The sequence below is a fragment of the Martes martes genome, assembly GCF_963455335.1.
Source record: "Martes martes genome assembly, chromosome: 9".
Classification (NCBI taxonomy): Eukaryota; Metazoa; Chordata; class Mammalia; order Carnivora; family Mustelidae; genus Martes; species Martes martes.
In genome coordinates this window covers 29865851-30124943 of record NC_137896.1, presented here as the reverse complement: position 1 = coordinate 30124943, position 259093 = coordinate 29865851, and the positions used below count along the sequence as shown (strand labels likewise).

The following is a 259093-nucleotide window of genomic DNA, read 5'->3' as shown; positions in this document are numbered from 1 at the left end:
TCTCTGTTATTAGACCCGGTTGCTCAGCCTTTGCTCACACTTCGGCTAACCTCGCTAAGTCAGGAGACCCAAGCACTGCTTCACTCACTGACTTGTTTAACCAAAACTGCTCAAGAAATATATGTTCTGACAGTCCCCAGAATGGCTTCCTTCCTTTTCAAATCTCTACCCTGGAAAAGACTCGTTTTTCTTTTTTAAGGGAAATCAGATTAGAACGAATTGGTTTTGTTTTTAAAGACTGTCCTGTTGCTCTTTGAGATCCTTAGAAAGCCCTGTAGAATGAGACCTGGCAAAGATTAGGTCCTGAAGTTCAAAACACAGTGAGTAATTGAAGGTCTGCAATGAGGGTAGAAGGCAGCAGGTCAAAGGTGTGGTTGTCTGTGGTCCAGGAAGGAGACAGCTGCATGTTGAAATCTGTCTGGACACAGCCAGCACTGGGAGAGCATCTCTGGTCATCTGGGGTCAACCTGGAGTTTCCCTGCTACCTGGTCATTTCCCACGCTTCAAAAAACAGTAATTTATTTAAATACAGAACTGTATCAAGTAAAAAAAAAATTAAACGCCCTCCATTATGAGTTTGCCATTGTATTCTTTCGGGAAAAAAAAGTGCATATATAAAGCCATATGCAGATTCTTTTTCAGCTCTTTTCATTGTCAAATAACATATGTATACAGAAAAACACACAAAACATACATGTATGACTTAGATAATTAGAAAGCAAAAACTCGGGGAAGCACCTGTCAAGTCAGGGATCACCACACGGGCATCCTGGGCAGATGGGACAGCGCAGACAGCCAGGTGAGCGGCGACAAAGCAGATGTTGCCTGAGAGCTGCCTGACTCGATTCTGGCCAGTACGTTGTGAAAGGAGAGGCCTGGGAGAAGAGGCAGGAGGCAGGCTGGTGAGATCTTGGAGAGCACTTTGTGCCAGGGGAAAGAGGCCAGCCTCCTGTCCCCCACCCTAGTTGGGGTTCCGGCCCTTCTCTTCACTCTCAGCTCATCCTCTACTTCTGCTAAATAACCCACAGAAAGTATAACTTTCCTTCTCTGAGGCTACAAGATCAGAACAGAAAATCCCAGCCTTTGATCAAGCCCATAAAACTCCTGACACTGGATAAAAACAGACCCTTTTGGGTAAAGATGAAAAGAGGCACATGAAAAGATTCGAGAACACCAAAGAAAACGGAGCAGGCAAATGAGGAGAGCGTTGCTTCCAGTAACGGGATATGGGTGCCAAGAGGAGTTTCATGTTTGTAGGGAGATTGGAGAGGACGTCAGAGCGGCCACCCGGAGTCCATGAATACTGCTTTCAGATGAACTCAGGACTCAGGAGTAGATACTCAGAGAAGAGATCTTTAAAAACATGAGGAATCAATAGCAAATGCTGTACAGTATAATACCAGATGCATTATCTTTAAAATCAGAAGCAGGGGAAAGTTACCACTAACACCTGTCATTCTGGTTAAACAAAGCAAAAGTGGGCTTGAATCTCAGTTCATTGATTGAAGTTTGCAATAGGGAAGGTGTTCAATTTTTTCTGCTTTTTAAATAATTCCACTGAATTCCAACCACAAGTCACCATGCCACCAGGAGACTGAAACATACTCTTAGGATGGGAGTATTCCCTCACTGCCCAGTTTGCCATCTCATTTGCAGGAGGGGGCTGTCCAGTGGTGCCAAGGCCTCCAGGGAGAGGAAGCAGCTGGCCCTTAGGTTTCTACACTAGTGTTTGCCGAGATGGACTTTGGTCTAGACGTTAGGTATTGGTCCATTCGCGTAGCTGCGGTGTCCCTTGTTCACAGCTGCACATTTTCCTAGGTCTCTGTTGCTCAGCTCCTTCTGCACCTCCTTTGGGTCCATGAGGACATCAGGTGGCCCTAGTGGTTCTTCGCTGCTTGTGGGCTCCTTCTGGACACACAGCAAATTATTCCCCTGCTCCCCGCCGCATGCCGGGGTGCATGGGAACTGTGTGGGCCGTCTCCAACCCAGCCGTCCTGCTCTGCCCAGAGCCCTTTCATTTCTCAAAGAAATGATAGAATCTTGCTGCTTCCAGGCTTTACTTAGAAAAGGGCATGGGCCCCCTCCGATTGTAGTTTCCCAGTCGGTCAAGGGTATCTGTTGTTCTCTGGCTGGTAGCTCTCCTCTCCCAGCCCCCGCCCCCTGGGCTTCTGGGGGTGGGGGTGATGTTCTAGACCCACTGGCTTCCTTCTAACTCTCCTCCTTTCTCTCAATCCGGAGCCTTCTGCTTATTCCAAAGAAGCACTCCACTAAAGCACATCAACTAAAGAAGTGAATCTGAAGATCAAACAAGCTGTGATGAAGCTGCTTCCATTTCACTCCCAGTTGTCACAGAGCAATATTTTGGTCCATACACTGTACAGTGAGGCCAGTCTGCTGATCATGCAAATATTTGGATACTGTGGTGACAGCAAATTGCTATAACAATTTCTAAATGATTCCTGCCCATATCTGTACTTAGTTCATCATGGGCCACGATTAAACAGCTCAAGGGCCAGCAGAGGTCAGAGGCCACATTGAGGAACCTGGTATGAAGGCTGTCACCTCCTCCTCTGTTCTTTTAAATCTGGTAAAGATCTCCAAAACTAAAAATTCATAGAACGTCGGGCACCTGGGTGGCTCAGTTAGTTCAGGGTCTGACTCTTGGATTGAGCTCAAGTTGTGAGCTTAGGGTTGTGGGCTGGAACCCTGTGTCAGGCTCAGGGCTCAGCATGAAGTCAGCTTGTCTGTCTCCCTCTGCTCCTCCCCCCACTCACATGCTCATTCTCCCTCTCTCTCTCCCAAATAAATAAAGTCTTAAAAAAATTCCAAGAACATGACTTCCCTTTCCTGTGCATTCTGCTGTGTCACCCCTTCCCAAAGCCAGTGGGCACAGAGTACCCTAGCTGTTGCCAGGCTGAGAGAAGTGGTCATGAGATCACAGAAAATAGTGGAAATGAAAATTGCATCAGTTCACACAGCCAGTTTCCCTCTTGCTGCAGAAATGAGAAGTTATAAGACTGGGTTGTTGTTGTTTTTAATGAGGAAAGTGGAAGATTAATCGTAATTTGGAAGTAAACGGATTACAACCTATAAAACGGTTTTAATAAGGAAGTTCAGTAGGATGAAACAGTTACAAAGAAGGTCAAGATCAAGAGTGTTTCTGCTGGGCTAGAATAACTATTAAAAAACAATACAGCAAGGGTGTCATTCACAATGACTATGAAACTAAATATTTGGAGGTCAAATGAGTAGGAAGTTACTGAATATACTTGGAAAACATCACAAGACCTTACTGAGATACTTAGACTTTACTAGTAGTAACTTATATATTGTGAAAAGGTGTCAGTTTGTCTCCAGTGCAATCCCTGTCTAATCAAAGTTACACAGGGACTAAGAGGACTTCAAGTGATTCTCAACTCAGTCTAGAAATTAAAGGGTGACAATACCCAGGAAAAAAGTGTCAAAGGAGAACCCTGAAGTACTTATCTTCTTTGATATTCAATAGCATTACAAAGCTATGGAAATTAAAACAGTAACTATGCCCAGCCGTCAAAGGGGGAATCAGTGGAGCAGAAAGATGATCCAAAAAGAGGCCTGAAGATCAGTAAACATTTAGTATATGGTAAGTGGACAATGAAAAGAGAGAAAGGATGGATTATTTAATACATAAATAAAATAAATTATTATTATTTAATAAATCAGCTGTTAGAACAACTGGTTAACAACTCTGCCCAATTCTCCTGGGCCTGTTTGGATTACAGTTCCTCCTCCCTTAGGGCTGGGTGTCATCATGTGATCTGCCCTGGCCAATGAGATGTGAGTTGGAGTGATAGGTGTCACTTTTTTTGGTGGGGAGGGGCAGAGGGACATGGAGAGAATCTTAAGCAGGCTCCACACCCATCGTGAGCCCAGTGGGATACAATGGGCTCCATCTCACAAGATGGATGTCAGTTCTGAGAAGAAGCTTTTAGGGCCATTACACAATTTCCCATGTTTTCACTCACCCTCTGCCTCAGTCCGGGAGTGAGGATGACTCACAGCAGAGCCCCCAGCTGACCCATGATAAACACCTAGAGTGAGAGGGAAATAAACCTTGGCTGTTTTAAGCCACTGGATCTGGGGGTTTCTGATACACAGCTACCCTGACTGGTACAACTGCTGTCTCCTACGTCACAACTCTCTGAGGAAAAGCAATTCACACCAATGTATTAGAATTGGAAACCATCCATGTTTTCTGGAATTATCTGTGCTTTCAAAGGGAGTGTTGGAGAATAGGCATAGGCTATCCAAAAAGAGTAAAGTACTGTGTGTAGGACCAGCTACGTAATCTGTGGGCCCCAGTGCAAAATGAAAATACAGACCAATTGAGGGGAGCCTGGCTGGCTCAGTCGGGAGAGCCTCTGACTCTTGATCTCAGGGTTGTGAGTTCGACCCCCGCGCTGAGTGTGGAGAGTACTTAAAAATAAAATCTTTAAAAACAAATATACAGGTCCCTTATTTAAAAACTATTAAAAATGGTCAAGATGGTGATAGCAGAGCATTAAAGCATGCATGGGGCCCTTCTGAGCATGAGTCTCTGTGTGACTACATGCAAACACAGATCACACACCCACTGAAGCTTGCCACCCACCCCCCCCAGCGTATATGACTGACATATCTGCATCCTCCCTTTCCTCCCGCTGCAATTTCCTCCCTGCTCTGCCTCACGTGACACATTCACCAAGCACTAAGGTGGACCTTTGCGGTTTGTTTTTGAAGTCTTCGCTCAAATGTCACCTTCTCAGTGATGCTAACCATCCCCCTTGTTCCTTATCCTGACTGATTTTTCTCCTTCATACTTACCACCATCCATTGTGGAATACATTTGCTCATTTATATTATTAATGTGTATCTCCTTTACTAGAATGTAACCCATGAGGGCCCAGATTTTTGTCTGTTTTGGTCACTACTGAATCCTCAACACCTAGGACAGTACATGTCATACTGTGACCACTCAGTAAATATTTGTTGACTGAGTATATGAATCAAAGAATATCAATAAGAGAATATGGAACAGGCATCCACACACTGGTGGGTCCATTCATTCAACAGTATTTAATGGTTGTCCCTTAAATCACTGCATCATGTTATCTTCTGGGGGTGTGATGACAAACCACAGTGCTGCCTATCCAGTGATGGAGTTGGGCCCTTGACCTGTTGCTGGAAATCCTGATAATGATTATGAAATGTACACTTATGGGACATCCTGAGGCTGGGCCCTGTAGGGAAATACTTTTTTTTTTTTTAATCAATTTTACCATGGGGCGCCTGGGTGGCTCAGTTGGTGGGTCAATCGACTTTTGATTTTGGCTCAGGTCATGATCTCCGGGGTCGTGGGATGGAGCCCCATGCTGTGCTCCCTGCTCAGGTGGGAGTCTGCTTGAAGATTTTCTCCCTCTGCCACTCCCCCTGCTCGTGCACGTGCATGCACTCTCTCTCTCAAATAAATAAATAAATCTTTAGAAATAATAAAAAATTTTTTAAAAATCCATTTTACCAGGATATAACTTACATGCCATAAGACACACTTATTTGAACTGCCCAGCTTGCAGCACTTAGGTAAATATATAAGCTCACATTCTGCTTGCCTTTTTTTTTATTGTGGTAAAGAAAAAAATACCTAACATTAAATTTACCATCTTAATTATTTTTAAGTGTCTGGTTTGATAGTGTGATATAAATTCATATTTTGTGACCCACCATTAGGATCTTTTCATCTTGTAAAACTGAAACTCCATTAAATACCAATTCCCCCCTTCCTGCAGGGGAAAAGTTTCTTTTTACTTTACCCTTAAAAATGGAGCATTCAGAATGTATAAGGAACTTCTTAAAATAGTCTCAAAATAGGGCTACTTCCAGAAAAAGGCAATGAATCATTAAGGTGCAAATAAGGATTCTTAAGGGTGCAAATAAAAGAAAAACAGTCTGACTCAAATTGGCTAAATAGTAAAAGGGAATTTGGAGAGTCCGGTAATAAAACATTCTTCTATCCAGAGCTTAAATGATGTGACCTGCCCAAGCTTCTCTCTTTGCCTCTCAGCTCTGTCCCTGGGGGCTGTGTCCTGTCCCAGACAGAGGACAGCGCCACCAGCCCACCCTCTCTTTCTGGACCTTCCTGGCAGCCCAGGCAGATGTCTCCTCGGGTCCCCACTGGATCAGCTCAGGTTTCCTGCCCACAGTGGAACTGATCTCTATAACCAGAGGAATGGAGTCTGTTGATTATCTTAAGCCAGTTGGGGTCCATGTGGGAGCTCAGGTAGGGTGTTGATCCCCCAAAGCTGCATGCCTGAGAATGGGAGAGTGACAATTTAACCAAGGAAAATTGGGTGCAGGTGATAAAGGGGGAACAGATGCTGGGGCAACATTGTGATGTCATCACTGACATGCATTTTATATTTAGATCAATCAGTGCTCAGTGAGTCCCATAACAAAGTAACATCCTGATGAACCTCTGGGGTGTGGATCAGGTTGTCCCCAAATCAAGGATTCAGGTGTAAGTGATTTATGAAGATGGTGCTCCCAGGAGAAACCTGTAAGGGACTGGGGTAGAAGGAGCAAGACGGGGAAGGGGAGGCGGCCCAGCAAGGAAGCCATTGGGTGATGATTCAGCCTCAGCCTGCTCCCTCCAGAACTGAGTATCAAATCACACCCCCAGGGGTGCCTGGGTGGCTTAGCCAGTTATGCATTTGCCTTTGGCTCAGGTCATGACCCTAGGGACCTGGAATCGAATCCCGAGTTGGGGTCCCTGCTCAGCCGGGAACCTGCCTCTCCCTCTCCCTCCGCCTCTCTCCCCTGCTCACACTCTCTCTCACTCTGTCTCAAATGAATAAAAAAAATCTTTAAAAAATAAAATTACACCCCCAGGAAAAGGAACTGGGCTGTCATCGTACTTTCACCCCAGTCTTTAGCTACTTGGCCTTGGCAAAGGAGGATCTTAAAACTCTCAGATCTTGTCCCATCCTCCAAGCAGTCAAGGAGGATCTGATGTCCAAGGTGGCCTTCTGCAGCTTGCTGGCGGAGGCCCCTCACAGCAAAGCTGGTGCGATCTGGATGCACAGAGCCAATCAGAGGTGGACCTTAAGGAGAGCCCACTGCAGAGTGGCTGTGACCAGGATCTGCTATGGAAGCTGATGCCAGATGGGCAGCCCCAGGGGGACTGAGAGCAGGGCTTCAGCAAGCGTCGCACCTAGAGGGGAGTCACCGTGGAGAGTGCCACACGGAGCAGTAAGCTGCAGGTGGGGCCAAGGAACACCCCAGTATGGGACCGGGAGAATGCAGCTATAGAAGTGAGTGGTGTTGTATACAAAGTGTGGTGTTGAGAGGGCCAATCCAAAAGTGAGGATAACCCTTCTCCAGTGTCTCCCGTGGCAGGGTATCAGCTCCCACCACCCAACCCTCAGACGGGCCTCGGCTTCCCCAGCTCTGAGCTGGCAGCCTGCTTGCCCGGAGTTTGCAAACTGCTCTGCACCCAGACCCCAGGGCTCTGGGGCCCCAAGACCCCAGACCTTCTGCCTGGATTAGGCTCCATCTCTGTCCCTCAGTAGTGGCTCGCTAAAACCCTGGAGCCTATGGGCCGAGCCACTGAGGTCCAGGCCCCGGGAAGGAAATACGGAGGACCTCCAGGCGGGCTCCATCTGGGCTCAGCTTCTGCATAGACCCCAACCAGCACGGGGTCCAGATCATGGGGCAGCCCTCTCCTCTGTGTGCAGCCCCTGGGGGCTTGCTGTTCTCCCCCGTGCCTGTGACTTTTGTGGGAAGCCTGTCCTGGACTTCTGGAGTTGTTCTGTAGGCATGGGATCTTGCCTTTCCCAGGGAAGCCCTTAATCACTGAGTGAGAGTAAGGCAGAGGGCAAGCCCAGTTCTCTCGCCAGGAGGCATGATAACCTTAGGGTAGAATCAACACTCTGGTGCTTCCCGAGGGACCAGATGAGGCTCATACTTCACCTGGATCGCCGCCCTGCCTCAGCTTCCTCCTTCTGCCTGTCTTCTACTTTCCCCACTCCCTTCCTGTCACCCCTACAAACCCTCAATATCCTCAATATCCTCTAATGCACACAAAGCCTCATTTCAGTCTCTTTCTGGGGAATCTGACCTAAGTCCCCTCTGGAGGCTGAGTGCAATCTTTCAGAAGCTCCAAGCTCAAGTTCTTATAGCCTCATGACCTGCAAAGGAAAAAGCTCTTCCCTGTCAGCTCCAAAGAGAAAAATCCTAGAGAGAGTTCCGCTTGGCGGACATGGGTCATGTGTCCATCCCTGTAATCATCACCATGGATGGGAAAATGGGGTCCTACAGACTCCCCAACAACTACACAGTTAGAAAGTGAGAAAGTGGGGCACCTGAGGGGCTCAGTTGGTGCAGCTGCTGACTCTTGATTTCGGCTCAGGTCATGGTCTCGGGTTGTGGGATGGAGCCCCGAGTCAGGCTTCACGCTCGGCATGGAGTCTGCTTGAGACTCTCTTTCTCTGTCTCCCTCTGTCCCTGCCCCCTTCTCTCTCTCTCTCTCTCTCTCTCTCTCTCTCTCTCTCTAACAAATACGTAAAGTCTAAAAAAAAAAAAAGAAAGAAAGAAAATGAGGAAGCATTTCCTAAGTGACAGAGCTACTGTTCCAGTCAAACGAAACAATAAATGGTGATTGCGTTTGTTTTGTTTTGTTTTTAAAGATTTTTTTTTTTTGACAGTCAGAGATCACAAGTAGGCAGAGACAGGGGGAAGCAGGCTCCCCGCTGAGCAGAGAGCCCAAAGTTGGGCTTGATTCCGGGACCCTGGGATCACGACCTGAGCCGAAGACAGAGGCTTTAATCCACTGAGCCACTCAGGCGCCCCTGGTGATTGCATTTGTAAGAATATAGGTTTGGGGGGCACCTGGGTGGCCCAGTTGGTTAACCATCTGACTCTTGATTTTGGCTCAGCTCTTGATCTTAGGGTCCTGGGACTGAGCTCCACATCCGGCTTCACGCTCATCGGGGAGTCTGCCTGGGATTCTCCCTCTCACTCTGCCCGCTCCACCCCGCCCCCGCCACCACCCTCCACCTAAAAAAAAAATAGGTTTGGTTGCATGTGACAGTGATCAAGAATAATACCACCTCACACAAGGTAGAAATAATGTTTTCTCTGACATAAAGGTACAAGGCAGTATAGCACCTCAGCTCAGTGATGTTGCCAGAAGCTTTGGCTCCTTCTGTCTTCTTGCTCTGCCCTTCCTGCTCTGTGTTGCTTTTAACTGCATGATTCAGTATGGCTCGCTAACCCCCTGCATTACAAGCACTATGGTGGAGGCAGGGGGAAAGAAGAGGGGAGAGCATATTCCTTTTTCCTATAACCTTTTTTCTCATGTTCCATGGACCAGCACCTAATCATGTGGCCACATCCTGCTGTGAGTGAGGCTGGGCAGAGTCCATTTTATTTTTGACAGCCACATGCCCAGCTAAAAAATTATTATACTGCAAGAAAGGGAAAAGAAACTTTGGGAGATAATAGGTCTTCCAAGACTCCCTTCAAATACTATATTTATGGACATTTGGAAAAAAGAAACTGAGATTTCAAAAAAATGGTGGGCAGGCCAGCGTGAAAAAGGAACAACTTAAAGTAACATGCCTGGGCTCCCTGCTCAGTGGGGGGCCTGCTTCTCCCTCTACCCCTTCACCCCGCTCAGGCTCTCTCTCTGTCTCGCTCTTTCTCAAATAAATAAATAAAATCTTCCCCCAAAAAATCAATCTTCCCCCCTCTCAGTCATATTCTATAAAGCCTTTTTCCCAAGGGTTACTGAAAGAAGTGGCAGGAAATTGGGGTTCCACAATCAGATGCATTTGGGACATGCTGGGCTAAATTCAAGGTATGTTAGGAAGTTCTTTGGTTGTGTTTGTTTCGAATCGCAGGACTTCTCAGAACTGTAAATGTGTGCATGTACACTCTGAAATGCCCACAGAGACACCGATGGCATTCACACTCCCTGATATTTCTGGGAAGGAGGGGTGTTTTCAGGGACTAGGCTTATGGGGCTCCTGGGTGGCTCAGTCAGTTAAGCATCTGACTTTGGCTCAGGTCATGATCCTGAGGTCCTGGGATTGAGCCCTACGTTGAGCTCCCTGCTCAGTGGGGAGTCTGCTGATCCCTCTCCCTCTGCCTCTCCCCCAGCTCGTGCAGTCTCGGTCTTAAATAAATAAATAAATAAATAAATAAAATCTTTTTAAAAAAAGTTTGTTTATTCAAGTTATCTCTGTGCCCCATGTGGGGCTCGAACTTATCACCCCCAAAATCAAGAGTCACGTGCTCCTCCAACTGAGCCAGCTAGGCGCCCTTGTAATGAGTTATTTTTAAATTCTAATTCTTAAAAATAAAAATACTAATAATAAATTCTAATTCTTTTGATAACATGACATCAGTAATGTTGTGTAATAATATAAACAAGAATCACTTAGACTTGGTTTAAAATTTTATTAGTTTCCTTGCTCACCACTATTCTTTTATATAACATTTTCTTTTCTTCGTTTTTAATTGTGGGAAGATACCTATAATATAAAACTTGCTGTCTTAAGCATTTTTCAGTATGAAGTTCAACGGTATTAAGGACATTCTGGTTGGACTCCATCCTTGCCATCCATTTCCAGAGCTCTTCTCACGTTGTTCAACCCAAACCACACCCACTGAGCACTGGCTCCCTGTGCCCCTCCCGCAAGCCCCTGCACCCACCTCTCTGCCTTCGGGCTCTGGTCATTCAGCTTCTCCAAGTACCTCAGATGAGAAGACTCAGACAATATTGGTCTTTCTGTGGCTGGCTAATTGCACTTAGCATAATGTCCTCAAAGTTTATCCTGTTGTTGCAGTTGTCAGAACTTCCTTCCTTTCTAAGACTGCATAATATACATTGCACACACACACATACATGCACACACACGTACACACACCGCTCATTTTGTTCACCCATATACAACTCTTTCTTAGGCTCTCTCTCTCTCTTTTTTTTTAGTATTTATTTGAGAGAGAGAGCATAGGCGCAGGTGCAGTGGATGGGGCGGGGCGGGGGGATGGTGGGGGGGAGGAGGAGAAGGAGAGGGAGAGAATCCCAAGCAGACTCCATGCTGAGAGCAAAGCCCAACACAGGGCTGGATCCCCAGACCCTGAGATCACAACGTGAGCCAAAACCAAGAGCTTTTTTTTTTAAATAAATTTAGGGGTGCTGGGTGGCTCAGTCAGTTAAGCGGCTGCCTTCGGCTCAGGTCATGATCCCAGGGTCCTGGGATCAAGCCCCAAATTGGGCTCCCTGCTTAGCAGCGAGCCTGCTTTTCCCTCTCCCTCTGCCTATTTGTGTTGTCTCTCCAGCTCTCTAATAAAAAAATAAAATCTTTTAAATAAATAAATTTATCTGCTGAACTAGCAGCAGACAAATACATTACTTAAAAGTATAATTAATATTTAAATGATATAATAATTATAATTTATATTAATACTTAAATTATATTATATATTGCTTTAGATTTTAATATTACTTAACATTATTTTGGTAATTTCTCCGTGTGCTGAAAATAACACTTCAAGTTATGTTTTCAAGTGGGGCATTTGGTCCATCTTGAACTGCCTACTTTATGCCTACGGTAGGCAGAATGCTAAAGATGGAATTCTTTCCACACCACATTCTCAACCCCTAGTTAGTCAAACTCTAACCTAGGCAACTTTGTCAAGGGATTTTGCAATTGTAATGAAAGTTCCCAGGCCATAGATGTTAACACACGGAGGTTCTCTGGATAGGTCTGATCTAATCACAATAAGCCTTTCACAAAGCAGCAGAAGGCGGCAGAAGAAAAAGCAATTCATAGCTTGGGAATGGCTTGATATGTCATTCCCTGTTATAAGATTGCGAGAACCACACAAGAAGGGATGTGGGCCCCATTAAGGAACCATGAGAGAGGCCCCCAGTCAATAGCCGGGGAAGAAAGGGACCCTCAGTCCTGCTACATGAAAGAACTGAATTTTGCCAACACCTAAAAGAGCTTGGGTGGATTCTGGCCCAGTAGAGCCTCCAGAGAGGAATGTGTCCCTACCCACAGTTTGATTTCTGCCTTATAACACCCTGAGCAGAAGACGCAGCCAAGCCTGCTTGTGTGAATAATCTACAGAAGTGTAAGATAATAAATAGGTGTAGGTTTTTGTTTTTTTATTTTTATTTTTATTTTTTTAGGGAAATGCTACCCCCAATGTGCGGCTCAAACTCACAACTCTGAGATCAAGAGTTACACGCTCTACCAACTGAGCCAGCCAGGCACCCTTCAACATGTGTAGGTGTAAGCTGCTAAGTTTATAATTTCTTTTTAAAGATTTTATGTATTTATCTGACAGAGAGATAGAGATCACAAGTAGGCAGAGTGGCAGGCAGAGGGAAAGGGAGAAATAGGCTCTTTGCTCAGCAGGGAGCCCAACGTGGGACTCAATCCCAGGACCCTGCGATCATGACCTGAGCCGAAGGTAGACACTTAAGCAACTGAGCCACCAAGCGCCCCAAGTTCATGATAATTTTTACATAGCACCAAACAACAAATACAATGCCTCTTCTAAACCATCTTAGTCCCCACATAGGGTTAGCAATCACGTTTGATGCTTCATCTTTCAAATCCTCCCTCAAAGGATGAAAAGTCATTTACATGGGTCCATGTAATCATGGACCTATTCGTGGGATTTATTTGAAGGGTGTGCCACAGGCTGTGGAAGCAAAATGTGCATGTAAAGGGCCTCTGGGATCAGGAATACCCACAGAGACTCGTGGCTGTCCTCCTGAAATAGCTGGTTTGCCAATGCGTAGTCATCAAAGCCTAACACTTTGAGAGAAAGAAACAGGGTGAGGGACGTTATTGGCCATTTGGGCCACGGGCATAGCTTTGAACTTCTTTCCAGGGTAGCCAGTTCCCTCTCCTCCCTGATGCTGTAAGCCCTCTATTGCCTCAACCCTAGATGGGAGATAAGTGAAGGTGTCCACTAGTCTGACAGCTTCCCACAAGCTGTGGAATACTTTTTCTCTATCTTCAGTCTTTAAAACAAAACAAAGCAACCCTTATTTTTGGACAAATGACCCAAGTTCATTTTGGAAAAGCAGAATATATTAGATAAGCAGGAAGGGAAAATATCCATGAACAATCTCACCACACACAGATATATATATATATATATATGATAACACATCTTTGTGTTTTTCTGGGTATCTCTTTCTCTAAATGCACATATCGTTGTCTAGATTCATCTTGTTATATATATCACTGTAATTAAAAACCTAGATATCCTTATATGTCTATTTATGTCCCCATCTTTCTCCAGCTCCACATCTCCTCATACTCACACCTGTTTCTGTCAGTTTATTTGTGACTGTTTATTTGAGGGTTTTTGTGACAGTTTATTTGAGAGAGAGAGTGGTGGGGAGGGGCAAAAGGAGAGGGAGAGAGAGAGAATCTTAAGCAGGCCCCACACCCAGCGTGAAGCCTGATGTGGGGCTGTCTCACCATCATGACCTGAGCTGAAATCAAGAGTCTGATGCTTAACCCCCCAAGCCATCCAGGCGCCCCGTCTGTGTATTCTTGACTTGCTGCAGCCCCGCGGTAAGCCACACGGAGCCCAGTGACGCATATTTCCGGAGCCAAGACATTCACTAATGACTGGAGTCAAATACATTCCCACTTTCAGGTTTTCCTGTCATTTCTGGGGCATCTGCAGATATGACCGTCTGACTTTTGAGTATTTCCTGACAACCACTCCGTTGCCATTCACCCGGAAATGGGGCAATGCCAGCTCCCAGCGAACAAGGAAAAACAAACACACAAACAAACAAAATCCCCAGCATCTTCCGAGAAACCTGTTTCTTTTCCTCTGCCTCACACCCGCTCCAGAGCAGACCCCACCACCAATCACAACAAACTAATAAAACCCGCCAGGTGATTTGCCCGGGGTGGGCAAAAATCCTCTCCTACAAATATTTATTGAGTCTTCTCCCCCTCAATAATTAAATCCTGCTTTCCACTTACACCTGGATGACTGGAACCACTGTGGTGGAAGAGTGCCACCTGCCACCTGCCCCGGCTCTTGGCTCGCCTGGGACAAAAGGATGGCAGAGCAGGGAGCCTGGGCTTCCCCCCCCCCCCAGGGAGAATTCTAGGTATCAAGGCAACTTCTTTGGGCTTCTCTTCCTTGGATTTCCTTCCTTCCCTGTATCACTTCCCCACTGCTTCCTGGAATCACTCCCAAACTACTTACACCCAAAATCTGCTTCTGTTAGAACTCAAACTAAGACTAGAGGGAATATTAGCTTCTTCTGAGGTCAATGGGGACACCTAGCAGCTGTAAGCGGGGGCTCAGATCTGTACCGGTTGGGAGCTGGGGACCCTGGTGGAGGGGGGCGGAAATTGCAAAGAAGTCAGTGGGGGGATGAGCACACTCCTGTCTGTGAGCTGACCCAGGTCGGTGATGTTCTGTCTAAGTCCAGAAATGTTCCAGGTGTAAACTCTGTGAATCACAGGTGTGAGTAAGGTTCTTTGGGCATGTTTGGGGTTTTGACATTTTTTTGTTTTTAAAGAAATATCCTTGTCTCTGCTCCCCAGTCTTGTCCCCCTCCGGGATGGCCTTCAGAACTCTAGGAGGACAGAGAAGCATTTCACATCCTCCATCAGGGAAGGCAGTGTCCTTCAGGGAAAACTGACTCCACCCTGACAGGCTGGCAAAATGGCCCAAGGCCAGGACCCAGGACTTGGCTGGCCAGTCCCAGCCCAGTCCAGGAGGCCTGCCAGTGTGGCAACGATGCGTCACCAACTGGGTGTGCTGGCCATGATTGTCTTGACCATGACTGGGCAAGGCTGTGAGGTTTCCCAGTCTGGGTCAGTGTGGGTGTGTGGGCAGAACAGAGCTAGGGCTGAGGGCAGAGGCCAAAGCTGGGAAATTTTGTAGGCTCCTGACATGGCATAGCAGTCCCTCTGCCCCTTGCTCAGATCAGTTTCCACTTCTCTGCTCTTCACACGGATGGGGGTTTTCAATGCAGCCCATCCCTCATGCTGGCTCTGCCCACCTCAAGTGCAACTCCAATCTGACCTACAGTTGTGGTAGCCAGCCTGTCAGGGCGTGACCTTCATCCCACACAACCAGTGAGTCACAACCTCTGTGGTCCGGTCTGCGGGCTGGTCACTTCCTGCCCTTTATGCCAGAGCCCTGCTCTGAGCCCAGTCTTTACACAAGCCCTAACTTCAACCTTATTCCAGAAGCATCCCCACCACATGGGAATCTGGGAAGCTGGTGGTAGTAAGGGGCCTCTGCTCTGGCCTCCTGGCCATAGCCACTGCCTCTCTGCTGCCTACTAGTCTCTAAGAGATTGTCAGAGCAGCTTTGCTCCCCATAACAAGGACCACTGGAAAAAACAACAAAGGAGGTGGACCATGGAAATCAAAGACAGAGAATTCTCTGTTCCAGTCCCTCTTGAGAGCACCTTCATCGCTCCTGACAACTCGTCAACCTGCATCTAAGCCTTTGATATTCCCTTCCTAGAGATCTAGGTTATGCCATTCATGGACCACTCCAGGGTGTTTATTGCATTTATTATTGCATTGCATGTTATTGCATTTATTATTATTGCATATGAAGAAACCAAACCTGCTTTGTATGGTATTTTCCATCTTTTCATATGTTTATTGGAAATTTGTATTTCATTCACAAAATTCATAGCTTTTGTCTAAATTTTCAAAGTTGTAGCTATAAAGTTATACCTAATATTTTTGTCTGTTAAAATGTCTATGCTCTGTTGTTCTTATTACAAATGTTATCTTTTTATTGTCCTTTACTTTATTTAGTAACATTTTCCAGAAATGTCTATTTTATTGTGTTTCTTTTTTTTTAAAGATTTTATTTATTTACTTGACAGAGAGAGATCACAAGTAGGCAGAGAGGCAGGTGGCGGGGGAGGCGGGGGGGGGGGGTGGGAAGCAGGCTCCCTGCTGAGCAGAGAGCCCGATGAGGGACTCAATCCCAGGACCCTGGGATCATGACCTGAGCTGAAGGCAAAGGCTTAACCCACTGAGCCATCCAGGTGCCTCTATTTTACTGTGTTTCTTTCAGTGAATTAGCATTGGATTTGCTTGATCAAATTTATTATTGTGTTACATTTGCTTTTCTTTTGTTTATTTCTGCTTTTATTTTGAATAATTTCTGCTTATACTTTCTTTGGATTTATTTTGCTGTTCACCTGCCAGCTTCTTAGGTTGAAAACTCAATTCACTTAATATCAGTCTTTCTGGTTTTGTTATCAAATGCACCTATGGGTATGCATTGTCCCAAGTACTGCTTTGCACACATCTCCCAGATGTTGACATGTAGCTCTCTAATTATTGTTTATTTCTGAATACTTTGAAAAATTTTAATTTTTATTTTTTTAAAGATTTTATTTCTTTATCTGTCAGAGATAGAGAGAGAACAAGCAGGGGGAGTGATAGGCAGAGGGAGAAGCAAGCTCCCCACTGAGCAAGGAGCCCAATACAGGACTCGATCCCAGGACCCCATCATGACCTAAGCATAAGGCAGACATTCAATTGACTGAGCCACCCAGGTGTCCCATTACTTTGTAATTTTTTTTTAAATTTCCTTTTGAAACCAAAAATCTTTGCATAAGCGTTCATAAGATTTTTCAAGTTAACAAATTTTTGGTTAAATTTTTCTTGTTATTTTGTAATTCTATTGCCTAGTTGTCAGAGTGTATGAATTTTCACTTATTTGTAATGCTCATCCATCTGTCTCTGGTCTGTTCTCTGGTCCCTCTCGAAGACATTTTAATTCCTCTTTCACAGGATGCTCCGAAAATTTGATAGCAATTACTCTTAGCAGTCCCTGGGGAGGAAGGGGACTCCCCCAGAGCATTGTCCATCTTCTGGGGACTTTTTAAGCTGTTTGGATGCCCTGCCCTCTGTCCCTCACTCCATCACTGACATCATGTGTTGAGACAGGAAAGGAAAATCTGCTCTGAGTTAAACATTCACTGTAGGACAGTTGTGGCATGGCCCATCCTGTCTTGAGGCTCATCTCTGGAGACATTTGAACCTTTCAGTGTCCCTCTTTAGCAAACCTCTGAAGTCAACATAGTGCTCATCAGACTGTAGGGAGCTGTGCACTTCCTCTCTCCCTGAAAACGTACTTCCCTTTATGTGTTTCAAAGCTAGCTTTGTCTTTTTCATAGACTGTAAACTAAGCCCCAAACCAGAGTTTCCCACACTGGGTTCCATGGAACACCAATTCTGTAGGTATTAATAGGTGATAGACAGAAAGGGTTCTGTTTGGGGACTGTTGAATTAAACAAAGATAACTGACTACTATGTCATCTCAGATCCTCTGTATCTGCTGGCATGTTAACTGACTTTCTAAGAGGAAGAAAAAGCATGGCTGTGTTCCCCAAACTAATCTGGAATGGAACCCTTCTGTAGGACACGGGGTTAATGCTCTAGAACAGATACCATATTCCATGTTGCCCTATTCTCAAATAGACTCATGAAAGCCTTTTGTCTTGGTCGAATTTTGTTCCACCTGATGGTTAGAGTCAGTCCTTCACTTCAGATTCCCAGTGTTGATTCTGTAATCCAGTTTTTCTTACTGTTGGCAGATCAGAGCAGCCTGCCCTGTGTGCTCATGCCTGCATAGATAAGTGCTTGGAAAGGACCAAGGACAGAGCCTGAAGTGTGCCTCTGGACTAGGGAGGACATACGTATTTCATCCAATGACTCTGATTGCCAGAGGCTCCCTACCCCAGCACATCTTAGAGTTCCTTGTGCATGAGAACCACCTGGAAATATTGCTAAAATACAGAATCTGAGTCAATGAATTTAAAGCAAGGCCTGAGATCTTGCATTCCCAACAAAAGCTACCAGGTGGTGCCGAGGCTGCCAGACCGGGAACTACATTTTGAGTAGCAAGGTATTAGAGCACTGGGCTGAGAAAGAATTTGAAGCTGCATCTGTCCTCAGTGGGAAAGAGTGCCATGATCAACTAGTAATGTCTGCCGTGGGCAGAGGCATGAACCGTGAATACAGGCTATCTCTGCCCTATAATCTCTATGTAGAAAATGATGTATTACTCAAGACCAGAGGGAGGAAAAGGTCATTCATACCATACAGTGTTATGTAAGCATGAAAATGAATATCTGTGTCTTCTAGATGGCATAAATTCTAAGACATGTTTAAGAAGGCAAGATTGGAGAATAAACTATATGCTATTCCTCCATTTGTGTAGAATAATCAGTAATCCTATACTCCAACGATACTAAGACTTGAGAAAGCTATAGAAAACGGGGACGTTGTTATACCACTGGTGGGAATATAAACAGGTATAACCACTTTGGAATATTGGGTGGTGCTATTATCGGAATTGAAGACATGCACCCTCTCCCTCATCCTCTGCCTGCCACTCCCCCTGCTTGTGCGTGCTCTCTCTCTCTGTCAAACAAATAAATAAAATCTTTTTGAAAATTCCAGTATAATTGACATTCAGTATTATATTAGTTTCAGGTGTACAATATAGTGATTCAACAATCTATACATTCTTCAGTAGGCATCATGATAAGAGTACTCTTAATCCCCTTCACCTATCTCACCCATCCCCCCCACCTCCCCTCTGGTAACCACCAATTTGTTCTCTGTATTTAATAGGCTGTTTTTTGGCTTATCTCTTTTTATCTTTCTTTCTTGTTTTGTTTCTTAAATTCCACATATAAGTGAAGTCATACGGTATTTGTCTTTTTCTGACTGACCTATTTCACTTAGTATTATAGCCTCTAGATCCACCCATGTTGCTGCAAATGACAAGACTTCGTTCTTTATTTATGGTTAAGTAACATTCCACTGTATACATATATATCATGTCTTCTTTATTCATTCATCTATGGATGGACACTTGGGTTGCTTCCATATGTTGGCTACTGTAAATAATGCTGCAATAAATAAGACTGAATATATCTTTTTAAAAGATTTTTATTATTTTTTTAAATATTTCTTTTATTTATTTGAGAGAGAGAGAGAACAAGCACACAGAGGGGGACAGGGAGAGGGAGAGAGAGAAACAGACTCCCCACTGAGCAGTGAGCCCGATGCAGGGCTCAATCCCAGGACCCTGGTATCATGACCTGAGCTGAAGGCAGATACTTAACCGACTGAACCTCCCAGGCGCCCCTATTTTTAATTTTTTGAGAAACCTCCAAACTGTCTTCCACAGTGACTGCATCAGTTTGCATTCCTATCAGCAGTGCACAAGGGTTCCTCTTTCTCCACATCCTTGCCGAAACTTGTTATTTCTCATGTTTTTTACTTTAGCCATGTTGACAGATGTGAGGTACTATCTAATCAGGCTCTTTCTGCCCCTAAGCCACGTTCAGTTCCATTCATCAGAAATTTAGTGAGTGGGGCGCCTGGGTGGCTCAGTGGGTTAAAGCCTCTGCCTTCAGCTCAGGTCATGGTCCCGGGGTCCTGGGATCGAGCCCCTCATCGGGCTCTCTGATCAGCAGGGGGCCTGCTTCCTCCTCTCTCTCTGCCTCTCTCTCTGCCTATCTCTCTGCCTACTTGTGATCTCTGTCTGTCAAATAAATAAATAAAATCTTTAAAAAAAAAAAAAAAGAAGAAGAAATTTAGTGAGTACCTGCTATGTGTCAGGCCCTGTGTTAGGTTCTGAGAGTTCAAGGAGAAAACACACTGCTTTCCCTCCTCCAAGAGTCCATATTTTAGCAGGAGAAGCCCCACATGCAATGAATAACAGAGCAGCGAAACAGGTTGCTGGTATGCTGTGATAGTGGAAAGAGGGAGAACAGACAAGGATGGGGGCATAGAGAAGTGGTAGGTCCCTGGAAACACTGCAAAATTTTTCCCAGAGAGGATGGAAGGGTAGGAAAAAAGCATTCATTCTAGGCAGAGAGGGCAGGTGACATGAATTAACACCCCATCTGCTGTGTCTGGGGACTGGAAAGGTGAGGAGGGGCCAGCTGGGATGGGCCTTGAAGGCCATGCAAAGGAATATGGACTGTCTCCTGCAGGCAGAGAAGGGTAAGTGATGGAGGGTGGTATTAGGAGAAATCTGGGTAGGTCTTAAAAAGTTTTAAGTCAGACCAAAGTTTACTGTAATAGTTTTACAAGAAGACACTTCGAAGAAAATGAGGAGAAAAAGAGGCAGGGAGCCTTGTTGTGAGCTGTTGTCTAAGGAAAGAGGTCATGATGACTGATTTAGGATTGTGGTTGTAGGAAGGAGGGGCCAGATTCAGGTCACAGATTCAGGTCACTAGTGTCAGTCATTTCCATTTTCCATTCTTAGATTCTAGGGTTAGAATTGGAATAATCCTAGAGAAGACCTAAGATAACACTGTCTTAAATCACGTCCCCTAGAAGCAGAGCCTGATGTGGGGATTCAGGTATACATGACTAACTGGAGGAGTGCTCCCAGAAGAAGGAGAGTGAGGGAGGCAGAATGGTGCAGAGGAAGAAGCTGAGAAAGATGTGGTTTCATGTGGAATCTAGCCTTAGCGTGACCCCAAGACAGCTCCATGGCATGGCTCCCTCCACTATGCTGGTCTCACCTTGAGCCAAGAGGACCAGCCTTTTATACAACGGGGTAAGAGTAACCACCCAGGCAAGGGGACCCTGGTTGGCCAAGACCAATTCTCTGGAGGTAGGAACAGTTGTAAGTCATTAACAAAAAATACTCAGAATGGCTGCCCCCATTTTCATCCTGCCCCCAAATTCATATGCCCAAGCACTAACCTCCAGGACCTCAGAATGTGACTATATTTGGAGAAAGGGCCTCTAAAGAGGTGATTATGTTAAAATGAGGCCATTAGGGTGGACCCTAGTCCAACAGAACTGGTGTACTTATAAGAAGAGACTAGGAGCCTCGGAGAGACACCAGAGATATTCATGCGCACAGAGAGGAGGCCATTGTGAAAGCATGGTAGGAAGGCCGCCATCAGCAAACCAAGGAGACAAGGCCTCAGAAGAAACCAATCCTGCTGACACCTTGATGTCAGACTTCCCAGCTTCCAGAGCTGTGAGAAGGCACATCTCTATCACGGAAGCCCCCCCAGTCTGTGGTATTCTGTTATGGCCACCCCAGCGAACTAAGAAGCAGGTCAGCAGGATTTGGATGGTGCCAGCAACATTCACTACATCTTCAATTATGCTCTTCACCCAAACCCTCTCTCCTTTCCTTCCCCACCTCCCTTCCCCAAACAGTTCATTTAAATCTGTCTTCCCTCTCATCATTAAGAACAATGGCCTCCATGGCAAGAACCAGCTGATTTCCTGGGTGGGATATGGGCCACCTGCCCCAGACAGGAGTCAGCCAGCAATCTCCCTGAAGCTGCTGTGACATCTCAGGTCGAAAAAGTGCAACCAAGGCTAAAGATTTATAGTCCTTCAGTTACAATGAGCAATCACAAGTGTTGCTATATTTCATCCCTTAACCCGCCATCAATAGCCAGGTCCAATGACTAAGGGCGATGTGTGTGGTCCTGGCCAGTCTACAAAGAGCTAAAGAATTGTTCCCAGGATCTGCTATGAAGGGGGAGCAGAGTTGGCTAAGCTTCCAGAGATGAGCCTTTAATTGATGTGACCGTCATTAAGGTTAATATTTATTGATGATGAATTTTCCCTCCACCGCTGGATTTTCCCTGTGGCAGCAGTAACCGTGTTGATCTCATTTCCATGTAGCAATGGCAATTCCTTGGCCTGCCAACTTGCTGAAACAATGAGTTCCCAAGCAGCAGGCACCAAGTCTGGTAAATTTATCATTTAGGTCTTGGTAGGTGTGAGTAGAGTTTTGACTTTTTCTCGAGGTGAGATCAGGAGCCATTCTCCAATGGTACATTAGTTTGCTACAGTTACCACAACAAAGTGCCACAGACAAGGGACCTTAAGCAACAAAAATGGATTTCCTCACAATTCTGGAGGCTGGAAGTCTGAGATCGAGGTGTGGGCGGATCAGTTTCTCCTGAGGCCTCTGTGCCTGGCTAGCAGACGCCGGTCTTCTCCCTGTGCTTCACATGGTCCTCCCTCTGTGTGTGTCTGTATCCACATTTCCTCTTTCCACCCCCAATGACTGCATTTTAACTTAATTACCTCTTTAATAGTCGCATTCTGAGGAGCTGGGGATTAGGGCTTCAATATAGGAACTTTGTTTGTTTTTTTCTAAAGATTTTATTTATTTATTTGACAGAGATCAAAAGTAGACAGAGAGGCAGGTGGGGTGGGGGGAAAGCAGACTCCCTGCTGAGCAGAGAGCCCAATGCGGAGCTCAATCCCTGGACCCTGGGATCATGACCTGAGCCAAAGGCAGAGGCTTTAACCCACTGAGCCACCCAGGTGCCCCAACATAGGAACTTTGAAGGGATACATGTCAGTCCCTAACAGACGATTTTGAGCAGGAAGGAATGGTATCTGATTTTTTTAAGGCCCCAATATGGCTGTGGTGTGGCACACAGAAGGCAGGAAAACAAGGGTGTTAGGAGGCTCCAGCAAATAGTTCAGAGGACAGAAGTGGGTGTCTTAGCTAGGGGGATTGCAGTGGATCTGGTGAGGAAGGATTAGACCCTGAATATGTTTTGAAGGTAAAGTGGAGAGGATATGCTGATGGCCTAGAGGGTGACACAAAGAGAAATCCTTGAGAGCCGTCCCAAGGCTGGTGGAGCACCTAAACACCTTCTACCTCGGTCTTTTTAAAATATATCGGATGTCAGAACTACCAGATGCTGATCAAAATACAGATTCCTGGGGGACTCCTGGGTGGTTCAGTCGGTAAAGCGTCTGTCTTCAGCTCAGGTCATAATCCTAGGGTCCTGGGATCGAGCCCCGCTCACTGCTCAGCAGGAAGCCTGCTTATCCCTCTCTCATTCCCTCTGCTTGTGTTCCTTCTCTTTCTGTGTCTCTCTCTGTCAAATAAATAAGTAAAATCTTAAAGGAAAAAAAAAAAGAAAAGAAAAAGAAAATGCAGGGGTGCTTGAGTGACTCAGTTGGTTAAGCGGCTCAGGTCATGATCCCAGAGTCCTGGGATGGAGCCCTGCACTGGTCTCCCTGCTCAGCAGGGAGTCTGCTTCTCCCTCTCTCTCTGCTGTTCCCCTTGCTTGTGCTCTCTCATACACTCTCTCAACTAAATAAATAAAATCTTTGAAAAGAAAATGCAGTCCATATAGCAAAAAGTAGGAAATAAAGAAAAAGCACAAGAAAAAACCTCAATGCATAAATAAGATGAATTACAGCAATTATAATAATAATATAAGCTGATTAAACTCTGTTATTAAAAGACAACAACTTGCAGATTAGGACACAAAACCATAACTGTATGCTGTTTATAAGCTACATCTGTAATGAAGTAACAAAAAGGTAAAAATGGAAGAAAAGTAAAAATTGCATCAGAGAAATACAAATAAAAAGAAAGAAAAGTAGTAAACGGGCTTCAGTCAGGGAGGATTCAAGGGAGTTACAAGGTGACATCGATAAAATACAAAATTTTAGTTCTATGCATTAAAATATTAGAAATAAAAATTGTTCAGGGGCACCTAGGTGGCTCAGTTGAGCGCCTAACTCTTGGTTTCGACTCAAGTCACAATCTCAGGGTGCTGAGGTTTAGTCCCATGTAGGGCTCCTTGCTCACTGTGGAGTCTGCTTGAGATTCCCTTCCCCTCCTTTTTCCTCGCCCTCTGCTTCTCCCCTGCTCCCACTCTCTCTGTTTCTAAAATAAATAAATACAATCTTAAAAAAATTTGTTCAAAGTCTTAAGAGAAAGTAAACAAAACAGTCATTATAGAAATTTTATTTATTTTCAGTATTAACCTATCACAGAGGATAAGAAATAAATAACATTAAAGAGGTTCTGAATAATACAATTAATAAAGTTGATTTATTAATTATAAATCAAAGCGTGTCTCCTGGAAACATAGAATACACCATTATATTCAGCACTGAAAGGACCCTGGAAACATGCACTATTTATTAGACTGCCAAAAAAAAATTAAAGAGGTTAAAAAGTCCGTATACTTGCAAAAGCAGAAAACATCCAGGCCATTTTCTCTGACTATAATGCAACCAAATCCGCAGATGAAATGTAAATGTTTAATTTTTAAAAAAATGTTAACTACTTGGGAAATTTTGGAAGGTACCCTTCTAAGTAACATTTAAGACAACAAAGAAAGAAGCCAAAACTGTAGTTAGTTAGAGGAAAATTCATACCTCAAAAAGTTTTCAATATTGGCAAGACATAATGAAAATAAATTAATTAATAGAATTCAAGAAGTTGAGAAAATTGCAATTAGATAAAATTAGGGAACACAAATAAAGGAAATTGATCAGTTAAGAGCATCATCTAGTAAAATAGTAGAATACAAAATAAGCTTCTCCTTTCTGTTGAATTAATTTCTAAACAAAGCATCAAACTTTGTCACTGTTAAATAATATGTATTTTTCAGGGGCTCTGTCAAGATAATTCCGCATGAGGTCACCTAGATTTTCTGATTATCATTTACCTCACACTGGTCTGAATTAAGGATGGAGGCTTGGTTGAGGCCGCAGAACCTTCTTATTTAAAAAAATATTTTAAAAAATTAAGCTTGTTAAACAAATCTTTAAAAATTGGATTATTGAGGCGCCTGGGTGGCTCAGTTGGTTAAGCGTCTGCCTTTGGCTCAGGTCTTGATCCCAGGGTCCTGGGAATGAGCCCCTCATTGGGCTCCCTGCTGAGCAGGGAGCCTGCTTCTCCCTCTCCTTCCACCTGCCACTCCCCCTGCTTGTCGTATGAATAAATAAAATCTTAAGACAAACAGTGAAAAGAGCAGAGTGAAAAGAGCATGAGACTCTTGGTCTCAGGGTCATGAGCTCAAGCTCCATGTTGGGTATAGAGAGTACTAAAAAAATAAACTTAAAAAAATGAATTATTTGAAAAGATTAACGGAATAGACAAGTCCCTGGCAAGTGTATCATTAAGGAGTGCTCACATCTTTTAAGGATTAAAAGATTTAAAAGACCAGGGAATTATAAGAGAATCCACAGATCAAAGGAGAATTTTTTTTGAAGATTTTTTAAAAAGATTTTATTTATTTACTTATTATTTGACAGACAGAGAGAGCACAAGCAGGGGGAACAGGAGAGGGAGAAGCAGGCACCCATTGAGCAGGGAGCCCCATGTGCGGCTCAATCCCAGGACTCTGGGATCATGACCTGAGCCAAAGGCAAACATTTAATCCACTGAGCCACTCAGACAACCCGAAGAAGAATTGTTTTTAAATTAAGGAAATAACACATTCAACAACATAACACAAAGAACAAGGAAGGATTTTTCAAGAAATTGTATTAACTGATTAGTAATGGGGGGATATATTTAATTTTTCCTTTCACATAATTCACCAAAAATCAATTTACAGTACATTGTATATTCTCTCTAGGGTTGATTATTTAAGTTTAAAAATTTTTTTTTAAGATTTTATTTCTTTCTTTATTTGAGAGAGAGAGAGCACAAGCTGGGGGAAGAGGTAGAGGGAGAGTGAGAAACAGACTCCACGATGAGCAGGGAGCCCGAACTGGGGCTCAGTCTCATGACTCTGAGATCATGACCTGAGCCGAAATCAAAAGAGGGGAGCTTGACTGACTGAGCCATGCAGGTGCCCCCTTAGCTCTTATATCTGGGTCTCCGATCCATTTGAACTAATTTTTGTATGCGGCGTTAGGTAAGGAACTAACTTCATTTTTTGGCATGTGGATATGCAGTTGTCCCAGCACCATATTTTGAAAAGACTGTCCTTTCCCCCCATTGAATGATCTTGGCACCCTTGTCAAAATCATTTGACTGTATATGTGAGGGTTTCTTTTCAGGCTCAGTCTTACAGTGGAATCACCTGGGGGGCTTTAAAAAACTCTGACACCTGGGCTCCAACCCTCAGGGGTTCTGATGTCAGTGCAGCCTGGGCACAGAGAGGTTTTACTCATCCACAGAGTGCTTTTAAGGTGCATCCAAGGTTGAGTAAGGAAGAGCTAACATTGACCAAGTGCTCATGCTGAGCCAGGCTCCATTCTCCAAGTTTGACATCCCTGAAATCGCACATGATAACCTGATGAGATTAATCTATTGTTTTCTCATACAGAGAGGTTAATGAGTCACAAAGATGTTAAGTACTTGCCAAGGACACACAGGTCACAAGTGGCAGGGTCTCCACTTGAACTCCAGAGCCCAGGCCCCTTATTAAAATGTTGCGTTGTTGGGGCACCTGGGTGGCTCAGTGGGTTGGGCCTCTGCCTTCAGCTCAGGTCATGATTTCAGGGTCCTGGGATCGAGTCCCTCATCAGGCTCTCTGCTCAGTGGGGAGCCTATGCTCCCCCCTCCCCCATCTCTCTGCCTACTTGTGATCTCTGTCTGTGAAATAAATAAATAAAATCTTTTTAAAAAAATGCTGCATTGCCAATGGTCACTTGCCAGTCTCAGCCATGATCCCTGCCTCAAGATGCCCCTCAGTGTAAAGATGGCCCATAATCTAGAAGGCAAGGATATGTCCACCCCTGGTAGACTAGTCTGGCAGTCAAGGTTACAAAAGAGAACCAAGAGTTTGTCTGAAGTTCCTGAGACCAACTCCAGTATGGACCCTCCAAGGATGTGACCCCAAAGCCCTGGGCTGCCTTCCAGAGGCGTCGGAGCTGTGATCCCAGGCCACCTGGCTCCTCTTTGGACTCTTCTTTTTTTTTTTTTTAAGATTTTATTTATTTATTTGACAGACAGAGATCACAAGTAGGCAGAGAGGCAGGCAGAGAGAGAGGAGAAAGCAGGCTCCCCACTGAGCAGAGAGCCCGATGCAGGGCTCAATCCCAGGACCCTGAGATCATGACCTGAGCCGAAGGCAGAGCCTTAACCCACTGAACCACCCAGGCGCACCTTTCTCTCTCTGGACTCTTCTTATTGGCATCCCCAATCCAGGCTCATGGGTTTCATGATGTGTTGTTCTTCACATGATGCTTGTGGGCTCGAAGCCCCCAGCATTGTCCCAGCCAAACAAATGTGCATGTTGGGGCCTATGGTCCTATAGAGAATTGAAATGGTCATTTCCCCCTGTCTTCTGAGAGACCTGAAGAGTCTTTCAGGGCTGTCCTCACCCCAGCTGAGGAGTTCCAGGGAGCCTGAAGGAAGCTGGGAACGAAAAAGCCTCTGTTCCCCATTCCCTTCCAGTCATTGTGCAAGTAAGTCCTGAAAAGAAAAGGGGGTTTCAAATCATGGAAAGTTGAGGAATTTAAAAGAAAAAAAAAGGCCTAAAATATGAGTTCAGAACATAATCTTCATTTTATTTTATTTTTATTTTAGAAAATAACCTTTATTTTGTTTTATTATTTTTTTAAAGATTTTATTTATTTTTTTGACAGAGAGAGATCACAAGTAGGCAGAGAGACAGGCAGAGAGAGAGAGAGAAGCAGGCTCCCCGCTGAGCAAAGAGCCCGATCTGGGGCTCGATCCCAGGACCCTAAGATCATGACCCGAGCCAAAGGCAGCAGGTTAACCCACTGAGCCATCCAGGCGCCACAGAAAATAACCTTTATTTTTAAAAAACGAGACCAGGGGTGCCTGGGTGGCTCAGTGGGTTAAAGCCTCTGCTTTAAAAAAAATAAACAAAAATAAAAATTAAAAAATGAGTCCAGTGAGAAATTTTATTTTATTTATTTTTTTAAAAGATTTTATTTATTTATTTATTTGACAGAGATCACAAGTGGGCAGAGAGGCAGGCAGAGAGAGGGGGAAGCAGACTCCCTGCTGAGCAGAGAGCCCGATGCGGGACTTGATTCCAGGACCCTGAGATCATGATCTGAGTCGAAGGCAGAGGCCTTAACCCACTGAGCCACCCAGGCACCCCCAGTGAGAAATTTTAAAAGCTACATGTATGGGTTATCTATTAATACGTAATAAGTTACCTCAAAATTTGGCAGCATAACACTGCTATACACATTCATTATCTCACTAGTTTCTGTGTGTGGGTCAGGAATTTGGGGAACAGCTTAGCTGGGCATTTCTGCCTCAGTGTCTCGGGGGTCTGTGGTCCTCTGAAGTCTTAACAGAGCAAGGATCCACTTCCGTGGTTCCCATGGTGATTAGCACAAGGCCTCAGTACCCCAGGACATGGCAGTTGGCTTCCTGCAGAAAGAGTGACGTGAGATGTCCAAGATGATCAGCCATCGTTCCTATAGCGTCCTATTTGTTCCCCAGGTCACTCCCCTACCCCATTCAGTAGGAAGGGGAGCACCCAGGGGCTGGAATACCCAGAGGTAAGATCACTGGGGACCATCTTCGAGCCTGAATGCCGTACTATGTAAATACAAAGAGGAGGTAATGTAGACACATTCTGAGTGAGACACTGCCCTAATGTAGTAACACATTTAGTTCTCCCTATAACCCTGTAACTTCAATATCTTCTTATTCTTGCTTTACACATGAGGAAACAGGGCCAGAGACATCCAGCTACCGACCCAACGCTTCACAGCCAGTAGGGATGGAGGCAGAAATTGAACTCAGGAAACCTGGGGCCGAAGTCGTGCTGTGTGTTACCCAGGGAACCCCACTGCCTTGATGGGGCACCAGGGGGTGGGCATGAAAAAAGTGAGGGTTAAATCAGAAATGCTAGAGCGAAAAGGGAAAGTAAAGAAATAGAGCAGGAAAAGGAGTGAAAATAAAGGGATAAAGTAGATCAATAAAATAGGGATGGTTTAAAACAGAAGCTGAGGAAGGCCAAGGAAGAAGACAGAGCAGGGAAGACTATAGTTTAAAATCCCGCTAAGTAAGATCAGGAATTTTAAAAAGAACAATTAAGGGAGAAACACAAAGCTAAAGCACAATGAAAGGAGGGTTTGGTTTACAAAGGTATAAAAGAAACCGAAGGCAAACCCATACGTGATAAAATAACCCATGAAGAGGGTTAAAGAGGAGAGAGGGTGGAAAAGTCTCATTGGAGGCAGCCAAGCAGACTCAAAGAGGGTTTTTAGGACACGTCAAGCTTCTAGCTTGTCCTAAAATAGGCAGCAAAGCCTCGGGCATCCTCTGCCTTTGCGCCCCCGCCCCCACCATCGCTGGGCCCCTGGCTTCCACTTAAGGAGACCTGGGGCAGAATTTTCTAGAACACTGCTTCTCAAAGGGGGGCCCTTGACCAATGGCACCCCATCACCAGAGCTTGTTAGGAATGCAGAGCCTCAGTCCTCACCCCAGGTACCCTGATTCAGCATCTGCTTTTTAGCACAAAAAAGACGGAGCCCTGCTGCTTTGTAAGAAATGTGACATTTCTTCCCTCAGTGTTTCCTTTAGGAAGTTATTTTAAATCTCCGAGCAGTATAAAAATAATGCAGCCAACACTTAGGAACATACAACGCAGATATAACAAATGTTAGCATTTTGACCAATTTGCTTCATATCTGTTTTGTTTGTCCTTAAAACAGGAACGGTAGAGTTTCTTCCTCCCTTGCTGCTCGCCCCCCCACCCCAAGGGCCCCCACCACCACCTTGGTTCTCCTTCCTTTCCCAGAGATAGCGGCTGCTACGAAGTTGGCATTTCCTCCCCTGTATTTTATGTACACCTTTATTATAGATGTAGGAATGCAGAAACACACAATCATTTTGTGTGCATTTAACTTTACATGAATGGTATCGTACCCTATGTACCTTTCTTCAACTTGCCTCTGTAATTCAGCACTGGGTTTTGTTTTTGTTTTAAGATTTATTTATTTATTTGAGGCATGGGACTGGGAGGTGGGAAGGGGAAGGGGCAAGGGAGAGGGAGAGAGAATCTTGAGCAGACTCCCTGCTTAGCCTGGAGCCCGATGTGGGGGCTCGATCTCACCATGCTGAGATCATGACCTGAGATGAAATCTACAGTCTGATGCTCACCTGAGCCACCCAGACGCCCGTGTAACTTGGCATTGAGTCTTAAAGGTCGATCTGTGTTGACAGACTGCGGCTGAGTTCATTCATTTTAATAGCTGTCTAGTTTTCCTTTGATGGTATATTGTGAAATGTATGGCTTAGCTCTCTTGCTGAGTGACATTTAGGCTGTTTCCAATTTTTGGCCATAATCCAAGGAAAAGCTGAAATGAACATTTGCCGGTCTTTGGGCACATGGATGAGTGTTTCACAAGGGCACATACCAAGGAGAGATTTTCCAAGCCAGTTTGCACTGGTGCCAGCCGTGTGCAAGTGTTCCTCTCTGTTCAAGTTCTTGCCACCTTTGATTGCATTGCTGTTTTAGACACTGTGGGCTGGATAACCAGGTCGTGTTCTAGCCCTTTCTGCCGGCTTTCTCTCTATTGCAGAGATGGGATAAGCAAATACCCACCTTCTCATCTCCCTTTTGTCTGTGGTGGCCATGGAACACAGCTCTGGATCCTGTACCTCCCATGCTTCATTCAAGAAAAAGAATCAGTAGCAGAATTGACAAAATGTCCACATGAAGAATTGATTGCAGGTGCAAAGGTGTCATTGTATCATTCCTTTCTTTCGTGGATGTTTGAAATACTTCATACGGCAAAAATCTGCCAGACGGAGGTTAAAACGTTTGCTTCTTGGACAAAGAGGATCAGGATGTTAGCTTTCTTCTTTCCTCTTTGATTCTGCCTTTAAAACTGGGTGAGATGCCAGGAGGCACACCAGCTATCTTACAATTGTGCAGTTGAGGTCTTGAACTGGTGCCCAAAGTTGGTTATCTCCAGATTTCTCCAGACTTCCTGTTATGTGAGAAAAAGAATCATGTAATTGTCTCAGTTCCTATTAGTTAGATCTTCTCTTACTTGTAGCCTAATGCATTCCTAATTTATACAGCCAGGTTTGCTAGTTTTTGCCAGTCTGAATGTGTAAATGGTATCTCACTATGGTTTTGGGTTTTTGTTTTTTTTTTTAATATTTTGTTTATTTGAGAGAGAGCGCAGGTGTGGGGAGGGGCAGAGGAAGAGGTAGAAGCAGACTCCCTGCTGAGCAGGGAACCTGACAAAGGACTCCATCCCATGACCCCAGGAGCATGACCTGAACTGAAGGCAGACGCTTAAGGACTGAGCCACCCAGGCACTCCTCACTGTGTTTTAATATGCATTTGCCTGCGTGCTGAAGAAGCTGAGTGTTTCTCTACGTGTTCTATGTTTTGCGTGTTTATTGATCATAGAAACCATTCCTTTGCCTGTTTTCCTTTTGGATTTTTGCCTTTATTATTTGTAGGTTAAAAAAATAACTGGGATACCAATTCTTTTTCAATTATATACATTACAGGGGTGTGTAGGTGGCTCAGACGGTTAAGCGTCTGCCTTTGGATCAAGTCATGATCTCCAGGTCCTGGCATCAAGCCCCAGGTCAGGCTCCCAGCTCAGCAGGGAGTCTGCTTCTCCGTCTGTCTCTGCAGCCCCCATGGCTTGTGCTCTCTCTGTCTCTCAAATGAATAAATAAAATCTTTTTTAAAAAATTACATATATCACAAATATTCTCTCTCAGTCTGTAGCTTTTCTTTTTCCCTTTCTTCAGGGCTTTCCATGACTGTGTGAGAGTTGTCAATGTATCTGTACAAAAGCTTTACATTTTAATGTAGTTAAATTTGACAGTATAGAATCATGTTAAGCATTCTTCCCTATCCAGACGGCCTAAAGATAATTCTCCAAAATTTTCTTCCACAAGTTTTATTTTTAATATTTAGGTCTTTAATCCCCTTGGAATTTATTTTGAGTGTGGTATGAGCTAAGGATCTTGTTGATGCTTTTCTCTATGTGGAAAACCAATCATCCCAGTCCCAGTTACTAAAGAGTCCACCCCTTTCTCCCTGTGTTGGTAACTCCACTTCCCTTGAGCACTGTGGTAGTAGCCCCATTGCTAGCTAGACCCCCAATGATCCCACGTCCTGGTACTCAGGTTCTTATTAGTCCCCTGCCCTTGAGGGGACTCACTTGGAATGAATGGAATATGCCAGTAATGAGGGTATGTCACTTTTGAGAGTAGGTTGTTATCAGAAGATTGTGGCTTCCATCTTGGCCTTTCTATCTCTCAGTTTCTCAAATCACTCACTCTGAGGGAAGCCAGCAGCCATGTTGTGTGAGCAGCCCTCTCTATGGATAGCCCCATACGGTGAAAACCAGAAGCTTCTTGCTGGTAGCTATGTGAATAAGCTTAGAAGTGGCTTTTCCTCCCTTCATATTGTTACAACCCTGGCCAAGGACTTGCTTACAAGCTCAGGAAAGACCCCGAGCTAGGACCATTCTGTCACTCTGGATTGCTAATCTTCAGGAAGTGTATGAGATAATGAGTGTTTGTGGTTTTAAGCTGTTAAATTTGGGATAACTTGTGACACAGCATTACTCGCATATATTCTGCAGGTTTTTATTTCTTTGTGTGTTTTCTTACCAATTCTTGCACTTTTCTTCTTTTTCTCTAAATCTTCCCTTATTATGAACACTACATAAAGAGATCTCTCTCTATATATATATATTAAGATTTTATTTATTTGACAACGAGAAAGAGCACAAGCAGAGAGAGGAGCAAGCAGAGGGAGAGGGAGAAGCAGGCCCCCTCCCGCAAAGCAGGGAGCCTGACTTGGGGTTCAGTCTGAGAACTCTGGGATCATGATCTGAGCTGAAGGCAGACGCTTAACCAACTGAGCCACCCAAGCTCTCCAAAAAAAATATTGATAGAGGCTATCCTTGTCCTTGTTTCTGTCTTTAAAGGGAATTCTTTTAACATTTCACACTAAGAATTTACACTTTTTGTTTGGTAAATTTCTTTTTTTTAATAATTTTTTTTTATTTTTTTATAAACCTATAATGTATTATTAGCCCCAGGGGTATAGGTCTGTGAATCGCCAGGTTTACGCACTTCACAGCACTCTTGTTTGGTAAATCTCTTAACAACAAGAACAGGTTAAAGTAATTTTCTCTCTCTCTTTTTTTTTAAAGATTTTATTTTGGGGTGCCTGAGCTCAGTAGGTTAAGCATCTGCCTTCAGCTGGGGTTGTGATCCCAGGGTCCTGGGATCAAGCCTGGCATTGGACTCCCTGCTCAGTGGGGACCCTGCTTCTCCCTCTGCCTGCCACTGTCTCCTGCTCTCAGCCTCTCTTTGTCAAATCAATTAAAAAATTTATTATTTTATTATTTTATTTGATTTTATTTATTATTTTTTTAAAAGATCATTTATTTATTTATTTATTTATTTATTTTTTGACAGAGAGAGACAGAGCAAGAGAGGGAGCACAAGCAGGGGGAGTAGGAGAGGAAGAAGCAGGCTTCCTGTCGAGCAGGGAGCCCGATGCGGGGCTCCATCCCAGGACCCTGGAGCCATGACCTGAGCTGAAGGCAGACGCTTAACGACTGAGCCACCCAGGCGCCCCTATTTTTTTTTTAATTTTAGAGAGAATGGGGGGCAGGGGCAGAGAGAGGGACAAGCAGACTAGAGCCCAATGTGGGGCTCGATCCTACGACCCTGAGATCATGACCTGAGCCAAAACCAAGAGTTGGCACCTTGACCAACTGAGCCACTCAGGTGACCCAAACTAATTCTCTTCTGTTTCTAGTGTGCTGAGTGCACCCCACTGGGCCCACTTTCAAATGCCAGAGTCAGCTTCTCTGGGCGGGAGGGCTCCTGTGATCCTCCCCAAACGAAGGAAGGTTGGTTTGCCCCTGTGAAGGGAAGGGAGGCTGAACAAGCACCAGGGTCAGTTCTCAGCAATGACTTTCTCTTGGGAACTGGAGAAAAAAATCCCCCAGCTCACTTACCCCTCTGCCCTCTGCTGGGATAATCGTGACAGTCTGCTTCCGGGGGGGAACCCAAAGGAAGACAGTGCTTTCATTAAATGCTTGTGAGATTTATCGCTTGTTCTTTTTCTGAATCTATTGAGATGGCCATGTGGTTTTTGCTTCTTTAATCTATAGCTGTGTAAATCATATTGCTATTTTTCAATGGTCAAATAACATCCTTAATTCCTGGGATGAACATTACTTGGTAATGCTTTTTCCCACATTGCTGCATTCGATTCACTAATGGATTTTTCAGAATTGTTGCATCTATACACATGATATTAGACATTACCTACTTCCCCTGTCCTTGCTGGCTTGGAGTAGGGTTATACTAGCGGTAGTCCGGTGACTAGCTTCATACAAATTGATGAAGCTTATTTCTGAGCTTGAGGAAGCCAGAGGTTTTCTGTTCCTTGAGGGTGGTAAGAGCACCTCTGAGGACACGGGGGCTTGGTGCAGTGTTTTGTAGAATTTTTTATCTGGGTTCAATCTTTAATGTATAAGTGTGTTTGGGTTTTCCGTTTCTTGAACAATTCTGGTAATCGATATTTTTTCAGGTAATTATCCACTTTATCTCATTTTTCAGTTGTATAGTTTAACCTGCAGAGTTCAGAGTTTCAGGACAACTGCTTGTCTCTCCATCACCCCTACTCCTCACCCTCCCCCACCCTTGTCTAAATTGGGCAGACACTGAAGGGGGCAAGGAAAGAGGATGCTTTCATTCTCCACTAAGGACCCACAAGCTTAAAAGAAATGGGGGAAGGAGCCGATAATTTCTCAAAGACTTTTCACTGTAATTTTTTTTTATTTTTTAAAGATTTTATTTACTTATTTGACAGAGATCACAAGTAGGCAGAGAGGCAGGCAGAGAGAGAGGGGGGAAGCAGACTCCCCACTGAGCAGAGAGCCCGACTCGGGGCTTGATCCCAGACCCCGAGACCATGACCCGAGCCGAAGGCAGAGGACTAACCCACTGAGCCACCCAGGCGCCCCTTCATTGTAATTTTTTAAAAAGCTCATTAAAGACACAGATGTTCTTAGTGGGTAGCCTGGTTCACAAGGGCCCACAGGCTAGGCAAGAGCCCCAAGGGTGATTTCAGGTGAAGGTGAGAACCAGCTGAGCAGCAGAGCCGCTTTCCTGGCATGGGGACCAAGATAAGGCAAGAGGTTTATCTGGCACCAAGTCTGTGGCCGCAGGATAGAGATGTGGAGGCTAGTCAAGGAGGTCGAACTTGACCCCATAGTTACCTGGTCTGTCTTTTGCCAAATGTCCCGTTTTGGGGAGAATTGCAGGGTGGGGGTGGGGGATACAGACATTTTCTTACTATTTTTAAGCCCTATTTTAAAAGACAGCTTGGGAGTGGAGGAGAGGTAAAGCTGGGGAGAGGCTGGGGAGAGGCTGGAGCACTAGGAGGGGATGCTTCACCACCTCCCACCCCACCCGCCCCCCGTAAGAGGACCTGAGTCTCAGGTGTGACCAGAGCAGGAAAATTCTGCAATCAGGTGGGATGATTTTGCCTGGGTGTTGGGAGGAAAGGGTATGAAAGTGGCCTTGGGACAAGAATGCACAGGGGGTTGGGAAAATCCAGGGCTTTGCAGCTGTGTGACCTCGGGCAAGTTAACTCCTAAAGCCTTGAAATACCAGAATAAGGTCTCTGATTTGCAACTGAGTTTCCTGCTATTTTAAATGTCTTTGTCTGGCCCAGAAGGATCAGGGGATCAGTGGAGTTGGGAGGAAACCTCAGGGTCCTATTTCCCTGAGGCCCCTTCTCCAACCTCAGTAATACCCCTATTCTAATCTCACTGGTCTACTGTACGCTGGGGATTGAGCAGAGAGCTTTGTGATGAGGAAGCCATAAGATTCTGTGATTTAAAAAATTAAATAGTAAGGGTGCCTGGGTGGCTCAGTCAGTTAAACATATGACTCTTTTTTTTTTTTTAATCTATTTAACTGACGGAGATCACAAGTAGGCAGAGAGGCAAGCAGAGAGAGAGAAAGGGAAACAGGCTCCCTGCTGAGCAGAGAGCCCAATGTAGGGCTTGATCCCAGGACCCTGGAATCATGACCTGAGCCAAAGGCAGAGGCTTTAACCCACTGAGCCACCCAGGTACCCCTCTTTTTTTTTTTTTAATATTTTATTTATTTCTTTGACAGAGAGAGAGAGAGATCACAAGCAGGTAGCGGAGACAGAGAGAGGGGGAAGCAGGCTCCCCGCAGAGAAGAGATCCCCATGTGGGGCTCGATCCCAGGACCCTGGGATCATGACCCAAGCTGAAGGCAGAGGCTTTAACCCACTGAGCCACCCAGGTGCCCCAAGCATATGACTCTTGATCTCAGCTCAGGTCTCAGTCTCCGGGTTGGGTTCAAGCCCCATGTTCGGCTCCACGCTGGGCCTGGAATCTGCTTAAAAAAAAAAAAAAAAAAGTTAAATAGTAAAAGGAACTGCCATTGATATTCAGTAACCACTGGATTTTTAAAATTGTTTTAATTATAAGAAAAACTCTTTGGGGCACCTGAGTGGCTCAGTGGGTTAAGCCTCTGCCTTCAGCTCAGGTCATGATCTCAGGGTCCTGGGATCGAGCCCCAAATGGGGGGGGGGTCTTTGCTCAGCAGGGAGCCTGCTTCCCTGCCCCCTCTCTGCCTGCTGCTCTGCCTACTTGTGATCTCTCTCTCTCTGTGTCAAATGAATAAAAATAAAATCTTAAAAAAAACCCAACTTTTAAAAGATTTTATTTGTTTATTTGTCAGAGAGAGAGAAAGCACAAGCAGTGGGAGCAGGAGGTAGAGGAAGAGGGGAGCCGGATGCGGGACTTGATGCCGGGACCCTGGGATCATGACCTGAGCAGAGCCAAAAGCAGATGCTTAACTGGCTGAACCATTCAGGCATCCCCCACTGGGATTTTTTTTAAACAGTGAAACATAACATTCAAAGAAAGAAATGCGCAATGATGTACAAAATGGACTGGGGAGGGGAGAGACTAGACCCTAGGTCCTCAAGGAATGGTCTGTAGACCAGGAAACATTAGCATCACCTGGAAGCTTATGAGAAAGGCAGAATCACGGGGCACCTGGGTGGCTCAGTGGGTTAAAGCCTCTGCTTTCAGCTCAGGTCATGATGATCCCAGGGTCCTGGGATCAAGCCCTGCAGCGGGCTCTCTGCTCAGCGGGAAGCCTGCTTCCCTTCCTCTCTCTCTGCCTGCCTCTCTGCCTACTTGTGATCTCTGTCTGTCAAATAAATAAATAAAAATCTTAAAAAAAAAAAGAAAAGAAAGGCAGAATCTCAAGTCCTGACTCAGACCTACTGAAGCAAAATTTGCATTTTAACTTTAGGTGATTTAGAAATACTTCAAGCCTGCATCAGTGAGGTCCAAAACCAGGGGTTTCAAACCCAGTTACCCAGAAGGACCAGAGAGGTCCTGTAAATGAATGAGGAGCCCATGGCGTGGGTGGAGCAGATGGCAGGAAGACCCCATCCCTTGTCCCCAGGAGCTGGGACCCTCAGCCGCAGCCCTGAAGACTGGTCATGCCCTAACAGAGGCATTTCCAGGACTTCTGATTTTCTAAGAAAAGCATGAAATCCAAATTCCAATGTGAAATCTCCTGAATTTTGATCTTGACAAGTTTTTAAATTGTGCTTAATTTTGAGATTTAAAAAAAATGGAAAAGAGAATAATAAAATGAGTTTGTTTTCTTCTAACCAGAAAGGGAAGGAAGAGAAGAAGGATGGAAGGAAGGAAGGAAAGAAAGGAAGAAAGAGAAACGAAAAGAAATGAAATGAAAAGGGAAAAGGAAAGAAAAGGGGAAAGGAAAGGAAAGAAAAGGACTCCAGGACTCCATAGGCTAAAGCAGATTCCTCTGGGAGTGACGTTTTGTAGCTCTGATAATTTATATAGTACAGAGCAAGAGAGGGAGAGAGAGGTTGGGTTAGGGCTGCCTCACAGATTTTGGGAGGGGTGCTTGGGAGAATCATGGAAGCCCGAAAGGGTGGGGAGCGAGAGCAGGCCAGCTTCAGGGAAAGTTGGCTAGCCCCGTTTCTGACATGATGAGTGAGTTGAGGCTGTCCCTTTCCCATGGCCATGGATGGGGATAGACTATGTCCCCTGCAATAAGAATCAGGAAGGCCTGGTGTTCGTAGCGATTCGAGACTATTTCCAGGTTATGTCCATCAAACCAAGCACGCCACGAAATAGTGTGTAGGGTATACTGTGGGTCTTGGTTTGGGTAAATTCTGAGACAAGAATGCGAAAGCAAGTGGTTTATTTGGGAGGTGAGCTGGGGAAACACTAGGAAGGTGGTGAAGAAGTGAAACAGGAAAGAACAGCCAGTAAATGAGTGGCTTATCCAACAAACAACTACTCGGGGCAATGGAGCTGAATCCTGCTGAGAAACTCTGGAACCAAACCCCCACCCCAAGTTATCCCTCCAGATCGATGGGGGGAGAGTCAAGAGTGTTAAGACTTTAATCCAAATCTAAGTATGAGGAAACCACAGCAAACCCAAATAGAGGGAAATTCTGCAAAACAAGGGACTCCAACTCTTCAAACACACACACAACATGAAAAATAAAAAGAGGCAAAGAAACTCCTCCAGATGGAAAGAGATTAAAGGGGCAGGACAACCAAATGCGACTGGGGATCCTTAATTGGACTCAAGATCAAAAAGAAAAAAATAGAGGTGCCTCGGTGATGGCTCAGTTGGTTGATCATCCAACTCCCCTCCGTGTGCTCTGGTATCTCGGGGTCAAGATGGAAAAGACAGTGCCTCCCTGCAGTAGGAAGGTGAGACACCCGTGACAGAAAGAACACCTGGCAGCCGGTAGACACAGCACATGTGTTCACTTGAACTTCAGTTTCACAATTTGCCCTGGGCCAGTACACACATGAGAGAAAGGAGTCAGTATCCAGAATATCTAGAGTCTATGAAGAATTCTTTTTTTTTCTCACCATGATGAAATGCTCTCTATTACTGTCGAAAGCCATTCATTACTTGTCTATAGCCACATAGCACACATTTCCATACCTGAAGTTTGCCTGTTGGGTATTTTACATTAAAAAAAAAAAAAAAGCTTTATTGATGGGGCGCCTGGGTGGCTCAAGTCAGCTGAGTATCTGAGTCTTGATCTCAGCTCAGGTTTGATCTCAGGGTCGTGAGATCTTGAGGTCTTGATCTCAAGTCCAAACTGGACTCCATGCCGGGTGTGAAGCCTACTTAAAAAAAAATTTAAAAATAACTTTATTGAGATAATTCATCTACCATGCAATTCACTCTTTTAAAGTGTACAATATAAAGGTTTTCAATAATCCACAGAGTTGCACAACCCACACCACCTCCATTGTTTGCTGTCTTCCATCACTCCCATCAGCAGCCACTGTCCATTTCCCTCCAACTCTGCCAGTGTTGGCCACCATTAATCTCATCAGGCATCATGAGGAAAGTACTAGTTGTTGGACCTCAGGCAGGTTACTTAATGTCTCTGATCCTCCGTGTCTTCATCTGTCACGTGGGGACAACGATTGTGCCTCCCTCCCAGGGTTGTGGTAAGGGTTAGCTAGAGTAACAGTTGTAACCTCTTTGGAACCAACAGTATCTTGATCAGAGTGAAGTGCTCAATAAATGTCCCTCCCCCTCCTCTTTCTTTTTCACTATTATTACAATGGACCCAGGGAGGTTAAGCAACTCTTCCAAGCTCACAGACCTGGGATATTTTCCCAGCCCGGCTCTCGTCCCCACTGCTATAGCACTCCTTACTTCTTCTTCTTTTTTTTTTAAGATTTTATTTATTTATTTGACAGACAGAGAGAGCTCATAAGTAGGCAGAGAGGTAGGCAGAGAGAGAGAGGGGAAAGCAGGCTCCCCGCTGAGGAGAGAGCCCGATGTGGGGCTCAATCCCAGGACCCTGAGATCATGACCTAAGCCAAAGGGAGAGGCTTAACCCATTGAGCCACCCAGGTGCCCTGTCACTCGTTACTTCTTCTTTTTTTTTTTTTTTTAGAGAGAAGATTCTAGAGGAAGGATTTGTGTTTTGTTTTGTTTTGTTTTGTTTAAAGATTTTATTTATTTATTTGACAGACAGAAATCACAAGTAGGCAGAGAGGCAGGCAGAGAGAGAGGAAGGGAAGCAGGCTCCCTGCTGAGCAGAGAGCCCGACGTGGGGCTCGATCCCAAGACCCTGGGATCATGACCCGAGCCGAAGGCAGAGGCTTTAACCCACTGAGCCACCCAGGCGCCCCTGTCACGCGTTACTTCTTCTTTTTTTTTTTTTTAATTAATTTATTTGACGGACAGAGATCACAAGTAGGCAGAGAGGCAGACAGAGAGAGAGGGGGAAGCAGGCTCCCTGCCGAGCAGAGAGCCCGATGTGGGGCTCTCCCAGGACCCTAGGATCATGACCCGAGCCGAAGGCAGAGGCTTTAACCCACTGAGCCACCCAGGTGCCCCCATTCGTTACTTCTTATCCAGACTTTTTGTCACCTTCTAAGTAGTCTTCTTTCCATCCATCTCTTTGCCCACTGCTTGTCCTCCACACTTAGTGACAGGGAGCTTCGTAATAAACATCTTAAATCCCCACTTGAGGTGTTAGTAGACACTCTCAGTGCTCCACCCAGGGGCCCAAGGGTCCAGCAATCCTACTTCTGGGTATATAGTCAAAAGAATTCAAAGCAGGATCTCAAAGAGATATTTACACATCCATGACTGCAACATTATCACGAGAGCCAAGATGTGGAAACAACTTAAATGTCCATCCACAGATAAACAGATAAAGAAAATGTAGGATGTATACACACAGTGGAATATTATGCGGCCTTAAAAAAAGGAGATCCTGTTACTTGCTACAACATTGATGAATCTTGAGGACATTACGCTGAGTAAAGTAAGCCAGCTACAAAAGGACAAAGACTGTATGATTCCACTGATATGAAACCTCTAAAGCGGTCAAAATAATAGAAACATAAGGTACAGTGTTGGTTGCCAAGGGCTGGGGGAAGGAGAAATTAGTGTTTATTGGGTAGTTTCTGTCTTGTAAGATGAATAAGTCCTAGATATCTGTTGTACAACAATGTGAATGTATAGAACACTGCTGAACTATGCACTGAAAAATGGTTAAGATGGGGTCAAGATGGGGGGCACTTGAGTGGCTCAGTCAGTTAGTGTCTGACTCTTGGTTTTGACTCAGGATATGATCTCACGGTCCTAAGACTGAGCCACTTCGGGCTCTCACTCAGTGGGCTGTCTTCTTGAGATTCTCTCCCTCTGCCCCTCTCCCTCCCTGCTCATGCCCTCTGTCTTTCTCTCTCTCTCTAAAATAATAAATACAATCTTTAAGAAAATGGTTAAGATGGTAAGTTTAATGTTACGTGTTTTTTGCCACAATAAAAATGAAGTCACAGAATGACTCCCCACCAAACCACACAGAACTGGGATGGCAAGCGTTCTGTTGTCACTGTCACACTCAGGATGTTGCAAACAAAGAAGGTGCTGCCACATTGGCCACCACCAGAACCCCCACCCCTGTGTCAAGTTCACACTAGCAAGTCACTATTCTGAATCTTGCCTCTCCTCCGGGTGACTCAACTTTCATGCAGGAGCTCACATGAGCATTTTGACAGGTGGACATGTTGTTTAGCTTCCAGCCTTTTTAGTCTGGGAGGATGCTCTAGAAAATGAATCCTGATATCAACCAGCAAAAGGCATCTTTTCAGGTATTCCCAATGCAAGAGCAAATCCTGAATAGTCGAAGTCCATCAAACATTATAATCACCTGGAGGGTTTGTTAAAACACAGATTCCTAAAAAAAACAAAAACAAAAACAAAAAACCCCCACAGATTCCTGGGTCCCACCTCCAGAGTTTCAGAATTAGAAAACCCAGGGTGGGGCCCAAGGATTTGTCTTTTAAAACAATTCCTATGTGATGCTGTTGGCTTAAGGATCACACTTTGAGAACCACTGGTCTAAGCACTGTTTCCAAACCCTTTCCACACCCTGCCCCATCCAGCTCCATGGATGCTGCTGTCTGAGGGCTTCTGGGACCAACAGCTTGAATTACCTGTAGACCACTCACAGCCCAAGCACACCTTCTCAGTGATTTGTTCAGCGGGGCGGGGGGGGGGGGCACACAGATGCCTTTCTGATCAGCTGAGCTGAGACATAAGGTTCCCTTTTCTTTCTTTCTTTCCTTTCTTTCTTTCTTTTTTCCTTTCTTTCTTTCTTTTTAGATTTTGTTTCTTAAGTAATCTCTACCCCCAATGTGGGGCTCCAACTCACAATGCCAAGATCAAGAGATCAAGAGTTGCATGCTCCGTTGACTGAGCCAGCCAGGCACCCCTAGATGTGAGGTTTTGGTGATGGCCATTGGAAGAGTTCCTTGCTCTGAAAAGGATGCATAGGAAAAAAACAGTCCCATGTTACACCTGCAGCCACGAAGCCATCCTGCAACCCTGACAGGAAGTAGGCTGCTTTGTTGATGAGATGGGCTGGACAGATGAAAAGGACCTGGGTCTTTGAAGATGTCATCAAGCCATTCATCAGCACAAACCCATCCTTACCTCTGGGCTTCTTGCTATCAGAGAGAATGCATTTTCCTTACTTCCTTATATTCATTATCTCTTGCACAGAAGTAGGACTCAGCATTCTGTGTGATTTTTGGCCAAGAGCAATCTAGTTTATATAAATTTTAATCTGCTTTTCACTTACATTCCATGAACACTCCTTCCTGTCATTTGTTATTTTTCTACATCATCAAATAGAATGGTCGTTTAACACTTGGACTGTGATGTATTTAACAGTTCCCTCTTATTAGACATTCAGGAGACTTCCAATTTTTTATTACTGCAGAACATGCTATGATAGACACCCATGGCCATAAATCTTTGCACACATCCATAATGATTTCCTTAAAATCAGCTTCAGTGAGTAGACTTGTAAGATTAAAAGGTAGGCATGTTTTGGGCGCCTGGGTGGTTCAGTGGTTAAGCAACTGCCTTCAGCTCAGGTCATGATCCCGGAGTCCTGGGATCAAGTCCCGCATCGGGCTCCCAACTCCACGGGGAGTCTGGTTCTCCCTTTCACCTTCTCCTAGCTCATGCTCTCTCTCACTGTCTCTCTCTCAAATAAATCTTTAAAAAAAAAAAAAAAAGGTAGGCATGTTTTAAAAGTTCTACACTGTGTCTTACTTAGGTTTCCAGAAAGGTCCAACTGATTTAACCCCACCACCAGGAATATGGGAGAGTTTTCATCTCCTGACATTGCCACCAACACAAGGTATTATGTTTTCAGACATTTTTGCCTCATTGAGAAGCAAAATATGCTACCTTGTTTGGATTTACGTTTTCTAGAACCAGTATTTGCCATGCTATAAATTAAAGATGAAAAGGTTGTATCTTAATTACCTAGGTCACTTAAAGTCTGTATTTTAAAAATTGAATTGTGGACTCTATTTTTATGCCCTGAATAAGCTGATAAGCTATTTCCACATATAATTTCTGTTTAAAGAAATAAGGTAAGGAAGACATGCTAGGGAGCAAATGGCAGGTAGCAGCTTGGGGACAGTATTTTGAAGTGTGGTGATGGAGGGCTGCTCCAGCAGAGGCTGTCCTAAGAGGCTATCCACTTGTCCAAAAAGTGTCTGCAGAACAGTGGTGAGGCAGCCCCAGAAAGCAGGCACCTATAACGCTGGAAGAACACACAATCCATTTCAAAATTTGATTTTTAAGTAGCCATCCGCATTTTCTGACATAGAGTTCCACACCTCTATATGTTGGACCTAGATTCTGAATAAACTTGTTATTTTTTATTTATTTACTTTTAAAAGATCTTATTTATTTACTTGACAGAGATCCCAAGTAGGCAGAGAGGCGGGCAGAGGGAGAGGAAGGGAAGCAGGCTCTCCACTGAGCAGAAAGCCCAACTAGGGGCACGATCCCAGGACCCTGGGATCATGACCTGAGCCAAAGGCAGAGGCTTTAACCCACTGAGCCACCCAGGCACCCCTAAACTTGTTATTTTTTAAAAAGATTCTTTTTGTTTATTTGAGAGAGAGAGACAGAGAGACAGAGCATAAGCAGGAGGGAGGGGCAGAGGAAGAAGGAGAAGCAGGCTCCCCGCTGAGCAGGAAGCCCAACTCAGGGCTTGATCCCAGAACCCTGAGATCATGACCTGAGCTGAAAGCAGATGCTTAACCAACGGAGCCACCCAGACGCCACTAGAATAAACTTATTATTAAAAGAAAATCAGAACAAATAAATATAGATCCCATCTCTCCAGAGAATGACCAACACCCTGCAAAATGCCTCAGAAGGTTTTTTCCTTTTGTTTTTAATTGAAGTAGTGTTGACACAGAATGTTACATGAGTTTCAGGTGCACAACATAGTGATCTAACAAGTCTACCTGTTACGATGTGCTCAGCGCATCGTAACCCCCATCTGTCACCATACAACGCTACTGCCACGACTTATTCATTCCATAACTGGAAGACTGTGCATCCCACTGCCCTTCACCCATTTTGCCCATCCCCCCCACACCCCTCCCCTCTGGCAACCACCAGTTTTTCTATTTATAAAGACTGTCTGCTTTGTTTGTTTGTTTTTTACTTTAGATTCCACGTGTAAGTGAAATTATATGGTACTTCTCTTTCTCTGACGTATTTCACTTAGCATAATTCCCTCCATCCACCCGTGTTGTCATAAACGGGAAGATCACGTTCATTTTATGGCTGAATAGTATTCCATTGCATGTATATCACATCTTCTTTACTTATTCATCTATTGAGGACACTTAGGTTGCTTCCATACCGTGGCTATTGTAAATAATGCTGCAATAAATATATGGGTGCATGTATCTTTGTGTGTGTGTGTGTGTGTTTAGTGTCTTTTTTTTTTTTTTTTTTGTAAAGTTGTATTTGTTTAGGTAATCTCTGCACCCAGTGTGGGGCTTGAACTCATGACCCCAGCACCAAGAGTTGCATGTTTTTCTGACTTGAGCCAGCCAGGCACTCCTTTTTGAATTAGTGTTTTTGTTTTCTTTGGGTGAAGATATTCAGGAGGCTTTTTTCCATGGGAGATCTAGTTAGCATGAATTGATGGAGGAGAAACACAACCAGATGCATTCATAGCTCGTTAAAAATATTTTATTAGGGGCACCTGGGTGGCTCATTGGGTTAAAGCCTCTGCCTTTGGCTCAGGTCATGGTCTCAGGGTCCTGGGATCGAGCCCCATATCGGGCTCTCTGCTCAGCGGGGAGTCTGCTCCCCCCCCCCCCGCCCCCCGCCCCGGCTGCCTCTCTGCCTACTTGTGATCTCTCTCTGTTAAATAAATAAATAAAATCTTTTTTTTTTTTTAAAGATTTTATGTATTCATTTGACAGAGATCACAAGTAGGCAGAGAGGCAGGCAGAGAGAGGGGGAAAAGCAGGCTCCCTGCTGAGCAGAGAGCCCAACTAGGGGCACGATCCCAGGACTCTGGGATCATGACCGAGCTGAAGGCAGAGGCTTTAACCCACTGAGCCACCCAGGTGCCCCAATAAATAAACTCTTTAAAAAAATATTTTATTAAAAACTTAACATATACAAAAAAATGAGGTCAGGTCTGATAGGGTTACCAGACTTAACAAATAAAAATACAAGATCTCCAGTTAAATGTGAACTTCAGATACATAAGGAATATTTTTTTTAGCATATGGATGTTCACAACATATATGACACCTCTAGCTGAAAGGATTCCTATTTGTGTCTTCTTTCTATCTCCTTGAATTTTAGTGAAACTCAGTTGGTACTTATCTGAGGCTGTTCTTTTCTTTTTTACTTTTTAAAAAAGATTTTATTTATTTATTTATTTGACAGAGAGAGAGAGAGACAGCGAGAGAGGGAACACAAGCAGGGAGAGTGGGAGAGGGAGAAGCAGGCTTCCTGCTGAGCAGGGAGCCTGATGTGGGACTCAATCCCAGGACACTGGCTAGGATCATGACCTTAGCCCAAGGCAGACGCCTAACGACTGAGCCACCCAGGTGCCCCTGAGGCTGTTCTTAGAACCACATGAGAACTTAAATGCAAACCTTTCACAAAAGACTTGTATAAAAATGTTCACAGCATATAATATTCCCAACTTGGAACAATCCCAATGTCCATCCATGGCAGAATGAGTGAATAAATGGTGGTCCTCGTGCAATGGAACTCTGTGCAGCAGTGAAAGACAATAAATTCCCGTCACTTGTAACAACATGAATGAATGTCAGACATCATGCTGCGTAAAAGGTGCCGGACACAAAAGAGCACGTGCTGCACAATTCTTTTTATAAAAAAGTTCAAAAATGGGCAAACCCAACTGATGGTGTTACAGTAGTGGTTTTATGGGGGAGGTGGGTAATGACCAGAGGAGGGCATAAAGGAACTTTCTAGAAGCTATTTCCAGACTCCTAGAAAGTGTGTGTGTGTGCACACGTGTGTGTATACATATATTTGTGTATTTTAACTTACACTTACACAAATCCATACACAGGTAGAAATTCATCAAGCAGCACTTTCAGCTGTGTGCTTTATTGTAGGTATACAATACCTACAATAGGTAGGGGGGGGGGGTCTAACCACCCTCAGACCAAGATCTCTAGTTTTCTCCAAGTCAGTTTCATGCATGTACCTCTTTTTACACCGCAATTTCCCTCTCGATTCCCTCTAGCTGGGCTGAGTACGAATTTTTAAGCGAAGTGTTATTGCTGGAGGGTCTCCATCAACTACAAGACGGTGTTCTCTGTTCTCTTCACTCACTGTTCTCTTCTGCTTAGCTTCAGTCTCCTGTGCTGGAGGAGCCCCCAGACCCTATTACCAGGCCTTGGTTCCTTTCCCTCTATGCTCTTTCCCTCCATGGTCCTACTGAATCCATTGGCTTTGAGTATTGTATGTCGCTGTTGACTCCGATGTGCGCAACTCCAGCCCTGTCCTCTTCCCTGAGGTCAGTAAGGGAATCCAGATGCAGCTATGGCATTGTTTGCTCTGGGGGTGTCACAGATCGAAGTTTCCCCACCCCAACTCCTCCTCCATCCAGAACCCATCGACAGAGTGCCCTCTCACTTACGGGCTGCCCAAGCTCCAAACACCGATGTCCCCGGATTTCTCTCTTTCCTTTGTGCTCCACATACAGCCCATTAGCAAGCCCTATCATTTTTATCTCCAAAGCATTTTGAATCTGCTCCATATATCTATCTCTCCTGCTCTCATCCCAAGCCACCGTCTTCCACCTAATTGGCTGTAACTCCTCCATGTTCGATTTGCTCTACACTTGACCCTCTCATCCATTCTCCACAGGGCAGCAGAGTGATCTGAAAACAAGAAATGAGGTAATGTCACTCCCTTGCTGGACCCGATGATGACTTCCCATCATACTTAGAAGGCCTGCTCTGTCTAGCCCTCTCATGACCAACTCTTTTTTTTTTTTTTAAAAGATTTTATTTATTTATTTGACAGAGATCACAAGTAGGCAGAGAGGCAGGCAGAGAGAGAGGAAGGGAAGCAGGCTCCCCACTGAGCAGAGAGCCCGATGAGGGGCTTGATCCCAGGACCCTGAGATCATGACCTGAGCTGAAGGCAGAGACTTAACCCACTGTGCCACCCAGGCACCCCTCATGACCAACTCTTCAATCTCATTCGTTTCTTTCGTCTTCCTACTGTCCATGTCCCAACCATACCAACCACTTCTCAGTTTCTCAAATGTGACAAGTTCTTTCCTGCCCCAGCACCTTTGTACTCACTGTCCCTTCTTTCTGGAATGTTCTTCCCCTAGCTCTTTGCATAACTGGCTTCTTCAAATTTCAGCAATAATATCCCCTCTTTAGTGCTTCTTCATTACCTTACTGAGGATGCCCCCCGCCAACCTGGATCATGGTCAGCCTTTTTGATGACTCCTTTTTAGCACTTACCACCAACATAATTATATTTTATTTGCTTTTTCGCTGGTTGCCATATCATGTCTTAGAAGAAGTCCTCTGAGCAACAGGAGCCCAGCCAGACACTGGGTAGATAACGATTTCTTCTCTAGCCTCCATACTTACCAGTATACAGGCTCACATGGAGCAGGTGAGGTGAATTTCCTATTTATCAGTTTTGTCGATGGTGTCTAGCCCCATGCCTGCCAGGTTGCATGTGATCATCAGCATGTGATCAAGAGTGGCTGTCCGAACTTGTATTGGATGAGTGAGTGGGGCAGCCAACAGTCTGGGCACAAAGGATCTGAATTCCAAGTGAGCTTGCATAACTGGAAACCTTATCAAAAACAAAGAGAATGAAATTTCATATAAATGAAGTGTAAACACAGTCTGGGGAAAGATCGAGTGTGTGATTTTGGCTCAAAACCAATCGTGGGCTCAGTCCTGCGACTAGATTAGGCCTCTTGTGCTAATAATTTATATTTGTAAAAGGCTGTAGAAAACGTGTTTGCGGTAATTATATTGTTTAATGCTTATATCAACCTGGGGGTAGATGGGCAGACAGAATTATCTTGACATTGCATATTCGGAGACCTACCTGTAAATTGGTAAAATGATTTCCCCAAGGTCATCCACAAGGCAGAGTTGGGGCCTGACTTTCTGCTAGGGCCCACGCTAGGAAGGGGATTGGTCTCCACTTTCTTCTGGAGATGGACCATGTTATTTAAAACAGAACACCCAATTTACTAAATGTAATTTTTTTTCTAAGTCTAGTTGTTGCATTTATTTAATAAAAATGCTTTGTAATATACATACAGAAAAACACACATAAGTGTACAGCCTAATGAAATCTCGCTAATTGAATATGCTTGCCTGCCTAGCGCCCAGATGAAGGCATAGAACATGACCAGCTCCTCAGAAGACCCTGTGGGTCTCTCCTTAGTCACTATCCCTCCACAGGGTGACAGCATCCTGAATTCCAACAGCTTGGGTTAATTTTATCTCTTTTCTACTTTGTATAAATATTGATGGATTTTGTGCTTTTCCCATTCCCTCCCCCTCCAGAGACTAAGACTATGAGGTTCTAGGCTCAGATGACTCCTTTACTGGATAGAAGTGTTTACCCAGGCATTTGAAGCCTTTCGGGTTTTGCCTCTAACTTTTGTTTCCCTCTTGGTTTCCAATTCTCCAGGAACCTGGAGTTAATCCTGAGTCTTCCCCTTCCTTCATACTGCATCTGCCATCAGTGCTCAGGCCCTGGTGGTTCAGTCCAACAGCTGACATCCTTGACTATTTACTGAGCATCTACTGTGTGGCAGGCATCATGTGACCAGCCAGCAGGCAAAAGTTCATAAATCAAGGTCTCTGCCCTGGAAGAGCTGACAATTAGTGAGGCAGGGGAACAAGACAGAAAAACAAGGGGTTTCAATATAATTTCATTCTAAGTCCTAGAAAGTATGCATGGGTACACTTATACCCACCTAGGGGCTCAGGGGAGATTTCCAGGGGAGTCCAAGGGCGGGGGTGGGGGGAACTTAAACAATGAGCAAAATGATCCAGAGGAAAGGTTAGTATGATCGAGGCAGAAGGAACAGTGAAGCCCCTGAAGGGTTTTTGAGGAGAATGGACAGAACAGAAATGGACTGAAATGGACACACTCCCCAACTCCTAACACCAGGGTTTGAAGGAACAGGAGGAATGGGAGTCTAAGAAGGCAGCGGAAAAAATATGGCCAGAGACATAGAAAAACCAACAGGAAATGCAGCCACAAAGCCAAAGGAGGAGAGCTTTTCCTAAGAGAACACAGCACTGGCTGTGCCAAATACCTCCAGAAATTTCCAGTAAGCTACACACAGAAAAGATCCCCTAGATTGTGCAATTTGGGGGAAATGGCTAGTTTACCTGGGTACGTCCAGAGGAAAACAGGGACAGAAGCCAGATTGCCAGAGGGAGAAGAAAGGAGGATGTCAGCATGGAGACAGAGACGGAGGCGGCTCTTTAAGAAGCTGAACTGAGAAGGGGAGAGAGGTGCAAGAGCTGGGAGCTTGTGGGTTGTGGAAGGGGGTGGTGAGTGCTGAGATGCTACCTGAGGGAGGGGGCTCTCCAGAGAGGCTGCGTGGGGGGGGGGGGTCTCCTCACAGGCAGGTGTGGCTGAGGGAAGCACCTCCCCGGAATGGTCTCCCAGGAGGGAGCAGGAAGTTGGGAGTAGGGACAAATGGTTAGATAGGGAATTTGAGATTGGGGTGGGGGGGTGGAGGGCAGGTAGGAGAGGTCACTTGTGGAGGACAAATAAAAGGCAGAGGGCTGTTCCCATGGGCAAATCCTCTTGTGTCATGGCGCAGACATTCGTGGCTGCCCTGAGCTGGGCTTCCTGCTGGAACTGGTATTCAGGGTTAAAGATGTGTACATTTAAATAGATATTTTAACAGATACAGGGCATGCATTGAAACAGATAGATGTTGCCAAATTACATTCCCCTAAGGCAGACTAACTTAGAATCCTTCCCACAGATTTTGAGAAAGTCTATTTCCCTGTGCTTTTACAGGATGTTATTAATCTTTGCCAGTCTGATAGGGGAGAAACTGTGTAAATATATAATATTTTTAAAAGATTTTACTCATTTATTTGAAAGCCCTGGAGCTTGACAGGAGGCTCCATCCCAGGACCCTGGGATCATGATCTGAGCCAAAGGCAGATGCTTAACCAACTGAGCCACCCAGGTGCCCCAGAAAATGATATATTCACGACTATATTCCTGACTCTTGGGAAATAGAGGCCCTAGCGCTCAGAGAAGGGCTGGGTGGGGTCCTCTAGTCCTCAACCACTGAACACAGGTCCTTCCCAGGCCTCAGGCCAGCCTTGCCCTGCCTGCTCCCAGCCTGACCCCCTGGGCCATCATGACCCCTCCTGCACCCTTAACTTCTCATCCTGCCTTCCTCCTTGCAGATTATTTTCCCTGCACTCCTAGCCACTCCTGGGACCCCAAGGACACTCCGTACCTGATGACGGCTGTACTTATAGCTGGGTCTCTCCTGGTGGCCAGCCCGCAAGGAGGGGGCAATTTATGGTATAACTGGACAACGGGGTGTTTTTCTGCCTTAAAAAGGAATGGAATTCTGATACAAGCTACAGCAGGGACGACGCCTGAAAACATTATTCTTTTTTTTTTTTTTTAAAGATTTTATTTATTTATTTGACAGAGAGAGAGAGAGAGAGAGGGAACACAAGCAGGGGGAATAGGAGTGGGAGAAGCAGGCTCCCCGCCGAGCAGGGAGCCCGATGCGGGACTCGATCCCAGGACCCTGAGATCATGACCGGAGCCGGAGGCAGACACTTAATGCCTGAGCCACTCAGGTGCCCCTGAAAACATTATTCTAATGGAAAGAAGTTGGATGCAAAAAGATAAATATTGTATGACTCCACGTACCTGAGGCACCTAGAGTAGGCAAATTCACAGACGCGGAAGCAGAATAGTCGTTACCAGCGGGCCACAGGCAGTTAGTGTTTCATAAGGACACGGTTTCAGTTTGGGATCATGAAGACATTCCGGAGGTTGACAGCGACAGCGGTTACAGAGCAGTGGGAATGCACTTCATGCCCCTGAATTGTACACTTCAATAGTTAAAATGGTAAATTTGGTGTTGTAGAGATATTTGACCACAACTTAAAAAAGAAACAAGGGCCAGCTGGGTGGTGCAGTCAGTTGGGAATCAGACTCTTGGTTTCTGCTCAAGAAGTGATCTCTGGTCATGAGATGGAGCCCCGCATTGGGCTCCATGCTGGGTGCAGAGTCTGCTTGAGATTCTCGCCCTCCGCCCCTCCCCCACCCTCATTCTCATGGGCCCGCTCACACTCTTCACTATCTCTAAAATGAATAAATAAAATCTTAAAAAAAAAAAGATTTTATTTATTCACTTGACAGACAGAGATCACAAGTAGGCAGAGAGATGCAGGCAGAGAGAGAGGGGGAAGCAGGCTCCCCACTGAGAAGAGATTCCCAACGTGGGGCTCGATCCCAAGACCCTGAGATCATGACCTGAGATGAAGGCAGAGGCTTTAACCCACTGAACCACCCAGGTGCCCCTAAATAAATCTTAAAAAAAGAGAGAAAGTGCTGACACATGCTGCAACATGGATGAACCTTGAAAGCATTGTGCTAGGTGAAAAAAGCTGATTGCAGAAGTTCACCTATTAATATGGTTTTATTTATATTCAATACCCAGAATAGGCAAATGCATAGAAATAGAGTGTCGATTAGTGGTTGCCAGGGGCTGGAGGGAGGGGGAAGAGGAGGGAACTGCTGATAATAAGTATAAGGTTTCTTTTTGGGGTGATGAAACGTTCTGAAGTTGTGTAGTGGTAATGGCGGTCTGGCTTTGCCAGTATACTAAGAACCGCTGAACTGTATACTTTAAACGGTGAATACTAAGGTGTGCGAGTTGTATCACAATTTTAAAAAGCATGAGGGCTACATGGTGTTTCATATAGTGCTTATACGCCAGTTTATTCAGTCATTCCCCAGTTGATGCCCATCTGGGTTGCGTTTCAGTTTTTTTTCCTATTTGAAAAAATGCTGCAGTGAACATCCTTGAACATGTGAAAAAAAAAAAAAAAAGAGAGAGAAAGAGAGAGAATATTCAGGCAGATCTTGGGCTCTCCCAGGCTGCCTCATATCTGGGCATATCCCGATGTGAGTCTGATTTAGAAAGTGTCACTTCCTCTGACACCAAGGCATGGTGTAGGGAAGAAGCTTTCACCCTCTTCTCCAAGCACTTTCTCAGAAGAAAAGACTTTGAAATGACTGTCATTTTGCTTTCTTCTATCATTCGAAGATCTATTATAAATTATATCAGCCCCATGTTACCCTGACGAGACAACCCGAAGTGGGGGGACTTATGGTTTAGATCAGGGGTTGGCCTGTTTTTGTATTAGCTAAGAATGGTTTTTACAGACGCACATTTGCAACTGATTTGATGATAGGAGACACTAGCTTTGAGCTCACATTAAGCGAAATCTTATTCTCTGTTGCCCGCACCATCAAATTCCGTTTTCTTTTTCTCTAGCAGACTTGTACTACCAAAAGCTTATACTCAATTACTATTGTTGTATTTTGAAATTTTTTAAAAAAATTTATTTATTTATTTGACAGACAGAGATCACAAGTAGGCAGAGAGGCAGGCAGAGAGAGAGAGGAGGCAGGCCCCCGCTGAGCAGAGAGCCCGATGCGGAGCTCGATCCCAGGACCCCCGGGACCATGACTGGAGCCGAAAGCAGAGGCTTTAACCCACTGAGCTACCCAGGCGCCCTGTGTATTTTGAATTTTATCAATAAAAAAAAATTCTGGAAATTTTCTTTCATTTTATAACCACCCCTATAATAGCCTCGCTTTTGCCTCTTGGCCCACGAAGCCTAAAACATTTGCTATCAGGCCCTTTGTGGAAAGTTTGCCAATCTCGGTTCTACACTCCAGAGAGATATCGGAAATAAATATTGTAAAGAAAAGCACTGTATAAAGATGGAATGGCCCCAAGCTACAATTACCTCTCAAAAATAACACAGCCTGGAAATGACAGAAATTTCAATCAAATTATCCAGGTCACAAAATGTTCTGCTGATTTAGTTTAGAGAAGTTAAGGGGAAAGAAAAAACACCGTTTATATCTTCTATAATAGGAAAGGAAAATTAATAGGAAATAGGGAATTATTCATGTATTTTTTGAGTTGATGATGATAAAAATAATTATATAACAATCAGGACATGGATATGTATTGACTATGTAAAACGTACTTACGTATTCCAGCCCTGAATAAGCATTTTATATAAAAGATCTCATTTAATCCTCATAAAAACCCTGCAAGGTTGAAGTCAAGGTCATCCCCTGATACCAACTCCTGTCTGCCAGCAGCAAAAAATGGTACTTTGTCCAGAAAAAAAGGAGCAGCTGGAGACTAGCTGGCAAAGGGCCTTGAATGCTGTGCTGGGAAATAGCCTATATTCTGTTTTCTTTTTACCAGGTTACTCTGTAGACCCAGAGGCCCTCAAGAATTTCCAGAAGGGGGGAAGGGTCAATTCTGTGTTTTGGGATGATAACAAGGATGGCTTTAGGAGATAACTCTTGAGGCCAAGAGGCCAAAGAGAAACTTTTTCAACAGTCCAAGGAAGAACCAGTGAGGGTCTAGGATGGTGCATGCAAAGAAAAGAATTCCAGACACACTTCTTTTTCTGACTGGCCAATAGGTTGACAAAATGTACATGCGGGCTGGGGAACAGGCAGTCAAAGGCAACTTCAAAGTTTCTGGTGGCAAAATGGGAGAACCCAGATAAGAAGTTTGTAGTAGGAGAAGGAGTAGGGAGATACTTAAAATTCCTGGGTAGTATCTAGGGAGGTTGTGTAGGACAATCGGAAATGTGCGTCCAGAAGTTCAGAAAGACATCTGATCAAGAGAGAGATTTGGAACCATGAGGAAATGGCTGCCTTTCAGATGGGGTTTGAAAAGGAGGGGACAAGGGAAAAGATGGGAGAGAAAGGAAATGTTAGTAAAAACTAACCTTTTTAAGGGTTGAGCATGGGGCAACTGAGAAGGAAGTGGGGGGCGGGTATAGGACATGCAAGACCCAGTGGTATTATCCCGAAAAGAGTTTCAAGAAGGAGGGAGAAGTCAATGGAAGATTACAGAGCCGTCTCCGTAGAAAAGAAGGGCTCTAAACAGGCAATTGGATTTGGTCCTTAGAAGGTCACTGGTGACGTCTGAGAAAGCAGGGAGTGACAGCATCAGCCTGAGGAGGGATGGGGAAGAGGGATGAGGAAGAGAGGCTGGGACAGCGGAAGTGTTTTTTAGGATAGAGACAATCTGTGAGGGAGAAAGGGACACTGAAGGTGCAATAAAGACTCTCCCCTTTTTCTATCCCAGATCTCACATCCTGGCTGAGCAAGACACAGAGTACTCCCGACCCCACCCCCCAAAATAGATGTTGGCTGGAAAATATTCTCACTGCTGGGGATGTTACAGGGAGAGGGGACATGAATTTTTCTCTATGTGTTTGATCACAAACTTTCCATCTCTTATTTCCTCCATCTTCCGTGAGGCTCAGAACACCTGACCTTCCAATGTAGAAAAAAAATTTTTTAATTCAAGCATAGTTGACATACAATAGAATGTGTACTGAATTTTACAAGCCAACTCTTGTATTTTAAACCTACAAGTTATTAGAGAGGTAAATATGATGACACATTATTGATTCTTACAAACACAGACTACACTTTGTATTTGATGAAATTCCCAGGGGCTAGTCATGCCCCTCCCCCCTCATTGATATGTATGATACCTATAACATGGAGTTCCCCAAAGTGTGTGAATCAGGCAGAAATTCCGATGATGAAATCTGCTCCTCCCCATGTCAGGTCAAACACGATCCTCAATTCTTCCGCTCTCTCGAGACTTGCTTGGGGGAACTAGTCAGTTATTATTCGGTGGAAACAGCAACCGCGACAATGGTTTCAAGATGGAAGGTGCTGTGAGAGTGCTAATTATTAGTGTTTTTTATTTGTTTGTTTCTGGCCATGTATTCAGATAGTCTTCAGCAGTGGCTCGCGAAGTGTGAACATCGGACAGCAGCAGCAGCAGCATCACCTGGGAAGCTGTCAGATATGCAAGTTCCTCTCCAGACCTCCGGCCTCAGCAGCCAGGGGGTGGGGCCCAACCACGTGCGTCTCAGCCGTGCACTCAAGGTGGGGCTGCGATGCGCTAAATTTTACCCGCAGCCCCTTCCGCTCCGCGGCCCTGACCCAGCGGCATCACCCGGGGGCTTCTTTAGAAATGCAAAATCTCCGGCTGCCCCCCAGACTCGCTGCATCGCAACCCGCAGTTAAACACGATCCCCGGGGCAGCGGAATGTGAGAAACCCCGGGCTGTGTTACGGTGTCCGCATGATGTAATGAGGACCTCTCCTCCAGTAAGTTAAAAAACCTGACGGCCTAACCCGAGAAACGGTGAAATTGCCTCGAAACCTCCAGCCACCCCCCACCCCCAGCCCAATGCGCCGCGCCAGTTGCACGATTATCTTCCCGCAGCGGTGACAAGGCTCCGTGTCAGGCAGGGTAAAAGGGGAGAGCCAGGAGGGGGAGACTCCGGGCGGGCGCTCTGCATTTCAGGTGGGCCCCAGGAGCAGGTGTGGCGGGAAGGCGCGAGGAGGGGGGCGACTTCCACGCGGGGGAGGGAGCTAAAGGGGACCTGGGGTGGGGTGCGCGCAGGGAACGCCGCGGGGGGCGGCTGGGGTGGGGGCCGGTTGCCCCGCCCGGGGCCCCGCGTGAGAGGGGGCACAGCCCCTCCCCTGGGGGGAGGCCGGCGGGCGGGGGGTCGGGGGCGGAGAGGGAGGTGGGTCCCGGGCCGGCGCGGGGGCGGGCGGCTCCGCGGCTCCCCGCCCCCGGCCCGCCCCTCCGCGGCGCCATTTTGCAGGCGGCTGTCGCGGGGACCGGAGGCGGAGGCGGCGGCGGCGAGCACTGCGGCGCCGAGGCGCGGCGGCAGGACGGGAGACCAGCGAGCTGCAGCCAGGTGAGAGCCGGGCCGCCGCGCCCTCCGCCCGGCCCGCGAGCCGCACCTGCCGGGCCGGGCCGTGAGGTGCCCGCCGCGCCCACGAGGCCGGCCTGGCACGGCCCCCGCGCGCTGTCACCGGCCCCGCGGCGCGGCCTGCGCCCCCCAAGCCCCGGCCGGTTCCCCGGGTCCCCGCACCCGCGGGCCAGGCTGGCCGCGGGGCCCGTGGATGCCCCGTAACCCCCCAGCCTCCGCGGCCCCACCGGGCCCGGTCTGGCCCCTGGGCACTCACCCTGGCCTCCCCGGGAGACGCAGCGCGCTCGGGCCCTCAGGCCGCGCCGCGGGGAGGCAAGTGGGTCCCCCCGGTACCGGGCTGGCCGGCCGCCGCCGCCTCCTCCCGGGCCCTCGGCCCACGCGTCCTGGGGTCGCTCTCTCCTCGTCCCTCCCCGGGAGGAGCGCGCGGGCATCCCCGCGCCCCCGGAATTCAGGGCCATCAAGAGGGCGCCGGGGGGGGGTGGTTTGCCTTGTACATTTTTTGCTTTCTTCTCTTCTACAAAGGCTGCGCCAAGTAATTTTAGAAGCTGCTGCTCCGACCCCAGGGACTTTCTCTCAGGCCTGTTCCCCCGGGGGTCGCGAATTCCCGTTGCTGCTACCTTGCTGGAAGGAGAAATTGACGTTCTTGAGTGTAATTACTTTAAGGGCTCAGAATTTTCTCCTTCCTTTGACTCTGGATGTACCCTTGAGTGGGTAGCTGACAGGAACTCGGCCTACAGTCTGGGGGTTTTAAGCATGACTGATGAGAAATTCTTGATTGTCAGGGCAAAGGGTAAATGAGGGCAAGTGCAGGTGGAAGAAAGTCACCCATAAGGGATTTCTAGGTCTGGGGCGTCAGCCGCGGCTGTTACTTTTATTCCTGCAATGCTGGAAGATGGGAGGGGGAAGATGCTGCCCCTGCTGACGTTTGGGTGTGCTGAGGAGGCCGGTGATGTGCGAGGACATGGGACCGGGAGTCCCGAGGCAGTCTGGTTTGAGCTGTCATTAATTGGCCATGTGACTTCTCGCGGCCAGTTTTCTTCCGCTCTAAAGCCGGAGACAAGAATCAGGGGTAGCTGAAGCTTTTTTATTTTTATGTTTTTGCATTTGAATGCTGTTGAGCTGGGGCCTCACTGTTTCCAGTTGTCTACACCTGCCTTTTTAGCTTAGCCGATGACTTTTCCCTGAATAGCCCCGGAGGTGTTGGAATTGGGTGAGATTTATAAAGCGCCTTTCAGCTCAGACATTATGAATTCTGTCCTGGGTTATGGTTGGCTGTCTCAGGATCACTTATGAACCTGTCACTCGTGGTCTCTTTTCCCTTACCAGAATTTAATAGCTTTTGGGCACCAGCCTCTTAAATGGCTGGCAGTGGGTATGCAGTGGAAGGCCTCCTAGCACACCTGGTAGTTGGAAGGAGGTGAGCAGGTGTGTCTAGCCCAGCTACCTGTTTCACCTGACAGCCTGAGCGTGAGCTATCTGCTTTCTAGACCATTTCCTTTGTCAAAATGGCGACCGGCTTCTTTCTTTGAATTCCAGGGCATTTCTCTTGGTTTTTTTTTTTTTTTTTTTTGCTCTTAGTGGGGAGTGATTTTTTTTTTTTTTTTTTTTTAAGGGAAAGGTATTTCAGGAACTTTACATATTGACGTTTCCCCCCCCCCCCCTTTTTCACATGGTTGCATGGCAGTTGTATTTTCTGACTGGCAAAAGTTAATTAAGCTGAGTTTTAATGTTTCTTAGGATGTTTCAAAAATGCTTATGAAAGTACTTGGGTAGAATATTGGAGAGGGTTTTGCTAGGTTTCATGCCAGCCACACTGCCTGTCGCATTTGTGCAGCAAAGCCTAGAGGTCAGTCCTGCAGGAGTTAGATCTCACAGGAGCAAGCTCACATAGCCTTCCATTAGTCCATCTGCTAATTTGGTGTCAGGTGCTGTTGAACAAATAATTGTGGAATCACACTCAGTCTTCTGCCCTCAAGAAAGCCAAGGTCTGGGGTATTAGAAATCCTGAATTGGCTATTGCCATCCTGTTCAGTGTCTCTAAAGACAAACCTGGGATCCTCTTGGGGACTCCTTTCTGGCACCACTGGTATCTTGAGGAATTTTCCCATTTTGCTTAAGGGAACTAAAAGTCAGCATCATAATTTGCAATTACATAGTGCTTTGTACTTGTAAATGAAAGCTTTTTAAAAACTTATTTTTATTTAATCCTCTTAGGCTTTTTTAAAAAATTTAAACATTTTACAGTCCTTCCCTGACCTGTTTCCGGGCCTTGCCTATAAAACTCCCAACACACTAGTCTGTTCCCAATGCCAGATAACCTCATTAACTCATTTTTTACTCCCTGCTGTTCTTCCAGTTATTCTCTCCTCAGAGGGCTGCCGGTCTGGGCTTTTATTCTTTTACTAGAGAACATTCCTGCTCCAGGTTAAGCTGTGCATTATTGACGTAGGATTTAAAGGAGCTCTGTGTGTGCTTTATGGCACTATCTTTTCTCCCCAGCTTTGCTTTTTCTAGCCTGTTACTTTGTCACAGGTTCTATATTGACTGTCAAATCATGGAGGTTTGCTTGCAGCTTCTACTTTTCACAGGACTTTGACATATTTAGTACATTTATTGAGAACCTGCTGTGGGCCAGGCAGTGTTTTTGGTGCTCTGGTTGCTGCATGGAGATTCTCTGCCCTCATGGAGCTCACACTCTTGGTGAGGTGGCAGACAGATTTCATGCCCTGAAGAAGAATCTGGCAGGATTGAGGGTACTAAGTGTTGACATTGAAGCTGAAATTTTAGGAAGGATAGACAGGAAAGCCCTGAGTCACCGCTGAGTGAAGATGTAAAGGAAGTGAGTCATGTGAATATCTGAGGGCAGAACATTCCCAGTTGAGGAAGCAGCAGGTGCAAAGGCCCTGAGGCAGAAGGAGAGCATTTGGTTTTGAGGTCAAAGAGACAGTGGGAATTGAATCATGTAAGGCCATGTGACAGTAAGGCTTATGGATTTTACTTTGAGGGGAATGGGAGCTGATGGAAGGTTTTAAGTAGAGGGGACAGGGACTGATCTAGGTTTTAACAGGGATGTGCTGGTTATTGTTTGAGAATCAACTAGAAGCAGGGAGGGCGGGGCAGCACTGTGTCCTCCTGTGTGAGGGCTAAGGGTGGTAGTCAGGCCAGGGTGATGGGAGGGGATTCTGAGGTGGGGCTGAGGAGATGCTGATAGGCCAGATATGTGAGGTGAGGGTAGTGGTGTACCAAAGAGAGTTGAGGGCAGTGTCCAAGTTTCTGGCCTGTGCACTTAGAACGAAAGGAACCCAAGATGTGCAAGGTAACAAAGGCCATGGTGGCCAATCTGACAAGCCCAAATGCAGTCAGAAAGGGAGGGAGTGGGTGTTTTGGGGGAGCTCCTCCTTCATGGAAATATAAATCTTTTTGGGCACTTCTGTTGTCCGTAGTCTTAATTCTCTCCTCTGACCTCGGCAAGTCCCTGACCTCAGGTGTAGGTGGCTTCTAAGGCCCTCTGAAGACGTACTCCATGAAGGAGAGTTCCATCTACTCGCTATTCAATAGCCCTTTCTTGGCGCCCCTTCAGTGGGGTTGCATGTTATGCAGGCTTAGAATCTAAAGATAGCACAAAAAGCAAAGAGCTGGATTCATCAGAAATGACCTTTGAAAATTCCTATTTCCCAGGAAGTGTGGCAGGCATGAGCTGCACATACAGTTTGTACTGAAACATCTGAGTCTGCGAATGTGACGAACATAGGCGAGAACCGTGGCTAATTTCACAGAAGATCATATTTGGGACTTGGTCCAGTGTCCTCACTGCCGGGCACTGCTTGGAAGCTGTAGGTCGCAGCCCCAGACCCTTCTGCTGGCCATCGTTTGACTGCAGTTCTTACTGTTTCTCTACAGCCTCAGTGAGGGGGGTCCCAGTTGCCTTGGGCTGTTGCTCGCCCGGCTGCCCCAGACCATGGCTTTCTCTGGTCACCGGTCAGGAAAGCCTTCTTCATCCGCAGTTCTTTCCATAGGTTCTGCCCTCAGGTCTGTCGCCCTGGGGTGCCTCTGAGAGCCCGCTGGAGGCTCACCCATCCCGGCAGACACCTCCCTCTCAGTTCACTCTGAACACGAGTCTTACAGGGCTGAGTCCCCCCATCTTCTAAGATGAATGTGAGTGCGGTTTAACAAAACGCACTTCTTGTCCAGGAGCCTCTCCAGGCAATAGAAGGGACCCGAGAAAGACTGGGCAGGGGCCCCCCAGGAGCTTGGGCCCTTGCAGATGGGCTCAGTGCTGAGCACTGGACATCAGTATGGTTAGGCAACTGGCAGGTAGAGGCGTCCCGGGCTGCATTTTATTGATGAAGACATTGGAGTTTGGTTAACTTACCTGAGTTAACTCTTCCTGGGTCTTGATTTCTCCTCTTCAGCTCCAGTAGTCCAGGGATAGAATGCTCTTCCCAGGTTTTGTCTGAAGCTCTGGGTTTGTAAGTCCCTGTTGGCGTAGAAGAGGGTAGAGAAGCTAGTGTTGGGTGTTAGGTGCTCTGCCAGCACCTGTCCTTTGATCATGGCAGCCCTGGGTGATGGCCATTACTCTGGTTCCCACTTCACAGCTGAGGAGGCTGAGGTCTGGATCATTCTTGCTTTGTACCCCCATCTTTCTCTTATCTGGCCTGTTTTTCATTCCCGGCTATGGTGTTCCTCTGTGTACTCCAGCTTGGTCCTTGGCTCCTCCTTTTTTTTTTTTTTTTTTAAGATTTTTTTTTTTTTTTAAGTAATGTCTACACCCAGCACCCACCATGGGGCTTGAACCCACAACCCCGAGATGAAGAGTTGTACACTTCACTGACTAAGCCAGCCAGGCGCCCTGGGTCCTTTGTTCCTTCCGTTAGTTCTCCCTGGCATGTCCTGTAGGAGTCTTCCGCAACCCCCACCCCAGTCTCAGCACACAGACCTTTTTTTTTTACTTGGTCTCCCTTCAAGGTGGCATCCCTTTCCCACCAGCTTCATTTAATTAAACTTGCATTAGCGTTTTCGTTCTGGACCATCCCTTTTTAGGAGGCCGTGGTGTTACGACTCTAGGGATGGTCTTCTCCACTCTTCTTCTGGTGGAGAGTCCTGCTGGAAATGCTGTTCTTCACATATTGCCACTGTAGTTGGGATTTCAGCCGCAAATTGGTTTGGTTCTCCCGGTCCCCTCCACAGTGCTGGCTGAAATCCTTTGCTGTCTCCAAAGGCAAATCCCCTGGCTTGGGGGGTGCAGTCTTCCTTGTCTGACGTGGTAGAACTCAAGCTGGAGAGTTTCTTGTTCAGAAGGTCTGGGGTGGGGCCCGATAATTTGCATTTCGGATGCTGCCAATGAGAGAATCCTTGGCACCTGTTCTGGTAAATCGAGTTTTACTGAGGCACAGCTGTCTGCATTCAGGACACCATATGACCTGCAGGCCTAAAATATTTGCTCTCTGGCCCTTTATACAAAGAGTTTTATTACCTCTGCTTCACAGTGGTATGGATGACCTCAGTGCTGAACACTTTCTGTTGAATTCATATTTTATCATTGAGAACTCTATATATTAAGAGACTGATTCACAAATTATTCCTCAGAAGTATGATATGGGGAATATATGCATATTTTGAAGTGTTAGGGAGTATAACAAGCATGGCATTTCTTTTAAGTCTTCTGTTTTATCTAAAAATAATGTGAGTTTTTTAATTCTATTCCAGAAACACCAGTGCTTGGTTTAATATGAAACATTTTTCCTCCTTAATCTTTGAGTAAAGTTGATGCTACTGGATATGTTATTTTAATCCTACTTTCACTCTGTTTGAGAAATAAGCCATTAAGATTTGCATTTTTTTGTCATAAGTTGCAAATATTTGTCTAGGCTTTGAATTCAGATCTGTCAATCTTTTTCTTTCTCGCCCTCTCTGTACCCTAAGAATTTATTAATATTTTTATATGATTTTTCATTCTTTTTAAAAATATTTGGCTGTTATTTAATACTTGGAGTGTGGCTTGGAGTATGGATTTTTTTTTTCCTGTACATTTTTTCCAGCACCATTTATTTTGTTAATTCATCCTTGTCTTATTAAATTAAAACGACACCTTAATCATATGTTGAATCCTTAGATCTGTTGTGGGAATTGCTGTTTTATTCCATTTATCTGTCTGTTCCTTTGCCATGACTTTGCTATTTTCATCATTATAATCACTCTATAGTAGGCTTTACTCTCTGGTAATGCCTATGCTCTGTTTTTGTTGTTGTTTTATCCTGTATTTTTCAGTTTAGGGTTTCAAAATAACTTAGTGGGAAATCTCATTAAATGTATATAAATTTGGGGAGACTTGTCATCTTTATAATATTGAATTATTCTGTCCGTGAATATGAATCTTTGGGTTTATGCAGATCTTTTATAGCTTTTGTTTTTTTCCTAATATCTGCAGATTACTTGTTTCTTGCCCTTTATTTAAAAATATTTATTTAGAATGAGGTGATTTCCCCTTGCCCCTCCCTTCTTCCCAGTGGTAAAGAGCAAGAATAGAGAAAGAACCTGATTGCATTCTATGTATCTTCCAACCAAGCACCTGTATTACTCAGGGTGGTTATGTTAGCCAAAATCTGTGTCCTAACAAAATAAAAAGTTTTTTTTTTTTTTTTCAAACATTTACCTATTTGAGAGAATGCACAAGGTGGAGGGGCAGAGGGAGAGGGAGAGAGAATCTCAAGCAGACTCCCCGCTGAGCAGGGAACCCTACGTGGGGCTTGATCACAGGGCCCCAAGATCATGACCTGAGCAGAAGTCAGATGCTTAACCCACTAAGCCACGCAGGAGCCCCCATTTGCGGTTTTTTTCTTATACATTTCTTTTTTTCTTTCTTCTTTTTTTCTTTTTTTAAAGTAGGCTCTGTGCCCAGTGTAAGGCTTGAACTTGCTACCCCGAGATCAAGAGTTACATGCTCTCCTGAGCCAGTCATATGCCCCATATGTTTCTTTTTCTTAATAAATTATAGAGTATTTATAGAACAGGTTTTAATGTGACAGTCCTTTTAGTTAGTTTTTACCGGAATGCATTATTGTATATAATCTTCAGTGATATTAAAGAAGTGTCCTCTTCTCAAGGTCTTTTTCACTAAATTGCAGTATTCTATGTACATAATGTTTTTGAATGAACAAAGTTTGTCACCTTGACATTGACCCTGCAGTTTTGTGTACCACAAAAATCCTTGGTAGAATCTGTCCCTGTTATTGTGGTAATTCTCCACAAAGAAGTTCAGTTTCCCTGCTGATTTGAGGATGACCTCAAATTTCTTGCCAGGAGGAATTATAGGAGTTCTATCTTATCTTCAGGTTCATCCCAAGGGCTTCTATTTTCTGACCATGCTGTCGGTATTGTGCAGCTGCTGGCGTCTTTTGTGTCCAGGTTTCTGACCCACAGTCTTTGAAAATGTGCTCTTCCTCAGAGAAGTTTTTGTGGCTTCTTGTTTCCCTTCCTTTCTCTTTCATCCCTGTGAAGATGAACTGAATACTCTAGCAATCTCCATTTGCCTCCTCTGTTGAAGTTCTGCTTTTTGCACCTGCTTCCTGACCCCCGGTGTGAGTTCAGGCCCTGCCCGTCCTGCAGCCTGTGGGTCCCTCCCCCCAACCCCCCCCCCCCCCCCCCCGTTTCAAGTGATGGCTTTGCGCCCTTGCCTCTTGAGCTCCCTGTGGGATCTGCTGTGGGCTCCCCCACGGGGGGGGTGGTGCTCAGATGCTGCTCTGCACCCCTCAGATGCTGCTCTGCACCCCTCAGAAACCCTGGTGGAGGTAGATGGGGCAGGGAATCTTTTATTCCTTGGGCAGTAAAAGCAGACGGGGTCCAGCTCACTTTTCCTAGCCTTTAGTTCAGTGCCTGGGGCAGTGCTCCAGAGTGGCTTCAACTTTTTTTCTCCCAACTTCTGTTTTCAACTCTTAATATCTCATACTTTCTTCTTTTTTTTTTTTTTTTTTTGACTAGGTGACAGGTGTCAGTCAACTCCTAAAATACATTTTCCAGACTTTGTTTTAACTGACTCTTTCATTGATAAGTATATACACATTAAGTGTGCCCGTGCGCATCTCAAGCAAGTTTCACAGAAAGCATACCTAACTTCGTGTGCTGTGGGTTCTGAAATCTTATACTCCTGTTTGATGAAAAAATCAGCTGTGATGCCCTGAACTGAGTTTGAGATCTAGCCATGAAATCCATACACGACTCCACCTGTGAATTGGAAAGGTTATCTGTCCATACTGTCCTCTGGTCAAGGAACTGCATGGGCTTCAGAAGGAACAATGGGGAAGGAGCTCGACACAGAATAACCTGCAAAAAAAAAAAAAGTTTCGTTGAGTTGTTATTCCATAAACCCCACCTTTTTATTTTTATTTATTTTAATCCCACCTTTTAAAATTTTTTAAATTTTTAAAAAAGATTTTATTTATCTATTTGACACAGAGAGAAATCACGAGTAGGCAGAGAGGAAGGCAGAGGGAGAGGGGAAGCAGGCCCCCCACTGAGCAGAGAGCCTGACGTAGGGCTCGATCCCAGGACCCCGAGATCATGACCTGAGCCAAAGGCAGAGGCCCAACGTGCTGAGCCACCCGGTGCCCCTGAACCCCACCTTTTTAAAGGGTGTGCTTCATTTGTTTTAGTATGTTCACAGAGTTGTGGCCCCCACCACTATCTCCTCTCCAGATCATTTTTGTGAGCCTAGACAGAAAACCCCGTACCTATCAGTGGTCAGTCCCCATCCTTCCCTCCCCTCCCCTCAGCCAGCCTCTGGCAACCATGCACCTGCACTGTTTCTGTGGATTTGCTTTATCTAGATATTTCCTGTAAATGGAATCCTACCATATGTGCTCTTTCGTGATGGGCTTTTAGCCTGTTTTCGTAATTTATCCACATGGTGGCAGGTGGCAGTGCTGTATTATTAGTCAGTTGATGGACATTTGGGTGTTTCTCCATGGTGGCTTCTGTGAGTTCTGCTTCCCTGCATGTTCCTGTACACGGGTTAGTGTGAGCATGTTTCCCTTCTTTGGGATAAATATCAAAGTGTGGGATTACTGGGTTATATGATAATTCCTGTTTAACACTTTGGGGAACTGCCAGACTTTTCCAGAGTAGGTGGGTCGGCAAGATGACAGTTGTTCTCCTCCTCATCCTCACCAACACTTGTTAGTGCCTGTTTGGTTGTAGCCATTCCAGTGGGTATGAAGTGTTATCTCACTGTTGATTTCATTTGCATTTCCCTAATGACTAACGGGGGCGGGGGGGGGCATCTTTTCATGTGCTTATTGGCCATTTATATAATGTCTCTGGAGAAATGTCTATTCAGATCCTTTTTAACTGGGTCATTATCTTTTTATTGTTAATGTTTTATGTACTAGTTTCTTATCTGATAAAAAGTTTATAAAGTTTCCCCATTTTATGGGTTACCTTTTACTTTCTGATGTCCTTTTCAAACAAAAGTTGTTTTGTTTTAATTTTGATTTTATGTTAAATAAATTTAAAATCAAATTTTTTAAAAAGGTTGTTTTTGTTTTAATTTTGATTTATTTTAGAAAGAGAGTGCAAGTGGGGTGAGGGGCAGAGGGAGAGGGTAAGAATCTCAAGTGTCCTCCCTGCTGAGTTTGGAGCCTGACATGGGGCTCAGATCTCACAACCCTGAGATCATGACCTGAGCCAAAATCAAGAGTTGGGTGCTTAGAAGCTGAGCCACCCAGGCACCCAAAACACAAGTTTTTAATTCGGGGGAAGTCTCATTTACCTATTTTGTTGTTGTTGTTGCTTGTGCTTTTGATGTCCTATCTAACGAATCATTGCCTCACCCAAAGTCGCCAAGATTTCCTGTATGTTGCCCCTATGATTTTTTTATGAGTTTTAAAAAATATATATATTTTTAAGTAGTCTACCTGACTTGGGGCTCGAACTCATGAATGTCCCTCCAACCAATCCACCCAGGTGCCCCTAAGAATTTTATAGTTTTATCTTTTAGATTTAGGTCTTTGATTGGTTTTGAGTTAATTTTTGTATATGGTGTGAGGTAGGGGTCCATCTTCATTCCTTTATGTGTGATTTCTGGTTCTCTTGGCACTGTTTGTTGAAGACTGTTCTTTTCTCATTGAATTGTCCTGGCATCCTTGTTGTAAATCATCTGATCATAAATGTTACAGTTTACTTCTGGATTCTCTCTTCTGTCCTGTAGATCTATTTGTCCATCCTTATACCAGGGTGTCATAATTACTGTAGATTTGTACTAAGTTTTGAAATTGGAAAACATGAGTTCTCCAGTTTTGTTCTTTCTCAAGATTGTTTTGGCTATTCTGGGTCCTTTGCATTTTTATTTGAATTTTAGGATCATTTTGTCAATTTTTGCCAGAAAGGCAGATGGGATTTTTGATAGTGATTGCATTGAATCTGTAGATCAGTCTCGATAGTATTGCCAAAAACTACATATTTTTAACTGAAAAATTTCATGAGATATTATCTATTTGCACTAGGAGCAGTGCATCTTATGTTCTAGCTTATTCTAGCCCATTCCATTCTTTTATTAAATTTTTTTAGTTAAAATAATTGCTGGCCCCAGCTCCCTGAATTGATTTCTCTATTCATGTTCGTGGGTTGTTAATTTATTGTTTGTAAACCATGCCTTGGGTCAGTGGTCCTCAACCTTGACAACAATTTGGAATCATCTGGAGAACTTTAAGAAATGACAGCTGCCTGGTCTCATCTGAGAAGCTAAGGTACACTTGATCAGGAGTATAGCCTAACTATTGGGGTTAAGAAAAAAAAAATTCCCAGGAGATTCCAGTGTGCAGCCAGGGTTGGGAACTGTTGCTCTAAGTGAAGTCAAGTGCAGCTATTTGCCCCTTTTAGAGCCTCTGCCTAGTTGACTGAACGTACTGTGGGATGAAGTGTGCATAATGTTAGCTGCAGAGCCTCATGCTAGAGAGGTCCGTGTGCTTTTTCTTCATTTAAACTGAGCGCTGACATTGTTTTCCCAAGAAATAAAAGGTTTTCGCTTTTGACTTTCTCCTGGCTGTGTGTAGTTGTCAGTGGTCTGTAGAGAGGGCAAGGATAGAGCAGTTCCTGGGGAATGTCCTTTCTCAGGAATTTTTGTGTCTTTTGCTTTTCTGCGATAGGAAATGGACTGATTTGAGAAGAATATGCAGGAAATGCATGACTCTTTTAGGGATTGTTGTATAAAGAATCCTGAAACTATTGGTTAGTTATTATTGAAGTATATGAGGCTGTTGGTCAGAACTGATCAGAATTAAAGTCAGAATTACTGGAAAATAGCTGAAAGTGAGTCCTGTCTCAGAATATTAAGGAATATTAAGACTGGTGGAAACACACAAAATAGCTTGCTTTACTCATTGAATATTTCTTTTCCCAATTTACTTGAAAGTAAAATTTTTTGTTTGTGTACCTGTACATATGCACATGTGTATATTCGTATCTTGAAATAGAGATAGAAGGGCTTTTTAAACCATTTTTTAAAAAATTTAGCAATGTACCTTAGGCATATGACTAAATCATTAAATAGCCCTTTAAAACATGGCTTTTAACAGCTCATTTGTGCTGAATGCATCATGTTTTATTTGACAAATCCTTCTATTGTTGGGCATTTAGCTTATGAGCCGTTTTTTGCTGTGGTGAACACAACACAATAGTGAACAGCCTTGTATGGAAATCTGGGTGCATTTTTCAGATTATTTCTTTAGGCTACCTTTTGGGAAAGGACATCATTTGCATTTTTAATGCTTTGTTACATAACATATATACAGGATACTTACTGTATCCAGGTTAACATACTGGGAATCATTGTTATGGTTAAACTTTCCTCCCCCCTCCCTTTTTTTTAAACCAATTTGGGCAAAGAATAGAATCATTAAATTTATTTTGCTTTTCTTTGATAACTAGTGGGGTTTGAACACTTTTGAGTTTTGGGGGCCGTTTATATTTTGTTTGGCTTATTTATTTCTTTTACCAATTTTTCTAGCCTTGTGTTCCGTCTTTTTCCTGGTGATTTATAGCAGTTCTTTTTATAGCAAGGATATTAGCATTTTAGTAAATGTCACAAATATGTTTCCCAGTTTGTCTTGTTATTTTATGATGTATCCAGGAAGTGTTTTTTTTTTAAAAAGATTTTATTTATTTATTTATTTGACAGAGATCCCAAGTAGGCAGAGAGGCAGAGAGAGAGAGAGAGAGAGAGAGAGAGAGGAGGAAGCAGGCTCCCCGCCGAGCAGAGAGCCTGATGCGGGGCTCGATCCCAGGACCCTGGGATCATGACCCAAGCCAAAGGCAAAGGCTTTAACCCACTGGGCCACTGAGGCGCCCTCCAGGAAGTTTTATTTATAGATCATTTTTAGGGCTTTAGCTTTAAAAAAAACAAACAAACAAAAAAAACAAAACTCATTTTTCAGACTCTAAGGTTTCAAACAAAGCGTTTTTCTTAAAGATGAATAAAAATCTGTCAGAATGTGATCTTGCTTAAAAGGTTTTTTAGATTTCAAATCTGCTTGTCTTTCAAAGTATGATAGGAATAATCAGCTGAATTTTAAAAAGTTAGATATGAACTTGAAGATTTTTCACCACCCTGGTCCCAATAAATGGGAACTTTAAGTGGGAGCACCTGGAAGTTGGGTGCTGTTATTCTGAAGAGCCAGAAAGGGGGGCTAGAGGTCATTGACAAGCTTTCTACTCCACGTTTAAATTTCGACACTTCTGGTGTTTCGTACTTTTCTGTTTGGGCATGTATGGTGTCCGTTTGGGGTTGATGGAGTTCTTGAGCTTTCATTCCTTGTTTTTGTGCCGGTACTATTAAAAAAAATGGGGACTTTTGCATCATACTTAAATAATAGCCTCTAGTAACTATTTCTAATTATATCCGTTAGGCTTTTTCTAAAATATGGACTTGGTCTGTATTCCAGGTCTCTAGAAACGTTTGTCCTAACTAGTTTTTAGTCTCTATTAGTCTTGTTAACTGCTGAGGTCGTGGGCGGGATTTTAATAACACGTGTAGCACAGGACTCAAGAGAAGGTGCTCTGGGCTCTCTGTGCCTATCCACACATTGTTTCCCTCTCCACAGTTTCTCGTGGGAAATGAGACCGGTTTGGTATCTATTCTCTTGCTGCTTTTGGCTGGGTGTGAGACCCTGCTTTCCCTCTGTGCCCCTCCCTCCCTTGGCTGGTGAGTCTGTGGGTTTTCTAATCGACCTTTTGTGTTCATTCTGAGGATACTGAGGTACATCTGGGGAGAAGTGGCCTGTCTGAGACCTCCGCATGACCATCTCCAGGTCTTCCTGGTTCTGAGTTCAAAATTCTGACCCTGAGTCACTTCACTCTGATGACAGGGATTATCTAATTGTGATCATTCTGGGACACTGGAAAAGTTTTCAGGAGTTCTGGGGTTAGCAGGTCCCTGAGGGGATCTTGTCATCCCTGTTCACACACACTCCTGGTTCTACTCCAGAATTATTCCTGTCTTCCATAGTAATTAGGCCGTGGAAATGGGTTCAGGAGGGGGGAGCAATAACAGGGGAGCCCCCTTGAGCTGCCAAGTCTGGGTGGGTCAAGGAGCAAGCACCCCACACCAGCAGGCAGAGAATGGGGCTGTTCAGAGAGAGATTGAGGCTTTAGAGGATAAAGGCACGTCCAGTCTGATGGGAAGCTTTTGGGGTTAGCTTTTCAGCTTAGTTGAACTTAGCTGTACTTGTTCACGTGCTAAGGCACAGTTTATTAAGGAAAAATGGAACCATTTCTGTTAGCTGAGCTTGACTTATTACCACTGATAATTGTCATTGGGCTGTGTTTTTTAATTCAGTCATTTTGCCATGAGTATAAATCAGACATTACTCCTTAGATCTTTGGGTAATTAAGGAAGATTGGCAACCCTCCATTTTTCTTGAATTAAGTCATTATTATCCTATTTGTAATATGGGATTAAATGTGTTAAGCAAAGGAAAGGCATTTTTAATTTTTTTGAAAGACGGTTGCAACTTAAGTATGTGGGCACAATTATTTTTATTGGCTTGTTTTGCATGTATATTTACGAATTTTAAGCTTTTTTTTCTAATCGCAAATATAATACATGTTCATTAATAATGTAAAACAGATAAGCATAAAGAAATAGGACCCCACATACAATCTGACACTCAGGGAGGATCACTGTTAATATTTAGGTTAATTATCTAGACTGCCTGTTTACCAAACAAACAGTTTTTATATAAAAATGGGGAGGGTGTTCTGCCTCTTCCCTCCCTCCCCCGAGTTAGTAACAGAGCGGGACTGTTTTCCTGAATGGCTTTTGTAGTGTTTTATTGTAAAGCATTTTATTGTCATAATTTAGTTAGCCAGCCCTTAAATATTGAATATCGACTTATTCTATAACTAAAGTAAATATAATTATACTCATCTAGTTATTTTCCTAGAGCAATTATTTTATTGGATATGCATTTTTATTTTTATTTTTTTAAAGAATTGATTTATTTGAGAGAGTGGGGGAGGTGGGGGTGGGTGGGCTCACACACCAGCAGGGGGAGGGGCAGAGGGAAAGGGAGAGAATCTCAAGCAAACGCCCTGCTGAGTGGGGAACCTGACACAGGTCTCCATCCAGGGACCCTGAGATCATGACTGAAGCGGAAACCAAGAGCCAGCTGCTTGACCAGCTAAGCTACCCAGGTGCTCCTGGATATGCATTTTTAAAGGGATGGATGTTAAACATTTAAAAGTTATTTTGACCAAAAACATCTAGATGAAAATGAAGGTGAATATTTCTCTCATCTTGGAATGGGGAGGGGCTTCCTAAGTACAAAAGTATTAGAAGCAATTGCAAAAAGATATGGGATTTGACTTTAGGAAGGTGAAAAAGCTGTTCTTTATTTCAAGTGATATAAACAGAAAGGAAAAAGCAGTCTTTTACTTTTTCTGGGGGAAAATATTTGCAACATGACAAACGGTTAATGGCCATAATTTGTAAGGAGCTCTTACCAGTGAATAAGAAAAAAATCAAACCTACTGAAAAAAATGGACAAAAGGCACTTTAACAGTTCATAAGAGAACTATAGACGCATGGATCAAAGAAGTCAAGATTGAAACCAGATGTCATTCTTTGCATGTCAAATATGCAAAAGTTAAAAAAAAAAAAATCCAGGACTGGCAAGTGAATTTAACATACAGTTTTCTTCTCTTGTGCTTTCTTTGTTAGCTTGTCAGTTTTCCCAGAAGGAATTGGGAAGGTTTCCCATTTCCTATTTCGTTACCAGGAAGGTTAGGATGTAACTGGCCCGTAAATTTGTCTTGAGCCTGGCATCTTTTTTTTGAGCACAATTCTTTGTTTTTGTAGTTTTCTCTATTTGTGTACTGTTACTTGTTCAGGATTTTAAAAAAATGTTTTAAAAAAGTTGCCCATTTTGCCTAAATTTTTGGGTACATACATGTGCTTCTTTTAAGTCAGTTACAAAATACAAACTCAATGTAAGAGCATGAAGAGTAAGTAGTACATAATATCTTGTGTTTTGCCCTCGTTTTCACAAGATAGCCTTTGTCCTGTTCAGCAAGTATTTTAAGTTTCATGGAAGAGGTTTGTTACTTGTTTTTTGATTTCGGAGTAGGTATTTTGTCAGCCTTTTTGGCATCTATGGAATTGACAAAATGATTTGGTTGCTCAGTTTCTGGCCTGAGAATGGTACTGGCCCCGGGACTATGTCCTTCCTGCTTCTGAAGTATTAACATCCTTTTTTAAGGAAATGGTAAAATATAAAGATAACAGTTCTATATATATGTCTGTTACTCACCACCGCCCCCCAAAATTTTGTGTTTTTTTTTTTTTTTTCCCCTCTGTGAAATCAAAACCTGGAAACTGTAGCATTTAGTACTTTTGCATATCCCAATTAAGAAACTAGAGAAGAGCTGTAAATATTTTCGTGTACGTTCAGAGTGGCCTTTACAGGGGAAAGTCAGGTGGTACGTCATTGAGCTGCAAGTGATGTTTCCTCTGAACTGCTCACAGGGGCCTTGGCTTTGATCTCAGCCTTGTAACCCTGTGTGCAAAGGGCAGATCTTCACATTTCCAGAGTGTGGTGGCATACAAAGGGGAAGGGTGCTGACTGGTGCTGGGACAGAAGTTCAAGGATGCACACTGATAACTCAGTCTTGCTTTTGTTGAGTGGCTCCTCCTGCTTAATTTTTCTCTCAAGAATACACTGGTATTTTTCCAGTATTAGAACTTCTGACCCGATTTTGTGTTTTGGTGTCTGATAGTCTAGTGGAGTAGAAAGCCAGTCCTTCCAAACCCTGGTTTTACTAATCAGCTTAAAAAATACTTTCCAAAAACAAATCTTCATGGGGTCATAGTACTTGCCCTTGTCCCTTGACAATTTTTCTCTGATTTGAAGCTAAAGTGACATTTTGGTAATTTGCAGCTTTGCCCTCATGGAAGCTTTTTTCTTAATTAATATTTTTTAGCCTTTTAAAGGATTTATGAAAGAGCATACACATGTTGGAAAATAATTCTAACTTGTCAGAATTGGATAAAACAAATTTTAAAAGTCACATGGGCCTCTTTTACCACCCTGTACTTCCTGGCAGTTTGCTCTTTATCCTTCCCAGCCCTTTCTTATGTCCACAAATATGTTCTGTATAATTATACTTTTAATAAAAATGGGATTATACTACACATACTGTGCAACTTGCATTTCTCAAAGGACAACGTACATAATTTCAGTTTAACTGAAAATAAGCTGTTCTTCTTATGCGTTTCTTTGGTTACTTTTTTCCCTGGTATTTCCATTATTCCTCTTCTTGACATAATCTTCACTGATGGATGTTGCCTTGGTGCTTTTCTTCTGAATCTTTAAATTTTTAATAAACATAGCTTAGAATGGATTTATGGTTATGAAGATGAAGATTTTATTTTTGGAAATAAATTACCTTTCTCTTCCGCCCGGAATGCAACGTTTTAGCAAGAGAAAAACAGTTTCTCCATTCATATGCTCATTATTTCAAACTGAGTAGTAATTTTTTTGTCCCCAAACAGCAAAAGACCAATGTTTAGTTTCTGAAATTAAAAAAAAATAGGATCCCTGGAGGCTTCCTGAAGGCTGGACTGATACAAGTCTGATGGCATTTGTATGCTTATTTGCCTCAAGGCCATCAGTGATTGTGATGCTAACTCACTCCTGAACAAACAGTAGAAAAAGTTGGAGTATTTAAAAAAAAAAAAGTTTGCAGTGGAACTTTTTTTTTTTTTTTTTGGTAAAGATTTTATTTATTTATTTGACACAGAGAGAGATCACAAGCAGGCAGAGAGGGAGGTAGAGAGAGAGGGGGAAGCAGGCTCCCTGCTGAGCAGAGAGCCTGATATGGGGCTCTATCCCAGGACCCTGAGATCATGACCTGAGCCAAAGACAGAACCTTAACCCACTGAGCCACCCAGGCGCCCCTGGAACTGTTTTCTAACAGGAAACTTGGTATCTGACTAAACTCACCTGTGTTTTTCTTTACACTGGTGGGCCAGACTCCTGACTGGTGTTCCAGAGACAGCTGCCCCAGGTCAGGCTCTGGGTTCGTTTTTATTGTGAAACCTATGCACAGGTATAAGGGTATGTAAAACAATAAAATGAACATCTGTGTACCTGTTGGTAATCCAGCTTAATAAATAGAGTACGAGCCAGCTTTTTTTTCTATAAGCACCCTCACAATACATTTGTAAGAGGCTTTAAAAGAAGGTGATTTTTAAGTAATCACATCTTCTCTCTGTTTCACCACAAACAGCACTGGTGGGGTATTGTGGTGCTGACATTGAACACAGTGTAGAGTCATAAAGCCCAGACGTCATAGGTGTGATGGTCCCTGACCTCAATTTTGTCCATCTCATAGGAGCTCCAGGACCTTGACCAGGCCTCACCCCTCTTGGTTTTCTTACTTATAAAGTGTGGGCCCAGTCATTCCGGGGGCGGTTGCAAAAATAAAATGCACAGGTATGATACATTAACCTGAAAAATAAAAGTTATTTTGTGGGTTTATTTGGGTTTATTAACCGAGATTTGCAACTTTGGACATAAAAGCTATGGCCAACAAACAAAGGAGAAAAAGGTTACTTTATGGAGAATGAGGAAGTCAGAAATCCTTGGGAGAAAAGTAGGAGTTCAGGGTGATGTGAGGGTTTGTCTTTGGCTGAATTGCAGGAGTGGTTAATTTCTTAGATGAGATACTATGTACATTTTCTCCTCTTGGGGCCTGTTATTGATGATTCATTCCTCTTGAGATTCTTCTGTTGGGGTTGTAATTTACAATTCTTCTTACAGTTGGCATTCAGTGGTACTGGCTCCCCCCTTCTAACCTCCTGACTCTACTTTAGCGAAGTTTCCCTTTATAAATTTTCGTATTTTCCCCTTTTGATTGAGATCTTTCTCCAAAAGCATTACTGATCAGTAGTCAGATTCTTCTAATTTAGTGGCTTTTGCCCCTCCGTGCTAGGATGGACCTTTCCTGTGTGTCATGTCCCACACTGGGAGAAAATTCTACAGATTGGAAACCTACTGAGGTCACTTTTGAGTAACAAGGAGGGGGTGCAGGGAGAACTCTCAGGCGTCTCCCATTTCTAGTGCATAGTTATCTAGATTGTAAGCATTGGAGATTGTCTCTTTATTGGGTATGTTAATTAAAAAAAAATTTTATTTATTTATTTGACAGAAAGAGGAGCACAAGCAAGGGAAGCGGCAGGCAGAGGGAGAGGGAGAAGCAGGCTCCCGGCCCAGCAGGGAGCCCAACACAGGGCTCTATTCTGGGACTCTGGGATCGTGACCTGAGCCAGAGGCAGACACTTCACCGACTCAGCTACCCTGGTGCCCCTGGGTATGTCATTTTTACAAAAGTTTGACAGGCAACAAGTACAGAATCAAAAGTAACATGACAGTTCCAAATTCTGTGATGGGGTTTTTTTTTTTTTCTTAAGATTTTATTTATTTGACAGAGATCACAAGTAGACAGAGAGGCAGGCAGAGAGAGGAAGAGGAGGAAGCAGGCTCCCCACCGAGGAGAGAGCCCGACTCGGGACCCGATCCCAGGACCCCGAGATCATGACCCAAGCCGAAGGCAGAGGCTTAACCCACTGAGCCACCCAGGCACCCTTGTGTGATGGTTCTAAACCAGAATCCTAGATCTGAAAGTAGCCATCTAGGGGCATGTGGCTGGCTCAGTTGGTGGAGCGTTCAACCCTTGATCTTGGGGTTGTGAGTTTGAGCCCCTTGCTGGGTGTGGAGATTACTCAAATAAAATCTTTGAAAGGAGCCAACTACAAATATTCATTGGCACTGATTGCAATTTAGGGGAGAAAATTCCCTCTATAGGAGGCAAACCCAGAGTCCTGTATGCCTACTAGAAGTCACCCCTTTGAGCCAGTCATGAAAACAGAATAATGAATATGACAGGAGCCCTTTTAAGAATGAACTGAGTTCATTTGGGAAGGTACAGTGCAGGTATAAATATGAAGCAATAGCTGGTGGGCTTTTTGCAAAACAGCAAAACTCTGCAGATACTTTAAAACAGTATTGTTATCTCGAAAGAACTGTTCTAACCAAATGTAATAATACGGTAAAGTCGATAATTCAGAAACCATGAGTTTTGGATTAGAATCTAGACTCTGTTAATAGTCTGGATGAAAAAGAGACTTTGTGAATCCTGAACCTTCTAACAGGCCAGGGCTGGACATCTTGGGGGAAGCAGTCTCATCAGATGTATCTGCCTCAATTCCAGGAAATCATTACTTTCAGGTCAGCAGGTGGTGTGGAGGTCCAATCAGGGTTTGCTGACTTTCGACAGGTTGTGTGAATGCAACACGTCTGTTCCCTGGGGTTTGGCAGCACGTGGGTGGGTTAGCACCTAGGAGGGGTCTTTCTAGGGAGGCTGAAGAGTCTTTCTGGAAGTCTTTTACTGTAGATGAAATTTCCAGGTGCAAGGTGTGATTCTGAAGTTTTCATCTCTCCAGAGTGCGTGGTGAAAACACGGCTCTACCAGTGCCTGGTTATTTTCAACAGGAGCTGCGAGGCTTTTACACAGTTCAAGTGTATCTCTATCAACCATGGGTCAAAGGCGGCAGGGGCCGAGGGCATCTGTCGTTCTCCGGTTATTTCAGAGGGTCAAAGTCTGAAGGGCTGGGTCTGAGTTAGCAAGGACCAATGGCAGTGCTTTAGGCCCAGATAATAGGGGAGGTCTCTCCCGATTTTGCCCGTTGAATCTTAATAGTGCCCTTAGCACATTGGACCAGTCTGAGGGCAGAAGTGTTGTAAAACTGGCCGAGCGACGCAGACTTGCTGAAGCACCTGCCTGCTAAAATGGGTTCCTCCATCACTGTGACATTAAAGAGGAGTTCTCCGCATGGGGATGATTTTTTTTTCTAACAGAATTTTAGCTACAGAAGCAGCAGTGGCCTTGGGTGCAAGAGACAGCGGTGGTCCAGGGAGAAAACATAAGAAACATGACTAAAACATATTTAAATCTGCGAGGTGGGGGGGTAGCTCTGTGAAATCCATTTGCCAAACCTTGATGGCCCCTTCGGAAATTTCAAGTGAATGGTGTGAACGAATTTTTTGCTTTGTGTTTTAGACACGTGGGGCAGGTGAGGTAGGCACTATTGTGGCTTTATTTATATCTCCCCACTGTATTGGTTCATGAATTGGGCAAGGTTATTTGGTCCAAACCACAGTTTATTTTTTTATCAAAGCAACAATGATTAGATTCCCAGTATTGTTTTTCCTGTTCTGGGGGCCAGTTATCAGGTGTCTCTGGTCAGTTTTTCAAAAGCCTCATTTGGGAGAGCATCTCATTGAACTGTGAAGGAGGTTTGGCTCTTGATTTCTTTGAGAGCAGTGTTTTGGTGGCAGTATCGTGGGGTGGTTTCCTTCGGCCTCCAGAGAGTTGAATCTGGAATGCCCAGGAAGTTCAGTAAAAGAGCAGCTGGCAAAAATATGGCATTTAATGAATTTTAACCCTAGGAGCCATTTTTAATCTTATCCCCCTTGGAGGTAAGGGTACCACATTATTGGCGTAACATTCCAGAGTGCTGAGCTACCTGAAGGCAGACCAGCTGTGGGTATAAATGTTTGTGGTTTGAGGTACAAGGTCAAGGTACGAGCTTGACTGAGAGCATGAAACTCAGCCTGTGGGGCTCAAGTAGCTAAAGGTAGAAGTGCTGCCTCGGTCCCTTCCAGAGGGGCCACACTAGCATTCCCAGCATGGTACTTGTCATTCTCATCCTCTAAACCAGCACCATTGGTAAAACACGAAAAATCCACCTTGGTTAGAGGAGTTTGCTAGGAATTGTCACAGGAAGTCAAGAGGTGATCTGTCGGTCTCAGGCAGTTGTGAGGGGTCTCCTCCATGAAGGAGGAGAGGAGAATCGCAGGCTTAATTAAGGTTATGGCAGTGAGAAGGAGTTCTGTGACGAGCAGGTAGCAGGGGGATCTCCTAGGAGGTGAGGCGGCTGACTGAGGTGCTGAGTGTGGTGAGATTTTAGGGGGGCTTCTGCAGGCAGCAGAAGCTTGGTTAGGGGGAATCCTGAGATTCTTACTTCACGGGCCTGAACCAGAAGGGCAGTGACAGGAATGGCTCTGAGGTAGGGGCTGAAGGGACATCCCTGGGCACAGGCTCCAGTGGTTGGCTCTCCTACCCTGTGGGTCAGTGATGGTCCCCCATATTTTTGGGTAAGTACTCCAGGCATTTTCTTCCTTCTCACGAACAATGAGGAAAAGGGAAGTTGATCATTAGGATGTTGAGGGCAGGAGGCTTTATTAGGCTTTTCTTTAAAGTCTCCAAAGCTAGGTCTTCTCGATCTTTCTGAATGACAGGGTCAAGTTTGTCATTTTTCAAGTAAAGCATACAATGGTTGAGCTGTAAGAAGTTTGGAATCTCAGTTTCGACAGCAGACAGCCAGTCCAAAAACACTTCGTAATTGGCACTTAGTTTAGGTTTTGGGAAGTTCAGGATGCTGTGAAACCAACCTGAGTCTAAATGTAGTCCTTGTTCTGAGATCAGGTGCCCTAAGATGAACCGGAGTTTGTGCAAGCTGCAATTTGTCTTTAAGACTTTATGTCCTTTTGTTTTGTTTTGTTTTTTAAAGGATTTTATTAATTTGTTTGACAGAGAAAGACATCGAGAGAGGGAACACAGCAGGGAGAGGGAGAAACAGGCTTCCTGCCAAGCAGGGGCTCAATCCAAGGACCCCAGGATCCTGAGTGGAGCCGAAGGCAGATGCTTAACCGACTGAGCCACCCAGGTGTCCCAATTTTATGTCCTTTTGAGGCCAAAAGTTTTTAACAGATGAATGCTGTCTCCTGTGAAGAGATTTGAGAAAGGGAGCAGAAAAGCAGAACATAATACATATTGTAACCAACTAGAGCCTGCAGGAAACTTTATATCCTCCAAATCAGCTTTTAAGGTTTATAAGGAATTAAGAAGGACTGCCTGTGCAACCTGGGGCTTTCCTGTCCAGGTTTATTACTGTTCTTCCCAGGTGAAAGCAAGAAGATACTGTCCTTATGAACCGGAATACTAAAAGTGCACTATATAGGACAATTACAGGGAAGGAGGATTTGTTTTTAGTGGGAATGGACTTCAGTGTGTGGGGGTTGAGAACAACAGGGCGCCCAGGGATAATGTTATTTATTGCTCTGAGGTCCTGGACTAGCCTCCATCCTGGGCCAGGGGTCTTCTCACAGGTAAAGTAGGGGCTCCCAGGGCCTAGCACAGGGGATGAAAAGGCCCTGAGTCTGTGGTCTCCTACTCCGGGCTTGATGCCTTAAAGGGCTTCTTTATTTATAAGGCATTTGTTCTGGAGAGAGGTGGCGAGGGATCTGTTTGAATCTTGGTGGGAGGCATGCTGTGAATCCTGCCAGTATCAGTTGAGGAATCTGCCCATAAAGAGGGTGGCAGCTGACCCGATGGGAACAAATGAGCCATGTCCCCAGACTCCCCTATCGTGCTGTCAGAAATGGAGCAAACAAGAGGCTAAAGGTTCATTTAATCCACCTGGTTGGCATTTTTTTTTTTTGTAAAGATTTTATTTATTTATTTGACAGACAGATCACAAGTAGGCAGAGAGGCAGGCAGAGAGAGAGAGAGAGAAAAGCAGGCCCCCCGCTGAGCAGAGAGCCCGATGTGGGACCCGATCCCAGGACCCTGAGATCATGACCTGAGCCAAAGGCAGAGGTTTAACCCACTGAGCCACCCAGGCTCCCCGGCAGTTTTGATTCTAGAGTAATTTCCTTCTTTTGGGAGAAATTCTGGCATAATACTTTTCTAAGAAATCGTCCCAGTGAATGAATGGGGTGGAGAAACTAAGGAGAAAAGGGTGGGAATCTCTCCAAGGGTCTAACCAAAAAGGAATAGGTGCAGAGACAGGAACCTTTGAGGTTTATGAGAGAAACCTCCTTCTCCCCCCCAACTATTTGGGCTGTTTTCGTGCTCTGTTGCCTGCAGGACCTGCTTTCCAGGAGTGGTATAGTGCACGGAGAATGTAGCTGTGGGATCAGTAAGACAAAGAGATTTCATTCTCAGTCTGGAGAGTGGTTTCTTCAGGCCAATTAAGAGTGGGGACTGGGAAGAGCCCCTGTAGGTCCTTGGAGCCCCATTGCTGGGAATTAGGAGGACGTTGGAAAGGCTGGCAAGAGGGCTGAAGGCTTCTGGAATGCTTTAGTTTGTAACAGTCTTTTTTCCCATTGCCCTGGCCCTTTGCACCTATAGCAGAAACCAAGGGGTTTTGGTCTGCTTAGGGGCCGTCATTGGCCAGAGTTGAAAATTGAGAGTTTTCGTGGTCTTTCAGGTGGCCCTTGTGGGTGTGAGTGAACTGGTTTGCCAAGCCAAATGTGGAGTGGACACAGTTTCCCATTCCATGCTGCTCCTTCAACTAAAAGATCCTGGTTCAGCCTGTTAGTAAATGCTAAATGCTACCCAGGTGGATTCAGCTTCTAAAGGAAGACCAGAATCTTCCCTGGAGACACTTTGGAGTTGGTTATAGTAGTTACCATGAGGTCATCAGGCTGTTGTGTGCAAATCTGAATTCTGTTCCAGTCAACAGGCTTAGGAAAAGCTACTGTAATTGCCTGGTGGAGATTTCCGGCGAGCGTTCTAGGATCTTGCCAAAGTTAGGGGTTTGTTTCTTTACATGTTTTAGGATGTTCTCATGGGGCTAATTTCATCCAGCGTTTGGCGTGGTCCTCCCCAACAAGCTCATGGCCTGGCTGATACAAACCTTAGAAACCGGGGTGGTAAGTTGGAATAAGTGTGTTAAATTCTTTAGCAAATGTGAGTTCTGAGTCACTTTAGGAAACTCTTCAACTCTGGTGCGTAGTCTGGCCTTGGTCCAGGGTACATAAGAGATTTGGATTTTCAGATCCTCAGAAGACTTAACTTTAAAGGGGCAGTTTTTATTACGTTCAGGAAAGGAGGGAGTGGGGAGAGTTTCAGAGGAAAAGGGAAGTTCAGGAGTGAACACAAGACAGCTGCTGCACATCCTGAGACATAGAAGACAGGAACGAAAAAGGCCTCAGAAGCCCTCTTCTCTCTTTGTTTGCCTCCGTTAGTCTAGAAATTGTATCTTGTAGACAAGCAATTTTAGATTCCTGATAATATTCCCTGTTCCCAAGAAGTTGGGTAAAAGGCTAGCATAGTTTCAGTCGGAGTAGCCTGGTTCATAACAGGAGCTGGACCAAAGGCCAAATGAGCATTCTTATAAAGAACAAAGCCTTAAAACAGATGCCAAATAATTCTTAGAGAGCTTAAAACACAGAATGGAGCTCAAAATCCAGGAGAAAAATTACATTCAAGTTCTAGGGTTGGCGAGAAAGCAGTGAGCTCAGGTAGCTCTGTGGATATGGGTACCTTTTTGTTCATCAGCCTTGGAGTTGTTGGCAGTCTTCTGGATCCCACTTCTAATCACCAAATAATGTTAGCCTTCAAAATAAGTTTTTTACCAGCAAAAATGAGTTTATTTGGGACATTAAACCATGGACAAACCATAGGCAGGTACAGCAGAGAGGAAGATTATTTTATGGAGAAGGAAGAAGTTGGGAGGGGTGGCTTTGTAGCAAAGCCTGTTGGAGGAAGACACTAGTTCAGGGTGATGGTGGCTTGTCATGGGCTGAGTTGGCCAGGGTTGCAGATTTCTTGTAGGGGCTGCAGAGTACTGTCTTTCTGTTTTGAGGCCCATCATTGATGATTCTTTCCTGTTGAGATTCTTCTGTTGGGGTCTGTGATTGACAATTCTTCCTGTGCTTGACTGAGTTTTACTGGCTTCCCCTTATAGGCTCCCCTGCTTTCTTCCCACTGCACATTAATGATGTCTCCCTTTATTAATTTTTTTAAAGATTATATTTATTTATTTGACAGAGATCACAAGTAGGCAGAGAGGCAGGCAGAGAGAGAGGGGGAAGCAGGCTCCCCGCTGAGCAGAGAGCCCGATGTGGGGCTCGATTCCAGGACCCTGAGATCGTGACCTAGCTGAAGGCAGAGGCTTAACCCATGGAGCCACCCAGGTGCCCCATCCCTTTATTAATTTTAACAGGTCCCTGGGGCTCTTGGGTGGCTCCATCGGTTGAGCATCTGACTCTTGGTTTCGGCTCAGGTCATGATCATCTCAGGGTCAAGGGATTGAGCCCTGCGTGGGGTTCTGTGCTTGGTGGAATCTGCTTGTCCCTCTCCCTTCCCCACTGCTCCTCCCCTGCTCTTTGAGATTGTTCTCTCTCAAAGAAGTAAAATCTTAGATTTTTAAGAGGTACTTAGTACAGTGAGCACTAGAGAACACTAGAGAAGTATGTAAAAAGTTTTTTTTTTTTTTTTTTTTTTTTGGGTAAAAAATTGAGGTCTTATGCTAGGGAATATGGAGTTTCAAAGATTATCAAGGAAGAAACCCCAACTAAGTACAAAATTGCTTTTCCCATGTATTCTAAAATACCATCTTCCAAAATATAAAGTGCAGATGAAGAGCCGATGTTGAAGGGCAAGAAGGTGCCGTGTGTGATCCTGCCCAGGGCCTGGCTGGGGCCTCCTAGATGCTCCTTCAGAATGAGCGTGTCATAGAACAGGTTCTAGGATTGGCCACAGCTGAGTGAGTAGTAGACTCCATTCATGCGGAGTGCCTCCTGGTAGGTTCATTATTACTCTGTTTTTATTTACCATCTGTTTTTCTCTAGCTAGGTCTTGACTCTGCTAACCGGGATCCCCCTGTGGTTTCGAGCTTGGACCTCAGCAGCACGAGGAAATGTAGCTCAGCGGCTTGTAACGGAAAGCATATGGACAGGTCCACGGCGTGGCATTTAGGTGCGTCTGAAACCCAGTCTTTCTCGTTCTGCATTTCACGATGTGCTGACAGCCCTTTAGTGTTAGAATTCATCTGTGCTTGACCTTGTCTTTGCACATGTCCCCGACAGTCTAAATGCAATCGTGGGAATAATTAATAGTTCCATTAATGCTAATGATAAGGTAATGGACTGCTTTAGGCCAAATTCCTTGTAAGCAGATTAAAGGAGAAATCAGGGAAAGTCTTGCTACTAACAGGTAGTGATAAGGTAGGAAGTAAATATTTTCATTTTCCTTTATATGCTTTTGACTTTTTTTGTCATTAAAATTTGAGTACTTATCGCCAGTTGAGGCCCTTGTCTGGGTCCCAGGTCTGAACCCTGGGGGTGAAGACGGAAGCCCTCTTTTTTTTCTAGCATTCCACAATTTAAGTAGTGATATTATTACATTACTTCCCCCCTCATCCCAAAGCTTGATAGGCTTTTGGTTATTTTAAATGTTTTGCTAATACAAACAATACTGCAATGAAATTTCTTGTACGTACTTTAGGGAGAATACCCATAAGTAAGTTTCTAGCAGTAGAATTGTTGGGTACAGTGCTTAATTTTTTAGTATTTTAAATTTTGACAAATTGTCCTATAGGGAAACTGCAAGAATTAACACTCCTATTAATAAATGTTCTCTCAAACAGGTTGTCTTGTCAAAACTAACTTATTCAGTATGGTAGGTATAGAATGTTATGTCGGTGGTACTTTTATTTATTTATTTCTAACTTACAAACTAAAATTCACAATTATAAATGCTTTCACAAATGCTAAAAAGGGTATCATTAAGATTTTTTTTTTCATTTTCTAATAGAAAGTCTATACTTACTATTAAAAAAAAAAAATAAGAAACAAAAAACAAACACGGTAATTCCAAGAATATAGGAGGAAGATCTTTGATCCTACCACCTAATGACACCACGGTGAGCATTTGTGGATTTGACTTTTTTCCTGTGTGCAGGTTTTTTTTTTTTTTCCTTAAGCCAGTATCAAATTATATGTAATCCATTCTTAAAAGTAATACTTATTAACCATGAGGGAGGTGAGGGGAAGACTGTTCTGTGGGGGGAGTACCTGCGAAATACGTGGTCTCTCAGCTCTCAGTTTCAGTTACAGTCTTTATATTTCAGTTCACACCTCTCTTTCTCTGCTCTGTGCACAGAACTTCTCTCTCAGATCTCTGGTCTTCGATGGGTGCTTGCCGGGTGTACATACCACCCCCAGCTCAAATTCAGCATGTCCAGACTTTGTTCATTACTTGCCTTGTCAAGCCCGTTTCCTTATTTAAAGGAGACACTCTTGTTCTTTCTTTAGAGGACCTCTTTGACACTAGATCTTTTGTTTTTTTCTCGTTCAGCTCACTCCCTCTATCCCTTTTTCTCACTGTCCCATCCACCATCCCAGTGGCCAGAATCCTTGTCCTTGGATTAACACAGTAGCTTCTTGACCTTTCGTCTTGAGATTTTTCAGCAGTGGACTCTCTGTGTTCTCCTCACCTGCCCAGAAGCTCCTGTTTCGTAAAGCTATGTTGCATTTACTCGGACTCCTTTGACCCTGCAGGGGTTTTCATCCTCCACTCCCCACTGTATGCTGTAGCTAAGTTGTTCTCGTGGCCTAGAGGCTGCCAGACTTCGGCCTACCTTGGTCTCCGTGGCGGCCCACCGCTCAGGAGACTCTGTACTCTGAAGCTGACCCCCCTGTCCTCCAAGTCCCACTTCCCCAAGTTCATTTCTCACCGTTTCTGGCCCTTTTGGGTTCCTTTCTCCGAGTGCTCATGCCCAGTTTGATAATTATCACGTCTCTATAATTCACTCACTGTTCCAGTCACTGAGGTGGCAGATGGCCTCACAGTAATCCATTTCCATCAGTGTGGAGACTCGTGGCAGTTTAGGAAACTAGCCAAACGATTGGTTTATTCCTCCCCCCGCCTCCTCCCCACCCCATACAGATCCTAAATATTAAGTTTACAAAGCTGAGAAGTGAGGAGGCCTGCCAGTTAGTGTGTTACCCGGAGCATGCAAGTGATAATTCACTGTCCGGGCAGTCATCGCTGAGAGCACCAGCTCTGCCTGGAGCTGGCAGCATGCCGACCAGGTGCCCGGGTCTGATTTTGGGCACAATTTAGAAGCTGATCCATAGATGTGGACGGACTTGGTTAGAAACTGGATTAAAGACTTGGAGCGGTGAGGAAGTGTGTTTTATTGGTGGCTGATTTTGAGAGGCTGCATCTGGTAATTCTGGAGTCTTTGGTTTATAGACTGTGTGCTGTTGACGTCAGTGTCCCACTTTCTCCTAACTAAACATGTTATATAAAATGCTCATTGTTCATAGTTTGATTGGTTGCAACAAGAGAATTAAATATTTACTGGAAAAAATGGGTACTTTCAAAAACCTTTGTAAACACTGGTGAAGATCAGGGAGCTTGCATAAGAAGGGAAGGACGATGGTTACTATGGAACAGTTACTATGAAGGGACTCCAAGCACATTAGGTGAGCGCTGGCCTTTTCGGTGGGATGGGTTATAAAATCAGTGTGTTAGTGTTGGATTAAGACCAGCTGTTGATAAATTGCCTAAGTCCTTGGCTGACTTTGGTATGGAAAAATCTCATCAATAAATATGTCCCAGTCCTTCTAATGATAATTTTTTTTTTTTAAACGAAAATGCAGGTATTATTCTGTTTCAGCTTTGCCATACGAAACCAGAACTTGCAGTTCAGTAGTTACAATGCCCCTCTGGCTCTGAGACCCTTAGATGGACGCTGTTAGTTTTATTTAGGTTCTTGTGCTGGTTCTGAGCTTCCAGTGCGGAGCCCCTGGATCCCTTAGGACCTTCAGCTTGTGCTCGCTGTCAGCCCGTGAATTTTTGCTTTGGATTTTTCCACATCTGGCTCCCTCCCACCTTCCAGGGAAGGGAAATTAGGTTATGGAAGCTGCTCCCCTCCATCAGGGAAAGCAGATACCAGGAAAAGAGAGAAGTTAGGCAGAGTATACAACCATGGTAATCATGACCACACTCCACCGAAAGAGTCTTTTCCGTACTTAGATTGTTACCCGCACACCGACATGTAACACAGGCCCGGCCATGTCTCCACCCCCAGCCATCAGAACAGACCCTGTATTACTGGGCTACACCACCAGCTCTGTAGCCTGCACCCCGGCGCCCTCATTTCTTTGAAATAAAGAATTTGATGACCCAGAAAAATCTGAAGAAGTACACTACTGTTTTTAGATAAAAACAGCCTTTAGGGATGCCCGGGTGGCTTAGTAGATTAAGCAGCTGCCTTCAGCTCAGGCCATGATCTCAAGACCCTGAGATTGATCAGGTCCCGCATCGGGCTCCCTGCTCAGCAGAGAGTCTGCTTCTCCTTCTCCCTCTGCCTGCTCCCTGCCCACCCCCCAACCCCACTTCTGCTCTCTCTCTTGCTCACTCTCTTTCTCTCAAAACAAAACAAAACAAAAAACAACTCACAAAAGCCTTTAGAAGTAGTTAGAATATAGGGCTATGAGGAAATAGAGGAAAGTCAGGAGTCCCTGAGCACAGTAAGTTTGCAAAACATTCAGAACGCCTCCTTTCTGACCACACTTTGGTCTCTTTACTCAGCTTCTGTCAGCAAGTCCTTGGAAATGAGAGGCTGAGCATCTCGTTACAAGGATTGGAGTGCTGTACTTTCTCCTTCTGGTTTGTCTTGCCTGTGTATTTACTTTATATTGTCCATAGGCAATGACTTCAGGTTTAAAAATTAAAATAGGGGCACCTGGCTGGCTTGTCTGTAGAGCCTATGATTCTTGATTTTGGGGTTGTGAGTTCCAGTCCCACATTGGATGTGGAGATGACTTTATAGAAAACCCAAATCTTTAAAATGATACATACACTGTAGAAAAATAGGAGCAAAAAGTCATAATCCTCTCATCTGGAGTTAATCAGAAAATCACAAAACACTTGGGCATTTCCCCTTCATTTTGTGTGTGTGTATGTACACACTGTAATGGGGATATCATGTATGTTTCCTCCACTCAGGGATACACTCAGCACATTTCCTTCCATGTCAGTGAGTACTTCTGTTACCAGTTTTTAAATCCCCACAGTGTTCTGAGAACGTATCTACGCATTTTTTTTTAGAGACTATATGAGAGCAGGGGGAGAGGGGTGGAGGGTAACAGAAATTTTTAAAAAAGATTTTATTTACTTATTTAAGAGAGAGAGCGTGTACAGGAGAGCATGAGTGGAGAGGAAGGGCAAAGGGAGAAACAGATTACCTGCTGAGCAAGGGAGCTGGGTGAGGGGCTCAATCCCAGGATCCTGAGATCATGACCTGAGCCGAAGGCAGACTTTTAACTGACTGAGCCACCCAGGTGCCCTGGGGGAGAGACAATCTTAAGCAGGCTCCATGCCTAGTGTGGGGCCTGACAAGGGGCTCGATCTTATGGCTCTGAGATCATGACCTGAGCTGAAATCAAGAGTCAGACTCTTCACTGACTGAGCCACCCAGATGCCTCAGAATGTATCCACAATTTAACCTACCAGTTTAGGCATTAATATTTTCCCCTTCAGGTTTGGATTATTGTACACATTATTTTAGTGAATGTTCTCATAATTTAAAAATTGAGCCTATTTTAATTATTTTGTTAAATACACTAAGAGTAGAATTGTTGGGTCAGAGGCTATATGTATTTTTAGAGCTTTTGATGTTGTTAAATGGCCATCTAGAAATGTTAAACCAATTATTACTCCCACTAGCAGCTTATCCAAGTGCCTGCCTACTGAAGGAACATTAATTATTCAGTAATCTTAAGATTTGTTGAATGAGTTATAAGTGATACATTTTATTTGTGCTCTTTTAGACTTTTCACATTTTTAAAAAATGTCTTTTTTTTTTTTTAAGGTTTTATTTATTTATTTGACAGACAGAGATCACAAGTAGGTGGAGAGGCAGGCAGAGAGAGAGGGAGAGGGGGAGAAGCAGGCTCCCCGCTAAGCAGAGAGCCTGATGCGGGACTCGATCCCAGGACTCTGGGATCATGACCTGAGCGGAAGGCAGCGGCTTAACCCACTGAGCCACCCAGGTGCCCCTCTTTTTTCTTTTTTAAAAAATTTTATTTATTTGACAGAGAGGGACAGTGAGAGAAGGAACGTAAGCAGGAGGCAGTGGGAGAGGGAGAGCAGGCTTTCCGCTGAGCAGGAACCCGATGTGGGGCTCGATCCTAGGACCCTAGGATCATGACATGAGCCAAAGGCAGACGCTTAACTACTGAGCCACCCAGGTGCCCCTAGACTTTTCACTTTTTTTTTTTTTTAAGATTTTATTTATTTGAGAGAGAGAGTGAGAGAGAGAATGAGAGGGGAGAAGGTCAGAGGGAGAAGCAGACTCCCCATGGAGCTGGGAGCCTGATGTGGGACTCGATCCCCAGACTCCGGGATCATGACCTGAGCCGAAGGCAGTTGCTTAACCAATTGAGCTACCCAGGTGGCCCCTGACTTTTCACATTTTTTATAAGAAAGCTTATACATGACTAGACTCCCATCAGCAATACAGTGAGAACCACATTAAATTAGAAAGTAAAGCCTCTCTGCCTACTTGTGATCTCTGTCAAATAAATAATAAATAAAATCTTTAAAAAAAAAAGGGAATTTTGACAGTATTAGGAATTCTTACAGCCACACGGACTTCTCCCCCACCCCAGGCAGACTACTTTTTAAACATGTGTGGCAAGGTGTTCTGAAGCCAGTTTACCTGAAAACTGCCTTCCTGATCTGGTAGCTCTCTGGATAATTTTTAGGCATACCCTCCATTCTCTGAAATCGTATTTTTTTGTTAGCCAAAACTTAGGAAACATGTAGGTTCAGAAAAACGTGAGTTCCTCACTGTGTGACCTCAGGAAGAACATACGTTTGAACAACGAGGGATACTTGGTATGGATTGTGGTTGTTGCTTTAGAGGGAACAGTAAGGGAGGTGTGCGATTTGATTTGGATTTTAAGGGGTCTGGGAAGGATTTTCTGAGGAATTGGTAATTTAGGCAAAGATCTGAAATGTAAATGGGGAATTCTCTGGATGTTACATCCTTCTAGGATTCAATAATGCCTGCCATTTTGAAGGCCACCCCAGTCTGTGACCCGACCCTTCGCTTACCTTTTTGCCTTCATCTACCAACTTCTTGACCATTCCTAATGAGAACATTGGCCCCTGTTTTGCTCCCTTTCCTCCCACTGTTTCTTCTAACATTGTTTTTGAGTTCTTGGCTCCTCAGGCCTCTGAACCTCACCCTCCCTTCACGGGATCCTTTCTGGCAGTTTTACTTCGAGTTACTTCAGCTCTCCTGAGCTTTGCCTTCTCCCATATGACACTTGTGGAGTCTCTGCGCACAACCTATCCTTCATTAGGTCTCATTTGTTCTCTCCTGTTTCTTGTTCTCCTCAGGCACTTTGGCATTCTCTGGCTTCCTCTTCCCTTCCGCACTCTTTGTACCCACTGTGGGTGCCACAGGGAGTCATGTGACTGTCCTCTTACTGACATCTTGGTTTCCTCAATGAACTGTCTGGGTGACTTACCAGCCTTCTTCAGTGGCACAGTCCCGTTTTTTAGTTCTTCCATGTTTCTTGTCCCGTTACACTCTGCTGGAGAGAAACCAGGTATCAGAGTGACTTTCTCCTTCACCTGTTTACAAGTTCCGGGCTCACCCAGACCCTTGACTTTTTTTTTCTTCTTCCTTACGGGAGTCCTTTCACTCCTCTTTCCTCCAGTGTCCTCCTCCATCTCTCCTCTCCACCATGACTTCCACTTCTTAGTTCATTAAGAAAACAAGTCATCCGATAGATGCTCCCTCAACTTCCTGCCCTCCTCCCTCAGCTAGTATTGAGAGACTGCGGCTATCTGTATACATCTCTGCCCACTTTGTTCCACGGAGGATATGAGGCAACCCCACAGATGGTCTGTGTGGAACTGTTTTCATACATCCTGGAAGTTTTCCTGCCAGGGCCACAGGAGAACCACTTTCTGCTCCCAGTGGCATCATTAGGACTTCTAATCCCTGGTTTACAGAGATATGTTTGTGTTTTCACAGAAGGCAGAGTCTTAGAAGTGGCCCAGCCCTCAGGCAGTGGCAGGTTAAATGACCTCTTGAGTCGAAAGAGCCCATCCGGGGCACAGTCAGGGCTGGACATGCCATCGCCTCTTCAGCAGCCTTGCCTTATCTTAGATGAAAATACTTTAGATGGACGTTTCCCCCCCTGAGTGGGAGGTAGGGTTGGAGGTGACGAGGACATGAAATTTATTTATAATTAAAGAAAAATGGATAGTAGGTCTACAAGGAACAAAGTCACAGAGCTTCCAAGGACAGACAAGGCAATTAGGTCTCCTTCCTGTCTGACTGCAGCTCCGTTCTTTGCAGGCAACTACTTGTACCAGGTTTTACGTGTCTGTTTTGTGTATCCTTTGGTAAGAGTTTAATTGTGAAATTGTGAAATTTCAGATACAAAGAAAATGAAAGGATGAACACTCATACCAGATACTCAGGTTTAATAAATCTAAACATGCTCTTGTCTTTGCTTTAGGTCTTTCTTTTATTTTTATTTTTTAATTTTCATTTATTTTATTCATTTATTTGAAAGAGAATGAGAGAGAGAGAGAGAGTATGAGATCGGGGAGGGTCAGAGGGATAAGCAGATTCCCCACTGAGCAGGGAGCCCGACGCAGGACTTGATCCTGGGACTCCAGGATCATGACCAGAGCCAAAGGCCAGAGCCAAAGGCAGTTGCTTAATCAGCTGAGCCACCCAGGCGCCTCTGCTTTAGGTCTTTCTTTAAAAACAAAAAAACAAAAAAACATTTTAGATATCCTCTTTGTATTCTTTGCTAGTGTCCTCTCCTTCCCTTCTCTCCCATATTTTTACCGTTTTTTGTTTTTGTTTTGTTTTGTTTTGTTTTGTTTTTTAAATAGGAGGGAGAGGGCAGGGAGGGGCAGAGGGAGAGAATCTCAAGCAGGCTCCACAACCAGCGCAGAGCCTCACATGCCATCATAGGACCCCGAGATCATGACCTGAGCCAACATCAAGGGTCGGAAGCTCAAGTGACTGAGCCACCCCTTGTATTTTTACTTTTGTATTACATGTTTATATACCAATAAAGCCACATTCAGTCCCACATTCAGTATTGACTACATGATTTAAAACCTTAAGTAATAGATGTCATGTGGTCTGTATTCTGCAGCCTGCTTGCTCATTCAGGAATGTTCTCAAGGCATGTTGACTCAAGCTGCTAGATAGAATTCATTTTAAGTGCTCTTTTTGAATTCTGTTTGAGCCTCAGAACTTTCATATTCTGTTGATGTGTGGTTGTGTACTATTAAAAGCAGGGTCAAGATGCTGGGGCACGGCATTGCTAAATCATAGTGCAAACATGTCTACAACCTACTAGATGCCACCAAATTGTTTTGCCGAGAGTTTGAACCAATTTACATCTCTGGCAACAGAGTGGGGAAGTTCCTGTTTATCCACAAGTCTTGCCAGCAGTTGGTATTATTAATCTTCTTTCTACCGGCCTTATCTGGTGGGTGTGGAATGACCTCATTAATAGGGTTATGCCACAGTTGGTTTATCCATTCACTGGCTAAAGGTGAACGAGTCCAGATTTTGGCTAATACAAATAAAGCCACCATACACACTTATGTGCAGGTGTTTCATTGAACGTAAGTTTTCATTTCTCTGGGTAGTTAGCTAGGAGTGCTGTTCCTGGGTCATAGGGTAAATGTATCTTTTAACTTTGTAAGAAATGGCCAAAATGTTTTTCCAAAGTGTTCGTGCCATTTTTACATCAGGAGTGTATGATCGTTCCAGTCACTCTGTATTCTTATCAGCATGTGGTGTAGCACCTTAGTTTTAATTTTTGTTTTAGCCATTAGTAGGTCATATCCTTTTTTAACACAAAGAATTAAATTTTTAAAATTGGATATTTTAAAAGGACTTGAAGTAATAGATTTTTTGCTATTTTTTAAAAAGATTTCATTTATTTATTTGACAGAGAGAGCATAAGTAGGCAGAGAGGCAGGCAAAGAGAGAGGGGGGAAGCAGACTCTGCTGCTGAGCAGAGAGCCGGACGCAGGATCTGATCCCAGGACCCTGAGATCATGACCTTAGGTGAAGGCAGATTCTTAACCCACTGAGCCAGCCAGGTGCCCCTGATTTTTGCTATTTTTTTTTTCCTCCTTTAATTCAAAATCAGAGCATTTTGTTAGATGTGTGAGAATCACCAAAGAGTGATAATGGAGGCGGTACAATATAGTGCAACATTCGCAGGCTGCTGCTAGAAAATTGGGTAAAGGTGTTTTTCTTGCTGCTGTCAGCAAAGCTCTTTAAGTTATGATCTCTTTGATTTACCGATTGGACTTTTTTTTTTGGATTGCTTTTCCTGGAAAATATGTATTAAAACTTTACAGTGAAGCGTATGCAGTCCCCATTTTAATGACATCATACACCTACTTATGATCCGCCTCCCCCCACCCCCGCCAGGCCTCAAATAAGATTTAATTTGAGAATGCTTGTTGCATTATGAAAAACAGAAGTGCTGAAACCACAGATGTAGGCCAACACCCTTATTTTACAGAGCAAGACGTTTGAGGCCCACTGGTTAATGAATCCCACGCCCATACCCCCGTGTGCGTGTACCGGGCTTCTGGGTTCTAGGGACGTGCTTTTGCGCTGACCCTGGAGCTCTGCTGCATTGTGCTGACCAGGCCATGCTGTAGCCTGTACCTGGGGTTGGGAGGCTATAGTCTTCCTAATGGATTTGCTTTGAGAGTTGGAGAAATTTGATTTTACTCTCAGTGATGGAGTTCTGGCATGCACTGTCAGCACACATTCGGAGCTGTGCTTTGAGACCGTGAACCAGTGGCTGGTCTTTAAATGTCAGAGAAGCGAATTTAAGGTGAACAGTGAATTTACTTCACTCACCCAGATGTTTACCCTTTACCACGATGCCTCCCTTTGAAGGAAAATAACGCTCATCATCATTCATCTGGGTTTTAAATACATACTGATCTGTTTCCCTTTGAGAATTTAGTCACTGGGCTTATTCCAAAATGTGTTGTCTTGCCAGATTGTGTCTCCGCATGCTTTGTTTTGTTTGTTTTTATTTAAGAGTATAGTTCAGGCAGTTCTAATATAACCAAATGTGAAATAGAAGCTCTTTTCTTTTATGTAATTTGGCACCTTTATTTCTTACTGGTTCACCATTGTTAGCATACTGATGGATTAATACAGCTCAAGATGGTTCTTGCAGCCAGCAGGGGGTGGGTGTGGGGGGTGGGGTGGTGGTGAATAGGACTTACTTCCACTCATATCCCACCGGCCAGAACTTAGTTACGTGGCCATGTCTAGCTGCAGAGGAGGCTGGGAAGTGTTTCCTGAATTTTGTTCATTCTGTGCCCAGCCTAAAATCAGGGTTTTTCATTTTTATGTTATTTGTTTATTTTAATTTTCTTTTTTTAAAGATTTTGTTTGAGAGAGAGCGAGAGTGCCAGAGAGAGCATGCACAAGCAGGAGAAGTAGCGGGCAGAGAAGCAGGCTCCCCACTGAGCAGGGAGCCCCATGTGGGACTTGATCCCCAGGACCCTGGGATCATGAGCTGAGCCACCCACCCATCCCAATCAAGGGTTTTTATAACAATTAATTGATGAGAAAACTCTTGGAGACACCTGCTGGCATCTGACACTTCTGATGAAATATAGAAGTTGCCACACAAAACAATGCATGGTTGGAAATAAGTTGTATATGAAATGTGTCTTAATTCTGTTTACTGTTCTGTATATTTGAAATTATCCAAAATAGTTTTTTTTTTTTTTTTTTTTTTTTTTTCAAAATAGTTTTTTGAAACAGTTTTGTATTTTCCAGTTTACTTTACGGAGAGCTAGTTAAATTTTGTAACACTAGGGGGTGCTGTTAGTCAATGCGTTTGCTGTTTGTGTTTCTAGAACTACTTTTTTTTTTTTAAACCCCCAGGTTGGCTCATTATAGAATCAGAGCAGGTTTTGTCCAGCTGATAATTCTAAACCTTCTTTGTTGTTTTACTCAGTTTTCAACATTTTTCAGCATTGAAATGTCAGTATATAACATTTATTTGGAAAGACAGAAGTAAGCACAACCTATAAGGAAGGGTATTTTTCAAAACAATTTAGATTTTGTCCTTAAAAGGAAAACATAAACTAGAGATTGCATTAATCAAATTACATATTTTCAAATGCGTAATTATTTCTGAAAAGTTAAACATTTTTTTTTTTTTAGTATTTGTCTTAAGTTTAGCCTTTTAGTTGTTTTGCATGATTTTTTGTTCCTAAATTTACTAACCTTATAGGTGCTAAGATTTGAGCTGCTTCTCATTTGTCCCTTAATACAATGGGAGGGGCATAAAACTTAGAAAATCGATGAACAAAAAGAAGAAATACTCAGAATCCCGCTTTATAGAGATGACCACTGTAAAGTAATTGGGGTATTGCCTACTTTCCTAGTTTACTTGTCCATGTGTGTATACAATGCTTCACAAAAGGGAGAAATTAATATAGGTTAATGCTAGTGCTAAGGATGTTTTTTCTGTTTTTCATTTTGTAACTCCCTACCTTTCTGACATATCTTATTCTAGGTTTTTATTTTATTTATTTATTTTTATTATTTTTTAAAGATTTTATTTATTTATTTGACAGAGAGGGAGAGAGAGATCACAAGTAGGCAGAGAGGCAGGCAGAGAGAGAGGAGGAAACAGACTCCCTGCTGAGCAGGGAGCCCGATGCAGGGCAATCCCAGGACCCTGGGACCATGACCTGAGCCGAAGGCAGAGGCTTTAACCTACTGAGCCACCCAGGCGCCTCTTATTCTAGGTTTTTAAACTCTTTTTCTGAGTTAGACCCATTACCTATAAATAATTATTTTGTCTTTGATTTTCCAATATTAGCACTTTGTTTTTGTTAAAGATTATATTTATTCATTTGAGAGAGAGGGAGATCACAAGCAGGGAGTGGGTGGGAAGAGTAGAGGGAGAAACAGACTCCCCTCTGAGCAGGGAGCCTGATGAAGGGCTCAATCCCAGGACCCCGAGATCACAACCTGAGCCCAAGGCAGGTGTTTAACCGACTGAGCCATCCAGATACCCCCCAAGTATTAGTATTTCAAAACCTTTTTCTTACTGTAGTTGTTGGGACAGTTTTCTGTAATGGAGGCTATCAGACTCCTTCTGTTCCTGGCTTTAATGGACACCTCTTAGGGTTTTTCAGGGCTATGGCATGAGATGGGGATTCTTTTTGAGGACTTTTTTTCTTCTGTGTTGAGAGTGCTAAGAGTTTTTTTTGTTGTTTTTTGTTTTTTAAAGTATTTTATTTATTTATTTGACAGAGATCACAAGTAGGCAGAGAGGCAGGCAGAGAGAGAGGAAGGGAAGCAGGCTCCCCACTGAGCAGAGAGGCCTATGCAGGACTCAGTCCCATGGACCCTGAGATCATGACCTGAGCCGAAGGCAGAGGCTTTAACCCACTAAGCCACCCAGGCGCCCCATGAATGTGCTAAGAGTTTTATTTGAAAATTGATGCTGAATTGTATCCCGTGCCTTTTTGGTTTTTGTTTATCTTAAAAGTTTTTTTTCTTCTACCCATTGATGTGAGTTGTAATACTAACTTTTTTTCTTTTCTTTGTCAAGCTTGTGATCTGGATGATGCTAGATTTCTAAAATGGCTGATAGGTTTTTTTTATTTTCCTTCTCCAGTGCTCTGAACCTGAGTAGCCTAGGAAGTTCTGTTCCTTAGTGCTTACAGACATTTGCCTAGGAAGCTACCTGGACCCATATATTTCAGAGTGGAAGGTCTCTATCTGCCTTGGCCTTGGGAGGCTTGTTTAAGAAACTTCTTGGCTGTATTTATCTTTTTTTTTGCTTTTCTAGCCTATTTTTCTTTCTCTCATTTCTTGTCCTTTAGGGTATTTTCTTACTTAACTCTTTTTTGTTGTAAGGGTGTTTTTACAGTTTCAGTTTCATCTTTGACCCAACAGTAATTTGGGAGAAAGGTTAAAAATTTGGAAGTTGTTACAACTTCGTTGATTAACAATTCTTTTGATCTCTTGTGGCATTATGGTCGGGCAATGAGAGATAATAAAGGCTCCTTTTTGTGGGGGATTGAACTTTTCATTTGGCATGATGGCCAGTTTTCACAAATGCTCTTTAACCAGTAGAAGGAAGGCTCTATTTTCTGGTTGTGCATAGTTTGGTACCTAATATGTTAGCTTTATCCATTAAATCGGTGACATTTTCTCATCAATAAAAAATAAAGCTCACATGAAGATGGAGCCCTTGCCCCTGTCTCTCCACCCTCTTGTCCCCATCTTCTTGGAGACACTAAGGTACATTTATGAACTGTTGGTCCTTTCTTCCGTATTGTTAGCCAGTGTGGACTTAATTTCAGCGAAATAATGCTTGGAACATAAAAATTGACATAGTATTTCTGTTGTGAATTCTTTCCCTCTTTCCCCCTGTTTAATTCATTGTGTCTGATATTTAAGAAATAATGAGGCAGGCAGCATTAACGTTGCTTTATTTTTGTTTCACTTTGCTTAAGGTGTATTTCTGGGCGTTGGCATTTGTATTCTGACACATCTGAGAATACTTTGAATTTAACTCATTTATAGGTTTAGTTTGTGTTATAGTCTGTGATGTTTCAAATTTTAATAGTGGTTTCCTTTAAATAAAAAAAAACACTAAAAAACAAATAAATCACCTCCCAAACAAACAAACAAAACCTTTTCTCTGTAATTATCACTAAGATCTAACGGTGTTTTCAAAGTCCTGCTTGTTTGGGAGATGGGTTTAAGCATTATCTTATTCCCTGTCTTCAGATAGTGTAATCTTGCTGGATCTGCTTTATTGTTATTAGTTACATTTTTCATGTAACCTAGCATAGGCTTAGGGAATAATTTGACATATAGGTTCAGTTTTATAATCAGGTTGATCTTCACTATTTAAGAAACTTCTTCATTATTTAAGAAACCTTGATGGTTTTGGCTGGTATATGTGATTAGCAGCCCCGTGTATAATGTCTCTGAATTTTGCCTCTTAGGGGGTTGGAATAATAGCCTCAACCCCCACCCCAACCGCCCTTCTGAGCCCCTGCATATCTGAGGTTGCAAATTTTTTAATTTTATTTATTTACTTATTTATTTATTTATTTGCTTTCCCACATGAAGGGCAGCTTGTCTAGGTATAAAATTCTTTTCTTCAGTTCGCTGTCTTCATTTTCTATAGACTTCTGGCATTTTCATGCTGCCTTGGAAAATCCTGGGGTTCATCTTAGTTATTACCTTTACTTAAGTGACCCTAACACTTTCTCCTTCTCCCTCGATGTTTCTACAACTTTTTCTTCCTGTAGTTAAATTATTTTGCCAGAATGTGTCCAAGAACAGGTTTCTTCTCCCTGATTTTTGCATGAATCTGGCGTGCTTTGTAATCTGTCTACTCAGATTTTAATCTCAAAGTAGTTGGTTTCTAGTCTGTATCTTTCTTGAATCTTTAAGCCTGTTCTGTTCATTGTTTATACAACAGTTCTGTGCAGCTAGAATTCACCACCACAAAGTTCTGCTGTTGAACTTGTGCAGTGCAACAGCTCCCAGGAATTAGACTTGTACAACCATCACTGTCAAGCTTGGAACATTTTCTTCATCCCGTAAAGAAATCCCAAACTCATTAACAGTCCCTCCCCATTCCTCTCCCCCATCTCCACCCCAGCCCCAGGCAACCACTGATCTACTTTCTGTCTCACAGTCAATTTGCCCAATCTGGACATTTCATGTAAACGGAGTCCTACGTGACTGGCTTCTTTGTTCTTTTTCAGTCTAGTCAAGGGGCACTGGTTATTCATATCCTGGTTTTGCTCTTTTGCTTTTTGTCTTTCCACGGTTCTCCTCTGTGAACTGTTACTTCCTTTCTGGACTTTTCCTTATCTCTAGGTGTTTCTCAAACCTGTCCTCCACCCGTTAGTTTTCTGCTGTTTCCTTGGGTTTTCACTTCTCTCTCTTGCTTCTTTACCACCCACAGCTGTCCTTCTTGATGTCAGTCCATTTTCTTCATGTAATTGTGTGATCCTGTTTCCCTTTTTTAAAAAATAGCAACTGTTTTGTTTTTTAATTCTTTTTTGTTCCAAATTGAAAATTTTTTTTGGTTCCTGGAGTTAAACTTTTTTGAGGCTAGAATCTTCACAGAACAGCCTGAGGATGGTTCTTGTGTTCACCATACAGAGACTGGATTCTTTTTCCCGTAGGCCACATTCTAGCTTTTTCCTCTCAGCTCATTTTGGAGTGGAGGGGCCTTCTGGTCTACCTGGGCATGTTGCCGCGAGGCGTTGGTTATGTCCATGTGACCTCTGCTCCTGCTCCCGAACAGTTAAAGCTCTTGGCTCTCAGCCTTCTCCCCACTTCCACTGTAGCTTCTACTGCAGTCAGGTGGCATCTTTCTCCTGTGCCCACCACTGACTTTCCAAAGGTGATTCATGAAATGAGTGTCTGTCCGAGCTGCAGTTCTCCAGGCTGTCCTATCTCTTCCTCTGCCTTTATCACATCTTCAGGATGCCCTGTGCTGCTGGGAGATGCCCCTTCTGCCTGCCTGTTTCCCACCAGAGCCATGTGGTCCCTGCATGGTGTTGGGGAGATGGAGGTAGGTTCTCGCCCTCTTACAGCACCACCCAGGGGAGCAGGTGCCCGCCACTCGGCTTCCTGGCAGGCCCTGGCCTGGAGACAGGACTACAGAGGACAGAGTCTGACCACAGGTGTGGCTTCTTCACTCCTCCTCCTACCAGGTTGTCAGTGTGGGTTTGCCTTTCTGAGTGTTTGTGTGGGCACTTCCCCTCTTCCATGTGGCCTCTGCGGCTGGGACCTGCGTGCCAGAGGCCACACACTGCCAGGCTTTGGCAGCTGGCTCTCAGTAGCGCAGTTCCTTGTTGCTTTTCCCATCATTTCAATGAAGAGATCATACTTTGAGATGTATTCTTAATCTTTGAAAGTCCTTGGGCTTTGAAAACAATTGTTTTGGGAGCCCCCCGTCGGGGAAATGTTTCTGGGCCCCAAGTTGGGGAAATGAAACATTACCAGGAAGTAACATGAATCTCCCCCCACCCCCTCAACTCCTTCACTGAACTTGAAAGCAGTGCAGGTGGACTCCTTCCTCTGGAGAGGAGTGTTCAGAAAGATAGGTTTTAATTTCCCTTATTTGTGTGGGTTTGAGAAATGTAATCCCAGCAACTGCCTGGTTTCCACAATAGACAAGCCACCCTGCCCCATGAAATGTGGGCCACATTGATGGTGAGCAGGCCCTACCAGGAGCGTGTAGTAACCATTTGTAACCAGGTGGTGGCTGTTGTGTAACTTCTGACTAGGTGGTGTGGTTATACAATTTTGGCGAGCCTGTGTGGATTATAAAAGTCGAAATTCCTTCGGCTCCTAACACGGCCACTGCTGAGCATCAGGGCGATCCCGGCCCCGTACAGATGCCCCTGTGGAGCTGGTGGGTCGGACGCTGACAAACGAGTGTTTCTGTGGATAGGGTAAGATTTCTCTCTCCAGGTAGGACCATTTCTTGGTACATTAGCTCTGCTTTGGGGAATTAGTGTCTCTGTGTCTGTGTGTCTGTGCATCTGGGGCCACAGGGGTCTGTTTCCATTCTCGTCTGGGACTGTGTGCGCTCCGGGCTGTGGCCGTGGCTGGTTTTCTGCAAGTACATAGCTATGCCTGCCTGTGTCTCTGTAGCGGGGTGAGGAGCCTGGGGCTCAAGTTTGCCCAGCTGCTTACCAGAAAGTATCGAAAGTCTGAGTTTCTCACTGCTGCTGTCAATATTTAAATAACCTAATGTTATCATTTATGCGACTCATAGAATTAGAAGGGAGTGCCCCCTCATTAAACGTGGGAGAAAGAGTGACCTTAGAACCCGATCTGCAGCAATTGAAATGTCAGATGTGCTCTTTTACCTTATTTTCTGAGTGAGGTCCATTGCTGGGTCACCCACGACTTCGTGTGCTCTCTTATGCTTTCTTTTCTGCAGAATTTTAGGGCCTCAAAGAAAAGTAAGGAACACAGATTAAACTTCATGGAAAGTTAGAGTCTTTTATAGCTGAATATATCAATTTTTTTAATCCTGTAAGGTTTGGGGATTATGAAAATGTTAGATTCATCCTGTCCGTGGCACAGGATTCTAAGTGATTACAGTCTCTGTACTGAATGTTTTTTTTTGTTTTATTTAAGTACTCCCTATGCCCAACTTGGGGCTCGAACTCACAACCTGGAGATCAAGAGTTGCTCACTCTTCTGGCTGAGCTAGCCGGGTGCTGCTGAATGGCTGTGTTTTTTAATGAATTAGGAAGAACATGTTCCTTTGCAGGACAAAAAAAACCCCCAGCCCAACTATATAACTAACCTACTCCCTGGCATGAGATGTTTATTGACCGTCAGGGAACAGGCTCCCATTTATTGAAGGTCAGGGAGAGCCTTATTATTTGGATCACCGTGTACTTGGGGTTAACTTTGAGAAGAATTACAGTGTCCCAGCCCCAGGTAATTGCAGTGCAGTTTAGGCAGACCCACTGTTCAGTCATCAGGTAATCCATCAGGGTAGGTGAAATTTCAGAGCGCCCTTTTGTTTATCTTGGGAAAGGGTGTGAGGAGGGGAACTCGTGGTAAAGTGGGGGTTGGGTGAGGAGAGAAAAGATACTGCAGAAGAGATTTGCAAATGGAACAGGTGGTAGGAAGCAGCAGGTGGCAGAGAGAGCCAAGGATGTGTGTTGAAGTCCAGCAAAGCCCGGCAGGTGTAGTCGGCAGGTGTAGTCGGCAGACAGGAAACAAGGGAATGAGGGAGCTTGACCTCTGTCGGCAGGTGAGAGGAGGACCTTTGGCTTTGACGCTGAGGGCAGGAAGAGCTGATAAGAACATTCCAGAGAGGAAGGGGATGGTCTGAGTAGTTCAGAGCGAGGGCGGATAATTACGTGGGGCCTGAGGCGATGGAGTGACAGAACGCTTCTGCAGGCACCTGTGCTTTTCCAGCGGAGGCAGCTGGACAGAGTAGCTGGAGGGGACCCAGTGCCCTCCCTAGGAGGCGCGAGTCCTCAGTTGTGCTGGAAACGGAGTCTGGAGCAGTACCGAGAGAGGGGCACAGGGTTAGCAGGGCACAGCCGGCCCTGGAAGTTACCTGAACACCCAGGTTTGTCTGTGTACTGGGAACTGGGAAAGGGGTGGGGGAGAGAGTGGATGACAAAGGTCATTTGGAGGTGCGCAAGAGGAGGAGGCTTTCTTTCCATTCCTAGATAGTAACTGGGGGACTTTTTCCAGCTGCGTCCAAAATGACTTTTAGAGATAACCCTCCAGGCCTCTTCTGGCCGCTCATCTTGGGAGCTTGTTCTGCTACTCTCTAAGGGAACTGAGAGCAGCTTTCATGCTCTCAGAATGATTGTTGTGCCTTCCACTTGCCCTTGGCTATTGTCTAAGTGAAAATCAACTTTTCTGCCCCAGTTTTTGGAGCTGTGACAGGATGATGGGAACAGCCCTTCCCAGCACTGTTGTAAGGGTTAAGTGAAATCCTGTTCGTGTCATATGATAGGCAGTCAATTCTGAACATGTTTTTATCTTGTCATTAAAATTGCATACAAAATTACTTTCCAGTCGCCCCTAAAATGACTCACTAATACATTTAAAATAGTCTTTAATTAAAAACACTATTGGTACAAAAAATGAGATGTTAAATCATAGCAGGAATAAATGCTATTAAACCAATCTTGATTCTGCTTGAGTTTTCTCAGATATACCTCTGTATATTGATTCTGGCCTATAAGCTCTACCTTTTGCTCCATTATTTCTCCTTCTGCCCTCACTTGTCCAGGGCACATGCTTTCCCCGAATGAATAGGGAGGTTTGGGATTAGATTTTGTTTCAGATGTATCACTTACCTCTGGAAAAATGGTCAAATTTTCTTTAGACATTTTGAGTGTCTTTTATGTGGTGGACACTGTGTCCCTGTCCCTGCGTGGTTGGGGGAGTTGGACCACGAAGACATGTGCTAACATGGGACAGCTAATCCAGGAATGCTTCTCGGAGGAGGCTACTTCCTGAGTTCTGACCTGGGAACTGCAGGTCATTGTGGTCCATGTGGATGCTACCTGGGGCAGGAGAGTCATGGTTAGGATAGTCAAGTCTTAAGGCCTTATCATAATTTTATTTAAATAAAGTTTGGGCAACACATTTCTGCTGGATGAGATCAGGCCCAGAAGCTGCTGTAGCATCTGATACCTACAGCATTAGGTCAGAAACATGAAGATCACTGATGGGTATGGATTTTAAAGCCTCCAAACCAGCAGAACCTATCAGCTGCTTTGACCTTTTACTGTACGCTCGCCTCCCATCTTCCCCAGACCAAGCTGTCAGTGAGTCAGCATCTTCCCCTCTAGGTCCCATGACCATCGCTCTTCGTGGCTCAGCCTGTGTAGAAACGGACATCAGCAGAACAGCCCCTCTCAGGCTGGATTCAAGAGCTCTTCCAGGATTTAGAGTTTCGTTTGGGTTTAGAGCATACTCTGTCCAAGGGCTTCTTGGGCCCAGTCTCCAAAGAGATGGAAGGGGTCTCCCGCAGGCAGGGAGTCGTCTTTAACATCTTCTGTTTCATTTTTTATGCTCCGTAAAACACTTGCTTTCAGTCAGGAGTGACCCTCCCTTACCCCAGTGCCCGGAGGGTTTGCGGTGTCTGTCCTGTGGCCCCACGACCTGGGGCCCACAGTTGCGGCACCCGGCTCCACTTCCACGGGATACCCGAGTAGTCCAGCACTGTTTGCCCAGAGGCCTTTCCTTCCCCCTTCAGAGTGGGATTGTTGATGTGGGGCACCTCACGGGCCCTGGGGCAGGGGTGACCGCTACAGCACTGCCCCTCCTGAGTTCTCAGCAGCTGTGTTTCTGATGGGGAGCCTGGCAGTGGACTCTGGGCTCCCTTTCTAAAATCCAGGTTTTATCTGCCGTCTTTTAAACTTTTCTTTCTGTTGAGGGGACAAGTTGACAGATCGAGATAGTGACAGAAGACTGACATAGCTCGTTGGGGGGCGGTGGAGATTTTCCTGACTCTAGTCAGTAAGGTCTTTTGGTGTCAGGCTCTGACAGGCGTTAGAGAGAGGCCACTCGGAGGCTAGGATTTGGGGTACTCTCTACACTTGCAGCAAGGACGTTTTAGGATATTTTATTATCTGTGTCCTTATACTATGTGAACAAACATTTTCTATGGGTGTGCTCCTTGAAGCCCAGCAAATAACCTGATATAAGTTGGGGTATCCAGACTATGCCCTTTATGGCATTTGCTGGGGCTTCAGTTACATCAGTGATTTTCAGGCTTGTATTTGTTGTTGTTGTTTGACCCAAGCCATGGTGAAGTATTTTATCTTGAAACTAGAATCCCTTATCTTACGAGGTGTACTCTGAAGTTTTTTGTTCTGTTGAGATCCACCGAGTTGATACCCTAGCCCACTACTAGTGGGTAGTGACTTGTAGTATGAAAAAAAATAAGAGCAAAGTTCTTGGAGTGTTTTGGAAAAGGCTTTAGGAGGATTTTTTTTTTTTTTTCCTCCCAGTTATTCCCCATGACACCATCTGTAACTGTTATCACAAGATCAAGTAATAACCACCACTTACAGGTTCATTCGTTGCTGCCTAAAGGGAATAATAATAGCTAGGATAAATGTCAGGATTGTAAACTTTCTAAAGCAGGACCCTATGTATTGGGCAACTATTCAAGTCCTTTCATTTAAAGGGAGTTGAGCATATATAAATTGAGGTTGTGTGTTCCAATAATCTTTTTTGGTCTTGGATTAAAAGCATTTAGGTCAAATGTTAGCATTTAACAGAATTTAATGGAGCAGCCACAGTTGAGCTATAATCCTCTAATGATGGGATTTAAGCAGAGAGGGAGCCACGGATTGGCTTTCGAAATGTGCTTTATCATTGAACCTGGCCAGCTCTGAAAGGTCTTGTTTGTACCTTGGTAAGAACCAAACTACAGCTTGGCAAGTGGAGGTTTAGAGTTTCCTTATCCCAAAATTTTCCTTGTTAGTCACACTCAGCTGTCTGGATAGGTTTCTGCAGGCAGAGAAACTATCCCACCCCTGGTTGCCCATGCAAAGGTGGGGGCGGTCTGAGGTCCTCTAGCATCAGAATATTTGTGCGTTTGTTAAAAATATTCCCAAGTCCCCCTCCCCCCCCAAAAAATTCCCAAGTCCCAGTGTAGGTGTATGGAATCAGAATCTGGAGGAGGGGACTTTTTTTATTGGTGGGATTATGGAAGTTTTTAAATTCTTTTTTGTCTTTGAAAATTGATTTTTATCGAAGTATAGTTTACATAGAGTAAATAGATACACACGAATGGAACCATGTCCACAGTGTAGACGATTTCTCCGTTTCCTTCCTCTGCCTTAAGTCGCTCTGTCCACTCCCGTGCTAGGTCGCTACTACCTGCTTCCTGTCGCTGGAGGTCAGGGAATCCGGCAGCATATCTTGTGTCCAGCTTCTTTCTCTCTGTGTGGTATCTGTGCACTTTCTTCCTGTTCTGTACGTCCTCAGTTGCTTCCTTTCTGTTGCTGAGTACTTTTTGTAGGGACCCGCTGGGGCTTGTTTATCCATTCACTTGTTGATGGACCTTTTGATGTCTTGAGTTCTGGGTCTGTTATAATGAAAACTGCTTTGAGAACTTGTATACAAGTATTTGTGTAGAAGAAACCTGCATTTTGAAGAATCTTTGCAAGTGAATCTTAGACACATGAACTATTGACTCTTTCGTATTCTTCGTGCATCATTTTGGAGACTGTAGATTTTTGTGTCAAAAGGTAGATTTGCTGTGCATTTATGTTTTTGTTGTAGTATTGCCATCTATGTGGGATAAATGTATATTTCATTAATACTTATTGAGTATTCTGTGCTAAGAGCTGGGAATATAAAGATGAATTGTACACACAGGATTGGGAGGATTCTTAGTGGTTACTTCATCTGTTGAGTGCTTGGGACTAGGAGCTGCCATATGCTGATGGAAAGACACGTTTTCTTAGGATTTGGTTTTGCTTTCAAGAAACACGAAAAGGCTTGGTTGGTAGTAAACTCCAGGAGCAGCTCAGCCTTTAAATTCTCTGTTTGGGTAGTACTGTCCTACTTCCAAGTCAGGTGGCCGTGGTAAGCCACAGCAGGGAGTTGACCCATTCCTAGACAGCAGAGAAATGGTCAGATTAAAAAAAAATTAAGTGCAAAAGAAATGATCACTGGCTGAAAAGTTGATCAAAGAAGTGCTAATTCAAAGCTGTTATTCTGTATTTGTTCATGATTTTTGGTGGCTGGAGAGCTGGTTCAATCCCTGGGGAATTGGAAGTTTGTTAAAGACTTAAATATTTTACTTCCCTATTGGCTCATAGCAGCATTTGCCAAATTACCGTTTTTCTGCTCTGGCAGGCTTAGATTTATTTTGAGGTTGAAAAAAATTTTTTTTTAAAAATGAGACTGTAATATTTTCCTGCTTGCTTTAAGGTGGTGATTTTTAACCATGACCGTAGGAAGTTTTATAAACTAGATGCTCAGGCTCTGTAGACCTACTTGGTCAGGTTCTCTGGGCAGGGGCCCCAACAATAGTATATTTAAAATTCTTAGGTGTTTCCAACATGAAATCAAAGTTGAGGACCATTTCTTTGGGGGCAGCCTTGGTTATTGGTACACCTCTTTTATTGCCTTTCCCCCCCCTTTCCCAGTTGAGCGTAATTTACAAAACCTTTGCTTTTCTCCATTTCTCTTCTGACAATAGAAGTTATTTTACAACTCGAAACCCAAGAACTTTGTTCCACATGTCTTGTCACTCCAAGGCTGTGTCCTGACCACTCAACGGAAGGGACCAGACTGCTTTGTGTGACATTGTTGAGGGGAACTGACCATGTCTCTCCATTTGGTTCTCAGCAGAGGGGTGGAACCAAGTGCTGCTGTGGACATCATCAGGCTCTTCAGGGAGAAAGGAGCACACCTTTCACTGTCCAGTAAATAACTTTAGAAAATACGGAGACTTAAGTCCTTTGCCGTCCATTAATCAGCATTTTGGCTAACACTTTGGTGTTTGCGTGAGTGTGTGCACACTTAATGTCACACAGTGGTTAGGTTACTTCTGTACCTGTTTTTATCCCTGTATGAGTTGCCTTTAATTCTTTTTATTTATTTCCCGATTTTTAAAAAATTGGTACCTTCTTTTATTATTGTTGTGTTTCATTATTATTGTTGTGTATCAGAAAATGCATAAGAACTTTCAGCCTAAGATCTGTCCTCTTAACAAACCTTTAAATGTGCAGTACTGTCTTGTTAACTGTGTAGTGTTCTACAGCAGATCCCTAGAACTTACCTTGCATAATAAACTTTACACATGTTGAGTGGCACCCCCCCCCAAGTCCCTGGCAACCTTGATTGTATTCTCTGTCTCTGTGAGTTTGACTATTTTATATTTTAGATACCTCCTATAAATGCAGTCGTGCCATATTTGTCCTTCCATGACTGGCTTACTTCACTTAGCATAGTGTTGTACATAACTGTTTTTTTTTCCTTACATAACATAGGGTGAACATCTTCCCATGTCAGTAGATATTTCTATGTCATCTTTTTAATGTCTACATGGTGTTCCTTTGCAGGAACATACCATGATTTTGTCATTCAATTCCCTAGTGTTGGATATTAGATTTTTCCTGATTTTTGGTTTTCTTTTGTTTTGTTTTTATTTATTTGACACAGAGAGATTACAAGTAGGCAGAAAGGCAGGGAGAGGGGGAAGCAGGCTCCCTGCCCAGCAGAGAGTCCGATGCAGGGCTCGATCCCAGGACCCTGAGACCATGACCCGAGCCAAAGGCAGAGGCTTAATCTACTGAGCCACCCAGGTGTCCCGATTTTTGGTTTTATTAATAATGCTAACATGCATGATTTTGGAGCTAAATCTTTGTGTCCTAATTAACAAATACTAGAAGTAAGCATGAGTATACTTGTTCAGATACATATAGCCCAATTGTCTACTCATTAGCAAATTTATTTTTCATTAGGAGTGTGAGTTTGTGTATTTGTTCACTACCTTACCAATAAGTGCATTAAAAATAACCCACATAAGTTAATAAGAAGATACCTCATTTCAGTATACTTTGATTTGATTTTAAACAAGGGTGGAACATTTATTTTGCTGTTTTTATTTGAGGGGGATTGAAGATAAGAAGCTCATATTTTGTCCATTTTAAAAAAATATTTTTTATTTATTTGCCAGAGAGAGAGAAGGAAGCAGTAGGGGGAGGAGCAGCAGGAGAGGGAGAGGCAGGCTTCCCACTGAGCAGGGAGCCTGATGGGGGACTCAGATCCAAGGACCCTGGGATTATGACCTGAGCCAAAGGCAGATGCTTACCTGACTGAGCCACCCAGGTGCCCCTGTTTTCTCCATTTTTATATTAAGGGCTTTTATTTCCTGTGTATTTATAAGAGCTCTTCAGATAGTAAAGATTCGAACACATGATCTTATGTAGATTATATTTTGCTTTTTAACTTTGTGATTTTTTTTTTTTTCTCTCCATACAGAAACCTAAAAAAATCTCGTATTGCCTAATCACGACATGGTTTGCTAAGAAAGGAGTCCTCCGTCCTAATGTTATGTAACAATTAGTGGTCCTTCCTCCCTCCCTCCCTCCCTCTTTTGCACTAAGCTTAGGACTTAACTTTTTCTGGATTTTATTACCTAGTATTGCCCTGGTTGTTTTGGCATGTTGTATTGAAAAATCCATACATTGCCTTATGATTTAAAGTGCTTCCATATCCTATATTTCTCAGTTTTGGGGGTTCCTCTTGTCTATTTGTCTGTCTTTGTGAACTCTGTTTATTACAACTTTATGTTAGATAGATATCTGATAGATAACATAGATATCAGATATCTATCTGATAGAACACATTCTTACTCTTTTTTCAGATATTTGTGGCTATTTTTGCTTATCCTTCCACAAGAATTTTAGCAAGCCCCCTTTCTCTCCTTTTGGGGTATTGATTTTTATAAAATTTATATGCATTATGAATATCAGAAAATGCACATCCTTATAGAAGCATTCTTATTCTGGGATCTGGTCTGTTTCTCTGGTTATTTATTTATTTATTTATTTTTTTTTTTTTTTAAAGATTTTATTTATTTATTTGACAGAGAGAGATCACAAGTAGACAGAGAGGCAGGCAGAGAGAGAGTGGGAGGGGGAAGCAGGCTCCCTGCTGAGCAGAGAGCCCGATGCGGGACTCGATCCCAGGACCCTGAGATCATGACCTGAGCCGAAGGCAGCGGCTTAACCCACTGAGCCACCCAGGTGCCCCTGTTTCTCTGGTTATTTAAATCTGTTTTGTAGCCCTGTTTTATTCATAAAGGCCATGCCCATTTTTGATAAAACCTAAGTGATGCTGTTATTGTCATCTTACACAGGATTCGTACATCCTCTTATCTTCAGGGGTCGGTAAACTTTTCTGTAGGTGTCTCAGGTTTTGTCGCCCAGATAATCCTGTCACATGTTCTTCCTTGCTGCTGTTTACCACCCTGAAAAAGATGTGAAAACCGCTCTCAGCTGGGGACCCTGCACAACCAGGCGAGGCAGCACACAACCACATGCTTGCTGCTGGCGTTTGGGGAATGCTTTAGTTCACAGCTGAGTAGGAAACTACCTTAGTGGCAAACCTAAAAGAGCCTTGGGTCCTTTTTTTTTTTTTTTTAAGGTTATGTGGGCTATTTTGAATGCCCTTATTTGTAAGGTAGTGAACAAACTCACACTCCTAATCAACCGGCAGGTTCTTTCAGATTTTCTCATCTCTTGGTTGTAGTTCTCATTTGGTCTTTTCCTTTCAAACACTTCCCTCCTCTTCCTCTGTCAGCCAAGCAACACTGCGGTGGTGTCGACACCCTGGCTTATCCCTGACATCAGTGCATCTGGTGTGTCACAGATGGGCGTGATGTTGGCTCTTGATTTCCTTACCCAATTTAGGAAAAGTATTAAGCAAGAATGAGTGTTACATTGTATCAGGTAGCTTTATTATTATTATTATTATTATTATTTTTAAACCATTTATTTATCCCACAAAGGCTAGGGCGCCTTCAGTACAGGTACCAAGTCCGGCCTCGGGAGCCGGGGGTCAGGCAATGGCTGCTGCCCCTCGTCGTGACCACTCTGGCGGTCCGGCTGGACAGAGCTGGCCTCGTGGCTCCCGTGTGCCACAGTGACGTGGCGGCCAGAGGAGGCATGGACGGGAGGCACCCTGATGGAAGGGGATGAGGGAAAGGGAGTTTGTTTTGGAGGTGGGGCTCGTACAGGAGTCCGAGAAGCTGGTGGAGGACCCAGCACCTGAGGACTCAAGAGATGGAGATGACAGCACAGCGGGGCCAGGCTTCCCAGTAGGTGCCATGGTGACCTGCAGCCTTGCTGAAGGACTTGGCTGTCATTCTGAGGTGCGTCAGGACATCCTCAAAGGGCATGATGGCTTCTGGTCGTGCCGGCTGCTCTTGTATGGACAAGAGATGTGTTCGAGGTGGGACAGAAAGTGAGACCAGAGGTGGGGGGGCTGTTGGTGGGATGGTGTCGATGCGGCAGAGCGCCCGGAGCCCCCTGATTTGGGAGCTCCTGCTCTGGGGACGTGGGCTTAAGTCCTGGAGAGGGAGCTTGGCAGCCCCAGGGCCCCCCTCAGAAGTCCCTGTTAGAGCATACGGCACACAGCAGGTTGGGCAGAGATGGTGCTGCCAGGCAGCCTGGGGCATGTTTGCTCAGGGAGGCCGGCCGGAAACCAAGCATGCAAAGGACAGTTTCAGGTCTTGCTTGTAGAGACACTGTTTGGACGGGAATGCTGATTAAAGTTTGAATCCTGCTCCACTGCTGATGGCTGTGTGTCCTTTGGCAAGTTACTTCACATCTCTGGAGCTCACCTTCCCCTTGTGTGGAGTCAGTGGGCACCTCATTGCAGTACTGTGCTTACTCGGGAGAATGAGGTGCCAGCGATAGGGTGAGGCAAATGCTGAGCCAGGAGACTGTAGTTGTTGCTCTCACTGTGCCGTCCTCGTCCTTATCATCATTGGTGAGCCCCATCTTTCATCCCTCAGCCCCTCCTGCCCCTCGTCCCCCGGTCAGGGGCAAGAGAGTGGTGCCCTTGCTTAGTTTTTCTTTTGCAAGGAGTAGGAAGAGGGTGGACTAGGGGCATGCAGACCTTCCCAGTGTAAGATTCCCTGGGAGATTTTGCCTTTTGTTTTAACAAACCCTAAACCAGACCCTAAACTCCACCCCCACCTTTTTTCTCTGTCTGAGCCTTGGCATTTCCCCACTCAAGTTAAGCCTGTGTGGACGAAGCACTCTGATCTCAGGTTGGTGCGTGGGTTCTGGCCTTGAGGCTGTCTTCCTAACCCTCCAGGACTGGGCTGTGGAATGCTGTCACGTAGGGACTTCCGAGGATACATTTCTGTGCTCAGTGTTCCCTGTCTCCTCCCCTTCTTCCCCCGTCTGTGTCTTAACCCAGTAAAGCGTATCCCCTCCTTCCAAGTCTTGGCGCCCTCTGCCCCGAAGCCTCTGTCAGAGAGAGCATCACTGCCTTGCACTTTGCTTGCACCCATCCCCTCTTGTACGCACTTGGCTCCCTGTCTTGAGGGTGCACCAAAGGCGTCTGCTCTGTAAGAGACCGCAAAGGCAGGGCTAGGTCCCAGTAGAGCTCATGAGGGCCAGTTAAACACTCAGTGGAGAAACACAGAATGCTTAGGGCACCAGGGTGGCTCAGTTGGTTACACGACTGCCTTCGGTCATGATCCTGGGATTGAGTCCCACACCCGGCTCCCCCTGCTCTGTGGGGAGCCTGCTTCTCCCTTTCCTTCTGTCTGCTACTCCCCCTGCTTGTGTGCTTGCTCGCTTGCGCTCTCTCTGTGTCAAATAAATAAATAAAATCTTAAAAAAAAAACAACAACAAGAAACACAGACTGCTTGATGGAAAGTGGTCTAGCTACAGTGGAATTGTCCCCTTTTGTTCCTGGTCATGGGGGCAGTGGGGAGGGTTGGCTGCTGCAGGGGTGATCAGGTCTGAAATGAGCATGAAGATGCAATTCACCCAGGAGAGTAAATACATTTTACATTAAAAAGCCCTATCCTGGGGCGCCTGGGTGGCTCAGGTCATGGTCTGGGGTCCTGGGATCAAGCCCCGCATCTGCCTCAGCATCCCTGCTGAGCAGAGAGCCTGCTTCCCCCCCCTCTCTGCCTGACTCTCTGCCTACTTGTGATCTCTCTCTCTGTCAAGTAAATAAATAAAAATCTTAAAAAAAAAAAAAAAAAGCCCTATCCTGGAGCGCCTGGGTGGCGCAGTCATTAAGCGACTGCCTTCAGCTCAGGTCATGATCCTGGGATCCTGGGATCGAGTCCTGCAAGGAGCCTGCTTCTCCTTCTCCCTCTGCCAGCTGCTCCCCCTGCTTGTGCTCTCTTTCATTCTCTCTCTCAAATAAATAAATAAGTGAAATCTTAAAAGACTCTATCCTTTTCCCTAAGGTTAACATGGATTTGAGAGCTCCGCTTGGTCTGCTGGTCCCCTGATGGCCATGGCTGCATGTGGAGCCAAGGGCTCATTTGATGCTTCTTATAACTATAGCATGTAGTCTTGTAAAAAACCTTTCAGTGGTTCACTGTCCTCTTTGCTTGTCCCATCTTCAGGGAAACCTAAGCTTCTGGCAGTTACAGGACAGGTCTGTCTGGGCTACTTCAGGTATGTTCAGAGTCCTGCCGTATGTGTTTTGCTGTTGTTTTAGCTCATGGGAAGCTGATGGGTGGTAGTAGCGAAGTCATGATGTATAGAAGATGGATGGATTCGATTATAAACACAATAATTCTAGAAGATCATCCACAAAATTCATGAACACACAAAAAGCTGGATTAAGATATTTGTAATCAATAGAACAGAATTAAAGGATTAATATCCTTACAAAAATAAAGAGTTGTAAACACTAGAGGCAGAGAGCAGGAGATAAACCACAAGAGTCTCTGTACTTGCTAGAAAACATGAAAAACTCATGAGTAAGCACATCCCAAAATCTCTGAAAAATTCTCCACTGATGCAGCTTTGTAGTAGCGTTCCCAAACGTGGATGAGATGGACTGATTTGTTGCTGGTGGCACTGCCAAGTAGAGTCTTTCAGGATGAGAATTTTATGTCTCAAGAGCCTCAGGACTCTTCTATGTCCTTAGTCCTCTTCAGGAGCTCTGTTCCAGGGGGTTGGGGTTTGCCAAGGTTTTGTTACCCATTCCATCATTTGCCTGCCTCTCTGCAAACTTTGCCTTTGCTAGGAATTCTTTGTGTTGTGTTGTTTTTGAATTGTCATAAAACACTTTAAGTGAGAACACGAGAAAAGGTTAATTCGGAGTGAAATCTCTGTTAGGGCTACAGGTAGAGCCTTTAGGGTTTTCTAACCAATGGCCATAACTTCCCCTCTGAGGACAGATAATCCTCACTTTTATGTATTATGTATTTACTACGTAGTAAAATGGGTCCCCATATTCCCTACAAGCAGCAGAAAACAGAAATGCCCCACTCATCCCCGTTATTGTAAAGGGAAAGCTATTTTAAAAGTCACAGAATTGCAGTAAGTCACATAGACTTCCTTTAGGGAGTTTGCTCTCTGGTGACATCCATGTCCTTGCTTCCCAAACTGGAACACATATCCCTTGTTCTGTGCTTAGGATTCAGATGGCACACTGGGGTGTCATTTTAGGGAGGAGGGAAATGTATTTAAACCAGGGTTTCTCAGCCTTGGTACTATTCACATTTGGGGCCAGGTAGTTCTTTATTATGGAATCTGCTCTAGGCACTGTAGGATGTTTCACAGCACTCCTGGCCTCTTCCTGTTAGATACTAGTAGCTCTCCCCTGGTCTGATGACCGGGAGGGTCTCCAGACATTGCCAGACATCCCCTGGAGGGAACACCACTCCTGGTTGAGAGCTCCTGCATTCAACAGACATGGATACAATAAGGCGATGTGTGTGCGAACATTTAACCGGAAGAGCCCCTCTAACCAGTTTGATGTGTGCACTTGATTCTCTTCTACTTGAGGCAACAAGATGTTCTGGCAACTGTTTCTTTTATTTTTTCTTTTTGTGTTCTACCTACTGAACTCCCAAATTTTTGTATAATTCCTTCTCTTTTCTTTTTTGTCTGTATTTCAGTTTCTCCCCTGGCTCATCCAGTCATTGTTGAATGAAAGAGTCTCTGACAGAGTACCTCGAACAGATTTCCTCCTTGTATTTCTAAACTTGGCGTTGGTGTGTCTTCACAGTTGCCGGACAGCTTGGCTGGGTTATTCACCCTCAGTGGCACATTCACTGGTGCGGAGTCTGACATCATTCTGATGAATGCCCTGTCCCTTCTCACCCCTGCCTGCTTGTGTGTGTGTGTGTGTGTGTGTGTGTGTTTAAATAAAACTTTGGGCATACTTAGGCATGTTTTATTGACCATGTGCCAACCCTTGTATGGATCCTTTGTGTCCTCTCATTTTTTGAAGTCGAAATTCCCCAAATGCTTGTTAATTTTTGGGTGGATCTCTTTTATTGTCCAAGTCATACTTTTGTTTGAAATTGAGTTTTTAATTTTCTTCTACCCTGAAACTTGGCTGCATAGAATTGTTTCAGTAATTTCTTACTCTTGACTTTTGCCTAGATTTTTCTCTTAGCCCAGAGCATTGCACTTTTCCTCATCCACCTACATGTTTCTCTGGGCGTTCCATATCCATCTTGCTCTCCTTCCCCCTCCTTCCTTATCTCTTGCCATTTTACCTCCCTTCCTTTTTATTTTGTTTTTCTGATTTCTTCCTTAGGTTTATGCTGTTTATTTGATTGATAGGAATGTGTTGGCTCGGTGTTTTGTACGGCATTCTTCTAGCCCATTTAAAGGTCATCTTGACGTTCCTAGAACGTTGTGTGGTCATTTAATCCTAGATTGGTTTTATCTCCTTTTTTTTTTTTTTAATGCTTATGAGTGTCTTCCTCTGCCTTTAGTTAGGCACCTATAAGGGAATTCAGAACTTGGATATCCATGCAGTCATACTAGATTAGCTATAACTGCACTCACTGTCTAGCATGGTCAACACTAGTCACACGTGGCTATTTAAATTCAAATTGATTAAAATTAGATACAAGTAAAAATTGAGTTTCTTGGGGTGCCTGGGTGGCTTAGTGGGTTAAAGCCTCTGCCTTCAGCTCGGGTCATGATTCCAGGGTCCTGGGATCGAACACCGCATCTCTCTCTACCTCTCAGCCTGCTTGTTATCTCTGTTGAATGAATAAATAAAATCTTAAAAAAAAAAAAGTTTGTTTGTTTGTTTGTTTGTTTTAGTTTCTCCAGTAGCCCCGTCGGTAGAGACAATTGGGTTGGACAGGGCATTTTCATCCCTGCAGTGGTTTCTGCTGGAGAGTGCTGGGCTGTGAGAGCTGTACCATCATGTGTGTCAGAGAGATCCCCGTGTAGCCTTCTCACCCTGGGACTTGGGTATTGCTGATGGCCCAGTTCAGTGGTCCTCCTCTCGAGTGGGTGGTTCAGAATCTGCAGGGCTCCCTGAAGATGGTGGGGACTTGAAAAGTGTGATTAAGTGATGTGCTTTTTTTCCTGTTTGGATGTAACATACACTATAACCGACTTTTCTCCAGGACACGCAGCAAATGTGTGTCCTGTGCCTGTGGTGATTTGGCTGCTTCCTCTCTCTCTCTAGGTGCTGAGAGATGGCGGCACTTGTGGGGCTCCTCTCTGCCTGAGCATCGGGCCCTCCAGGCACCGGAAGAGCCAGCTCAGACCCTGGGCACCTCACCTGCACAAGCCTTCTCTTCTAGCCCCTGCAGTCCAGCGGCTGAACTGCTCGTTTTTTCTTGATGATGGGTATTGGTAAGAACACTACATCCAAATCCATGGAGGCTGGAAGTTCAACTGAAGGCAAATATGAAGATGAAGCGAAGCATCCTGCTTTCTTTACTCTTCCGGTAATTCTTCCCTTCTCTCTCTCCCCTTGACTCACTCTCCAGTTGTTTCCATATTGAATCAACATAGGATTAGCTTTAACACTCCTGTTTTCAGTAGAGGTTAAGGCATTCAAAAACTGAAGCCTTTGCAAATGAGACGGTCTTTCGGGAACCCTCTTGGCTGACTCTGGTTTTGGCCGTGCTGTGTGCTGGAGTCACCTGATGGGATTAACTCTGGAAAGGATGTGTGCGTGGCTGTGAACGTCATAAAACCACCCTGCCCAGTGCTTACTGTGTGCTGGAGGGTGCTGAAAGCTACATTCTGGGTCCAGAAGTGGGTTCCAATGAAATAACCTAAGACCCAGCTTCACACTCACATTGCAGGGTAGAGAATGACTGAATGACCAACCGTTTGGAAGCCAGAAGTCTTGCTTTGTATCATGGCGGCGGTATCCCAGATGCAGTTTTAGCTGAAGAGGTGTTACCAGTTAGAGAAGGCTGCTTACACACATTCATTAATTCAGTGCTAATACTTTTCCAGATGTAGGATTATGATTTGATGTGTATAAAGTTTTACCTGAAGTGTTGGTTCAAAAAAGGAAAAAGCTCTTTAGAGAGAACTTGCCTCCAAGTGTTTTTCTTTTAGTACTAGACATGAGGTTAAGGGCAAGAACATCATTCTAGGATTCCTGAAAGCATGGTCCTGGAATTGGCCTTACTGTGGCATTACCCAGTAAGAAGGATGTGAACACGCATCCTTAAGTACATTGATTGACTTGACTGGCATTCGTATTTTGATTTTTACCCTATTAATTCCTAGAGAGATGTCCCTGATTTTACAACCAATGTCACTGTTTTCTTTGTTCCTACAAAGTGAAATTTTTAAACTGTTAAAAATTTTAAATTTAAACTGTTAAAAAAAGTGATTCTCTGTTGTGTTGAAGGCTTAGGGTTGACAGGTTTTCTAGAAGAAGAGGCAAGGTGGTTTTCCAAGTTTAAATTAGGTTGTCTTTGAAAAATGGAAAGGAAGATTTGTGCCCGGGTGTTGATTTGTCTCTCCTGCTGCCTGAGAGCTCAGCACACGGTTCACCCTCACCCTCTACTTCAGAGACATGAACTTGAGCTTGCCTTTCCCACCCGCCTGCCCTGTCACTATGGCAGAGAGTTTTAGGTTGACTTGTTTTCATTTTCAAATTGTGATACTCTTACAGTTAGTTAAATCCACAGCATATCTGTCTTTTTTCATATTTAATACCTGTTGTTGGTTTTCCTCTCCCTCCCTCTTTGATCACTTTTCATTAAACAAACCAAACAAAAACACTGAGGGTCTGTGAATGGTCGCTACCTTTGTCTTTGTATATCTGAAAATAGCTGTATTTTGCTCTCAACTATTGGGTGAACGTCTGTTAATTACACACTACAGTTTTCCAGTCTGTTTCTCTTTAACTGCTTTCTTGTGGTTTGGCTGTCTTTTGCTAGTGCTAACTTCTGGTTGGTTTCCCCAGTGTTATTTTACAGTTTACTAATTCCTTGTGGACAGTCATGTGTTTATGTTGAATTTTTGTTGCAGGTATTGTAGTTTTTATTTCTGAGATTTCTGTTTCCATTCCTGCCTATTTTTGGTTGTTAATTTCTTGTCTGTATGTGTTTGTGTTGTTTAAAAATGATTCTTCATTTAAATCATCGAGGACCCTAATATACTTATTTTAAAATAATTCTCCAGTTGTTCTGTTTTCTGTCTGGTGTAAAGTCCTCTTCTGAGTGTTTCTTCTGAGATTTTCTTCCATCTCCTGCCACCCGGACAGGTCTCCCTGCTTCTGTTGCTGTGGTTTTGCATTATGTTGGGTAAGAATTTCCTCAGATGTGGCAAGGGCTGATTTTTTTTTTGGAAACTCACATGGAAAGGGAATCAGTTTCTTTATATTTTAATTTTTTAGAGAGCACATGCATGCGTGAGCAGGGGCAGGGAGGGAGAATCTTAAGCAGGCCCCATGCCCAGTGCCGAGCCCGACATAGGACTCGATCTCATTACTCTGAGATCATAACCTGAGCCAAAATCAAGAGTTTAATGCTTAACCCACAGAGCCGCCCAGGCACCCTAGGAATCAGAATTTCTTTACACAAAGTAAAACAAAGGTGCATGACAATATTAAAGAGAAAAAGAGTAAATCCTTATTTAGTAGAGGAATAATGAATAGGTCACAGTAAGAGCAGGAGCTTTGCAACTTCTCACAGAAGTTAGATCATGTGATCAGAGTTGATATTAAATAAGAGAAACATAATAAAAGCTCTCCTTATCCCACGGGAATCTTGTTAGGCAAATTTGTGTGCTTTTAAAGGCAAGTAGGAAAAGTGTAATACAAGTGAATGCCACATGGCGAGAAATTAGAACCAGATAAACAGTGAATAGTCTTGAATAACTGTCCTGCCCTAAGGGCACAGGCCAGGAAGGACTGCAGGGAAAGGTCTGCAGTTGGGTGTGGAGAGCTCTGTGTCATCTGAACTCGGAGGGCTGTGCAGGGGACACCAAGTTAATAGCCTGAACTTTGTGTTGGCAGAGGCCCACTTGCAGTACAGCAGGTTTCAGCACGTTGGTGTTCCAGTGCCAAGTTCACAACTGGCTGAAGTGTTGAAGATTCCCTAAGGCAAGTCTGCAATCAAACCCTAAGTGTCAGAGTTTGAGTTCAGCGGGGGGTGCTGCGTGAGCAGCCTGGAAGAACCCCTGCCCAGCCATGTTTATGGGGGTGGGCTTGGCCTGTCAGAGATTCTCAGGGGAGATGGCCTCAAAGTCCTGAAAAACATCTCAGTGAAGCAGCTCAAGAGGAGGGAGAATAGCTGGGGAGTAGCCTGGCTGTGTCTCGTTCTGGGCATGAGCTTGGTGCAGTCAGAATACAGAGAACGGAGGTGGGCAGCTGGGGATGAATGCTTGCAGTCAAGTCGCTCGAGCTTCAGGGTAAAGAATTCCTGCCATGGGTGCTGTGAGAGGAAGGGCCTGGGGACAGGAAGCCCGGTCATGGGGCTCTGGCAGCCCAGGTGAGAATGGCTTGTGGTCTGGGAAGGCAGGCGGGAAAGGGACTCTTTGCCTGCAGCCCGTGTTTGCTGGGGGCCTGTCTGGTACCTGCGCTCTTGGCCTTGACTTCCGACAGTGGGAGGAGGTGGACGATGGGCAAAGAAGCAGAAACATCAAATGGCAGCCAGTGACAAATTCTGTGAAGAAAATAAATCACGGAAGAGGGATCATGAGGAGCAGAATGTGAAGTCAGATAAAGATCATTTAGGACCCTCAGGCCATTAATTGATTTATCCCTTAAAAATAGGTACTGAGAGCTTCCCACAGGTTTAAGGCCCTGAGAAACAGGAGGGACTTAGACGAAAATCTCTGACCTCACAGAGCTTCCATGCTGGTCACGAGACAGGCAGCACATGCTAGAGATAGGTCAGGTGTGTAGATGTAGGTAAATACGAATGGAACAATAAACTCGGGAAGTGGGGTAGAAGCTGCTAGGGGTGAAGTGTTGCATGTTCAGCTGGCTGGGAAAGGCTGCCCTGAGGAGATGGCCTCTGAGGGAAGGCCGCTGTGGCGGTGATGTCTGAGGGACCGTGAGGAGGTGGTGTGGCTGGACAGAGGGCAGGATGGGGTCAACAGAGAAGATGTAGGCCGTATGGCCCTGGGAAGGATTTTGGCTTTTCCTGACCCTGAGGAAAAGCTGTTGGAGGGCTTTGAGCAGAGAGACCTGCTCTGCCTAGTTTTAAAAGGATCTCTGTGGCTGCCGAGCAGGGAGCAGACCAGTCAGGAGTTGAGTGCCACAGGGCTGCTGAGCTGGCAGTGACTCCAGCCAGGGTTCTGGCTCTGTGGGCGTGGTGAGAGGTGGTCGGGCCGTGGAGCAGAGCTGATCCGGGTACCCACAAGACTGGAGGGGGATGGAAGTATGAGAGGGCAGGCCAGGACAGCTTCCGGTATCTCACTTGAGCCTCAGGAAGAAGTGGCCAGGTACTGAGGTGCGGGGAGGCAGACGGGTGAGCAGGCCGGGGTGGGGAGCTAGGGGGCAGTAAAGGAGTGTGGAGCTGGCCGCCAGGACACTGGGTAGAAAGCAGGGCTGGAGATCGTGGTGTCGTGGGTCGGAGCTACTCACTGGGTGTGAGCAACGGGAGAGGGTATTTATTTAGAGCTGGGGAATGGAATGTTAGCATCTGGGGGATAATGTCCGTTGGGGTGAAAGGGAGGGTCCAAGGGCCCAGCAGGGTGTGGAGGTGGAGGAGGGCCAGCAAAGGGGTAGGTAAAGGAGTAGTTGCTGCGGCAGGAGGGAAACCAAGAAAGCTGTGTGTGGACAGTCGTGACAAAGGCATTGTGAGCCTTGTAGATGGCAAGTAAGGGTGGGCTGCTGGATTTACCAGGGCGTGGCCTGTGCCGGGTGGAGTGGATTGATGGTTTGTGGGAGAGTTGTTGCAGGGATGCACCCCAGACCCCAGTGGGGTAACGAGGCCATGAGAAGGTATTTGGGTCAGGGTTTGGCAGACCTGCCGGGGTGGAGAAACTGGGGATTGGGGTCTTTGGGAGTACCTAGGAGGAAAGCCAGGTGGGTGAGGCCCAGGTGGCTCTGAGAGGAACAAAGAGGTAGATGTGACCTGGGACCAGATTTAGTGTTGGGTTGGGTGTGGCTGTGAGGTCAGGGTTGGAGGCGCTGCGGTTGGGCACCGGGGGTGTGTTGGGGGAATGAAGTATGAAATAAGCACATGGATCACCAGGGCCTTTGTTTATTTCTTTTAAAGTTGGTGTGGGGAGATGAGGTATTGATCAAACATGGAGTTGAGTTAAAGAGTGCTCTTTTGTGATGCTTTGTGTCCATTTCCGATCAGGGAAATTCTGATCCCTTGGCACCTGGGAAATCTGTTCCCTCCTCTTGTCTTCTGTCAGCCAGGGTGCAGGTCCTGCTGCGTTACTGCAGGAGTGACTAGCTGAAATCCGCACCGAACACTGTTGCGTTGGCATCTTGTAGCACAGAAAACCGCTTCTGAGTCACCAGGTAGGAAGCGGCTTGTAAGAAGGTCACACGCAGGCTCTCTGACGTTTGGGTTTGCTGGGGCGGTCCTGGTTCGGGTCTCTTGTTCCTTCACACACGTCCATCCAGTTTCCCTGTCCTCCTGGAGGGGCCTCGTTTGGATAATACATTATATGGCGACCTTGATTATAACCAAGCATAAGCCTGGAAACATTTTAGCTCTTTCAGAGAAACTTTTCAAAAGTTCTTCCATATGATTAGACTTAAACATGAAAACCCCAGCTCTGGTTATAAAAGTCATACCTGTTCACATTAGGAAATGTGGAAAATACAGTAAAGCATTTAAACGAGAAAAACTATTTTTGAATTGGAAGGCTATGAAATGGATCAGAAAATACAGGTGGGTCTCCTCCCTCCCACTTTCTGTAGTTACTACAAATACATTTTTTTCTTCCTCTAGACGTGTGCCAGCTTTGACCACTTCTGTAATCTAGCACAGAGAAATGGAGGGCCTTCCTTGTTGGCCATTGATTTGTGGGATTTTATCAGCATCAGTAAAGACATTGTCCTTGTCTTTCAAGATACTGGTGAAGGGAGGGAAGTTTAAACCTTGAGTAGGAGAAGGTGATGGATTGTGAGACAAGAAAGGAGGTCACGATATAGCAGGCCGAAAGAGATCTCCGGTGCAGCTGGGTGTACTGGGTCGGGGAGCAGCCGCTCAGAGCCGTGCTGTGGAAACCGCTGCCAGGAGACAGGTGCCTGTTCTTTCCTGTCCCGTCCTCTTTCCTTCCTTCCCTCCCCTTGCTTTTTCTTCAAGAGAAGGGAGCTGGGCAGACATGGGTGAGTGAAGAAATCATGTTATATAGCGGTGACTCCTCTAAGCCCCTGACCCCGTGATGGCAGATTTGAACAGGCTCGTCCTTAGCAGTGAAAAGAAGGCACAAGATTTGTGCAAATAGTTCTCTTTAAAAAACAGCACCCTGGAAAACACCCTTGTTCTTGTGACTTTAATGCCAGGGGCTGTGGGGTCTCTTTAGTACATTCCTAAGTAGGCTTCACGTTGTTAGATCTTAACACCGTGGGTCTCAGTTGGATGGTAATAATAGGTGTCTCGGGAAATGTTCTCTTTCTGAAGAATAATTAGATCTTGGGATCTAATCACACAGTGTGTGATTCTGAGAATGGTCAGAGGATGAGGAGAATTAAGTTTGCTGCAGTTTCCCAGAGGGTTGGTTTCACTCCTCCCTTTGTGTAGGATAAGAGCTTGAATCTACTGCGTTGTGGCCGTGATAAGGGAGGGGATGCTCTCTACAGGTCAAAACTGAATAGCCAAGATAATCAGTCTTTTCTGTTCGAAGTCTATCAGTTGGAAAATATTTTTTAGGGAAGGGGATATCCTGATACAGGCTTTGAAGTAAAAACACTGGAAAGATGGGATACAAATGATTTTGATGCATGGTGTGAGATTCTGTTCTTCCTTTTTAGAATTTGTGTTCTTAAAAATTAATTTTAAAGGGGCACGTGAGTGGCTCAGTTGATTAAGTGTCTGCCTTTGGCTCAGGTCATGATCCCAGGGTCCTGGGATCGAGCCTCTAATGGGGCTCCCCACTTAACAGGGAGTCTGCTTATCCCTCTCCCTCTGTCCCTCTCCCCTGCTCGTGCTATCTCTGTCTAAAGTAAATCTTTAAATAATTAATTTTTAAGATTTTCATTTTAAAGTAATCTCTATACCCAAGTGGGGCTTGAACTCACAACCCTGAGAATAAGAGTTGTATATTCCACTGACTGAGCCTGCCAAGTACCCTATTAAAAATTAATTTTTATGCTCTGGTTTTGAGATTTCAGAAGTATTTAGTATTTCAGCCTTTTAAAAAAATTTTATTATTTGAGAGTGCATGCATGCACACGCGAGAGAGAAAGAGAGAGAGAGAATGGGGGAAGAGACAGAGGGGGAGAGAGAAGCAGACTCCATGGATGCAGGGCTCCACATGGGGCTTGATCCCAGGACCCTGAGATCACTACCTCAGTGGAAGTCAGATGCACTCCTAGTGTTTCAGCTTTTAATTCAAATAGAGTTTGGTAGTTTTTCTTTTTTCCTTTCCTTCCTTTCTTTACCTCATTTTTGAGAGAGAGAGAGAATGTGCTCATGAGTTGGGGGTGATGCAGAGGGAGAGGGAGAGAGGTTCTTAAGCAGGCGGGCTCCACGCCCAACACGGGCCCAGTCTCAGGACCCCACAAGCACAGCTGAAATTAGGAGCTGGACGTTCAACCGACTGAGCCACTCAGGCGCTCCAGAGCTTTGGTAGTTTTAAATGAGAGATGTTCATAATAAAAAAAATTACCACCTAGTAGTTGGGACACAGACAATGTGGTATAAATGATGATAAAATAACAGTTGGTGCAGTCACTTCCTAGAGGAGGTTTACAAAGTTGACGAGCATTTTAGCGATTGTCTCTTACTTTTGCATGTGGCCAAATCCACAGAATCTGGGCCTTAAAGCACCTCCTGTCTATTCTGCTCTTATTTAAGGGTTGCTTTGTGCTCCAGGCTTTACCAGATGTGATGAGCGTGCAACAGAAGCAGTTGCCCAGGCTTCCCCTTCCCCACCCGATCAAGCCCCTCCCACCATCAGCGCCATCCCTGGGGCCCTGCCTTCTTTGGATCCTCATGTCAGCTGGGGTCTTTGGTCTCCCTGCCCCCCCCTCCACCCCCCCCCGCCATGTTCCTTTCCAAGCCCTGTCTTTCATTCCTGCCTGTGTGTTTTGCATTCAGATTTCTTTTTCCTGGAGGTGTTTATACCTCCTGAACCCCTTACCTCTAAATTCTCAATTCACTCCTACCCTGTGTTTACCTAAGCTAGGTAGGCAGGATCCATGAGTTGAACAGTTAGAGGTAAGGTATTTCAGATGAATTTCTTTACCGTAATCTAAGTCCATAATTCTGATGGAGAAAAGGCTCCTTTCCTGTTAGGATTTGGTGCAGTACTTGAGGAGGACGACAGGCTTGGGCAGTTGCATGGCACCAATTACCCGGTGTTTGTTTCCCCCACCCCCTTTAATTGTACCTGTTCTAAAGCATCCACGTTTTCCCCCGGGCTTCATGGTACAAATGTGGTGTTGGAATAAAATGGGAGTACCAAGAAAACCGTGGTTTTCTTTTCCTTGATGTTTCTTATAGTTCACTTAGGCTTCTTTTCTATCATTGTTTCATTATTTGTATAACTTCTTTACTTACAAGAGAATTATGTTCGCTCTGGAAAATTTAGAAACTATGGAGCGACGTAATGAGGGGAAAACAAATCATTTAGAGTCCATCAGCCAGAAAAACAGTATGCTATTTTGGTGTATTTCTTTCTAGAGATTTGAAGCAAATATTTGAGAATTCTTTTATAAAAGTCTGATGCACACACACACTGCTTTATGAAGCCCTTTAGCTTCATGTTTTAATGTGGCATATTGATGTCATTGAAAACGTCATTTGTGGGGCGCCTGGGTGGCTCAGTGGGTTAAAGCCTCTGCCTTTGGCTCAGGTCATGATCCCAGGGTCCTGGGATCGAGCCCCGCATCGAGCCTGCTTCCTCTGTTTCTGCCTGCCTCTCTGCCTACTTGTGATCTCTGTCTGTCAAATAAATAAAATCTTTTTAAAAAAATTAAAAAAAAAAAAAGAATACATTGTTTGTAATGTGACATAATGGCAAATTGTGGATCTAACTTTTGCACTTTCACTGGGGTCTTGGGTTGTTTCTCAGTGTTTGCGAGAGTAGATGTTAGCCTAATGTGTGTTAACCTTATTGCAAAGCATACTAGTTTTGAATTTTCACGAGGAGGATACTTTTTTTCCTGTGTTCCTTGGCTGTTCATGTTCTTTGTGGATGTCTGTCTTCCCCACCCCAACCCCTTTGCCTGTGCTGAGCTGTACCAAAGATCAGAAATGCCACAGACCTATTAGAAGTTACCGTCGTAGCAGTTTGAGGGGATGGAGGGAGAGCTGGTGGCATTCCAGCCAGAGCTGTGCCTGTCACTACTGGTAGTCACAGCCTCCTTGTCTGCGTCTGGGATGTTTGAGAAGTAAATGAGATCATGCGTATCAGCCTCAGATCACGTACAGGGTAGGCAGTGAATAAATGCTCCACTTACCTTCTGCATCTCCACTCTGTTCCCTAAACGGGAGATCAGCAGAGGGGCAGGAATCTGTGCCCCGCAAACATCAGCTGTCCCCATCACCACTGTCACGGGCTGTGTGGGAGGAGGAGCACGGGAGTTTTCTTTGTGGGCCACCGATAGGCACATCAGCCCATGCAGTGCTTCCACATGGGGACTGGAACCAGGGAGAGGTAAGGCCCCGCTGGCTCCTCTCAAAGAATGGTGGTGCTGAGGGCCTGGGCGAGGGAGGGGGAGGGGAACGGAATGGACCTGGAACTCTTAGGGTACTCTGGCCACTGTATCCCCAGGCGCCCTCTGGAGAGGGCTGAGGAAATGAGGAGGCTGCCCTAAGAAGCTGAGCAGTGCAAGTGAAGGAGGCTGCAGTAGTGGTCGGTGAAGAGTGTCCTGGGGCTGCCATATTTGAGGAAACAGGAGAAACAGGGTAAGGGACTTTGTTGCCTCATACAACTTCAGGGTTGCAAGTGTTCTATCAACTATATCTTTTGGAGTATCTTAGTCTAAGACCGACAAGCTCTGGAGGCTTAGTGTGTGTTGTAGAGTACTCCCTTTGATTTCCTTTTCATGGTAGTTAATTTTGAAGTTTCAGATAATATTGAAAGTAGGTGGGAGGTTTTTTATGTTCTTCTATAATCTTTTAAAAGGGGTTTGGGTTAAAGGCTGAGAAACACTAATCTTGATACCTCTGTTCTTTTTATTCATTTAATTTTTTATTTTAGAGAGCACAAGTGCTGTGAGCCAGGGTGTGGGGGGTAGGGGCAGAAGGAGCTAGAGAGAGAATCCCAAGCAGGTTCCATGCCCAGTGTGGAGCCCGACGTGGAGCTTGATCCCATGACTCTGAGATCATGACCCGAGCCAAAATCAAGAGTCAGAAGCCTCACGTATTGAGCCACACAGGCTCCCCGATACTGCTGTTCTTTAAAGACATTTTAATTGTAGATACGGATACTAGAGGAAATAATCTCGTGTGTGTGTGTGTGTGTGTGTGTGTGTGTAGGAGGGAAAGAATAGTGCTACCTTCTTATTAAAAGAGTAGAAAACAGTTAATTTAGGGTACTTCATTTTTACTTTGAAAGTGAGTACATAGAAAACGGCTCACTTAGCTATTGGACACGTGATAGTGGTGGGTGACTTACACCACACCCGAAGCAGGTGATGGATTGAGTTCTGAACCTCTGATCAGAGGCACAAGGTTTCCCAGGTCCCTTCCACTTGCAGGTGTCCTCAGCTGCCATTCACTGCAACTTTGTGTGAGTAACACAGGCTCATTTGCTGTCGGTATAAACGGACATCTCTGTGACACTGACCCTCACCTCAGCACAGCACTCCTCTATTGCGCCTGTCTCTCCTGCTTCCCATACGTTTGACCGTCTCAGGATTACTGTTTAAAAACAAGTACATTAGCATTATTGTCTTTGTTTACTAGAAATAAAATACTTGAGTAAGAAAGACATGTTGACAGAGTGATAGACACGCTGTCCCACACAGAGACCACCTTAGCCTTGCATACTGGGGACAAATGCAGGCAGAGAAAACCTGCTTGATTCACAGCTGATGGAGTGATTCTACAATACTGGTGTAGCAGAAAAATTTAAAGCCATCAGGTCTGGTTTCAAATAGTTTTGGTGGGGAGAAAGGACGTCTTGTTCCCCAAAATAATCCCCCCCCTTTTTTTTTTTTTAAATAAAAACTAGATCAGTTTCCTAAGATGAAAGATGCCAAGATGCCGTGTTACTGGCCATGCTATTAATAACACAAAAGGAAACGTGTTTTATTACATTAAAGAGGCTTTCCAACTTATGTTTTATTTCCCAGTTAAAGTAATATTTAGAGATTAAAATATGTGAAGCTCTGATAGTACCAGGAACATTTTTTTTAATCCTTTTAAAAAAAATGTGCTTTTCTGAAGAATGGATTTTAAATTTGATTTTTTAAAAATTTCACATTTAGAAAAAACCCTAAAGCATCAGAATAGCTAATTTAGTAAACCAAAGGAAACATATTAGTAAAACAAAGCAGTGTTTTATTTTTTCAGTCATGTTTGGTCGTTTCCTGCATGCACACACGGTAGAGGCAGAGGGTCAGGCAGGCGCCCTGGTGGGTGTCCCCGCCTCCTGTTGCTCTCACCTCTCTCCATTGCCAGGTCCTCCTCTCCCTTCAGTAGAAACTTGGTTCATCTGCCGCTTGCTCCAAAACCTCCTACCTTCCAGGACATGGTGGAGTGCTGGAGCAGGATGTGTTCTCCCCTTGGGGATGAGGGCGCCAGTGTGGAGGGCAGCAGTGCAGCTCTGGAACTGGAGGCTGATGGGGATGGAAGGTGGACTCCGAGGTCCTCAGGCATGGCTTGACCTGTGGAAAAATGTTAGAAATCATGGTGATTTAGGTCAGTCCTCTTTATAGTTAAATAAACATCCTGCACTGGCCTGGGAAAGCAAGCGTCCTGTGTGATTTCCAGGAGTCAGCCCCCTTTCTGATAGGCTTACAAACACTGCTCTTGTACCAGTTGGTTTCTCTGCCCCTCCCTGCACCAGTGTCTTTGGGGCCAGGACCCACATTTGCCCAGGGCCCAGGAGATTGAACTGGACAGTGGCCGGGACACCTTCCCCCACCGTCCCGACATTCAGTGCAGGGCTAGTATGTTACCCGTCCGACTGCGGTGGTGTCTGCCTGGTGCCTACCCCCAGCATCCACGATGCTGTGCTCCCATCCCGGCAGTCTCCAGGGGCTTTAGGACCACATCCTTGCTCTCTCCCGAACCGCACTACCTGTCCCAGAGTGCTGTTGACACCTTGGCCCAGGCCGCTGTCTTGAGTGCCCAGCAGCAGCTTCATTAAAGGTTTGCCTCCCTCTGTTCCCGTTGCCAAGCCCTTTACTGCACCTTGCCCTTCCACTCGCCGGCCGTCTGCAGGGCGCATCCAGTCGTGGCCTGCCTCTGCTTGCCCCTGCTTTGCGGCTCCCTGTGGGGGCCCTTGTCTCCAGTCCGAATTCCTGAGCCTGGTACCTGTTGCAGGTGGCACTCCTTGGAGGCAGGGGTGGGGGTGGGTGGTGGCGTGCCAGGACTGTATCTTCATGGCCTGGGTGCTGCAGGTGCTCAGACCTTTCGTCGAATGAATATGTGAGTCTTTGCCTGGGCTGGGAAGCATTTGCATCTTATAGTACTTACCTCATTGTGAGTGTGTGTGTGTGTGTGTGTAGTAAGTCCGAAAAGGCGTGGAAATTGATAAATCCTGCCAAAATCTCCTGTTTCGGGCTGATATATGAATTTAAAAAAATCATTGAGGTGAAATGCACACAATTGGTTAACAAAATTAACCACTTTAAAGTGAACAATTCAGTGACATGTAGCACATTCAGTGTTGGGCAACTGTCACCGCTGCCTAGTTCCAAAACCTTTTCAACACCCTGAAGGAAGCCCTGTCCCCACGGAGCGGTTGTTCCATGGCAGCGAGCCATGTGTGTGGATGAAGGGGGTTTTAGCCAGGACAGGACGTTGAATCCGATCTGGGTTTCTTTGATGATTTAGTAACTGAGCGTTGTTGTTGTAGGAGAGTTCATCCTGAGTGTGTGTACGTCTTGGCGTCTCTGGGCTGAGCACTGCTGTGATAGGACTTGGAGCGTGGCTCTGATAGTGTGTTAGAGTTTCCTGTTGTAGACTTGAACTTGGCAGGGAAGGTCTGTCTTGCTGGCAGCTGGTTTTACAGGCAAACTACTGTCCCAAACCCAGGTAACTTATGTAAAAAAGCTGTCGTGGGACTTAAGAGGTAGTCCTAGAAATAAATCTTCGACGTGCCATAAGACAACTCTGCTCTGTAAAAATTACGTACTAGTTAGTGCAGATCGCTGGCATTCTTTAAAGTAGCCTCAACGCTTGGGTTATTAATCTGTGTAAGAAGTTGAATTTTTCACTGCCTGATTTGTTCAACTTTTTAAAAAGGGGGGATTGAAATATCTTTGGACCACCTCAATCTAAGCTGTGCTGCTTATTAGATCTTTAGTCGTTATCATTTTTTCCCCATTGTAAAAAGTAGTTGTCCTCATTGTAGGTAATTCCAGAATACATAAGGGAAAAAAGGTGAAAATGGCCCCACTGATTAAAGACAATCACAGTTAATATTTTGGTGGACATCTTTTTTTATTGTTTGTTCAGAAAGGGTTGGCCCAGTGATGGGTATTAAGGAGGGCACGTATTGCATGGAGCACTGGGTGTTATATGTAAACAATGAATCTTGGATCACTAACGAAAACTAATGACATACTTGTATGGTGACTAATGTAACATAATAAAATATAAAAAAATTTTTAAAAAAGGCAGCAAACAAATAACTCACAAATACATGCCGATTATAAAAGACCCAAATGTTAAAGGAGGATTGGGAGTAAAAAATAAAGATGTGCCCATCATTAGTCCTTGTCCCTAGGGCAACCTCTTCCTATCATTGGTTTGGAGCCTTTCTATTTCCTTTCCCAAGTGTTCAAAACAGGGAGGTTATTAAGATTTTTTTTTAAAGCGTAATTAGGATAATTCTAGGCTTACTATTTTGTGACTTTTTTTTTTTTAAGATTTTATTTATTTGACAGAGATCACAAGTAGGCAGAGAGGCAGGCAGAGAGCGAGGAGGAAGCAGGCTCTCAGCTGAGCAGAGAGCCTGATGCGGGGCTCCATCCCAGGACCCTGGGATCCTGACCTGAGCCGCAGGCAGAGGCTTTAACCCACTGAGCCACCCAGGCACCCCTATTTTGTGACTTTTTAAAGAAACAATATTTTTCGGAGTTCTTTCCTTGTCAGTACATTAGTTTATTTTTTCTTTTTTAATGGCTTTTTCTTTTCAGTCACATTATTTTTGGAATCAGTATCTCATATCTCACAATGTTCATCTTTATTTTTCCCCCATTGGTTGTAGTGTCTTTTTTTTTCTTTTTTGAATATTTAGGTTGTTTCCAGGGATTCAGCATTTTAAATATCAGTCATGAGTTTTGAATGCACATACCATTTGCATGGATATTTCTGGAGGATGAATTTCTGTGAGTGCAATTGCTGGGTCCAAGAAGATGCCTGTTTTGTTCTGGTGCTAACTTACCCTCCAGAAAGGCCAGTCCACCAAGAATGTAATCTCTGATAACTGAGAGTAGCTTTCTCCCCACACTCTGGTCCACAGCAGATTCATCTTTTAAAATATCCCCCTAATTTATGTTAAAAAATGAAAATTTAAAAAATTTCATTTCTATAATTTTAAATGAGGTTGGACAGCTAATCATGTGTTTTAGATATTTAAATTTTTTCCTGTGAGTTGTAGATTCCTGTCAGTTGCCCATTTCCTGTGGATTGTTTTATTGATTTGCAGGTATTTACCAACTACTGATACCGACCTTTGTGGCCTATAGACGTTGCGCTGGACCATCTTTTACCCCATCACTGATTTTTTACTTCTCTTTAATATACTTTATAATACCAGATGTTAAACTTTTTATGTACTTTGTCTTTTTTTCTCTATATTTTAAAAATAAAGTTGTGCTGCTATTCTTGCATAGTTATTTTTCAGTACCAATTTTTCAAGATAGATTGCTAGAAATGGAGCCATTTGGCTAAAGAGTAAAAATATTTAAAGATTGCTACAGACTTCCAAGACCTAAGATGACTCCCATGTGCCTCATCAGGGCAGGCACATGGTGATGGTGGTGATGAATGCTGGCCCTTACTTTGAGGGCCCAGAAACTAGATTTTGTCAGCATGAACAGCCCCGACGCCCGTCCAGTTACTGCCTGTTACTGCCTGTCGGCGCCTGCACTGACAGGCTAGTTTGCATAGTAACCACAGTGTGAAACGTCAGCACGTTGGGTGATGAGCAGTGCATGTTGCTTCTCTCTGGGGATGCTGCTCAGAATTGTTATCACGCGGTGACTTGGGAAGGGATCTTGACCGAGGCAGCGTAGGATGCTTCCCCCCCGACCCCCACCACAGTCCACGGCTCCCATGCCCCGCCATGCCTCTCAGGGGTCGGGGGTCCTCCCAGGGCTTTCTGGGGCTGCTCCATTTCTGGCCTCCCCTGTGGGACCTGCGGTGCACTGCTCACCGCCGCCAGAAATACACATGGTTGCTGAGGCGGTGCACACTTGTCCGGGGGGGGTTCTTTTAAGAAAACCTGAAACTTGGCCAATTTGGTAGGCAGAACACACATGGCTCAGGTCTGTTATGAAAATTATAAAAGGCGGCTGGGGAGAATGTTACCATACAGCACAGTGATGTGCGGTGAAACAGCCTATAAGTGAAATATTTCTCTATAGGTGGTGATAAATGGAGGTGCCACATCCAGCGGGGAACAGGACAATGAAGACACCGAGCTCATGGCAATCTACACGACGGAAAACGGCATCGCAGAAAAGGTACCCCCTGGGCACAGCCTCCTCCCCTTGTCCCAGGCCCGGTACAGGGCGTGGCTGTCTTTTCTGGGGACTCCTCTCTATCCCCCTGACTGGGTGTGTTTTTTTCATAATGGAAATAGAAGGGGATGAGGAGGAGTGGAAGTGACTTAATTGTCTTGATGGCAGTTAAGGTGAGGCCCATAGAGAAGTCCTTATTTTTAAAGACCTCAACCAGGATGCTGAAGGAGGTGGTTCAGAGTGTGAGTCTGAACTCAGCTCTGGGTGCTACTGTGACCCAGATCCCTTGGGGAATTACTTAAGCTCTCTCGGTATCAGGTGCCTCAGCTCCAAAGAGGGAATAAAAATGTCAGCGTCTGTTCAATTTGTTAGGATTAGATGAAATAGTAACATAGGTGGTTTTTAGTGTTGTGCCTGGTGCTTACTCCGTTGTGGTAAACGAGAATAAGAGAAGCCAGTAGATCTTGCATAGCATACATTTGAAAATGACCTAGCACCGACACTAGAATGTTTTATAATGTATTAATTGGATATTATTGCCACATTAGTGGCATTAGAAGATTTCATATTCCTCACTCCTGTCTGTCAGGAGATGATTTGGATGATGGGAAAACTCAGATCGAAACTGTCTTTGAGAGTATTAAATATCCTTAAACTACTTAAAGCTTTATTAAATTGTTTCATAATTAAAAGAAAAAAAAGAGAAGCCAGTGGATGGCTTATGTAGACTGTGACAATGAACAGGGTGATAGAAATCACATGCTGAGACGGGAAAATCTCTCTCTCTCTCTCTCTCTTTTTTTTTTTTTTTTGCCTCCTCCCAGCTCTTTGAGGTCAGTATACGTGAACCTATTCACAGGGTCCAGAAGAGGCCCGCCCAAAGAGGGTCCAGATGTCTTGATTTATTTTTTTCTTTTTTAGGGTTGGGGGGGGCAGGTCGGTCACTGTGGCTGATACATGAAAAGTGACAGATATTTACAGGTTTCATGACAGCTCTAAGACTTCTCAACTTCATTTGAGTTTTACTTGGTAGACTTTTATTTTTTTATTTTTAATTTTTTTTTAATTTAATTTTTTTTTTAGAGAGAAAGGAGGGTGAGGTAGAGGGAGAAGGACAGAATCTTAGGCAGGCTACATGCCCGGTGCAGAGCATGACCGCGAGGTCATGACCTGAGCTGAAATCAAGAGTCAGACACTTAAAAGACTGAACCATCCAGGCCACTCCAATTTGGTAGACTTTTAAAGCACATTTTATTTTCACTGTGAAAATTTACTAATTAGTTTCTATAATGTAATGTTATTCTAGAACAGTTGTATTTTTTTAAGGTAAGCTCTACACCTACTGTGGGGTTTGAACTCATAACCCTGAGATCAAGAGGTGCATGCTCTACTGACTGAGCCAGCCAGGCGACCCTGGATTGTACTTTAGATAGTGTTCACTTAATATTCTAGAAACAGACTACTAGAAAGTCGATGCCTGCAAATAGTACCCAGCTTGGGTATTAGCACTGGAAGTTTACAGTGTCATCACTAAAATGATAAAGAGCAAGGACGTTATATTGAAATTCTAGAATAATCAAATTTTTGTGTTTGTGGTTTCTTTTTTTTCCATTTTTGGCTATCTTGACCAGTATTGCTTTTTGGTCAAGCTGTTATAAATTTGGTCAGTCTATTATAAATTTTATGGAGGCTTATTAGATTCATGCTGAGATGTTAAAATTCCTGTGGTCTTGGATTCTAAGGCGGTCCTTAGAGTGCAGGAATTCAAGTAGCCACTGTTGACGTGTTGGCCGATGCCGATGCCTACGTCCGCAGCTGAGGCACAGCCCACAGAGCAGGATCTGGGCAGGGAGCCACCACTTGGCCTGCTTGGGTCTCAGCATCCAGTGATACTGGATGATGTTGTAGCAGAGTGCTTCTGAATTCATAGACTCTTTAGGCTGTATCCAGTTTTCATGTACTGGGCCCTTAATCAGAGTCACCAGAATTTCCAGAGTATAGGCTGTCATGATTTTGGACTTCCTCCTCCATTATCCAGGAAATGATGGTCATCTTTTGAAATGAATAACAACGAGCATTAACACTGAGGGCTTTTTAACATCTCTAGCAGTACCTTTTACTGATTCTAGTGAAATGTTGGCAGGAAGAATGTCTGGCTTATTTATGCTAGACATTTATTTGCCTGTTTGAAAGTCTTTTTCACTGTCTAAACTTTGAAACATTAGTATTTCTTTGAATACAAGGGAGAGAAGATATCTTTCTGTTTCACTGGCTGCTTTTCTTATTTTATGAAATGACAGGTTTTGGGAGAAGAGCTGTCATGTATTGAATGGTGCGAATGGTCCAGACCTTGGGCTCTATGATTCAGGCAAGGGGCCACTGTTAGTCCTCACCACAACCCAACTAGAGAGGTGCTATCACAATCCCTGTTTTAGAGAAAAAATGAAATTTAGGCCCTCTGCTATCTTGAATTCATGCAAAGAAAACGTCAGAGGTTACTGCCCTTTGGGATCTTGCTTTTTCAAGGGCATGGAACGGCTGTCTCTTGAACACTTGACCATGAATTAATACTGGAACCTTGCAGGAGAGATAGGAGGAGTGGGGGCCAGAGAGATCACCCCACATGTTCTCCATATTCATTTTTGTTTTCCTGATTATAGCAAGCTATTAGTTGTCATATATTTTCTTATTTTATGCAAAACTTGACTTCTGGTGTCTCTTAATACTCTTGAGCTCCTTATAGTAAATGCTGGTTTAATATGGTGTTAGCTGCAAGATGCCCATCTTGGAATTTGCTCGAAGGGATTTATTCCTGAAACAGACCAGAAGGATAATGCCTTGAGTCATGGACCATGAATCTTTAAGACCATAGCATTGAGACCCACACCCAGTACATTCTGAACTTGACCTCGGTATTACTGGGATTCCTCTTTGAGGGATGTTGAAGGAATTGAACTTTGTTTATAGTGAGGGTATTTGGAACAAGAATGAAGTAACTACAAGTAAACGGTTTAGATGTTCCCATTGAAATATCAGCATTTTGTTATTTTACAGTTTCCCCACAAAATGTGTTTACAACAGCATGTGAAGTGGTTGCAGCAGTATTGGGCAAATCACTATTAATCACAATTTCAGAGAGTCCATTGTTTCTGGCAATTTCTAAGCAGCAACCCTGTTCTTCCTGGGAGGCTGTGTAGCATGGTGGCAAATGCAGCCTTTGTGGACAGCCTGTGTGTTCAACTGCTGGGCGACCCGCTCGGCTCCTCAGGGTCTCTACCCCCTTGTCTGTAAAATGGGGTTATTATAATGTGTCACTTCCTAGGTCCCTTGCATGGAGGACTGGAGGATGTAAAATAGCACGAGGTTTTTAGGAAGCAGAGATTGCCAAAATGTGGAACTAGTTACAAGTGAAGTAGTTATAATGTGTACCCACTTGAATATCCCACTGGCTTGGCACTGGGATCTTTTGCTGCCCATTGTTTCAACAGCTGGGTGGTTGCAATGGTCACCAAGTTTGTTAAATAGAAGATAAACTTATTTTTGTAATGTTGAGATTTATTTTTAAAGTTAAAGACCTTTTAAACTTTCAGTCCTTGTGGATTCTGTTTAAAATTAAGGTACCAGCAGTTCTTGATAAAGGAAGTTCCCTTGGAATAGATTAGACAAGAATACAGCATTGGTAACTTTTGAAGCTGGAGAGAGATATGGGGTTGGTATTCCATATTTCCACCTTTGTATATGCTTAGAAAATTGTGTAGTACAAAGATAAGAGGATAATTGAGTCATACCTTGTTGTTGCTACTCTTTGGTTCTCTGGTATTGATTTTGGCTGTGGAGAAATCGGGCCAGTCTTGTTTTCTTCTTTTTATCAGCATCTTGATCTTTTTGCCTGTTTTTTGGATTCTTGCTTTATCTTTGATATTGAGTAACTTTACTTAGATATGTTTTGATGTTGACCATTCTCGGTCAGTGTTTTCTGGCACTTGGAGTATTTAGCATTAAGGATCCTTTTATTTTAGGGAAGCTGTCTTGAATTCTGTCTTTATTTTTTGTTTCAGTCTATTCTTTCGGTTTTCTTATTTGAGGGACATATTTTGGATCTCTTTTGCTAGCCTTCTCTAGCTATCATTTCTCTCTAATCTTTTTTTTCTTATATTGTTTGATTTCTTTTTTTCCCCCCACTTCCAGCCTGTGACTCTTACTTTGTTATTCATGTCTGTTTTCTCTTGTGCTCCTTCACGTCCACTTTTTATTCCTTTTCTTAAAAAAAATTCTGTCAACATGTTTTATTTCCCTTTGTTCTTAAATTTCTGTTTTAAGGTCTTTCTTAATGCAGTTGATTGTTTTATTGAGTTTTCAAAATATCTGAGTCTGAGCAACATTGGTGGTATCATGGCTGCCTTCCAGAATATCTGAATAGTTTTCGTTAATTCATTGAGTACTTGGTGGGTTTTTCTTTCTTTTTTTTGTTTTGTTTTGTTTTGTTTTGTTTGTTGTTGTTTTTGGTGGGTTTTTCTAATTTGCAAACATATCCTTTAGTTCTTGGAAATTTTTTTATTTCTTCAATTCATTTTTATATTATGTTTTCCTTGTTCTATTTGTAGAACATATTAGACTTTTAAAAGCTTATTATTTCTTTCTTTTTTTTTTTTTAAAGATTTGTTTGAGAGAAAGTGTGTGTGTGTGAGAGAGAGAGAGAGTCAGAGACAGAGTCAGGCAGGAGGGGCAGAGGGAGAGGGAGAGAGAATCTCAAGCAGTTTGAGTGCTGAGTGTGAAGCCCAGTGCAGGGCAGATCCTACGACCCATGAGTTTATGACCCGAACTGAAACCAAGAGTCAGACATTCAATTGACTGAGCCCCCCAGGTACCCCTAGACACATTCTTAGGAGCAGGATTCTGCTTCTCCCTCCCCACTCTGCTCCTTCCTGCTCACTCACTTTTTCTCCCTCCCTCTCTGTCTCAAATGAACAAAAAAACTTAAGCAAACAAAAAAACCCCAGGCTATTCCAAGGATTCACAGGCTGTCTCCCAATTGCCAGGCAAGGACCTAGCCATTTTTTTCTTTTTTAAAGATTTTATTTATTTTATTTGACAGAGAGATCACAAGTAGGCAAGAGTGGCAGGCAGAGAGAGAGGGTGAAGCAGGCTCCCCACTGAGCAGAGAGCCCGATGTGCGGCTCGATCCCAGGACCCTGAGATCATGACCTGAGCCAAAGGCAGAGGCTTAACCTACTGAGCCACCCAAGCACCCCCACAAGCCATTTTTTTGAAATGTGTGAGGGCTTGGACAAGCCAGGCCTGCAGAGTTAACCCTTTCCTGCACATTAGTGCATACCACACTCTTCACACACATGTATTTTCTCTATCACCCCTACCAACAGATTTTTAAAAGGCACACGTGATCCATTTTAACTCATTCAGGAATGCAAATCTGCCACTATCTTGTTGTTTAGAATGGAAAGAAAAGTTCTCTGAAAGGTCAACCTCAGTTCTTGTTTGGATTTAGCTCAAATGTCAACTTACATCAGACATTTATTTACCCTTAGGCTTTAAAAGGTGAGGCTGAATTGCGTCACTTCCTTTGTTCAGTGGTATTTGGGCCCCAAATCCCTGTCTGCCTCTGCACAGGAAATCGACCGACAAACAGGGAATCAGTGTCTTTCTGTGGACCATATCCATGGACAAGAGGGTATAAGTGGGGCTAGATAATGTCAGAAGGTCATCATCCTTTTTTGTGAAACATCTTTTACTTTTTCCTGTTATGCACTTTTTTTTTTTCAAGATTTTATTTTATTTTTAAAGATTTTTATTTATTTATTTATTTGACAGAGAGAGAGAGAGAGAGAGAGAGAGATCACAAGTAGGCAGAGAGTCAGGCAGAGAGAGAGGGGGAAGCGGGCTCCCCACCGAGCAGAGAGCCCGATGCGGGGCTCGATCCCAGGACCCTGAGATCACGACCCGAGCCGAAGGCAGCAGCTCAATCCACTGAGCCACCCAGGCGCCCCGTGTTAGGCACTTTTTTAAGTTACAAAAGACTTAAAGTGCTCATCTCGGATTCTAAGAAATTGTTCATAGAGTTTTAGAACCCAGAGCAGTTTTGAGGGTACATGGGAGAACTTGAGGTTATCTTGAGTTTTCTGTTTAGCTGAGAAGTAATGTAGACGTGAACTGAATGCATCTAGACTATAACCTAAAATGTCCAGTCTTTGTGAAGATTTTGGCTCAAAAAGCATACAACACTTAATGTTTTTAGAAGTCAGTAGTAATGGGGAGGGGGAAGGGAAGGAAAAAACCCTGTCCCCTAAACTATAAATACATCTTTAGTCTGTTTTTACACAAAAATTGAAATCCTATCTGTGTCCTTTTGAATTTTACTTTTCACTCACCATGTGTCAGAGCAGCTGTCTTTTGATAGGGAGGGTGTAGGACTTTGTTTTGAAGTACAGAGATCTTTCTCCTTGCAGGGATGGGATAGAGTAGAAGGGACAGTTTAGTGCTCTTTGTCTGAAAGTGGTTAGCATTTTATAACGTTTTCTTCCTTTGGGGCACCACTCGAGAACTGCTCATGCCAAGACATCCCTTTGTGGGCTCAACCAGGGAACATCCCTCTCTGTGTAGGGCCCCCTGGGCTTGGGGAGAAACCCTGAGCAAGCTCGGTGCTCTTGGAGATGAGTCTGTGACAAGGGATACCGAGCCCCCAAACCCTGAGGACTGGTCGTCTCACTGAGTGTGTTGAGCATCGCATCAAAGGCAGCCAAGGCTGATTTTTGCAAGAGCATGGCCACCACTTCATAAAGTTGTTTCTCAATAATAGTGGCCTGCTCCGAGCTGAGTGTGTCACTGGTCCTCGCTTTTATTAAATAATGCCTTTTCTCCTGTCACTCACAGAGCTCTCTTGCCGAAACCCTGGATAGTACCGGCAGTCTAGACCCCCAGAGATCGGACATGATTTATACCATAGAAGATGTCCCCCCCTGGTACCTGTGCATATTTCTGGGGTTACAGGTAAGATGGTTCCCTTAGAATGTAACTACCAGCAGATGTTCAACTTGTCTGTCTGGATTCTTTAAAAATTCAATTTTGATTTTTATTTATGGACAACTTTATTATAAATTACTCTTTTAACAATGGTGACTGGGACTCGTTAGCATCCATTTCATAGTAGTGGAAGGAAGAAAAGAACAGGAGGAAGAGGTTGATCCAGGCATGAAAGAGGGAAAATTCTCAAGGAATGAACAAGACGAGTGATGTGACAGGAAAGAGGAAGGACCGGTGAGATAAAGAAAGAGGGGAGAATGCAGTGAGGGAGGGAAGAGAAGTTTTGATCTTCATTTCTGGTCATGCAGTCCAGTCGTGGTCAGTTCTGCTGTGAAACGGGTGACACCAAGAAGTGTCCTATTGGCGGGGATGCACATGGGAGGTTTCAGTCTTCTCTGCATGGAAAGGGAGACCCGCTATCATAGAGGCTTTGTCTGCTGCGGACTACCGTGGGAGCACGGTGGGCAAGCCACCAGATGCTGGGAGACCAGGTGGATGGTGACCCAGCCTGATGTGGGCCCTGCATCTTGGGTATTTTCCTCCCCTCCCTCTGTACCCTTTTCCCACTTAGGGGTTGGCGGGAGGCCCAGAGGCCCTGACCCCCTGGCCTATATCTGCCTTGGTTGTTTTAGCCCGGACTCTGTTCTGAGGTTTGACTTCCTTTCTTCCGTTCTGAAGTTGGAATGGGCTGTTCCACCTGAGGTATTTCAGATGCTGAGAAAAATCGGTCCCGATGCACCCCAGACACGTGTAGTCACTTGAAGGAGGGGCTGTCTCTGCAGACACCTGATGCTTTGGTCTGGTTCCCAGCACCCTCAGCACCTCTGTCCCCACCTCTCACACGGGCATCAAAGCAGCTGGTCACCTAGACTGAAAGGTGTCTAGTAAAGGAGTCACAGCCAAAGGAGCTAAGTGGTCTTTAGCTTGGGCTGAGTATCCTGAATCAGATTCAGAAAACTCACTTTTGGAAATGTTTATATTACAGATGTCTTTAGAAGAAGTATTCCTTGGTCTTATAGGATCGGGAAACCTTGCATGTGTCATGCCTGTCTTGATGATCTGCAGTGCTCTTAAGCTTATGAGCAGCTCTGCAAAGTCCCAGACAGGAACGTTCTGTTCCTCGCCTGGAACACCTCACTGTGTTGCACAGTGGAGTGTCGGGCGTTAGGCAACCTATTTTGGCAAATGAGAGCAGAGACGGGAAACTTGGGAAGGGAAGTAGTAAGTTTGCAGAACAGAAGAGGGACCTGAACAGACAGACCTCTGGGAGGAAGGGATGTGAGCAGCAAGTGCCAGGAATGTCCCACCAGGGGCCGAAAGTGGGGGCTGGGTCCCAAAGGAGGAATGGGGGATGGGCACTTTCTGGAGGGTTCCCACAGCTCCCACACACCCATAACCCTTCCCGATGGTAGTCAAACAATGCCAGGCCCTAGAAAAAGATGGGAAACACCCTGTGCATTGACGCTTGTGTAACTTTAACCCACAGAGAATTTAAGGAAAAAAAAAAAAGGCAGACTGATGATCTCAAGAATATATATGTAGAATGCCACGTAAAATATTGGCAAATCGCACCTGAGAAGAAAAACCTAGCATGACTGCTGAGGGCTTGTTTCAGGAATAGTTCCGTGCAACACAATTCATGTCAACAGATTAGAGGAAAAGGATCTCAGATTTTAGCAACTGATGCTAAAAAAGCGTTTGAACAAAGCAGGTGTTCCCAGTCAGAGTTCTGTAAATAAACCTCACCTGTGCAGGCCGGGCTCAGGTTAGCCATAGACAGGAAATTGTGCCAGGAAGGAGAAGCCTGAAGAAGGGAGAGGATGTGCTACAGGGTAGACATATGTACCCAGAACACCAGAGAGTCTTCCTGTGGGCCGTTGTTCACAAACAGCCGGGGCTCTGGTTCGGATTGGATCGGACAAAAACACGAGGAAGCGCTCCTCTCTCCCCAACCCCTCCTGTCGCCCACAGCACTACCTGACGTGCTTCAGTGGCACCATCGCCGTGCCCTTTCTGCTGGCCGATGCCATGTGCGTGGGCTACGACCAGTGGGCCACCAGCCAGCTCATCGGGACCATTTTCTTCTGCGTGGGAATCACAACCTTGCTGCAGACAACGTTTGGATGCAGGTGAGATTGGGGTGCTGAATTGGGGTGCCAAAGCCCCCTGAGGCATGGAGCAAGGCCACTCACCCAGGGCTGCTCGGAAAGACTAGCTGGAGCTGGCAGGGTGGGGGGGCATCCTAGTGGCCACGGTCAACCCCCCATCCCCCATCCCCACCCCCGTGTTTCTTTTCTTGGTGGAGGGCCCAGCCTCTCTTCCCCAGGCGTGCAAGCTGGAGACTCAGACTCACTCTCCACTCCTTCCGGATCCCAGCGGGCAGGTCTCATTCTCTCCAGGATCCCCTTCCTGTCCCCCTTCCTTTAGTTCAGACCTAACTGTTCTGCTCCTGCCCACTGGTTTCCCTGCCTTCAGGGTGGCTCTGCTCTCCACTCTGTGGCCCCCCTGCCCATCTTGCTCCCGTTGCATCTTCCCCTGAGCTGCCTGCCGGGCTGCAGCCCCACTCCCTGTTCAAAATCTGACCACTCCCACCCTATAGGCTTCTCCCTTGCTCTCTGTCCCACTACCTTGCCGTGGACTGGCCTCTGAGCCCTGCACTCGCCTTGGGCTGAGCTCCTCCCCGAGCCTGCTGTTTCCCCTCCTGTGCTTGTGCTCCCCAGCAACCAGTAAACCCTGCTCATCCTCCCGGCTTGTCCCTCCCCCTCTGTGAAGCACGCCTGTGTCCCCAAGGCTTCTGTCGTTGCCTCTGAATCCCCACACATGCATCTCGTGTACAGTCTTCTGATGTGGCTCTTAGTCCACTCTGTCCTTTTTTGTTTTCGTGTCTTTCCCCATGGGATTGTGCTCCCCTCGGTGCCAGGGCTCTAGCTGGTTCACCTTGCATCCCCAGCCCCCAGCTCAAATGGGTATGGAGCTGGCACGGGAAGGAAAAGAACCGTCCTTGCCTGCCTCCTTGTGCGGGCCGCTCATTCCTCTGCTCTCTGCTCTTCCACCCTCGTCACAGTTCAGTCTCCTCCTTTGCCCCTGGCTCTGCTCTCTGCCTGGAGCCTGCTGCGGCAGGACCCACTGTCCCCAGCGAAAGGGCAGAAGAGTACGCTCGGGAATTCTGTCCCCTGCCCTGTCAGAGACAGCCTGAGGAGGGCTTTACCTTCTCTGCCGGGGGAACAAGAACAAGAAGCTACAGAAGGCATCTTGAGACTCATGAACTGTATTCTGAGGAGTCTGAACCCTCAGAGACCTCCCGAGGGTTGCCCTTACCTGGGGACAGGAGAGATACGGGAAGGGCTGTGAGCAGAATTAAGGTGTTCTGATTGGCCTTGCAGGCTGCGTCCTGGGAAGGGATAGGGCAGCTTTCTGGCAGGTCTGCGGATGGATGGAAGGCTGTGGGGGGTGCCCAGCTCTTGGAGTTGTCCAACCCCAGCAAGCCTGCCTGTAGCCACCACTCTGAGCACCTCCCTTACCCCAGGGGGATGGTCTCTGTGATCTGTGAGGATCTGTGAGGGAGGGGCAGGGTGTCACTGACCTGTGAGAGGGAGGGGATGTGTTCTGGGCATTCCAAGAAGGACTTGAGACCTTTTCTTAGAGCCAGGTAGATAAATATGGTTGGGAGCATCTTTCAGTCCTTTGAGAAAGCATTCGAGGTTCTGTATTTCAAATCCAGAGTGTATTAAAAAGCTTTTGACTGACTTGGGAGCCTTACCTTCTACACAGGCCATTGATTCTCTGGCAGGGTGGGTGGGGATTGTTCTTTTTCTAAACAGCTGACTCCTTGGGGAACTTGTTGCACAAACCATCTGTAAAATTGGGCAGTGCTTACAGTTGAGATTGCTGGTTGATCTGAAGAGTAGAGATTGCTGATTGATCAGAAGAGTGGAAGCATATGTCTTTAGTGTGGTAAAATATGCAGTGTGCAGCTCTGCCCTGGTCTTATGCCAAGGAGGCTAGTCCTGGCTGACAGTTGAGCCTGGCAGCAGCAGGCACGGTTGCCTGCTGGTGAGACGAAGTGGGGGGCCTTTGGGTGAGGGCAGAGTGATGGGAGGGTACCCTTACCCCTTACCCATTCTTGGGGCACAAGAGACCTAGCTTGGGTCTATGCACCCACCCCCCTAGCAGCTGAGCCGAGAAGGAACAGGAGAGGGCTTTGAAACACCTGCTGGGATCGCTTGGGGACCCAGCATGTAGAGCTGCAGTAGGTGTGCGCATGCAAACATTTGTGCGTGCACTAAGTGCCTGTCTGCACCCCGTGCCCAAGAGGTTTGGTGAGTGCAGCTTTCTTTGCTCGGTTTCACGGTGGGAGGGGTGTGTCGGGGAAACCCCACCTGTGTCCTTGGGAGGTGTGGGAAGCCGTGGGTCCCATCCTCACTGTGGTGTGGCTGCGTGCCTAGATTGGGAGGTGGGTGTCCATCTGCCAACCGTGTTAGTGAATGTGTGCTGCTGCGGCAGGACGGCGTGTGTTGAGGGGCTTTCGTGTGGTTTCGTCTTGGGATGTGGATTTTCTGTGGCCATCACAGTGTGGTGGTGTCCATACTCTTAACATGGGAAAAAAGAGGAGGAAGTACTGACCTGTTCCGGCAGATAGGCAGCGAGCAGTCTGTGTGGGAGGCCCTGGGTGCCTGGACCCAGCTGTGGGAGTTGTTGAGGTGAGCGTGTGCTGTGAGGTGTACGGGACTGCCACCTGCACCTTTGGGGATTTGAAGGGAGAGTCCTGGGAGAGGTGATAGCATGTGAGATGGGTCTTGAAGACTCAGTGGGCTCCTGGCCCAGGAGGGTTGAAGGAACATTTTCCATCCTGGGCAGGGCAGGGGCAAAGGCAGGAAGTCAGCCTGGTGAGGCCTCCCCCTACACCAGAGGCCAGGCTGTGGGCCAGTCTCCGATGCTTGGGTGTTTTCAGCGGGACAAGAGAGCTTGCTTGGGCTCCATTGGCGGGGCACTTGCCTACTGGGGCTGAGAGGGTGATGGGCCAGATTCAGGGGACCAGGGATATCTAGGAGAAAGACAGTGGGATCCGTGCAAAGATTCTGGAGGGGAAATAGGAAGGAAAATGTTAGAGGTTTCAGGGTCCCTGTGTGGGGCTAGCCAGGGGCCAGTGGGACAGACGGAGACAGAGTGTGTGTACGTGTATGTTTTTCAGGGTTGAATGATGAGTTCAGCTATAGTCTGCGTTCTGGAAGTTCGTTCCTGCTTTTTGATCCTAAAGTGGAAAAAACACGGGTGTACCTTGTGTGTGTTCATTATTAAAGAAAATGATTGGATGAATTTGAGCCAGCTGTCTTTGGGTCTGGGGAGAGTCGAGGGAGCAGCCCACCCCCTGATGTCACCCCCTCAGGTTTCTGGCCCTTTTTGCACTGGGTTAACTCTTGCTCTCCTCTGTGCTAACAGCACTGTTTTCCTGCCTGGGATCCTTGCTGCTAGGGCTGTGGATTCCAACTCTGCAAAGCCTCAAGCTGTTATCGATACATTCGTTTCAGTGTTTGTCCACTGTATATTTGAGGGCCTGCTGAGCACAGGTGAACTGAGATGGTGAGGGGGTGAGGGTGTTTCCCCCTCCCTGCCTGGCTGGTCACCACCTCTGGGGTTTGTTTGCTGCACCTGTATATTCAAGTGTTCTCTCTCCTCTGCATCTCCCCATCCTTCAACCCTCCCACTAGAGCTCTGACTTCTCTAATCCCTGCTCTTCCCCTCCTTCCTGTGGGCCCCAAGGGGCAGGGCTCCCCTCTCTAGTGGAACCACCTCCTATGCCCTTAGCCCATTTCCTGTAGGTTGAGTGAGAGAAAAGCAGAAATCCCAACAGTGGCCAGATACCCCCTGCCTCCCGTGCACAGCCCCTCCTCCCACGTTTCCAGCAGAGCAAGGCGGGCCTAGGACCTCAGCGTGAGGAGCCCTCGATGGTACTGGGACACCCGGCTCCTACTCAGGATGGGGTGGAGGAGGGGCCTCCCAGGGTCTGTTCCAGAGGCTCCCCAAAGCCATGCTGCCGGCGCTGGCCCAGATAGAGGTGGGATGCATGTATCAGGTGTTTAGTTGTGTGTGGTTAATTTGGCAGTGCGGTGATGCTGCTTTAATGGTTGAGTAACACTAAAAGTGAAATATTACTGTTCTAAGGAAAACTAACTTAGGATTGCAACTAATAAAGGTAATTGATGTACTTTAAAAAAATCAGGTTGTTGGATATTTTATTTTATTTTAAAGATTTTATTTATTTATCTGACAGAGATCATAGTAGGCAGAGAGGCAGGTGAGAGAGAGAGAGAGGGAAGCAGACTCCCTGCTGAGTAGAGAGCCTGATGCGGGGCTCGATCCCAGTACCCTGAGATCATGACCCAAGGTGAAGGCAGAGGCTTAACCCACTGAGCCACTCAGGCGGCCCTGTTGGATATTTTAATGATGAACTGTAATCCTCTGGGCAGTCAGAACCTACAGTACTTGGTGTAAAGCATTAGCTGAAGGCAGGTGGCAAATAATGGTTTCTTTTCCCATCACACATGGGGGAGTGCAGCAAGCACAGGAGGTTAGAGGGACCTGCTCAGCCCTCTGATTTGGAGCAGATGACCTCCCCAGCTCTGTTTCCTTTTGTGAAAAGGAGAGGTGGCTCTTCTGAAGGTGGCCTGTAGGTGACATTTTGCCATTATTGTGCAAATAGATTATTACAAGCTTCCTAAACTCCATCTGAGACATGGTAGAGAATGACTCCTTGAAAGATCTTACAGTTCTGCTGGATGCTCACTATAGGTCTGGAAGGATCATCTTAACAGACTCACGTATTTACTTCCGGATCACCACAGGATCAAAGAAATAAAGCCATTGGGGTTGCGGGGATGGCCAGGGTGGGACAGTGTGTGTGTGGGGGGGGGTGTGCTGCTGGTGTCGGGAGCGGGCTTTATTCTCAGTGTCCCAGCGGTAAGGATTATAGGTGGCCTGTGTGTGCGTGTGTTTGTAGTTTAGTGCCCATTCCCTTAGGCTTAGAGCCGCAGAGGGAAAAGAGTTTCATGTTCAGCTTGCATGGTATCTAGGACCTGTTGTCAGACCATGTAGTGTCTGAGTTCTGTATGTGGTTTTGCCTACCCTTCCCCACCCCCTCGCCTTGTGCTGAGTGCCCAGTGCTCTGTTGTACTGCATGCAGTGGGAGCGGGCCCTTCACTTTGAGAAAGCTGGGTTTAGAGCCGAAGACAGAGGAAAGTGTCAGTGTCCCTGACCTGTGGGCTGTGACCAGGTTATCCCTCCTCCTCACTTCACACGGGCACCCAGGTGGAGAGTGGCACGTTATTCCCGGAAACCTGTTTTATTCCATGAAAGTAGCCAGAATTGCTCAGGAACGAACGGGTAGAGGTGAAGCCAGTGCATGTCTTTGCGTGAGCCCCAAGTGCCAGCTTCAGGATGCCGCCAAGTGAAGGCTCCTTGGGGGCGGGTCACCCAGCGGGGCTGGCCAAGGCCACACCATGTGTGCTGCAGACCCTCCTCCCTTCCCTGCACACCTCCCTCTGCACCAAGTGCTTTCCTTTCCTCTGGGGACCATGATGGTTTGGAAATAGTGGTCGTTGTGGGTCTCAGTCCCTGATGCCCCGTGACTTCTGTGGCTTTAGTGCTGCCCAGAGCCTCAGCCTGCTGGGGATAGCCATTCTGCCAAGGCTGCTGCTGCTGCCGCCTCCCTCCTCCCCACCTTGCCTTTTCCTTCTTGCTCCTGCCCATTGACCTTTACCCCCTGCACTTTGCTTTCAACAACGTCTTCATTGCTGAATTCCCTCAACTGAGGTTTTAACAGTTCTCATTTTGGTTAGTTTGTGATGTCAGTCCCGGGAACTCCTGAGCCTTGTTCCAAGAATTAATTCAAAGCTTTGAAATCCTGAGAGATCAGGGCAAGTTTGTTCCGATTCCCCTGCACCTCCCCCCACCCCCCAATGCTAGCCAGCTGGCAGCAGTGTTGCCTCCCTGGCTTCAGGGAGGACTCAGCTACTGTATCACTTTGGCTGCTGCCACCTCTTAAAATAGAGGCCAAGTCTCTGTACAGCTCTGAGCTTTCCAGAGTCCTCATCCCTCACCCCAGGTGTCAGTGCAGAACTGGGGGTGAAGGAGGACCCGGGAACCCTGACCACCCCCCCCACCCCCGCCACACCATCCTTCCTGAAGTGTGGCAGGTGCTTTGTTTGGGGGTTACCTCAGTCTTTTGCCTGGGCAAAAGACTGGGAGGTCTCCCTCTGAGCTCTCTCACAAAAGACTAGACTGCAGGTGGGCTGGCCCCTTCCCAGAGGAGCCCCTCCAGTCCACCACAGGCCTGTTGCAGGCAGGCAGAGCCTTTCTTTGCTGAGAAATGGTAGGGATTGGGCCAAGAGCATCCTAGTAGCTGGTGCGGCAGCCTGTTCTCTAAGCAGATTGTCTGTCCTGAAGAGGGCGCTCCCCTGTCTCTCACCTTCCTGAGTTCTTGGGGCCTGTTCATGATGTGTGCTCACTGAGTACAGGGTGGCTGCAGGATACCCAGCTCTCAGGTCTGGGGCTCTGAACTTCCTTTTTTCAAGATTTTATTTATTTATTTGACAGAGAGCACGAGAGAGGGAATACAATACAAACAGGGTCAGAGGGAGAGGGAGAAGCAGGCTTTCCCGCTGAGTGGGAGCCTGGTGCGGGGTTCAATCCCAGGACCCTGGGATCACGACCTGAGCCGAAGGCACACGCTTAACGACTAAACGCCACCCAGGTGGCCCCGAGGGCCCTGAACTCTTAACTGTTAATAAAACTTACAAGGGTGGAGGGAAGCAGTGATTAGATTGGGGATGGGGGAGATTGGGAAGTCTCCTGCATTCTGTGTCTGTATATGTACTTGGGGTGTACGTGCAGTTTTTTGAACCCCTTGAAAGTAAAGTGGCTCCCGTGCCAGCTGACCCATAAACACTTGTGGGACTGAGGGTCCCACTGGATGATTTACCACACCTGAGAGCACTGTTGTTCTGCTATACGATCTAACATGCAGGCTGTTTAATTTCCCAGGCTGTCCCTAAAATATCTTCCCTAGTGTCCCCTCTACCTTCCTGAATCTGGATGCAGTCTGGGTCATGTGGCACATTTGTTTACTGTGTCTCTTTGGTCTCTGAATCATAGGCTGTCCTCGCATCTTTTCTCCATAAAGTACCCAGGCCAGTTGTCTTGTTGAGTCCAGTGGTCTGAATTTGTCTAACTGTGTCCTCGGGGTGGTATTTGATTTTTTCGACAATTGCCCTTCTCTGTTGTAACCTGGGGGATGGGCCCAGAAGCACGGTTGATTGAGGGTGAACATGTTTGCCAGAATGACCAGGAGCTGAGAGTCTTTCATATTCTGTCACGTGAAGCAGGCATATAGTAGCAGGTCGCAAGGTTTTCCCCTAAATTAAAAAAAAAAAAGTCCATTTAACTCAAATTTTGGGTAGGAGGTTATAGAATTGGGAGCCAGTGAGAACTTGGAGCTAATGACTTTTGAGGGAACTTTGCCTCAGTCCCCTAACCAGCTGTATTGGAGAGCTTTGGTGTCAGAGCAGGCATCACTCCTGTTCCACTGTTTTCCAGCCTTATGACTTTGGACAAGCTGCCTGTTCTCTGAAAGCCCTCTTCCCTCATTTGTAAAGTGGTAATTAATAATGGTGAAATTGTTAGCATCAAATGAGATAATGCCTAGAACCTGTCCACACCTGCCTGTTTGTTCTCATTATTTTAGTGGGCCTTCTGGAAGGGAAGGAGGCAGGCGGGTGCAGGTGAGGTGGGGGCATGCAGGGGGCAAGGACTAGGCTGTCTGGCTGAGCATCATGTCCTTGGTCCATGTGGTAGGTGGTTGCGTGCACTCCTCAGCCACACTGACAGCATCCCCTGGCCGGGGTGGGGCTCTGAATCTGTCTCAGGCCATCAGAAAATGGTTAGGGCACGTCATCCATTCCTCCTGCAGCCTGAGCACCCGCCACCTCTCCACTGAGCCTGCTCAAGTTTAGCTCCTTCAACACTGGCTTTTCCAGGATATTTCCCCTTCATTTGACATGCTGTTTCTCTGTGAGTGTTTCTGATGATCCCGGGGCTAGGAGACTGGCAGAATCCTCTTAGTACATGTGGAGTTATCAAGTTCAGTTCTCCAGAAAGTGTTTTAGGCTAACAAACTCTTGACTGGAAATATTTGATACTATAACACTTGACAAGGAGGTTATCAAAATCGTATCCAGCTAGCCCTCATGAATTCCTGTGCTCTGTCCCGACAAAGCCCTGGCTGTGAACTGTGGCTTGGGAGGGAAGCAAGTTGGCTGCTTCCCACTGCGGATCTCCAGGACTCTGTGACTGGAAGTGCTGACTGGAATGTTCATCTGATTTTAGCATTTGCCTGTAAAACAAGAATAACACAAACTTGAAGAGAAAAGGTTACACTTGGGGGTGAAAAAAAGAAAAGGTTACACTTGTCTTTAGCGAGGAGGTTTTTTTTGTTTTGTTTTGTTTTTGGTCAATCCAGAATGGATTAGAGATCCAAATGCAAGTATTAGAATAAAACAAGGGTTAAATCCTTTATAACCTAGAAGTAGGGAAAGACTTTTAAACTAGGACTTAAACCCCCAAAACAAAAGGATAATAAATTTGATGACATTAAATATAAAAAATTTTAAACTTTACATAGTAAAAATATACCATAAAAGTGACAAACTGGAAAAATATTTGTAATGTGTCACAGATAAAGTCCAAATCTCTAATATAAAAAGGACTCTTAAAAGTAAAGGTATTTTAAGAATGAAAGAATTTATTTTTATTTATTTCTTCCATTTAAAAAATATTTTTAAAAATTTTAATTCCAAAAAAAAAATTTAATTCCAGTGTAATTAACATACAGTGTTATGTTAGTTTCATGTATACAAGATAGTGATTCAACAATTCCATACATCACCCAGTGCTTATCACAAGTGTACTCTTTTTAAAAAATTAACGTATAATGTGTTACTTGTCTGTGAATCATCAGTCTTACACAATTTATAGCACTCACCATAGCACATACTCTCCCCAGTGTCCGTCACCCAGCCACCCTATCCCTCCTACCCCACTCTCCTCCAGCAACCCTCAGTTTGTTTCCTGAGATTAAGAGTCTCTTATGGTTTGTCTCCCTCCTGATCCCATCTTGTTTCAATTTTTTCCCTCCCTACCCCCCACGATCTCCCCACCGCCTCTCAAAATCCTCCTATCAGAGAGATCATATAATTGTCTTTCTCTGATTGACTTATTTCTCTTAGCATAATACCCTCTAGTTCCATCCATGGCATTGCAAATTCTGGAGGGTTTTGATGGCTGCATAGTATTCCATTGTGTGTGGGGTGCATGCACGCGTGTGTGTGTGTGTGTATGTATGTATGTATGTATATGTATACACCACATCTTCTTTATCCATTTATCTGTTGATGGACATCTAGGCTCTTTCCATAGTTTGGCTATTGTGGACATAGCTGCTATAAACATTCAGGTGCACGTGCCCCTTCGGATCACTACATTTGTATCTTTAGGGTAAATACCCAGTTGCGTGATTGCTGGGTCGTAGGGTAGCTCTGTTTTCAACTTTTTGAGGAACCTCCATTCTGTTTTCCAGAATGGCTTCACCAGCTACAAGTCAACGTATTTTAAAAAGGTCCCAAAAATTATGTAGGCAGAAAAAGCAGAAGACATGAATAGATCATAGAAAAGTCCTTCTCTGTATGTAAGAAAAAGTCAATTTATAATAATAATCTAAAACTAAAGCTACTCTGAGATACCACTTCTCACCTTTGGTAGATTCACAAAAAATAAAAATTTCGATGAGCCACTCTGATAGCAAGACTATAGGAGAACATCTTATACATTGCTGTCAGGAGTGAAAATAGTTCAACCCTTATAAAGAAGAATTTTACAATATCTAGAGTATATATGCATTTACCATTTGATCTAGCAATCCCACTTACAGAAATTTACTCTGAAGATACACTCCCATAAATGCAAAACAATGCCCCAAAAGTTATATATTGCTGTATCATTTGTAATGGCAAAATATTTAACAACTCAAATGCGTATCTGCAGGAGACTGGCTGCTATTTGTACATCACACAGTATAGTCCATGCAGCCCTGAGAAAAAATGGGGACGATCTCTGTGAAGTGGTATAGAGTAAGTTCCAGGATATGCAGGAAAAAACAAGTGGCAAAAAAGTATGAGTGCAGGCATGAAGGAACAAGGATAATTGGGAATGAAGGAAAATGGTTAACTGTAGGAAATAGCTGAGAATGGGACGGAGGGGATGGGATAGGAGTGAGACTTTTCTGGTATATATCTCTCTGTGGTTTGATCTTTAAACTGTACAAATGTTCAACATGCTCAAAACATAAATCTAAAAGGATGAAGAAAAGCAAATCCTAAAATTATAGAAACACGTGAGCCTAACTACATGTCAGATTGCTAACCACACAGAAAAGAATTCATTCACAGACTTCAGAACACAGTACTTTCCATGCCTGTATTTTAAGGACAAAACAGAAATCTTAATAGTCTTTTTTTTTTTTTTAAGAGTTTATTCAAAATGAATCCTAGCTCAGTTCACTAAATGCCACCCCAGTAACTGTGAGCCCACCTGGAGTTTCATCTCGGTTTCTAAATCCCATTCTCCACTAAAATGGACTGGGCTTCCTGGAGTACTAGACTCCAGGGCCAGGACTGAGAAAAAGTGCATGTTGACCCTGGAGCATTTTGTGTCAGAAAGCAAAGACCTCAAAAAATAAGGTGGTGGGGGACGTTGGGGGAGAGTCATGTCATAAAGAAGGGGAACCTGCTTGAACAGGCTGCTTTGGGCAAGTTTTGGATAGTTTATTAAGAAGAATAGTCACAGAAGTGAATTTTAAAACTAAATGAAAAAGGAATTCGTGCATCTGCGGTGATGTTCAAAAAAGAAAGAGAACAAGATAAAGTTGAGCAAAAAGGCAAGCTCTTCTTTACAAAAGGCCAAAAATTAAATGAGGATAGAATGATCAAACAGAAAACTTGTCATTTTTAACCTATGTAAGAATGTTAATAAGCTAGTGGGAATATAATATTCACACAGTCTAAGAATCACCCTACAGATAGTTTATTAATTACAAAAGGAAAAAGGTCCTTTTTAAATGGAGAGTCTAGCAGTCACTGCCCTAACCAGGCTTTCCCACCTCGTGGGACAATCTGATATACCAGGCAGGCCTGCTGATGGGATGCTCTAAGAAGTGCACGACACCTGAGCAGTCTCCTTGCCAGAAGAGTTTAGCCTGGTTCTAAACGTTTCACAAGACAACCAAATGCAGTATAGGAACTCTGATTGGATTTGGGGGAGCAGGGGCAGATATAAACACTTTTATAAATAAATAAATTTAAATACGGCCTGAATAGTAGATAATGTTTTTGAATTAATGTCATGGGTATGACATGGGAAAACGATGATGTAGGAGGGGGTGTTTATTCTTAGAAGATTCAAGGTCCTTTCCAGATAGTTCAGCTGATAGAACATACATATGGGAAATAACAGGAAAATGTTAGCAGTTAAGAGTTTCCTTTGACAAACTGTGTTTTGCTTTTCCTTAAGGGACTGAGGATATACATTCCTGATGACAGATTCAGTTTTGAAACTATAATTCCTTGAGGTGAAGCCTGTTCTCTATTTTTTAGAGATTATTTTAAAATTGTGCTGCCATGTAGACTCAAGTATATATTTATTTGACAATGAGATGTTTTGCATGAACTGAATTGCTTTCTTGGTAGATCAGGAATCCAGGCACAGAGTGTACTTTCTGTGTTGAGTGACTGTTTTCGTTTTACTCATTTTCATTAAATGATTCAGTTCCAGGGAGATAACATTTCTTACCTTCCAGGTGCTGCTTGTAGTGCTGACCTACCCTTTTAAACTTTTTAAAAACCTTTCTCCTGATGATACCAGGTAGGATTGCTAGCCCCTAGGGCCTGGGGAAGTTGTCAGGTTTTGTCTGGAATATTCATGCACATTTGACTCTCTGTCCTCTCTACCCAGTGCTTGTAATCTTTACCCCCCCCAAAATTCCTTTCCCTGATTTGTTAAAATCAACATGGCAGAAAGACTTTTTTTTTAAGATTTTATTTATTTGTCAGAGAAAACACAAGCAGGGAGAGCAACAGAGGGAAAGGGAGAAGCAGGTTCCCCGCTGAGCAAGGAGCCTGATGCGGGGCTCAATCCAAGGACCCTGAGATCATGACTTGAGCTGAAGGCAGGCACTTAACTGACTGAGCCACCCAGGTGTCCCAGAAAGACTTCTTATTTCTAGTCTAATAAAATTCTTCTTGAAGAATAGCATTTGTAAATAGTGCCTTTAATTCATTCATTGATTGCTAAGTGAAGGTTGGTGCTGGGGACACAATGATGATGGGTGAAAGGGCCCAGCTTCTACTGTCAGGAGGTTCTGACCCGTGGGGAGAGGGGCAGGTCCACATGCAGGGAGCTCGGCAGCACAGAGTGCTTAGGTGCTACTGAGGGAGCCCATGGAGGCCGAGGTGCACGCATAGACCTGCCCTGGGCTGGCAGGTCCTGGAGCCGACGCACAGACCACAAACGGAGTCAGGCCATGGCCTATTAGAATGCCTTCTGAGAATGTTTTGGGGTTAAGGTCACCTTTCCCAGTTCCCCCACAGTGGTCCTTTCTGAGCAATATTGCTCTTGCCTGCTGGCACAGTGTGGGGCTTTTGCCCATGGTCCGCCCTGACCTTCAGTACATTGGCCCCCGCCACTGTCAGGTGTCTGCAGTTCTCAGTTCTCGGAGGATTCCTGAGGCTGCTATGTGGCTCGAGTTTGTGCCTGTTCTTCTCCCTGCCTGGACTCTTTGTAGCCCCTCCCATGTGTGGCGAAGTGCTTCTGGCCCTTTAGTTTGGGTCGGTGACTGCTCCTACAGCCATCCCCAGCTTCGTGTGTGGCCATGACTAGCTGTGTCCTTCGCGCAGCAGAAACTCCTCGGCAACCCAGGGGTTGTTTTTTCTGTCACTGTAAAGCAGTAAATCCCTTTACTGGCACAGGGGTAGTCTGCCTTTGTGGTGCCTTGGTGCCTCAGCTTTACCCAGAAACGATTGCTCGGTATGCAGACTGGAGGCCTCATCTGAGACTCTGATGCACTAGGCCAGGGTGAGATGCAAAAAGTGCTGTTTTTAACCAGCACCCCAGGGATCATGAAGCAGCTTCCTGGCAGCTTGCCGGGTGACTTGGAGAAGTCCTGACCAGAAAAGCCTGAGTTATAGGGGAACGCATTTTGAACCCGAGGAAGGAGATCCTGGAATGTTTCCTGGAGGACGTGGTATTTTCTCTGTGCCTTTGAGTGAGGAATAAAAATTGATTGTTGGAAGTGAGTTGATGACTGAGAAGGGCAGAGGCTCAGAAGTGAGAAGCTAGAGTGCAGGTCTGTGAAGGGGCTGCTGAGGAAGAGCCTGGGGCCCAGAGCTCTGGTCTCCTGGGTTCCGAGGAGGAAATGGGGTGCCTCCAGCAGACTTTTAAAGGAAGTAAGGCTTAGGTTAGGTTTTTCTCCATCCTAAGGCTAGAGCCCGACATGGGAATGCGTCGGCACGGTAAAGGTGCCTGTCTGCTCAGATTTTTTTTCCTCCTAACGTCTAGGGACACTATTAACCTTAAAAGCTCATCTGCAAAAACCCACCATCTCTTCCCATGTTTCAGATAATACTTTCCCCTCTACACTGGGGTGGCACACTTTTTCTGTAAAGGTACAAGCAGTAAACATTTTGGGCTCTGTGGTCTCTCTTGGGACTACTAGACTCCACCATTGTAACCCCAAAGCAGCTGAGGACAGATGCCAAATAGACGGGAGTGGCTGTGTCCTGGGGAAACCTTCCTCACAAAGACGAGTCATTTGCCGGATTGGGTTCGTGGGCCAGTTTGCCAGTCCCCGGTGTAAAGACAGGCACAGTTTAATTTGTTTCCCTTCCTGCCGTCAGGACAAAGTAAAAGAGTGGGCAGTCCTGCCCACATGGGGGAGCCCAGGGACCCAAGGCGGTGACTGGCGTGTGACCAAGTGTAGAGAGATGAGCCCTGTGCAGGCAGACGGTCAGCTGTCTGCTGGGGAAGAGCTTCAGAAAGCCCCGTCAGCCACTGAGAGTATCTAGTGTGTACAGCAGCCGCCCCCATCCTCCTGCCAGCGCTTCGTGGGGCGGGCATTGTGCGCGGGGCTGAACCTTGAACATGTGAACCAGCCCTTTCCAGAGAGTCCTGCGAGCCTGGGGTAGCACAGGTGGGGATTTCCTGTTACCACACACTTTCAAAGGAATGCAGGGTCCCAGTTGATTGAAATGAGGGAGATTCTTTGCAGTTGTGTTCTCAGGACCTTTGTTCATGGTTAAGCCATAAAATGTTTGCCCTGAAAGGTGCCCAGGTGATGGTCTGGTCCAGACGAGGTCAGGAGTAGTTCATGTCCCTGGGAGTGGAACCCAGAGCCAGTCTTTACTTTCCTATCAGTGAGTCAACCAGTGTGGTGTCGATGGCACCATTTCTAGGACGAGGTCTCTAAATGCAATCCACGTTATGTGGCCCTGGGATGTGATGCTGGAAATCCAAAACGATAGTAAAGCAGATATTATTTGGGCCATTTGAGACGGCATCCATTCCAGATTAGATGCTGACCTCCCTTTGCCCCTTCAGGGCATTTCTGAAAATTTATCAAACCAGACAGTGTTTTCCTTTAATATATATTCCCACTTCAGGTGACCTTCACTCCCACTTTCGACGGTACTGTGCTCTGGGCCCTTCCGACAGGTAATCATAAATGGATGGTTGGTAGAGGGCGTGCCCACATGAGTGACAGCCAGCAATGCCTCTGGTCTGTCCCGTGCAGCCCACCTCTGCACCCTAGTGCCAGCCAGCATCCTGCCTTCTCGCAATGATTTCATGGCATGATTGAAACAGCCAGGAGAACAAGAGAATCTTGAGCCCGTGGCTGGCGCAGAGAGGTGTGTGCCAGCTCTGGGCTTGTAACAAGGCTCCTTCAGCCAGAGCCACCTCCTCTTAGCTCACTTCCTGTTCCAGTTGGGGTCAGATATGCTGTCAGAGCACAGAGGGGCATGTGCTGGGTGCCAGTCCGCTGGCCAGGACGCTGACACAAGGCTGCTGGGGAGTATTTCAAAAGGATCTGGACATCTGGGAGTTGCCAGCCCTGCCAACAGAAGGAGTCATTTTTAGATTTCACCCTGAATATGTTAAAAATAGCAGTCAAGTTCTCATGTTAGCCTGTAAAGCTACCTTCATACAATTATAGCTGAAATGTTGTACACATTCAAAAATCTTTTGAATTTGAGTAGCTCAGGTGTTCAAAAAGGCAACATGAGTATCTAAAATGTAATTGAATGGTGGCGTTTGAGGATTGAAGGCAGGAGATTTTACAGAGAGTCTGCATGCTTTCAGGGTTCTTTAAAAATAGGGTTTAGAACTCTTGAGTATTTTTTATGATTAAGCAGGATATTATGTCTACCATTGATTTGTAACTTAGAGCTTTTCTTTCCTCAGTAGTTCTAGATCACTAATGTGATTATGATGCTTATCCTGTAGGATTTAGGGCAGTTTTTGATTTACAAAATGGAATGATGGGGGGGGGTAGATTTTTCTCCTGTGATAACCAATAAGGATGTGAATGGGAGGAGGAGGAGGAGGGTGGTAAATTGGAAGACACATGGGTGTTTAAGAAGGAGCTCACAAGCTCAGCAGGAGAGCAAGACGCCCGAATGCCCGACATCCCCCACCCCCGAGGGGAAAGGTGGTGATGGCAGGACCTGGTATTGGGGTGTGGGCGCTGACCAGAGGGCTCCCCCAGGGCCCATGCGGGGCTGTGTGTGGGGAGAGCAGCAGGAGGGGAGGACGGAGAAGCCGGCGGCCCTGGCCGTGTGCAGAGGAGAGCTGTGTAGCCCGGGTCTCTTTCTCCCTGGAGTGCCTGCATTAACTCATGTGCTGTGTGTCTATGGAAAAGACTGTTAAGCTGTCAAATCGTGAACTACCTCGGTAGTTCCTGATGCCGTGATCATGGTTTTGGTCTCGTTTCTTTTAGGTTACCCCTGTTTCAGGCCAGTGCTTTTGCATTTCTGGCCCCTGCTCGAGCCATCCTGTCTTTAGATAAATGGAAATGTAACACCACAGGTAACTGCAGTTATTTCCACGTACGTCATTGGGGTCCCTTAGCGCAGGTGGTAGAAGGGAGGCCTGGACGTGCTGCCCTCGGCAGTCTTAAATCCTTTCTGGAATCAGGCACAGAACACACAAACCAACAAACTACTTAGAACACTCCAGTCTGTGGATCGTGTTTCTGTCTCTCTCTCTCCCCCACTCGTTCATCCCTAACCCCAGAGCAAGTAAGGACCAGAAGGAGCCTCATTTCTCTATGCTAATGAAATTGATAACGATGGGAATGGACTAGAACAACATTTGTGCTATTTTTCTGCCTCTTTTCTTTCAGTGGATTTTATGAACCACCAGTAATCACTCTCTTTGCTGCATCAGCATCCTTCTCTGAACCATCTTTGCTTTTGAAGGACCTGGCTGCTTTGGTTTTCTGCAAATGACTTTCACCCCCCACCCCCACCCCACCCCATTAGTGATTACAGAGATCCTTAAATAGCCTGATAAGGTCAGGAAAAAATCAGGGGGTTTGAGAAAAATCAGATAGTCCTGTTGTACTCTCAAAATAGTTACACTTTTTGGTTCTAGGAGCAAAGTTTTCCAACCTTCGTTTCCTTCCTTGCTCCTAGGAGTTAGTTGGTGACCACGGATTTGATTTAGGAACTGGAAATGGCCCTCTGTTTTCTCCAGACTTTAAAAAAACCTCAGTCAGCAGCCTTGCTATCAGGCATTTCACTTAGCTCCGCTGCTTGCAAAGGTTGGTCTTTGTGTGAGGAGGCCACTAGCAGTGTGCATCCCCGGTTCAGTCAGCTTTTGACGCGCCGGGAGCGCTCAGTCGATGGCTACATGTGGTTACGTTAGCGTTGGGAGTCCACCTTTCAGTATGGTAAGCCATACTGTCGTAACTGGAATTTCAGGGATGGGTATTTTATACAAATATACGTAAAACAGGGAAGAAATTTCTCCTTACAAAGAGTGAAATGAATATATCCTGTGAAACATCAGTGTCACTCCAAAAAAATATTGTCTTTGTTTTTGTTTTCAAGATGTTTCAGTGTCCAATGGAACCACAGAGCTGCTGCACACAGAGCACATTTGGTACCCCCGGATACGCGAGGTAAAACGTGAGCACGGTCCGCGTGCGGCTTCTTTGTGTTTCTCCCCCGCTTCCCTGTTGGCTGTGCCCAAGAAATTGGGCTTCCTTGCGCCAAGCCCTCCTTTTCTTTTTCAACTTTGGACATGTTTATTTCTTCCGTGAAACTAAGGTGCCATCACCATAAAATGAAGTGTGCAGAAATGCTTTATGCCACCATCCAGTGTTGTTTCTTGCTCTTCATTTCCCTCCCCGCCCCTCACCGTGTGCCCACAGACCAGAAGTACAACCTCCAGTGTAACCGGCCCAGAGGGACACGGCTCCCTGGCAGGGAGTGACAGAGGCTGGCCTATGGGCAGCAGAACTCTTCATCCCAGCCTGCGTTTGCCCATGTGTGGGGAAGGAATTAAAGATACTGGTCTGCTGTGGTGCACTTGAACAGAACAGGGCATGGGAGTCCTCAGCCGTGAAGAATGGCTGATGGTTTATCCAGAATTTCCCAAACCTGTAAGATCTTTTACCATTAGTTCAGAATGGACGTAGACACAGCCCTTCTCCACTATAGGAAGGTTCTTTTAGAATTTGTATCGATAATATTACCTTCTCAGTGTCCCTCAGGGATTCATTCTAGAGTCTGTGCTGGAGTGTTCCTCTGAGGCTGGCTTTGAATGTCCCGTGTCTTGAGCGGGAATGATAATTCTCTCAATTGTCCGTGGGGAGGCAGGTTGGCTGTACATCTGTCAGTGCCCGTTTCTGTAATGCTCCTGTGGCAACCATGTGATTCGTAGGTTGGCTAGACCCTACTCACTCCAGTGGTTTCTTTTGAGGCCTCAGGAATTTTCCAGCTGTGTCATGCCTGTTAGGTAGTAAGTCGCTGCTTGGCAGAACTGTCCAGTGTGGTTGCGGGTGACATTTGGAGTGTACGATCTACAGGCTGCTCACTCTCCTGTCTCTGGCCTCTCTCGTTCCAGATCCAGGGTGCCATCATCATGTCCTCACTGATAGAAGTGGTCATCGGCCTCCTCGGCCTGCCTGGGGCTCTGCTGAAATACATCGGGCCCCTGACCATTACACCCACGGTGGCCCTCATCGGGCTGTCCGGCTTCCAGGCGGCAGGAGAGAGAGCGGGGAAGCACTGGGGCATCGCCATGCTGTGAGTGCTCTAGACCGCTCAGCACAGACTGTCAGCACCTCCCTTTCCCACCACCCAGTGGCAGCCTCGGCAGGGTGGGGTGGGGGGGTTGGTGGTGTTCTGAGCATTTATACAGACCTTAGGAGATAGGTGGTGTTTTTGTTTTTTTATTTCAAAGTAAGAATAGTCTGATAGTGTAAACTTGATTTGTTTCTTGGCAGAAAGTTATCAAAGGGTTTAAGTCCCAGAGGTTGGGGAGTGACATTGCAGTCAAGGTATTCCAAAGACCTGTTTGGCAGCCATGTGTAGAGGGAGGGTTGTAAGGCTTCGCACTTTAGGAAGGGGATGTAAGATGGTGATGCCATTAGTTTTTAACTTTCAAGGTCATGCCAAGTCTCTTGCACATGAGGGGAAACACTGAGAAGCCAGATCCTTTAGATGAGACTCAAAAAAACCCTTCCAGGTTGGCAGGAGACAGGGGTGCTGTAGGAGGGTGTGTTGGCATTGAAGGAGATGTGACTCCCTAGGGTCCTGCCTACACCTGTGGGGAGGCCAAGGCCCTGGCTGGTCCTTCAGCGTGGAAGTGCGAGTCCATTAAAGATGTCATTTGCCCCTTGATGTGTTGTCAGTAAAGACATCCAGGACCTTGGTAATATTATAAGATTGATTATTAGAGCCGTGGAACTCTATACCACAAATAGAACCCGCATTCTTTCTGTGTGCCTGAAGAGCACATGTAAGAGTTGATCTTGTCAGAGGGAAATGGTACAAAACCTGCAATTTTGCCAATCAGTGAAATTCCTAAAACCAAGTAAATAATCATAGAAGGGAATTTTCCGGTTGTTTTGTTTTGTGAGTTCTTCTGTAATTGTCTAACAGCATGCGCTCTGCCCGAGCCTGTGCTTTGGTACTGCTTTGCCACACACTCGTGTGCACTGTAAGTTAAGGTAGGCACCGCCGTTCGCCCCGTTCAACAGGAAGAGAGGCAGAGGCCCAAAGAGGCAAAGTTCGTTGCCCCGGCTTGCACAGCCAGTAAGTGGCTGCGATGGTTTTCAGAACCCAAATAGTCTGACCAGAATTTACCCTGTAACACTTAATCCTGCCGGTCTGTGCTGGAACGAGTAAAGTGCATCCTTGCGAAATTATAATCCATCTATCCTTACAGATTAAGGTATGTGGAAATGTCCAGGATTGTTCTTAATTTTCTCGTTTCACTGAAGGTTGGTCACTATTACCCACACCAGCACGGGTGGGTAGAAGGACGTGGAAGAATGTCTGTTCAGTGAAATGCAGTAAGTTGCAGGAAGGAGAAGATGTAATTACCATCATACGGTAATTAGAAACCAGCAGCAAAAGGGTGAACAAAACCCCCAGATCACTTAGAAGCTGTAAAGTGCTGTTATAAATCGCTCCTAGTCAGAGGGGAAATTGAAAGTTCACAATTACTGATAATTTTAGAAGATTAGGGTAAGAACCGACCAATTCCACAGAGCAGTCAGAGTTGTTCTAAAAAAAAAAAAAAAAAAAACGCACAATCTTGGGGTGCCTGCGTGGCTCAGTCTGCTTATTCCTCTCCCTCTGCTCTCCTCTGCACCACTCTCTCACTCTCTAAATAAATTTTTAAAATCGTTAAAAAAAAAAACAACAACAAACCCACACAGTCTTAAAGGCAAAGTACATGAAGAGCTTATCTCTAGAATCTAGAAAAACAGGATAAAAATGAGCCTAATGGAAGCAGGGGACCAAAAATAAATACATATACAAAAATATGGAAAAAATAAAAATGAAAAATCCCAATAGTGGTTCTTTGGAAAGTAACATGTGGACACGCTTCTGACAGGGCTAACTGAGCAGGGAAGAAGGGGAAGGCACAAATGGAGGATAAAGCCTTAGGTCCACGGAGGAAGAGTTCTAGCTATGCTTCCTGTCCCCAAATTTAAAAACAACAACAGCAAATTAATAAAATGGGTGGTTTCCAGAAAAGCAGAAAAACCCAAACAGGCTCCTCCTCACCCTGACCATTCAATGTCGGGGTTCCTCAGAACCTGGTTTCAGGCTGCCTCCCCGCCACATGCTTTTCCCCCGGGGGACCCCATCTAGCACACAACCCCGGCAAGCCTCTGTTACGCTGGTGACTTCCACAGAAGCCTGCAGCCAGACCTCCGGACACTAGACTTCAAGTCCAAGCCCTGGCCTGCACCCTCCAGGTGCTGGGACACAAGACACCTCAAACTTCAGAGGAAGAAAGTGTCAAGCTTTTGACTCCCAAACCACTCCTCCCCTCCTGCCATCTTGCTCTCCATCAGGGCCACAACACACACCCAGCTGGTGAAGCCAGAAGTCCTCCAGGTGTCCCTGGTTCTTTGCTTCCTCTCTCCCCCCACGTGCACGCCACCTTTCTGCTGCACCTCCAGAGCCAGTCCCGCCACTGGACAGTCCTCATCCTTGGTCATTGCTTCCAGACTGGTCTCCAGCTTCCGCTTGCTTCCTTCTTGCCCATTCACAGCCCTGTGAGGTACTTGGTCACTCTCTGCTCCTTTCTCCGCCTTATGAAACTCTACTTGGACACAAGCTAGAATTTTGGAAGCTTGTAGGTCTTTTCGTTGTCTATGTCTGAAACCTCCCTCACTGTCCCTCATTCTGTTTACATCTCGCACTGGGCACTTGGGGCCTTTTCACTCTGGAATCGCAGACATTTGGGAGTGGGGGTGGAGTGGGAAATGATCTTGAATTATTTCAAGGATGCCTTCCTCCCCTCCATTCCTGCTTGTCCCTTTCTGGAACTTTTGGAATGTTGGACCTCTCAAGCCCTTCCTCTGCTTTCCAAATCATTTTTTTTCTCTGTTCATGGGAAAATTTCCTCAGTTGTATCTGTGTATCCACTGTCCAGCTTTTCCTTTCGGCTCTCCTGTTTTTTAATTTCCAGCCAACTTCTTTTGTACTTGGGCTGCCAGCTCTGTAAGGCTTCGGCTCGGTGCTGGTCCCCACGGCACCTCCAGCACGTGGCCCACTGCCTGTCACAGAGCAGATGTTTAGTAAGCACCTCGTAATAAGCAAGGGGAGGACTGGGGCTTATGAGTACACCCCTGACCGCAGGAGGAGGCAATGCTGCCAGAGGATTTTATCCCTAAAAAAAAGTTCTGGGCTCCAGTGGTTAGTGAGTATATTATATTTCAAGGAAGGGCAAATTTCCACACTTGTTAAGTGGTTCTGGCACTTTGAGAAACCAGGGAAACTTCCCAGCCAATTTTATCTACATGGCAGATTCTTTTTTTTTTAAAGATTTTATTTATCAGATAGAGATCACAAGTAGGCAGAGAGAGAGAGAGGAAGGGAAGCAGGCTCCCTGCTGAGCAGAGAGCCCGATGCGGGGCTCGATCCCAGGACCCTGGGATCATGACCTGAGCGGAAGGCAGAGGCTTTAACCCACTGAGCCACCCAGGCGCCCCTACATGGCAGATTCTGACAGAGCTAATACCAAAGGGAGGTTCTGGACCAACATTTTCTTTCCTCCCTATGGCTGGTGTCAAGCCCCAAGCTTAGTGCAGATATGTTTAGATAGTAGCATGCCAAAGCTCAGCGTCTTTCTCTACTTTGTCTCCTTGTGATCTTTTATTTTTTTTAAAGATTTTATTTATTTGACAGAGATCACAAGTAGGCAGAGAGGTAGGCAGAGAGAGAGAGGGGGAAGCAGGCTCCCTGCTGAGCAGAGAGACCAATGTGGGGCTTGATCCCAGGACCCTGGGATCATGACTTGAGTGGAAGGCAGAGACTTTAACCCACTGAGCCACCCAGGCGCCCCTGATCTTTTAAAAGGCAAGTGTGCAGAAGACTCTTTTCAGAAAAAGGCCTTAGTGTCCAGCTCTGCACACGCAGTTTATTTTCTTAGTGCCATATCTAGTAGCATATCTTGGAAGAATGTTCTTTGGAACATGGTTTGGGAAAATGATGCTATAGATAATAATAAAAGAGCCAGCACACTATGTGTGTCATTTTAGGAACTCAAGGATGATTAAATATTAGGGGGGAAAAAGTTTTTATTTTTATTTTTTTTTAAGATTTTATTTATTTATTTGACAGGCAGAGATCACAAGTAAGCAGAGAGGCAGGCAGAGACGAGGGGGATGCAGGCTCCCTGCTGAGTACAGAACCTGATGCCAGGTTGGATCCCAGGACCCTGAGATTATGACCTGAGCCAAAGGTAGAGGCTTAACCCACTGAGCCACCCAGGTGCCCCCCCCCCCAAAAAAAAGTTTTTAAAGACTTATTTGTAAGAGAGCGAGAGCACAAGTGGGGGGTAGCAGTAGGCAAAGGGAGAAGCAGGCTCTCTGCTGAGCAGGGAGCCCAGTGCAGGGCTCCATCCCAGGACCCTGAGATCATGACCTGAGCTGAAGGCAGACGCTTAACCAACTGAGCCACCCAGACGTCCCTAGAAAATTTATTATAGACCCATGGTGGATTTAATTAATAAACAACCATGATGACAACTAAATCAGTCAAATTCAGTCTCTGTCTTTGCTGCCAACTATTAGTAGTATGGGAATAGAAGGATATTTCATGAATAAAATTTTTAAGTCCTCATTCTTTAACAATGGAAGACAAATATCAGGCTGGCCTGCCAAAATCAGAAACCAAGATAAGCATGTTTATTATTACCAGTATCATTTAAGGTTGTTCTGGACGTGCTACTCAGTGAATAAGAAAATAAAGTAATATGGGCCATTCCCAGAGAAGTCAGAGAGAAGGGAATGGTGACTTGCTGTTACAAGAATTAAAATACATTTCAGAACTTAATAACAATACTGTAGCCCTGGGAAGGATGGACATTGGTAGAGCAGAAGAGCGATCAAAACAGAACCAAGAAGAAATTAATATTTAGTGTAAGATGGCAATCATATTGGAAGTCAGTGGGGAATAGAAAAATTACATGAGAAAAATTATTTAGAAAAAATTTCGATTCCTATTTTATATCAGATTACATTTCAGTTGAATTAAAGACTTAAGTATAGAAAGTAAAACAATGTGCCAGAAGAAAATGTACATAAATGTTTAATCGTGGGCGGGGAAGATTTTTTTTTTTAAGATTATTTATTTTTGCAAGAGAGAGTGTGTGAGGTCAGAGGGAGAAGCAGACACCCCACAGAACAGGGATCCTGATGCGGGACTCCATCCCGTGACCCTGGAGTCATGACATGAGCTGAAGGCAGACATTTAACCATTGAGCCACCCAAGCGCCCAGGGGAAGATCCTTCTTAAAGCAGCTATTGAAAAGGGAAAGACTGATAGATTTTACTACCAATGCATTTAAAACTCCCATCAAAACCCACTGAAATTAAGCCTCTGCCTTTGGCTCACGTCATGATCCCAGGGTCCTGGGATCAAGCCCTACATTGGGCTCTCTGCTCAGCGGGGAGCCTGCTTCCCCCTCTCCCACTCCCCCTGCTTGTGTTCCCTCTCTCGCTGTGTCTCTCTCTGTCAAATAAATAAATAAAATCTTAAAAAAAAATTTTAGCCTTTATCTAGCCCTTTATCCAATATGTCATTTGCAAACATCTTCCATTTTGTAGGTAACCTTTTAGTTTTGTTGATTGTTTCCTCTGCTGTGCAGAAGCTTTTTATCTTGATGAAGTCCCAACAGTTCATTTTTTCTTTTGTTTCCCTTGCCTCCAGAGATGTGCCTATTAAGAAGCTGCTATGGCTGAGGTCAAAGGGGTTGCTGCCTGTTTTCTCCTCTAGAATTTTGGTGGTTTCTTGTCTCACATTTTGGTCTTTCATCTAAGGAGACTTTTTTGAGTTAAAAACAAAGAACAGCGGGGCACCTGGGTGGCTCAGTGGGTTAAAGCCTCTGCCTTCCGCTCAGGTCATGATCCCAGGGTCCTGGGATCGAGCCCCGCATCGGGCTCTCTGCTCAGCGGGAAGCCTGCCTCCCCCTCTCTCTCTGCCTGCCTCTCTGCCTACTTGTGATCTCTGTCTGTGAAATAAATAAATAAAATCTTTAAAAAAACCAAACTAAATTATAAATGAATCTTGGATATATTTACAACAAATTCCATTAAAAAGGTTAAGGTCCTTAATTTATAGTTTCATTAAGGGAGAGTCCTGGTGAAATAATGGATGAAGGGTATCATATGAGCAGCCATTTAATAAAATAAAGGAAGTGTAAATAGCTAACTATTATGTAAAAAGGGTTAGCCTCCTCAGTTATCACAATGCTGCATATTCACAGGGATTTTTTTTTTTTTAAGATTTATTTATTTTAGAGAGCTGGGGGAGGGACAAAGGGAGAGAGAGAGAATCCCGAAGCAGACTCCCCACTGAGCGTGGAGCCCAATGTGGGGCTCGATCCCAGGACCCTGAGATCATGACCTGAGCCAAAATCAAGAGTCAGCCACTTAACTGATGGAGTCACCTAGGTGCCCCTTCACAGGGATTATTAGCAGTGGGGGTAGTGGTGGTGAGTCAGACTGTACTGACATGGGTTCCTAAGTCAGCCAAGAGAGGCACAGTTAGAGGCAGGTTCTCAAGAGAGGATAAATGGGGTGACATTTCCAACTCCAAGCATTGGTCCTGGATGAGAACTGCTTTTCATGAGAAAACATTATTTTGATTACTTTCATACAGTTTTCAAACCTGTTCAAATACAGAATAGTGTAAGGAACCCCCATGTACCATCACTGCATATATTAAATATATTAAAATTCTAGTCATTTGAAGTTCAACAGTAATTAAACAGGAAAATCTAAATTAAAGTAATAGTTCCTCCCACCCACTGCCACCCCTCAAAAAAAAAAAAAAAAAAAAAGTCACGATTAATGAGTGAGAAGTTCGTATTTGCCCTGTATGCCTGAATACGAACATAGTGACAGACACAGCTTTACCGGGATCATCTGCTTTTCACCTTAACAGTTTTCTGGGCTCATCTCTCTAAGACTGTGTGTTTAGATCTACTCCATTCTTTGTAAAATTGCACAATGCTAAATAGTATGGAATAGTGTAGAATTTATGAAACCATTCCCCCATTGATACTCATGCTTGTTGTTTAAAGTATTTGCTGTTGTGAACAATGCTGAGATACATACTCTTCAGTGTAAGGAATGAATGTTAAAATAAACGATGATAGTTTTTTAAATTGACGGAATTGGTAGGTATTTAAAAGTATAAGACTTTATGCGGTGCTGGCGTGGCTCAGTTGGTTAAGCCTCTGACTCTTGATTTCGGCTCAGGTCATGATCTCAGGGTCCTGGGATCAGGCCCTGGTGGGCTCCCAGCTCAGCAGGGACCTGTCCCTCTGCCCCTCCTCACTTGTTCTCTCTTGGTGTCTCTCTCTCAAATAAATCTTTAAAAAAAAAAAAAAAGTATAAGACCTGGTATTGCAGTGAGAAGCAAGTGGATGTCTTTGGTCTCTGGGTGGGATTTGTAAATTCTTTCAACTTTTGTGTGTTTGGCAGTTTGTATCAGAAGCTTTTTAAAAAGGAAAAAAAGAGCTTTTTCATAAGGCATTTACTGTTTGACAGATCCATTCCAGTCCTAGGAACCTGCCCTAAGGAGATGTGTAGACAGGTGCCAGGAGGGGTGATCTACCACAGTTGTTTATGCTCCCAGTGTCACACCATATGGAAATTGTGTAACAAGATGTGGGATGTGCATAAGGCAGAACGCTAAGTAGCCACTGAGGTGCCAGTTGCTGATTTCCATCTGTTGAGGTTATGGCATTAATAGGGGCTACAAGCTAGTTGGGAAGCACGTTGTGAAGTGTGATTCCATTTTGGGTCAGATGATGACCTGTTGGTGCTCCAAGGGCAAGGGTGACGTCAGTGGTCCCGTGTCCCTCTCTAACCCCGGTGCCCCAGACCCAGTGATGCCCTGTAAATATCCAGGGAGTGGAAGCTGTTCAGAATCTATAGGCCAGAAGTTACGTTGTTGTTACCCAGCTGGGATGATGAGTGGTCTTCAGGATTTTGTCTTTCTTTTTGCTTATTTGCCTTTTATAATTTTCCTACATTGTAGTCTGCATTGCTTGCATAATATTTGTAAGGTAGAAGGTCAGCAAGCCTGAGGTTGGACAGAACCCTGGCCTGAGGACCTGCGGCTGGCTTATCCTTTCCCCTTCTCTGCTTGGCCAAGATGCGTGGGCTCGGGCACGTCCCTCTCCTCTGAGCCTCTGCTGTGGCCTCTCTCTGATGGGACTGCCTGCCCCACCTGCCGCACAGGCTGTTTGAGGACAAACAAATTAGACGGGGGGGATGGGTTTTAGAGTGGCAGGAAAATGGAGTGTTCATCTGCCTAGTCCACCCGCTTCATTTGCACTGCCAGGTTTGGCCTGAGATCCGGCTGTCCTTCCTGGAATTCTCTGTCCCCCCTCCCCTTGTAAACATGCTTTAAAACGTGAACACCATAGTGCAGGCGATGACAGGTGGTTGTTGCCTGAATAATAGACTTGGGGCCTTTTGGAATCTCATAGTGTTCACTTTGAAATAAATCAGCATTTTTTTGGAACATGAAAACTTTGTTAATCTAAATTTAAAGTAAACCAGTTTTAGCACCCATCATTACCATAACATTTTTTTTAAAGATTTTATTTATTTGTCAGATAAGAGTGAGAGAGTGAGCACAAGCAGGGGGAGCAGCAGACAGAGAGGGAGAAGCAGACTCCCTGCTGAGCAGGGAACCCATTATTGGACTTGATGCCAGGATCCTGGGATCATGACCTGAGCCGAAGGCAGACGCTTAGCCAACTGAGCCACCCAAGTGTTCACCATAACATTTTTTTTTTTTAAGATTTTATTTATTTACTTGACACAGAGAGAGAGAGGGATCACAAGTAGGCAGAGAGGCAGTCAGAGAGAGAGGGGGAAGCAGGTTTCCTGCTGAGCAGAGAGCCCAATGCGGGGCTTGATCCCAGGACCCTGAGATCATGACCTGAGCCGAAGGCAGAGGCCCAACCCACTGAGCCACCCAGGCGCCCCCACCATAACATTTTTAAGTTAAACTTCACCACCCTGGGGGGAATTGGAATAGCTTGGGCACATGTGTATTTCCAACTTCAAACTGGTACTGTCTTGATGACTTTGTGTTTGGGCTGAGACCCCCCATCGCCAGGTGGGCAAAGCACTTGGGTAGGTGGGGAGAGGATGGAGCAGCATGAGCCTGTTCTCCGGCTGGCTATAGACCACGTGCCTCGTTGGGAATGTGACGGTGAAGCTGCACTTGACCGGCTGTCAGCGGAGCTGATAATTGCATCTCTGCAATTGGAGGTGTGCCCAGGAACAATTAAGCTGAACTTTGACTGAGAACCCACTCTTGTGCCAACTCTCCCTTGGGTCGTAAGTGAGAGTGCATCCCTGTGGGTAATGAAACACGTCTTTGTAGACCTTCATTGTGTCAGCAATGGGAAGTCATCCCACACCTCCCGCACTTGGTAGCAGGCGGATGAGGACGTGCCGGGTCCTGCTGCAGGGCAGTCATCTGATGTTGCTGCCGCCTCTGATCCTCAGTGCAGCTGGGTCAGGAGTGGGGGGCTCGAGGTAGATAGCCTTCTGAGCCAGCCCTAGCATCCCTGCTCTTAGGATAGTGTGGCAAAGTAGTTCAGAGCCCAGGCTGCAGAGCTAGGCCCCCCTGGCCCGCCCACCCTGCAAACTCATACCTGCATAATCTTGGACCACTGGCTTTTTCTGTGTGGGACATGGTTGGTCACAGAAGCCACTGCTGCAGAAGGCTGGGATGGTGGGCAGGATGACCCTCACATAATGTCTGACACACACAAACCTTTCAGGAATGTTATTAATACTGAATCCTGTATGTAGCCTTCTTAAATGTTGAAGCTTTTTGCTTTTTGAAGCTAACTTTATGCTCTTGATACATAAATCAGAAAATACAGAAAAGTAGAAAAGTCTCAAGACATATTGCCACCTGTAGTCAATCCCTGTGAGCGTTTTGGACCCCCTTACCTGTTTGCACATGTGCATGTGTGTTCATGCCCATGTGGCAAGTGCTTGTCTTGTAGTTAATTCATAGTTGTGATTCTAGTGTGCATTGTCTTGTATGTGGTATCTTTTTCCCTTACGCAGTGTGAGCATCTCTCCTGAGTATGTGCATTCTTCGGGTTTTCTTGTCCTGTTCAGGAAAATTTAGCCAAAGCATTTATATGGCAGTTTCCTTTAGCATCAAGATATGCTTGGAACTAGTATCTTTCCCAAAATGGCATTTCCAAAAAGATAAGATTTCCCAAATAACAGTTAAAAGGATTAGCAGCTCCTAGAGAAATGAGTTGAATAATACGGTTAGTTTTGCTGTTGAAGCTTTGAGTATTATTTTAAAACACAGATAGCCTTTAACCAAGTTTATTTTCTCTCTCTCTCTCATCAGGACAATTTTCCTAGTATTGTTGTTTTCGCAGTATGCCAGAAATGTTAAATTTCCTCTCCCAATTTACAAATCCAAGAAAGGATGGACTGCGTACAAGTTACAGCTTTTCAAAATGTTCCCTGTGAGTAGTCACTTTCGTTTTTTGACAACATTGCTTTTGTTCATGTGGAAGGAAGTTTTAAGTAGGTCTTCCTGGGGGAATTAAGTCGGGATGGTAACATCAGGGTACTGATGACCACAAAACTGTCATTGGCTTAAAGTTTACCAGTGGCAGAATGTTACGATTCTAAAATCCTTTCAGGAGTGTGAAGGAGGACACAGTTCGAGATGGGGAGATCTGTATTCCCATGGCCTCTGCAAGCACATTGTCCATTATTCTTACTTCCTAGCCAGGCTGAGGGTTACAGTAACTTTACCTGCATAAAACTGCTCTCTTGGAATGTGGTTCCATCCAGGAATGGGCTCTCAGCAGGTCTGTGGTATGTTTTTCCCTGCGAAGTGCCAGCGATAGTGGAGGTTGTGGGGTGTGAGATGCAGCCCAGAGGAGGAAGGTATGTGTTTTGCCAGCCTCCACCACCTCGGTTAGCCTCATGGAGCTTTTCCCTTTGACCACCTTAGATCATCCTGGCCATCCTCGTGTCCTGGCTGCTGTGCTTCATCTTCACAGTGACCGACGTCTTCCCTCCCGACAGCACAAAATACGGCTTCTACGCTCGGACGGATGCCAGGCAGGGTGTGCTTCTGGTAGCCCCGTGGTTTAAGGTCCCATACCCGTGTAAGTACTCTAGTGGCCAGAGGGAGAGGGGTTGGGAGCTCACGAGAGCCTCCTTTAGAGGAGCTGGAAGGTGGCAGAAGGCTCTGCAGCTTGAAAAGCCTTGTTTGGTCTAGAATGTCCCATGAAGGTCTTACAATTCGGAGGATTTGACTGCTGACAGGGGGAGGCCCTGTCCCCAGAGGGCTGTGACTAATGTTTGGAGACTCTTGCCAGCTCCCTTCCCAGATGAACTAGTTCTTTTGGTTCCACTGGGATGAAATCCTGGACAAGGAGTCCCTTGCCAGGGTTGAAGAAGGCAAGTATAGAGCCGCATGGTACCTGAGCTGCCCACACAGAGCAGGCTTGAGGAGGAGAGGCCTGAAGATCAGCAAGTGACTGCTCAAGCATGATGGGATTTGTGTCATTTCTTAATGGGGAGCTATACTCTTTGTTTTTTATTTGGTCACAGCTGTCAGAAGTAAACAGATACTCACTAATGGGTGGGAGATGGCTCTTGAGTTATAATTTAAGTGTTGGGTAACTCTTGGCAAGGTGTGGGGGGTGGGGGGGTGCACTCCCAAGCTGAGGTATCACTTGGATTCACACAGAGGACTTTGGGGCCCCGGCCCCAAAAGTGACTTGTGTGAATCCAGTGGTTATTAACGCTTGGTTGTTCTGTTGTAAAGACCCTGTTCCCGGCACTTGGGCCTTTCAATTTGAACTGAAACCTGACCTTAGTTGGGTTCTGCTGATTTATTCCCCTGCTCAGCAGCCACATCCTCACATTTTATGATGATGAGAAAAAGTAGGAGAAGCTGAGAATAGCAAGGTTGGGTCAAAGAAAACTGTTCTGAGCATGTTAAATGACAGTGATATTGGCAGTTGTTCCATCACTGCCCTGTTCATACTTACGAAAGTTTATTCTTTCTAAAATAACATTCTCATCAGATCATATGGTTTGTGTATTTATGTACATCTGTCCCTTCCCCGCCCCCCACAAAACAATAAATGCATGTTTTGTAAATGGACATAGAATCTGATATAAAATGAGGTGAAACTGGTTCACCAGGCAGTGAGGAGGAGGTGTGGGAGGCCGGTAGGAGGAGCACCTGCTGGGAGGTCTTCTCTGTGGCACAGGCCAGTCCTAAGATGAGCACAAATGAGGAACGCGGGGTGGGCTGTTCCGGAAGAGCAGCTCTGCATGTGCTGAGAAACCAGAGAGATGTCCCCAGGGTCCTCCCGGCCTGTGCGTGGGGGCGTGGCCAAGTGGACTGGGCTCCTGGCCCCAGGATGGCGGCCCGTGCTGTCGGGCTCCTCTTCACCACAGCCCTTTGCTGCCACGAGCTGCTCTGGGGCCACACTCCTGGGGCAGAAGGCTACCCCCAGACAGCAAGAGAGGCACCCTGACAGTTTGGCTTCATCTGGAGACAGGTTTCAGATATCTACAACAGTGGTCCTTGGTCTTTAGTATGAGAAAAATGGCTAAAATACAGATTGGGGGCCCAAAATGTCAGTAGTGCTGAGATTAAGAAACTGCTGTGAAGTGACAACATAAATTAGGCATTCTGGTCATAGGGGGGGGATGAAATAACAGTTCAGACAGAAGGCTGGGAGCCAACAAAGTTTATACACATACCTGCAGTTGACTCTTGAACGAGTTGCGGGTGGTGGGGAGATGCACCTCACCCCCGCAGCCAAAAATCTGCATATAACCTTTTTTTCCCAGAACTTAACTACTAACTACTAAAAGCCCTACTGTTGACTGGAAGCCTTACTAACAACATCAACAGTCAATTAACACGTTTTGTATAGTACATGTTTTATATACTGTATCCTTACCAAAAAATAAGGGAAAAGAAAATGTTATTAAGAAAATTACAAGGGAGAGAAAATACATTTACACTACTGTACTGTATTTATTGGAAAAAACCTTCAAGTAAGTGGACCAGTGCAGTTCAAACCTGTGTTGTTCAAGGGTATACTGTATATAGAAACGATCTGAAGGAAGAGGGATCAAAAATTTAGACGAGTACAATTTAAAATGTTGGAATAGATGGAATAAAGAGTTTAAAAATCACATTTAAGGCTGCAGGCAAAATGGGGAAAAAAACAAGAAAACAGAGTAAAGAGACTAAGAAATAAAAAGCAATAGAAATAATGGCAAAGTAAGTATCCCCCCCCACCAAAAACAAGACACTAAAATGGAACTACAGTACTCTGTCAGTAACACAGTAACTATGTTAAAAGATTATTTAGATTAGAGATTATATGCAAAATGTTGCTGGATAAAGAAATTATCAGCATGAGAAAAATCTCAACCCACCCAGAAACGCCGTGTTGACCAGGCATGCCCCTCTCTACTCCCAGACAGGAACAGTCCTGCCTTCACACACATCCCGGGCTTATCTGCACACCTTACTTCTTGTCCTCTTTCTCTTCCTAAACCCAATGTCCCTGTGTGGCTCCTGTGGCAATCCAGATATCCAAGACAAAGTGTCCTGAGGACTTTGCTTTGCTTTTCTAAAGGAAACTATTTTATTTAACGTAACATGGTTTACTTTAAAAAAAAAAAAAAAAAGCACTGATCTTACATTAGAGGACTGTCTGGTGCTATGCTTTACTGCTGGGATTTAAATTTAGCTGGTGTCTTTTCACTGCATTTTCATTTAATGCCACCCCCTGGGCAAGATTGCCACTGTTTTGTGCCATGCCTTGCACAGCAGGGTTAAAAATCTTCTTCATACAAATATCCCATCCCAACAGGAATTTCTACCCCAGCAGGCTGTGTTAAATTGTAATTTAGTAGACACCAAGCATGGCTTGGAAGCAGCCTCCGCTTCTAATCACTTTATCTCTAAGAAAGACAGAGAACAGACCAATCCTATTTGTGGCCACCTTCATCTGATTTAGGAACTGTCCCCAGGCATGTAGTACACTGAAGAGTGACATTTAAAAATCAACAAAGATTTTCCCCGAGGCTCAGAACCTGGGTGTGTGGTGTGGAGTCCTCTGCTGTCCTGCTTACTTTCGCCTGTTTGCCTTCCGTAGTTCAGTGGGGACTGCCCACTGTCTCTGCAGCTGGTGTCATCGGCATGCTCAGCGCAGTGGTCGCCAGTATTATTGAGTCCATTGGGGACTATTACGCCTGCGCAAGGCTCTCCTGTGCTCCGCCGCCTCCCATCCATGCAATAAACAGGTACGTTGCTCTGACAGTGGAGATCTTCCTTGGGCCCAGTGCCTCATCACCTGGCTCTTTGGTTAATCTTGGAGAAGAAAAGGAGTTTCAGCATGGAAGTAGCCAGCCATCAGGGCTCCTTATTGGTTGTCTGCTTTGCACAAGTCACTGCCCCCATTTTGCTCTCATTTTCCTTATCTGGGTCATGGAGGGCAATTCCACGCTTCCTGCTGCATTGACAGTCACGGAAGACACTCTGAGACTGTGCCAGACCTTAAACTCGCCACAGCAGATGCAGGACACTGCCGTTGTTTTTGCTTGATTTGGGGTCATGGAAGGATGTTCTCTTTGATTTCTTTTTTCTCTTACTGTTCTTAGGGCTAAACGCTATGTCATCTATTCACAATTGTAATTCCCATAGAAAGATGAGAAAAGCAGGAATAGGTACAGTCTGCAGAATTTGGAGACTTATGGGCTGTGGGGTTTATCTCCTCAGTATACCTGGTCTTCCGTTTCTGGATGCTGAGAGCAAACTGGACCCTATGGAGGCCTCAGAGAAGAGCACAGATCAGCCCCTACCCCCCTTGGCCAGCCAGCCGCTGCCCTTCCGGAGGGATGAAGGGTGATGAGATCCAGTGCGCTGCTGTCCGAGCATGTCTTGCTTCAGTTCTGTTCGTGTTCACACTCCTGGTTTTTACAGCTTTCTCTAAAGGATGTTGCACATGACGGAGCTGCTTATACATTGATTCTTTAAAAAGTTGCAGTGTTGACAGAATTACGAAGCATTTCCGTCCTGATGAAACTATTAATAGTAAAGGAATCAGATCAGCAGACAGCCCGTATTTGTCTTCGATCCCAACCAATGGCTCTGTTTTCTGGCTAAAAGCCTTTAATTTGGAATGGTTTTTAAACACCTGTGTCCTATGTGTGGTTCCCAGAAGTGCTTCTCACAGTTGAATGAGCACGGGGGATCCTGTTAAAATAGAATGCAGGCTCTGCTCCGGCAGGTCTGGGGGTGGGGCCTGAAACTCTGCACTCATAACCCTTCCCAGGAGTGTGGAGGCTCCCCGCCCGCGCACGCCACCTTTTGGGTGCAGCCACTTGGAGTGTATTTCAGAGTGTTTCCCCCATTGAATGAATGTTTCTCTTTCCCCCATTCCTTTACATTTTAGGGGGATTTTCGTGGAGGGTCTCTCCTGTGTTCTCGATGGCATATTTGGTACTGGGAATGGCTCTACTTCATCCAGTCCCAACATTGGAGTTTTGGGAATTACTAAGGTACAGCTGTTTTTCTAATTAAATGGTTGGGCCTCTAAGTGTTGATCCATTTCATCGATTGGTCTAACCATTGTGAATCCCAAAAGGAAGGCTTCCAGTTCTGAGATCATCTCCATCACCCACCCCCTCTTTTCCTTTTTCTCATCGATGGGTTTCTGGAGTGCTGATGGAGGTCTCCCTTCCTTGGCTGCCTGGGTAGCCAGGCACTCAGTGCTGTCACTGCTTCGTAGGCATTCTGCAAATACTAAGCACCAACCCTTGCCAGGCTATGGGCACTTGGGATACAACAGCGAATAAGACAAAATTCCCGCTGTCAGTGTTTACGTTCTAGACAGAGGTAGACAAACCGCAGACAGTACGCATAGTAAGTGTGAGAAAAGCACAGGGCAGGTGTGGGTATTGGGAGTGAGGGCTGGTAAGTGCGAAATAGGGTCAGGCTAAGCCTCACCAAGAAGATGACCTTGAGCAAGGACCTGAACAGGGCAGGTGGAGGGAGCCATGCAAGCCCTTGGGGAAGAGCATTCAGGCCAAGGACATGCCCGTGTGAAGCCCTGTCCTGAGAGCAGGTCCACATGCTGCCCATCAGCAAGGAGGCCGGTGGGGCAAGAGGAGAGTATGGGGTGGGGGTGGTAATAGCAGATAACATCTTCCAGGTAATGGAGGACCAGGTCACACAGGCCCCAGAAGCTGCCAGAGACAGGGAAAGGACATCCCCTAGACTGTGGCTCCATTAGGTTTTGGGGTTTTTTGTTTTTGTTTTTGCTTTTGGTTTTTTTAGAGAGGAAGAGGGAGTGCATCCTTGCACACACACATGTGCAAGTTGGGGGGTGGGGCAGATGGAAGGAGAGAATCTTAAGCAGGCTCCATGTCCAGCACCGAGCCCATCGTGAGGCCTAATCCCCTGACCCTGAGATCATGACCTGAGCCGAAATCAGGAGTCAGGTATTTGGGGCGCCTGGGTGGCTCAGTGGGTTAAAGCCTCTGCCTTCGGCTCAGGTAGTGATCCCAGGGTCCTGAGATCGAGCCCTGCATTGGGCTATCTGCTCAGCAGGGAGCCTGCTTCCCTTCCTCTCTCTTTCTCTGCCTGCCTTTCTGCCTACTTGTGATCTCTGTCAAATAAATAAATAAATCTTAAAAAAAAATACTTAACCAACTTAACTGACATCAGGATATTTTGTGATGCTCACTTTGGCTGTTATGATGAGAGTGGATCTCAGGGTCAGGGGAGGAGGTTGAAACGGGAGCAGGAGACAGTACTAGTTCTAGATGTGAGATGGTCCCATTCCTTACAGGAAAACATCATTCTTATAGTAAAGAATTAATGTTTTCAAACCAAAGCCACAGGAACCCTCTCCTTCAGATGAAATCTGGCACAAAGTTAGTGGGTTTCCCAGGCCACAGCAAGTCCCCCAGGTTGAGCAGGGTCTGGGTCTGGAGTCCTCCCCATGGGCCTCTTCCGCCCCTGTCCTCACACAGATCTGTGACCTGGGGCTGTCCCACGCCACAGTACAGCTTCTGTGAGGAACCGCTCCTAGGCCTTGCTCATTTAGTACTGAACTCTAGATCCCAGTTGTCTTGGCCAGAATGCACTGTCTGCGGGGCTGGAACGTGCCTCTGCCCCAGCCACTGTACGCCGAGCAGATGGAGACCTGCTCACCATCTGGGATGGCCGTGAGCACCACAGGTCTCCCTCACCTGAGCCCTGTGTCCTGAGAACCTACAGGCAAGCTGCAGTCTTCTTAAGCTATCTGATCTCTGTAGAGTTAGAAATACCGCCCCCCGCCTTCCCTGCTCTCTGCAAGATTGTATGACCAGACCAAAAGAAACCAGAGACTGGTTCATCCTGACTTCGAGTCCAGGTGAGAAGGGAGTATGGTCCTGACACATTGATTTCCTTGGATGTCAGCAGGGCCTTCGCAGACCAGTGTCCTGTGTGCACACGGCCCTGTCAGGTGCTTCTGGTGCTCTCATGCCCTATGTCCTCCAGTGCCATTGCTGGTTCCTGGCACTGCCCCTGGGGAGAAGCTGATGCCGAGCACACAGAGCTCAAGGCCATGCCTCTCTTTAACTAGTTTGCTGCCATGACCCTGTGGTTCTGGGACAGACCCAGAACGAATCCAAAATACCATAGTAATGAAATTCTTATAGACAGAGGGACTTAGGGCAAAACAGTTTAACAAGCCAGCTCCCTTCTGCACCCCTTTAAAACTGATCCTCCCCTCACATAACGTAATCAGGGTCACTGTAGGGAGTAGGGGGTGTTGTTCAAGGAGGTTCCATTCTGAAATGTCACTGAGGTGGTTTGGGGAATAATTATCTTTATTACAATTTGAACGTTGCCAGCTTATTCTGATTTTAGTATATGTACTGCCGAAGCGAGCATGCCAGCTTATTCTGAAAAGGCAATCTGCTAGCTCTCTTTAATGAGCTAATTGATCTTACCTCTGAACCCCTTTGGATTACTATCCCCAGGCAAAGGCGGCATGCATTCAGGGGCCTGGAATTGGTTTTCATTGCCCCGACTCACAGTGGGGATGATTGAGCCATCCGTGTAGCTGCCTTGGGGTGGGAAGTGGGACTCACAGCAGAAATTTCTTTTTGGCCCCAGCCATGCGGCCATTGGAAGGACTCTGTCCAGGAGGAAGGAGGCACGAGTTGGAGGCTATATTCTGCCCCTCATCTAGTGGAAGGACTTGGGACAAGTCACTTGTCTGAGCAGAACTCTCAGCTCTGAAATCTGACAATTCTAGACCTGAATCTGTGCTGCCCAATTTGAGAGTAGCTGCCTGTGGCTCTTTTAAGTTTGTTAAAAAGAAAAATTAAGTTCCTTAGTCACACTAGCCACATTTCAAGGGCTCAGTAGTCACATGTGGCTAGTGGCTGTCAATGGGCAGTACAGATATAAGACATGTCCATCCTTGTAGAAAGTTCTGCAGACAGCACTGGTCTGGGCCACTGCATCCGACATCCAGGGCTGTGGAAAGAGGGTGATCTCTGGTTCTTCCCAGGGATCTGCCTCCATGTCCTGGCAGCTCGGATTCTTGTTACCCCGTATCCACCCCTGTTGTTCTCTGTACGTGGAGATCCTAAGCTGTTTGATCAGGAGCTGAGGCCGCCAGCTCCCCTGTTGTGTGCTTGGAAGCCGTCAGGTGGGATTCCAGGAGTAGGTCTTCTCTTCTGAGTGTGCTCTGGTGTCTGTCCTGCAAAGGGGGGTGGTATGACGGGGTGGGGAGGTGGCTGTTTGGTATTGCAGGCCTGGTGCCATCACTTTGTCCTGGTGTGGCTGTGGACAGATTACATCAGCTCCCTGTGTCTCCCTGCTCTTGTCTATAAAGACGGCTGGCCAGCCATTAGAATTAATAAATTGGTATAATGCATGTAGCAGAGTCGGGCATGTAGGTACACAGTAAGCAGTAGGTAGTGTCCCTGCTTGATATTTAGCCCTAAGTTTATTTCTAGGGACTGAGAAAACCCCAACTCCCCTGCCAGCGCAGTCCCTTCAGAGGAAGGCCATTTCTCCCCTGCCGTGTCCCACGCTGTTGAAGACTTCGGCAAGTCAGAAATGAGGGGTCAGTGTTTCGATGGCCCTAGAGGCAAAGTCAGAGTTCAAGAAGGAGTTCAGAACGGAGGCAGGGAAGGGAGTCCAGAGAGTGGGCAGCAGGAGGGGCGAGGCAAAGGCTCTACGTCAGCACTGGGGGGACAGGGATTAGGCCTGTGTTCCCCATGTCGCTCACAGAAGTGTGTAATAGGCACTCGGCACTGGGTTCAGTCATCGAGCTGAAGAATGGCTTAGTTGCTGCTTGTTTGTTTTGAGCCTCCAAGGCAGATCAGCCTTCCCTGAGGGTTAGTCTTCATAAAGGTTTATTGTTTCAGGGGTCCGTAGGGCCAGCCTCGGCCTCCCCCTGGCACCTCTGATCGGCTGGGAGGGTGGGCTTCGCACAGGTGGTTCCCCGTGCCCGGATGCTCTTCCTCCGGGGAGCTCTTCCTCATCCCCTGAGACCGCCTCTGTGGAGCCCCCCGCAGCTCCTCCCAGCTCCTCCTCCCGGCTGGCTGCCCACACCCTGTAACAACTATGGCAGTGCTGTGACGTGATCGTGAGTCTGTGGCTTACTCGTCTCCGGATTTCCCTCCCCCTCCAGTCTAACAAGTGCTGGTCACAGAGTAGGTTCCCAAAAACGTTTGCTGAAAGCGGCGGGCTTCCTTACCATGTAATGCCACCCAGCAGAAGTCATTTTTGCTCAATTCTCCAGTTTGCATACCCTTTCTCGCTGCTTCCCTGCGCTCGAAGACTCAGTGGGAGAGGTGGGAACCATAGATCATAACAGCCGAGCCTGGCCTCCAGGGTCAGCTGGGCAGAACAGCCATCCCCCTGTCGGCTCAGTAAGATTCTTCTCTGATTCTTAACCAACTGACGTTTGGGTCCTCTGAGATGCTGCTGGAAGCTCTAGACCAATGCGAGCCAGCGAAAGCATGGTGTGGTGGTGGGCACAGCGGACATTTGCCTGTGCTGCTGGTCTGTGTGGGGACCACCCAACATGTTCTGATGAGCACTTGATATAGTGGCTGGTGCGACTGAGGGACTAGAGCTGACATTTCATTTCATTTCAATTAAATTTAAGTAGCCATCTTCTCACTGTAAGTCATACTTAAAGCCCTACAGACACTCCCCAGTCACTTCTGGAACCTCTTTTACTCAGTTTATGTGCTCAGGGTGTTTTCCTGTAAAACACCCTGAGGTGTTTTACACAGTAGGGGCACACAGTAGGGGCCAACAGTACAGGATTCTTGAGCCTGTTGCCTGCTCCACATCCCACTGCCTAGGGTACAGCAGGGTAGGTGGAAGTTTCTAGAAGGCAGAGAGCAGGTTGAGCAGATAAAGATGAGACCGTGTGGAAAATATAATGGTTCTGCAGAAGCCCAGTGTGGGAAGGCAGAGCCTTGGAATTAAGGAAGACTTTTTTTAAAGAGGAGGTAGCATTTGGGCAGTTTTCTGAAGGACGTGTCTAGAACCAGCCAGAAAGAGGGGGATGTGGGTGTGTTCTGGGTAGACAGGCCTAGGGATGTCTGCGAAGGGATTTTATTTCATGAGCACCAGAGGATTTAAGGTGGGGGGGGGTGCGGGCAGAGGAGCACTGACATCCCATATCGCTGTTTGAAAGGTCACTCGACCACAGTGGAGAGGACAGGGAGGCAAAGGAAAGACCAGAGTCAGCAAACCTAGCTGGAAGCCTGTCATTATGGCCTCATGCTTGCCAGGTGCTGTTCACACTGTTTTCCAGCTTGTCTCATTTAACCCCTAAGGCCAAACCTTGTGGTTTATCATTATAGAAGTGAGGATCCCACCACCCAGAGAGGCCAAGCGACTTGTCCTGGTCACATGGGTAGAGCGGAGTAGGGTACACACCAGGCAGGGGGCACTGAGAATCCACACTCCTTCGCCTCTTGGCTATGCCACCTCTCATGAGCAAGTCTCCCTGAGGAGAGGGGATTCCAGAAATATCCAGGGCTCTTGTCTGATTCGGGGTGTGGGGAAGATGGAGACGAAGGTGAATTGCCTTGGGGCGGTTAACTTGGTAAAGGGTGATTCCAAGAGCCCAGAAGAGAAAAGCAGGATGAAGCAGGGTTTTTGTGTTTGTTGTTAGGTTATCCTAGCTGCTGCTATAAGGGCATTCAAAACCTGGGAGGAGAGCCGGAGCACAGCCATGCCGAAATGACATTACCCAGGGTGTGGGGAAGCAGAGGCTGAGCCCTGGTGCTGCCCTCCTCCTGGGGCGTGGACAGGATGAGCTAGAGGAGAGAATCTCTTTACTTGGGGTGTCTGTGTAGCAATGGTTCCCTGAGGTCAGTCGTCACTATCTGACGAGACCTGTCTTAACTAGAAGTTTTCAGGATCTAGGGGATGTGTGGGGTTTTGTTACACTTGCTCCGGGACGGGGGTAGAGCGGGGGGCACTGGATGAGAATGGGCGCAGAACTGGCGCTGAGTGCCGTCTCCTTCTGGTGTGTCCCGCAGGTCGGCAGTCGCCGGGTGATTCAGTATGGCGCAGCCCTCATGCTGGCGCTGGGCATGATTGGCAAGTTCAGTGCCCTCTTCGCCTCCCTCCCCGATCCCGTGCTCGGTGCCCTCTTCTGTACTCTCTTCGGTAAGATCCCATTTCCTTGGTAGCCTGACCTCTCTCCTCCTCTTCACATTTGCTAACGAATCCCTTCCGTGAGATGGGAGGTAATAATACATTTCTATTTAAAAATACAAAGGGGATACATCTTCAAAACGTGAAAACCTTCAGCCATCTCTGAGTTGAATTTATGTTAAAGGTAGAACTAAATGTAGAATACTTGTGCTAGGAAAAATAAGATGACCTTAATCTTTAGTTGATGTATCTAATTGATTTAACTTCTCCCCTGAATGGCCATTTAAAACTGACCGTTTTTACCGTGGCTCTTGACATGATCTTTGTGCCATCCAGTTGTGAACAGGGCCCAGATCTTCGGGTGGGTTTCCCAGTTAAGTCAAAATGTTTGCATAGAGGTTTTCAGGGGGCAACCGATGTCCTCAGTTTTCTGCTTGGTTTAAAGAAGGTGTCGTGTGATGTTTGTGTCCCTGTGTCAGCCGAGAGCTGTTTGGATCAGAGAGCCAGGTGGTCACTTTCTGACCCCATCCTGTCACTGTTCTGTGTCCCAGCTGGTTTCTGGTGGGACAGAGAAGGGACAATGTAGGGAGTCTGCAAGGCCCATCACCCGTCTGTAGGTGAGCTCCGTGCAACTTGCCATCTGCTGTTTCTCTCCAGGAATGATCACAGCTGTTGGGCTCTCCAACCTGCAGTTCATCGACTTAAATTCTTCCCGGAACCTCTTTGTGCTTGGATTTTCAATATTCTTTGGGCTCGTCCTTCCAAGTTACCTCAGACAGAACCCTCTCGTCACAGGTAAGGAAAACTGGCCTTGAGTCTTGGGAGTAGTTGGAACCCCAGCTGCCAGTTCACAGACACCCCATCGCCAGTCACAGAGGGAGTTGGAACCTCAGGAGTTGTCTCCTCTGACATCTGTCCATGTGTTTGATTCAAGCCTCACTCTGCCACCACCGATCTGGAAGCCCCTGCGCATCCAGCATGAGCTGGTGGGTGCACTGGACTCGTGTGCACGTTAAGTTCTCTTTAATGACTGCTACCCTGTCTTTTGGGACAGTGCCTATGTGTAAAACCTTTTGATTTCTCAGACTAATGCTTTATGAAAATGTATAATTTCTTAAAACTCAGCTTCATAAACTTTCAAATACATGTCTTTCTACTAGGATTGTAACTTTTGAATTCAAGATTAACTTTTTTAACACCTTTTTATTTTAATAACCTGATATCATGAAAAATGAACAAAGGAGAACTCTTTTTTTAAGCGGGGGAGGGCAAGGGCAGAGTGGGAGAGAGAACCTCAAGCAGACTCTATACCTATCATGGAGCCTGATGCAGGGCTTGATCTCACGACTCTGAGATCATGACCTGAGCCAAAACCCACTGAGCCACCCAGGCGCTCCTAAGGATCATATGTTTTTAATATAGAAAGTGTGAGAGTTTCTAATAACAAGGAGATTCTTGCTGCTTTTTATATTTTAATATATCACGTACATATGAGTTCATTTATATACATGCAGTTGCTCCTAATTAAAAGCAGCTAAGCACAAATCAGTGATCCAGGATTCTGAAACCCTTTATTTGATTGCAAACACCACAGATATTTTTGTTGTCTTACTCACTTTGTAATATTTCCAGCCTTACAACAGCCATCTTTTTATTAATTTTCTTTTCCTAATCTGCTACCCACCACACCCCGGTGGCTTTTTAGTTCATTATAGGGTGAGCTTCACTCTTTGATTTCTCTTCTGGGGGCCACTGTTGGGGAATTTTCCTTATAGAAATAACCTCTTGATTATTGTTGAAATTATTTATAAAAGTTTAAAATGTTACTAGCAAAAATTTATCTACTCATGTCCAACAGAAATTTGCACTTTCATGCATCGCATTGACTGGTGATTGGTGCCCCCCCGCCCCCCACCCACCCCCAGTGCTCCTTCCTGGCCGTGGCCGTGACCCTACCACTGTGTTCTGTTTCCAGGGATAACAGGAATCGATCAGGTGTTGAACGTTCTTCTCACAACTGCCATGTTTGTAGGAGGCTGCGTGGCTTTTATTTTGGATAATACCATCCCAGGTATGTGGTACATACACGCATGCTTTGAAGCACTCATTTTGCCAAATAAATAGGGAAGCAGGCAGAACGAATCAGCTCGGAGCCATTGGTGGTTAAGACGGTCTTTTAAGTGGTTAAGATGACACTCCCAGCCTCCTTTTGTGAGTCCGTTTTTTGCTGATGAATCTAGCAGGTTTTTTCCTCCTTGCTCAGTTAGGAGAAAGCAGAGAAGTCCCTCACCGTGGTCACTCTCCAGGCTGTCTGCCCCCCTGTGCAGCCCGGCTCAGTCCCCGCAGCGGCTTTCATTAGCCTGCTCAGACATGCCTCTGAGCTGCTGACAGCCCATGGGGGTTCCTCCTCCTTCCTGAGGCAGGCCCCTGCCAACTAAGACCACAAGATAATGAGTATGGTCGGCGCGGGCTGTTGTCAGGATCGGCGACTGAGGGACCGATGGAGGTGGCTCTCTTCCCGACACCTGCAACCCTTGTTCCTCCAGCGTGCATTCTATGCCCAGTGCTGGGTGCCGGATGAGGAGGTGATGTGGGTCCTGCCTCGCAGCCTTCCCAGCTTCCCAGAGGAGGTCGGAAAGTGCTTCTGTGGACACGCGGGTAGATTCACCTTCCCTCGAGGAAGGCTGATGCTTATTCTTGAGCTAGAAGGTTTTGTTGAGGTATTTCCCCTGAAGACTGCACACCTCCAAAAAGTCTCTGTGAAGAGGTTGCTGGGGAAACCAGGGGTGAACACATCAGGCAGAGGGAGTCACGTGCACGAATTTGTGGACTGCGTTAGATTCATGGGTGTCAGTAACACACACTCTCAGAGCGAACTGAGAGGCAGGCTTGGGAGTCAGACGGGTGGGAATGAAAGCCCCGTCACAGAAACACTGATGGGAGGCCATAGGGCATAGTTTAGATGTAAGAGAATAATGATGTTCCTTCTACTCACTGGGGACTCGAACTCGTCATCTAGGCTTGGGCACAGAAGTATGTTGTCCAGTGTCCCGTGTAGCCAAGGGCAGGTGCCAGTGCGCCTCTCTGCACTGGAAAGATTTATGAATCAAATCCAAGGCTCAGCACTTGCTGAGCCCAGTGGGCCCATCATTCTCCCTCACTCATCTGTTGGGGTACAGTGTCCCCGAATGTTAATGCCAGTAGAAGTTCATCCTCACAAAAGGGGCATGACAAGTGGAGAATACACAGCAGGTGTATCCCTCTCCTTGTCTCCCTCCGCCTTTCTCTCTCTTTCTCTCCCTCTTTCTCTCTCTCTCTCACACACACACAGACACACGCACGCACGTACACACACGGAGCAAAGTAGGATGGAACTCATTATGCCTGGATGCGGGTGGTTTGCCCTGACCAGTTGTTGAAGGCATTATAAATGGGTCCCATTTTGTGGTTTTGTGAGAACAGATTGGAGGAAGGAGATGGTGAGATGGAAGAGCAGGCAGTAAGGGGACCGTTATGTTGACCCCGGAAAGCGGTAATGAGGCGTGCTCTGGACCTCAACAGTGACGGGAGGAAATGGGTCACGTGGAAGGACAGGGAGGAGGCTGGAGCCATCAGATGGCTTGAATGTGGAGCGAAAAGCACAAGGATGGGTTAGCGATTCTTAGATTTCTGGCTCAGGCACCTGGATGGCTGAGTGCCATCAACTCCTCCTTAAGGGCTCCTTGCTGTCCTCCTGGCAGCTCCCTATGCGGGACAGCACGCTGGGCAAGCTCAGTTCCTGGTGGAACTGTCAAGCTAAACATTCCTTTGTATTCTTCTGTGTGTGTGTCTGTCTGTATGTGTGTGTTCCAGGTACTCCAGAGGAAAGAGGAATCAGGAAATGGAAGAAGGGTGTGGGCAAAGGGAGCAAGTCGCTCGATGGCATGGAGTCCTACGATTTGCCATTTGGCATGAACATTATTAAAAAATACAGATGCTTCAGCTACTTACCCATCAGCCCAACCTTTGCGGGCTACACGTGGAAAGGCCTCGGGAAGAGCGCCACCAGCCGGAGTTCGGACGAGGACTCGCAGGCCACGGTATAGCTGTAGGTCACCCTGTGGCCCGGCCGCAGTGGGGCATGAATCTGTAGTTCCTTGCTGAGTAACAAGCAGTAACCTATATGTTTGTATATCTGCATTTACATTTTGCACCCAGAGCTAAAACGATTACAGATAGCTTTTTTGTTGTGGGTGGTGATCGTGTCTAATATCGTGTCTCACTTGTCTCCTTATTTAAGCCCTACCCCTTGCCCTTAAGAGCGTCCATTGAACTTGAAGTTCCTATCCTCCTGTGGGAGTGGGTGTTTGAAATCCACAGCGGTTCCTTGGTTTTGGTCTCCTTCCAGCATCCTGGGCTAGCTTTCCTATAGGCTGCCTCCATGGTCCAGGGGCTTTCTGTCCCGGAAGCACCTGGACCTGCTCCTATTTAATTTGACCTTGGCCTGCAACCCAGAGACCCCCTCTGGTCACGGGGCACCAGTATCCTCACACTGTCACAACTGACGGGTCACATGTGATTCTGTGTTCCCTGATACTCCTGTAGAGGGAAGCTATTGGCCTGATTGAAAACCATGACATGGTTACCCCAGGCCCATGTCTGTGTGTGAGTAAGGTCTGTACAGATGTTCTTAGAATTGAAGTCTGTTTGGGGGATTGGAGGGGAAGGGAAAGTACCTTGAAATTGAATCTGATTCTCAACTGCTCTTTCTTGGTGCCATCCTGGCCCAGGCTGGGCCAGCATATTGCATACGGGCTTCTTTTTCACTCTAACGGAGACACTCTATCTGACATTTATCACTCTGGGCTGGTGTGATGGGTGTAGAGTGCCACACGATGGCACTAAGCAGATGTTCATGGGAGTCTTGACTCTGCTGTCATGTGGATGTCAGTTACTGTTGCGCGTGTCTATAAATTACAAGATTTTATTCCTATTTAATGTTATTGACTATAGCAGGTTTTTGAAATCAGTGTTTTCCACGTGACCCTCTTACCTTGCATCCCTGTCACTTGTCCCCCACCCCTCACCTCCCATTAAGAAAAGAACCAGCATTTATAAAGCTGTGGACACCATCAGGGAAGCTTGTCATCATGGCTTTTGAAGGCCAGTAACCATTATTGTGGTTGTGTTTTGTATTGCTTGATACCATGAAAGTGTAAATACTGTAATGCCTAATCTATTTATCAAAACTGACTACTGGACCAGAGCCCAGAAACCTTATGGGTTAAGTTATACGTGAATTTGTTTTGTGAAGAAGGGAAGCTGGGGGCAGGTAATCGACAGAGTCGCCATATTGAGTGGTCAGGCATCCTGGTAAATTCGTCACTGCAGTTCTGTTTCAAGTCTTTTCTGGCACTTAACACTTAAGGAGACTCTGTGTGGGTTGCCATGTTGTGTGTCCACTGGATCTTGATTTTGTAGAGGGGTAGAGTAGACCCCCCTGGCCAAATGCACCTTTCCTATTTAAGTCGTTGCAGAATGGTGGTGAGAAAAGCAGGTGGCAGGGCCCCTTCTGTTGGGTTCTCATTAATAACACTAAATCCTTTCTGAAAAAAAATGACTTCTTTGAAATTCGGTTTGAAATTTGTCAGACAAAGGAAAACCCTGAAACACCAAGGAGTGACCTTGCCATGTGAGGTGGTGCTTCCTACGTGGTTTGTTGACCTGGCTGAGCCTTGGGCGGCCGCAGGTGTTCCTGTCTCTGATAGCAGAGCATGGCTCCCCGCAGCCTCGTGTCCCCAGGGTGTGTTCCCTGCTCCCACAGCCAGCTCCGCTCCACCATGCTGGGGTGTCTTTGGCAGCGTGATTGTCACTGTAGCCTCCCTGGCTCCTGGGAAGTTTGGGGCTGCAAAGTATATTCTAGCAAGAACAGTTCAGAGCCCCTACATTGTTTTGCCAAGATCTGGTTGCAGATTAAGTTTAAAAAATTAGATTCTAAATTACATTTAATTTTGTATGTTGTTTTTAAAAATTGTACCTGATGCCTAGTTAACTTTGGAAGCACACTGGTTAGCGACTGTCGTCTCCGTGACTTGGTTGGTAAGCACTTGATGTCAAAAGCCCTCCTGCTCCAAGGCGCTCTTAGTTTCCTTCTGTTTGTGTTTTTGCTCAGCATCTCTAATTTCTCTGCCCTGAAAAGTGGGGAAAACTTTTAAACATGCCAGAGATCCTAGCTCACTAAGGGAGCAGAAGGACCAAATATACAAATAAAAGCATCTGAACCGTTGGATAATCTTAACGTTCAACCTGGCATCGTCCGTCCCAGTGGGTGACACTCAGGATATGTGCTTCAAACATCCAGACACTCCCTCCCTTCTGAAACCCCTCCTTGGACTGGGTTTTATTGAGAGGTTGCAGGTCTGCTGGTCTGGGGGATGGATGTCTTCTGCAAGCATTTAATTGTGGAGAGAAGCCCTGGACCTCGACCTTCTGTTAGAAATGAGGCGTTTTCCCCTTCTTGCTCCATTGGGGCCAACTTTGGATTCCCTAAGACATAGGGAAGGAGGACAGGAGGTGGGGAGGAGAGAGGGCAGCCCAACTACAGGTCCCATTGAGTCTGGTACCTCTGCGCGGCCTGTGAAACTCACCTTTGCTTGAGTGGTTGGAATCTCCTGATGAATGCCATTTTTGACAGTGGTCCTCCTGCTGGCAGATATACTGTAGAACCAGTCTGTAATCAAGAGAAAAATGGATTCATCTGCTCCTGAGGCTTAAGCACACATGTGAAAGAGAAGTTTGGGGGAACACAGTGGCTGTGCCTCATCTGTACCTGTACACTTACCACTTACATTGTTGGCCTGCACTGCTGGGGCGCCTACCCACCAGGCTTTGTTTGGCCAATGGAATGTTTCAAAGTGTTTTGGATGTAAATGTCCTTGGGCAGGCCCTTCAGACTCCAGTTTCCATAGTGACCACCAACCCACCATCTTTACATTCACCTTGGTGATCTTGATGTGAGAAGTAGAAAGTGTTTATAAGGACGGTAGATGCTGTCATATCACGGTAGGTGTCAAGGGAGATCCCACCACTGGTTTTAATAAAACATCTAACATGGTTGACAGAATAATGGGAAATGGCTCCAGTCTTTGTCTCACTAGGTAATTAAACTTAGATTCATTCATACAGAGTCTTTTTCAAGACGGTTTTAGCTGTTAACCTGTAGTGAGTTTCTGGTGATTGGTGAAGGAGAAAAGTGGCTTAACCAGGCCAGCTGAAGCATCACAAGTCCCGATGGTTTCCCATTTTCATGGTGACAAATTCACACACAGGATTTGCTTTATACTGTAGAATACTTACTTTCCTGATGACGCCTTGGTTTATGCATGAATATTGCAGTATTTCCATATAGTAAAGTAACATTTCTACCCAGGATAATAGTCACAGTTTTCCAGGGAGGGAATGATATAATTTTCATGACAATGTCATGTGATAATAGAATTTCTCCATTGATGAATCTCTAGTATGTGTGTATACTTTATTTACCCATGCGTCTGTTTTATCACCACGAGCTAAGTTGTTACTTCCTTAGTTCACGGCCCTGCTGAAATACCGGTACTGGCAACTTAGACTTGAAGTTGGCAATGGTAACCTTGCATAATACCAATGCGGCAGGAGTGGCAGGTGGCAGGTGGCTAGGTGGCTGTGGCAGAGGCCTCATTCTGGGACCTGGCCGGCGCTGGGTGGCCACATTGCACGGGCACCCCACCCCCAGGCCCTGGGGGGCTGTGCCCCCCACGCAAGTGGGCCTGAGACTTTGGGGGATCTCTTCGCGGGCTCCACCCTTGGCCTCAGAGAAGCGCCTGGGGCTTTCACACGCTGTGCGTGTGGTGCTCTGTCCCCTTAGGATTTGGATCCCCGCCACTTCACCTGCAGAGGCAGCGCGAGAAGACTGCCCATGGTGCCGGCACTCGGCTCCCCCCAGCCCCGTGGACACAGAAAGCACGTTAGCGCTGGGCACCCCTTTGCGGCAGCCTCACACACATTCCTGTCCTTTGAGGTGGTTCTTGACTGTGCCTCGTCCTCACTCCACAGAAGTCCCATCCAGCACCCCTCGACTTGCTGTGTTTGTTTCCTGGCACGTAGGGCCCCCACACCGGGGCGGCCGTCCTACTGACAATTCGAGTTAATACCCTTTTCTGTTCATTGGTAACCACCTTTGTTTGACACATTAATAAATTTCTGACTGTTCTTAAAGCAGTGGGGATGCCTATATTTTCCTTGAGTTTTTGTGACTGACTTTGGCTATATACCTTTCGGGGATTTTCTTTGTTTGTTTTTTATGTTTATTTTGCATACCGAGGGTATTTGGGGGTGGGGTTGTTTTTTGAGATGTGTAATTCTTTTATGGAATTTTTAAAAAGAATTTTCATATTGTTTTTCTAACATGGCTTCATTAAACGTTTAAGTATTTTAAAAATATGTACTATTTGGACCAGATGTTGTGAATAATAGTAGAGATAAAGCTATTTTATTCTGTATTTTTAAAACTGTTCCGTACGAATAAAAGCTCTCCTGGATGCAGTTCTGTGTTCATGTGCCTCCTTCTTTGGCTCGTCTTTAAGAAATGTGTCATTAATTGAAAGTCATCACCTAGGAGAGGGAAATCGACCAATAAAAAACTTGCTACCAAAAAACTTGTTACCATGGTCAGGGTCCTGGAAGACTCAAAGGGAGGAAAGCAGGAGCCAAAGTGTCATCTGTCCCCACGACCAAAGAACCACGGCGGCTCCCTGAGTGAGTCTTCCTTTCCGAGACACAGCCCGCTGGACGGTGGGTGAAACTCTGAGTCTCTTATTAAGGCCGAACCTCTGGAGGCTGGACAGAGAAGCAGTCTGTCCACATGGTGGAATCAAAGGCTCCCAGAGCGGCTTCTGCCAAACAGAGTATTGATGCTGGGGCAGGAGTCATGGAGGTGTGGGTGCCCTAAAGGCCTGGAGCTGAGCTTGAGAGCAGCTGGCGACAGCTCGTTCTGCCAGGCCTCCCAGTGGGGGCATGAAGGTGGGCACAGAGGTACCCCAATATATTTCTTAATTTAGAGCAAACTTAAGAGTTCCCCCATTGCTATCCCCATCCCTGATTCATCTCTGGCAGTTTGGGCTGTAAGTGGCCTTCACAGCTTCTCCCGTAGGGTAGGCACCCTGCTGCACCCTGTCGCCAGTACCCTGACCTGTAAGCCACCACTGGGCATCCGGTCTGTCACAAGGTGTTTACTTGATACTATGGACATGCCAAAAAAAGAAAAAATACAAGGTATTAAAATAATAGAATACCCACGTTCCCACCTCCAGCGGGACAAAAGCACATAGTCAGTACTTCAGAGCCCTCCCTCCACCGTACCCCATGTACCTCTCTCCTGGTGTACCCTATCCACCAAGAGAGAACCGCTGTCTGGGTTTCGGGTTGATCCTCTCCTTGCTTCACAATCTTGCCCATATAGACGCATCTCTGAACAGTTTACCATTGAGTCTGTTTTGTGTGTTTTTTAAGGTTACGTAAAAAGAATAACAGTGTTGTATTATCACATTTCCCCCACTATCGTGAGAATCTTTCAAGTTGGTATGTGTCTATAATGTAGTTCATCCATCTTCACTGCTGGCTGGTAAACTCGAGCATTAACAAAGACGAAGCTCATTCTGAAAACTGGAGACCATGAACCAGAAGCAACGGACGTCAGATATTCCAGCAGCAGCCCTTTATGTGGAGTTAACATTTCTAAGGACCAAAGGAAAAGAAAAAAACTTCAAACTTGAGAATTTCATATCTAGCCACCCAAATGCCCCCATTTAAATACTTGGGATGAAGTAGTTGACGATGAGGAGGAAACAAACCCGGGAGGCATTGTAGGAGATGGTAGAGAGCAAGGTGAGCAGCACATACCTCTGTTGACCTGCTCACTTGGCCCATTTTGGCCACAATGACAGAAAACCATAGACAGGGTGGCTTACAAACAAACATTTCTTGCCGTTTCAAGAGGCTGGAAGTCAAGGCCCCAGTAGATGCAGTGTCTGGTGAGGACCAATCCCCCAGTCCATAGATGGCCATCCCCTCACTGTGTCTTCACATGGTGGGAGAGGCACAGGATCTCTCGGGGGCCTCTTGGATGAGGCCACTAGTCACACTCATGAGGGATTCCCCCTCCCACCTCATGACCTGATCACCTGAAAGGCTCCATTCCTAATACTATCACTTTGGGAATTCGGTTTTACCATGAATGGGTGGGGGTGGGGGGGGTGCAGAGTCTAAAGCACCTGATCTCAAATTGTAATTCAAGGCCATGTGAACTTGGCGTAGGGGGAAAAGAGGAACCTTACAGAGATGAGAGAAACATGTCAAATTCATCAGTAACGATAAATGAACTAAACTCGCTGGTTAAAAGGTAGATGTTAGGACAGAACAAAATCCTGATGTGTGTTTAAAACATTGGTATTCAAAAGCGTGGCTCTGTTTATGAAAGCTGTGAGAAAATCTGTTTAGGAGTTGATAACATCTTAGAAGCTTCATGTGAAAAAGTTTCCAAGCAATTCGACAGTTATTTTATGTATGTTGGATCCAATACTAAAATATCTCGCTTGTATTTTACATGACTTTAAGTCCAGAATTTTATTAATCTTTTAAAACATTTTTTTTTAAAGTCTGAGGCTATAATGGTTTGGGGAAAACAAAAAACCTTTCACCACAGATAGGTTTAAGAGCACCATTTACAAGAAAATGGTTTCCGTAAGGCAGTGCAAAATTGACAAAGGATGGGGAAAATCACATGGGACAAATACAAACCATCTATTTTATTCGCAGACAAAATCTCAGACAAAGCTTTGTTAAGGATATGAAAGTTCATGTTGTAATGATAGGTTCAATTTACAAAGAGTCATTAATTTTAAACGCAACCTCAAAATTCATCCATAAATGGATAGAACTATAGGAAGAAAGTGGCTAATCCACCTACCAGTGGAAAATTCTAACACTTCCCTTTTGATAAGTCAGACAAGCAAAAACTAGGCAACGCACAGAAGTGACCAAAGGGCATGGTTAGAACTCTACACCCAAGAACTAGAGAATAGATGCTCTTCACAAGCACTCAGGCATGTTTCTAGAAACTACTTGTCCTAGTCATTAAAACAAGCCCTGAAAAAATTTCAAGAATAGGTATTATGCAGAACATGTTCTCTAACTATGCGCAATTAAGTTGGAAGTTAATAATAAAAACTTGAATTTACAAGTTTGCATATTTGGATGTATAAAATATTGCTAAATAACTCTGTGACTAAAGGAGAAACCTATAATGGAAATGTTCTTTAATGAAGTGTATTGGGCATCCTCTGGTGGTTCTGTACATGCCTCCTTCTAGAACTCTGATTTTATGTCCACCTTTCATCTCCTGGGTCTCTCCTATGGGTTTCGTATAGTTTCACTCATGCTCTTTTTTCCATTTCCTCTAAGTTCTGGGAGAAGTTCTTGAGCAACGATCTAGGTTACTGGCTGGCTTTTCTAGAATACTCAATCTCTTGCTCGTGTCGTCTAGTGCAACTTTTAAACAATTTATTTTGGTCATTTTCCAAATGTATACAAAAGTAGAAGAGCATAACCACTCCCCACGTGCCCACAGCCCAGCTTAACAAATATCAACTCCTGGCCAACCTCATTTCATCTACACCCCTCAACTTTCCCTCCTCCATTCTTCTGATCAAATCCTAGACATCTTACTTCATCTATAAATATGTCACCGGTTACCACTAAAAGGTTTTTTTTTTTTTATAAAAGCTACTCAGTCTTAATAGTATTTAATATGGTCAAATAGTTATGCAGTGTTCAAATTTGCAGTTGTCTCATGAATGTTTGAAATGTTCAGATTTCGTCATTGGTATTGGTTGATAAGTCTTTCTTCATTGCAGTTTATTTGTTGAGCAAATTATTGGTCCTGCAGTTTCCTACAGAAGTGCTGAGTGCAGCCCCTTAAACATGTTCTTTGCCCTGAACCTGGTGTTGGTCCCAGGGGGGAGAGGGAGCACTACTTTGTAAGTGGCTCTGGGTCCTTTTGTGAGGCAGCTCATAGTCTCTCCTCTTGTGATGTTTACAGCCATTGATACTCAGTTCCCGTACCAAAGTTTTTCTGGGGACATTGCCTTTTTTTATTTGGCTCTGTAATTACATTGCAGATTAAACACTTTTCCATGATGAGATGTTTTCATAGATGCTGTAACCTCACAAGTCCCACTGAAAATATATCTTGGGACTTTGCTTAAAAGTTTTCTCCCATTTCTTATGATTCGTTGGGAAGTGTTTCTTTCAGTTACCCTGAATGTACCCTTCTTTAGGACTGGAATCTTTTCATGTTATCTGGTGATTTTTTTTTTTTTTTTCTGACTGCTTATGCTCAAGAAGGAGGTCTGTGCTTACTCAACAGTAGGATTTATGGTGAATTTGGTTGATTACTTTTCCCCCCAAAGCTTCTGAGTTGAAATTAAAATCCTTTAGACCTTTTGAGTGGGCCTCTCCTTGGACTTTCTTCAGTTTGGTTCCATCGGCATCCATTTGCCAGACTCTGGTTTATTTAGCATAGGTGCTCTTCTAACATTTCAATTTTATCACAAATTCTTCATATTTACGTGAACATGTGCTTAAAGGGAAGTAATGAAAATGTACCTCAAGATCTTTGATTATTATCTTTGGGAAGTGGGGTTATAGTTACATTTATTCCATTTGTTCTGTCTTTTTTTTTTGTACTTTTAAACTATTTTAAATACAAATTACTCATAAATCTTTTCTCAAAGAAGATAAAAATTGCTTCATGAATACTCAGTAATATCATAGTTTAAGAAATAAGGAAGTCCTGTATTCTTCTAATACAAATATAAAACATTGCACTTCCTCAAATTATACTTCACATTAAAATAAGTTGTAGCCAAATAATCCTCAGTTGAAATATGAAACGGCTAAAGCTACCACTCAATGTGTTTGCTGCCATTTGTCCTGTATAGGAAGATTTTGCCTTATAAATGACATGGCTTGGTGGATAAAATCTTCCAGAACATTCCATCCTTAGGGACTGGAGGAGGGGTCGCTTGGGGAGGACACAGTGATGTTTGAGAACACAAGCTCAAGCTGAATGACCCTCAGATGGTGGAATTTTGGCATTTGTCCTCAGCTGTGCCCCAAAGTCTGTAATGACCACTCCTGCACCATGCCCTGGGCCACAACACACCAAGGCAGCCCCAGTCTGAACTGGGCTGATGTGGTCTCTGGAAAACTTCCATTGCAGCCCCAACCTTCCAACCACTACTGAGATGCTGAGCCTCAAATTCCCAATTTATATCAACTATGAAGCAACTGTCCTTGGAGACTCAAAGTTGTCAGAGGGCCTTTTATGTATTTATGTGTGTGTGCATACACATATGAGCACATGTACAAATTGTTTTGTTTTACCTCTTGGGCAGTGAGTGCTCCACTGTGGTCTCAGGAAAATTATGAGAATGAATTTGAAGCAGGAAGAATCACCCTCAGAGGGATCTTCTAGGAATGAGCCTCTTGCACAAGAGAAGAGTTTTTTGAAATAAAAAGAATTCACGTGGAGTAGCAGCCTAGTCATTTTTATTATGGTTCAGTGATCAGGTAATGAGCTTTGCAGGTATACAGATCCATGCTCAGATCTCAGAAGTCCTCTTTCCACTGAGGCAGACGATGCCAAGTGTCCCCCCGGGTCTATTCCCCCATTCTCCCATGGTCATGCAGTTTCAAAAGGGCTCAAGACTACACTTCCCAACCTTGCTGCAGTGTAGCTCCCTATGACCATATGATCAGGCTCGGGTGAGTGAGGGGTAAGTAAGGCTGAAGGTTTAACTTCCGGGTTGTGTTCTTAAAGGATGGATGTTTACCCACATCCTTGCTTTCCCTTACAACCCCCAATTCTCCCTGCTGGAAGGCAGAGGTAGTGGCCAGCCAACGTGGTCCATTTCAACAAAGACAACACGTGGCACGGCACAAAGATATGGAAGAAGGAGCCTGAACTCATGACAGCAGCCCAAACTTTGACGTGAGATAGAAACACACTGGTTTAAACCGTTATTACTTGTGTATCTGTTGTAGCTACCAAAACTGTGCCCTATTGGAGGTTTAAAACCAATCTAAAATTGGATTAGCAATTCATACATTTCCACCTATAAGTGACCAGCTTATACAGCCTTGAGCATGCTATTTAACTTCTCTATAAAACAGAAGTAATAGGGGCACCTGGGTGGCTCAGTGGGTTAAGCCGCTGCCTTCAGCTCAGGTCATGATCTCGGGGTCCTGGGATCGAGCCCCACGTCGGGCTCTCTGCTCGGTGGGGAGCCTGCTTCTCTCTCTCTCTCTCTGCCTGCCTCTCTGCCTACTTGTGATCTGTCAAATAAATAAATAAAATCTTAAAAAAAAAAACACCAGAAGTAATACTCATCCAGAATATTAGGATTATTGGGGTTAAGATATAAAGCCTCAACAGGCTAGGTTTCATTCCTCCTCAACTCTCCAGGCCTTATAGGCACACACACATATTTTTATAGAGCCACAATCATGGCGTATGTGTGTGGTTTTTGTTTTTTGTTTTTTGTTTTTATTTTTTAAATTTTTTATAATTTTTTATTTTTTATTAACATATAATGTATTATTAGCCCCAGGGGTACAGGTCTGTGAAACGCCAGGCGGCATATGTGTTTTTATTGGAAGAATTGCCCAGGCCAGCGCTGAGACGTGGGTATGTCAATGTGTACAGTTGGGGGTCCCATCCCTTGTTCATCTGTGTTCTCTAGACTACCCAAGTCCTTAAGTGGCCCAGAATTTTCAAAAAGCCTCATAGATACCCAGACACATTCTCTGATTTTGACCACCACCCGGGATTTTTGTGGAAGGTAACATCAAGTCCCTGTACAAATGGGACTCAAATGTCTACACACACATGAGGTTGAGTGAGATGGTTGCTGGGAAGTTGGGCTCCATCCAGAGCCAGATGTTCAGGGGCAAATGGAGATGGAAAGAGAAGGAAACCTGTCATTACTTTAGAGTTTTTCTCTCTCTGGATGTTTTGAAACTATCAAAGTAATATATGCTTGTCGTGACAGTTCAGTCAATACAAAGATGTGAACAGTGAAACCCCCCTCCCCCACTCCATCCTAGTCCCTCCCCACCACGCATAACCATCGTTACCCATCTGGTGTATCCTCTCACAATGCTCTCTTTGTTCGACAAATGCATATAATCATAAATCAACATCTACAAACGTTGTGCTTGTGATTTGTTGGTTTTTTTTTTTTTTAAATAGAATGGTGGTGTACTACATTCTGAAACCCGATTTTTTTCATTTCACAGTATAGCATGGACATTCCTACAACGGGAAAGACGTAGATCTTTTTCCTGATACTTTCTGCGCTGAGATACAATTTAACATAAAAATGATCTTTTTTTTAAAAAAAGATTTTATTTATTTATTTGAGAGAGAATGAGTGAGAGAGAGAGAGCATGAGAGAAGAGAAGGTCAGAGGGAGAAGCAGACTCCCCAAGGAGCTGGGAGCCTGATGCGGTACTCGATCCTGGAAGCCCAGGTTCATGACCTGAGTTGAAGGCAGTCACTCAACCAACTGAGCCACCCAGGCGCCCTTACATAAAAATGATCTTACACACCACGATTTCTTTTTTTGTGCAGACTTCTTTCCATCATTTCTGTCTGCTCACTTCTCTTCCTCCATCCCCCTCTCCTTCTGCCCACCCTTCTGCATCGCTCTAGTAACCCATGTTGGCAACCTGCTTTGTAACATTCCTGCATTTCTCCATGTTCACGTGACCATGTAAACTATCCACTTAACTGTGAACACACATGGGCATCGACACCACACCTATGTATTCATTCATTTATCTTTTCTCAGGGTTTGCTCCACCAAAAAAAAAAAAAAAAAAAAAAGATCCACTTATACATGCTGTTTTGTACCTTGCAGTGTTCTCTCAACAGTATCTTGTAGAGATCTCTACGAGTCAGCAGCCATCACCTGGACTCATTTTTTTATAAAGATTTCATAATATTTTTTGCTGAGGACTCACGGTAGTTTATTCAGAGTTAATATTGGTGTTCTCCATTTTTAGCCATCCTACATAGCTACAGAAAACATTTTTGTACACACATCTTAATAAGTGCTAAAATACATTCCCACAACCGGGATGGGTAGGCTAAAGAGTATGTGTATTTTAAATGTTAAGGGATCTTACCAGATTGCTTTCTAAAAACAGAAATAATTCTCTTTCCATCAGCAAGGCAGGACAATACCTCATCTCTGTCCTCACTCCTGCACCTCTGCCGGCAACGATGCTACCTTTCTCTTAATGTCAGTCTAATGACTATAACATGGTATCTCATTGGACTTCAACTTACCTTTCCTTGACCATTAGTGTGTTTGAGCAGTTACTATTTTTTTTTAATTTCTCAGTCCCTTCAATTTTCCCTTCTATGAATGGTCTGTTCCTATTCTTTGCTCATTTTTCATTTGCTCTTTTAGGTTTATCTTTTTTTTTTTTTTGACAGAGAGATCACAAGCAGACAGAGAGGCAGACGGCAGCCGGGGAGGGAAAGCAGGCTCCCTGCTGAGCAGAGAGCCCGATGCAATGCGGGACTTGATCCCAGGACCCTGAGACCACGACCTGAGCCGAAGGCAGAGGCTTAACCCACTGGGCCACCCAAGCACCCCTAGGTTTATCTTTTATTTTGTGAGAATCTTTTGTGTGTTATGGTTATTTAAGTCCTTGCCTGTGTTGCAAATTTTTTCCCCAAATGTATTTGTTTTACTACTATTTCTTGGCAAGAAATATCAGAAACAATGTTAATGCAAAAATAAATTTGGGGGAAAAATTTCACAATACAGGTAGAGTTAAATATCCACAATACATAAAAACTTTATTAACATTTATATGGTTAACTATGTCCATGTCTGCAGAGCAAGTGTGTCTCCCGCTTTAAGACAATCACCCCACCCCTAGATTGCATGTGTAGTCCAAGATTTCATTCTTAATTTTTATTTTTAATGCTCTATGTTTACATGTTTTAACGCTTCTGGAGGTTATTTTTATGATTGGCTGTTCTACTAATCTATCTGTCCCTGTCCCAATAAGAAGGCAAATCCCGGGGGCGCCTGGGTGGCTCAGTGGGTTAAGCCGCTGCCTTCGGTTCAGGTCATGATCTCAGGGTCCTGGGATCGAGCCCCACATCGGGCTCTCTGCTCAGCAGGGAGCCTGCTTCCTCCTCTCTCTCTCTCTGCCTGCCTCTCTACCTACTTGTGATCTCTCTCTGTCAAATAAATAAATAAAATCTTAAAAAAAAAAAAAGAAGGCAAATCCTAGCTTACTGTTCTTTTCCTTATATTTGTTATTTTCTCCCAGGCTTTTATTTTATTTTTTAAAAATATATTGCTCATTACTACCATCAGGGGTGGCCTGGATAGGGCGGTGTTTACCCTGGGCTCAGGGTATGCCTGAACCCGTGCCCTGTTGGTTGGGAAGCTGGAAAGAGAATGGGTTTGGAGGCCAGGCCCAAGGGCTTCTGGGATTAGTTTATGGAAATGGGTAGCCACAGCTACGTGGCCAAGAAGACTGAGAACTTCTTGGAGATCTGGCTTCCCTTCACAGTTGAGGTTCCATTTTTGTACCAGGGTCCTTCTGGCTCTCTGTGAAGGCAGCCAGTTTCATATTCATGAGGCTTAAGAACTCTTGGAGAGTCTGCTGTTGTTACCATCCTTCCCAGCATACTTCTGAAACACAACAATCAGGGACTCAGAGCTCCAGTCAGTCTCCGTAGAGCTGAAGATTTTTGCCTTGTTGGAGTTGAACCAGAGGCTGTGTTTGGGGAGTGGCTCAGGCATTTCTTGTTTATCAACACCGTCTTGATGAACTCGTCCAAATTCTAAGCCTTGAGATTCTAACTAGAATTACATTATATACTAATCCCCAATAAAGTATGTGATACATCCTTTCATTTGTTTAGAATCTTGCTTTTAAGGCCTTCAAAAAGATTTTACAGTTTTTCAGTTATGTCTTATGGCTCTCATTAGATTTATTCATAAGAAGTTAACAATTTCATTGCTATTGTGTATGGAATATGTTTCCAGTATCTACTTCTCTACATGTATTGTACAAACCAGATATTATTATTTATATACTTATCTCGTATCAACCAGCTTCCTAACTTCTTTTATTAATCCTTTTAGTTTTCTTTTATTGGGCCGATTTTGAATTCAAAGAGTTGTGTTGTTGGCAAAAACAAGATCGTGTCAGATTTTCTTGCTCGATGTTCTGATTCCTTCTTTTTTTCCTGATTGTATTGCAATTACTAGAGCTCCAAGACAAGGTTGACTAATAATGATGATGTCAGGCGTCCTGTGCATTTCAACAAAGACAACACGTGGGAGGGCACGAATTGAGTGTTTTTCCCTTTAGAATATTTGCTACTGGATCTTAGTAAATAGAGTTCATTATATATTTAAGCCATTTTCAGTTTTACTTAGCATTTTAAATAAGAGTGCCTGCTGATTTTTATCAGATGGCCTTTCAGCATTGAATTATTTTATTAGACGGTTTTGTCTTTTAATTTACTGTAATGAATTACCTTGCCAGAGCTCCTGATTGTAAGCCAGATTTGCATTCATGGAATACGGCACACACGGCCACAGTGTCCCACTCTCCGTACATGGCTGAGTTCTATTTACTAACAATTGGTCAAAAATTGGACAGCCGTATCCATGAGGGCAGCTGACCGTAAGTTTTCTGCTTTTGTTGTGCCATATCAGAATTTAGTCTTCAAATTAGTGTGGCTTCGTTTAATACATTATGAAGGTTTAAATTATTTATCCATTGCCTAAAAAAATTTAAATAGCACTAAAATCATTCCTTCTTTAGAGGTAAATAGAATGTGGCTGTGACCCTGCTGGTTCTTTTTCCGTGGCTGATGTTTGACCACAACTCTCTCTTATTATAATTAGTCTATTCAAATCTCCACTTCTGGAAATCTTTTTGCCAGAAAATCAACTGTTTTCTGTGAAATTCAAATATACTTATATAGAGTTGGGTAGGTATTCTTGATCATTTTTATAATACCTTACAGCATCTCCTTTCTTTATTAATCAACTTTTAATTTCCTCTTCCTATTTTCTTTTGCTTTAGCTTTTTGTTCTTTTTCTAATTTCTAAAAACTGATCCCTATATTAATTTACCTTTTTTTAAAAGATTCTATTTATTTATTTGGCAAACAGAGATCACAAGCAGGCAGAGAGGCAGGCAGAGAGAGAGAGAGAGAAGCAGGCTCCCTGCCGAGCAGAGAGCCAGATGCGGAACTCGACCCCAGGACCCCGAGATCATGACCTGAGCCGAAGGCAGCGGCTTAACCCACTGAGCCACCCAGGCACCCCAAGGCTATACCTTTTATATTTTCCTCTGAATACGGCTTTTTGCTGCTAATATAGGTTTTGATGTGAATTGTTCTTCTCTCCATTGCTTTCCGGATAGTTTTCAGTGCTACTTTGATTTCTTTGGATATCTAGAAATTGGTTCCTTAATTTCCAAGTAGCAGAGTTTTTTGGTCACTTAATTATTTTTAAATGTATTGAATTATGATTAGAAATGGTAGCCATTTACATTACCAGTTTTTTAAATTAAAATATTTATTTTAGAGAGAGAGAGGGAGAGAGCACAAGCAGGGGGAGGAGTGGAGGGAGAGGGAGATAATCTCCAGCAGACTCAGCACTGAGTGCAGAACCCAACATGGGGTTCAATCCCACAACTCTAGATCATGACCTGAGCTGAGACAAAGTCAGATGCTTAACTGACTGAGTCACCCAGGTGCCCTCCTGATCAGTTTTTTACAAATGAGTCCCAGATACATAAAAAATACTTCCTCTACGGAAAAAAATTTAAATATGTTGGTTGTATTATACAATTAGTCTTTTAAAAATATTTTTAATTCTTTTATTAACATATAATGTATTATTAGCCCCAGGGGTACAGGTCTGTGATTATACAATTATTCTATTGCCTTTATTTTACATGTATTAGGTACGCCAAAATAAAAAGGAGTTGTATTTAAATCTCTAACAATTTTTAAAAAATGAATTCTCACATTTCTAATAATTTTTGCTTTCTATATTTAGTTTCCTTTTTTTAAGAAAAAGTAATCTCTCTACCCAATGTGGGGCTTAAACTCATGACCCCAAGATCAAGAGTTGCACGCTCTGAGCCAGCCAGGCACCCCGGTTTCCATGCTGTTTTGTGCTTACATATTCATAGCTGTTACACCTTCTTCGTATACTGTGACATTTATCATGAACTTCCTTATTCTGTTTAGTGCTTTAACAATTTAAATTTCTCATTGCTTAATATCAAGATGACCACACTTTATTAACACTAATAGCTATACTAGTAGAAGGAGGAATATTCGTATCCACTCACTGTCTATGTTCTCATCTGTTTATTGCCAGCCATTCTTTCATATTATATGTCAACTGTGCTTTTTGTACACAGTGTATTGCTAAATTTTACATTTTAACTTCGATATTTCTGTATTTTATTGGTATAATCTATTTGAACTCATTGTATTAAGTGATATTCTTGATTTTGTTCTTTCTTCATTTTACATATTACTTTGTTGTATCTAGTTTACTTCTTTATTTTTTTATTTTTTTTAAAGTTTTTATTTATTTATTTGATAGACAGAGATCACAAGTAGGCAGAGAGGCAGGCAGAGAGAGAGGGGGAAGCAGGCTCCCCGCTGAGCAGAGAGCCCAATGCGGGGCTCGATCCCAGGACCCTGAGATCATGACCTGAGCTAAAGGCAGAGGCTTAACCCACTGAGCCACCCAGGCACCCTTTAGTTTACTTTTTTAAAAACTTTGTATTAGGGGCACCTGGGTGGCTCAGTGGGTTATGCCTCTGCCTTCGGCTCAGGTCATGATCTCAGGGTTTTGGGATCAAGTTCCGCATCGGGCTCTCTGCTAGACAGGGAGCCTGCTTCCCTCTCTCTCTCTTTCTCTGCCTGCCTCTCTGCCTACTTGTCTGTCAAATAAATAAATAAAATCTTAAAAAAAAAACCTTTGTATTAATTGGACAAAATTATGCTCATTTCTTCCTTCCTTTCCCTTCTCTGCCCAGTTAGATAGAGGAGATCATTGAACTTCCCCCAGATTTCATAATTACACAAGTAAAATTCTATTTTATTTATTTATATATTTTTTAAAGATTTTATTTATTTATTTGATAGTAAGAGAGAGAGACAGAGCACAAGCAGGCAGAGTGGCAAGCAGAGGGAGAAAGAGAAGCAGGTTCCCTGCTGAGCAGGGAGCCCCATGAGGGACTCGATTCCAGGACGCTGGGATCATGACCTAAGCCGAGGGCAGCTGCTTAACCGACTGAGCCACCCAGGCATCCCTAAAATTCCATTTTAAAAACAAGACACCAGCCATTCCTCTCCCTATTCCCATCCTTTCCCCTCAATAAGTTGAAGCAAGCTTAATACTTGCATTTCTTCATCTTTTCAGATGACATTTAGAAAGCTGCTACTTCTCAAACCCCGCCTGTCACCCTATTACTCCTTAATTTTTAGAGATAGCTTAATAGACTTCATCCCAGCTGATTACTTGAATTTCTCTTACGGTACTTCTCTTCTATGCATAAACCTTTGCTAAGTGTTTATACCACACAATTTCACACTGTGTCTTATTTAACGGTGTGCCCTTTTAAAGGTCCACTGGTCAACACCATTTCCTCTTTTCTTTACTCTCTCTCAACTTGAAATCTCTGTTCTGAGTCATTTGTTTTTGGACAAGGTTCTTTCTTGAGAATTTCCCTAAGGGACAGTACATTCTGATTCTTATCATATCCACAAATATCTTCCTTTTACGCTAACATGTTAATGAATCTTGGTTGAGTAGATGATTTTTGGTTTGGTAGGGTTTTTTTGCTTTTTAATTTTTGATCAGTATATGTTATCCCACTGTCCATTAGATTCCTGTGTTGCAGATTAAAAGTCTGATGCCAGTTTGATTATTTTTCATGTATAACTACCTGGTTCTTTCTTTCTTTTTTTTTTTTCAGTTTTTTTTTTCCTGTGTTTTCTTTCAAATCTCAGCATCAGCCATCCTTTCCTTCAGTTCATTTGCTGAACATTTTAATTTTAAAAAAAAATCACACTTTTATAAGGACACCTGGGTGGCTCAGTCTGTTAAGTGTCTGCCTTCAGCTCAGGTCATGATCCCAGGATCCTGGGATTGAGTCCTGCATCGGGCTCCCTGCCCAGCGGGGAGCCTGCTTCTCCCTCTGCCTGCTGCTCCCCCTGCGTGTGCTCTCTCCCACTCTCTCTCTCTGGCAAATAAACAAAATTTAAAAAATAAATAAATAAAAATCACATTTTTATCATTGTGATTAGATGGTACAATACCCATATGTTTTAGAGAACTGGATTTAAATTACTTTTGAAAAGTAGAAAAGTAGATAAAGCAAGGGTTAAATTTGGGTTAGAAGAGAGCAAGTATGTATTTTTTTGAGCTGGATCCTGAAGTATGAAGGTGATAGGACTTGGTGTCTGGAATGGGCTTTAAAATACTTAGTAGGGAAGAAAAGGAGATAGATTTTGCCTGTGGCAAAATCTTTCTACTTGCTGAATCTGGTGACGGGTGTGTGGGAATTCACGGTACTTTCTATGTGTAAGTGTTCATTTTCAGCCTCAATAATATTTTAGTTCCTCATTTTTTGTGTTGTTCTTACATCTTGCTGGGCAGTGTTATTAATTTTTAGCTCCTGCTGGGGTGTGATGGCTAACTGAGCCAAGTCCAGGAAGAGTGACCCCGGAGAGCGTTTTGGGGAAAGATAAACACTTGGGTGTTGCTGGAGCATAAGGTGTGAGCCAGAGAGAAGTCAGTCATGAAGACGGCACCTTAGGTAAAGGACAGCCTTGCAGGCTGGAGTCAGTGACATTGACCCTTCATTTCCTATCCCCCAGGGCTACCTGAGTTCATCGGCAGGGGCAGAGGAAGCCCAGGGACAGCTTCCTACCTCAAGCGTATGTACGTTTCACTTTTTCTCCACTTCAAGCTTGGGCATCACAGCAGTTTGCTCAGGTGAAGGCAGGGGGACCAGAAGTGGAAGATGCAGGGATTTCTCCTCTTCCAGTACCGGACTGGTCACGGTGGGTCAGGCCCCAGACTTACGTCCTCCGGTGGGACGACTCTAAGGCACATTCTGTGTAGTGTTCCAGAGAACTCAGGGACTGGAGTCCCATTTGCCACAGCGACAGATGGCTTCCTCCCTCCCTCCCTGGTGCTTCCTAGAATTACTTCCCCAAAAAAGTATGTGGTGATTTCACGAGAGATTCACAAATTCTTTGACATGCCTTCCTTCCAAAGGGGGAGCTAATTTCCCTCCCCTTGAGGGCAGTGGCTTTCATCACTATGTCTACTGAATAGAATGTCGTAGTAATCACAAGGTATGTCTTCAAGTCTAGCTCACACAAGATAGGACAACTTCTACTTGGTTCTCCTGGATCCTTTGCTCTGGGGGAAGCTACTGGCCATGCTGTGAGGACATGTGAGCTGTCCTATTGAGAGGTCCAGGCTGTGGGGCAGACCTGAGGCCTCTTGACAACACCTGCGTGCATGAGCCATCTTGGAAATGGGTTCTCTGACCCCAGTCAAGCCTTCAGATAGACTGTAGCCTCTGTGAGAGATCTTGAGGCAGAATCGTTTAGCTAATCCACTCCCAAATCCCTGACCCACAGTAAATGTAGGAAATAACCAGCATTTATTACTGCTTTAAGCTAACTTTGGGGGGGTAATTCGTTATATGACAATAGTTCATTAAAATACAGATTCTGCTTTGGGGTAAGACATAGGAGGCTTCAGGACCTAATCCTCAAGGTGTAGGAAGTTGCAAAAGGATTTTAAGGGGGAACCCCCCAGCTCCAACGAGCAGATACCAACTTGGGTCTTTTCTCTCTTCAGGACACTCACTCTCACCCACTGTCACGGCTTACATTATCTTCCAACATGGCATGCGCAAATTGGATCTCTGCCAAAAGGAAACCTTTCTGACTGTTCTCTTGACTCTGAGAGCCATTACGATTTTTCTGGGTCCTCTCTGGTCCAGGCAGGCCAGGGGGTGACTTTATTCCAACCAAGATCTGTTTGGCCCAGCTCCTCTGTAGTCTGCACCCCCACCCCCAGCTTCTGCCCCCGTACCAGCTCCAGAGTGCAGGGCCACGGTGTGGTGCCTGAGGGTCCGGGACCCTGTCTGACCGTGTTTGCAGACTCCCGGCTGCTTCTGCTTCTCCGCTGCTGACGTCCGGGTGCTCTATTCTCTGTACCCCAGAGCCCTGAAACCACCTCCCTCGTACGATAGGTCTGAAGACTCTGCGTCCTTGAGTGGGAGGCTTCCCCCAGAACGGAAGCCGTGTCACACATCCCCACCCCTTTCCACTCTAGGTGACCTGGGACACGAGTTCCTGAAACGGTCTCCTGAGGTGGCCACGCTCACCTTGCCATCCCAGGTGGCGTCCATGGTTCCCAGACACCGTGAAAGTAGCCTGTCCCTCCTGCCAACACCTGTAGACATGTTGCGGGGAGGAAGGCGGCCTTTCTGTGTGCCCCATGTGATGGACAGAACGATGGCCTTCCCTGCCATGGGAGAGGCTGTCAGTGTCCACCCACGTCCTCTAGGCACAGACACTCACTCGACCAGTGCCAGTCTCTGGGAAGCTTTCAAGTAAACGGGAGGTGCCTGGGGACAACACCCACAGGAGAAGCTCTCAGCCAATGGCTGAAGGGAATTAGTGACCAGCTGCCTCATCCACGGGTGGATGGCTGAGGTATGCTCCACATTCTCTCCCAGAATCCCCAGCAAGACTGAGTCCCAGTTGCCCACAGTGGTACCGGGCTCCACAGGCCCCAGGTTGGTGTCCTTCACTGCCCCACTCCCCACCTCCCACCCAGGCAACCTGCACTGGCATCTGTGTCTTAGGACCTACATTGGAGGGGACCCAAATTCTGACACCCACCCGAGGTTATCACTGAACTTCACAGGTGCCTCATCCTGGAAGTAGGGAAAGGGGGAGGTTGTATAGTGCTCTGAAGCTTCTACAAATAACTTTCTCAAAAACCAAACTAGAAGGGCGCCTGGGTGGCTCAGTGGGTTAAAGCCTCTGCCTTCGGCTCAGGTCATGATCCCAGGGTCCTGGGATCAAGCCCTGAGTTGGGCTCTCTGCTCAGCAGGGAGCCTGCTTCCCTGCCTCTCTGCCTAGTTGTGATCTCTGTCTGCCAAATAAATAAATAAAATCTTAAAAAAAAAAAAAAAACTAGAACAAAAATCCTCTTCCCAGCCCCATGCAGAATTTCTCTTCTTTCAGCTTCTGTGAGCCTGACAGAGACTTGTCCTCTCATGTGGCAGCTTGGTGTCCTTTCCACTTAGTCACCTGGGGTCTCATGTCTTCAGGGGTCTGTGTCAGGGTGTGGGATTGGGGAGAGGAGAACAGATCTCCCATGGCATCACAGATTGTGGCCACAAGCAAAAATCCTCTGATAGGCTTTGGTAAGCCGATGACTGGCCATTCTAAACCTTCACCCAGACCTCGTCTCCAAGTTCCTGACCCTAGAACCAACTGCTTACTTGACATAACCACAGGATGTGCCTCAAACCAGAGACATCCCTGTCCATCTCCACCAAAGACGCTTCTCTTCCAGCTTGTGTTTCCTCTACTCTCTGATCTCCTGGACCCAGGCTGTCACCAACCCCTGTGAGTCCTGCCCCGCCACCACCTCCTGAATCGATCGTCTCCTCCGCACCCCTGCCGTTACCCCATCACACAATTAGGGCTCTGTGGTGTTACCACTGGTAACCCTGCAACGTGGTTGCATCTGAGTCTGCCCAGAATCCACAACCTTTGACACACGACTGTGGTTTTTCTCGCTAGCGGTGCAGTGTTCTTCCCATGCTTTGGCTTTGGCCTTGGCCATGTGACCCACTTTGGCCAACGTGATGTTTTAAAGACTTGAAATGTGCTGGTGGGGAGAGATGAGCTCTCTTGTGCCTCGACCATCACAATGAGGAGAACATACCGTGGTGAGCACACTGGTCTCTGGAAGAGGAGAGAACGCCGAGCAGAGCTTGAGGGCTGCAGCAGAAAGCAGAGCTGTCCCAACGGCCCCCCACAAAAGGTAAGTGTTTTCAACCCTGAGTTTTAGGGCTGTGTGTTGCACTGAGGTATGTGGCCCTAGACGACTGACACCCCTCTGTGGTGTAAGCCATCACAATTTTGTTCCTTCACTGACGTAATAACCTCTCGGCTGGTTTCCAGGTTCTAACCTTACCCCTTGCTAATCCATTCTCCCAACGGTAGCCTGAACACAGACGCGCCAGCCTGTCCTCGAGTTCTCTGCCATGTTCCCTGTTTTATGGCTTCAACTCGTGAGTTTTCTGATCTCTCAGCAATTTTCTTTCAGATGTTACCTCACCATCTCCCACTAGGGAGGTGAGGTCCATGGCGCTACGAAATTCATGATTTAAGGTTCTCACTGCCAACATGGGTAAAACCCAAGCTCCTCACTGTGACCTGACCTGACCTGAGACCTGACCTGCGCCTCACCTGTGCCCATCTCTGCGCGCCCTCTCCCCGCTCCTCCACACACTACTTTCGCCATTCCCTCATGACCAAAGCCAGCCGGCAGGACGCTGGACCCTTCTCTTGCCTGGCCACTCAGTGGCTTTCAGATCCTCCTTGCCCTCCCTTCCCTGTGGCGTGGGTCTGGGGAGGAAGCGGTTAAGGTTGTTGGAAGGCCTGGACAGCCCAGGCCTGTTCTTAATCAGGGCCCAGCAGGAAGGCGTGGGGCTGCTGGCTGAGTCCTGGTAAGTCTCCACAGCAGAGCGATTAGGTGGAGTGAGGGAGAGAACATGCTGAAGGTTCGTCTCTGTGCACGGCGGAGGGTGGGGCGGTCAAGGCCTCAAAGTGGTAAAGCCCTGAGAGTTGGCTTTGTGGCTGTGGAGACTTGGCCAGCTCTGGGTGGAGGGTCAGCATCTCACACAGGCCGGGAGAGGCCCATGGACGGCTCCTGCTGGCTGAGCCGTCCTGCCCTCCCCTCCTTGGCTCCTTCCAGACGTTTCTTGGCCTGGGAAGCATGCTGGTCCTCCAAGAAACTCCCCCCAGCTGGCTCCTCTCGGCTGGTCGGCCTCTCCTCGAGAGAGGTGGCGTTGGCTCTCCGTCCGGCCCTGCAGTTTGAACAGTGTTCAGGCCGAGGCCCGGGGGAGCTGTGTTCCTGAGACGCCACAGGAGCCAGGGATCTCAACTCGTCCTGAACTTTGTTTCTTGGCTGCACGAATGGAACGTAAAACACGTCTCACCTTCCACCTTCTGTTCCAGCCACCCCAGACCACACACGGCCCTCTGACACGGGCAGGCTTTTTGTGGCTTTGAGCCTACCACAGCTCTGCCCGGAATGGCCTTTGCTACCCAAGGAACTTCTGGTTGCCCTTTAAGGCTCAATCCAGATGTTACCTCCTTCCTGAAGTTCCCCCCTTCCTATATACCCAGTCCTGTCTTTCTAGGTGCTTCCACGGAGCACCTGAAACTATCAGACCAGGGGCCTCTACTATTAGGGTTCCTTTGGAGCACCTGACCCCCTTATTAAAACTGAACCTGGCCCGAGGCCTGGTTCTGTACTTACAGCCAACTCCTGAGGTCAGTGCTGCTGGTCCCTGGGCCACAGTCCAGGAAGCAAAGATTTAAAGCATTTATTTCATTCTCTCGCTTGTCTGACAGGCCACACGTGAAACGATTTAAAAAAAATACAACTTACCCTCTCCTTTGAACTCCCATTCAGCTAGTAGCAGAAAACATGCTGGTTAATTTCTGGTAAACTTGCTCATTCCAGGTTAAATTAATTCTAAAATTAATGGTTAATTCTAAAATTTTCCTTTGTGTCTGCCTGCCACCCCCCTCTCCTTCTCTCTAGGGTCTCATCTCAGTTTTGCTGCAAATGCTGCTGCTGCCAGTGGTGGTGGGTGGGGGGGGGGGGGTTGTGTGGTGTCTTGGCAGCTGGGGGCTGGGGGAGGCATCTGACGCTGGGTGGATGTTCTGGTTGTGGGTTGAGCACCCTTCCACTCTGGTTCCCCCAAGATGTCTGAGCTCCCATATGGTCCTCGGCATGGCCCAGACCACCGCCTTTTTGTGAGTCCCCTTGTCCTGAGCTACCCTCAGGTCCCTCAGCTTTTCCCATATGGCTTCCATGCCCTTCTCTGGGGTAAGGAGAATGTCAGTTGCCTCCCACACCCCCCTCCAACGGCCGCCAGAAGCTTTCTGTACCTGCCTAGGTCCCTCCTTTGACCTAGGCAGACCCCAGGTCACGGGTACCAGCTTACTGCAGGCGCCTGGCAGAGTTCCTTCCCACTTTCAGGTCCCAAACTGATCCAGAAATCTGAGGGCCTTCTTGTCCACTCCCCCATCTTTCTGGATCTAACCCTAGAGAGGAGGCAGCCTGTGGACTCCTCAGAAATCCCCACCAGCTACTACCTGACTTGCTTCATGGCCTGCTCACCCTCCCTCCCACCTCCCTGCCTCCCATAGGGCTACGTTTACTTTGTAATTTTTTTACTACTTAATATATGCATATTAAACAAGTAATTCACATAGCACAAAAGCACTCAAATTGTTATACAATTTGTTTACTTTTTTTAATCTAAGACAATGTTGTTCAAGTCTCTACCACAGTGACGGCAAATCCCCCATGCCTCCACTCTGCCTCATCTCCTCCCCTCCCTTCCTCTCCCCTCCCCTCCCCTCCCCTCCCTTCCCCTCCTCTCCTCTTCCCTCCTTTCATTCTCCCCTCCCCACCCCTCCCCTACCCTCTCCCCTCTCCTCCCCTCTCCTCCCCTCTCCTCTCCTCTCCTCTTCTCAGTTCCGGTTGATTGTTACTATTGGTTCTAGGGCTTTATTTCTCCGTGGGGATGAATTAATGTGTTTCTGGGAGACAGATCTTCTTTGTGTAAGACAGGCGAGCACTTTGCACTTGCTCCTAAGCTTTGATCCCAACCCACAGGAAGGCGTGAGTGCTGCTGAAGCTCTGGGACCACCAAAGATGCAGACACCGCCCCTGGCTGAAACCTGCCTTCAGTGGACCCTTGGACACCCCTCCCCATAACTCTATTACCTGGGCTGGCTGTCTGCTTACAACATTTCTTTTCATTCCCTTGCTATAAAAAAATGAAGAAATCAGGATACTTAACAACCGCTTACCTCCCTTGGTTTTATGGTTTCTGTATCATAAGGGGGTATAACATTTATGTGGTTTTTTTGGAACCATAATCCCAAAAGTTGTCTTAACTTTAATCCCAAACATTAGTACATTCAACGATCCCTTTGGATGCTTTTTCCTCTGTTTCTTGATCCATTTGCTTACCAGACTTTGTCTTTCTTCAAGTATTTTCTTCGAGATGGCTGAAGTTGTGAAATATTGGTGTGTTTTATATTTGGATTACAGTTTGGGTTGATGTAAATTCTTGGGTCAGGTTATCTTTCTCTGTGGACGCTATGGTGTTGTCAGAGGTACCCGACTGCTTCATTGTTTTCTAGCTTGGAATGTTGCTGTGCTGTTGTTTGTAGCCAGCTTGACCTTTCTTCCCCCAAAGATTGATTGATTGATCGATCGATTGGTTATTTATTTATTTATTTATGAGAGAGCACAAGCAGGGGGAGCAGCAGAGGGGGAGGGAGAAACAGCCCCTGCTGAGCAGGGAGCCAGATGTGGGACTCAATGCCGGGACCCTGGGATCATGACCTGAGCTGAAGGCAGACCCGTAACCCACTGAGCCACCCAGGTGCCCTGATTTTTCTTTTTTTTTTTCAAATGGGTGATTTGACTTTACTGTTGGGTAACTAAAGGAATCTTTATCTTTGAAGTACGGTAACGTTATTAGGACGTGTTGGTGTTGGTTGCTCTATTCCTTTAGCAATTCATTCAATCAATGTTTATTGGGACTTTCACATGCCCGGCATGATTTGAAACGTGGGGGACACAGCAGTGAACAAAAAGGACAAGAACCCCTGTCCCTACACTTCATGAAACTTTCATTTTGGTGCAAAACTTAGGAAAGAAAACTCTACCCATTTTCTTAGAACATAGTATGCCCTTTAAATCCATAAACTCAAGTTTTTTGTTTAGGGAGGTTTTTTCAATTCATATATTTGAATGCCAGTATACATGTGTTGGAATCCTTTGTTTTTGTTCCATATTTATTATTCTATTCCTTTTAAAATTCACTGTTTTGGGTTCTAAAATATTTTTTTATCTTTCAGGGGGGTGCAGAGGGAGAGAGAATCTTAAGCAGGCTCCGTGCCCAGCGTGGAGCCCGACACGGGGCTCAATCTCACGACCCTGAGATCATGACCTGAGCCGAAATGAAGAGTTGGACACTTCACCAGTTGAGCCACCCAGGTGCCCCCAAAATTCATTGTTATTGTCCATGTTATGGTGCTCATTTTTCTGGAATTCATCTCTGATGTTTGAAGCTGAATTTTTCCTATTTTTTTTAGTGCTTCTCTGCACCCTTCATTTCTGTGATGATTTTATTTTTCTCTTCCACTTTTTTCCCTAAGTCCTGGCAGCTTATATTTCTCCTCTTCCCTTTGTCTTAAAATTTTTTCTTGTGTGCTTATAACTTTTCTTTGAATTATTGTTTGTAGGTGATTTTTTTCATTAAGTTATTGAATTTATGAGAAAATCTTCATCACAACTTACCTATCCAAGACAAAGTCTTTCTCAAGTGAGAGTAAGGGGTCTCTCTGGCTCTTTGGAAAGCTCTAGACAACAATACAGAATACTAACAGTAATATATACTAACAGTAGTATTAATAGTAATACATATTTACTTCTTGCATTACACTATAGTAACTTGACAGGCTTTTGTCTCCTGAGTGTTGAAAGCACTTCTGTCATTGTTCCTATTTATTGAATGTTTGTTGAATGAATCAGTGACCGACAGAGGCTTCTATATCACAATGAAGGAGAAAATGGGAGTGTGGGGTAGGAAGGGAAGACAGGGGAGTGAGGGCAGGGCGTAAGACCAACTTCTGCTGACTTCACAATTTTTCCAAGAGTGGGTGGGCATTGTGTTCTCACCCCAAGAATTCTGAGGTGATGCTTCTGTTGCTTCCAATGCCCAGCCCTTAGAGATTACAAAGAAGCAGTAACCTGACTTTCTCTACTCTTAGCCCAGGATGTATACCAACCTCAGTTTCCTCATTTGGTTTCAGTTTTTAAGTGAGGCTAGCAGAGTGAGGACGACCCAGTAGTTGTCATTCTCCACCTGGTCTGGGCTGCTGAGGAGGCAGAAAGCACAAAGGCTGAGAGACACTTTGGACAGACTGCCTAGGTTCATATCCTAGCTCTGACTCTTGTTGCTATGATCTTGGGCAAGTTACCCAACCACTCTTTGCCTCAGTTTCCTTTTCTGTAAGAATGAAGATAATAATAATACCACCTACCAGGGCTATGTGAGAATTAAATGAGCTAAAGCTTGTGGCAAGTATTGTGGCAAATAACGTGATAGGATTAATTTTTTCATTTCCTTCATTCACAGATATGTGTCGAGCACTCTCAATATGGCTGTTGGAGAAGAACTGATTAACTGATAAATAAGATGCCATCTTGGCTGTTGGGCTGGTTGACCTGAGGAGGTACTCACTGTAGATACATTTTGAAATGTTGCTGTGAGATCACTGAAGAAGTGACGGAGTGGATGAGGAAAGTCTCTTCAGGGAGAGCTTCCTGAAAGAAGGGGCACTGGAGCCAAGTTTTGGAGAATGAGCAGTCATCAAGAGTAGGTCCAGAATATGGGAAGGGCTTTAAGTAGAGTTCTAATTGGATTATGGAACTTAGGGGATGCAGCAGGTGCTATGATTGACTGATCTTTTACTTGGATTGCATGTTTCAGTTGGGAAGATGTAGGGTGGAGGGCACTGATGGACATTACATCAAGGGTAATGAGAGGAAGAGTCCAGCAGAGAGGAGGAGGAAAGAGTATCCAGGAGAAAGGGAATGCTTGAGCCAGTTAATGGAGGTGTGAGAAGGCATGGCACGTTCAGGGAACACACCACCCAGGATCTCTCAAGAATGCCCAGGGGCCAGGGTTCCATGGACAGGGACCATCCCGCCTGACCATGGACCTGAGCTGACAGAGATAAAAGGGCCAACAGGTGGGAGATGAACAGACTACGTGACCACTCAGATAGAGACTCCAAGCAAGCACTTTCCACCTTTGCCCATTTCTTCCTTTTCTGAGATCACTAACCCATTTTACCTGCCCACTTTACCCTGCTGCAAGCCACAGCAGATGATGCCCAGAGACTGTATGAGCTGATGGTGGGCACAGGATCTCTAAGTGCATGTAGACTTAGGGATCAAGACTGCCATCTGGGGAGAAGTTAGAGCAGATATGAAGAGAGAAGGCAATACAAGAAGCAGGGAAGAAGAAAGGGAGGGAGAGAGGGAGACAGAGAGGTGGGGGGGCAAGAATGAGAGGAGATTGTAGGTCACAGTCTAGCCCTCTTGATGCTGGCTCACTTCCTTCCCATGAGTTCTACAAGGAATTTTATTCCTTAAAATCAGTCTCTCTTTACTTAGGCTGGCTCAGAGGGCTTCTGTTTCTTGTAACCAAAGGGTACGGTAAGTTGGTTTCTCTTAAGTCTCGATTTCTGAGCCCACCAAATGCATTATTGGACGAGATGTTGTTTAATGTTTTTTTTTCTTTTTTTTTTTTAGCTCCTCGATTTTGATATTTCTTTTATTTCACCATGCCTAACATGGTCCCTTGCACACCACAGATGTCTAATAAATATCTATCAACATAATTTTGAATGTGTATTGCATTATGACAGGATAACATTTTCACACCAAGTAATTAGTATTTCAATACATCCAAGAATGGAGGGGGAGCTTTGATGAAATGTAACCGTGGGGTCAAAGAAACTTGAATAGATGGCTAGAAAAATTATATGAAATTTCCTATCTAATCTGAAACACAGTTCAGTTACCAAATTCTGTTTATTTATTTTTATTTTTTTAAGATTGTATTTATTTATTTGAGAGAGAGCAAGCTAGAGAGAGAGCATGAGCAAAAGCTGGGGGAGGAGCAGAGGGAGAAGCAGATTTTCCCACTGAGCAACGAGCCGGATGTGGGGCTCGATGTGGGGCTCGATCCCAGGACCCTGAGACCATGACCTGAGCTGAAGACAGACACTTAACTGACTGAGCCACCCAAGCACCCCACCAAATTCTGTTTATAAGCACTTTGTTTAGGGGGATAGCTGTCCAGAGAATTTTTGACTTATGCCTCTCTACCAATACTTATTGGGAAAAGTTGCATATTTGCAAGGAATTAACTGACTCTAAGCTATATACTTTGAGTCCTTCACTTTCCTTTTTCCCCCTCTCACCATCCCCCATCTGCACTTGAAGTGGAGGAGGGAAAAATCCAGGAAAGACAGGTCTCGTCTCTGGGGCCGGAGACTGGCACACCTGAGTCTTCTTAGGTGCCAACTGTATGAGAGCTTTAATCTGCCCTCCCATCTCCAAGGATGAGTCCAGACACTGTACTGTATAAATATTTAAGATGCTATGGAAATTTCTTAGTGGTGGATAAAGTGGATGCTTTTAATTAAGAAAGCCCTTCTCCATGACAGATAAAGCTGTGGGGTTCAGTGACAAAGTCTTTGTTACTACTCAAATTTCCCTACGTCTCTCCACTTTATGAGAACAAATGGTCCCATCAGCAGTCACAAATAGAAATTTCATCAGCTCACTGAGACTTCGGCCATCCATACTTCCATACTGGTTTTGGAGGTGGGGGTGCCTGTGGGGGGAGAATTTCCAGAGGCCTCCCTTGCAAGCTCATAAGCAAATCCAGGAGGCTCCAGACTTGTGTTCACTGATATCCTGGTTGTGTTGGCCATGTCCACTTCATCTTACTAAGTTCTTTTTCTTCCTTTGTATTATAGGATTGTATTTATTTATTTATTTATTTATTTAAAAGATTTTATTTATTTATTTGACAGACAGAGATCACAAGTAGGCAGAGAGGCAGGCGGGGAGGTGGGGAAGCAGGCTCCCTGCTGAGAAGAGAGCCCGATGTGGGGCTCGATCCCAGGACCCTGAGATCATGACCTGAACCGAAGGCAGGGGCTTAACCCACTGTGCCACCCAGGCGCCCCCAGGCTTTTATTTTTTTGTGTTTTCCCCTCTGGCTTTATTGAGATATAATTGACATACAACATTAGGTAAATGGAAGCTGTACAGCATGATGATTTGATATATGTGTATATTGCAAAACAATTACACCAATAAGGTTAGATAACACATCCATCACTGGCCAGAGTTACCATTTTTCATCCTGTCAAGTTCTTTAACAGTCACTGCTGTATAAGGAACAACCCAGACCTGAGTGACTTAAGACACAACCGCCTACTTAGCTCGGGCTTGTACTGGTTGGCTATCTGGGCTAGATTCAACTGGATTCCTTCCTGCATCAGCGGTCAACTCGGGATTGGGAAGAGGGCTTTACAGATCTTGGTTGGGTCTTTCACATGTCTGGGGGCCCTTGGTTGTGCCAGCTGGGTTGCCTTGGCTCTGGGTCCAGAGATCTCTCGCCCTCCAGCAGGCTAACTCTGGCTTACTCACATGACAGTGGAGAGGGCAGAAGACTGCAAGGCTTCTTGAGGTCAGGGTCTGAAAAGGTACAGTGTGACTTCTACTACATTCTGTTGGCCAAAGCAACAGTATCAACCCAGATTCAAGGTGGGCAAGTAGGTTCCCCCTTTTTTGTGGGAGGAACTGTGAAGTGTTTGCCGGGAGGGGAGTAACTGTGACTGTTTTTGGCAATTCATCTACGACTTTCTGGGTAATGTCAACATACCAAGCCCTTGAAATGGAGAAGCGGAGTGAAGTGTAAGTCTCTCAAGTGTTGCTTAGCAGGAGGGTTCCCAACGCATAGCTGCTTGGGCCCCAGAGTCTCTCTGCAGTTTATGAAATAGTTCTCAGAGTTGTAACATAGAGAGTTTCTATCTTCCTAGGATCCCTGGTGTGTCCAGAGGGCCAAGTCGGGGGCAGAGTTGAGTGACAATTCCATCTTCCTTCTGGCACTAAAACTTTGTTACCGGACCAAACCAAACATGGTTTCTTCTTTCCTTAGAATGAAAATAATCTCCCAGGAGGACTTTTTTCACCTTCCAAGCAAATAGATTTCCAGCCAGCCCACCATGCTAGTGTGCCAGACGTGTCCAGATATATTTGGGTCCCAGTGGCAGACCTCGCTGAGTCTTCTTTAATTCTCTATAACTCATTAGATTTTCTTTTGCAGAGTCTCTCTTCCTGGATAGCAGAGGGAAAAAAATGGAGTCCGAGGCAATAATTCAAATGGTCTCTCTGGTCTCCTTAGAGACTTCCCAAGTTCTTCCTGTGGTGGCAAGCAAGGTGGTGCCTCTGGGTCTCCACTAGGCCTCCCCGCAGAAAGTCTGCTCCAGATCATCTCTTGAAAGCAGAACGCTGAGGGGTGACGGTCCTACTCCTCAGTGTTTGGCTGTGGAAGCCTGCGGCTTGTGTACCTCATAGATTGGGTGCTCCATGCTCCTTCAGAGCTCTGCAGTGATCCCTGACTTCCCCAACGACATTAACCAATGTTCCTTCACCAATATTTCCTCTGAGACCTCATCATGTCCTCCCATCAGTCCCTGACCAAGCCTCCAGTGTCTACTTGTCCCTCTCCATGCTGGGCCTCAGAGCAGATGATTCGTGTGTTCTGTGTCACAACCCCTCGGTCCACCTCTGACCCCAGCAGAACTGTGGGGGACAGCTTCATGCACAATGATTCATCCCGCCTCTAGTGACAAAGGCAGTGGCTCTGCTTTTCTGTCCCAGATGTTTCCTTGAAACACAACCAGAAGTAAGAAGAAGTAGGGAGACATCCTCAACTGGTGGGAGATGAGATAAATGCCCCCAGCCCCCTGAACTTCAGAGAGGACCATTCTGAGGCACATTTTATACAGTTCCTTAGAGGGACCCCAGAAGAATGGAGACCCAGTTGTACACCCTTTATTAGCGTCTCCTCCTGCCCTGTCTTACTTCCCTGCTTTCTGGATCAACTCCAGATAAGTGACCTGTACCTAAGTCCTTACCTCAGATTCTGTTTTTGAGAGAACTCAAACTAAGACAGGCCCTGCGGAAAGCCTGAGACTTATAAGTTAACTTCCTTCTGAGGCCCCTGGTCCTGGGGAGCAGGAAGGAACTTCTTCATCATGTCTGGACCACCGAGGACTTACAGGTGACTCCAGAAACTAAATCCAGGCCAGGCCCTAGCTCTGTATAACCATGGTGATTCACTAAGCTGACTTTAAAGAGGCCGCCCCCTCTCCTAGCCCAGTGCCTGAGGACAGGGGAGGAGGAGGTAGGCAGCCCATGTGGTTATCTCCTCAGAACCTCCCTTAACCCATTGACATACCTCCTCACTCTGGTCAAAGGTCACAATCGTGGAAGATGCGACCTTTCCTTCAGACTGTCTCCTGCTTCTTCCTCTCTTCTCCCAGAATCTACTGGGAACTCAAGAGTGGGCTTTGGGCCTCCATCTCTGCTCTGCAGACCTTCCTTCTCCCCAGGCGTGTGGTAGAGCTCTGATCTACTGGCAAAGCCTGCTTCTTTCGATGTTCTGTGGAGACATGAGGAATTTGGAAAATCGTTTTCTCTCTGGCCACGCTTGACATTTCTGCCCCTGCTTCGCTAAAGAGATGAGGGAAGTCAGCTTTGAGACTCTGAGTCAGTCAGTGGCTTCCTCACTCTCTAACCTTGCGCTGTCCCAATAGGGTAGCCATGAGCCACATGTGGCTACGGAGCACTGAAACACAGCTGGTACTACTGAAGAACTAGATTTCAAGTTCATTTAATCTTAATTAAAATTTAAATGTAAAAACTGATATACTCAGTTCAGTTATCGGCTAACTTTAGAATATATCTGAAACAACTTGAGCACGTGAATCTACTTTTTCAGATAGAGATTTTATAAAGCCTAAACTCCGATCAAGTATTTTTTAATGAAAGTCTAACGTCCGAATTGAGACGTGCTGAAGTGGAAATACACACCCGATTGCAGCCTTAGTACATGAACAGGATGCAAAATACCTCATGAGTCATGTCTTTATATTGTTTACATGGTGAAACGGTAATATTTTGAATACATTGGGTTAAATAAAATATATCATGAAAATTAATTTCACTTGTGTGTGTGTGTTTTTTTTTTTTTTTTTTTTTTTACCTATTTTCAATGTAGCTAGAAAGTTTTAATTGCGCCTGTGGCTTGCACTGTATTTCCGTTGACCAGCCTGTGTTCTAGACAGTGCTATCTGCTGCTTCCCTGGAGCCATGTGCATCCAGGGCCAGTCCCCAGGGGTGGATGGTGGCAAGAAAAGAAGGTTTTGAGGGTGGGCGCTCATGTAGCTGTTTAATATTTGTGAAGTATTAAATCTGTTACAGATGTATTGTCCCTATACCCACTGGAAGGATAAGAAATCTTCCTTTCTCTTCTGTAGCTTCTGTATGGGGAAATTGATGAAAAGATGTTTTCTGGTATCTTGAATTAATCAATTTATTCACCAGCATGGAAATAGAAGTAGAGGGGAATGGATTCTTTTTTTCTTTTTTTTTTTAAACATTTATTTTAGACAGAAAAAGAGAGAGAGAGTGTGGGGGCAGCAAGGCCGAGGGAGAGGGAGAGAGGGAGTCTCTAGCACACTCCCCAGTGAATACAGAACCCAACCAGAGCTTGATCCCAGGACCCTGAGATTACGAACTCAGCCAAGACCAAGAGTCTGTTGCTTAACCAACCAGCCAACCAGGGACCCCAAGGACTGGACTGTTTTAAACAGGGCCTAAGGGCAGGGTCCCTGGCAGCCCAGTTTGTACAAGAGTCCCCCACCCCAGCTGATTGGTCATAGCATGGTTACCTGACTCAAGCTGGGCCAAAGAGTTGCTCTCTTGGGGGATTGACTAAAGGCGAAGGGATTCCAGCTCCACTTGGCTGCCGTCTTTAAAAGGGGAGCTCCAAGCCCCAGTGGTGTAAATGAGGGCCACCCTTTGCCATGTGTCTGGGGCATAGGGAAGGCCCATCTGGGAGGCAAGGGAAGAGCTGGCATCTCAGAGAAGACTTTCTGAGTTCCTGGAAGCCCTCCAGGCTCTGGTTGTGCCTCTCGTGCAGCTCTGACCTCGAGGTCATAGAGAAAACATGCTGTCCTCCAAATATATTCCCCGGATGGTGTTCATGTTACCTGCAAAGGAAAGCAGCTTACCAATACAGAGTAGTGGCTAAGGGGTAGGGGAGAATATTAATGCGAGAGCTTTGTGTTTATAGGTCAAGGGGAAAGTACAAATAGATTTTTTTTTTTTTTCTTTTTTCCCTACAGAAAATGCTGATCAGTGGCCTCCTTGTTCCAGGGTAGCTGACACAGTCTTGGGCACCACCCTACAGCTGCGCTTTGGGTTCAAAGGCTTTTGTGGCTGGGCTGGGAAGCACATCACCATTTATAACATTGTTTCTAAGGGAGACACATTCCAAGATCCAAACAATGAATTTAGTAAAGAATGTTTGGCTTTTAGGAGGGATGAGCAGAGCCGGCTGTATCCTGGGGGCTGGCTATGCATTAACCATTAGCTTCCCTTCCCTTTAGACAAGGAGACTCACCCTGCAGGGCTGGGGCATGTATGGGAGGAGGGGTTTATGATAAGAGGAAGGAAATAGATAAGGGGCCCCGCAGTTGGGGTTCTCCAAGCCTTCCTCCGCACTGAGCGTCCCCGTAGTCCAGGGATGGATGAGTGAGGGAGGTGAGAGGTGGACAAAGAAACTTGGCTTCCTTCACTCACGGGCACGTCTGCCCGCCCGCCTGTCGAAGGGGGCTTGCTTAGCCCCTTCTCAGCTCAAACCCTTTTTGGAATAAGGCGGGGTGTTAGAAAATGAATCCCACATCCTCTGCCTGGGGAGTCCGGGGCGCTCGAGGTGGGCTCTGCAGGGCGGCGTGACCATTCCCTGGGAGTGGCTGTCACAGCTTGGGGCGAGCCAAGGGGCTTGGGCCAAGACTCCATCCGGCTTAAGAGGGCAGCGGCGAATAGGGTGAGGGGAGCCAGTCCATCTTCTCCACCCCAGCACTTCTACCCCCGCCCCGCCACCCCCCCGCCAGCCCGGAAGAAGCGCTGGCAGCCTGAGCCCTGACTCGCAGGAGGGGAAGGAGGGGACGCGCAACCCCAGCATTGTCTGGGAGGGAGGGGAGAAGCTCCGCCCCCCAGGAGGAGGGGAGGGGAGGAGGGGGATAGGGGACGGAGGGCGGGAGATGCGGGGAGGAAGAAAGGCGAGGGAAGAGGGGCGGGGGAGAGATGGAGAGCTAGAGAAAGACCGGGAGAGAGGCCGATCGGACGCGGTAGGGACGGATAAAGGCATGGGGGCGGGCTAGGGGGCGGGAGGGGCGGAGGGGAGGCGAGGAGGGCGGGGCGCCCGACCCCCAATCGCGCGGCCGCCGCCTGAGCCGCCCGGCTGGATTTGAGCCGGGCCCGCGGCTAGCAGACCCAGGCGCGGGCTGGAGCAACGCCCCCCCACCCCCGCGCAGAGGCACCCCCACTTTCCAACTCCGCGGGCGATGCAGCCAACTCAGGACGCAGGCAAGGTTCGGGGCGCGGGGGCACCGGGCGCGGGATGCGGGGCGCAAGGTGCCGGGCACGGGCCGGTCCTCTCTCCCCTGCCTCCCTTCAGCCCCGCCGAAAGTTTTCCCGCGGTGTTCCCAGCCTGGTCCAGGTCAGCGCCTCCGTATTCCCCTGCCCTGGTCTCCTCTCCTCCCGGGGCCGCCGGGGGTTCCCGGGAGTGCGGAACCCCCGGGGGCCGCATAGGAGCCAGCCCCTGAGCACCCAGCTTCTGGCCGGAGAAAGTTGTGGCTCCAAGCTTGCCTTCCCTCTGCGAACCTTGGGGCTCCTTCTTCCCTCCGGCGCACCCGCCCCAACCCCGGGTTTCTCGGGACTCCCTGGCAAGCTGGGGCCGGGCAGCAGGTGCCGGGATGGGAGGCCCGGACAGCGCTGGGGAGCGTCTGACCCCAACCGGGTCCCCATCTTCCCAGCCCAACGGACGGTTCCCCAGAGGGGGGTCCAGCACCCGGCGAGGACAGGCGGCGCTCCCGAGGCCACTTGTCGAGGGCGCGGGGCCTCGGGGACCCTCGGTCCTCGTGGCACTTCCCGTTGCGGTCTCCCCGCCCGCCTACCGAGCTAGCGCTGAGGTCGCAGGGGACCTCAGCTTTGCGTCCTCTCTCCGGAGAGGGGCAGTTTCCTTGGGCGACCCCGCCACTTCTGCATTTCGGGCGCCTGCTTTGCATTCAGCTCTTAAACTGGGAGAACCCTGGGGACAGCGCGGAGCGGCGCAGTGCCCGACAGGGCCACGGAGGGCTTCCTCTTACTGTGGGGCTCTCTGTGGGCCCTCGCTTGTTCACCCCCCCCCCCACCCCCACGCCACTGAGTGACAGCAGGAGCTGAGCGCTGCGCTTCTCAATGCTGCCCATACTTTATTCCCAGGTGTCCGGAATCCGGGTTCTCCCAGAGGACAGAGGCCGACTAACTAGCGTGGGCCAGGTTTCTAGTAAGTACCTTAATGGGATGAATGAAAATTAGACCCAGGGAGCTGCCAAGTAACAATTCATCCTGGAGTGGGACTCTGTTCCTGTCACAGCTGATCTTGGTACAATGGGAGGAAAGAATTAGAAACAATGATTCTTTTAAACAGCTGGGATTCAGAGCCAGGGGCCTGCTTTCCAGAGCATCTGGGGGAGGAATCTGGGTTGGATTTATTCTACTTATCAGTCCACACTTATTTACTGGGAACTTTTTCTGGAGTGGTCTTTGGAATTAAAGAAACTTCTCATGGCTAAGATATATTGGGTTTTTTGAGGAGAGGTGGGTTATTTGTTGTTGTTGTTGTTGTGTGTGTTTTAACTTGTGTCTACATGTGGTGTCCCAGGGATTAAGTGTGGATCAGCCTGGGAGGCTCCCACTTGGGATCAGAGACCCTGCAGTGGGATCCTGAGCTGTGCTTTCTCCTCTGAACCAGGCAGCCTGGGAGCCACTGCAGTCCTCTGGGCCCTGACAGGCTAACAGCCACATGGTGGATGGGCTGGGAGAGGTGGGGTAGTTTGGGAAAGAGGGTAGGTGGTTCTTGCCCTGTCTGGAAGGACAGGGAGTCAGAGAGGCTGCCCCCCTGGGGAACCTCAGAGCGTGGGCTGGGCTGGGCTGGGGAGGCTGGGCTATGAGTCCTGACCCCCCTTCAGAAGACGGAAGAGCAGGGGTGGCGTATATGGCGACAGGATAATCTGGCTGGGTTGCAGCCGAGATGTATCCCAGCCTCCTTGCCCTCAGTTTTGTACTTTTGAAATCCAGCTGGAAGGAGGCACATCTTCAGGGAGCCTGGCTGAAAGGAGGCCAGGTGACCTGGGGCCCCCAGGCATGCCCCCTTCCAGGGGATGCCCCGGGGAATGGGTGGGAAGGGGTGCCCCTTGCCCCCAAATGCGCAGACCAGAGCATGCATCCCTGTGCCTTGGGTGGCAGCATCCCCACCTTCATGAGCTGGGGATGGGGAGTCCCATCCCACCCCCAGGGCTCTGGAACCCCCTCTCTCTGAATTTCTACAGAGCTTCTGTTCTTCATGTTCCCTTAGAGGTCACTTAACAGGGATAGATGCCCCACACCTGTTTTCCCTCCCTCAAGCCTTCCGTTTCTCAGCTGCGCTGTCCTACCCGGGAACTTTCAGTCACCCACTGGTTTTGCTTTGATTTCTTGGTCTATTTCCTGGAGTCCCAGAGCCAAGCTTCGTGTCTGCCTTCTGTGCGTGAGCTGCTTAGGAATGACCAGGACACTTGGCTGGAGAGGCGCCCAGGACTGCGCTTCTGATGGTGTGCCCATGACTGTCCCACAGCACAAAAGAACGCTGGCCTGATGATTGCCTTCGGTTCTCCCTAGGATACTTGGGCCGGAAGTGTCCTCACTGGGAGGGGGTTTACAGGCAGGAACTGAGGGCCAGAGAATCCTGCTGGGGGGCCAGGAAAGGGACTGGGACTTGCCAGGGTCTCCTTCTCTCCCCCAGGGTGAGAAACTGGGCAGGTCTCAGCAGTGTGCCTGGAACAGAACAGGACAGCCAGTCTCTGTGTTCAAGACAGAGCTGCTGAGAGCTGCTGCCACTGGGTTTCTAAAACTAGGGCAGTGGTCCCCTTCTGCCACCTCCTTGTTTCTCCCACCGCTCCTTACAGTATGGTCCAGTGATCTACCCTCATGACACACCGTCCTATTTAAACACCTTCCTGCATCTCCAGAAGAATGTTAAGTGAGTCCTTAAGATGGGATCAGCTCCTGCAGACCTGTGATTGCTGGTTTCATTTCTTTGGCTTACTTGTGGGTTCCCGTGGAGGGCATGTGTATGTGAGGTTGGAGGGAGAGGGTAGGGCAGGAGGCACAGGGGAAGCGGGGCACAGTAAATGGGGACATCCTCCAGACTTGGCTGGTAGGGCATCTAGTGGGTCATTTGGGATCATCCCTGGGATGGCAGATGGACTCTGGAGCCTATAATCGCCTGATGAAGCTGCTTGGGATGACAGTTTGAGGCTGTAAGACTCTGCCCAGGCCAGCTGTGGCTGATTCCGAGAGGGAAACCTTATGCCGAAGAAGGGGGCAGTGAAAGGGTCTTGGCTAATTCCCATGGGATGAGCAAAGTGACATAGAAGGGCTTTCCCCTGGTCATCCCATTGATAAAACTTGACAAAAAGATACCCTTGCTCCCTTGGACATCCCAACCCAAAGGGATTTGGCAAAGTAGGTTTATTTCACCAGCATGGCGCTCTCCCCGTGGCTGGCATGCAGTTCAATGTTTGGTTAACTGCTCATTTCTAAAAGAGGAATGCAGTGTTGGATTTGGGGTTTGAATGGCATTTGATCACTTCCAGTTCGATGATATTGGGCAATATATTAGATGCTCTCAGCATCCTTCCGGTGTTCCCTTGGCCTCAGCCAGTGACTGATGAAAGCTCCCTCACTTCTCTGCTGGGGTGGCATGGGGGCACGTGCTATGCTGTGTCTCAGAGTCACCTAGTAACTGGTCCCCTTCACTGGCTGCTGTCCCTTCCCTGTTCCCCTTTCCAGCTCCCTTCCACTTGCACCCGGATCCTTGTTTTAGGGTCAACTTCTGGGGGAAAGCAACCGAGGATGGGTTTCAGGCTGCAGTTAAACAGTCATGTAAAGCCTCTCAGCCTCAGTTTCCCCAGCTGTAAGATGGCAGTTATAACTGTCTCCTGGTCATACTGTGATGCCCATTCAGAGGAGAGCCTGGCACACAGCAAACATTCAGGCAGCCATGGGCCGCTCATTGATCAAGATGGAAGGGGCCATGGAGGATCTGGGAGCAGGCATTATGATGGCTCATGAATGGCCAGTTATAATGCCTTGGTGGAGAGAGGCTATCCTTCGGCTAGGTGAGAAAGCTGAGTGCACCTGCTCATGGCTGTCACATTTAGGCTGTGACCGGTGATAGATACTGAACAGCCGCTTGGGTGGCACTGGGCCATCCTGGAGTTCTGCTGTGGTCTTTCCTGTTGCCAAGGGGAATTCAGCCCGGCCACCTTCTGCCTTCCTGGCATAACAGTTTCTCTTCATGACACAGGCGTGTTGTGTCCCCTGAGGAGGGGACTGGTTTCTTATGGAAAGGACAGTCCCTACTTTCCTGAACTGCTATGCCATGCCACAGACACCCAAGTGAGAGCCCAGAAAATTCTACATGGCGAAAAAGACCTTTGTGTGGCAGAATTCGACATCCCTGCTGTGATTTTTATCCCCAAAGCTCTGTTGACAGTCCTGCCGAGGGAGTCCCGGACTCCGTGGTGGCCCTGGTGGGAAATCTTATCCTAGGGATATAATTAGACAAGTGCAGAAAAATATGTGCACAGGGATGTCCCTTGCAGCATTCTTTGTAATAATAACCACCGAAATGGAGAGTAAACCCCAACAAAAGCAAACGTGTTAATTCTGGTCCAGGTAGCCCTGGCTTTTCCAAAGTTGTTTGCCTTAGGCTGCTTGGTTGTTTTTTGTTTTAAAGATTTTATTTATTTATTTGACACAGAGAGAAATCACAAGTAGGCAGAGGGGCAGGCAGAGAGAGAGGGGGAAGCATGCTCCCCACCAAGCAGAGAGCCTGATGTAGGGCTTGATTCCAGGACCTTGAGATCACGACCTCAGCCAAAGGCAGAGGCTTTAACCCACTGAGCCACCCAGGTACCCCGGCTGCTTGGTTTTTGAGAAGGATCTACATTAGTACCTGTTTTGTTAACAGAAAGAAATCCAAAGAGAATTTTCATTTTCTTAAATTTATTTATCAGAGAGAGAGAGAGAGAGAGAGCACACAAGCAGAGGGAATGGCAGAAGGAGAGGGAGAAGCAGGCTCCCCACTAAGCAGGGAGCCTAATCTGATGCACTACTGGATCCCAGGATCCTGGGATCATGACCTGAGCTGAAAGCAGATGCTTAGCCGACTGAGCCACCCAGGCATCCCAGGATTTTTGTTTTTATGAAAAAAAGGCAAAAAGCATAAGTAGCACTCAGCATTTGTTCTGCAGTGAGCCCTTATGGAGGCTGTACCCACCCCCCGCCCCCCGCGCTGAGAGTGGCCCCGCCGAGCTCCTTCCCTGGGACCAACTCTCAGCATCTCACCGTCTCAGCATCAAGCCAACGCCGGAGCTTTGAACTGTGTCTGTGAGCATCTGTGCTTTGTCTTGATTTATTTTGTGTCATCTGTTAGCAAGATGTGTCCCAAGGTATCAGAAAAACCTAAACGAGATTATGTTTGGGTCTGGGAACACTAACACATTTTCCCATATAGATTAATGGTAATTGATTCTTTGCTTTAGGTCGCTTTGGCTCACGAAAAGGTTCATAGGAGCTCTCTGCTTTTGGGTGGCAGGGAACACCTCCATATGTACATACTAGAATACCATGGGGCTGCAAAAAATACAGGGGAGCGATGTGCATCTATTACCGTGGAAAAATATGGTATTTCTCAAAAGCAGGTTACCCAACTGTGGTCTTTCCAAAATATATCCTCCCCTCCATTTTATATTTGTCTCTGGAAGGATGTGCAGGCAAATGTTCGCAGTGATTGTCTCTGCGTGGTGGAATTTTGGGGAGATACTGATCTTAGTCTTTTTTAAGTTAAATATTTCTGTTTTTAGTGATGGTAAAATATATGTAATAGAAAATTTGTCCTTTTCAGCATTTTAAGTGTGGAATTCAGGGGTTGTGTAGTCTCTTGTCAGAGGATGCCACAGACTGAATGAGTTGAAAACCCCAGAGATGACTTTCTCGAAGTTCTGGAGGCTGGAAGTGTCGATTAGGGTGCCCGCAGAGGTGGGCGAGAGGCTGTTCTAGATCTCAGACTTCTCGTTATACCTTCATGTGGCAGGAAGGATGGGGGAGCTCCATGGGGTCTCTGAGAAGGACACTAATCCCCTTTGGGGATTAGTCATCCCCATGAGTCATGACCCTGCTTCCTAATCCAGCCCATTCTGGGTTAAGATTTCAACGTAAGAATTTGGTGGGACCCAAATGTTCCAACGACAACAGTGACATTATGTGTACTCCCAGTGTTGTACGACCATCACCAGACTCCCTCTCCAGAGCTCTTCCGTTGTCCCAGAGACCCTGTACCCATCAGCTGTCAACTTCCCATTCCTGACCTGAGAGACCCTGGCAACCTCAGTTCCACATACTGCCTTTGTGAATTTGCCTGTCCTAGGGATGGCATAGAATTAGAATCATTCAATAATCTTTGTGCTTCCCTATATTTGTCAAAGAAATAGAAATGTTTTATATAACAAGGAATAAAAGAGCCCTGTGAGAGAGTGGGGGTGTTTTGTCCCTGGGGGTTTCGTTTCAGGCAGGGCCATGAGGTCCTGGTCCTGGCCATCCGTCCCAACCCTGCCATCTTCCCCCGGGGTGGGGGGCAGGCTCTGACCTCCCTGTCGGCCTGGGGGAGCCAAGGGCAGGTGGCCAGGCACTGACGAATGCAGCGCCCCTGGCCTTGGAGCTGACTGCAGGTGTGGCTTGCTGGTTGCTGGCAGCTGGGCCTCAGGCCCCAGACAGCGGCTTCTGTGGTGGGTTTGAGTGGGTGTGCTTGGGTGTGCCTTGAACCTCAGAGCCGTCTTGCAGTGAGAAAGGTCCAAACCTGGTAGAGGTGGGTTATTGGGACCATCCTTCTTGAAGGCTGAGAACAACAGCCTCATCATTTCAATTTCAAGCATCCTCAATTTCAGCCCCAGATCCCGGGGCTGAACTTGACCTGCCAACTCCCCACCATGACCTGTTAAATTGCCACCATGGTGGCTAGGGGGTATAGCTGTCGAATGTTCTGTCAGCAGGCGGGGTGGGCAGGCTGGCGTACAGCAGGGGCATTAGCTGGTGGGGTCTATGAGGCCCCAAGTGCTCCGGAGAGATGGGTGGTGGCCTTAGGTAGGCGGAGCCCTCTTCCTGAAGCTCCATATGGAAGCTTACAGTTGACCACAGAGACCTTTGGGACAAGGATGGCTCTCTTGTGCATGTGACAAGGTAGTCAGGGATGTGGTGCAGTGGAGTGGGGAGCAGGCAAGATGGTGTGTCGACTCTGAGGTGAAAGGGGTCAGGAAGCTTCAGGACCCAGAACTGGGAAGCCAGGTCGTGTGGCCCTGTTTAGGCGTCATGGGAGTGGATCAAGTGGCTTTTCAATGGGACACCTTGTTCTGTGTGAAAAGCTTTAAGTTCCTTGGTAAGTGAGCTCCCAGAAGGCCTGTCGGGCTCTCCAGAGAGTCAGTGAGAGGATTTAGGTGTGGGAGGGACAGACTTGCCCACTGAACTCTGGAAGTTTCTTTACCTGGCTCTGCCTGTCTTTTCTGTGCCCAGTGGGAAGCTGCTCTTTGAATCCTGGGCAGTTGGGGGAGTGTAAAGATTTTACAGAGACGGCCTTTGAAGCCCATCTTGAGGAGAGGTTCTGTGTTGCACGGTGCTGATTTTTCTTCAGGGTTAGTTGGCTGGTGGCAGAGCAGGCAGAGGAGGGTAGGAACGTGGTTTTGTGGAAAACTCCCCCCGTCAGCCTCCTGGAAGTGCTCTGGAAACCCCCAGATGAGCCGCCTTTCCTGGTACTAGGAAGGATCTGAGATCTGTTGTGTGAGGGTGAATTTTTCCACACACGGGGTGTTAAGGAGGCGAAAGGAGGTCCCCCTCCAGTAGCTGCCCCAGGGGAGGGCTCAGTGCCCACAAGATTCTTTCTTTGCTCTCCCTTCTTTACTGTTTCTGAAATGCCAGGAACCTGCCCATCTTGGCAGGGGTGGGGGGAGAGGTGGTGGGGGGCATGGAGGAAGCCCACAATCCTGGCTCTCGGGTGCCCAATCCTGGCCCTAGGTAGCGAGGAGCAGAAACCCCAAGATTTCTGCACACAAAGCTCAGCCTTAGCTTCTAGCACCAAAAAAGGAAGAGCTGCTGGGGTTCCCTGAGGAAGGGGAAGTGAGGTCAGAGATGAGTCTCAGAGAAATCGCTCAGTAAACAGGAAGAATGGCCAGAAAGAAACCTGTGCTTGTAGGAAATGGGGAGCTGGAGGCCACCCGTCCTCACCTGCCCCGATAGGTTGGCACATTCCGGCATAGCTGAGCGACTAACCACGGACAGCGAGCGGGGGCTCCAGGCCTCAGGCCCTCCCTGTGGGACGGGCTCCACCTAAATCCCATAATTATCAGGTGGAGGAAAGCTTAATTTGCCCTTCCCGAGGTAGCACATGAAATTATCCTATAAAATAGACCTTGGTTTTGAGAGATGCAGGTCAAGGAATGTTTCATCTTCCTTCCCTTATTAGGGCCAGTGTGGCCTCTGCTGACTTCCCACTTTTTCCTCAGGCTACCTCAGCTACACAGAAGTTGGCACGTTGCTGAATCCTAGCCTGTGAGGGGCTGATCTTGGTAAGACCCCTCTGGTGGGTGGTGATGAAGGGGCTGCTTTAGGGAAGCAGGAGGGTCTGTCGAATTGGAGGGTTGGCTTTCTAGATCTCTGGTTCCTCCAAGCCAGAGTCTAAATTCTACTCACGCGTGCGTGCACACACACATACACACACACACAGCATTTTCTGTCTGGAGTTTTTACTTCCTTAATGCCTTTTTTTTTTTCGTCCTGCTCCAACACCCTGGTTCTCTGATACAAGATTAAGGGACTTTGGGTTTCCTCCTAAACATCAGAAGGTCAAAATCTTGCAGACACTGGTGGGAGTTTCCTATAAGCAAATAGTTGTTCATCCGGGCCTCTGAGGTGATTGTTTGGGTGAGTCGCAGTGGTGACCTTCCAGGTCGCTCACCTGGCCACCCGCCCGCTGGTGTGGAAGGGGAGGCAGGCCCTTCTGGCAGGAATCCCAGGACCGTTTCCTCAGATCCGCCCCATCCGCCCTGGGGACTCAGCCTTGTGCACAGAAGGCCTGAGCAGAGCGGGCTGGGGTCCCATTTGGCGGCGGAAAGAGCAGGGGCTTCATAGGTCAGGCTGCTGGCGGGGAGCCCAGCGTGGCTGGAATCTCAGCTCCTCACCGGAGAGCGTGGGCCAGGCAGGGGCTGCCTCCGGGGATGGGAGCCGTGTTTCCCGTCCGCAGGGACCTCATACCTGTCCTCAGTCAGGGCCCCCAGCCTTTTCTGGGCTGGGGGAGCTGGTGGTTTGTGGGATCCATGAGGGTGAGGGGTAGCTATTCTTTGGAGAGAGGGTAGATGTGACTTAGGGTCTGTGGCAGGTGCCCCGGTCCCTGGCTGAGGTCTCTATCCTTGGCCCCTGCAGGGTCTCTACCTACATCCTGTCCGTCCAGCTATTTACTCACTGCCCCCACCTTCCCCGGGCCCCCTGGGCCTGCTGTGGCTGGCAGCGGAAGCCGCCCATACCCAGCGCTTAGCCGGGGCACCACAGAAGGAGCCCTGAGCTTCATGTCCGCTCTGTGACCTGGAACGAGTTTCCTAACCTCTAGGACCTTCTGTTTCCTCATCTGTAAATGGTGAAAATAAAGCCTTCCCGGTGGGTTCTTTCTTGTAAGGAAGAAGATAAAGCTTCTAGAGCCTTGTTACCGGCAAGACTGGCATCACTGAGGAGTTGGCTCGTTAGGAATGCATGTCCTCAGACCCCATCCAGAAGGACTGAATCAGTCGCTGGGGTGGGGGTGGGGGAAAGGAATCTGTACTGAACGAGCCCTCCAGAGCCTTCTGGTCCACACTCCAGTGTGAGAACCCCTCCTCTAGGGTACTGCTGGCTCAGTCGAGTTTTAGCTGAAAACTCTTTTTTCCCCTTACCTCAAGAGGGTTCTGCTTTGCCAGAACTCACACAGTTCCATGTTTGACCCCCAACCCCCTCCTGGCTGTGTACTTGGGGACCAGTGACTTTGCTTCTTTGTGCCTCATTTGCTTCATCTGCAAAATGGGGATATTGAGGTTTCTCCATGGGGTTGTTGTGGGGATGAAACGAGCCAAAGCAGATACTAGGTGGCCCACAGTGAACTCTCGTTTATGGTGGCTGACTATGATTCACATCTGGTGTCTTGTTATTAGCCTAATAATAATAGTGTGATTGTTCTATTCTTGACTGATGGGGGAAACAGGCGTCAAGGTGCCTCCCGAGACCAGTCTTCTAGTTATCCTGAGCTAAGCCCTTTTCCACCTGCCCACCTCTTACCAAATATCTTCCACTTCCCCTTTCATGATTCTTAGCATGCTTTTGGGGTGGGGACTGAATGAAAGCCTTTATTCACAGTCAGATGGAAAGCTGAGAGAGTGCCGTCCGTACACTCAAGACATTTGACCTTAGCTCCCGCTTTGGTGGCATTTGGGCCAGACTCTTTCCTGAGCGGAGTGACTGGGAGAGCCGTGTGGGTAGGTCACCGGGGGCCTCTAGGCCTGGAAAAGGGGGCAGAGGTGGTACATTCAGGGAAGGGAGGATCAGTAAGGTGAACAGGCCCCAGAGAGGACCCAGGCCTGGCCAGTAAGTGGCCTTTTATTGAATGAAGGTAGAAGGCAAGGTGAGCTGTTTGCTTTCCGGGCAGCCAGAATTTTGCCCATGTCTGGGGCAGGTTCAGGTTCAGGAACCAGGTGGTGGAATCTCTGGTAATCTCTAGAACTTGGCAGGGTCCCAGGCCACAACTCTAGTCTCCTTCCTCGGGTGGCGCAATAGGGCTGGGGTTTCCTGTTTGCCATCGATACGTCTTCCTGCCCCTCTACCAAGGGGCTGAAGTCCACAGGGGTCAGCCTGATCTCCTCTGTAACCCCCGCTTGGTTACAAAGCAGAGTCCCTCAGGAGACCCGACGAGACTGTCTTTAACACTATAATATGAAGCACTGTGTAGGAGAATTTTCTACTCCAGCCCAGGAGCTCTAGATCATCTCCCCGGGGAGGGGGGCAGGGCAGGACTCAGAGAAGAGGTGGGGACAGGCCCCAAAAGGGGAAGCTGTGGGCCTCCAGTGAGCATTTCCTTTGTTTCTGGGGCCCAGGGCTGACTTCCTGCCCTCTCTGCTCTGGTGCCCTGGTTTGCGTGTCACAGGGCCCTTTGCATCAACTCACTCTGTCCCTGCCTACTCCCACCCTTTGGGATGCTCTATGCTGCCCTCTCCCCCCTACTGAGATATTAGTAATGGGGAGGGGGGTGCTGAAGACCCGACTCAGTTGGCTTTCAGAAAATTCTATTCCTTCCATTCCTGAAAGGCTGTTTTGAGACGCATTGAGTGGTGTCCTCAGTCTACTCAGCTCTATCTCTATCAGATTTCTAGGTCATTCTCAGCTCTGGTTGTACATCGGCACCCCCTGGGGAAGGCTGTAAAAATGCTCATTCCTGGGCCCCTTTCAGTGGGTTTGATGTCATTGGGATGAGGGGCAGCCTGGACATGGGGAATTTTAAATCAACCCCGTGTACCCCCTCTCCCCCGACCTTGCTGTCCTCAGGGAGAGTCTCATGAGCACCTACGATCAGAACCTCTGAGCTGCTGTGTGTCTCAGGACCAGCTGCTTCTCCTTGCTTTGGTTTCCCCTGTGGCCTCGCAGGTGGCACGTCCCTCTCGTGGGTTAGATGGGGGCTCTCTGGGGTTTGCCCTCTGGGAATTCTCCGTGGAAAGCCCTCCCATCCCCGAGCCTGTCTCACTCTCCTCGCTGTCCTGTCTTGGAGACTGGGACTGCCTGGGTCCTGTTCATGGGCAGTGGCCACTCCCCCCCCACCCCCGTCCTGCCCCAGTTTCTGATGTCAAGGCTGGCTCCCGCTGTGCCACCAGGAAGACGGTGTAGGAAATGAAGTGGATTCTTCGTCTCTTCCGGGCTCTCCTGCCAAGGCCTGGGTTGCCGGCCTTTCTGTTCTGCCTTTGCCCTTCTCCCTCTGGGGACCTTCCAGTGGATCAAGAAGATGAGAGACACGTGGTCCCTAGGCTGGAACAGAAACTGCAGGGCTTAGCCAGCGTCCCAGGGAGGCTCTGAGGCCAGATGAACCTCAGCGTGTTTTCCAGGCGCCCGGCAGAACGGGAGTGAGGGCCCTGGGCTTTGGAGGAACCAAGAGCTAAGAACACAGATTTTCCTCTCCTTGAAGAGAGCTTTGGATGCCTTCTCTCCCTCCTGGAGCAAGTTGAAGGCTCGATGTTTGCCTTTCTCATAGGAAGCCGAGCTGGTGACTTTCAACGGCTTGCATGGCCCCTTATTTATTCTTGGGGAAGCTGGAGACACCTGTGCAAGGGCAGGTCTGTGAAGAGGAAGAGGAAGGGCCCCTTTGTGCCCCAGCTGCAGGGCTGTGATTGGTCCAGAGCTCTGGCAAGTGTCTGTCCCCATCCCTGCACCTCAGCCTCATAGTGCACCTGGCCAGCTTGAGGGGTGTGGGGTGGGCAGCTGCTTCCTCCCTGCTCGACGGCAGGTGGGAGAAAGGGGATTCCTGCTGAGTCTTAGTGGCTCCCTGGTCCTCAGATGGGTTCTTGCAGGGCCGTGTGTGGGAGCTCACCCCTCCTCCCAGGGCGGCTCTCAGCTGACGATGGACTAGCACAGGGGTACAGAGGCTAGCCTGCCTGTCCAAGTCCGTGGAGCTCTTCACACCCCGGAGCTCCCACGGGATCAGGCTGTGGCTGGGCTCCAGCTGAATGAATCTGGTCACCCGGCTCCTTCCCTGGCCTGGTCCTGCTTCCCTCACTTGCTGACCGGGCTCTCTTGAGAACACGTCCTCATTAACTCATGTGTCCAAAAATCCTTGTGTGGGGCCCTGCTTCTGGAAATCCTCTTACCTAGGACAGCAGGAATCTACTCCCTCCCTTGAAAAAATAATGATCATGGGAAGATTCACAGGAGAGAATCATAGGCTGGGGGCTGGGTTCCAGAAAGGGGAAGCTCCAGGCCCAGGAGGGGAAAGAAACACCAGATGGATGATTTCTGTGTGGTGGCAAGTGCTGTGAGGAGCTGGCTGAGGTGTGAGCGCCTATCCCCCAACACTGCCCAGGGGCAGGGAAGGTACTTTGAAGGGGGAGCTAAGTTTTGGAGCAGGGTCTAGGGACCACGTGAGTTTGCTTGGGTCTATAGTGGAGCATGGATGGACACACTCACGGAGCTTGAAGAGCAGGCCTAGAAAGTTCTCTGTGGCTGGGATGTCATCACCTCCAATGGCTGAGGAAACTTCCAGTTGTCAAAACATTCTCTTGGATCTTAGGGAAGGTTGTACAAGCAGGAAGTAATGGATGGGTCTTCCCATCCACCACTAGCAAGGTTCATGGTACTGCCCAGGCATTTGATGGAGCTGAAGAGAACCTAGAACATTCTGCCAGGGCGTGAAGTCCGGGTCAGAAGGAAGGACTGATTACTTGGTGGCCCCAATGGGTCTCCAATGTGACTGAGCCCTGGGAGGCTCCTGTCCCAGTGTGGCAGGCCCAATGATACACACACCTCCAGACCTTTTAGCAGATGTGCTTCAATACACATTTTCCCTCTGAAAGTCTTTCTACAGGGAAGTTGTACCGATTTAGAATTCTTGAGGTGTGAACAATGATGTTCCTAGAAGGAGGTCAGTCGGTTTTAATATGATTTAGACTTCCAAAGAGCAACTCTGCGTTAATGACTTTTTTATGAATAGTTTTTTTTGAAAGTTGCTTTTCTATAAAATTTATGTGTTGTGTCTAAGTCGTCCTTTCATTTGCGTTCATTTCTCTCCCCTTCTTTTTCTGGGTGGGCACCGCGAGCTGTTTCAGTTCTGTGTCTGAGATGCTGACCCACAGGGGAAGACCCACCTTCCTCTCCATCATGCTCTCTCTTCCTCAAAAAGATGGTGATGGCCACTTGCCCCTTTGCCGTTCTCAAGGCATCATGGAAGCATTGCAGGCAAATGATTCTTACGAGGCATTTTGGAGTCCCGGAGAGCCCCATAAATTCTTGATAATAACAGACAAGGCCAAAGAGTTGCAGCAAGCCAGCTGAACCAGTCCCTCTGCCCAAGGCTGCAGATTTAGGCAAGTGACCTTGGAGGAAGTGTCCCATTGAATCCACATTCCAGCCCCATCAACCATCTTCCTCGACCCTTCCTTGTGTGAGGAACAATACTCTGTTTGAGGAATATCAGACTGAACTCTAAATTTCCGGCCCTTTGTTAGCTTTGCTGCTGTGTTTGCCTTAAAGTGAATGTTAATTTAGCTGACCTTGTCCCCTCAACGTTGCCCCCTGAAGGCCCCCCAACCGGTTGGAGGTGGCCAGCGATTTGTGGTGATGGTTGGAAAGTTTCTGAAGAGAGATGTAGACATTGCTGTCCTTGAGACAGACAAAGAAGGGGTCAGGTCCTGGAATCAGTGACCTGTAAGTTTAATTCAACAATGTGGTAGGCTATTAAGTGTTTTCCTAACACCCCAAACTCAAGATTTGTAAAGGTAAGAAAAAAGGTGGGGAGAAGTTCAGGTTGGAGACAAAGATTGGGCAACATGAGCCCGGGGGTCTGATACACAGCGATGGCCTAGCTGAGATCCCCCAACAGGTAGTGATGGAATCTTGGAGAATCCCTACATTTGGGCCATCACACTACTTGATTTATAACAGTCTGGCAAGTAAAAAAATAGTGATTAGGGAGGTTGAACATCTTTTCATAAATCGATTAACTATTTGTATTTATTTATTAACTGTGAATTAACTGTGTTCTTTGCCCAATTTTGTATTAGGTATAGGACCTTTTTCTTATGGATTTACTAATTTTACAAATTAATGACATTAACCCTTTGTCTATTGTATTGTAAATGTTTTCTCTCAGTTTGTCATTGACTTTTGACTTTGGATAGGGTAAACTTTTTTTTTTCTTTCTGAAGAGAAGTCAGAAATTTTTACAGATTGGTTTCATTTCCTTATTTTTTTTTCAATTGTGCCTTCTAGATTTGGGGTCTTTCACAGCAGAGTTTTTCCCACTTCATGTTGATATATATCTTATGTTTCCTTTCAGTATTTTATGTTTTAATGTTTAAATTTTTTATTCATCTATGATTTCTTTTGGTGGAAGGAGTAAGGTAGGGATTTAGCTTCCCCAACCTCCCCTTTCCAAAGGTCAGTCAATTCTCCAACAACATTTTAAAAATTAATCTATCTTTCCCTGGCTATTTAGAGATGCTCTCCACATTCTATGTTCCCAAATATATTTGGGTCTATTTCTGTATGCTGTATTGTTTCATTGATCTGCCTATTTTTTCTCAAGTACCAAGTAGTTTTAGTAACTATAGAGAAGACTTAAATTCCCTAATTGGTGTGTGGTCCGTAGATTTAAGAGGGCATGCTATCAAAGGGAATTGTCTTGAGAACAGGACAGACTGCTTTCAGATGCAGAATGAAATTACTAAATTATAGCTTATGATAGAGGCAATGAACAAAAAAAGAGTCCTGCGCAAAACCCAATCCATGAGTTAGAAGATAAGCTGCAGAATTCTAAGGAGAAGAAGGAGATGGAAGGTAATGAGTAAATGAGATGGTACTTGGGGGAGATAGGGGCAGGGATGGATGATTGGGTGGATGGATGGATGGACAGTTGAACAGTGCTCGAGAGAGCGGCTAGAGATGTTGCCGAACCAAGAATGGAAGGAAGAGAAGAGAACGAAGGAAGACTAGAACAACATTTCCCTGGTTGGAGGAAGACTCGAACACTCAGGGTGAGAATTTCTGTGGATGGCTAGGCACTGCTAATCCGATTTCTACACCAGGAAGGCTGCAGAATGGGCTCTGGTTGAGGTCCCCCATGACTGCCCCGAGGCTGATCTGGGCTTTCTTTTTTTGGGCTTCTACCACCAGCTTCTGGCTCTGCCGACCAGCCTCCTTTGCAAGGCATCTTATTCTCTTGTCTTCCGGGGCAACATGTCTCCCTCCTTTTCTTAGACTCCTTTTTCTCTGCCCATAGCTGACCTACTGGGTGCATCCGAGCCCTCTGTGCGTCCCAGACCTCCCTCACTGGGAGCTCCAATCAGTTGCCTTCCCGGGCCATAGACCTGGCTATGCTTGTTGTCGTCTGCCCCAAAGGGTTCCGTGGGCCTCTCTCAAAGTCAGCCCTTGTTCCTCAGCTTGCCGCGTGCGAATGTGACACCACCCCCAGCCCTGCATCATCCTGGACTCTGCCTTTATCCCCACGGTGACTCTGGCCTTGGACCCTTTTCCAAATCTTTTTACTGGTGTATCACTACTTTTCCCGCTGCCTCTTTAAATCCTATAGACGCAGTGAACCTGCCCCCATCGTCCCCTTCCCCGGGTCAGGCCCCTCCAGGGGTCCCCCTGCCTCTGTTCTCTGCCACAATCCTTTCTCAAAGTAGGCTGCGTGGGGCAGCTATTCCAACATTCAAGTCCAACCACACCCTCCCCTGGTCTCCTGAGGGTGGCTGTAAACACCATCCTAGATGGGGTGGTTGAAAACAACAAATTTACTCTCTCACATTCTGGAGCCCAGAGGTCTGAAATGGGTTTCATCGGGCCCAAACACAGATGTCAGGAGGGCTCTGGGGGGCGGGGGGCGGGGGGCGGGGAAATCATTTGCTTGCCTGTTCTGACTTGGAGAGCCGTGTGCCTTAGCTCGCAGCCCCTTTCTCCATCCTCATCCAGCTTAGTACCTTCCCGTCTCTCTGTCTCTCTGCTGGGGTTGGTGTTCCAGAAGCTCCCTCTGCCTCTCTTATAAGGACATGTGTAACTACGTTCAGGGTCCACCCAGATAACCTAGGATGGTCTCCCCATTCCAAGAACCTTAATTTAATCACACCTGGGGGGTTCCCTGTACTGTACAAGGTAACACTCACAGGCTCCCTAGATTAGGACATGGGTACCTTTGGGTCCATTATTCAGCCTACCACACCTCCCACAGCACCTCGAACTCCTTGACATGGTCAAGGTCCCAGATGCACCCCCCTCCCCTATCTTGCACAGCTCTGGGGTGCGTGTGGCTTCCATCTGGACCACTCTGCCCTAAACTTCTGCCAGTTCCTTCTCATCCCCAAGGCCTCAGCCTAGATATCGCTTCCTTCAGACAGCTCCTGGGACCCCACTCACGTCCAGATTAGGTGCCCTTCTGTGTGCTGCCCTAGCACCTGCTTCCCTTGCTAGAACAGTCTCCTGTTATCCATCTGTTACTGTATCTTGAGGACAGGGCTGTGCTTGTTCTCTTTGCTGTTGAATCACCATCAGTAAGGGCAAAAGGCACATACACGTCAGGCACAGGAGAAGTGATTGTGAAATGTGTACATTTAAATCTGCATAGGGGCGCCTGAGTGGCTCAGTGGATTAAGCAGCTGCCTTCTGCTCAGGTCATGATCCCAGGGTCTGGGGATTGAGTCCCGCGTTGGGCTCCCTGCTCAGCAGGAAGCCTGCTTCTCCCTCTGCTTCTGCCTGCTGCTTCCCCTGCTTGCGGTCTCTCTCTCTCTCTGTCAAATAAAAAATAAATAAATAAGTAAATAAATAAACCTTCATAGGAAGGGGACTTTTTTTCCATTTTTTAAATTTAAATTCAATTTAATTAACGTATACTGTATTACTGGTTTCGGAAGTAGAATTCAGTGATTCATCAGTTGCGTTTAATACCTGGTGCTCATTACGGCAAGTACCCTCCTTAATGCCCATCACCCCCTCACCCCATCCCCCACCCCTAACAACCCTCAGTTTGTTTCCTAGTTAAGAGTCTCTTTTGGTTTGCCTCCTGCTCTGTTTTTCTCTTAGAAAGGATACTTTTTTAAAAAATGGGCACTGACTAGTTATGGGTCGTTATCACTTAAAAAAACACAAAACTGGGGGCGCCTGGGTGGCTCGGTGGGTTAAAGCCTCTGCTTTCGGCTCAGGTCATGATCCCGGGGTCCTGGGATCGAGCCCCGCATCAGGCTCTCTACTCAGCGGGGAGCCTGCTTCCCTTCCTCTCTCTCCGCCTGCCTCTCTGCCTACTTGTGATCTCTGCCTGTCAAATAAACAAATAAAATCTTTAAAAAAAACCAAAAAACAAAAAACACAAAACTTTCTCACCAGTCTGATTCTCTTTCACCTTTCTTTTTCCTTCCTTCCTTCCTTCCTTCTCTTCCTCTTCCTCCTCCTTCTTCTTCTTCACAGTACATATGTATTCTGATTTTTTTTTTTTTAAGTAGTATAGAGCCCAGTGCAGGGCTTGAACTCACGACCCTGAGATCAAGACCTGAGCTGAGGGGGTGCCTGGGGGGCACAGTCGGTTAGGCGTCTGACTCTTGGTTTCTGACTCTTGGTTTCGGCTCCAGTCATGATCTCAGGGTTTGGGGATCGAGCCCCGTGTCGGGCTCCCTCATCAGTGTGGAGTCTGCTTGAAGCTTTCTCTTCCTCTCCCTTTGCCTTTCTTTCCTGCTTGTGTGAGCTCTCTCTTGCTGCCTCCGTAAATAAGTCTTAAAAACAGAAACAAAAACAAAACCTGAGCTGAGATCAAGAGTTGAACATTTAACCCATGGAGCCACCCAGGCACCCCTGAACTCATTTTTATGATTTTTTTTTCCTCTTAGGAAAAATCAAGAAATCAAAATTTAGAATTTAGAGAGAATGACTGTGTCCTTAGGATACCACTTTTGGGTACACAGTTGAGAATTGAGTTTTCTGAATGAAACTCAGCCCTTCAACTCCCCTCCCTGTACCGATGCCCCCTTTATTAGGTGGCCTCTTGTATTTGTCTCCTGCAACTCCTGTAACAAAGTGCCAACATAAAACAGCTTACAACGACACAAATTTCTGATCTTACGGTTTTTTAGGTCAGTACCTACAGGGTCTCACTGGGCTAAAATCAAGGTATCAGCAAGGCTGTGTTCTAGAGGACCTAGGGAAAAATTCATTTGCTCATCCTCAGCTTCTAGAGGCCTCCATGTTCTTTGGATTTGTGGCCCTCTTCCTCTAGCTTCAAAGTCAGCAACGACAGATTGTGTCCTTTTCACATTGTATCACCATCACACTGGCTTTTATGCCTCCCTCTTCCATTCTCTTTTATATCATGGTGAAATACACATGAAATGTATCAACTTCTTCATTTTTAAGTGCATAGTTCAGTGGCATTAAGGACATTCCCATTGTTGCCCTAGCAACACCATGGTCCATCCACGCAATGCTTAATGTTGCAAAACTAAAACTCTATTCTTTAGACACTCATTCCGCTCCTCCCCAGCCTTGGCAACCAAGTTTCTGCCTTACGTTTCTATGATGTTGACTACTTTGGAGACTTCCTATTAATGGCATGACACAGTATTTATCTTTTGGTTGCTGGCTTATTTCACTTGGCTGAATGTCCTCAAGGTTCTTCCATGTTGTAGCACGTGTCAGAATCCCCTTCTTTTTTAAGGCTGCAGAATATTCCATGGTGTGTGTCTAACATGAATTGCTAATCCATTCATATGTTGATGGACACTTGAGTGCTCCGTCTTTTAGCTGTTGTGTTTAATGCTGCTATAGACGTGGATGTATAAATATCTCTTCCAGATCCTGCTTTCAGTTCTTTTGGGTATACACCCGGAGGTGGAATTGCTGGATCATATGGTAATTCTATTTTTAACTCTTTGAGGAACTGCTGTACTGTTTACATTGGCTGCACCATGTTGCATTGCCACCAGTGGCGCACAAGATGCCCTATCCTTCCACATCCTCGACACTTGTTATCTCATGTCTTTTTGATACCTAGCCATTCTAACACAAATGAGGTGATACTGTGATTTTTGACTTGCTTTTCCCTAACAAACAGCTATTGAGCATCTTCTCATGTGCTGTTGCTCACTTGTATGTCTTCTTTGGGAAAATGTCTATTCAGGTCCCCTACCCATTTATTAATTGGATTATGGGGTTTCTTTTGCTATTGAGTTCTCTGTATTCCTTATATATTTTGGATAGTAACCCTTTACCAGATTCATGGTTTGCAAATATTTTCTTTCATTCTAAAGGTGGCCTTTCCATCTTGCTCTTTGTTTCCTTTGCTGTACAGAAGCTTTTAGTTTTATGTAGTTTCACTTACTTATTTCTACTTTTGTTGTTCATGATTTGGGTGTCATATCCAAAAAATTGTTGCCAAGACCAGTGCCAAGGAACTTTATTTCTGTTTTCTTCTTTAGAGTTTTATAGTTTCAGGTCTTACATTTAGTCTAACTCATTTCAAGTTAATTTTTTTTAAAGTAGCCTCCACTCCCAACATGGGGCTTGAACTTACAACCTCAAGAGTTGCATGCTGTACTGGCTGAGCCAGCCAGGTGCCCCCCAAGTTAATTTGTGTAATTGGTATAAGATAGGGGTCTAATGTCATTCTTCTGCATGTGAGTTTCCAATTTTTCCAACATTCATTGAAGACACTATTCTTCCCTCATTGAATATTCCTGGCTCCCTTGTCAAATATTAATTCCATGTGCATGGGTTTATTTCTGGGATCTTAATTCTGTTCCACTGGTCTATGTGCCAGCATCATGCTGTTTTGATTGCTATAGCTTTGTAGTACAGTTTGAATTCAGGAAGCGTGATGCTTCCAGCTTTGTTCTTTCTAAGGATTGCTTTGGCTATTTGAGTTCTTTTGTTGTTCCCTGTAGATTTCAGGATTATTTTTTCTGTTTCTGTGAAAAATGCCATTGGAATTTTGATGAGGATTCTGTTGATCAAGAGGTGGCTTTGAGTAGTATGGACATTTTAACAATATTCTTCTGATCCATGAACATGGGATATCTTTCCATTTATTTGTTTTTTTTGTTTTGTTTTTTTGTTTTTTTTTTTTTTCAATTTCTTTCATCAGTATCATTCAACTTTTTGTGTGAAGATCTATCACAGACTTGGTTAATTTATCCCTAAGAATTATATTTTTTGATGCTATTGTAAATGGGATTTTTTAAAATCTCTTTTTCAGATAGTTTGCTGTTAGTGTATAGAAATACAACTATTTTTTTAAATATATTTATTTGACAGAGATCACAAGTAGGCAGAGAGAGAGAGGGAAGCAGGCTCCCTGCCGAGCAGAGAGCCTGATGTGGGGCTCTATCTCAGGACCCTGGGATCATGACCTGAGCCGAAGGCAGAGGCTTTAACCCACTGAGCCACCCAGGTGCCCCGAAACACAACTATTTTTGTATGCTGATTTTGTATGCTGCAACTTTACTGAATTCATTGATTAAGTCTAACAGTTTTTTTGGTAGAATCCTTAAGATTCTTTAAAAAAGATTTATTTTAGAGAGAGAGATAGTGTGTATGAGTCAGGGGAGAGACAGAGGGAGAGCAAGAGAAGCAGACTCCCCACTGAGTGTGGAGCCCAACGCAGGGCTCAGTCTCACAACCCTGAGATCATGACCTGAGCCAAAATCAATAGTTGACACTTGACTGACTGAGCCACCCAGGGCCCCCATGGTGTCCTTAGGATATTCTATGTATAAGATCATATTATGCAAACAGAGACAGTTTTACTTCTTCCTTTTTAACTTGAATGCCTTTTATTTATTTTTATTGCTTGAAGACTCTGGCAAGGATTTTCAGTACTGTGTTGAATAGGAGTGGTGAAAGTGGACACCCTTGTCTTACTCCTGGTTGCAGAAGAAAAGCTTTCAGTTTTTCACTGTTGAGTATGATGTGGGCTTGTCATGTCTGTCTTCTATTGTGTTGAGGTCTATTCCTTCTATACCTAATTGGTTGGAGTTTTTGTCATGAAAGGATGTTGAATTTTGTCAAGTGCTTTTTTGCATTTGTTGAGGTAATCATATATGATTTCCATGTGTGGAACTATTCTTGTATCCCAGGGGTAAATCCAACTTGATCATGTTGTATGATCTTTTTCATGTATTGTTGAATTTGCTTTGCTAGTTGTTGAGAATCTTTACATTTACACTCACTCTTTAAGTATATCAGCCTGTAGTTTTCTTTTTCTGGTGGTATGTTTACCTGGCTGTAAGGGTATCAGGGTGACTCTGGCCTCATAAAATGAGTTTGGGAGTGTTCCCTCCTCTTCGGTTCTCTGGGAGAGTTTGAGAAGGATTGGGTATTGATTCTTCTTTAAATATTTGGTAGAATTCACCAGTGAGACCATCTGGTCCCAGGCTTTGCTTTTCTCTTCAAAACCTGGGAAGTTTTTGATTCCTAATTCAATCTTACTCATTATTGGTCTATTCACATTTTCTTTTTCTTCATGATTCAATCTTGGTACGTTATATGTTTCTAGGAATGTATCCATTTCTTCTAGGTTATCCAATTTATTGGCATATAATTGTTCATAGTAGTCTCTTAAGATGATTTGCATTTCTCTGGTGTCAGTTGTAATGTCTCCTTTTCATGTCTAATTTGGCTTATTTGAGTTTTTTCTCTTAGTCCAGCAAAGGGTTTGTCAATTTTGTTTATCTTTTCTAAAAACCAGCTTAGTTTCACTTAACTTTTCTATTGTTTTTTCTGGTCTCTCGTTTATTTCTGCTCTGATCTTTGTTATTTCCTTCCTTCTTCTAATTTGGGGCTTAGTTTATTCTTTTTCTAGTTCCTTAAGGTTGTTTATTTGGGATCTTTCTCTTTTCTTAATGTAGGTGTTTATTGCTATAAAGTTCCCTCTTAGAACCGCTTTTGTTGTATCCCATAACTTTTGGTATGCTCTATTTCCATTTTTGTTTGTTTCCAGATATTTTTGACCTCCATTTTTATTTCCTCTTTGACCCATTGGTTGTTCAGGAGCGTGTTGTTCAATTTCCACATATTCATGAATTTTCCAGTTTTCCTCCTCCTATTGATTTCTAGTTTCATACCACCGTGGTTGGAGAAGATACTTGGTATGATCTCAATCTTCTTAAGTTATGAAACTTGTTTTGTTTGTAATTTACTTTGAAATGCATAAAAATAAGATGGATTGTTGTATAGATAAAGGAATGTGTAGCTGGACAGCTGTGTGATAAGGATAGTAGTTTTTCTTAAAGACTATTATTTATTTATTTATTTAAAATATTTTATTTATTTATTTGACAGAGAGAGATCACAAGTATGCAGAGAGGCAGGCAGAGAGAGAGGAGGAAGCAGGCTCCCTGCTGAGCAGAGAGCCCGATGTGGGGCTCGATCCCAGGACCCTGGGATCATGACCTGAGCTGAAGGCAGAGGCTTTAACCCACTGAGCCACCCAGGCACCCTAAAGATTATCTATTTGAGAGAGAGAGAAGAGCATGGGAGAGTGAACACGAGTGTGGGGGAGGGACAGAGGGAGCGGGAGAAGCAGACCATCCGCTGAGCAGGGAGCCCAATGTGGGGCTCGCTTGATCCTGGGAGCCTGGGATCATGATCTGAGGCAAAGGCAGACACTTAACTGACTGAGCCACCCAGGCACCCCAGCAAATGTTAAGGGTAGAATAAGCATATATTCATGGCTGTTCATTGTCTTCATCTTTATGTTTGAAAATTCTCATAATAAAATGTTGGAAAAAACTTTGGGGGTAATACCATTCCCCAGAAAGAGGCAATCCTTCATTCCTTTATATACAGATAGACACATGCCAGGGATTCTTAACTGGGGGAAGTTTAGCCCCCAGGGGACACTGGGTAATTTTTTATCTTTATGACTGGATGGTGCTGCCAGCATCCAGTGGGTAGAGGCGCGGGATGCTGCTAACAGTGCCCTCCGATGCAGAGGACAGTCCGCACAACAAAGAATGTTTGAGCCCAAATGTCGACAGTGCTGGGGCTGAGAAACCCTGACATATATATCTGAATATCTGAATATTTATACCCATTCATATTAATGTGTATATACATATACATACATATATATACACACACACACACACACACACACACACACATTTTAGGCTTACATATATTTTAAACAAAATTGAACTCATGGTTTTGTAACCTTTGTTTCCATAACATGTTGTCATTTTCCCAGATAATTAACTGCCTTTAACCTTATCCTATTTTAATGACGATTATAGGTATCTATGCTAGATTCATTGCGCCCAGCTCTGGGCATTTTCAGGTGGCTGGCCAGTCTCCAGTGTACCTTAGTGGAGTTTGAGTCTTCCCTGACAGACCCATCTCTATTCTGTGTGGTGAAGTTCTCTTCAGGGAAGATTTGTTGGTCACCCTTGGGACCACCTTGGGCATCAACATTCTTAGTGACCGGAGCATTTGTTCTGGGGCCCTCCAAGGGTTGTCAGTCTCCCCTTTGGGTGTTCCCCCCCCCCCCCCAGAGGCTGTGCCAAGCAGAGGCAGCAGCCAGCAGTGTGGTATTTCACTAGCCCTGGGTCAGCATTGGGTTGCCCAAGCTGTGGATCTGGGGTGGGAACAGAAAGCCATGTACCCCCTCCCCTGGCCCAAGTTCTGCTGCGTCCCTAAGGACCCAACTTGACTTTGACCTCTGTCTTTTTTCAAACATAGGTCTCCCCTTCTGATGAAAAGAGAACAGAAGAATGGACTACAGTCACCAAACCTCCCTCGTCCCATGCGGACAAGATAAATACATCTCCAAGTAAGATTTTTGGCTTTAGTGTTGTGCCCCCAGAGGTCAGTCCCGCGTGGATGGAAGCCCCTGGCAGGAGAGCCTCTTCTGCCCATGGGTGGAAGGGGCTCCCGTGTGTGGGAAGTAGGGAGCACAGCAAGGTTGGTGCTCTAGATTAAAACACAGCCCTGGGGCTGGCCATGGACAGCAAAGCAAAGGGGACCTTCAAGACACAGATGGTGTCCTGGAAGGAGGAATTAATGGTGGTTGCCCCTTGTGCTGTCTGTGGTGTCCCCTGAGGCAGTCCCTGCTGGGTCATATCCCTGTGCAGCTGGGGGTCTGACCGGAATGGACACAGGTGACCCCTGAACAGAAAGAGACAGTCTTATGGCTTTATAGGCACTCAAATCTCTTGAGCTCAGATTTTTTTGCCAATGGGAGCCAAAATGGACCTTTTCAAATGATAAGATTGAGAATAGATTTTTCTATCCAGCACAGGGATTCGCTCATTCTGAACGCTCTTTATCTGAACTAAATGTTTAACTCATCCGAGGCCAAATTGTTTTAATTCCTTTACACATATTTGGCCACATGCACACAGGCAGTTGTGTGAACTGTGGCTTGTTCTTATTGCTTCACTGAGGGATTTCTCCAGGGCCCTCGACTGACTGGCCAGTCATTTTCCATCTCTGTGCTCCAAAGTCCCAAGCAGCTTTTGCGTTAGGTTATTTGGAGTCACATTTTTCAGCTAATTCATGTAGGCTTGCATAGAATGACTCCGATTTTTCTAGGTTTAACTTGTCAGGAGCTTCTTGGAATTTCAAGCCAGCTCTGACCTCTGCTGTAGCCCCAAATCGCTCCACTGAATGGCGGCATTCACAGAGTCCAAACTTTTGCCTGAGAGCAGGCAAAAGCACAGGGCGATGTCTTCAAGCCCCTGGCTTCCCGGCCCTCAGGCACTAGCACGCACCTTCAGATAAAACTGGAGTAGATTGGGGCGCCTGGGTGGCTCAGTGGGTTGAGCCTCTGCCTTCGCCTCAGGTCATGATCTCAGGGTCCTGGGATCGAGCCCTGCATTGGGCTCTCTGCTCAATGGGGAGCCTGCTTCCCCCTCTTTCTCTGCCTGCCTTTATGCCTACTGTGCTGTCTCTCTCTGTCAAATAAATAAATAAAATCTTTTAAAAAAACAAAACAAAACAAAAACTGGAGTAAATTGTTCTCAGGTTGGATGAGGGCTCATCCAAATCACAAAGGTGGGAAGTCCTTGTTCTCTCTCGTTCAGTAGAGCCATGTTTCCAGGGGGCAACCTGAAAACCAGGATTTAACAGCAAAGGAGGCCAATACAGGGTTTCAGAGGGAGATTTGCAAGTTAAGAAAAAAATTTTTTAAAGTTTATTTATTTAAATAATCCCTATACCCAACATGGGGCTTGAACTCATCACCCTGAAATCAAGAGTCACACACCCCTCTCTCCCACGGAGCCAGCCAAGCCCCGACCCCAATTTTTTTTTTTTTTTTTTAATAAACTTGAAAGCACTTAGAATAGAATAAAAAGATAAAAGCTTGTAGAACAGAATATTGCCAGGGCCCAGAATCCCCTCCTGCCCCCTTGTGGTCACTGCTCCCCAAGGTGAACTGCTATCCGGAATTCTAACACCCATTTTGAACTCTATATACATGGGATCATACAATACGTGGCCTTTGGAGTCCAGGCATCTTTTCCTCAACATAACATCTCTGAGATCCATCCGTGGGGGCTGTGGCTTATTCATATTCTTGTTACTATGTAACATTCCACCATGTGACTACAGCTTCCTTTATTCATCCTCTGCGCTGTTGATGGGAATTTCTGAGTTTTTAAACACACTGTAAGGTCATGTCTCTGAAGCGTTAGTCAGTGGGTCCAGACCGTCCCTTTTAACTTGCTGCAAAGTCTAGAAGTTCCTGAGTCTCCTGAAAGCCTGTATTGATTGCCCTGTCCTCACAGCAGGGGTGAGGGAGAAAAGACAGTGGGGCCTCAGCACCTTGTACGTGGACTTAGTCGTGTGTTTGCCTCTGTGAATCTCGCCTCACCAAGGACTGTGTGTGGAGTTTGGTTTGGGGAGTGTTGTCAGAGCTGCAAGCCTGGGTTTGCTGGAGGTGTTCCTTGTACTCAGTCTGTTCTAGGTGGGATCTGTTCTTGACCTTGATCCTGGGGAAAATGGGGATGGGGGTGGTGGCTGTGTGTGTGTGTGTGTGTGTGTGTGTGTGTACACCTGTGTGGACAGACACCCAGACTGGGGCAGCCGAAGGCTAGGTTGGAGGTGAGAAAAGAGGGAACAGGTGAATTACAAATGGCTTCAGCTGAGAATGTCACACCTTTTGTATCTTGCCCTAAGGAACGAACTTCTCCTTCATCTGAAGACCTACAATTTGTACTATGAAGGCCAGAATTTGCAGCTCCGACACCGTGAGGTAAGGAGACCGCGGGGAAAGCCTGTGGGCCAGCCCAGTCTGTCTCCATGTCTCCAGGGTCTCGGGGCCCCTGCCTCTCCTACCCCCACCCAGGGGTGGCCTCTCATTGAGGATGTTAGCGGGAGCCCCTGGAGTTCTTTGGAAGGAGACCCCAGGCTCGTTTTGTTCTAATGAGGATGAGCTTTTCTGTTCCAGAGATATTCCTGGGGATGAGAGCCTGGGCTAGCCTCTGCTTCAGAGGGGGTCTTTCAAAGAGGGCGTTCATGAAATGAGACTTTCCCATGGCTCTCAAGCAGGCTCTTTATTCTTGGGCAATTCAGGAATCTTACCCAGTCCTCTGTGTTTACACACCTGGGCCCACATCAGTCAGCTCGGCATGGAAATAATTGGTCCTTCTGTATGACTGCAGTGGTCTTCCTCGGGTGCCTTCCTGGGATGCCCTTTGCTCTCCATCGGCTTCTCCCAGCCCCCAGCCTGAATCTAAGCTTACTCATCCCGTATCCATTTCCGTTAAAGCCTGTTATCTGGTAGATGGTGAGTTATGGAGGAGCCAGGTGGAGTAATTTATACTCAAGGGTTCTAGACTGATAAGATGTGTGTAATACCTTCTAAACACATTTTCAGCTCATCAAGCCGTGGCGATTCAATCCACAGATATAGATATCAGATGGTAGAATTTCAGCTACAAAGGCAGGCTCGTTGGGGAGAGTATGTGAGATGCAGTGGCCTTTTCTGTGTCCCTCAAACCAGTCCATGTAGGCAAAGTCCTACTGTGGGTTAAATCCTGTCCTAAAATCATACTATGTAACAGTAGGCATGCCAGCCTCAGGCTTTACCAGCTAGAAGGCCCTCGATACGGCCTGCTCTTATATAAAGCCTTTTCCCTCAAGACTCCTACCAGCCTGAAAGTTGTTCTCCTCCTCTCCTATCATCTTTGGCTCTTCCCTCCTCTCTGTCGATGATCCTGGGATCTGGGTCAGTTGTTTGTTGGACGGGTGTCCTCTTCATCCATGTGGCTCATCCTGAAGATGTAGCTGTGGCCCAGGTCTGACAGCTGTAGGTTTTTCTGAGACCCTCTAAAAGGCCTGACCCTTTAAGGCACTACCCTTAAAGCTTCTTGTAGTGAGTGGCTCAGCCATTTGTAAGATTTTGGTCCTTGGATAGCTTTTCAGCAGTGTGTCTTAATGAATAAATTCTCAGAATGCTCTATGATTAAATACTCATTATAATAAATGAGATTCAGTTCTTTGAGACAAAACACACCGATGCCCTTAGAAGGGTCTGATGTTTAACTTGTTAGCAGTCAACCACCCTTGAGTATAAATTTGGAATTCTTAGAGGATTTATTCACCTCTTGGAGAGCCATAATGTAGCACATTAGATAATTAAAGGCTCTGGGATGTTATGCTGGTAAGAAATCTGATTAACATATCCTCTCCCAGCTCATGATCGCCTGACACCCTATTTAAGGGAACGGTTGATCTGTGAGAGGAGCTAGTATTCGATAGAACAAACTTGGGGAAATGTTACTGCAAATCTCTTTCAACCAGCAGGTCAGATTGGTAAGCATATGTTCTAGCTAAAGACATATCTTCCCATGGTAGGGGAGGGGAAAGCAGCTAATTTGAGAATCTGGCTCTGGCTTCTGTTATCAAGGCTCATCTCACTCTAAGAGATGTCTTCTTCTTTCTTTAAAGTATTAAAAAAAACCAGAAACCATTTTTATCATTGACACACGTGTGCTTGATTTTGAGGGAACTTTTGTGTTGACCTTGAGGTCATCTTCAGGGCATCAGGGGTCGTTTGCGGTGGGGTGTGTCCCAGAGCTGGTCTGCGGGTGTAACTTGGGCGCGCCCAGCCAGGACGCGTCAGGGGTGCTGTCCATTGTCCCCCGACGTGCTGCTGGCTTCTGCGGGGTTTTCAGGGCTGGCTCACGGTGCCAATTGCTTTGTGGGCAGGAGGAAGACGAGTTCATCGTGGAGGGGCTGCTGAACATCTCCTGGGGGCTGCGACGGCCCATCCGTCTACAGATGCAGGATGACAATGAGCGCATTCGCCCCCCGCCGTCCTCTTCCTCCTGGCACTCTGGCTGTAACTTGGGGGCACAGGGGTGAGTGAAGAGACAGGGAACCGGGGGTGACTGGGGGTTCTGTTCTTAAATGTCCTTGAGCAGAGAAATGCCACCTTCTTCCAGCAAGCCTTGGCCCTGGCCCCCATTCTCCCCACCTGCACTACGCACCTCTTCTGGGCTTAGGAGGAGGAGGAAGGAGCAGGTGTTGGTGTGATCAGGCCACTGTGCCTGTCACCACATAAGGCCTGGTTGCAGTGCATCCTCCCTCACAGAGAATTTCTGAGTCTCTGAGGGGGTGTAGCTCATGGTGAGTTGGGCCTTGCCTGCAGATTTCTGATGGACAGCTGGCCCCGGCATCTCCCCATGGGGACCACTCCTTATAGAATGACCCTGCTCTGGAAACAGCAAGGGCTTGAACCTTGTCTCCAAAGCTTTCCATGACTTGGGGTGGAGGAACCTGGAAGAAGAAAAGGAACCTCACACCTTGTCCAAACCGCTCCTGCGAGGCCAGCCAGGGGGCTGCTTCCTTCAGGTCACACCCGGAGCTGGGTGACAGTGTGACAGTCAGTAGTCTGGGAGGCTCCCTCCTCTGGATTCCCACTGCAAGGTCTGCAAAGCCCAAGACTGGTCGTCCCCTCCCTCTACTGCCAGCTGAGTAGCCAAGTGCCACGTTTTGAGGCCTGCCTTCTCCGCTGGGACTTCCTTCAGGGACTTCGGTTTTGGGTATCAGTGACCGGCCGTGTTCCGTCCCCAAACTGGCTGGTGCTGCCCTGAGGCCAGAGTGTGGGGGATGTGTGCTGACCTCCCAGCCAAAACCACGGTGACGTGTTTTCTGTTTTCAACTGGACCTAAGCCGTCTCTGTTGGACACACTGGAATTCTTCTCAACTCCACAGCCAAATCCATCTTTCTCTAAAGTTGAGAGACGCCTACACGGTGGCCAAGCCCTGGAGCTGATGTGCTTTCTTTCCCAGGGAATTTTAGGAGCGAAGTTGCCCGTCCCATCAGCTGCTGGGATGTCTGGTCAAGGTTCTCTGGCTTCATCTCCTTGGCTGGTTTCACGCTCTACTTTGATTTTAGCCCTTTTGCCTTCTTGGATTTCCTCCGGGCCAAACCCTTTCCACGGCCGCAGCCGGACGACGCCCAGGCTGTGTTCCATTCCGTCCCCTCCACGAGGGGATTTTGAGAACGCCGTTTGACTGCGTGATTTTTGGCTGAACCTGCCGGAGGGTCCTCCACTCCGCACACTCATTTTTCCTCCCTTCCCTGCAACATCAAGCTGGGCTTGGCTGGTTCTTGAAACCTGCCAGGGCTTTTGAGCGGGTTGTCAGGAACGGTAACGAATGTCATCCCCGATGCTGGCTAGAATCAAGCGAATGCCTGGGCCACTGGGCTAAGAAGGGGGCTGAGACCAGTTTCTGCTGCGGGGAGGGAGTGGGCGGTGGGAGCAGCCCTCCCCAGCTCCAGTCTGCGGTCAGAAGTCCAGAGTTAGACCACTGGGGAGTTCTTCCAGATTTTCAGTTTTTATTGTCTTCCTTTAAAACTGTCATCCCTGGATCCTAAGTCCCATCTCTACTGGGTCTCAGGGAGTCCATGCTCTTCTCACTATGGGATGGTCCTAATGGGTTAAATACGGTTCTCCTCTCTGCTCAAATCTCCTGTTGATTTGGGGTATGCATCTCTGAGTTGCAGTCGTTATTCTTTTTGGCTTATAAGGGGGTCATTTGCCAGTTATCCGGGCCTCTGCTCAGGCTGGCTGTGTGAGGTCCAGCTTGGCTGAGCATCCCGTCCGGCAACCCCAAGGACACTATCATCAGTGGCCCTTCCAGTGCTGCTCTGACCCTCGTGGGGCAGCCAACGTATTGCTTCTCCTCCTTAAAGATGCCAGAAGCAATTTCTGAGTTACTCCTCCAACAGAAAAGGATCTGAACTGGAATCTTGTCTGGAGAAGCAAATGCTCATTGTTACAGGGTTTTCCAAATGTGCTGTAGAACCTGTACATGCTCAGAAATAGTGCAGACAACACCTGGATTTTGTTCTTTGGTGTTCTCCGTCCCGGGCTTGATGAACTGGGGGCTTGTGTTGGAGTGGATGCTAGGAAAGAGCATCTTCTCCAGAACACTCCCTCCCCTCCCAGTGCTCAGCCCTGGAGCGGGGCCAGCTTCACGGGCTGCCCGCACGGGGCTATGCTGGTCCCCAGCCCCGGCCCAGGCCAAGTGCTCTTGCAGGAGAGGGAGGGTCCCCCTGCAGGAGCTGAACCAGTCTCTGTTTTGTGTTCTTTCACCCCAGCACCATCCTGAAGCCCCTCACCATGCCCAACATTCAGATCTCAGAAGCGGATGCCCCGCCCGAGGGCGAGCAGACACCGAGCCCCCCAGGTACAGGTGCGGCGGGAAGGGTCCCGCTTTGGGCTCACCTTTGGGAGGACTGATGTGATCTAGATGCTGTAAATGGAATTAATAAAAGTCACGTGGTTCGAGATTCAACGAGTGTTCAAAGGAGGCAGTCGGAAGTTCCCCCATTTCTTCTCCCTACCATAAGTGGTTCCCTCCCTAGAAAATCCTCGAAGGTATTCTTTCTGAGGTATTCTAGACAGGGAAAAGCAAATACACAGCAACATGCCTTTATGGTTGGAGGTCATTTCTTTTCTTCCCCTCTTCTGTTTCTGCACATCCCTGTTTCTGTTGGTTTGTTTTGAGGACTGTTCCACACAAATCCCTAAAGAACTTCGGCCTTCTTATCCAGCTGTGTTCCACTGTGTGGATAAAACGAAAGCTGAATCGCTCCTTGCTGATGGACGTTGAAGTCATTCCAGTCTTTTGCTGTGACAAATGGCAGTTAGTGGCCCTGGACACGTGTCATTTCACACATTTGTCATGTCTGTAGGATTCGTTCAAGTGGAGTGTCTAGGTCTGAGGCTATGAGCATTTGTAATTTTGATAAATACTGTCAGGTCCTTATGTCATGCTTCTCCTGTGCCAAACGCTATTTTCAGTGCTTTGCGTGAATTAATTCAGGAAACCCTCACGACAACCCCGTGATGGGGGTGCTATTAGTATGCCCATTTTATAGATGAGGGAACTGAGGCGTGGAGGGGTTAGTGAAACATGGCAATGGTAGAGCTGGGATTTAGCCCTGGGAATCTGGCTCTCGAGTCTCTCCTCCGAATCTTGTCACTGTATTGCTTCTCCATAAATTATACCATAGGTTTTTGCCCCGGCAAGAAATACTGTTTTGATGAAACGTATTTCAGGGGGAGGCCGTGGCTGGTACCGACTGGGCTGGGCAGACGGAGCTCATCTCTCTCTTCCCTCTTAGACTCCAGGGGCCTCAAGCCCCTGCAGGAAGACACCCCACAGCTAATGCGCACACGCAGTGATGTTGGGGTGCGTCGCCGTGGCAATGTGAGGACACCCGGTGACCAGAGGCGAATCAGACGCCACCGCTTCTCCATCAATGGCCATTTCTACAACCACAAGGTAGAGAGGATGGGGGGGGGTGGGGGCTGGGGGTAGCCCCAAGGGAATAAGGCCTCTTCTTGGGCAGCGGCCACCTCAAGGCTACAGACAAGTGGGAAGCCAAGTGTTTGCTACTCTGTCTTGGGTCATGGGTGGGCTGCAGGCTCTGCGGGCTCTGGGAGGGATGAGGGACCCCAGATCAAACCCCCCCATAGGGTGGTGGGTGAGATGACCCCACAAACATCAGATTTTACCTGGAAAATCCACACGTACCCCCTTCCTATACCGTGGGCCTCTCGGCTGCCGGGTGGTCTCACTTTTCTGTGAGCTGTGTGCTACCCACTGAGGCAGGGCTGCAGGACTCAAATCAGGGGGTGTCCATGCACTACCCGACCCCCCGCCCCGGCCAATGCTAGCTGATCCTCCTTTCCTCCCACTGCCTGGTCTGAATCCAGCCCCAGAAGCGAGTGCCTCACGGGCGGGGTCAGAGACCCCTTGCGTTGAAGTCACAGTGGAAGGGGCCTTGTGCGTGTTTTCTTTGGCGAGGGGGCCTTCCTTACCTGGGTCTGTTCCCCCTCCTTGCCGAGCTCAGACCCTTCCAGCTTCCTGTGGGGACAGTGGGGAGGAGACAGCCAGAGTTAGGCACAGCTCTCTGGGGTGGGGTGGGGGAGGAGGGGGCTCTCAGGGTGCACGGGGTGAGTGCCCTTGTCACTGTGCCCTTTACCTCAGGTCACGGGGCCGGGACACCTGGGCTTTAGGGCCCAGTTCTTGTCCCCTCTTGTCCCCACTGCCACCCTGAGCTGGCCCCCTCTATTGACAGACATCGGTGTTCACGCCAGCCTACGGGTCCGTCACCAACGTCCGCATCAACAGCACCATGACCACCCCCCAGGTCCTGAAGCTGCTGCTCAACAAATTCAAGGCAAGTTCCCTCCGCGGGCTGGCCTTGGAGGGGTGGCGCAGGGGCCTGCGGCGCCCCTGAGGTGGGAAGGGGGACCGTGGAGAGTGTGCAGTAAGCGGGGGGGGGGGGGCACTGGGCGAGGGGGCCTGGGGTTTTCCGATCCAGTGGCATCAGTATCCCAAGGGAGATTGTTAGCCAAGCAGCTTCCCAGTCCCCAGCCCTGAAGCAGACCCACTGAATCCGAAGCCCAAGGACCAGGGAACCTGTTTGGCAAATGGCAGTAGATTGGTCCGCTGAATTCTGAGAAGCAGCCCAGAGCCCAGGCACAGACCCCAGGCCCCAGGCACAGACCCCAGAGCCCAGGCACAGACTGGCTTCTGAAACACATTAGGGAAACCTATTCTGAAAAATGAACTTAAGTACACATGCAAGTTCTAGTGCATGAGTCTGTAAAGTCCCGTTACTCTGCAGGTTTTACATGATCCCTCTACAAGAAACCTTTTGGAGACAGGGATCCCCGATTTTCCCTGAGGCCACTGTCAGCTGGTGGTCTCTGGGTTCAAATCCCCAGCCATCACCTGCTGATTGGAGGAGCCAAGATAGTGACTTAAGCTCCCTGTGCTTCTCCTTCGTCTTCTGTAAAATGAGGGTTCACGGGACCCCGCTGAGGGCCTGTCGGGAACATGAGATGAGTTAACACGTGCCAAGTGTGTCGCCCAGTGCTTGGCAGGGTGCCAGAAAGGTGAGCCCTTCTTATCGACTGTGATCGCCCCCTCTCCTCATTCCTTCTGAGAGCTGGAGAGAAACAGCTCCCCCTCAGAAGCACCGAAAATCCATTTAGCTTTGCAACGTTCCAGAAGGAATGGCTCAGAGTTAGGATATGTAAATATGCACTCTCTTCAAGCATCTCTTGTTTCTGATTCAGATCGAGAATTCCGCAGAGGAGTTTGCTTTGTATGTGGTCCATACCAGCGGTGGTAAGTCTGAAAAACACAGTGTACTTGAAAATGTTTACATCACTCAAATCGGCCTCATTTGCTTGTTGTTTGGCCTTTGGAAAGTTCCAAATGTTGTTTGCTCCCGAGGGTGGTGGGGTCACTGTCTGAGTCCACTGGGGAAGGCCGTAGGTGGTCTAAAACCTAACTGCTTATTTGAAAGGCAACCAGATTTTTTCGAGAGGTAGATGAAACCGATTCCTCCCATGTAGCGTCATACAGCGGGGTTGGAACCTGGTAGTTTTGTCAGGGAGAGCGGGGAGGGAATGGTTGCTTTGAACCAGAATTGTTCATTCACAATTCAGTCCCCTGACATTCCTGGCCACATCTTCTAAGGGGCCTGGGCCATCCAGGCCCCCGAGTTGGCCGCTTCTTACAGTGAGAAAGGCCTCAGGCGAAACTCAGGGCTGTTCCTGGCTGTGTGTGTGGTTCCAGAGAAACAGAAGCTGAAGAACACCGACTACCCTCTGGTTGCCCGAATCCTCCAGGGACCGTGTGAGCAAGTCTCCAAAGTGTTTCTTATGGAGAAGGACCAGGTGCAGGAGATCACCTACGACGTGAGTCCCCTTCCGGTGGGCGGTCTGTCCTCAGGAGGACGGAGATTTGCTTGGGTTACATGCAGCTTGACTTTCTGGCCAAGGACCAAGTCCCATTTTCCTGCCGTTCCTCAATACCAGATTTTCTTTTCTTTTCTTTCTTTCTTAAAATTTAACTTATTTTTTATTTTTTATTACATTTTTCCATCTTTAAAACATTTTCAAATTTTTGATTTTTAACATTTAAATATTTTTATTTATTCTAATTCATTTATTTTATTTTTTGAATTTTAAAATTTATTTTTAAATTGTATTTATTTTATTTTTAATAAAATATTTTATTATGATTAAATTTTTTTTTAATTTTTAACTTTTTCTTTCTTTTTCTTTTATTATTATTACTTTTAATACCAGGTTTTCTTGAAGCAGGAATGGTCATGAGGCCAAGAGAATGAACACAAAGGCTGGGCGGAGGGCGTGCCCCAGGGGGAGCTGTCGAGGGAATGTTCTGGCACAAAGTGGTTTACACAGAAAGAATAAATGTCTTCAACCTTCCTAGGATACTGTAAAGGGCAGAGAAGTTTCTGCAGACCTCTCTCAGCAACTTGAAACTGTTGGCAGGGATCTTCCCTTATCTTGTGTGTTAGTCAGCTTTTGCTACAGTAACAAACTTCTCCAAACCCTAGCTGCTTGCCACAGCCAACGTTCATTTTCTTGCTCAGGACGCCTCAGGACGACGTAGGCTGGTAGCTGCCCACTCTGCTCCCAGCCTGGGTTTGAATTCAGGTGTGCATGGCATGTCTCAGTCCGAGACCCAGGCGTGAGGTGTAGTGGCTTCCTGGGATACACTTCCCAGGGCAGGTGCCTGGAGGTCAAGATACCAGACCAAACCTCATAAGCTCCTCTGAAACCTCCACTCATATGGACCTTATATCGTGTCCACACACGTTCCATCGACCAAAGCAAGTCACGAGTCTTAGAGCAGCTCGACATGAACAGGATTTTCCCATAGAAAAGAGTTGATCGAGTAGGGTGGGGATTCTTATGGAGGAGAGGGGACGGCTGCTTTAACTTCAGCTCACCTGGGGGCACCCTCACCCCCACGGCCTCTCTGGAGCAAGTTCCCATTTGGATGCCCAGTTGAGACTCCAAATGCAAATTATCATCCTGAGCCATGGGTCCCTGAATCCCGATAGGGCAGAACATACAGGTTTATTGACTTGGAGGTTCAGGTGTTCTCGGCAACACTGCCTCAAGAGAGAGTGCTTTGCATGTTGGATAGCAACTTGTCATGCATTGGATACATGGGAAGAGAGATGAGAAGTTCCAAGATCTGTGTCATGGATAGGGAGTGATCGTCACCACAAACTCTGTGCCAGCCGCGAGAAGAACGTGGGTTGGCTACTGTAGCCTTTAAAGAGATCTTGGATCCGTGCAGAAATAGGTTTCCCTCCCCGTTGCACCTTGCATGAGACAGACAACAAAAGGAATTGGAATAAGTTTGGGAGGGTGTGTGCACGCACCCTAGACGGATATCTTCCTCCCCAGGTGGCCCAGTACATAAAGTTTGAGATGCCTGTCCTAAAAAGCTTCATTCAGAAGCTGCAAGAGGAAGAAGATCGAGAAGTCAAGAAACTGATGCGCAAGTACGTGTGGCCGGTCCCGGGGCAGCTGCTTGGGCTTCTCCCCGGGGCCTCCGGGAGCTGGCTCTCTGATCGGTGCCTTCCGGGGACTGTGCCGAGTGGCTGTGTGGGCCTGGGTCCTGGGGACCTTCTTCCGGGGGGCTCTCTGTGACACATGTGGATCTCAGATGGGGACACAAAGCTTAAGTGTGTTGGTCTCTCTGCTTCCTGGGTCAGCTTCTCATTTTGCTGTGGGACAGAAAAATGTTCTGGGGATTTCAGGAAGGCTGTCTTAGCAGTGGAAAGTAGCCTAAGCTACCTACCCCTGAAATCCTTCCCTCCTACCCTTCTTCCTTCTCAACACTTCTCTTCTGGAAATTACATTTGGCTTGAAAAGTCCAGTAAAGCTTCTCTGTGGAGAGGATTTTTTTTTTTTTTAAATTTTGTGATCGTAGTGTCATTGACATACAGTGTTATATTTGCTTCAGGCGTCTGGTGTAGCGATGCAACGGTTCCATACATTATTCAGTGCTCACCATGATAAGCGAAGTCCCCATCTGTCACCATCCAACGTTTTGACACTTTATTGACTGTATTCCCGACGCTCCACTTTTCATCTTTGTGACTTTTTATTTTATAACTGGAAGTTCGTACCTCCCAATCCCCTTCACCTGTTTCACCCTATTTCTCTGGGGAGAATTTTACGATTTAAAAAAAATTTTTTTTTGCCATATTTATTCGTAAAGTGGACTGCTTTTCATGGATATGGCAGAACAATTGATTGATTTCTGCCCCTGGAGAATAGCGCCAGTGCTCTATTTGCTCTAACAATGATGATCGTGTGAAAGCAGTTAACATTTATTGAAGGCTACTGTAGTCCGATTGTGTAGTTTGGATTGGGTCTGCTCAGTTCCTCTCCTCTGGGTGCGGAATTGAACACAAGCCACACGGGGTGGCTGGTGGCTGGGCCAGTGATAGAAGTGAAGGGACTGACGGGGGCTCCCGGGAACCCGGGCTGTGGGGGAAGATCAAGAGGGAGCATGTGTTGCTTTCTGCTGCCCATTGTAGCTGTTCCTGTCCCCAGGTATACTGTGCTCCGGCTCATGATCCGGCAGAGGCTGGAAGAGATGGCCGAGACCCCAGCAACCATCTGAGCCACACGAGGGAGGGGATCCAGACGCCACAGGGGCCGCCACTGGCACAAGAAGACGCACAGGAAGCTGGGAACCTTCCTTCCATGGAAATGTGTAGCTACAGACCCCTCCAGCTCCTGCGGAGCCACCATCTGTTGCCTACAGCAGGATGGAGAAGCCAGCAGACAGCTCCCCATCCTCGGATCCCCACGCTCCTCGCCTCTCTCTCACTCACAGGACTTTTGAATTTTGTTATAAGGACCCAACGTGTATGTGTGTGTGTGTGTATGCACTTGAGCACACGCATGCACTAGTAAGCGCGTGTGCACACATGGTACATATCCACGTGCCTACCTGATATTTACACGGAACCGAATTCCGAGCCACCAGCACCCACCTGGGGGGTTGACATTGATGTCTTCCCTCAAAGGCCAGGGAGCAGCCACTCATGTTTGGAAGGGAAGGGGTTTCCGCAAACTCACCGTTTGGGATATTTATATATTGGTGGAGATACTCCCTGTATGTCTAGAAAGACTGGGCGTTGGAAATTAACAAAATAGACACCCCATGCCCTTGGGGACGGTTGGATGGAAAGAGAAAGATAAATCATCTGTGGGGTAGATGCAATAAACCCACAAGTTTTTACACTGGAAACTTTGTTTAAAATAACAAAGACGTATGTGATCTGTGTGGATTCTGCCTCTGTCCTCACCTCTGTGGCCATGCCTAGGAGAAGAGAAGAGACTGATGTCTCACTCAGCATGCCAACGCCATGCCATGGAGGCCAACCCCAACTCTTTGGCGCCTCCTTGAGTCGAAGGAAATGTCTCATGGGTTTTTCCATGGCCAAATGGCTAGTATGGCCCGGACCTGGACTTGTCCTTGGGTGGTGACCAGAGTTTCCCTCTTTAGGGAATCATAGAAGCTCCTTGCAGAAGTGACAGATGCCTGGGATGCCAGCCCATTTCCCATCATCAAGGGCTCTCCCTGCACCTGGAGCTGAGGCCAGGTGTTTGAGGTCAAGGCCAAGGGTTTCTTCTTTCCAACCACAGGATTCTTGCAAGTTGCCCTCACCTTATGCATGGAGATGGACTCCAAGCATGAGGAGGACCCTGCTACTGACTGAGTGTGGGGCTCAGGGAAGCTCTTTGGGCTGCCCTATGCAGGTGCACGTGGAGGGTGGAGCTTCTCTGAGCAGCCACCTGGGTGATCTTTGGAACAGACCCCAAATGGGGGAGAAATAGTAGGACAGTCTGTCCCATGTGTCTCCTCTCAGGAAGACCACTGGGTAGCTGGGCATCAATGTGGCTGGTACAGTTTGAAGAGGGACAGACAGATGCTGGGAGCAGGGGATCGACTAGACAAGGGTAGGAGCTCCTAGCAGCAGGTGTCTCAGCCTTGTTGGGGGAGGGTGTCCCCATCTCTTCTCTCCAAGAAAGGTTTGGGGAACCGGGCAGTTGGCGGAAGAAGAGCCACTGATCCGTGTCTGCAAAGAAGTGGATGCTTGTAGCAGAGCCGTTCCTGCCCCCTCCTGCCCCCTGCTCCCCTCTGTGGCTTCCGTAGCCTCTTTAGATGGCTCACAGCTGTGGTCTTGTTGACTTTCGCAAAGATGGCATGCTGCCACCTGGCATCTTGCCGGGGGTCTCTTAGCAAGGCAACCTCCTCTTTGGGGACAGTGCCACCAGCCCTGTGGGGCGTGGACTGGAAATCCGGAGGCTTTAGTCTCCATCATACCCCTTGGTGGGCCTCCACAAAATGCACAGAAAACCCCGGGGGCAGGGGGCGAGGCTTCCTTTGTTACAGCTGGGAAAGAGCCGGCTGTTGAATGCAAACAGACTTCCTGAGTTTTGCATTTGCGAAAATGACCTAAGAAATTCTCTTCCAGTTACTTTTATTTTGAATGTTCAAGCCTGTGTCGGTCCCATAACTCTCCTTGGTGGGTTAGGCAGAAAAATTTCCACAGAGCAGTTGACTAACCTCTAACTTTTGTTAGACGGCGACTTCGGGCTTATAAAAGTTCTCTTTGATTTGCACTAGCACTACAGTCGCTTCAATAGGGAAATGTTGCAAAACATAAGGTAGACCTGGCCTCTTAAAGATGGGGTTGGGGAGGTGGGTGTAAAGGTGAAAGGGGAAATCGCATCTTACAGGATACATTCCCCTTGCCACGGGCTGTACTTTTCCGTTTTGGCCCACCCTGTTTGGAGATCATTTCTCACATCCTAATAACTCCATCAGGAATTTTGGAAAGGTCTTTTGAAATAGCAGCGGCTGAAACAGAGACACTTCTCCACGGTGTGGAGCCGGATTTTCTCACTGGTATCATATGGCTTTGCAGCTTTGATTTCCTCTACTGATTTGTGTGGTTTTATGTAATTGCGTGCAATGAACCTGAAATCGGGTGAGGAACAAAAGGCCAATTTATAGGGTTTTTTTCCTAACTTGTGAAAAGCAGGCTAGCCACATCTGGCTTTCTTTTCCTGGGGGCTTGTGTTACAAGGTGATCAAATGAAGGAAAAGCCTGAGTCTCATCTGGCTGGGAAGGTGGGGGCGGGGGTCCGTTCTGCCAGGTGTTGGTGGAATTAAGCACAAGGTCACATTTTCAGTGATCACCTGAGTGGGCAGGTG

General features: G+C 46.1%; 2 protein-coding genes across 7 annotated transcripts; both read left to right on the top strand.

Annotated features, from left to right (window-relative positions):
- Positions 1-56140: 56140 nt before the first annotated feature.
- On the top strand, positions 56141-187838 carry SLC23A2 (solute carrier family 23 member 2). Of its 2 annotated transcripts, XM_080812904.1 has the most exons (17): positions 56141-56248; positions 82453-82579; positions 114370-114634; positions 130057-130155; positions 137041-137157; positions 139162-139319; positions 155285-155373; positions 156399-156469; positions 157417-157598; positions 167943-168063; positions 168561-168717; positions 171745-171892; positions 173044-173149; positions 179162-179291; positions 179937-180074; positions 181255-181350; positions 183132-187838. In XM_080812904.1, the coding sequence occupies exons 3-17, from the start codon at positions 114527-114529 to the stop codon at positions 183362-183364; spliced, it is 1953 nt and encodes a 650-aa protein (XP_080669030.1). In that variant the 5' UTR covers positions 56141-56248; positions 82453-82579; positions 114370-114526; the 3' UTR covers positions 183365-187838. The 2 variants fall into 2 exon arrangements, with proteins under 2 accessions (XP_080669030.1, XP_080669031.1); XM_080812905.1 differs by lacking the exon at positions 82453-82579 and having other exon boundaries at positions 56174-56248.
- Positions 187839-218715: 30877 nt separating this feature from the next.
- RASSF2 (Ras association domain family member 2) lies at positions 218716-257158 on the top strand. Of its 5 annotated transcripts, none has more exons than XM_080814410.1 (13): positions 218716-218796; positions 219932-219995; positions 227308-227370; positions 243236-243326; positions 245675-245750; positions 247709-247860; positions 250110-250198; positions 251139-251299; positions 252099-252200; positions 253105-253156; positions 253610-253731; positions 255259-255356; positions 256417-257158. In XM_080814410.1, the coding sequence occupies exons 4-13, from the start codon at positions 243268-243270 to the stop codon at positions 256484-256486; spliced, it is 981 nt and encodes a 326-aa protein (XP_080670536.1). In that variant the 5' UTR covers positions 218716-218796; positions 219932-219995; positions 227308-227370; positions 243236-243267; the 3' UTR covers positions 256487-257158. The 5 variants fall into 5 exon arrangements, with proteins under 5 accessions (XP_080670536.1, XP_080670534.1, XP_080670533.1 ...); XM_080814411.1 differs by lacking the exon at positions 218716-218796 and adding an exon at positions 218939-219034; XM_080814408.1 differs by lacking the exon at positions 227308-227370.
- Positions 257159-259093: the final 1935 nt, after the last annotated feature.

Excerpts from the sequence above, each read along its gene's own strand:
- RASSF2 (XM_080814407.1), top strand. The coding sequence starts at position 243,268 with ATGGACTACAGTCACCAAACCTCCCTCGTCCCATGCGGACAAGATAAA. Across the intron at positions 243,327-245,674 it reads CAAGATAAATACATCTCCAA|GAACGAACTTCTCCTTCATC; the intron begins GTAAGATTTTTG and ends TCTTGCCCTAAG. Across the intron at positions 251,300-252,098 it reads GCCATTTCTACAACCACAAG|ACATCGGTGTTCACGCCAGC; the intron begins GTAGAGAGGATG and ends CTCTATTGACAG.
- SLC23A2 (XM_080812904.1), top strand. The coding sequence starts at position 114,527 with ATGATGGGTATTGGTAAGAACACTACATCCAAATCCATGGAGGCTGGA. Across the intron at positions 155,374-156,398 it reads ATGGAAATGTAACACCACAG|ATGTTTCAGTGTCCAATGGA; the intron begins GTAACTGCAGTT and ends TTTGTTTTCAAG. Across the intron at positions 157,599-167,942 it reads CACTGGGGCATCGCCATGCT|GACAATTTTCCTAGTATTGT; the intron begins GTGAGTGCTCTA and ends CTCTCTCATCAG.